This window comes from Oncorhynchus mykiss, chromosome 24, assembly GCF_057628025.1.
Source record: "Oncorhynchus mykiss isolate SJ-2025 chromosome 24, ASM5762802v1, whole genome shotgun sequence".
NCBI lineage: Eukaryota > Metazoa > Chordata > Actinopteri > Salmoniformes > Salmonidae > Oncorhynchus > Oncorhynchus mykiss.
The window spans coordinates 6,653,765-6,942,122 of record NC_143045.1 but is presented as its reverse complement, the minus strand read 5'-3'; the positions used below and the strand labels follow the sequence as shown (position 1 = coordinate 6,942,122).

The window sequence follows — 288,358 nt, the reverse complement described above, 5'->3', positions numbered from 1 at the left end:
ATATTTGTATGTGTAGGGTTTGTGTTGTTTCTAAAAAAATGAAATACAATCCTTTTTTTAATATAATACATAACTGCAATCAAAAGCTTATTTGGTTATTTAGTGCACAGTTTCTGCAAAGCATGCAAGTAGTTGTGAATATTTGCTGACCTATCAATCTTTGGCCAAGGTCCATGTTTGACTCCCTGTAAGGAAGAGCCAGAGTTGTAGTGTTGTACCAGGCACAGCTGTAATGAGTTTCGTCTTCATACGAAGGAGAGTCGGACCAAAATGCAGCGTGTGGTTTACGATCCATGTTTATTAATAATACGAAACACGAATCTCCAATACAATACTACAAAACAAAACGTAACGAAACCCTAACAGCCTATATAGTGTGGACACAGGGACACATAGGACAGGAACAATCACCCACAAACACACAGTGAAACCCAGGCTACCTAAATATGGTTCCCAATCAGAGACAATGACGAACACCTGCCTCTGACTGAGAACCATATCAGGCTGAACATAGAAATAGACAAACAAGACATGAAACATAGAATACCCACTCAGATCACACCCTGACCAATCAAAACATAGAAAATACAAAGTAAACTATGGTCAGGGCGTGACAGTACCCCCCCCCAAGGTGCGGACTCCGGCCGCAAAACCTGAACCTATAGGGGAGGGACTGGGTGGGCATCTGTCCGCGGTGGCGGCTCTGGCGCTGGACGTGGACCCCACTCCATGACAGTTTTAATCCCCCTCCTAAACGTCCCTAAATAGGTTACCCACCACAATGATAACATGAGACAGAGGGACAGCTCGGGACAGAGGTAACTCGGGACAGATGGGTAGCTCAGCACTGAGAGGAAGCTCAGCACTGAGAAGAAGCTCAGCACTGAGAAGAAGCTCAGGCAGGTAGTAGAAACTACCAGAACCTGGCTGGCTGGCGGTTTCAGCAGATCCTGGTCGACTAGCAGATTTGGAAGAATCTGGTCGACTGGTGGATCTGGGAGAATCTGGTCGACTGGCGGATCTGGGAGAATCTGGTCGACTGGCGGATCTGGGAGAATCTGGTCGACTGGCGGATCTGGGAGAATCTGGTCGACTGGCGGATCTGGGAGAATCTGGTCGACTGGCAGATCTGAGAGAGTCTGGATGACTGGCAGATCTGGAAGAGTCTGGACGACTGGCAGATCTGGAAGAGTCTGGTCGACTGGCAGATCTGGAAGAGTCTGGTCGACTGGCAGATCTGGAAGAGTCTGGTCGACTGGCAGATCTGGAAGAGTCTGGTCGACTGGCAGATCTGGAAGAGTCTGGACGACTGGCAGATCTGGAAGAGTCTGGACGACTGGCAGATCTGGAAGAGTCTGGACGACTGGCAGATCTGGAAGAGTCTGGACGACGGGCAGATCTGGAAGAGTCTGGACGACGGGCAGATCTGGAAGAGTCTGGTCGACTGGCAGATCTGGAAGAGTCTGGTCGACTGGCAGATCTGGAAGAGTCTGGACGACTGGCAGATCTGGAAGAGTCTGGACGACGGGCAGATCTGGAAGAGTCTGGACGACGGGCAGATCTGGAAGAGTCTGGACGACGGGCAGATCTGGAAGAGTCTGGACGACTGGCAGATCTGGAAGAGTCTGGACGACTGGCAGATCTGGAAGAGTCTGGACGACGGGCAGATCTGGAAGAGTCTGGACGACGGGCAGATCTGGAAGAGTCTGGACGACTGGCAGATCTGGAAGAGTCTGGACGACTGGCAGATCTGGAAGAGTCTGGACGACTGGCAGATCTGGAAGAGTCTGGTCGACTGGCAGATCTGGAAGAGTCTGGTCGACTGGCAGATCTGGAAGAGTCTGGTCGACTGGCAGATCTGGAAGAGTCTGGTCGACTGGCAGATCTGGAAGAGTCTGGACGACTGGCAGATCTGGAAGAGTCTGGACGACTGGCAGATCTGGAAGAGTCTGGACGACTGGCAGATCTGGAAGAGTCTGGACGACTGGCAGATCTGGAAGAGTCTGGACGACGGGCAGATCTGGAAGAGTCTGGACGACTGGCAGATCTGGAAGAGACTGGTCGACACAGACTGGCTGCTCTGGCTGCTCCATGCTGACTGACAGCTCTGGCTGCTCCATGCTGGCAGACTGCTCTGGCTGCTCCATGCTGACTGGCAGCTCTGGCTGCTCCATGCTGACTGGCGGCCCTGGCTGCTCTGGCTGCTCCATGCTGACTGACAGCTCTGGCTGCTCTGGCTGCTCCATGCTGACTGGCGGCCCTGGCTGCTCTGGCTGCTCCATGCTGACTGGCGGCCCTGGCTGCTCCATGCTGACTGGCGGCCCTGGCTGCTCCATGCTGACTGGCGGCCCTGGCTGCTCCATGCTGACTGGCGGCCCTGGCTGCTCCATGCTGACTGGCGGCCCTGGCTGCTCCCTGCTAACTGGCGGCCCTGGCTGCTCCTTACAAACTGGCAGCTCCGGCGGCTCCTTACAAACTGGCAGCTCTGGCGGCTCCTTGCAGACTGGCAGCTTTGGCAGCATCCTGCAGACTGGCAGCTCTGGCGGCTCCTTGCAGACTGGCAGCTCCTTGCAGACTGGCAGCTCTATGCATACTGGTAGCTCCTTGCTGACTGGCAGCTCTATACAAACTTGCAGCTCCATGCAGACTGGCAGCTCCATGCAGACTGGCAGCTCCGAACAGGCGGGAGACTCCGGCAACGCTGTAGAGGCGGAAAGCTCTGACAGCGCTAAACAGGCGGGAGACTCCAACAGTGCTGAAGAGGAGGAAGGCTCTGGCAGCGCTGAACAGGTGAGAGACTCCGACAGCGCTAAACAGGCGAGGCGCACTGTAGGCCTGATGCGTGGTGCTGGCACTGGTGGTACTGGGCCGAGGACACGCACAGGAAGCCTAGTGCGGGGAGCTGCTACCGGAGGGCTGGGGTGTGGAGGTGGCACAGGATGGGTTAGACCGTGAAGGCGTACTGGAGATCTTGAGAGCGGTGTTGGCACAGGACATGCAAGGCTAGGGAGGTACACAGGAGGCCTGGTGCGTGAGACTGGCACTGTCTTCACCAGCTGACTAGCACGCACCTCAGGACGAGTAGAGAGCACTGACCCAGGTGCCAATAAATCCCCGACACGCTCCTTCGGGCGAATATCATATTTAAAGCACCAACACAGCAACTCCCTCATTTCACTCTCCTCCAATTTCCCCATTAACTCCTTCACAGTCTCTGCTTCGCTTACCTCCAACACCGGTTCTGGTCTCCTCCTTGGCTCCTCACGATAAACAGGGGGAGTTGGCTCAGGTCTGCGACCTGGCGTAGCCATACTCCCTGTTAGCCCCCCCCCAAGAAATTTTTGAGGCTTACTCTCGGGCTTCCATCCGCTCCGTCGTGCTACTTCCTCATATTTGCGCCTCTCAGCTTTCGCCGCCTCCAGTTCTTCCTTGGGACGGCGATATTCTCCCGGTTGAGCCCATGGTCCACCATTATCTAATTCATACTCCCATGACGCTCTCTCCCACTGCGGCTGCTGCTGCTCCTGCTGCCTCTGTTCCTTCTTCGGCTGCACCTTGGTGCGGCTATACTCCCCTGGTTTAGCCCAGGGTCCTCTCCCGTCGAGGATTTCCTCCCATGTCCAGAAATCCTTACAACGTAACTCCTCTTTTTGCTGCTGCTGCTGCCTGTTGACACGCCGCTTGGTCCGTTGGTGGTGGGTGATTCTGTAATGAGTTTCGTCTTTATACGAAGGAGAGTCGGACCAAAATGCAGCGTGTGGTTTACGATCCATGTTTATTAATAATACGAAACACGAATCTCCAATACAATACTACAAAACAAAACGTAACGAAACCCTAACAGCCTATATAGTGTGGACACAGGGACACATAGGACAGGAACAATCACCCACAAACACACAGTGAAACCCAGGCTACCTAAATATGGTTCCCAATCAGAGACAATGACGAACACCTGCCTCTGACTGAGAACCATATCAGGCTGAACATAGAAATAGACAAACAAGACATGAAACATAGAATACCCACTCAGATCACACCCTGACCAATCAAAACATAGAAAATACAAAGTAAACTATGGTCAGGGCGTGACAACAGCTCCTCCATTTCTGCCTCACACACATCCAACTCCTCTCCGAGTAACGCACATCATCCGATTCTGTTATCAATGCTCCATTATCACTGATAAAAGTTGATATTCTTTTTTTATTTTCACTGTTCAGACACTTCCTTTGCTAAATTATATCCTGCATTAGTGAGTTCATCCATGCTGGGATTAAGTGAAATAGGTGAATCACTATCATTTTTCATTCATCATTGAATTTTAGTCTGGAAAGTGGAAACATGCAAAGCAATTTGTCATTCAAGCTGAATTGACACTGTGGGATCTATTTTCGGCTGGCGATAAGTGTCAAATGCATGTTAAAATGCATTTGTAAACTATTCAGACCCCTTCATTTTTTCCCACATGTTGTTATGTTACAGTCTTATTCTTAAGGGATAGGCGCGACGCAAATGTCTCAACTGGCCAAATGACAGGGAAAATGCAGAGCGCCAGATTCAAATAAAATACTATAAAATTCAAACTTTCGTTAAATCACACATGTAAGATACTCAATTAAAGATACACTCGTTGTGAATCCAGCCAACATGTCAGATTTAAAAAATGCTTTTCGGCGAAAGCATAAGAAGCTATTATCTGATGATAGCACCAGCAGTAAACAAAGGGGTTAGCATATTTCAACCCTGCAGGCGCTACACAAAACGCTGAAATAAAATATAAAACATGCATTACCTTTGACGGGCTTATTTTGTTGGCACTCCAATATGTCCAATAAACATCACAATTGGTCCTTTTGTTTGATTAATTCCGTCCATACATATCCAAAATGTCCATTTATAAAGCGCGTTTGATCCAGAAAAAAACAGCTTACAAAAAACGCAACGTCACTACAAAATATTTCAAAAGTTGCCTATAAACTTTGCCAAAATATTTCAAACTACTTTTGTAATACAACTTTAGTTATTTTTAAACGCTAATAATCGATCAAATTGTAGACGGGTCTTTCTGTGTTCAATACAAGAATGAAAACAAACCAGCGCTGCTTTTCACGTCTTGCGCAACTCTCAACAGTGTACCCAGTTCCGAGTTGGCCTACATCTTCATTGCACAAAGGAATAACCTCAACCAAATTCCAAAGACTGGTGACAGTCTGAAAACAGGTTCCTATGAAATATCCCTTGGCAATGACAATTCAGGGAACATAGAAGGGAAAAAAAATCTGAACAGTTAGTCCTCTGGGTTTTGCCTGCTACATAAGTTATGTTATACTCACAGACATAATTCAAACAGTTTTAGAAACTTCAGAGTGTTGTCTATCGAAATGTGTGAATTATATGCATATCTTATATTCTTGGCATGAGTAGCAGGAAGTTGAAATTGGGCACGCTATTTATCCAAAAGTGAAAATTCTGCCCCCTAGCCCCAAGAGGTTATTAAATTAAATAAATAAATAAAAACATGTCCTCATCAATCTACACACAATTGCCGATAATGACAAAGTGAAAACAGGTTTTTAGACATTTCTGCAAAAAGTATATAAAAAAAATTAGAAATACCTTATTTACATATTTACATAAGTATTCAGACCTTTGCTATGAGACTCGAAATTGAGCTCAGATGCATCCTGTTTCCATTGATCATCCATTGATGTTGCTACAACTTGATTGGAGTCCACCCGTGGTAAATTCAATTGATTGGATATGATTTGGAAAGGCACAGACCTGTCTATATAAGGTCCCACAGTTGACAGTGCATGTCAAAATGTCAAAAACCAAGCCATGAGGTCAAAGGAATTGTCCGTGGACAGGATTGTGTCGAGGCACAGATCTGGGGAAGGGAACACAGTGGCTTCCATCATTCATAAATGGAAGAAGAATGGAACCACCAATGCCCCACAGCTCTGACTTTTTTTTGACATAAAACAACAAGTCACACTTATTTTTAACTTGAAAAATGCTGCACCAAACACCCTAGTTAGATGTATAATTGCCCAACTAAAACATCCTTGGCAAAAACGTAAAAATTATTTACAGATTTATTGAGTTATCTTAGATTAATTCTGGAGATTTTGAGGCAGTGAAATATGCTTCCTCGTCTATAGTGTCTCATGGGGGACAAACATCATTAACCAAACGTGAAATCGGTCAGGAAACACATCTCGATTAGCAACAGAAAAACACACGTGCCAATTGGCGTGTTCAGTGGCTCTTTAACAAAGGCCACAGAACCAGTGGAAGTAAAATAGCCCCATAACATCATAGGTCCACCACCATATTTTACAGTAGGTATGGGGTTCTTTTCTGCTCATGCTTTCTTATGTTGATGCCAAACCCACCACTGGTGTGCATGGCCAAGGAGCTATTTTCATGTCATCTGACCAAAGCACTGGCTCCAATCCAAGTGCCAATGCTGTTTAGCAAACTACAGTTGTTTACATTTTTTGGGATGACATGATGGTGGGCTTTGTTGTCAATGAGAAAGCATGAGGAGAAAAGAACCCCATTCCTACTATAAAATATGGTGGTGGATCTTTGATGTTATGGTTGTCTTTAGCTTCCATTGGAAGGATATCAAAGATCTGGAAGGATTCTGTATGTAGGAATACTCTAAGATCCCTCCCAATGTGTTCTCCTCATGCCTTTTGCACACACTGTATATAGACTTTCTTTTTTCTACTGTGCCATTGACTTGTTTATTGTGTTATTGGCTTGTTTATTGTTTATTCCATGTGTAGCTCTGTGTTGTTGTCTGTGTCACACTGCTTTGCTTTATCTTGGCCAGGTCGCAGTTGCAAATGAGAACGTGTTTTCAACTAGCCTACCTGGTTAATTAAAGGTGAAATTATTACTATTATTATTGTTTTTTTTATATCTGGTTATGTCACCTACGTAAGAGTGCCAAAACCCCAAAACCTAGCATGCAAAGCAAACATCCAATGAAACCATAGACTAATGGTCAACAGTTTGTTTACGTTATATAACATTTTCTGAAATTGACCATATTAAATTAATTGCGCACACATTGATGTCAGACACGCACCTCCCCGAATGCTTTGATTGGGATGAATGCAGGAGCAGATATCAGGAGCAGGACAAGACACCCTCTTTTTGACTGATGATTGACATAAGGGCATGTACGTGATAGGCCTATCTGGCTTACAGTGGTGTAAAGTACTTAAGTAAAAGTACTTTAAAGTACTACAGCTTTTTGGGGTATCTATACTTTACAGTTTATATTTTTTTGGAAATAGGTACTTTGTACTCCCATACATTTTCTCTGACATCAAAAAGAACTTGTTACATTTTTAATGCTCAGGCAGGACAGAGTTATGGTCCCATTCACACACCTATCATTATAAATCATTGTAATGTGTTGTCATATGTGCTGCCTTTGATCTGGCAGACTCAATAAACACAAATAATGCTGTCATCGTTTGTAAATGATGAGTGTTGGAATGTTCCCATGTCTGTTCTATATATATATATATATATATATATATATATTTTTTTTTAAACAGTATATAAATTGTGCCGTCTGGTTTGCTAAATGAGGAATTGTATAGCATTTACATTGTACTATTACTAGTATGAAAATATTGTACTTTTTCCACCACTGTACTTATGTACATTTCAAACCAGATTTTTTGGGGGACTTTTATTCAAGTAGTATTTTGCTGGGTGACTTTTACTTTTACTTGAGCCATTTTTTATTGGTGTTTTTATTTTTACTTATACTCACAGCCACAAAATAATGCAATAAACAGTATGTCACAACAGGTGTAAACATATGGGTCAGGATAGTGTTATGACCATATTCTGACAGGTTATAACAAGTTACAGTATTTAGCTGTAGTAGGATGTCCCTTGGGGGTATCCATAACTATGTATGACATGCACAGACTAGGTTTGCAAACATGCTGAAGCTAGAACCTCGTTGTCTTGCCTCCTTATCTTCGATAATACTACATGGTGTCAGGTTTAAGCTAGGTTTAATGTGCACAAAACTGGAGCAGGGTGAAACCACCGACAGTTTTATCACAGCTGTTCACAAACTAGCAGAACATTGTCAGTTTCCCGTGCTCAGGGAAGAGCTGATCCGAGATCGGATTGTAGTGGGAATAAGAAATATATAACTTTCTGAAAAGTTACAGTTGGATTCCCAGCTTACCTTATCCAAAGCTGTAAACCAGGTTAGGCAGAGTGAGACAATGAAAATACATCAGCAGCTCCTTGCAGAGTGAAGAGAGAGAAGGAATAAATCTGTTTTCATACTAAGCTAAAAAAACGGAGGGGAACACAGAACAGAGACAGACATGGAGCAAACAATCACAGACAGCACCAGTAGCTAGTTCAAGTGTTTGTCGCAAATGTGGGGAAATCACCTTTCCACAGATGGAAAGATTGCCCAGCAAAGGATGCGGAATGCAGGAAATGTCACAGGAGAGGACACTTTTCAGCTGTCTGTTGATTAAAGCAAATGCATGAGGCTCAGAGGAGGTACAGCAGGACAGCATCTTTCTGGGAGAAGTAAGGGAAAACAACGCTGGCTGGCATTCAGACATGAAACTCATTAAACTAGACACAGGGGCAGCAGTGACAGCAATCCAAACTAGGCTGTATAGATATAGTAGAGATGGCCCTTTGCTCTTTACAAACAAAAAACTGTACGGACCCAGTAATAAGATATTACCAGTGGTAGGGCAGTTGGTGATTAAACTGGAGAGTAGACAAAAGTGCCATCCAGCCTGTCTTCATCATTGACTCTCTGGCCAGACTTGCTGGTGCTGCCAGCAATTGAAGCATTGCAACTCATTGAGCGAGTGAGCGAACTGGAGGACCCAGGTGAGGTTTTCAAAAATGAATTCCCAAAAGTGTTTCTGGCCTAGGAAGGAGAGAAGGTGACTACAAAATCCGCTTGACAGAGGATGCTGTCCCCTATGACCTTACCACCTCCCGCCGTGTGCCTATCCCTTTATTGGCCAGAGTAAAGGAAGAGTTGGGGAGGATGGAAGAAATTGGGGCGGTGTCTCAAATAGAGAGTCCCACAGACTGGTGTGCAGGGATGGTGGTGGTCCCAAAAGCCAATGGAGACATAAAGATCTGTGTGGACATGACTAACTTGAATGAGGTACTCTGCAGAGAGAGACACATCTTACCCTCAGTGGAGCAGTCACTGGCTCAGTTGGATGGTTCACAAGTCTTCAGAAGGTTGGATGCCGCTCAGGCTTCTGGCAGATACCACTGTCACCAGAGAGTAGGGCGCTCACAACGTTTATAACACCACTTGGCTGGTACTGTTTTAACGTTTTGCCATTTGGAATCGCTTCCGGTCCTGAGCATTTCCAAAGACGCATGTCCCAGCTGTTGGACGGGCTGAGTGGCGTCATAGTCCACGTGGACGATGTGCTCGTGTGCGGAAGGGACAGAGCAGAACATGATGTAAGGCTCACAGCCGTTCTGACCAGACTCCAGGAGACTGGCCTGACACTCATTGAAAAATGCACTTTTGCACAGTCAGAGGTCTTCTTCTTGGGACACAAAATCAGTGCAGCTGGAATAGAACCGGACCCGGAGAAGATCAGCGCCATCACAGCGCCATCACAGACCCCAGAATATGGCTGAAGTCAGGACCTTCTTAGCCATGGCCTCTTATGTGGGTAAGTTCCTCCCACAGTTTTCAGATTTAACCAAACCCCTGAGAGACTTACTAGCCAAAGAGAATGACTGGTCATGGGGTCATGTGCAACAGGTGGCTTTTGACAAAATCAAAGGAGACCTGGTCTCACAGAGAGTGCTGGCCCAGAACCGCCCCCACGCTAAGACAAAGGTATCAGCAGATGCATCATCCTTTGTGCTAGGGGCGGTCCTCACACAGATGCAGGACAGCATGGAGTGGCATCCTATAGCATACATTTCCCGAAGCTTATCTGACACAGAGCAAAGGTATGCACAAGTGGAGAAGGAGGCGTTGGCTACCATATGGGCATGTGAAAGGCTCAGCCAATACCTTATTGGCCTGCAGTTTACAGCAGAGACTGACCACAAACCACTGTTGGCTCTGTTAGGGACAAAAGCACTGGACGACTTGCCTCCCAGAGTTATGTGCTTTCGCCTCAGATTACTGAGGTTCACCTACAAGATGGTGTATGTGCCAGGGAAGGTATGATCACAGCAGACACACTCTCCGGGGCCCCAGTTATACGTCCATTATCAGAGGAGGAGCAATGTCTAGAGGGTGGGCTACAGGTGTTCATTAATGCAGTAAGAGACAGCCTACCTGCATTTCAGACCAAACTGCAGCAGATTGCAGAGGAGCAACAACGAGACCCCATCTGCCGACAGATAGCGCAGCAGTGCAAAAAGCGATGGCCCAGGCAGCAGGAACTGCCTCAGCTACTGAAGCCGCAGGGTAGCCTAGTGGTTAGAGCGTTGGACTAGTAACTGAAAGGTTGCAAGTTCAAATCCCCGAGCTAACAAGGTAGAAATCTGTCATTCTGCCCCTGAACAGGCAGTTAACCCACTGTTCCTAGTCCGTCATTGAAAATAAGAATTTGTTCTTAACTGACTTGCCTAGTTAAATAAAGGAAAAATAAAAAAAAGCCCTATTGGGTGCACCAATGTGACTTCCACTGTAATGGAGACCTTCTCATGAAAGGACAACATATAGTTATCCCAGAGACTCTAGAAATGCTAGGCAGACTGCATGAGAGACACATTGGGATAATCAAATGCAGACTGAGGGCTCAACAGTTGTCATTGTGGTGGCTTGGTCTGAGTACTCAGATTGCCAAGCTGGCGGCCCAGTGTGAGATGTGTACATAATGTCAACCTTGTCATCCGGAGCCAATGATGGCAACGGAACTGCCAAAACGTCCATGGCAAAAGGTAGGGGCAGATATGTTATTTTGGAAAAATGACTCTTATCTGCTAATGGTAGATTACTATTCAAGATACACTGAAATAGCAAAGACACCCATAATCACATCAGCTGGTGTTATCAACGGTTGCTAAGGTCCTGGTTACAGATAACGCTCCCCAGTTCCCCGCGAGCTCCTTTTCTGCTTTTGCCACAGAATGTCTTCACACATGTGACCAGTACAGAGTACAGCACAGAGTAATGGTAAGGCAGAGAGAGCTGTGAAAACAGTCAAGGAACTGTTGAAAAAAAACAAGGATCCATACAGGGCTCTGTTAGCTTACAGAGTTACACCACTGTATCATAGGCCTGCCGAGCTCCTGATGGGCAGGAGGCTGCGCTCCCCATTGCCTCTCTCGCCAGCTCAGCTTAAACCCCGATGGCCTAACAGGAAGGCCTTCGCTGAGAGGGACAAATGGCTGAAACAAACGTAAACTGGAGACTTTAATCGGAGACACCGTGCTATGGTGAAACCAGAGCTGGCAGAAGGTCAACGTGTGTGGATTACAAATTCAAAGACACCAGCAATAGTGCTCAGGAAAGTAGATGCCCCACACTCCTATGTGGCTCAGAGGAGGTACAGAGGAACAAAACACACCTCAGAGCTCTTCCAGATCAGCCACACAGACTGAGGTCACAGACAATTCAAAAAGAAGGGGAAGGAGAGAGAATGCTCAAAGAGCCACAAGCTCGCCCAAAAAGGGATGTGAAGCCACCAGAGTGGCTGAAAGACTATGTTACATGAAGAGAAAACAAACTGTTGGGGACCATACCCAACAAAAAGAGACTGTACCTAAGTTAATGTTCAGACTGTGTAATTTAATGGAAAATTAATTTAAGTAGAATGTTAGAGAATAACACTGGTTTCCTAATTGCATTTCAGTTATGCTTCAGTGGTTATGCATGTTGAATTCTTGTTCATTGGAGAGAGGAAGATGTAGTAGGATGTGCATTGGGGGTATCCATACCTATAGTTGAAGTCGGAAGTTTACATACACCTTAGCCAAATACATTTAAACTCTGTTTTTCACCATTCCTGACATTTCATCCTAGTACAAATTCCCTGTCTTAGGTCAGTTAGGATCACCACTTTATTTTAAGAATGTGAAATGTCAGAATAATAGCAGAGATAATAATTAATTTCAGCTTTTATTTCTTTCATCACATTCCCAGTGGGTCAGAAGTTTACATACACTCAATTAGTATATGGTGGCATTGCCTTTAAATTGTTTAACTTGAGTCAAACGTTCCGGGTAGCCTTCCACAAGCTTCCCACAATAAGTTGGGTTAATTTTGGCCCATTCCTCCTGACAGAGCTGGTGTAACTGAGTCAGGTTTGTAGGCCTCCTTGCTCGCACACGCATTTTCAGTTCTGCCAACAAATTTTCTATAGGTTTGAGGTCAGGGCTTTGTGATGGCCACTCCAATACCTTGACTTTGTTGTCCTTAAGCCATTTTTCCACAACTTTGGAAGTCTGCTTTGGAAGACGCATTTGCGACCAAGCTTTAACTTTCTGACTGATGTCTTGAGATGTTGCTTCAATATATCCACAGAATTTTCTTTCCTCATGATGCCATCTATTTTGTGAAGTGCACCAGTCCCTCCTGCAGCAAAGAAGCCCCACAACTTGATAATGCCACCCCCGTGCTTCACGGTTGGGATGGTGTTCTTCGGCTTGGAAGTCTCCCGCTTCGTCCTCCAAACATAACGATGGTGATTATGGCCAAACAGTTCTATTTTTGTTTCATCAGACCAGAGGACATTTCTCGAAAAAGTACATTCTTTGTCCCCATGTGCAGTTGCAAACCGTAGTCTGGCTTTTTTATGGCAGTTTTGGAGCAGTGGCTTCTTCCTTGCTGAGCGGCCTTTCAGGTTATGTTGATATAGGACTCTTTTTACTGTGAATACATTTGTACCTGTTTCCTACAGCATCTTTACAAGGTCCTTTGCTGTTGTTCTGGGATTGATTTGCACTTTTCGCAGCAAAGTACATTCATCTCTAGGAGACAGAGCGCATCCTCCTTCCTGAGCGGTATGATGGCTGCGTGGTCCCATGCTGTTTATACTTGCGTACTATTGTTTGTACAGATGAGGTCTTGGCTGATTTCGTTTGATTTTCCCATGATGTTAATTAAAGAGGCACTGAGTTTGAAGGTAGGCCTTGAAATACATCCACAGGTACAACTCCAATTGACTCAAATTATGTCAATTAGCCTATCAGAAGCTTCTAAAGCCATAATATAATTTTATGGAATTTTCCAAGCTGTCAACTTAGTGCATGTAAACTTCTGACACCCTGGAATTGTGATACAGTGAATTATAAGTGAAATAATCAGTCTGTACTTCCATTTCCTCGTTGTAACAACATCCTTTTATTCTGTAAAATGTATATTTGTCTTTATTTGAGCCATGTCTTTTTTAGCACCACTAAACCATTAAAACATATATTTGCCTCGCATGATACAGATACAGTGCATTCGGAAAGTATTCAGACCCCTTCACTTTTTCCACATTTTGTTGCATTACAGCCGCATTCTAAAATGAATTTTCCAAGCTGTCAACCTAGTGTATGTAAACTTCTGACCCACTGGAATTGTGATACTGTGAATTATAAGTGAAATAATCTGTCTGTAAACAATTGTTGGAAAAATTACTTGTGTCATGCACAAAGTAGATGTTCTAACTGACTTGCCAAAACAATAGTTTGTGAACAAGAAATGTGTGGAGTGGTTGAAAAACGAGTTTTAATGACTTCAACCTAAGTGTGTGTAAACTTCCGACTTCAACTGTACAGTATGTATGACATGTATGCAGACTAGGTTAGTAAACATGCTGAAGCTAGAACCTTGTTGTCGTGCCTCCTTATTTTAGATAATACTACATAACAAATATGGGATCGGCCTAGATTTTGTTATTTTTTTATGTAGACTATTTTACAAACTAGGCTTTAACAGACAAACGTTCAAATTGCAGTTGAAGACAGTAAATACGCAACTTGGAGAAACCACAAATGTAGCCATGAAGCAGGTTCTAATTGGCCAGTGAGGGGTCAAGCCTTGACACACCTTCAGCTTGTTTATTTATCAAAACCCAGCCGTTTCGCGCCACCACCAGCTACTGCGGCCATAATTCCGGTTGTGAAAATAGCTCAAATATTTCTGGCACACCCCTGAGCCTATAGCACTAACGCCAGTGCTAAGGTTTACCATTGCTTCAGGCTTGTTAAAATAGAGCCCTGTATGTCAAGCAGTGTTCATTTTGGCTGCTATTTTAGATAACCATTTTGTCTTAGTCTTTTGACTCAAATGCCTTTTAGTCTCAGTCACATTGTAGTCATTTCATCCTTCAAACTCTGGACAGTTTTTGTATAGATTTAGTCACTGTCATTTTAGTCACATATTAGCCACTGTATTTCATTTCAAAAGCTTGACAAGTGACTGAAGTGACCACCCAGAACCTGTGTCAGGGAGCCGGGCAGATCAGCTCAATCAGACCGTGCAACTGAATTATGTACATTTTCCAATGAGAGGACTGCATGAAATACTATGCAAAGGCATGCATGCCTATGATTGGACAAAACAGATGAAAAGGAGCAGGAGCTTCATATGATTATCTATTTGAATTGTGCGCCCTCCAGTTTCACCGGAAGGTGCCCTGCTAGCGGGACACCTAGCCCTAAGAAGTTTAATTAACACTGATGTCAAGGCAGTCAAAATCCTAACAAGTGGCCATTATAGAGTAACATTATAGAGTACCTGCTGATGAGATGATAGTACTTCCATTTCCTCATTGTAACATCCTTTTATTCTGTAAAAATTGTATTTGTCTTTATTTGAACCATGTCTTTTTTAGCACCACTAAACCATTAAAACATATATTTGCCTCGCATGATACAGATACAGTGCATTCGGAAAGTATTCAGACCCCTTCACTTTTTCCACATTTTGTTACATTACAGCCGTGTTCTAAAATGAATTTAAATGTTTTTTAAATCCTTATCAATCTACACACAATACCCCATACTGACAAAGTGAAAACAGGTTTTTAGAAAAGTTTTCAAATGTTTTTTTGTTTTTTTACGTACAGTGCCTTGCGAAAGTATTCGCCCCCTTGAACTTTGCGACCTTTTGCCACATTTCAGGCTTCAAACATAAAGATATAAAACTGTATTTTTTTGTGAAGAATCAACAACAAGTGGGACACAATCATGAAGTGGAACGACATTTATTGGATATTTCAAACAAATCAAAAACTGAAAAATTGGGCGTGCAAAATTATTCAGCCCCTTTACTTTCAGTGCAGCAAACTCTCTCCAGAAGTTCAGTGAGGATCTCTGAATGATCCAATGTTGACCTAAATGACTAATGATGATAAATACAATCCACCTGTGTGTAATCAAGTCTCCGTATAAATGCACCTGCACTGTGATAGTCTCAGAGGTCCGTTAAAAGCGCAGAGAGCATCATGAAGAACAAGGAACACACCAGGCAGGTCCGAGATACTGTTGTGAAGAAGTTTAAAGCCGGATTTGGATACAAAAAGATTTCCCAAGCTTTAAACATCCCAAGGAGCACTGTGCAAGCGATAATATTGAAATGGAAGGAGTATCAGACCACTGCAAATCTACCAAGACCTGGCCGTCCCTCTAAACTTTCAGCTCATACAAGGAGAAGACTGATCAGAGATGCAGCCAAGAGGCCCATGATCACTCTGGATGAACTGCAGAGATCTACAGCTGAGGTGGGAGACTCTGTCCATAGGACAACAATCAGTCGTATATTGCACAAATCTGGCCTTTATGGAAGAGTGGCAAGAAGAAAGCCATTTCTTAAAGATATCCATAAAAAGTGTCGTTTAAAGTTTGCCACAAGCCACCTGGGAGACACACCAAACATGTGGAAGAAGATGCTCTGGTCAGATGAAACCAAAATTGAACTTTTTGGCAACAATGCAAGACGTTATGTTTGGCGTACAAGCAACACAGCTCATCAACCTGAACACACCATCCCCACTGTCAAACATGGTGGTGGCAGCATCATGGTTTGGGCCTGCTTTTCTTCAGCAGGGACAGGGAAGATGGTTAAAATTGATGGGAAGATGGATGGAGCCAAATACAGGACCATTCTGGAAGAAAACCTGATGGAGTCTGCAAAAGACCTGAGACTGGGACGGAGATTTGGCTACCAACAAGACAATGATCCAAAACATAAAGCAAAATCTACAATGGAATGGTTCAAAAATAAACATATCCAGGTGTTAGAATGGCCAAGTCAAAGTCCAGACCTGAATCCAATCGAGAATCTGTGGAAAGAACTGAAAACTACTGTTCACAAATGCTCTCCATCCAACCTCACTGAGCTCGAGCTGTTTTGCAAGGAGGAATAGGAAAAAAAATTTCAGTCTCTCGATGTGCAAAACTGATAGAGACATACCACAAGCGACTTACAGCTGTAATCGCAGCAAAAGGTGGCGCTACAAAGTATTAACTTAAGGGGGCTGAATAATTTTGCACGCCCAATTTTTCAGTTTTTGATTTGTTAAAAAAGTTTGAAATATCCAATAAATGTCGTTCCACTTCATGATTGTGTCCCACTTGTTGTTGATTCTTCACAAAAAAAATACAGTTTTATATCTTTATGTTTGAAGCCTGAAATGTGGCAAAAGGTCGCAAAGTTCAAGGGGGCCGAATACTTTCGCAAGGCACTGTATTTACATAAGTATTCAGACCCTTTGCTATGAGACTCGAAATTGAGCTCATGTGCATTCTGTTTCCATTCATCATCCTTGAGATGTTTCTACAACTTTACTGGTGTCCACTTGTAGTAAATTCTATTGATTGGACATGATTTGGAAAGGCATACACCTGTCTATCTATATAAGGTCCCACAGTTAACAGTGCATGCCAGAGCAAAAACCAAGCCATTAGGTCAAAGGAATTGTCCGTAGAGCTCAGAGACAGGATTGTGTAGAGGCACAGACTGGGGAGGATACCAAAACATTTCTGCATCATTGAAGGTCCCCAAGAACAGTGGCCTCCATCATTCTTACATGGAAGGATAGAACAGGTGTAAAACAGTACAGTAAAATGTTTATATTGAGAGCACTTTGCCAACAATGCAGTGAATATAATAATAGCACATACTAGTATAAAATATGTTAAAAAAATAAATAAAAACCACACAGAACTACGATGTGAGTTAGAAATGAGAATGTAAGTAAATTTATATACAGGTCAGTGCCTGTACCTTATTCAATGTGCATGGGTTCTGGAGTGGTTGAGGTGGGTTTATACATAGACAATGACTGGTAGTAGGATATAAAGTACATGTGAACAGGGCTGAAAAATGACTGGTTGCAGGATTATATAAATACTTATGGTAAAATACTAATGGTAATATATACATGTGAACAGGAGTAATAGTGACCAGTAGCAGGATAAATATATAAATACAAATGGTAATGGAAATCAATAATCAATGGACAGCAGTGTAATGGAGTAATACATCTAATCAATAATACTTTTAGTAGCAGCGTAGGTTGTGTCTGAGTGGGTACAGATGTACCGGTTCCTACTGCCAGACGGGAGAACGGAGAACAGAGAACAGTCCATGTCTCGGACACCGCCTGGCATGTACGTCCTGGATGGCTGGGAGCTCGCCTCCAGTGATGCGCTTGGCCATCTGCACTATCATCTTTAGAGACTTCCAGTTGTGGGCGGTGCAGTTACCGTACCAGGCGGTGAAAAAAACAGTCAGGATGCTCTTAATGGTGCAGCTGTAAAGGTTCCTTAGGATCTGAGGAGCCTTGCCAAATTGTTTCAGCCTCTTAAGGGAGGAGAGGCATTGCTGTGCCATCTTCACAACTGTTCTGGTGGGAGAAGACCATGTTAAGCACTCATTGATGTGGACACAGAGGAACATGAAGCTCTTGACTCCCCCCCATCCCCATCCCCATCTTTTCTGTACTCCATGATCAGCTCCTTGGTGTTGCTGACGTTGAGGGAGAGGTTGTTGTCATGGCACCACACTGCCAGTTCTCTGACATCCTCCCTGTAGACTTTCTCATCGCCGTTGGCGATCAGGCCTACCCCCGTTGTGTTGTCAGCAGACTTGAGTCGTGAGACAACAGGGAGTACAGGAGGGGGCTGGAAGGCCCCCTTTTTCAGGGACAGCGTGGTGGAGGTGTTGCTGTCTAGTCTCACCACCTGGGGTCAGCCAGTCCAGGATCCAGTTGCAGAAGGAGGTGTTCAGTCCCAGGATCTCGAGCTTGGTGACGAGCTTGGAGGAAACTATGGTGTAGACTGAGACAAGGAGAGGTTGAAAATGACTGTGAATATGCCTGCCACCTGTTCTGCACATTCTCTGAAACCACGCCCTGGAATATCGTCCGGCCCATGGCCTTGCGAGTGTTGACGTCGGCCTCTGCGAGTGAGATCACCCAGTCCTCTGGGACGGCGGGGGCCCTCGTGCACGGCTCTGTGTTGTTTTTGTCGAAACGTGCATAAAATGCATTGAGCTCATCTTATAGAGAGGCATTGTTGGATAGATCATACCTAGGCCTACCTTTGTAATCCATAATGGACTGTAGACACCTGCCGCATGCGACTAGAGTCGGAGCCGGTATAATAGGATTCCAACTTGTTCCTATATTTTTATTTTGCCGGTTTGATGACTCTGAGGAGGTCATAACGGGACTTCAAATATGCGTTTGTGTCCTCCTCCGTAGCCTCGGGATGGCTGCGTTAGTCTGTGTGCGGTTGCTTTGTCATTTAGTTTATTACATGTCTCAGTGTTAATCCAGGGTTTTTGATTGGGAAGCAGCGAACCTTCATTGCCCGAGATGGAGGTGGTAAGCTCGTAGATGATATTGGCAGAGTCCTGGAACATATTCCAGTCAGTGCTAGCAAAGCAGTCGCGCATCAACATCATTATTATGGATTTATCCGAGTAAACGCTACTAGAAAAAAAACTCAAAACAAACAAAAATGCAGCTAGTGTACTGTTATATGTACTCTTAAATATGTATATATTGTTTTGAGCTATGATCGGGCTGAAAAATCAAGCCTGATGCTACCTGAGCTCGATAAGCCTTACATCAAAGACATTTTATGATCCCAAGCTTTAAAAAGCCCAAATTATTGTGCCGTTATCCAATACATACAGTATGATAAGCTAAACTATACATTAAGCGTGACAGAAAAACATAAAAGCCCATGGATGTATGCTCTCTTGGGTAAATACATTAAGACGTTCTAGTAATCTTCTTTGAGTGTGGAATGTATTAATGTGCACCATTATATTATACTTTATTATACGGACTGGAATTAAGCACCCCTTTTAATCAATGAAGCTGGAAGAGAACATGTGATGCTGCTGGTTCATTGATTTGTGCAGGACATGCAGCCTACAAAGTTACCAATTATAGGCTAGTCAAAATGAATGACATTTTAAATTATTATTTTTTTAGAATTGGTAGGCTGACACATTACCTTTCATAGTGTTTTCCCCACACGTTGTGCCTATCTATCACTTCTTCTCTCCCTATTGTGGCTTCATCCCTTTCTTGAGCTCTCACAGTTGAACGAAATACGTTTTGTTGTTCTTCTCTTTGTTATTGTAATGACCTGCTTGAATAATAGTCTTTTAGCTCCAGGGGTGTTGTCATAGGGGTGGCATTGGCCCCACCTGAAATATCATTAGTGCCCCCCCCCCCCCCTACATTCTCACTGGGTCAGAGCTATTAGCGTAGTGGGAAAATGGAACCTTTATTTAAGTCAGCTAAGAAAAAAAGTCTTATTTACAATGACAGCCTAGGAACAGTGGGTTAATTGCCTTGTTCCGGGGCAGAACGACAGATTTTTACATTATCAGCTCGGGGATTAGATCTAGCAACCTTTCGGTTTTTGGACCAGCACTCTAACCAGTAGGCTACCTTGTGCCCTGTTGATGATGACAAAGCGTGGACAAGTTGAGAGCACGAACAAGTTGAGAGCGTGGGACATATTGGTTGTGGGAAGACAGATGAACTCCACCAAATGTATCTTACTGTGTGAATGAAATTGTCATGCTTGGATTGTTTCAACGTTTCTTAGAGAGATATGAATTTCGAAATGTTTTATTGTACTGTAAGTGCTATGGATATAATGTTACACTGTTCGTCAAACAGTAGACAGTCAGTATGGATTGTAAGTAGGACATATAGAAAATAAAGTGAACCCTGTGTGGTGGTGTTGCTTCAGGTTCAGAGTAGATACATACTGTTACCCCCCCCCCCCCTCATCCACCCTCAAGCTCATGCATGTAAGATAATGCATACTCATGCAGGCAAAAAAAAATAGAAAATACACACAGTCATTTATACATGCCTGAAAAAATCTGACTTGCCATGTGCTTGTGCATACAGTTGCAACCGTTGGAGCGGTGTGCCCCTTTGCATGGATGGGCCCAATATCTAGTCCTGGCTGATGGAACTCGGATACCTCCCCCCATACACATACACACTAGTCCCAGACACCTCTGTGCAGTCAGTCTGTTTTGAATTGATATGCTGCCAGGATAATATTGTGCCCCCTCTCTGCCTTTCACAAATAATTTAGCAAATATAAGGTGACAAAGGCTATGTTGCATATGTGGTAAGGATCACACTTTTTTGAGTGCCTTGTTAGGGTGATGGTGAAATAGATGAATAGAGACCCTTAATATATTGCAATTATGAATTGAATAAATGTATCAATATAAGTTTAAATCATCAATGAGGAATACCTAAACATTGCATCAAGTGGAAATCTTACTAATTTCTGAAGGTAAATGCTTAATTATCTTCGCCACTAGAGGGCAGCACCTCTGCAATAAACCAAGGGGTTGTAGAGTGAGCAAATTGCACTTTAACATAAGCCTCATATATGCTAAACAACATCACTTTGATTATGTCATATACTACCAGAACTATTGGTAACTACAACACCTCCATAGTGATCCATATGCAAGTAGGTCAAAGGGCTATCAAATAATGTGAATACATGTATTAGTCTAGATCCATATATTTATAATGCATATTATCACAAGGTGTATTGTTGAAGACAGTGCATTAGAATCCTCTTATGGATTACAGATGGGACATTTTGCAGTGGTTTTTCAGTTACTCTCTTCGATGCTTATAACTCAGACAAATGCAAACACCCTTCTCTGCTACACCTCCTCCTCCTCGTGGTAAACAATTCTACTGAAAGCCTCTACACCCCCCCCCCCCCCCCCCCTTCTCGTAGTCCCCAATAAATCTGCTCCCTGGACCTGTGACTCCTCAATGGACTTGCAAATCTCCCTCCCCTGCCTCAGTCCATTTCCATGGGCTAGCATTAGCATACAGATGTTAGTGAGAAAGAGAGAGAGCAGTCTCACAAAAGCCCCATGCCTTTTCATGTCTTGCAGTAACCCCCTCCACCCCAATTTTTTTCAATAGAACGGCCAATCGCTATTGTCTGGGATTATTCAGCAGTGGGATGTTCTCAGTCTGCTAACACCAGAATGCCAGAACAAAGCCACACAATACACACATAAAACCCAACTTCTGTTCCCTTCTGTGTTTGTGAGTGTCCAAATAAAATAAAATTGTTGTATCATGTTCTCATTTTGTGCGGAGAGCCATTCTTGTTCAATCTCCATTACAAACATTACATCCTAATATTTTCCCCTCTTAGAAAGCATACATAATTGTAAAACGTATGTTTTCGTATGTTATTGTCACTTTTTCTAAGATGAGTAATAATATCACTTTATTGCTTAACAGTGATGGTATGAAGTGCAGTGTGCCTCTAAGTGAAACAAGTCAGTGAGACCGTGATTTCCAACAGAGTTTTATTTTGAACCAAACAGGTAAAAATATATTAAGATAGAGACAGGGATTCATATCCCATAGAATGTAAACAATACACTTAAATTATATAGAAACCAACAAAACCGAAAGTATCATTTTTGCTCTGAAAAACAAAATAAATAAGTTTTAATTTAACAAATGCAAAGCCTTGTTTGTTTTTCCATCACAGTTAAGGCTAATAGTAAAGACAATCACAGTCCTTTCTCGCGGCAAATGAGCTACAAAAAAAAAAACACTATTGGCGCACAAAAGACACGTTCCTTGTAAGATAAAATACAAATAGTAATTAATGCCACTTTGTCTAATAACAGTTAGTGTGCAAGAGGCCAACATGTTGACGTAACGCATATTACTCATACATTGTCGCTGTGGCAACATTGCTTGCCTACGTTATTAGCATGTAACGCCACAAATCATGTTTATAATAGGATATAAACAAGTCACACAATTGTGTATGAGAATCTTGTCTCGCCGAGTAAGCAAAACTGGATGAATGTATCAGGAGCTTGAACTTGAATGTTGAAACGTTGAACCCAGACTAAACGCTGATATGCACTTGTTGGGTAAGAACATGTGACTTTTTATGCCCGGTGAGGGCAATACGTGTATTTACTGATTGAACAAGGTAGCTTGTAACACAAGTATTGCTTTCACTGGCATAAGGAGATGCTGGTGGACATGGTCCTGGCAGTGTCTACACTCAAGCAATTCAAAGTTCTAAAGCTACATGATAGCTCAAACAAAGCGAAGAGTGAAGCATATTCTTCTGCATCATATACAAATGCATAACACAATCGTAAACAAACTCTGCAAAACATACAAAATAAATACATCTCCAAAAAGCCCTATGGTTAGAATACTTGATAACACTGTCAATTAGTCGCCTTTACTAAAGGCTACATTTTATTTACGGTAGGCCTAGCTACATTTTGGGATACATTTCAACATTTACTCTGCCTACAAGACAAGGTACTATGTTCAGCTTTGGTTACACACTAAAAGGGCAAGGCTATAAGAAGAACCATTGAAGTTGTAAAAAGCACACGTGTAGACAATAGTTTTGTCCCTATACCGAGCCCAAAATGATCATTACCTGCATGCTTTTGTTTTCCCGAAATGGGTACAGAAAATTCCTCAACAGAACTCTTAGCAAAGACATCACGGATACTGTAAAGCTAGTTGAGCCACCCATAGTAGCTAATACGGGTATACAACAGTATACATGGACGTTATGATATATTGTTTTAAATATGTCGGCTATAGCTTTAAAACATTGGGCAGAACTCCTGCTATGATGAGACAGTAATATGCAGTCAGATGGGTCAGTCATCTGAGACAGAGAGGCGGCTAAAGATGGGGAGACGTCTGCCCTCAAGTCCAGGGGACTCACAACCACTCATGCTACTGGAGCTGGTGTAGCCTTCCTGGTCGGAGAGAGAGTCAGGTGAAGCACACCGCTGCAGAGCAGGCAGTCCGGTGAATGAGAAGGCATTGCGGTGAGAGTTCTGTGCGGCTGACTTTTGCGCACAGACAGTTTGGCACTTAGAGTCAGTGATAGCATAAAAGTGAGGGTTGTTATTAATCTGGTCGTTTCCGCAGTCAGACGAGAACGGATAGTTGTGCTTCAGTGTAGCAAGTTCTGGAAACAATGGGGACAGCAGTTCTGGACTACCTGTGGGGGGCGGGGATGATACCGAGGAAGCCCTAGAGAACAGCATGGGCTCTGGAACGGGATGGAATCCGGTCAGTGCTTGGGGAGAGGAGAAACCAGCGAAACTGATGCTGTGACGCAGCAGCTGTGGGCGTTCTCTTATCTTTAGTCGCTGAGGTGGCGTTCCTCCATCGGGCCCGAGCTGCTCGTCCGCGTTATGGATGAAGTGACATCGCGCGCCGTAGGGGCAAAAGCCAATGGTGTGGAACGTGCGGCATGGCTCGGTTTTGTACTTTGGGTGCCTGCTCAAGCCACGCTGCTCATCCATGCCGTGGGCAAACTGACACTTGGCTCCGTATTTGCAGGTGCCACTCTCCTCGTAAGTGCGGCACATTTCGGTTTTGTACCGGGTGGAGATGGGAGGGGAGGGGGCGAGGGACTTTGGAGATGACAGGGAGCATGTGCTGATACTTAGACCGGGTGGGGGCATCAGAGGAGGGGTGGTGGGGAGCTGCTGCTCGCTGGACCCGAAGCTGCCAACATGGCCCTCTATCATACTGATCGAACGGTCTACACGGAATGGGATGCTGTTGAGAGAGGAGCGGGGCAACTGTTGCTGATGTTTCAGGCTCCACTGCTGGTTAGCAGTGTTAGTAAGGGCCCAGCAGGCTGGCTCGCCGATTGGGTCCACAATGCTGCTGTTAAACTTTGAGTTGGGCAGGGTGACCGGGCATAGTGAGTGTCTGCGCTGAAATCCCACAATGCGCTGCATCTGCGTGGTGGCTGGTGCGCCATCTGGCATGTCCAGACCACGGAAATTCTATAACACAAGAGAGGAATGAAGTCACATTCCAAGACCGGGGATTCAAGCCATGGTCAAGATAATACAATGTACATATATGCTGAACCAAATAAACTGTAAACTGCAAGCAAACACAATAGCCCGGAAGTTGACTATAATGCGTTTGGCAGGGAATGAATGACAGATGGATACCGTTACGCACGTGAATGAGAAAGTTTGAAGCCTTTTCTTTTTAGGCAAAACTGATTAAAAGATGCACATACAAATCCAAGTTAAAATGATACAATTGTGTATTTGATTATTTACCATTTTAAAATGCACAGTATAACTTTCAGACATATCCTACATAGCCTAACGTATTAATACACATGTAAAAACGTCTTCTTACCTTGCAGAACTCATCCTCCAGTTCCAAAAACGGCGTTAGGAAGTCGGACGGCATTGTGCTTATGCCTCTGGCAGGTTATCCCACTTCACAGTAGAGTGTGTTCTGTGTTGGTGCAGGAAGACGCTCTAATCAAGCGCTTCTGAAGTTTCTCAGGCATCTGTTGGAATCCCAATAAATAGTTGAGGAGGCCTAGCTCCACCCACATTGTGGTGACAAGGCGTGTCTTGCGTGGAGGGGACTCCTCTTGAGTTGTAGTAGTAGGCTTCTCTCCCCCCATTCACTTTTGATATTATAATGCGGAAACATGAAACAAACATGTCGAAGTTGAACATATGCATCTCCTATAGCCCATAACTCACAGTTTAAACCTAATTCCAAAAAGCCACAGATTTGTACTAGCGGTCTATTATTGGGGTTAGTTATGTTGGTATAAATAAATGTATATATGCTATTCATGAATTCATTATAAGCCACTCTGATGTGGCTGTAAGTCATGGGAAAGTGAAGCATCAATAGAATTATTGGTTGGTTTTGATTGGATGTGACTGCTGCAGCATGCAATCACTTTCATCTCTTCCAACCATTGAACTGTGGGCCATTATGGTCTAATATAATATGGGGATGTATTTTGTGGCTTGCTTGGCATGTCAAAAGCCCAGATTTGAATATGAAACCATATCTGCAGGAGAGAGGAAGTCTACAATGCCCTTCATCCATGATGTTATTTCAGGTATTCAGTTGTAAATGGATGCCATAACACAAGCACAAACCACAACAAGTGCCCCACCCTTAACACAAAGGCCCTGCTGTCAAACGGTATTGTTTGAGTATATCAGGGAGGGGTTGGGGTGAGGGGGAGGAAGCAGTTGAACTGTTGGGATTTGGAGGTAAAGGGATGGGAGTACTGTTTTTACTGTTTACAGGAAGATCGAGGGCAGATGATACACACACATTCACCTGTCTGGCAGACAACAGAGGTGGTTGTATGAAATGCAATATGCTCCCTAACTATCCAAACCCCGGTGACTGACTACAGGCTTATGTCCTCTTTTTCTAAACCTTATGCACAGAACAGAACACATTCTACCAGAGACCTTGGAGAAAAGTCCAACTAGACAGGTTTGTTATGTTCACAGTAGGTGGGAGAGCATACTCAAACGTTTAAAAGATAGTGAAGGCACATCCAAGGGCAAATTCCTACAAAGGATGGGAAAAGCTTACAAACTCCAACACTTTGAACGGCAACTTAATTAATTTGGGGTTTAGTTCACTACAGATGTACGACCTTCATTTGATTACCCTTTTGCAGGAGAACTTTCCCGCAGTGCAGGAATCCCATTTACAACTTGTTGTGTCTTTGAGGTTTAAAAGGCCATTTTAACATTTCAGACTTGATATTTCCTTTCGAAAAATGTATCAAACCCTACTAAAAAATATGACCATTAATTTGAATCCACATAATAATCCACGTTTCCTGTTGCTGCAGGAATATTTTCCTGCTGGAGAAAACTGCCTCAAATGAAGATCCTACATCTGTATGTCTCCTGATCTGTCATTGCATGAACGTAAGCCTCTCTCTCTCTCCCTCCCTACCTGACATTTGATGATGCATTTGATGGTGCGGACTGAAAACAACCCTAACACCTACATCAAAATGCACAGTGCCCGAGTAAAAACATCTAAAACGCTCTGTAAACATTTACGTAGAGCCTTTCGGTCAGCAGACAGCACTGTCCCTTTAAACCACTACGATGCCTTATCGTCAACAGTAGAGTCAACACTTCATACCATTCTGTAAGAATGGAGATAGGGCCCAGCAAAAAAAGTCTGCTATCCCACGATGACACTTGTCGTTTCGAAGGTGATAAGGAGGAGGGTTGTTTAATTAGGGCATGAAAAGACAAGCAACTGAATCCAGGGTTGCTGTTTGTCGAGTCACAGTGTCGGTAAACCAGATTAAAGTCTATCTACACAATGAAGAGACCGTGTCAATTGTCTTTAGCGACAACAGTGAGAGAAAAAACTCACTATACTGCCAGGTGACAGTATATTTCTGTTTTAGGGACTGTCTCGTGAGGGAGTCTGATTCATAGTACTATAGGCTCATTTTAAATGCCATTTTATAGCTTTATCTCATGTCGGTATCTGTCTACTAGACATTGTGCACTCTACCACTCTCCTGACACGGTTTATTTTATCTTGTGTTGTTTTTGTGAGGCTGTGGAGGTGGAGGGAAAGATGCAGGGGCATCCATAGCCTCCCAGACAGAGAGAAAAGAGACAAGGATGGGCCAACTCTGAAAAGTGACAATTATCAAGGCACAATCAATGTCCTCCTGGAGGATGGTTCCACCAATTATGCTTGAGCGATGGTGCTCACTGGGGCAACAATGGGATTATGCAGATGCCGGCTTGGACCTTCTCCCTCTGATTGGCCCTGCTGTATGTGAGCCAAACCAGCAGGCCTCTGTCACAGATTCCTGTGCATGGATCTATAGTGGTGGATGGAGGGAAAGGGCCTTGTTAATGATTAGACAATCAGGTCACAATGGCAGAGCCATCACAGAAGAGGGGGTGCAATAGCTGTTAAAGTAAGCATCACATAAATGTCTCACATTTGCCTTTGACCCTCAATGGGTACGTCTCAGCTTCTTTTTTTTGTGTCTGACTCTTAGGACCTTTTTTGTCTTAGTAAAGCAGCCCACTGATGCGTCTCCAAGCTGCTATACAATAGGCATACTCTAATGCAAAGCCGCTGTGTTTTCTCCAGTAATTATTTATGACATTTATGACCGTGGTGAGTGTTCCATGAGAATTAAAGTCGGGGCACAGTTAAATAACTGCGATGCTCAGTGGTTGCCCTACAGCATTTGTGGTCAGTTGCTGTAGCTGTTTGGTCTTAGCCCTTATCTGCCCACAATCATGACTGGTTGATGTATTGGTTTTCTTGCAGGAAGGAATGACTTAGAAACTGATTCCGTTGTGCGGTGGCTGTTACATAACCCACTGCCTGGCTATCAGGGCTGGGAGAGGTAAACGGTAGCAGTGAGGTTTTGGACCTGAACAGGACCCACTCCCCACAGGAGATGAAAACAAGTGGGGAAAGCCTGATGGGCAGTTTTATACAGGCAATACAGTTAACTGATTCTGTGAATTGGTTTTCAAACTTTAGCAGTTGTGGGCGACAGAGAACGGTCACATTGCAAAAGAGAAACGGTTGAAACTATAAATAAAATGGTTTGATGACAGGGAGACATCTTGGCACATGTTGTCTTGACATGCTACTTCTCATTACACATAATATAATCTTGATGTTTTGACATGATTCTGTAAATGTAAAACATGTTTAAATAACATCATTGTATATGATGATAATGAAGAAATGGTTAAAACGTCTAGCATTACTAGCTAGCTTTCTTGTTGTTACAAAGGGAAGCCTTTTACTGCTTGTGTCTGAGATGTCATCCACGGTGTCATTTATTAGTAATGCACAAACTATCCTGCTGCCCTTCCCTTTCCTTCTCCCTCTCCTCCTTTTTCTTCCCCCATTCACTGGAGCTTCCAGTCCCCCCCCTTGACAGCCCCAGAGCCTCTGTTGGAGCTCCAAACCCCGCGCCCACAGCCTTCGCCCCCCAAACAACCCGGACCTGCCCTCATTGTGCGGTCCTCACAAGAGGCCCTTTGTTGTGGCCCTACATATGCCAGGCCAGAAATACGCTATGCGGCTCAGATAAACATGTCCCTGGCAGTGGCCTGGCTGTTAACACGTCTGGAGCTCTGGAGGGCCAGGCGGGATGGGGAAGGAGGACCATGCCTGGGCTCAGATGCCGGCCCGGCCCGAGAGATAGCTCACCTTCTCAGCACAGTCAATAGCGACAGGAACAGGCGCATATACCTGTAGGATGAGGGCTCTTTCCTCTGTGTAAAGTCCTCGGAGATGTGTCCCTGTCTGTGTTATTCTGGGGGACAGATAACGTGAGGTTCCCACAGACACGGACAAACAAGCCCCTCATTTAACGCAGTCGCACAGTTTCACAGCAAACAGTCAGACACTCACACACAGGTGAAGGATTAGCTCATACAAACAACAATGTCAACAGAGCAGCAACATTGTAAAACACCCTGACGTTGTTGGAGGTTCCCTATTTAACATATGTCAGGGATGTCCAGAACACATAGACAGACAGGAACTTCCCTGGAATTGACTTCCCTGTCTGGGTCCCTATTCTCTTCTGTGTACATACACACATGTGTTTGGTTTCTGGATGCACTAGGTTTGGTATGCTCCATGGTACATTTGAAAGGGGAACCAATGGCAACATTGAGGTTAGGTCAGAGGGAGCATCAGGCGGTACGTTAAACCTCTTGTTAGTGTAAGAACTTAACTCCTTTAACCAGAGAGATAACCCCTGTCTACTGCATGTGTGGGTGTTACATTTTAAGCTTAGCCAATGTGAACTAGTATCTGCCCCAACATGTTGACTTTGAGAAGACCCAAACAAACCAGTGATAAACTTTTAGTTGGGGGAGTATTACTGCACCACAAGTTATGTGTTACTCCCTCTACTGGTATTGATAACCACTTATCAATAGCATCTTATGTGCGCCAAGCATCCCTTTAGATGGAAGCCTCCGTTAAATGATTGGATGTAAGAAGTGTATTAGACTCAGAATGGCAAGTCCACCCTAGGGAAACAATATGGAGATACTGGTAAGGGAGTAGGGGTTTGCATGACACCACGCATATGCACATTTTTAGGCAATAGATGGGCCACACTGACGATTTAGCGTAGCGAACCCTTCCTGAGCCTTCCGTACCTGGCCTTTCTCATGGATTGTGTGTCAATTAGGGCATTTCCATATTCAGGTGGACTTGAATGCATGTGAATGGCTCTGTTTGCATAGGTAGTGCCTATTGTTGTCACCCAGTGTTGCGTGGTGGTCCCAGTAGGGATCACAGAAGGCTATCTCACTCTATGCACTGTATGTAAGCATGGGCCTATGTGGGATTTAACAGCAATGCATAGAAGGTAAATTGTGAAATAATTAGTGTTATCCCTACACCGCAAAACAAACTCTCCTACAAATATTTCCCAGCAGTCAATAGGCTAGAATTTTTGACAGCCCCTTATTGTTAAGGGAAGTCCCTCCCCTCCAAATATGTAAATGTAACTAGTACATTGCAGTCATTATTGTAACTTAAGGTATAAAAACAGTTACTAAACATGCAAATATTTTATTTTGAGGTTTCAGATGGGGGTCTTCCTCGTATCAGTGTTTTAGTGGTGTGTTAAAAATGACAAAGGCACTGAACTTTGATGATCAGCAAATGGGGTGACAATCATGTGCCAATGGTATGTGTGAACCCTTGCACAGAGTCATCCTACTATCGTCCTGTGCTTTGTGGTATGTTGTCAATTTGAAACGTTATATTATAATATTCATATTATTGAATATTATGTTGTATCATGTTTTTTTTTTCTTCCCATTAACATTTAGAACTGGATCAACCAATTTATTCAACAGTCCACTCAATCATAGAACCCTGTCACACTTTTCACACCACAAACATACAGCAGGGTGACGTTTATTGTCATGAGTCTTGTCCTGGAGGCAGAACTGAGTGATTTTCCCTTCGATAGGCAAGCTGCAAAGTCACAATTGGCTGCTGTATATTATAAAGTTCATGAAAGCAAACATTTGTTTTTTGGTCTTAACTTATGGTTAGCAGGTTAGGTTTGTGGCTGTGCCAGCTAGTGACCACTCTGCAGAGCTGCATCCAAAACAAGATTCATGACAAAAAACTCTCACCTGCTAACATACAGTAACACACTGACCTTCGATGATGTGAAGCCCTACAAAGCTCCTCTGGCTTTTGCTACACAACACTACCCTTCTTCCATCTCGCTCTCCTTTTTCTCTCCTATTCTCCAGGCCTTCTTTCACAGTTCCCCAGATTCTTTACTTTCAGCCCCCCTTTATCCACTCCACTTCCTAAAGTGTTTTCCACCCCCCCCCCCCCATTAAGAATAATGACAGCCCCTCCCATCACAGTAGCCCTAGCTTCCTCTATTTCCAGTAAAAACGTGACAAGGCACTGTGGAATGTGTTTGGACAAGAGCCGAGGAGCTGGCTGCAAACACACACACACACACACACACACACAGCTTTCACAGAAGTTTATATACACCAAAGTGCCACCCCCTCATCCTCTCTCGTCTCTTTCCCGCCAGACCCTTTCCCGTTTCCAGGAAACATTTCCAGCCTGGCTGGACTCAGTTTGTGGGGTCTCCCTGCCGTATTCTGCTGCTTGCTGTGACACAACACTGCTGACCATGGAGGCCCGAGACGACTCTGGTTGTTTTTTACAATGTGCTTGTTGTGGTGGTGGAATTGCAGATTTGATTTAATAAAAACAAACATTTTAAATAAGCAATTGCTTTCCCACATATCTGTCTGCATTATTGAGACAAACTGTTCACTATGCAGGCATTTTTGGCAGACAAATCTGTAACATCAAAGTTAGCAATGGAAACACACACTCCATAAACAGCAACACAAGGGAAACACAAGACATCAGCCACAAGATTGGCAAAAAATATTTTTTAATCATGCCCCTAAACCAGTAAATGTCCATCTGCACAGGGACCCTGGGTCAAACCTCCAAGCAGTTGCTTTCTGCAAGTGGTGTACTTCAGTTAAGGCACTCTGTGCTCGCTCCATTATTGACGACTGGTGCTGTCTGGAGCGCTCACACAGAGTCTGGGTTCCCTGGGTGTGAGAATCAGTGAGGTGTTGTTTGGTGCTAAAGGAGACCAGTCTCCTTCTCCTGAGCAGCTGTTGCTGTTATTCTAATGGTGGCCTGCCTCTCTGTCTGTGCCAGTCTGTTCTTTCACAGCCCTCAGCTGTTGATAGCAAGTTCCCTTTCCTGTTAAGGCCCCAAAGTGACAGGCCAGGTTTGTCAGATGGCCATGTGATGTGCTTTCGGGAGTTGGACACTGTGACTTCAGAGTCAAATTGCAGACTGCCCACATGGTGCAAATCAGAGAGATTTTAGTTTGCCCTTTTAACACCACTGAGGATTTTGTTATGATGTTGATAAAGGTTACTTGATCTCTCAGTATTCTATTTGGCAGTTATACATTCACGAACAGACGCACGAGTAATCCAGCGTCATTTGGTGTCTGACTATTTGGGACATAGCAATGACCGCAAGTCAAATAAATAACAGACAACAGAATAAGGTACAACTTGCTAGCAGAGCAGTCCCCTGTGGTTTCGAAGTGACTGTATCGCAGCAGTGGCAGTTATGAATCTGCTCGTACTACTGGAGGAAACGCCTCATCTCAGGAAAAGTGCACATCTAAAATAGCATTTGGAAGTGTTCAACGGTGTCCCCTAGAGCAGGGGATCTTAAACTTTTTCAGCTCGATACCCAAACGAGAAATTGACCTTCTCCGTGAGCCAAATCATCCTCCGGTTGACCCAAATTAAGAATGTGTGTGATTGTAGATTTATTCTCATAACTCACGACCCACCTCTATCATGCCCAGGGCCCACTTTGGGGCCCATAGTTTAAGAAACCCTGCCCTAAAGAGATGCTGTTCTTTACCTTTGGATGATGTCTGTGCTCTGATAAAGCCTATCTGTGTACACAGGCTACAGACCACGTCAGTGTAACCGTAGGCAGTTAGTGTAAGAACACTAACAAGCCAACCAAGGCTGTCATAATGATGGAGTTGTGAATATTCATCATATTCACCCTAAATTGCATTAATATACAGTGCATTGTTGCCTATGAGAATTCCCGACCCCTTTTTCCTGTGTGCTAAGCATGAATCATGTATGTAGTTAGGCTGGTTAGGCTAATCCAGCATTTTCGTCATGCTAATCTTTCATGCCTCTCCTTCTCCAAACAGCACCTTGCTAGAAAGTGGGTTTAACAAATGTGAACAATGAAACCGAATAACACTGAATAACTGAATAATACTGAATTCCTTTAGATATTACATTCGGGAAGTTTAGAGAAAGCACAATCATAACTCAAACACCAAATGGAACATTTGACTGTCTGGAAGACGTGTTTAATCTTCAAGTCGGTCAAGTCAGTCGAGGCCTGAGTGAACGAGAAAGGACATGGTTGAAAAGTTATACACTGAGGGGGATTTAATTGTTATTCGATACGAAACTAATGAGAGTGCACCTGGACATACCACATTATGAAAGTTATTATTATTTTCTCTGGCTTCCGCCGAGGTGACTTCATATTTGGTTTAAAATATATCCTCCAATATGTATTTTCTTTGAAAGTCCCCGGCCGCCTGGCCCGTTGCTTGGTACTCGTTCCAAATGTTTGGAATGTCAACATTACATCCAAAGTAAAAAAAACACTGGATAGAACGTGTGGGGTTAGTAAACGCGGGCTCTCGACATGTGCCAGACATTCTCAATGGCTATCCTTTTAAACACTGTGTATAACCCCCTCTCCAGGTGGGGTGGGGGAACATATTTGACTTTGGGCCTCTCTGTTTCTACCCTGGAGGCCTGCGTGTGCAGGCACCTCTAGCTGAGGCCAAGGTCAACATATTCCCTCATAGCCTTCACTGGTCCTGCCTCATAGGGCTCTGAAGGGTACAGTGAAAAGTCAACACAGGCCGTTTACTGTTAACTTTGTCATTACTGTCCCAAAGTGGAGGGGTAAGGGGGGCACCTCGTAACTCAACACCAGTTGCAGAGCAGGGACTTTAAAGTAGGGTGGTGTGGAAGGGAAGGGGGGGGGGGGTTCTTTGACCCATTTAAATGAGCTCGGCATTTGAGATTAATAGGCTAGTAAAATGATGGAGCGCCTGGCTGTGGGATAGTTTGTAAGTCCGAGTGGTTTGGGGCATATAGGGGATGGTGGTCTGTACAGTCACACGTGCCTCCTGTCAGCAGGTCCCCAGCCGCAAGCACCTGGTGACATAATTGCTGGGGGGTAGACTGAGCGCTGGACCGGGTGATGGTGCGGTCTAAGGGCTGGAGCTCTGGTCTGGTTGCTCCGCTTCACCCCCATGGCTGCCCAGACACACACAAAGGCGAGCAGACAAACATGGCTTTCTTACAGAAAACACAAGCACTTATTTTTTGTTTGTTTACATGTCCCTTTGCCAATTTTCTCAGTTTGTACGAATGAGGACATACAGTATAATCTAGCTTCGTGGACACACGATGAGAGTCGACATACTGGTAGGAGTAGTGTTTTACACAAACACACATGCAAATACATAAAAGTTAAAGGCTTAAAGACACTCTTTCTCCAATGAGTACACACACACACACGCACGCACGCGCACTCTATTTTGTCTGATTATATATTACCATTAACCTGTCATAAATGGAGAACTTATGTTGATTTTCTGAATTGTGTCATGGAGATGTGGTGGAATGTTAGAGTAGAGGGGTTAGAGAGTGTGAAGGCTTGTGGTGCTGATATCGGGTTCCCCTCTATGCCCACTTCCATTCGCTCAAATTGATATCCACTGTGCAAGATGTTGTGGTTAGCCCAGCCGTAACGGGTGATGCCTCGGGGCAAACGGCTCCAACCACTGTCAGTTAGCTCCACAACAACATCGCTGGGAGTGGGTTAACCGCTATGTTTGTGTAGACTAGAGAGGTTTGAACACATCAAAGTCAAGTCACATAAAGCTGTTTGAGGTGATTCCAAATGAACATAAAGATGTCCTGTTAAAATTACTTATAGCATAATCACTTATTTTAAATCAGACACACAGAATAATCGTTGTTTTGAGGACATCTACAAAATAGACTGACCAAACATTCTAAAATAGTATTACGCTATTTGTACAGAAGACGAGCACACCCATGACAGAACAATGCTTGCCATGACAGAAACAGGCTTGAAGTGTATAAACAGACAACAGGAATGAAGAAAATGGGATTAGTACGAGGACAGCAGAAAAGAGTGTAACATCTGAACAGAGAATTCGCTGAGTGATTACTGTGGAAGGTGGTTGGGAGCGCATTGGCCTACTGAGTGACGCCTGTTGTAGAGAGGAATACATCTGCCTCTTTCACAGCGGGAGCTGCAGCAATGCATGGTTTTGTTCTGACACTCAACATGCCTCCGGCCAAGTTCACAGCCCTCATCCTGATCACGTTATGGTACGAGCCCGCATGCTCTGGGTTCGACTCAGACCTTCCCTTCCCACAGTTGCCTAAGGAGATCTGCTTTTATTTGTGTGGTGTTGCACCAAGTTCCTCTATGTGCGGTCTGTGTGTAACTGCCTGTTAACTGTAGCGTGCCAACCTCAGCTCCCCCTCCTCACATACCTCCAGAGTGGAGTGGACAGCTGCTGCCTGTATGGGTGAGATTGCCCAAAAAGGAGAGATAATCAATGTTAACACTGGGCATTGATAGTATTAGACTATTCTACAAGAAAGGGTTTAAAAAAAGGGGATTCCATTTGCAATTAGATGAGACATAAACACGCTTTTGTCTGTGGTACAGCAAATAATATATTTTGTATTTCTGGTACTTGTACGGCAGAATATATTCTGGCATATGTCATGCTGTGGCGATACTGTATGTACGAGTTGTTGGATGACAACAAGGTTATGCCTCTTTTGCTTTCCTGACATGTAGCCCATGTCCAATGAAATGTGAGTGTGCTTCAGCTACAAGGTCTGTTAGCTTAACTAGCTTAACTATGGACCTTTCCCATCTGGCAAAGCAGCATTCCATATTTCAGGCTGGAACTATCAACACCAGAGCTGCTGACTGACAAGAATGAGCTCAAATATTTGATATCTGAGGTTGGGAAACGGTAGGCTACGATTGCTCCCATGGCGGACATATCTGGTGTAATGCATGACTGGCAGTAATGTGTGTAACCGTTTAATGGTTCGCACTGACATGATGTGCGCATGAAATATACTCTGTCTCTCTGAAGCACAGTATCTGAACTGCGCAATAGCAAGTGCAGTATCTGCATTTTTCACCACGTCCAAATTGTGTTTAATCTAACACATTGTTTGGCTAACAGCATAACAAAAACCTTGTTCTTTCCGTATAATGTTGAATGACAGTTCAAATTGGGAGGGAGGTTATTAGTTTCAACTTTTTCTCAAACCACATTTATAAATATTTGGTTCTTTCCCAACCGAGTAACCCCTTGAAATATAATGTAACCTGCAAAGTAAGTGAGCTGACAACTTGTATTTCATTCAGATGACTATCACATGAAAACAGTATTAGAAAAGGAAAAAGGGTTCCCTGAAAGGACTCCTGTTCTGAAGACAAAAAGCTTGAGAGGCGAATGCTTCTAGAGTGCCCTTGTCTTTTTTCTCTTCTCTGTCTCCGCTTCTCCTTCCACTTTTTCTTCTTCCACGAGAATGGGGAGCCTGCACAAGAGCAGAACAGAGCAACAAGAAGGCCGCCATTCACCCCTCATTTTCAATTAAGTTCATTATCTGTTTGCTTAATTGCCCGCAGGGCCCTTCCACAATAGCATGGGGCTGTCCTGGGAAAATAAATGACTTTACAGAAATCTCTAAAAACAACAACCCCTACAACAAGCATTCTCTCCCAATGGTGCATGTTGAATACTGAAAAGCCGCCATTTAGCTGTGTCCTCTTAGGACCTTGTCACACCGAGGAGCTCCATACAATGATGTGTTCAATGCAGAGGGTTCTCCAATGCTGGGTCCTGGGACCCCCTCTTTGTTTGTTGTGATCAGAAACTCGCCCCAGAACACGTCTGTTTCCCAGCAGCCTCTTCACTGCCCCTCTGGCCCTAGCTATGCTACAGGGCTCACCGTGGGGACAATTGGTGGTTGTGGTGTTTGTGTATGCATGGGCATTAGGTGACATTTGCTCCTCCTCCCTAGCAACCGACTTAGTGGCCTTAGTTTGCTATTCATTTAGGAGGTTTCTTCCAATGATTTGGCATCTCATTTTTGAAATACCCTTTACTCCTCTACCAACCCCCATTAATTGCCTCCTCCCCAGCCTATTCTCCCTGCCAGTCCCACTGGCTCTGTCCACACAAAGGTCCACAATGGCTTTCTCTAGCCCTAACGTGCCAGGAGGACTATAGTTTTAGGACAGCTTGACCCATCACTAGGTACAAAGTGGACCATGATCTGAGAAGACCGTGAGAAAAGTGGCAAGATTGTTTGTGGATTGTGACCAAGTGTGTTAGCTATAGAGTATGTATGGGGATTCGTTGAATGATGGGTGTTATAGTTGAGTTTTTATGATGCAAAGCAACAAACGTTTAGAGGGTGTTTGATGTAAAAGACAAAAAGTTCTTGATGTTCCGTTTTTTTTACTTCTCTCTTTCTTCTATGCTCTTTTATCATGCTTTTCTTTGTCTACACTTCTCTAGTGCCTGGGGTTTTGTGGTAATGCTGTCTGTTGGTTGTACTTTTAGAAATGATCAAACGTTTCCAAGCAACAGTAGATTTCTTCAGCACTACGCGATTACGGAAATAATACACTGCCTTAATTATACAAGATTGTTCTGTGTGTTTGATTAACATCAATGCTCTGGCTTATTAAATGGGTCATCAATTCATGCTCACTCTAGATGGGAACACATGCAGTACAGAGTATACTAGCCTGCTCCACCCCCTCTCTGCTCCCAATAGTCCCACATTACCTTTCTCTATTCCCCTTTCTAACAACTCCATCTATCCCCCTTCTTTTCCTCTCACAAGCAGCTATCTCTATCCCCCTCTCTGCTCCTCTCTCACATCTGCACTCCCTCTGAATTTCATGGTCCGGTGGCGCATTGAGTCGGCAGCACAAAGCTGGGAGCCACGGCAACGCTGCAGTCCTTGGGGGCGATGACCCCTGACCTCTCACAGCTGCTTTTTCTGCACCAGCACCTATCCCACAACCCCCCCCCCCCTTTTTTTTCACTCCAGGGGTGAAGGTCACGAAAGGGGAGAACAAGGAGCTGAGTCTTCAGAGCTCAAAACCCAGGCCGGCGTGTGAATGCTCAAAAGCTGACATTCTGTGCCAAACAATCTCACAGGGAAGCACAGAGAAACAGTCAGGGAGATTCGGCATCTTTGACCTTTTGGGCAGAGTGGGAGAGTTAATGTCCATATAATTTCAGAGTTCCTCTTCCATTCAAACTTTGATACTGTCGATTCCATCAACTTTTTCCATTTGAAATAGTAGTAGTCTTTTGTTCTTTGTTTATATCAGTTTGAATTGTTAAAGGGATAGTTTGGGATTTTGCATGCATGCAGATCCTGAAGACTTCAAGTCTTTGCGCTGAGCTAGTTAGCATTGGCTCGCAAAACTACCTCTGACTTCCTTCATACTGGACATAGAGAAATAAAAATGGTATCCAGAAGTTCATCTGACGCTGGGGAAGTATACTATAGATGAAGGGCTTCATTGCCAAAGTCCCAAACTATCCTTTTAACTTTTTATGGCTGCAGGGGCAGTATTGAGTAGCTTGGATGAAAAGGTGCCCATTGTAAACGGCCAGCTCCTCAGTCCCAGTTGCTAATATATGCATATTATTATTAGTACTGGATAGAAAACACTCTAAAGTTTACAAAACGGTCAAAATATTGTCTGTGAGTATAACAGAACTGATATTGCAGGCGAAACCCTGAGGAAATTCAAAACAGGAAGTGGCTTCTATTTTGAAAACTCCATGTTCCATAGCCTCCCTTTGCTGAATTTAAAGGGATATGAACCAGATTCCTATCGCTTCCTCAAGGTGTCAACAGTCTTCAGACATAGTTTCAGTAATAGTAATATTTATTGAATGTGCCACTCAGTGGTTGTTGATGACATTTATCCCGTTAGTGGGATTGCAGCCATAACAAGTTAAGTCAGTTTAAATTGGTATTGTGTTGTCTAATCTTAGCAAATAAAATATCCTGGAATATGAAACAGTATATTCATATTAAATATTGAAAAATCTTCAGTATCAGACGATCAACCTGTCTATTAGTAAAAACACACAATAAAAAGGAGAGATTAAGAAGTAATTAGAAAATAACTAGGCAATTAATTTGACTTTCATGTGTCCATGTTCAATTCTTGTAGAATTCATGTCTCGCCCATTAAACACTTCTTAGGGCTGCAATCCCGTTACCGGGATCGATATGACAACAGCCAGTGAAAGTGCAGAGCACCAAATTCAAAACAACAGAAATCGCATAATTAAAATTCCTCAAATATACATGTATCTTATACCGTTTTAAAGGTAATCTTGTTGTTAATCCCACTAAAATGTCGAATTTCAAATACACTTTACAGCGAAAGTACCACAAACGATTATGTTAGGTCACCACCAAGTCACAGAAAAATTCAGCCATTTTTCCAGCCAAAGAGAGGAGTCACAAAAATCATAAATAGAGATAAAATGAATCACTAACCTTTGATGATCTTAATGAGATGACACTCATAGGACTTCATGTTACACAATACATATATGTTTTGATCGATAAAGTGCATATTTATATAAAAACATCTCAGTATACATTGGCGCTTTACGTTCACTAGTTCCAAAAACACCCGGTGATATTGCAGAGAGACACATAATTTTACAGAAATACTCATTATAAATGTCGATGAAAATACAATTGTTATACATGGAAATATAGATACACTTCTCCTTAATGCAACCGCTGTGTCAGATTTTTAAAAAAACTTTACGGAAAAAGCAAACCATGCAATAATCTGAGTACAGCTTTCAGACAACAAAGCAGCCAAAAAGATATGCCATATTGGGTAGTCAACATTATTCATAAATAGCATTATAAATATTCCCTTACCTTTGATGGTCTTCATCAGAATGCACTCCCAGGAATCCCAGTTCCAAAAAATGTTTTGATATATTTCGATAATGTCCATCATTTATGTCCAAAGAGCTACTTTTGTTAGCATGTTTGGTAAACAAATCCAAAGTCATGGATCGTGTTCCCTAATTGTAGATGAAATGTCAAAAAGTTCCGTTCCTGTCGGTAGAAACATGTCAAACGATGTATGGAATCAATCTTTAGGATGTTTTTAACATAAAACGTCAATAATGTTCGAACGGGAGAATTCCATTGTCTTCAGAAGTGGGATGGAACAGAGCTCCCTCTTGTGTGAACATGCATGGTCAGAGCATGGTCAGCTCATGGCAGACCTTACTCATTCCCTTCTCATTCGGTCCCACTTCACAGTAGAATCCTCAAACAAGTTTCGAAAGACGGTTGACATCTAGTGGAAGCCTTAGGAAGTGCAACATAACCAATATCCCACTGTGTATTCAATAGGGGCTGGGTTGAAAATCGGCCAACCTCAGATTTCACACTTCCTGTTTGGATTTCTTCTCAGGTTTTTGCCTGCCATATAAGTTCTGTTATACTCACAGACATCATTCAAACAGTTTCAGAAACTTCAGAGTGTTTTCTATCAAATACTAATAATATGCAAATATATATGCATATATTAGCAACTGGGACTGAGGAGCAGGTCGTTTACTCTGGGCACCTCTAGGCACCTTTCATCCAAGCTACTCAATACTGCCCCTGCAGCCATAAGAAGTTAAAATGGGAATTCTTCCCTGAGCTTGATTGAACAGCTAATTTTGTGCATCTGCAGAGTAATTAAAGACACAATAGCTCTGATTTATATTGATATTTTCTTTCCTTCCCTCCTTTTCTCGCATTTTCTTCATCTGTCTCTCACAGAAGGATGCTTCACCTGCAATTGGGTTCCCACACTTGCTCAGTCTGCTCCCACACCATGTGATCAACACTTGCTGTTCGTGTTTTATGTGTTATCTGTCTTTTCTGGTTCTCTAGTTTTGCAGAGTTTGGAGTTTTGCAGAGTTTGGAATTGTGTTTTTACATATTTTTGTAATGCTTTCATCATCAGTATCTGGTATTCTGTACCACATGCATTTCCTTCAGCAAAGAAATGTCGTATTGATGCTGAATATGTCATTCAGTTAACATACCACTCCAGTCTTCTTGTCTTCTCTATCAATAACTCACTTTCTATTTATTCTAACATCTTCTTATACTCCTCCCTATACTCCTCCCTTGTGCATACCCCTTTCAATCCTGCAATATATATATCTTTTTTTTTTTTACAAATTCTTGCATCCAATACGAGTCTCTGCACTGAACACTGTGAATTAAGACAGAGCAGTACTAACCTTCTCTATACCCCTCAGGCCCCCACACCAACTCTCCTCACCCAAGCTCCCAAGGGACAGGGACAATGCAGCAGCCCCCTGCGACAGTGTAACAGACTGTCAGCCCCCATTTCAATTTCATTTCCACAACAAAGCAGGTCAGAAGATTCTCACGCTGCTTGGAGCCTGCCATCCAATGCTGAAGATTGTGTGTGTGCAGAGGGGCAGGACCAAACGCACACACGCACACGCACACACACACACACACACACACACACACACACACACACACACACACACACACACACACACTGTAGTATTTGTCTTGCTAAGATGACGCCGAAGAGCATGGCTGACATTTTACATGCCTGTAACCAATTGTGCTATTCTGTAAGTTTTTTTTGCGTTGTTTGTAATTTTCTTATTTTTTTAAACTTATTTTCTACATAATGTTGCTGCTACTGTCTCTTATGACCGAAAATAACTTCTGGACATCTGAACTGGGATTACTCACCATGAACTGGAAGAAGCTTTTTCCTTTAACGAGTCAGGCGAGAAGGATATACTGCTCTCCTGGAAACAGGCCCAGATCCCCGTTATTTGCGTGAAGAAAAGGAGGAAAAGAAGACGCAGATCAGGCTGCATTTTGAGAATCCATAGGCGAGTGAGTAAACTCCCACTGCCATCAATTCTACCTGCTAACATGCAATCATTGGAAAATGAAATTGATGACCTATGATTACAATTATCCAAACCAACAGGACATTAAGAACTGTAATATCTTATGTTTCACTGAGTCGTGGCTGAACAACGACACGGATAATATAGAACTGGAAGGATTTTCAATGCACCGGCAGAACAGAGAAGCTACGTCTGGTAAGACGAGGGGTGGATGAGTGTGTCTTTTTGTCAATAACAGCTGGTGTGCGATGTCTAATATTAAAGAAGTCTCGAGATATTGCTCGTCTGAGGTAGAGTACCTTATGATAAGCTGTAGACCATACTATCTACAAAGAGAGTTCTCATCTATATTATTCGTAGCCGTCTATTTACCCCCACAGACCGATGCTGGCACTAAGACTGCACTTAACCAACTCTATAAGAACATAAGCAAACAAGAAAATTCTCACCCAGAAGCGGTATTCCTAGTGCTCGAGGACTTTAATGCAGGCAAACTTTAATCAGTTTTACCAATTTTTTACCAGCATGTCACATGTTGAACCAGAGGGAAAAAACACTAGACCACCTTTACTCCACACACAGAGACGCATACAAAGCTCTCCCACGCCCCCCGTTTGGCAAATCTGATCATAATTCTATCCTCCTGATTCTTGCTGACACGCAAAAACTAAAGCAGGAAGTACCAGTGACTCACTCAATACGGATGTGGTCAGATGACACGGATACTACACTACAGGACTGTTTTGCTAGCACAGACTAGAATATGTTCCTGGATTCATCCAATGGCATTGAGGAGTATACCACCTCAGTCATCGGCTTCATCAATAAGTGCATCGACGAAGTTGTCCCCACAGTGACCGTACGTACATATCCCAACCAGAAGCCATGGATTACAGGCAACATCCACATTGAGCTAAAGGCTAGAGCTGCCTCTTTTAAGGAGCAGGACACTAATCCGACTCCAACACCATCATTTAGTTTGCTGACGACAAAACAGCGGTAGGCCTGATCACTGAGATGAGACAGCCTATAGGGAGGAGGTCAGAGAGAGGGCCTTATGTGCGTTGCGGAAGTTAGATTAACAATGATCCAGGGTTTTGCCAGCCCTGGTAGCACAATCGATATGCTGATAGAATTTAGGGAGTCTTGTTTTCAGATTAGCCTTGTTAAAATCCCCAGCTACAAAGAATACAGCCTCAGGGTATGTGGTTTCCAGTTTACATAGAGTCAAATGAAGTTCGTTCAGGGCCATCGATGTGTCTGCTTAGGGGGGAATATATGCGGCTGTGATTATAATCGAAGAGAATTCTCTTGGTAGATAATGTGGCCGACATTTGATTGTGAGGAATTCTAAGGTGAACAGAAGGACTTGAGTTCCTGTATGTTGTTATGATCACACCACGTCTCGTTAATCATAAGGCACACCCCCCCGCCCCTCTTCTTACCAGAAAGATGCTTGTTTCTGTCGGCACGATGCGTGAAGAAACCAGCTGGCTGTACTGACTCCATTGTCCTGGGTGGTGGGCAAAACAGAGGATCCGCTTCGGGAAAGTCGTATTCCTGGTCGTAATGGTGAGTTGACGTTGCTCTTATATTCAATATTTCCTCCCGACTGTATGTAATAAAACCTAAGATTACCTCGGGTACCAATGTAAGAAATAACACGTAAAAAAAAATACTGCATAGTTTCCTAGGAATGCGAAGCGAGGCGGCCATCTCTGTTGGCGCCAGAACCTAACACATATCACATCATGTAGTTAAAAAAAGTGTTAAACAAATCAAAATATTTGAGAATTTAGATTTTTCAAAGTAGCCACCTTTTGCCTTGATGACAGCTTTGCACACTGTTGGAATTCTCTCAACCAGCTTCATCTGGAATGCTTTTCCAACAGTCGTGAAGGAGTTTCCACATATGCTGAGCACTTGTTGGCTGCTTTCCCTTCCCTCTGCGGTCCAAATCATCCCAAACCATCTCGTGCTGAACTCCCATCACTCTCAGTCTTGGTCAAGTAGCCTTTACCCAGCCTGGAGGTGTGTTGGGTCATTGTCCTTTTGAAAAACAAATTATAGTCCCTCTAGGAGCAAACCAGATGGCATGGCGTATTGCTTCAGAATGCTGTGGTAACCATGCTGGTTAAGTGTGCCTTGAATTCTAAATAAGTCACAGACAGTGTCACAAGCAAAGCACCCCCATGCCATCACACATCCTCCTCCATGCTTCACGGTGGGAACCACACATGCAGAGATCATCCGTTCACCTACTCTGCATTTTACAAAGACACGGCTGTTGGAACGAAACATTTATAATTTGGACTCATCAGACCAAAGGACAGATTTCCACCGGTCTAATGTCCATTGCTCGTGATTCTTGGCCCAAGCAAGTCTCTTCTTCTCATTGGTGTCCTTTAGTAGTGGTTTCTTGGCAGCAATTTGACCACGAAGGCCTGATTAGCGAAGTTTCCTCTGATGTTGAGATGTGTCTGTTACTTGAGCTCTGTGAAGCATTTATGTGGGCTGCAATTTCTGAGGCTGGTAACTCTAATGAACTTATTCTTTGCAGTAGAGGTAACTCTGGGTCTTCCTTTCCTGTGGCGGTCCTCATGGGAGACAGTTTCATCATTGATGGTTTTTGCGACTGCACTTGAAGAAACGTTCAAAGTTTTGATTACTTTAATACCTTCATGTCCTAAAGGAATGATGGACTGTGAGTTCTCTTTGCTTATTTGAGCTGTTCTTGCCACAATATGGGCTTGGTCTTTCATCAAATAGGACAATCTTCTGTATACCACCCCTATCTTTTCACAAAACAACTGATTGGCTCAAACACATAAAGAAGGAAAGAAATTCCACAAATTAACTTTTAACAAGGCACACCTGTCAATTGAAATGCATTCCAGAGGGGACTACCTCATGAAACTGGTTGAGAGATTGCCAAGAGTGTGCAAAGCTGTCATCAAGGCAAAGGGTGGCTACTTTGAAGAACTAAAATGTAAAATGTATTTTGATTTGTTCAACAGTTTTCTGGTTACCACATGAGTCCATATGTCTTATTTAATATTTTTGTCTTTACTATTATTCTACAATGTAGAACATAGTAAACATACAGGGAAAACCCTGAAGTGAATAGGTGTGTCCAAACTTTTGTCTGGTACTGTATATATATAGATTCTGTAAAATGTTATATCTAAGCTTTGTTGCACAATTAAAGCTCAATACACTGAATTTCAAACAGTCAGCAATATTCTAATTAATTTAGGGCTGATTATATCTAGGCTAAATATAAGCCTTCCACAACCATAAGAACCACAACAAATGTAATGATTTTATAAAAATAGTTTTAACCTGCATTTTTTTGCCACCAGAATCCATGCACAACGCACATTCCCCACTAATAATCAAAAATGAACACAGGTCTCATCGATTCAAAATGTATTGGTTGCGTATACAGTTTAGAAGATGTTATAGCAGGTGCATTAAAATGTTACTAGCTACTAACAATGCAGTAAAATGTCAAACAAGAAACATTGGAACGAATCTCATAAACAATCTCTCAAGCACAAGTCCACATGCTAGTGAATAGCCAGCTATCCTTTTTATTTCAAGTTTAGCCAACTTGGAATCTATTTTCTAGCTAACAAGGTAGAACAGTTGAACAGCATGCCAGCCTTTCCACTTTGTTAACCTTTCTGATCTCCCCATCCCGGATCCGGGATCGTGAATACAGACTCAAGCTCATTACCATAACGCAACGTTAACTATTCATGAAAATCGCAAATGAAATGAAATAAATATGCTAGCTCTCAAGCTTAGCCTTTTGTTAACAACACTGTCATCTCAGATTTTCAAAATATGCTTCTCAACCATTGCAAAACAAGCATTTGTGTAACAGTATTGATGGCTAACATAGCATTTAGCATTAGCATTCAGCTGGCAACATTTACACAAAAAAACAGAAAAGCATTCAAATAAAATCATTTACCTTTGAAGAACTTCAGATGTTTTCAATGAGGAGACTCTCAGATAGCAAATGTTCAGTTTTTCCTGAAAGATTATTTGTTTAGGACAAATCGCTCCGTTTTCTGCGTCACGTTTAGCTATGAAAAAACCCCTGTATCCAGGATTGTGTAAATCTATCAGCAAGCTCATTAGCATAACACAACGTTAACTATTCATGAAAATCGCAAATGAAATGAAATAAATATGCCATCTCTCAAGCTTAGCCTTTTGTAAACAACACTGTCATCTCAGATTTTCAAAATATGCTTCTCAACCATAGGAAAACAATCATTTGTGTAAAAGTAGCTAGCTAGCGTTAGCATTTAGCGTTAGCATTTAGCATTAGCATTAGCGTTATCAAATAAAATAATTTACCTTTGAAGAACTTCTGATGTTTTCAATGAGGATACTCTCAGTTAGATAGCAGATGCTCAGTTTTTCCAAAAAGATTCTTTGTGTATTAGAAATAGCTCCGTTTTATACATCACATTTGGCTACCAAAAAAAATCCGAAAATTCAGTCCTCAAAACGCGAACTTTTTTCCAAATTAACTCCATAATATCGACTGAAAACATGGCAAACGTTGTTTAGAATCAATCATCAAGGTGTTTTTCACATATCTCTTCATTGATACATCGTTCTTGGACACATGGTTTCTCCCCTATATCAAATGGAAAAGTACGAGCAGCTGGCAATTGCGCACCGAATTCCACGCAGGACACCAGGCGGACACTTGGAAAATGTAGTCTCTTATGGTCAATCTTCCAATGATATGCCTACAAATACGTCACAATGCTTCTAAGACCTTGGGCGAACGACAGAAAGTGTAGGCTCATTCCTTGCGCAATCACAGCCATATAAGGAGACAATGGAAAACAGAGCTTCAGAAATTCTGCTAATTCCTGGTTGATGCATCATCTTGGTTTCGCCTGTAGAATGAGTTCTGGGGCACTTACAGACAAAATCTTTGCAGATTCTGAAACTTCAGAGTGTTTTCTTTCCAAAACTGTCAAGAATATGCATAGTCGAGCATCTTTTCGTGACAAAATATCGCACTTAAAACGGGAACGTTTTTTATCCAAAAATGAAATAGCGCCCCTAGAGATCTAACAGGTTAAGATTTTGTAATCAAGTGGCCTACCTGGATAGGAAGATGCTTATTTCTCAGAATGAGAACAAGTTGCCAATTCCTTATATAAATTAGTATTTTAATGCTCATTGCACATTTACAAAACACAATCTAGACACCTAGCACATAACATTCTGTGGCTAAACCGCAATTTCGGGTGCGACAGAAACTGAGCATTAATTTTCCAGAAACAATGTTAATTGACACTCCCATTTTAGTAGGGCCGGCTCTCTGTACATTTGGAGAGTTGAGACATAAAAAAGGCATTGTTCGAAGGGCTTAGTATCCTCTATTATGTACATTAAGGGATAATCAATGATGGGCTATGCGTTCTATTGAAAATAATGAACAATATGGAAGGTGTATTACACGATGTGCTAGCAGAGTGGAACTCACCTTCCACTGAGTTGCATTATTTTCCAGAGAACGCATAGAACCCCAAGTTGATTATGCCTTTTATAGCATGGCTATAATTGAAAACATTTGCCGCAACATTGTTCAACAAGTGTTCCAAAACCTCTGAAACTTCTTCAACATCCACTGAAGTAGCTAGAAAGTTTACTAGAAAGCTACAGTAGTTGCCTTGGTAACCAAACAAACAGACTTGCTAGTTTAGCTAACCAAACCAGTCCGAGCTTGCTATAGGAGAGATCCACATGATGCAACAGTAGCAAGCAAATTTAGTTCCGGGTGGAGAAAGTTGCGTTCTGGGCATGGTTCTCTGCGAGGTTGTGCTCTGTATTTACAAATCAGTAATCACATAATGTAGTTGACAGCACGGTAAGGAGCTGGCAAAATCGACTTTCCAATAACATGAACCATTGTCAATGTCGCAGTGCTATTTTATGGTGTAATCTCAAAATTATCCAGCAGATGATGGTAGTGAACCACTACTTCCAATAGCTGACTATGTGAGGTTAGCGTGCCATGTTTGTTTATAGTAAGCAATTAGCATTGATAGCCCGTGCCTAATTACTCACTCATAGATGAACAGCAGGTAGCCTAGTGGCAGCAGGTAGCCTTGTGGTTAGAGTGTTGGACTAGTAACGTAAACTCACGTAAACTCGTACATTGCCTTGGTCCGTACAATTGCCCTTATTTTAGCGCCCCAAAAATGTAATACTTCCAGATCAACTGTAATGTCAATATCATTGTAAAGCACAATTTCTCCCCTTTCCAACAGAATCAATTACATGACCTAAACACTGCCAATTTCTGCATAATTCAAGCAGGCAATGAGCCCATCGGATCTTTTCAAAAATGGCGGGTGGGGAAGCGAAACTAATGCGTGATGATGAGAAGGAGAGACGTCGTGTGGGATAATTGATTTTTTTCACTCGATCTGTCCAACTTATCACCTTATCACCTCTAAAATGTAAATAAAACACTATAAAGAGTTTATATAATGTGTCATTACATACATATTTGAAGGTTTGTGTCGAATTTGAATCGGGTTTTTAAGGCGGTGCTAAAGTGATCTTAGAAGTAAACAGCGGCTTTGAGAATGATGATAGCATGCAATGATGAAGAAAAAAATGACTAGGTAACCCCTCGTATAATTTTCATCATAGGTACACTTCAACCATGACAGACAAAATGAGAGAAAAAAATCCAGAAAATCACATTGTAGGATTTTTTAATGAATGCAAATTATGGTGGAAAATAAGTATTTGGTCAATAACAAAAGTTTCTCAATACTTTGTTATATACCCTTTGTTGGCAATGATAGAGGTCAAACATTTTCTGTAAGTCTTCACAAGGTTTTCACACACTGTTGCTGGTATTTTGGCCCATTCCTCCATGCAGATCTCCTCTAGAGCAGTGATGTTTTGGGGCTGTTGCTGGGCAACATGGACTTTCAACTCCCTCCAAAGATTTTCTATGGGGTTGAGATCTGGAGACTGGCTAGGCCACTCCAGGACCTTGAAATGCTTCTTACGAAGCCACTCCTTCGTTGCCCGGGCGGTGTGTTTGGGATCATTGTCATGCTGAAAGACCCAGCCACGTTTCATCTTCAATGCCCTTGCTGATGGAAGGAGGTTTTCACTCAAAATCTCACGATACATGGCCCCATTCATTCTTTCCTTTACACGGACTGGTCCCTTTGCAGAAAAACAGCCCCAAAGCATGATGTTTCCATCCCCATGCTTCACAGTAGGTATGGTGTTCTTTGGATGCAACTCAGCATTCTTTGTCCTCCAAACACAACGAGTTGAGTTTTCACCAAAAAGTTATATTTTGGTTTCATCTGACCATATGACATTCTCCCAATCTTCTTCTGGATCATCCAAATGCTCTCTAGCAAACTTCAGACAGGCGATGAGACAAGGACACCCCTACCGACCAAGCCCTCCCTAATCCGGGCGACGCTAGGCCAATTGTGCATCGCCCCACGGACCTCCCGGTCGCGAACCCAGGGATGGCACAGCTGGCGCTGCAGTACAGCGCCCTTAACCACTGCGCCACCTGGGAGGCCTCTTGTGATCATTTTTGATCCCACGGGGTGAGATCTTGCGTGGAGCCCCAGAACGAGGGAGATTATCAGTGGTCTTGTAGGTCCATTTCCTGATAATTGCTCCCACAGTTGATTTCTTCAAACCAAGCTGCTTACCTATTGCAGATAGGTCTTCCCAGCCTGGTGCAGGTCTACAATTTTGTTTCTGGTGTCCTTTGACAGCTCTTTGGTCTTGGCCATAGTGGAGTTTGGAGTGTGACTGTTTGAGGTTGTGGACAGGTGTCTTTTATACTGATAACAAGTTCAAACAGGTGCCATTAATACAGGTAACGAGTGGAGGACAGAGGAGCCTCTTAAAGAAGAAGTTACAGGTCTGTGAGAGCCAGAAATCTTGCTTGTGTGTAGGTGACCAAATACTTATTTTCCACCACAATTTGCAAATAAATTCATTAAAAATCCTACAATGTGATTTTCTGGATATTTTTTTCTCATTTTGTCTGTCATAGTTGAAGTGTACCTATGATGAAAATTACAGGCCTCTCTCATCTTTTTAAGTGGGAGAATTTGCACAATTGGTGGCTGACTAAATACTTTTTTGCCCCACTGTAAGTAGTACTTAAAATGACCACTGCCTTTTGGGCTCAACTTTAGGTAAATTGCAGTACCGAAAATGCCCTATGAGCACAGCAGAAAGCATGCTCCCTGGCATCTTGGAAGGTGCACTGCACAGAAGGAGCAAAGGAGAGGAGTCCAAAACGCCGACATGACAACAAGTGGACGGTCATGAAAAAAAAATAAACAATTCTTGCGACACAGGTATTTGGAATTGCACACTAAAACATACATTCTAATTCTACACCAGGTGGTGTCAGAGGAAGGCCCTAAAAATTGTCAAAGACCCCAGCCACCCCAGGGGCTGTTCTCTCTACTACCGCATGTCAAGCGGTACTGGAGTGCCAAGTCGAGATAAAAAAGGCTTCTCAACAGTTTTTACCCCCAAGCCATAAGACTCCTGAACAGGTCATCAAATGGCTACCCAGACTATTTGCATTGTGTGCCCCCCCAACCCCTCTTTTTATGTTACTGCTACTCTCTGTTTATCATATATGCATAGTCACTTTAACTATACATTCATGTACATACTACCTCAATTGGGCCGACCAACCAGTGCTCCCGCACAGTGGCCAACCGGGCTATCTGCATTGTGTCCCTCCACCCACCACCCGCCAACCCCTCTTTTACGCTACTGTTACTCTCTGTTCATCATATATACATAGTCACTTTAACCATATCTACATATACATACTACCTCAATAAGCCTGACTAACCGGTGTCTGTATGTAGCCTCGCTACTTCTATAGCCTCACTACTGTATATAGCCTGTCTTTTTATTGTTGTTTTATTTCTTTACCTACCTATTGTTCACCAAATACCTTTCTAAGAATATTGGTTAGAGCCTGTACGTAAGCATTTCACTGTAACCTGTTGTATTCAGCGCACGTGACAAATAAACTTTGATATTATTTGAATTAATCAAATGTATTCAATAAATTTCCCAACCCTAGTCTAGTATAGTATTCTCTACTATAATACAAAATGCTACAGTAAGCACTACACATGGTCAAGGGATAGTACAGTGTACAGTATAGCATTCTACAGTACACAACAAAATTCTATAGTAAACTGTATTATTATTTCATGTGGGTTCCTCATCCATCATTTATTTTCCTTCAACCAGACCCCTCCTACCCATATACACGCAGCCCACCACGGGCAGCAGTGGGCCCAATGGGTTACAGTCAGTTAGAGAAACAGATGTATTTAGTCATCCTGGAGCACCACATTCTTATGCCATGGCCTCAACACCAGGGATTAGAAAGGGTCATCAATCAATAGAATAATCCCCTGACCACCGTTTCAACCCCCCAGCCCCTGCCAACCGCTCGTCGCTCTGCTTCATCTCATTGCCCAGCTTCTCACCCTTCTGTTTCACATCCAACGCTCTACTTCGAATGTGTCTAACAGCTAAATGTTCTCTCTTCATCCCACTATCCCTGTTCTTTTCAATATATATATATATATATATATATATATATATATATATATATATATATATATATATATATATATATATATATATATATATATATACACAGTGGGGCAAAAAAGTATTTAGTCAGCCACCAATTGTGCAAGTTCTCCCACTTAAAAAGATGAGAGAGGCCTGTAATTTTCATCATAGGTACACTTCAACTATGACAGACAAAATGAGAAAAAAATATCCAGAAAAGATCTGAGAGACTGGCTTGAGATCTGGAGACTGGCTAGGCCACTCCAGGACCTTGAAATGCTTCTTACGAAGCCACTCCTTCGTTGCCCGGGCGGTGTGTTTGGGATCATTGTCATGCTGAAAGACCCAGCCACGTTTCATCTTCAATGCCCTTGCTGATGGAAGGAGGTTTTCACTCAAAATCTAACGATACATGGCCCCATTCATTCTTTCCTTTACACGGATCGGTCGTCCTGGTCCCTTTGCAGAAAAACAGCCCCAAAGCATGATGTTTCCACCCCCATGCTTCACAGTAGGTATGGTGTTCTTTGGATACAACTCAGCATTCTTTGTCCTCCAAACACGACGAGTTGAGTTTTTACCAAAAAGTTATATTTTTGTTTCATCTGACCATATGACATTCTCCCAATCTTCTTCTGGATCATCCAAATGCTCTCTAGCAAACTTCAGACGGGCCTGGACATGTACTGGCTTAAGCAGGGGGAGACGTCTGGCACTGCGGGATTTGAGTCCCTGGCGGTGTAGTGTGTTACTGATGGTAGGCTTTGTTACTTTGGTCCCAGCTCTCTGTAGGTCATTCCCTAGGTCCCCCCGTGTGGTTCTGGGAGTTTTGCTCATCGTTCTTGTGATCATTTTGACCCCACGGGGTGAGATCTTGCGTGGAGCCCCAGATCGAGGGAGATTATCAGTGGTCTTGTATGTTTTCCATTTCCTAATAATTGCTCCCGCAGTTGATTTCTTCAAACCAAGCTGCTTACCTATTGCAGGTTCAGTCTTCCCAGCCTGGTGCAGGTCTACAATTTTGTTTCTTGTGTCCTTTGACAGCTCTTTGGTCCTGGCCATAGTGGAGTTTGGATTGTGACTGTTTGAGGTTGTGGACAGGTAACGAGTGGAAGACAGAGGAGCCTCTTAAAGAAGAAGTTACCGGTCTGTGAGAGCCAGATATCTTGCTTTTTTGTAGGTGACCAAATACTTATTTTCCACCATAATTTGCAAATAAATTCATTAAAAATCCTACAATGTGATTTTCTGGAATTTTTTTCTAATTTTGTATGTCATAGTTGAAGTGTACCTATGATGAAAATTACAGGCCTCTCTCATCTTTTTAAGTGGGAGAACTTGCACAACTGGTGGCTGACTAAATCATTTTTTGCCCCACTGTATATACAGAGGGGAGAACAAGTATTTGATACACTGCCGATTTTACAGGTTTTCCTACTTACAAGCATGTAGAGGTCTGTCATTTTTTTTAATCATAGGTACACTTCAACTGTGAGAGACGGAATCTAAAACAAAAATCCAGAAAATCACATTGTATGATTTTTAAGTAATTAATTTGCATTTTATTGCATGACATAAGTATTTGATCACCTACCAACCAGTAAGAATTCCGACTCTCACAGACCTGTTAGTTTTTCTTTAAGAAGCCCTCCTGTTCTCCACTCATTGCCTGTATTAACTGCACCTGTTTGAACTCGTTACCTGTATAAAAGACACCTGTCCACACACTCAATCAAACAGACTCCAACCTCTCCACAATGGCCAAAACCAGAGAGCTGTGTAAGGACATCAGGGTTAAATTGGGATTGGGATTCTCTGCCTCTAACCCTATTACAGGGGCTGAGTCACTGGCTTACTGGGGCTCTCTCATACCGTCCCTGGGAGGGGTGCGTCACCTGAGTGGGTTGAGTCACTGATTTGATCATCCTGTCTGGGTTGGCGCCCCCCTCTTGGGTTGTGCCGTGGCGGAGATCTTTGTGGGCTATACTCAGCCTTGTCTCAGGATGGTAAGTTGGTGGTTGAATATATCCCTCTAGTGGTGTGGGGGCTGTGCTTTGGCAAAGTGTGTGGCGTTAAATCCTTCCTGTTTGGCCCTGTCCGGGGGTGTCCTCGGATGGGGCCATAGTGTCTCCTGACCCCTCCTGTCTCAGCCTCCAGTATTTATGCTGCAGTAGTTTATGTGTCGGGGGGCTAGGGTCAGTTTGTTATATCTGGAGTACTTCTCCTGTCCTATTCGGTGTCCTGTGTGAATTTAAGTGTGCTCTCTCTAATTCTCTCTTTCTCTCTTTCTTTCTCTCTCTCGGAGGACCTGAGCACTAGGACCATGCCTCAGGACTACCTGACATGATGACTCCTTGCTGTCCCCAGTCCACCTGGCCGTGCTGCTGCTCCAGTTTCAACTGTTCTGCCTTATTATTATTGGACCATGCTGGTCATTTATGAACATTTGAACATCTTGGCCATGTTCTGTTATAATCTCCACCCGGCACAGCCAGAAGAGGATTGGCCACCCCACATAGCCTGGTTCCTCTCTAGGTGTATTCCTAGGTTTTGGCCTTTCTAGGGAGTTTTTCCTAGCCACCGTGCTTCTACACCTGCATTGCTTGCTGTTTAGGGTTTTAGGCTGGGTTTCTGTACAGCACTCTGAGATATCAGCTGATGTACGAAGGGCTATATAAATACATTTGATTTGAAATTGTAGACCTGCACAAGGCTGTGATGGGCTACAGGACAATAGGCAAGCAGCTTGGTGAGAAGGCAACAACATTTGGCGCAATTATTAGAAAATGGAAGAAGTTCAAGATGACGGTCAATCACCCTCGGCCTGGGGCTCCATGCAAGATCTCAACTCGTGGGGCATCAATGATCATGAGGAAGGTGAGGGATCAGCCCAGAACTACACGGCAGGACCTGGTCAATGACCTGAAGAGAGCTGGGACCACAGTCTCAAAGAAAACCATTAGTAACACACTACGCCGTCATGGATTAAAATCCTGCAGCGCACACAAGGTCCCCCTGCTCAAGCCAGCGCATGTCCAGGCCCGTCTGAAGTTTGCCAATGACCATCTGGATGATCCAGAGGAGGAATGGGAGAAGGTCATGTGGTCTGATGAGACAAAAATAGAGCTTTTTGGTCTAAACTCCACTCGCTGTGTTTGGAGGAAGAAGGAGGATGAGTACAACCCCAAGAACACCATCCCAACCGTGAAGCATGGAGGTAGAAACATCATTCATTGGGGATGCTTTTCTGCAAAGGGGACAGGACGACTGCACCGTATTGAGGGGAGGATGGATGGGGCCATGTATCGTGAGATCTTGGCCAACAACCTCCTTCCCTCAGTAAGAGCATTGAAGATGGGTTGTGGCTGGGTCTTCCAGCATGACAACGACCCGAAAAACACAGCCAGGGCAACTAAGGAGTGGCTCCGTAAGAAGCATCTCAAGGTCCTGGAGTGGCCTAGCCAGTCTCCAGACCTGAACCCAATAGAAAATCTTTGGAGGGAGCTGAAAATCCGTATTGCCCAGCGACAACCCTGAAACCTGAAGGATGTGGAGAAGGTCTGTATGGAGGAGTGGGCCAAAATCCCTGCTGCAGTGTGTGCAAACCTGGTCAAGAACTACAGGAAACGTATGATCTCTGTAATTGCAAACAAAGGTTTCTGTACCAAATATTAAGTTCTGCTTTTCTGATGTATCAAATACTTATGTCATGCAATAAAATGCAAATTAATTACTTAAAAATCATAGAATGTGATTTTCTGGATTTTTAGATTCCGTCTCTCACAGTTGAAGTGTACCTATGATAAAAATTACAGACCTCTACATGCTTTGTAAGTAGGACACACTGCCGGTTTTGCAGGTTATCAAATACTTGTTCTCTCCACTGTATATATATAGAGAGGGAATAATTATTACTTCTACTCTGTCTTAGTCCTCTCCCTGAATCAAACTATTTCCCTTTCACCCACCCACCTCTCTTTCGCTCTCTCTCCCTCTCCCCTCTCTCTGCTCCAGTCCATATCTCGTCCTCTCTCTCCTTCTCACTGTCTCCCTGTCACCCACTCTCAACCACGTTCTCTCTCTTTTCTCCCCTGTAGTCTCTCTCTCTTGCACATACACCATTGTCTTCTTAGTGCATCTGCTGAGAGTTAAATCCCCTTGTGTCTCAATGTGTTGACGTGCCTGGTACCTGCCAAAGACACAACAGGAAGGACTTGGGCCAGGGCCAGGGCTGGCAAGGCTTCCCACCTCATTTGACTTTAAAGCAGGCTTTTTCTCTCTCTGCTCTCTATCTCTGGCTGTGGGCTAAATGCAAAGAGAGGGGATCGGCACGCTGCTGGATGGTAATACAATTCATTAAAAACTTATTTCACACGCATACAGGATGGCTGTGAGTCAAAAGTGGTTCCCTTTCACTTTGCTGAAGAAGAACTCGAAAGCCACAAAGAGGCGACTCATTGTTTCATTAGCAGTCTGTATTATGAGGTTTGTCTGGGACTGAGTGGCGCAGCGGTCTAAGGCACTGCATCTCAGTGCTAGAGATGTCACTGCAGACCCTGGTTAGATCCTGGGCTGTATCACAACCGGTCGTGATCTGGAGTCCCATAGGGTGGCGCACAATTGGCCCAGTGTTGTTAGGGGAGGGTAGCCGTCATTGTGAAATAAGAATTTGTTCTTAAATGACTTGACTAGTAAAATAAAACAAAATAATTACTCCATTCAAAGTGAAATTAATTTTCTTTTTTTTCTTTTACACTTTAACAAAGCAGTCTTTAATTGAAGAGTTGAATTCTAAAACTTTTTATATCCATTTTCAGAAATGTTGGTAAATTAGTTTATATTGTTTAAAGGAAAAATTGGTGGATTTAGCGTTTTGGAACGAAACTCATCAATTATAGAATTTTACCAGTAGGTGTGACCGTTACCATGGTATTATTATCTCCATTTATTGCTCTATTTAATCTGTATCGCTGAAGCGTTATAGGTTGAGCGATTTAAATGTGGTCATTTCAGATTGAGACGACATATGCTGCTGTCTGCAGTTGCTGATAATGCGGAGACATTGTTTTTACATTTCAGACACGATGTAACACCAAACTTCCTCAATATGGATTGAATAGAGCCCTTGCTAATTTATCTGGTTTACACACTAATTGAAAAAGTAGATCCTTTTGATACTACGATTACGCATAATCTTATGTCAAGATTACGCCTCCACGCACGCATGCACATACACACAAACTTGATGTCAAGATGACAGATTTATGAAAACAGATGCTATGCATTGCCTTCATGCGCTCCATACAACCCACCCCCCACCCCACCCCACCCCACCCAAATTGGGCCAATCTAGAGTTTCATTTGTGGCTACCTGGCTACCTATCCATCTATGATTGGCTTGAGCCCTTCAGGGTTTCTCCTCGTTAGCTACCATTAGCCTGAGGTCCAGGCATCCTCTCTTCAAGCCGCTAATGATAATTACAGAGGAGTGGCTGTCAATGCCAGCCTTGCAGATGAATGCTCTTAAAATGGAGGCCGCTGAGTCTATCCACTAGGTGGGGGGCCCGGAGGGGGGTAACTTTTTTTCTGTATGACTGGACAATGACCCATGAAGGCCTTGCTTTTCTGACTCGGCAATGCAAATGTAGATAATCATACGTCAGAGGTTCGTATGGCATAACTCTTCCAGCTTCTCTCCTTCATGTCACTGTGCTGCTGCCGGTGCTGACAAACCATGCAGGTTGACACCAAGACATTTATTTATTTGACCTTTTATTTAACTAGGCAAGTCAGTTAAGAACAAATGTGTATTTACAATGACAGCCTACCTCGGCCAAACCATAACCCGGACAACACTGGGCGCCCCCATGTGTGAGTCCCTATCACGGCCAGTTGTCAAACCTGGAAGTGAACCAGGGTCGTTAGTGATACATCTAACGCTGAGATGCGCTGCCTTAGACCGCTGCGCCACTCGGGAGCAGCTGTGCATCCACAAAGCATGTGGACACCCCTTCAAGTTAGTGGTTTCGGGTATTTCAGCCACACCCGTTGCTGATAGGTGTAAAAATTGAGCACACAGCCTTTCTCTATATTCACAGATAAACATTGGCATTAGAATTGTCTCGCTGATGAGCTCAGTGAGTTTCAACATGGCACCGTCATAGGAGGCCACCTTTCAAACACGTCAGTTCGTCAAATTTCTGCCCTGCAAGAGCTGCCCCGGTCAACTGTAAGTGCTGATATTGTGAAGTGGGAACGTCGAGGAGCAACAAAGGCTCAGCCGCGAAGTAGTAGGCCACACAAGCTCACAGAACGGGACCACCGAGTGCTGAAGCGCATAGCGCATAAAAATAGTTTGTCCTTGGTTGCAACAGTCACTACTGAGTTCCAAACTGCCTCTGGAAGCAACGTCAGCAAAATAACTGTTTGTTGGAGGCTTTATGAAATGGATTTCCATGGCCAAGCAGCCACACACAAGCATAAGATCACCATGCGCAATGCCAAGTGTCGACCTGAGTGGTGTAAAGTTCGCCTCCGTTGGACTCTGGAGCAGTGGAAACGCGTTCTCTGGAGTGAGGAATCGCTCTTTACCATCTGGCAGTCCGACTGATTGAATCTAGGTTTGGCAGATGCCAGGAGAATGCTACCTGCCCCAATGCATAGTGCCAACTGTAAAGTTTGGTGGAGGAGGAATAATGGGCTTGGGCTGTTTTCATGGTTCGGGCTAGGCCCCTAAGTCCAGTGAAGGGAAGCTTAACGCTCCAGCGTACAATGACACTATAGACAATTCTGTGTTTCCAGCTTTGTGGCAACGGTTTGGGGGCCCTTTCCTGTTTCAGCATAACAATGCCCCCATGCACAAAGCAAGATCCATACAGAAATGGTTTGTCGAGATCGGTGTTGAAGAACTTGACTGGCCTGCACAGAGCCCTTACCTCAAACCCATCAAACTCCTTTGGGATGAATTGGAACACTGACTGCGAGCCAGGCCTAATCGCCCAACATCAGTGCCCAACCTCACTAATGCTCTTGTGGCTGAATGGAAGCAAGTCCATGCAGCAATATTCCAACATCTTGTGGCAAGCCTTCCCAGAGGAGTGGAGGTTATTGCAACAAAGGGGGACCAACTCCATATTAATGCCCATGATTTTGGAATGGATGTTCGATGAGCAGGTATCCACGGCAGGGTAGCGGCAGGGGCGGCAGGGTAGCCTAGTGGTTAGAGCGTTAAACTAGTAACCGGAAGGTTGTGAGTTCAAACCCCCGAGCTGACAAGGTACAAATCTGTCGTTCTGCCCCTGAACAGGCAGTTAACCCACTGTTCCCAGGCCGTCATTGAAAATAAGAATGTGTTCTTAACTGACTTGCCTGGTTAAATAAAGGTAAAAAAAAAAAAAAAAAAAAAAAAAAAAAGCAGGTATCCACATACTTTTGGTCATGCATTATATTTCCCATCTCTTAAATCACCCTTTGGTCAATACATTGGTCTTTTATAGGTTCCCAGAATATAGGTTTTAAATGGTCATTTCGAGCTAGCTGTTTGGTGGGACAACTTATAGTCTATTTCACAGAGATTCCCTGTCTCATTCAGTGGGAAAGATGGACCCTCTGGCCAAGCCATTTAAATAGGCACATATGTCTACCTGAGAACAGCCATGTTCTCTTTAATTCTCTCCCTCTGTCCGTCTCTCTTTCTCTGTCCTTCTCCCTCTCTCTCAAACCCCCAGGATACTTTGAGATCATTGTGTCATTTCTGTGTGTAGTATGATAGATAAGAACATATTAACATGTGTCTCCCTTGTATGTCACAGCGTGCCTCAGGGTAATGGGGCGTTTGTGAGGCTATGTTTATCTGAGCGTGTGAGTCAATGTAGCTCCACACCCACACGCACGAAAGCATGCATGCATGCATGTACACACACACACACACACACACACACACACACACACACACACACACACACACACACACACACACACACACACACACACACACACACACACACACACACACACACACACACACACACACACACACACACACACACACACACACAGAATGAGCTCATGTCCTCACACCTCTCAAAGGCTCTCCATGTGCTCAACAAACCATCTGTGTGATTGCAGTGTAGATTGTAATGTACAGTGCGTTCCTCCGTGTGTGAATCACTAAAAGGAGTGTGAGTCTACTGAAGGGGCTGTAGGCTGTAGTCCCATTCTTTGTGTTCTTCAGATGGCGGTTGGCCCCCATACGGCCCATTCTAACAGAGGGGTCAGCCTCCCGGGCCCCGGGGCCAGAGCATCCATCATCCCACTGGTGTTTGAGGTCGGCTCCGTCGACAACACCAATTATACTGAGGAGCCTAGCGACAATGCTGGGCACACTGGGCCAGTCTATGTCCCACTTCTTTTGTCTTGTGCTCACAGACAGAGAGCAACTTCTGTCTAATTTCCTTGATTACTAATGATGATTCAGTTGTTAATTCTTTCTACTTTGTTGTTGTTTTGGGCTGTTTTATTGGCCACATCTTTAATTCTCTCTTTTTTTAGAATGTTCTTTGTTTCATACTGTTTCATTCTGTCAACTAACATGTTTCAACAATGTGCTGTTATTAACTCGTTTCTACAACAATTGAGAAACATGTTGAAAATTGAAAGATTTGGAGGTATGGAATTGCCAGCGTATTTCCTCTTCGTGATAAAGTGACAGAAGTTAAACACTTTCTTTTTTTATTGAACCCTTATTTAACTAGGCATGTCTTATTTACAATGACGGCCTAGGAACAGTGGGTTAACTGCCCTGGTCAGGGGCAGAGCAACAGATTTTTACCTTGTCAGCTCGGGGATTCAGTCTATGGATAGATCTCCTCAGAGACAATGCCCGTACCCCTAAAGATGTGGATGTTAGTTCAGCTGTCTGTCATGCCCGCTGGGCATATGGAACGTCATAATAGCAAAACATGCACACTTGTGTCCTGTTTCCAAAACACACTGAAATTAATGACCAATTAGCTTACACAAGTCACTCTTAATTGTGCCTCAGTCTGCTTGTGGCATAATAGGAATGTAACAATGGCCGTAGTGTTTGTGTGCCCTTCTCCTGTGGTATCCAAAAATGTGGAATTTTTTTCGGAGCATTTGTAGCTGCTTTCATGTATAATGTGTCTTGGATCTCCAAGGCAGGCAGAATAATGCCTCTCGCGTTGTTTTCCAATTGGTTTGAGTGTCAAGTCGATTCTTATACTCCTCCATTGCTTTTCTTTTGATATATTTCCAATGGTTGATTATTGTTTCATTTCATTATTTCATCATCTCATTAAATAAATGATGTAAAATACACTTTGTTTGTACAGGAATGTAAGTATTATCAAGCAAACATTAGTAGGTCTACAACCCAGACAGAACTATGTCTTGATTTTAGCTTTCGCAACTTCAATTCCTACGTTCCACAAAGCCGAGGAAGTTATAATAGGATTGTAGATGCATAGAAGTAGAATGAAAAGAACAGGCTTGGGAGCTCTATTTGACCTTTATTTAACAAGGCAAGTCAGTTAAGAACAAATTTTTATTTGCAATGACAGCCTAGGAACAGTGTTTTAATTAACTGCCTTGTTCAGGGGCAGAATGACAGATTTTTACCTTGCCGGCACAATGATTCGATCTAGCAGCCTTTTGGTTAATGGCCCAACGCTCTAACCACACGGCTACCTGACGCCTCTAATGCTGGTAATTTGACTGGTGAAATCATGGGTACACTCCCAATGGCTGTATTGCGATGCAATCATTTCCATGGTAATTTGGAATGTTATATAAAATGTCGCCATGATAATGTGGAATTGTCATTCAAATGATGCTAACTTATGTGGCTCATCCAGTGGAAGGTATTTGTTGTAATGTCAGTTGAGTTGGCTCAACAAATTGCAGATTTAAGGGTACACTTCCTGCGTTTACTTCCTGCCACGGGTCGAGATCAAAAATATACAGGTTAAGGCAACGTCTTCACAAATCTGGGACCAGCGCCGTTGCTAACTACCAGTGCCGTTGCTAACTAGCATAGCCATTGTTACAAAGAGTTATGGGATATTAGAATCCCGTTGTCTTAACCTTTGTCATCTTCAACCTATGGGAACACTCAAATGGCCGCCAGTCCACCCATTATGCCATCATTGACTCGAATGGAGATTCATTCTATTTCTATGGGTAGATATGTCGGTGAAAATGGGTCACCGACAGAAGACAAAAACAGAAAAATTCCAGCCTATTTCAGAATTGGGAAAACTTCAACCTTCAATGAACTGTGAAAGAGCTAGGCAAAACAAATGCTGTGCAGGGGCCTGTGCTGCTCATAGAGGGAGGAAGCCCTAATCTCTCTTTTGTCCCGGGCCAGGTAGGGGTCTCGCTTTGGGGATGAAGTTCCCCTTGAAGTGGAGTGAAGCAGGGTGGGCATAATGAAGTGTGATGGGACACCCACCAGCCTCCCCTCACAACCCCCTCCACCACCACCACCACCTCTCACCCTGTCCCATACAGCCCCAGCCCGTGCCATTATTTCCCCTTACGTCCTTCCTGGGTCTGTGGAGAAGCCAACAGATGTTGGCTGGTGTGAAAGGACCCTTGAGCTCATAAACTAGCCGCCGGGATTTGGAGGCGACGGGATCAAAGAGAGGCCTACTTGATTACCTCTACATACACATATATTCTGACAAATCTTCACGCTCAGCATGTAGACAAATGAGTGCACGCATGTATTCATACATGGATTGCATTTCCATTGTCCACATACCCACACATTCACTAACGTGCACACAAGGGCAAATGTGTACACAAATGCAAACATGATTACACACAAATTGACAGACTCACATGCACACAGGCACGTGCACACATGCTAGTTACCCAAACCAATACAAAATGGGTCTGTCTTATGTAATATTTTTCTGTGTAATAACGGAAGAATTCACCAATGGATCTAGGTGAGGAGACAGATAAAATATGCAGACAGAGGAAACTAATTTGGCACCCAGCAGTGTTGAGCGACAGCTCCACTTCTGTCCCTTTTCCCAGATTTACAGGGCAGAACGGAGAATCAAGGACACAGGTAGTAATTGTCTGAATCTTCGTTGAGTTTGACAAATCCAGGTTATGCAACAGAGTGCTGCTTGCGATGCCTGGTGACAATTAAAATAGCAAGCAGAGAAGGTAACCTGCCAAAAATACTCAGGCAACCTTGTCTGACAACATGACAGGAGCAGAATGTGGCAGCATAATGGTCCTTCCTCAGATATCTGTTAGACACCGACTGCTCAGCTTTTATTTCCTGGATGAACATGCATTTAGGCCAAATGTAAAGGAAGTGGAATCGGTGGACGTGCCAAGTGCCGAACTTGTAGCTTTATTCTCTGATATTCCAGTGCAGCGGTTGCGTCTCCCTGTCTGACAGTGTGGGCCTTTCATCCATAGGAGATGTCCCTGCTAGTCCTCCCAGAATGTCACCTCAGCAACATCACCACCCGCTTTCATCCACTAGGAACAGGAAGTGTTTTTTTACGACTGTTTCCTGGATGTTACACTTCATTGTTTACTCTCCTCGAGTAGTGATGAACTCACTGGGATTTCTGTGGTCAGAAAGATTTTTGTTATTACAGCTTACTAATTAAAGTACTACAAAAAAAAGCGAATAAGAGCTTTGTCATTAAACAAATCTCTTTCTCTGTGGCTTTTGTTTTTTGGGGGATGAGAAGTGAGCATGTTGGGTATTCGCCATCACTTTCAACTGCTCATGGAGGACAAGTGACACTCACAGACGCAGGGAATATCTCTTGCAGTCCAAATTAGCTTTTACTCATACCCCCAAAGAAACACATCATGTACATCTCTCTCAAGATTTTGTTTGAACATTTAGTCACATGGCTCAAATCACCAGAAAAATTCCTGTGCATTTCTGTACACTGAAAGTTCATAATATCAGTCAGTTTTGGGGGACAGTTAATACAACATGAGGTTTGTATTCACGCACTTAAAAAGGACAGACTTGTCCTAAAAACCCCATAGGGGGTTATTCAATCTCACAACAGTCACAGGTTCAGGCAGAATTGCATTTCAAATGCATTACTATTCGCGAGAATGTAAGCTGTCTGCCTGAGCAATTGTGGGAATTTTGATGTTATCTGTGGGACTAGCAGAGGCCCAAGAGATCTGTCTGCCCGGGGTGTTTAGTATTCTACACCACCTGCTTGGAGCCTGAACGAATGATGTTAGATTTAATTCCATCCAGCAAAAATGCTGAATCATTGCTCCTCCATTTTACAAGACTCACAAACATACCATGATTAAAGTAGAGGAATCCAGATGTAGGCTAATGTTCTTACCTCATGTTCTATGTTTTTTTTTCTTTTGGATCTTAAGCCCCGTCTATACCTGCTGCTCACATGCGTCCTTCGTCCTGATACCAATCAGATCAGAATGCGTCTTTTAATTGTCTACACCTGTTGACACAATCAGAATGTGGGCAAGATCAGGACATCAGGCATATGTTAGCTCCAGGTGTAAACGGGCTCGTGATGAATGTTTTATTTGCTTTGGTGAATATTGATGAGCACCACATCTTGCAAAAGTAGTTTAATTAGAAACGCACCGGGAGTACTCGTGTGATTTCACTTCAACAGGGACTCTTCAAAATGTCAACGTCGAAAAGGTAGGCCTAGTAGTAGAGTTAAAGGTAGTCATGCATTTAATGGAAAGTGAAGAGGAAAGTTAGAAAAGGGATCCAGAACTTTCTCCTGAATCTAATCACAAGGAGGTGATGTGCAGTGTTTTGTAGTGAGGGGCAATCTCAGCCTTTTTTGCAAAGCTCTAAATCCATTCAGACATTCTCTTAGACAAGCAGATATTCTTTGCGTAATTCAGCACTCGCATGAATAGGAATCTGCTGTAAAAGCATCCAAATTGATAAATGACATATCAATAATAGTAAAGATTTACCATAATGCAGGCAAAGCTGACAACAATATGTGAGAGTGGAAACACTTCACTGGTTACCTTGCAAAGCAACTTTTGGGCTCCCTTCTGTAAAACATGCTAATAAGCAATTGCACATGAATCTCAATGAATGTTGTCAATCCTGCTGATGCTTTTTGCTTTACTAAAATACATACTGCATATATATATATATGGTTTGCCCATGGACATTTGCCTAGCACAATGACACAGCATATTTAAACAATGGCATAGATGGACTGTCTGACCACAGGCTGGAAAGCAGAAGAACACCTACAGTTAATCATGTCAACAGAGTCTGTGGAAAGTACAAGGGTCTCAGAGATTAGGGGTGTCTGGCTATGATATAACCACTAACATCTATATCCCTGTTACTTACTCTGTTGTTAACATGTCACGTCCCATGTTTTAGACAAAACTGTGACAGTGTAAGTAAGGACAACTTCATGGCACAGGGTTCAAGTAGTATTCCTGTATATATCTTGCCTAAACTGCTGAGAAATACCGCTGTACAGGCAACAATGAACTCAACCAAGATAGAGACGCCTGCTTCTCAGATGTCTTTTCCAGACTAATCTATGTCTGAGTTGAACTGAGCTGAGGGGGACTGGTTAACGTCACTAAAAAAAGCCTCTGGCGACCCTTAGTGGCAAAACCATACTTCTGTAACTGTCATTACATTGTCATGAGGTCAGTTTGGTTCAAAACTGACCAACAAAGCTGATGAATTCACTGCTTCTAACGCATTTTCTTCATGTAAAATAAGTTGGACACTTAACAATGCAATTATTAATCTAGGAATATGATTAGCTTCAGAAATTGTGTGAATAATGTTGCTGCACAGCTTCAAGAAAAATAATTTTATTTCTTTATAAATCCACATATTTGACCTATGAAAGCATACAATTCCATCTCACGTATTTTTTTCTTATTGTTGTTTCATAATTCAAAGGAAATATGGGTATCAAATCAGAGAAAATTGAAGGTATATCTCACATACAAATACATACACAGTCAACAGTAAGGGTAAAATTGTATCTGATCATTGTGTCCATCTTTTCCATATCGAAAGTGTTATACAATAGGGTCGGTTTCTTTTGTCAGAATGAAACTTAACTCACCATTTCACCATCAAACCAAAACGCAATACTTGTGCTGTAAGTGCATGTAATCAAACCAAACCAGATCCAGGTTCTTATTTTGACCTCATCTTGAGAGCCCATGTTTTTATTCCAAGTTGGGATATCCATGGCCAAATAATATGATTTGTTTTCACCATCATCCAAAATGGATGTATCTGATCTCTTAATTGATGAATATACTATTCAATTGTCCATATAGACAGAGAGAGAGAGAGATGGGGGGGGGGGGTGTAGAGAAAGAGAGAAAGAGAGCAAGATAGGATTCTAAAGATTATAAAGTGCCCTAAGAGATCAAAGAACAACCGTTTGATATCGGTGCATCGACGCGACATCGCTGTGTGCTAACGCTTCCAAGGCCCTCGGGGAGGAGAACAAAACACTGTATTGCCTTTTCCTCTTATTGTATTCCTTTGGCAAATGACCGATCGTTAAGGGAGAGTGGAGCTTTACTACGAAACCCACAATACATCATCAAAACCATCCAAGGGTGTTCCTCTGTAGTAGGCAATTTCAATGGGAATCCCAAAAAGTATTCCCGAAAGGAATGTTAGGCGTCTGGGCTAAGGTCAATTCATTCCTCACGCAGTAAAAGAAGCCCCAGGTTTTGGAAAACATTTCCCTCCACTCCACAGGGCTGGATTACATCCCAGTTCCGGATAGAATTGCATAAGTGACAGAGCACAGCGATTCCATGGCATCCACCCCATCTCTGCTCCCAATGCTGTTCTTGGCTTCATATTTATTATTTTGTGTTTTTCCAACTTCCTTGAACCAGGGGGACTTCACCTGGAGGAGAGAATTATAATAAATATCATTAAGTAGTGACACAACCTGCTGTCTACTAGAACATCTAATGCAATAGAAGGACAATTACATTCATCAGAATGTTGGTAAAAACGTGACATTTCAGGAAAGTTCAGTGAAAATATACTATTTGTGGTCTACTTGTCCCTTATTCCCTTCTCAATCGCCCTTTGAAGCAGACTTGCGTAACGTCATACTTTCCCCATCTCTATGTAGAACTTTAATATAGCATTCAAATGTATAGCTAGCTCTCTGTCCCCAAACTCACCTTTCCATTCTCCATCCCTCCACCTCAGAGGACGAGCATGGGTGATGTGCAAATCTGGAAGAGACAGGACACAGGAATCAGTGCACCAACCTCATAAAACTCTCACCTGAGCTAAGAATACCTGTAAAGTTTCCATATGTCTTACCTGACCCAGGGGGGTACAAGTCTGTAGATATGAATATCACATCTGGCTAGGTGGCTGCACCTACCAGTTCCTTTTAGACAGTGAAGAGACACAAGAAAGTAAGGAGGGTAAGAAGGTGTGCTAGAATAGTATGGGCCAGATCCAAACCCACTCCAGAACTGGGATATCTGTATGATCAGAAGGCAATGGCAATAACCGCTATATCGCCCCAGCCCACACAACTACCAGTATTTGACAGTGTCTTACACATATGTCTTGTTCAAAATGAGATGATAAAAGACCACCAGAGACCACCGCAAAGCTTCATTAAGAACCTGGTTCGCTGACTGATTTGGAAAGTCGTTTTCTTCCATACAAAGCAATGCTAATGCTAATAAATCTGCCAAGATAATTATTTTCAGAGGGTTGATATGCTACGGTATGGAGACGGCCCAATTATGTAATGCACACATACTTCCATAGCATGGCTGCTTGTGCCGCAGTCTAAGGGGGAAAGGGTCTGCTCCTCTCCTGGTAGCACAGACGGGGCGGAGGTAGAAAGGGGGGAGGTTGCGTCCTACTTTTAGCAGTGCCCCACCAATGGTGAGTATCTGCTGATCACGTCTCCCGCTGACACCCCATTCCCTCTCCTCTCAGACCCCCCCCCCCCCCCCCCCCCCCCTTCCTACACTTCTTTATTAGAACAAGCTCTAAATCTGCACTTCCTTACCTGTTTCTGTCCTGTGCAGCTTTATTTTCTCTCTCACTGTCTCGGTACCCTCTTTCACTCTCTTCTCCATCCCTACCTCTTTCTCTCACTCTTTTTCTTTCAAGCCCTCCATGCCTTTCTCCCTCTGTACACCACCAACGATCTCTCTCTCTTTGTCTTTGTCCTCCTTGACTCTGTTGATCTCTTTCTTTCTTTCTTTCTTTTTTCCCCTTCCCCTACATCTGTATCTCTCTCCCCCGTCTCTCTCTCTCTCTCTTCCTTCCACCGCTCTCCCTCCCTCCTGTCGCCGGTAACTCTGTCAGCCTCATTGCGTCGCTGTGAGAGCGACACAATGAGTGATCTGTCATCTCCTCGCTGGCTGTCTGATGCTCCTAGATGAATTATGGATGCAAACACAGAGTATTTCACAGCTAAATGTTGAATACTGAGGCTGAGGAAGGATGCAACCTCATCTACCTCATCCAGGCCTGTCACAGAGGGAGAACACTGCCTGCTGCTGCCCACAGCTATAAACACACACGGTACCGGGACAGATGGCCATTAATTGAGCCAACTAAACTGTCTTCTTCAAGAAGTAAGACGATGATCGATAGGGTTGTAAACCATATGTAACCAAGGTCTAATCACTCGGCCGTCTGAGACAAAAATATATCTTTCTCCTGAATGGATATGTAATGCAACCAGGACTCATAAACTGCTCAACAACAAAACCAATTGATCCCAATTGAGAGCTGCATGGATTGTTTCACTGCTACAGCTGTTGATGACTCATTATACAAGCTATTACATGTGGTAAATGAAGACAGTGATCGTAATATTGATAATCTCTTAGCTTAGGTCAGGGGTTCACAAACCTTTTGGCCCACGACCTCATCTGAAAATTCTCACCCATGTGAAAAAAATTGTAATTAACAGTCAATGTTTACTTTTTTACTTGGGGCTATGGCATTCAATTGAAAAACATTCTAACAGTATTTCTGATTGTCTTTTCAACTCACCATCACATACTATTTTTTACATTTTTAATAAAAAAAAAAAGATATATATATTTATTTTAAGGGGTGGATCAGCTTAATATTGCGGAAAGAATATTGGTTCCATCAATGTAATTGTCTGCATCATTTCCAATCCCCCATATATTTTTTGGGTAAATATATATATCCATACATGCATGCATACATGTACACATATATGCATACACATACCTATATAGACATACATACTTTTTAAAGAATATACCTTTATTAGTATTCCCCGCTAACCCTACCACCGATCCCTCAATTGGAGTAAACTAATAAACACTTCGGCTTTTACCTTCAATTTATACAACTTATACACATTTTACAGACACACTCTATTTTACAATAGTTATTTTTTGTTTGTTTTTAGTCCTTCCTCTATTTCTGATGTCCATCCAGTTTGATTTCTATTTGTAATTGTGCTATTTCACAAAAGTTCTGAACCTATATACATTTACAGACCCCGTAGGTTTTACATGTTTTATCTTGCTATTAGTCCCACCCTTCAGCTCCATTCAACCCCTCCCATCTATCTCTCAACATCATCCATTTTGCATTTCTATTTGCCATCTATTTTTCCACTGTGCTGTGATGCTTCACAAACGAATTGAACCTTTCTATTCTCATAGCTTCTACGGATTGTAAATTCAAAATAAACATTTTTGCTAAAATAATTATTATATTATTGATTGATTGACTTTGGCTTTTCAAATCACCCAGTATTGCTATCTGCAGTGTTAGTTCTAGGCAAATGTTGCAATTCTTCAGCCATTCCTGGATCATGGACAATACCAAAATAAATTATCTAATGACTCTGCCTCCTCACAGCAGAATCTGCAGAGCTAGGAAGATTGTATCCCCCATGTATATAACATTCTATTAGTTGCAAGAATTTTGTATAGTAATTTAATTTGAAAAATTCCAATTTTTGCATTCGGCGTTGTTTTGCGTATCAATTCATAAACCATGTGCCATGGAATGGGTACATCGAAAATCTCTTCCCAACTATTTTGCAATTTATATGGCACAGCTGTCAGTATTTTGGTCCTTAAATGGAATTGGTATATGTTTTTATTTATCACACTTGTCTTTAACCATTTATGTTCCTTAATACAGGGCCGACATACAAGGTCCTTACTTTTTCCCCTTCTACTCGCCTCTTCCATTTTTGTGGTAATGCTGCAATTTATTGGTTGTAATTTTGGGTAGAGCAGACATTTCCATATGTCTGTGTTAGCTGCATGTGTGACATAACTCCACCAGTCCTATTTATGATTTCATTCACAAAAAGTATACCTTTTTAAATAATTTATTTTAAAAGTACAGTTATTTTTTAAAATCAATTAGTATATTTGAATTTAACCACAATATTTGTTGTATTTTTTGTTCTGTCTTTTCAGGTGGATTAAACTGAAATTGCAAACAACTTTCTAAGGCTTGTTTAAAAAATAAAGATATTTTGGAGATTATTTCCTTTTCAAACAATCGAAAGTGGGCCGGTGTAATCTGATTATTAAAGGGGAAAAGGCCCTTCCTGAATAAAGGATGAGACATTCGTACCAACTTACTAGAGAACCAGTTTGGATTTAAGTATAACTTTTGTATGACTGATGCCTTTAGTGAGAGGTCTAATGCTTTAATATTTAATAATTTCTGCCCTCCGAATTCATATTTGTTATATAAATAGGCCCTTTAAATTTTATCTGGCTTGCCGTTCCAAATAAAATGGAATATTTTATGTTCATATCATTTAAAAAGCAGATCACTAGGTGTAGGCAAAACCATAAGCAAATAGATAAACTGTGATATGACTAAAGAGTTAATTTTTCCACAAATAGACAGGTATTTTCCTTTCCATGGTAGCAAGATTTTTGCTAACTTTCTATAAAAATTTATTGGAGTGAGATCATTTCTTTCTTTTGACATTTGTATACCGAATATGTCGAAGGAAAAAGGAAACCGCACACTGCTCTTGATAGTATTACCGATCTTTAATAAGCTTACGTATCGGCCACACGGCCTTCGTCAGAGCTTTTTTATTTTTTTACCGAGTATGTCCGCATCTCCGTCAGACCATTTTATTGGTAAACTACATGGTAATGTAAAATGTGAATTTTTTTTTTTTGTGATCCAATACGTAATATTATCATAATTTGGTTTTAATCCAGAGAGAATAGCAAAAGTATCTAGATCCTCTATGAGGCCGTGGAGAGACGAATTGTGGTTTTAAAAGAAAACATGAATCATCAGCGTACAATGACACCTTAGTTTTTAAGCCACGGATTTCTAATCCCTTAATATAATTGTTTGATCTAATCTTAACAGCTAACATTTCGATGGCAATAATAAATAGATATGCCGATAGTGGACAACCTTGTTTTACTCCTCTAGAGAGTTTAAAACTTTCTGAGATGTAGCTATTATTTATTATTTTACACCTAGGTTTACTATACATTAACCCATTTTATAAGAGATTCCCCAAAATTGAAATATTCTAGGCATTTATGTATAAACTCCAGTCGTACTTTATCAAAAGCCTTTTCAAAATCAGCTATGAAAACCAGGCCTGGTGTCCCCGATATTTCATAGTATTCTATTGTTTCCAGCACTTGCCTTTTATTATCTCCAGTGTATCGTCCATGTAAAAAAACTGATTAGGATGAATAATATCTGACAATACTTTTTTAATTCTATGCGCCAAGCATTTTGCTAGGATTTTTGCATCACAACACTGAAGTGTAAGAGGTCTCCAATGTTTTAAATGGACTGGATCTTTATATATACCACTTGGGTCCTGTTTCAGTAACAATGATATTAGACCTTCTTGTTGCATGTCTGATAATCTACAATTTATATAGGAGTGGTTAAAACATGTTAATAATGGTCCTTTGAGTATATATAAAAAAAGTTTTGTATGCTTCCACTGGTATGCTATCCAGCCCTGGACATTTCCCATTCTTAAAGGCCCCAATTGCATCAAGCAGTTCCTCCTCTGTAATTTGGCCTTCACATGAGTCTTTCTGTACAGATGTTAATTTTACAATATTATTAGGAAAAAAATACATACAATTAGTTTCAGTTAGTGGAGATGGAGGAGCCTGAAACTAAAACATATTCTTAAAGTACTTTACTTCCTCTTTCAAAATATCATTTGGTGAATCATGTGTGGCTCCATCATTTGTAGCAAGTTTTAATACATTTTTTGGGTAGCATTTCTATATTGAAGATTGAAAAATAATTTGGTGCATTTTTCCCCATATTCCATCCAGTTCGCTTTATTTTTTATAATCTATTACACTGGATCTTTCTTGAATAAGTTCCTCCATTTCTTTTAGTTTTTCCTCTAACTTATTCTGTGCCACTATGGTACCGTTTTTATTGCTATCTAACTGTACTGTTAGTCCTTCAATTTCCTTTGTTAATATGGACACTTTTGATCTAAATTGCTTTTGTTTTATTGATGAGTACTGAATTGCATGGCCTCTAAAGGCACACCTAAAAGTGTCCCATACAATAAGGGGATTTGCTGTACCTATGTTATGTCTGAAAAAGTCAGTTGTAAATTCTTCCATGACATTCATGATTTCCTTAAGTGCCTGAGGGTGATAGTTTGTAGTGTGATTTCCTTTCCGGTCCATAGAGGTATTTAAGACCGTATTAAAATCTCCCACCATAATAATAGAGTCTAGTGTTGCTTGTAGAGTTGATAAATTCGTATATATATTTTCAAAGAAGCTTGGATCATCATTATTCGGAACGTATAGGTTAATAAGCCATATCTGTTTATTGTCCAATAACATATTTAAAATAATCCATCTACCTTGATAATCTGTTTGGACAATTTGCACATTTAGATCAAAATTACTGTTAATTAAAACCATCACCCCTTTTGAATTTCTTTGCCCATTGGAGAAATATATTTCGCCCCCCCCCAGGTCTTTTTCCACAAAACTTTCAACGATTGTTGAATCGGTTTCCTGTGAACAATATATGTTATATTCCTTCTCTTTTAGCCAGGTAAATACTGATCGTCTTTTCTTATTATTTTCCATTACAATTGTAACTGGCTATACTTATTTCACCACTTACCATAATGAGACACAACTTTCAATTCTATTTATCAAAATATGTTTGTAAACGTACCATTAAAAAGTAACATGATGATTGAGTGTCTATATAGCTGTACCATGATATTTGCATTGCTACTAAGTAAACCTCCAATTGGTCCCCACCATTCCACCCGCTAAAAGCCCTCCTCATCCCGAGCTGGGCCGTCATCCCAATGCCCGACAGACCACCTCCGACCCCTCGCATCCCATAGCCCTGAACATACTGGGATCCATCCTTCGAAAAGAGCACACAGTGCCATTTACCGAATTGAAGTTTATCAACTTCCAAATGCATTTCCATCGCCCTAACCCCGATTTGTATTATATATAGCTGTGGATCATCCTGTATTGTCCCTAACATATTTTACTCCTTCGCAACAGTTGTGGGATACACACATACACCCACACACACTCAACCCTTTCCCCCCACACAACCATAAACTCACATTCTCAACAGTTGCACCATCCCAGAGCCCAACTCAAGAAAGGTCCTGATTTACAAATGCACTTACTGTTGCAGCTGCATGAGAAGGCCTGCAAGACTGTGCAAAAAAAAAATGGGCAGAAATTGAGAGATTTTACGAACCATTGTCACATCCTAGATGATGGAGGTCAAATGTACACCTTTTCCCTAAAACACCCACAATACGGTCACCCATATTGACCATATTCCCAAGCATCTCCATGCAGTCAGACTTGTGATTTTGTGCCACCAGGGTCACAATAATATACCCCCTCTCTGAATGTCCGAGTGTGGCCCCCCTCCCCATGGGATACTGCAGCTAGTGTTGCCAGCACTGCCACTGCCTGGGTGGGGGCACCCCACCGGAATCCCCACTGGCTAGGTACAAGGTCGTTAAGATTCTCATTAGCAGCTTTGAGAATTTTCTTGTATAGTATGCTCTCACTTTAGGGGGCTTTGGCGTTGCAGGACCAACCCTGCCAAGCAGGCTCAGAATCTTGAGGGGGCAGTGCTGCTCTTGGTCTCTGACCGCATTTTGGCTGCATACAGCCCACTTACAGCAGGCCCATAAAACAGTTAGGGATTTCTCCTTAGTATCTGGGCCATTCAGGTGGGTGTCTAGGGTATAGGGTTGTGGACCATACCATTAAATTAGGATCATAAATACATAATTAGATATAATTTATTTAACAAATGTAGTTCTCCATGATAGGACAATAAATAAATCAAATGTATAATTTATTTTAAAACTGTTCGACCATGATAGGACAATAAATAAATAAGATGTATACAGTGCCTTGCAAAAGTATTCGGCCCCCTTAAACTTTGCGACCTTTTGCCACATTTCAGGCTTCAAACATAAAGATAAAAAACTGTATTTTTTTGTGAAGAATGAACAACAAGTGGGACACAATCATGAAGTGGAACGACATTTATTGGATATTTCAAACTTTTTTAACAAATCAAAAACTGAAAAATTGGGCGTGCAAAATTATTCAGCCCCTTTAAGTTAATACTTTGTAGCGCCACCTTTTGCTGCGATTACAGCTGTAAGTCGTTTGGGGTATGTCTCTATCAGTTTTGCACATCGAGAGACTGACATTTTTTCCCATTCCTCCTTGCAAAACAGCTCGAGCTCAGTGAGGTTGGATGGAGAGCATTTGTGAACAGCAGTTTTCAGTTCTTTCCACAGATTCTCAATTGGATTCAGGTCTGGACTTTGACTTGGCCATTCTAACACCTGGATATGTTTATTTTTGAACCATTCCATTGTAGATTTTGCTTTATGTTTTGGATCATTGTCTTGTTGGAAGACAAATCTCCGTCCCAGTCTCAGGTCTTTTGCAGACTCCATCAGGTTTTCTTCCAGAATGGTCCTGTATTTGGCTCCATCCATCTTCCCATCAATTTGAACCATCTTCCCTGTCCCTGCTGAAGAAAAGCAGGCCCAAACCATGATGCTGCCACCACCATGTTTGACAGTGGGGATGGTGTGTTCAGCTGTGTTGCTTTTATGCCAAACATAACGTCTTGCATTGTTGCCAAAAAGTTCAATTTTGGTTTCATCTGACCAGAGCACCTTCTTCCACATGTTTGGTGTGTCTCCCAGGTGGCAAGTGGCAAACTTTAAACAACACTTTTTATGGATTACTTTAAGAAATGGCTTTCTTCTTGCCACTCTTCCATAAAGGCCAGATTTGTGCAATATACGAGTGATTGTTGTCCTATGGACAGAGTCTCCCACCTCAGCTGTAGATCTCTGCAGTTCATCCAGAGTGATCATGGGCCTCTTGGTTGCATCTCTGATCAGTCTTCTCCTTGTATGAGCTGAAAGTTTAGAGGGACGGCCAGGTCTTGGTAGATTTGCAGTGGTCTGATACTCCTTCCATTTCAATATAATCGCTTGCACAGTGCTCCTTGGGATGTTTAAAGCTTGGGAAATCTTTTTATATCCAAATCCGGCTTTAAACTTCTTCACAACAGTATCTCGGACCTGCCTGGTGTGTTCCTTGTTCTTCATGATGCTCTCTGCGCTTTTAACGGACCTCTGAGACTATCACAGTGCAGGTGCATTTATACGGAGACTTGATTACACACAGGTGGATTGTATTTATCCTCATTAGTCATTTAGGTCAACATTGGATCATTCAGAGATCCTCACTGAACTTCTGGAGAGAGTTTGCTGCACTGAAAGTAAAGGGGCTGAATAATTTTGCACGCCCAATTTTTCAGTTTTTGATTTGTTAAAAAAGTTTGAAATATCCAATAAATGTCGTTCCACTTCATGATTGTGTCCCACTTGTTGTGGATTCTTCACAAAAAAATACAGTTTTATATCTTTATGTTTGAAGCCTGAAATGTGGCAAAAGGTCGCAAAGTTCAAGGGGGCTGAATACTTTCGCAAGGCACTGTAATTCATTATAAAAGTATATCCATCATCTGAACAACATTGAAAGCTCTCTCATGCCCCGGCTCACAGCAATCCATTGGTTCTGGGATATGCAACTATTTCATGACTCACTCACTCAACTGTCCCAAACATAACAAATAAAATAAAACATAAACACACACCACACCATCCACACATACTGGGCCTTCTGTTTACATAGTTTTTATCTTCACCATGTTGAATTAGTGCTTGTGTGTTCCAATTAGTTATATGTGAAGATATATACAAAAGCTATTTTTTTTTTTTGTATTGTTACGATCCATAACCGGGCTAGAATTATGTTTCATTAATTTTCCTCATCTATGAGAACTTTGTATTTTAAAATAACTTTGTAATTTATATACCATCACATACTATTAATGTGGGGCAGTCAATTGCAAATGAGTCTGACATAATGTCCCTTATCTCACCACCACTAATTAGAGTGCTTGATGCATGTCGTGTCAGAGCTTTTTAAAGTCAGGGGGCGTGGTCGACAGTGCTCATCTCATCTCTGCTGTCACATCCAACCTGGATCGATATTTGGTTGTAATGCAGACAAGAGCACTGAAACCAGCTTCACGCAGATATGAGCTGGCGAAGAGTAGCCTACCATGAGTTTTATGATGCTTTCAAGACAACAGGGAACTCAGGAAAATACGAGGTCAAATCATGACGTCAGTGATCTTTAGGTCAGAAAGTCAGAGCTCTAGAAAGAAGCCAGAGATCCCAAGTTAGAATTCCGAGTCGGATAACTGTTCAAAATTATTTTTCCCAGTCAGAGTTCGTTTCTTTCCGAGTTCCCAGTTGTCTTGAACGCACTGAAGTCAGAAGTCTGAGATTTCCGAGCACGCAGTTGTTTTGAACGTGGCATTAATGCTCAGAGGGAGACGGCAGGGTATTCCCTTTGAGTCAGGAACCAAAACTCTTCTGTAGTTACCTGTGAATGCATTGCCTGCAGCATTCAGTCACATGACAGCTCGATCAGCTGTGAGACTGTCAACTGAGCGAGGATCACAGTCAAATGGATTGGGAAGTAGGTCCATCCCAAAGTGCTCTTCCAAGCATTGGAGGTGAGCATTCATCACTGGTGTGGGACAGTTACTGATGCTGTTTTCTGTTATTTCATTTTCATTACACCGAAAGTAAACCAGTTCCTCTCTCAACGCAATTTTTTTCTCTCCAACACTCCCCCTTGATAACCACCAAGCCTCGGTGTGAAACAGAACATTGTCATGCTCTGATCCCATATCTCCACATAGTTTTGTGAACAGGTGTGCGCACAGTGGATGTGGTTTGATGTTGTTTACAATCGAAGTTACCTGTTGCATTATATCTCAAAGCTCGGTGCTCAGCTCGGTGCTCGGTTGCTCTCGGTGTATCATACAATGCGTCCATATGGCAGACGGAGACACATACATAACTAACGTGCAGAGGCCTGCCTGCCGTCCCTGGATAGATGGAGCCCTATCTGTGCAAAAGACCACCATTTGATCCCATATGGAATCTGTTTTTTTGTCAATATAGCTACACAGCACACTGAACATCCCCTATGCCGATTCATGCTCTGGATTCATGCTCGCTGCACTTTCAGGTCTCTCCAGAGATGTTCGATCGGGTTCAAGTCCAGGCTCTGGCTGGGCCACTCAAGAACATTCAGAGACGTGTCCCAATGCCACTCCTGCATTGTCATGGCTGTGTACTTACGGTCATTGAACTGTTAGAAGGTGAACCTTTGCCTCAGTCTAAGGTCCTGAGTGCTTTGAAGCAGGTTTTCATCAAGGAACTCTCTGGACTTTGCTCCGTTCATCTTTCCCTCGATCCTGACTAGTCTCCCAGTCCCCACTGAAAAACCTCCCCACAGCATAATGCTGCCACCACCATGTTTCACTGTAGGGATGGTATCAGGTTTCCTCCAGACTTGACACTTGGCATTCAGGTTTTATCAGACTAGAGAATCTTGTTTCTCATGGTCTGAGCATCCTTTAGGTGACTTTTGGCAAACTCAAAGTGGCCTGTCATGTGCCTTTTACTGAGTACTGTCTTCTGTCTGGACATTCTACCATAAAGGCCTGATTGGTGGAGTGATGCAGAAATGGTTGTCCTTCTGTAAGGTTCTCCCATCTCCACAGAGGAACTCTGGAGCTCTGTCAAAGTGACCATTGGATTGTTGGTCACCTCCCTGACCAAGGCCATACTCCCCTGATTGCTCAGTTTGTCCAGGCGGCCAGCTCTAGGAAGAGTCCTTGTGGTTCCAAAATTCTTCCATCTAAGAATGATGGAGGCCACTGGAGTCACCTCATCCCTGTTGATGTTGAGACTGGTGTTTTGCGGGTACTATTTAATGAAGTTGCCAGTTGAGGACTTGTAGTAAACAGCGTTGTATGAGATCTTCAGTTTCTTGGCAATTTCTCACATGGAATAGCCTTCACTTCTCAGAACAAGAATAGACTGATGAATTTCAGAAGAAAGTTATTTGTTTCTGGCCATTTTGAGCCTGTAATCGAACCCAAAAATGCTGAGCTCCAGATTCTCAACTAGTCTAAAGAAGGCCAGTTTTATTGCTTCTTCAATCAGCACAACTGTTTTCAGCTGTGCTAACATAATTGAAAAAGGGTTTTCTAATGATCAATTGCTTTTTAAAACGATAGACTTGGATTAGCTAACACAATGCGCCACTGGAATGCAGGAGTGATGGTTTATGATAATGGGCCTCTGTATGCCAATGTAGATATTTCTTAAAAAAATCAGCCGTTTCCAGCCACAATAGTCATTTACAACATTAACAATGTCTACACTGTATTTCTGATCTGTTTTATATTATTTTAATGGACAAAAAAAACGTGTTTTTCTTTCAAAAACAAGGAAATGTCTAAGTGACCCCAAACTTTTGAACGGTAGTGTATATATCATTTTTCTTCAGCATTTTTGAAATTCTCCTGCGACAACATTTTCACATCATGCATGACCCCACATGGGGTCGCGGCCCCTCGTTTGGGAACTGCTGCCTTAGGCTAACATTACCAACGGCCTAATTGATCATACCCATAGGGGTCGCTATTATGCATGTAGCTGCCATTTGCCTTTTCTAATCCAACCAGGTTCTGATTCCAGTTGATACTGACACAGTCTGTAGTTTGCCCTCCAAAAAGTATTCAGAATAACACAAATGCCTTAGGAAACCCCAAAGATTACACCCTCACTAGACAATTAAGTGTGCTAATGCGCGGGACGACGTGATGTTGTTGGTGGGCGGCAGAGACACCGATGATGGTGTTCAAAACACCACAGAGCAGCCCCGGGCCCCGCTCAGTTCATTTGTATTTGGAGAGCGCAGATGTAGAGAAGATTGTGCTATACTGCGGATATTAAACTTACAGCAAATACCTCAGGGCCAGCGGAGGCAGCTATGATTAGTTTCATGGAAACAGAGAGTGGGGGAAGTCCCATCGGGCAGCGAGGGAAGGAAGGAGGCATGGAGCGAGTGAGCACGGCGTGCCCTCCTTTAGTGTTTATGTGCTGTGTGATTTTATGATGATTGCCTATTCCCATCAGCATTGGGGGCCTGGCGTGGGGCACCAGCAAAGCCTACCTGTCTGTCTGCAGCCACCGCTGCAGCTCAATAGGACCGGCTCACTGCACTGTTTACTGCGCTTCATTTAAAGAGGCAAGGATTATGCAGCATAAGTACTGCCCCTCGAAATAGACACTGCATGCAGATGCACCTACACTTACAGGAATAAACACAGCATGTACACACACACAAGCACACACAGACACACACACACATCTGTAAGCTCTTACAGAAGCTGTCTGCAGAATTGTTAATGAATACACGTCAGCTCTAACCCCAGCCTTGTCTGACAGGAATCACCCACCTTGGACACGAGATAATCCTTGTTAAGGCAGAGGGACCCCAGCACCAGGAAATAAAAAGTGGGTGGCGTTGGGGCAGTCCCAGATCCTGTGTTATTGTGATATAGCATCCTCGTCCTTCACTGACTTCCCGTACTCTGGGTTCAAGTCCACTACCGTGGTCCCTTTCAAGGGCCCTCCGAAGCCCCCTTCCGAGGCCTGATGGGGTCCGTCGTGCCCTACCCTGTCCACTGGGCCAGAAGGCATGGGCCTATTGGTCGAGCCTGAGGAAGAGGAGGAGGGTGGGATGGGAGCGCCTCCCCCGCCCGCAGCCTGGCCCCCGTTGGTCTGAGAGCACACGTTGCTGACATGTGCCGCTTTCTGCTTGTAGTGGTTGCTGTGCAGCTTGTACTTCATGAGGAGGATGAAGATGAAGACAAGCACGGAGGCCACGATGATACCGCCGATCACGATGATCATGGTGCCGCCCAGGAACTGGTCGTGGAGGGAGCGGCACTGGCGGTACTCTCGCTCTGTGGTGAAAGCCACGCAGCCCACCAGGCGGGTGCCGGTTAGGGCCGTGACGCCGTCGTCGTACACCGCCAGCACGCACAGGTCATAGTCCCGCTGAGAGGCCAGGTCACTGAGTAGGAAGAACTTATGAGACGCAGGGATCATCCTAGAGAGAGAGAGACCGAGATAGAAGAGAGAGAGAACATTTGAGAGAAAACAAGGTTATTGATAGAGTGAACATTCTGGCAGTAATCTGAAAACTGTTGAAAACTGAGCTCCCACAAAGGTACTGAACTCAACACCTATACTTTCAGTACCTGGAGATTACATTTAACCTTGACTACCCCAACCACACACAGACACACATACACACCTTCGCTCCTCCTCTTCTCTCATTTTCCTCTCTCCATTGACAGGTTTACTTTCTGTCTCACAAACGCTAGACCACACAGGGGCTAAGGTGAGTGTGCGTGTTTATGTGTGTATGTGTGTGTTTGCTGTTACCCCGGCGTGCCAAAGTGCTCCATTTATCAATAGGGACATAGGGACCCAGGGGCTCCGAGGTGAGGAGCCACAGAGCGGAATTTGAAAGTGCGGTGTGCCCAAGGGGTGACAGCGTGGGTGACAGTGTGTGCATTAAACATTTCTCCTCTAAACGCAGGCGCCAGTGGGGTCAACCTCTACCCTTGCACGACGGGATTCATACTGTCTTAGCATACCCTCCTCTACCCTGCCTTATCCACAGGTTAAACCTGCTGTTTCTATTAAACTGTCTTACTACCATTACTCTTCTCTTGGCATGCTGTTCATCCACTGTATTCTCCTATACACATCATAATACATTTATGGAGCATGCAGAATATCTTCCGCCCATAAATTCAGGGTCACATTATGGTCTGGTGCTTTACTATGAAGTAAACGTTTCATGGTGAGATATTGCTTTTATGATTACGTGTTATTATTTTCCTACTATTTCTCTATTTCATCTCTCGCTACACTGTTGGGAAGGGCCCGTGAGTAAGCATTTCACTGTTGGTCTCCACCTGTTGTTTACGAAGCATGTGAGGAATACAATTAGATTTGGTGTGAATTTCAATTCCGTGAAGCATTTCCTTGAAAGAAAAAAAGAAAAGAGAAGACAGACGATCAGAATACTAAGAAAGGTGAAATCTCACTAATTAGGGGGAATAGTTTTGATGTCGAATCTGTTCTGTTCGCCACAGTGCATATACACTCATCATTAGTGGATGCTCTGGATGAGTGGAGGTCGCTAGACGCCCACAGATGGGTCTAGCCATTTCATTAGCTCTGAGCCTAGCATACAGTCTAGGTATAAAAAGGGAGGTCGCCCGGGTCAAAAAATAATAGGCCCCAATATACTGTATCTTCAGATGTGTCCTTATCCACCTCCTCTGGTGTGGCTTTGATGGACATGCAGGGGAAGGCTGGGTCCTCTGTATGCCATGGGGGAGGAGGTGGTGGGGATGGTGAATGAGGAGCAGGAGCCCTCCCTGACACGGTCAGACCTGACCTTGCCACATCTCCTGTCACCAGTTTGTCACATTAGAGATGGGAATATGGATGTTACAGGCACAGGGGCCGGGAAGGGTTATGGGGACATGGAGAACTGTGTGGGTTCGTGTGCATGTGTGTACTCTAATGCGCGCGTGTGTGTGTGATCATGGATGTCAGTGTGTGCTGAAACCTCCCTACCACATGCTGTCTATAATGGCTTTGATATAGGATGGTCCTCTTCTCATATAAGTCTCCGAAGAGGCCAGACAAACATAAAGGCAATTAGGTAGTGATATCTGGAGAAAAAAATTGGACAGAGAGAGGGAAAATAGAGAAGGCAGTCGACTTGATGTAAGAATGAAGAAAGAGACTGAAAGAAAAGCTCATACCGTCCCAATCCTCTCCTGTTTTCAAAACAATGTTCATTTGTCTGAGTGTATATTAGCTGTCCTCAGCCCCCTCATCCTTTCATTCCCCTCTCTCCATCCCTCCATCCTCCCATTGCCACCTCCCAAATTCAATACAACTGTCAGTCCACACAGAGCAGGACTCATGTGTGCCTAATTGATTAAAAAACGCATTCCGATTACTTTGCAGTGCCATAAACCAAAGGCATCCATGTGCTTTTTGCATAATTAACAGCAAATTACTTCTCCTACGTGTCTTTTTTTTCTTAATCCATCCTCAGGGAAAGGCCGGAAGTTAATTAAGTACTAATGGGGCTCCTTTAACAGAGAATCTTTCCACAGTGAAATGTCGAAAAGGGCCGTGGCGGAATATAAAAAACAAAACAAATCAATAGATACATTTCTGTCTTTTAACGACTCTCTCCGTCCGTCCGTTATAGGCTTGTGGAATAATCCACTGTGTGAGTGCCGGTAAGAACTTCAAAAGAGAGGTGGATGGAACTGAGCTCGCTGGCTATTTTTGCCGTGGGGCAGGAAAAATAAGAAACACCCCTTAAGACTTCTAAATCAGTACAGTGCTCTCACTTCTATGTCTCTGTAAGAACATGGGCTGGCGGTGCAGTCAAGCCTCCAAGATTCATGGTGATGTTTTCCTCTGTACCGCCTATAAAAAATAATAAGCCGCTGAATAGCGAGTTTAAAGAAATCTTTGAAAAGCTCAAGAGGAGAATATTGCCCTAGGAGAAGAAAGGGGTTCGCAGCCGAGTCTGGGGGAATTTAATGGCCGGCGATTTCTGTTGTTTTCATTTTGAGGAGAGAATTCCACTTTTTTTTCTGTTAATGTTCCACTTGATTCTTAGCAGAGACAAACGGAGGACTGTAGTTACAGCGCCTATCTTCTCTGTGTAAATGGGAATGTTTCAGGTGTTTTATGCTCTTCAACAGTCATTCTCTGAAATCTCTGAAATGGAGGAGGCTCAGAAACCACTGTTCCCATAAGGACAGATTCTTTTCAATCACTAAAGTCGGGGTGAAGAGTTCAACTCAACTGTGCTTAATTTAAAATCAGTTATCAAACATTGCCTTCTGGAACGGATTGCACTTCACTGGGGTAATGTGTTTACATCAGTGTAACTCTGCACTGGGATTCCTTTGGGTGCTATTGAAAATACGTAATATTTTCTCTCACTGAAGATAATACCGCTATTGTCCAAAGCTTACAAATAATCACAATCACTTGAAAGCTTGCACAGTATATTAATATTTCTGATAGGAACAATACTGCATTCCAAATGCCAAACTCAACACTTTTCAAAACCCTTCCACGACACTTAGTACGAGTGAGGCATTGCAACATTCAGTCCATCGTATCAATGAATGCTTGGCCTTTGATACTTGGGAGTCAACCCACCTAATATAACATATCAGTTAGGTCAAAATGTAACGGGATCATCCTCTCAGTCCTATGGAGATGATTGTTGGGAACAAGTTCTCTTCCTACAGTTGTCTTCCTCACTCTATGTCACTGCAAAACCCATTACAGCTAATGGCTACTGCACAGTAAGGCTATATAGGTTGGTGTACCAATAGATGTACGCATACTGAGTCATTCCAACCCATTATGTCAGGACTTTCATGAGTTTTTCCCTGTGGGCATCATGCTCTTGTGCTTCTGCAGTTCGCTCTGTGACTTCTTTAGCGATGAGTTACAGTCCCCTGATGATGTCGTCGGCCACTAAATTCATTATCAATCTGATCGAGCGCCTCTCTGAACCAGGCTGATGTGAATTTGGAGGCTCATGAACTGTCGAAGAACAACAAGAGACTCGTAGTATGCAAGGGCAAACGTGAAGATCAACTTCCACACAGAAATACCAGTCAGCTTCATAGGGATAGTTGTACATCAACCACTGCCCATTGTAACATCAACCACCCCCCATAGAGATGCATGTCATCTTATCCGATCTCATGCAAAAGCATGCGGTGACCATCTCACCTGTATATGAGGATGTCGTCGGAGGAGCTGTTGTACTGGATCTGGTACATGCGGACCCCCGGGATGTGGTCCTGGGAGGGCCATCGGATGGTGGCCGAAGTCGAGCTCAGCTCTGACACGCTGACCCTCTGATGGTCGGTGCGGGCGTGGCCCCCGCTGGCATTGGACTTGATGGAGGTGGGGATGTCCGAAGGGCCAGGCTCGGGCTCCAGCTTGGGGTCAAAGTGTGGCGAGGGGTTAACCACCAGCTCCACGGGCGCTGTGGCCTCGCCAGCGGCATTGGAGGCAATGCAGGTGAACTTCCCAGAGTCCTTCACAGTGGTGGTGAGGATGTCCAAAGAGCCGTTCTCGTAGCAGATGGTGCGGGACGTGTTCCCGATAAGCTTCCCCTCGGGGCTGACCCAATGCGTGGAAGGTTCCGGGTCACCCACTGACTTACAGCGTAGGCTCACCTCCTGACCCTCCATCACGAACATCTTGGAGGTGTGCCGCGTGATCATGGGCGGCTCGCACACAAACTCCTCCTCGCGGATAGTCCAGAAATACTTGCCGGCGAGCTCTCGGGGAGAGGCGCAGGTCTCCAGATCGTCTTCCCTGGTCAGCCGCCTCAGCCACATTAGCTCACAGTTGCAGTGCAGCGGGTTCCCACCAAAGCTCAGCACCAGCGACGTGAGTGGAGAACCCTTCAGCTTAGCGTAAACTGGGATCCTCAGGAACAGGGGATCTGGAGGGATCTTCTTCAGCTTGTTGGAGGTCATGTCTAGACGCGCCAGCTTGTGCAGGTTGGAGAAGATGCCTTCGGGGACCATCTCTATGAGGTTGTGGTCCAGACTGAGGGTGTTGACACTAGCCAGCAGGCCGATGGTCTCCCAGGGGATGTTCACCAGGTTGTTGTAGGACAGGTCCAGGTCTTCCAGGGTCTCCAGGAAGTCCTGGAAGGACCCCTCTGAGATGCTGTGCAGCTGGTTGTTGGCAAGGATCATGTGCCTGAGGTTGACCAGGCCCTGGAAGTGGGTGTCGTCCAGTATAGTGAGTCGGTTGGCGTCCAGGTGCAGGGCGTGCAGGTCCTGAAGGTCGGCGAAGGCGTACGGCTTGATCTGGCTAATGGTGTTGCGCGACAGCGTCAGGTGGATGAGGCTGCTCATGTTGGCGAAGTCACGGTGACGAAGGGTGGTGATGAAGTTGTCCATGAGGCGCAGCTCGGCCGTCTGCCGGTCAATGTTCGGCGGCACGAAGAGCAGGCCTGTCTTGGTGCAGAGGACAGTGTAGGAGGGCATGAGGTTCTGGCAGGTGCAGCGCTTGGGGCACAGCATGGAGGCGACGGGTGTAGCGAGGAGGGCCAGGAACAGGAGCAGGCTCTCCATGGCTAGGCTCCTGGAAGACGAGGGGAGGGGAAAGGCTGTTAGCGTACAACAACAACAACAACAATGAAAACAAGAACAACAAGGAAAGCAACAACACTGGCATCATTGCGTTGGATAGATAGAACCTCGAGCTGCAAATGTTAAATATTTGTAAAATGAAATGCTTACATCTTTATTGGGAAAAGAAAAACAGAAAACACATTTACATAAGGCAGATTTTATTCAAGGAAAGATATCTACTCCATTCCCCGACCTGTTCCCTAAAGGTGTGCTTGGATATCAAAACATGCACGCTTTACTACAGTTTAGTCAGCATGTCATGATGCGAATTTGGAGCAGGTTGCCCCAAGATAACAGGCAAATCTGTGGAGGCTGCAGAGAGAGTGCTGCTCCCTTGACACTGCACTTCATTCCACCGCACCCCACCACCTCAAAGAAGTGATATCTGACACCCCATCTGTCTATAACACACACTAAAATAGTTTCACAAGGGAATCCATTATGAATATATTCAGAACTGCTCCAGAATAGCCAATGGATATCTGATTCCAGATCCTTTGTTTATTGTTTGTGCCCACCCATCCATTCTCATAGCGTTTACATAAAAATGCATGAACATAATTATTTCCCACTTCCAGAGAACCCACTCTGAATATCAATACGCTAACTGCAGGGATATGAAAGAGAGGGACTGTCAAGTGGGGAAGAGGAGGAGGGAGAAGGTGGAGAAAACCTGGAAGTGCAGTTATGGCACTCTGCCAGGTGGGGGAGATACCGAGCCACACACATGGCCTATCAGAGCTGCTCTCTGCTCTGCTAAGTCGAGCCATATATCAGAGGCAGAAAAAAAGACAGTGCGGTGTCTCAGTGACACGCCCAGGCAGGGCTGAGCTCCCTGCTCTCCGTTATAGGGAGGATGAGAAGTCACAGCACCCCCGGAGAGAGAGCCAATACCTCTCTTCAACTAACTAAGAAAAGCACAACGGGAAAAGGTACCCATGTCAACGCATGCCAATGGTGGACTATTTCATGCAGGCACATTAGCCAAAGGCCTATCAGTGGAGGCTGCTGAGGGGAGGACGGCTCCAAACAATGGCTGGAATGGAGGTCATGGAGTGGTATCAACAACATGGAAACTACGTTTTTCCATGTTGTTGATACCATTCCATTGACTCCATCCCAGCCATTATTAGGAGCCGTCCTCCCCTCAGCAGCCTCCACTGAGGCCAATGTGACTTCATCCCAGCCATTATTAGGAGCCGTCCTCCCCTCAGCAGCCTCCACTGAGGCCAATGTGCTCGACCAAACAGTAAAGGATGCTTGAGTCATGGCATTAATATTAATGAGTTGCCAAGTGCAATTTACATTCAGTACCTACACAGCACATTCTCCAGTGTTAAATCAACACTGAGCGTGTTAAATTGAACACTGGTCCGGTGTCTATATGGCTCCACACTTAAATTAACACATTGATTAGTATAAAGCCTTATTTGAATATTTCCCAGAGTGCCTTTCGAGTGAATTGTAGAGTTACCACCCTTGACTGTATTTGTTAGTGACTGAGACATGGTTGTTGCATTCATCCATTTTCAATCATGTGGCCTTCCCCAAGTGGAATCCTAAGGAAATACAGTAGGTTATCATTAAAATAAAATGGGGTAGCGTAATACATCAGGGCCTAGTTTTACCCTAATACAGTGGCCTGAAACTCATGGTTTACAGGCCACATCAGGCCTGCATATCACATTATGCTTGCTTGCAAAGTGATGTGTAATTCTTATTGGAATCCAGACAGTGTTTTTATCCACCCGCAACCCTAGCAACATACTGAGAAGGAACTGTCAGATGTGTCACAATACCCCCAGGAACTAACTGCACTGGGCGCCATATTTGAAATCGAATACTTTGAATACTTAGAGCAGGGTTAAAATAAATCGCATTATAACAAGATATCAATGCGTTTTCGTAAGGGCTGTGGTCACCATTCATGTAATACATACATTAACGTATTGGGAAGCTACTGTATTCCACCGATTTTTCATGGGTACATTATTTTTCCATTTCAATCTTATAGCAACCCTATGCTACTTGTTGTGACTCTTATGGGAAGAGCAGACCATCCAATATACCCTTAAATATTTTGATATTTAAGAGGACCAGTGCAGTGAAACAAATCTCACATCTGTGCCATTTGCAAGTGATGTTGTTAGGCTACATTGTATCTTCATCTTCAGAGCACACTGGTGAGAAACAACATCATTTCACCTGGTCTCATTTCGTATTATTCTGTACATCAATCCAACACTCCATTTAGCATGATATGTTAAGTTTCACATGGTACAGTTGAAGTCTGAAGTTTACATAAACTTAGGTTGGAGTCATTAAACATCGTTTTTCAACCACTCCACAAATTTCTTGTTAACAAACTATAGTTTTGGCTAGTCGGTTAGGACATCTACTTTGTGCATGATTATTTCACTTATAATTCACGGTATCACAATTCCAGTGGGTCAGAAGTTTATATGGCTTTAGTAGCTTCTGAAAGGCTAATTTACATAATTTGAGTCAATTGGAGGTGTACCTGTGGATGTATTTCAAGGCCTACCTTCAAACTCAGTGCCTCTTTGCTTGACATCATGGGAAAATCAAAAGAAATCAGCCAAGACCTCAGAAAAAAATTGTAGACCTCCACAAGCAATTTCCAAATGCCTGAAGGTACCATGTTCATCTGTACAAACAATAGTACGCAATTAAAAACACCATGGGACTGCTCAGCTGTTATACAGCTCAGGAAGGAGATGCGTTCTGTCTCCTAGAGATTAACGTACTTTGGTGCGAAAAGTGCAAATCAATCCCAGAACAACAGCAAAGGACCTTGTGAAGATGCTGGAGGAAACAGGTACAAATGTATTCACAGTAAAAAAAGTCCTATATCAACATAACCTGAAAGGCCGCTCAGAAAGGAAGAAGCCATTGCTCCAAAACTGCCATAAAAAAAGCCAGACTACGGTTTGCAACTGCACATGGGGACAAAGAATGTAGTGTTTGTAGAAATGTCCTCTGGTCTGATGAAACAAAAATAGAACTGTTTGGCCATAATGACCATCGTTATGTTTGGAGGAAAAAGGGGGAGGCTTCCAAGCCGAAGAACACCATCCCAACCATGAAGCACGGGGGTGGCAACATCATGTTGTGGGGGTGCTTTGCTGCAGGTGGGACTGGTGCACGTCACAAAACAGATGGCACCACGAGGAAAGAAAATGATGTGGAAATATTGAAGCAACATCTCAAGAAATCAGTCAGGAAGATAAAGCTTGGCCGCAAATGGGTCTTTCAAATGGACAATGACCCCAAGCATACTTCCAAAATTGTGGCAAAATGGCTTAAGGACAACAAAGTCAAGGTATTGGGGTGGCCATTACAAAGCCCTGACCTCAATCTTATAGAAAATTTGTGGGCAGAACTGAAAATGCGTGTGCGAGCAAGGAGGCCTACAAACCTGACTCAGTTACACCAGCTCTGTCAGGAGGAACGGGCCAAAATTCACCCAAATTATTGTGGGAAGTTTGTGGAAGGCCACCCAAAACGTTTCATCCAAATTAAACAATTTAAAGGCAATGCTACCAGATACTAATTGAGTGTATGTAAACTTCTGACCCACTGGGAATGTGCTGAAATAAATAATTCTCTCTACTATTATTCTGACATTTCACATTCTTAAAATAAAGTGGTGATCCTAAATGACGTAAGACAGGGAATTTTTACTGAGATGAAATGTCAGGAATTGTGAAAAACTGAGTTTAAACGTATTTGGCTAAGGTGTATGTAAACTTCCGACTTCAACTGTATGTATTAATTTGTGCATGTCCATCAGCCATTTAGTTTGATATTTTATTAATTACAATTCGTATGATATGTTACAAATTTGAAAAAGGTACAATATGTTACGAATTTGCAAATCCTACAATACGTATTCTAGCTAGGTGGATAGGTGGCTAACGTGAGCTAGGCTAGGGGTTAGGGTTAAGTTTAGGAGTTATGTTAAAGTGTTAGGTTTAGGGGATGGGTTAGCTAAAAGGGTTAAGGTTAGTGTTAGGGGAAGGGTTAGCTAACATGCTAAGTCGTTGCAATGTAGCTAAAAACGTGTAAGTTGTTGAAAAGTTGCTATTTAGTTACAAGGCTAAAGTTGTCCGTGACAAGATTAGAACTCGCAACATTTGGGTTGCTCGACATTTGCATTATACGCATACTCATCCAACCAGACCAACCACCCTCCGCTGGTTTTTGCCTTATGTAACTGTCTGTCTTAAGTAACTATACCAAACATAACATATCATACTATATGGAGTGTCTCAGAATAATATGAAATGCTTTGAGACCAGGTTGTTCACCGAGACATCCACAAGTTCTTCAAGTTTAGCACTATATCCACAAATGTTTTAATGATCCAAATAATGACGAAGGGGGTGATTGAATTTACATTATGGTGGTTCGAGCCCTTAATGCTGATTGGCTGACGGCCGTGGTATATCAGACCGTGGTATATCAAAACCTTTATTTTTACTGCTCTAATAACGTTGGTAACCAGTTTATACAAGCAATAAGGCACCATTGGGGGGGGGTATATGGCCAAAATTCCACGGCTAAGGGCTGTAACCAGACACTTTGCAATGCGTCTGCCCTTAGCCATGGTATATTGGCCATATACCACACCCCTCATGCCTTATTGCTTAAATATACAACAGGGGTTGGCAACTACAATAGGTTTGGCCTCCAGCCGATTTGTTCCTGAGAAAGTAGCTAGATGGAGGGCCAGAACATAAATAGCTTATTTGCAAATAGCCTACTAGCTGCCCAATTCATAGTCCTAGACTAAACATTTAACACGTGGTTAGTGGGCTCACCAATTTAATGACACTAACATAATAATGTTGATCTAATTACAGTGGTAATGTCTCTATTATAGGCCTACCTATACTCTCTTAAAATATAGTCATTTTATCGTATTTCTCCAATTCCAAACCAGTGTGTCTTGTTTGCAACAAAACTGTTACTGTTTGCAAAGAATTGAATCTCAAATGTCATTATGAATCTAATCCTACTTTCTTCAGAAGGAGATTTTCAACCCCAGACATGAGGCCGGAAGGTAGGCCTGTTTAAGGAGTACATGGTGACAGGATTGGAGAAAGTAACTCTACCGACAAATAGATGGATAACATAATTGCGTCTGTCAAACAGGTAAGTCTAAGTCTTATTTCTTAGTGCTCCAGCAAAGCCCTCTTGTTTGTTCATTTGTCTACTCAACTTTTAGCACTGGGCGCTTTCCATATACATTTTAGAAATAGCGATCCACAAGCGAGCGGTGGCTGAATCTCAAATAATATTTTTCTAATTTATCAAAGTAAATACCATTATCTTGTTTTTATCATGGACATGTTCCCACTAATATTGTAATTAAGCTTTCACGTGTGTTTTACACTTTTTATCAAGCTGTTGGTGCTTCCTTCTATTCATGCCAAATCATTTGACTGCTGTAGGTTGAGATTCTTGTTTCCTAAAGTTATTCCTTTACAATGTTCTGTAGTGAATAGAGAAGACCATGTGCCCATCACATCCCACATTATGTTAATGAAGTCCGGCATGGTTTTGGGTCTGGATTGGGGAGGTGGGAAACGTATCAACGAGAGAAAGAAGCCAATCAATCTTACCCTGTCAGTTCTCTTCAGTTTATGAGCTGTCACTCCTCATGCAATGAAGGAGGAAATAATACCAGCATTAAACTTAGATTCATTGATTGAATGAAACTATATCAATGCATGTGAAATGACGGTCGTATGACGTAAAAGACGATTTCGACTCACGTTTGTCCTACAAGAGGAATTCTTAGCACTTCTCACAACGCCACACACTGTAGGCCTCAGCAAAACATATAGAAAACACAACAGTAAACAAACAATATGAACGGTCAGACAAATACCCTAGCATCCCACCCCACGCCTGCTCACATGTGGAGTTGTTCATAATAGTGACAGCCCCTGGCATGAAACTCCTCCTGAAGCGTGCAGTGCATGCCATTTTATTGTCTGATTTCTCCGACATGATGGGAGATCAAAGCAGTGGTGGAGCGAGTGGTCTGGGCTGGAGATCATGTGCTATCATACTATCAGGCTTTGCGCTGTATAGTAGGTGATGGGGATCCAATCAGTTTAGATGCCGTGAAAAAAAATGAACTAGTAGGCCTATAGGCTACTCCAGTGATAGCTTACACTTCTAAAAAATGGTTCCTTATAGAACCAAAAAGGGTTCTATTGCTTGCTTTATATATGGAACCCCTGGAAGTTCTATATAGAACCCTTTTATAGTCATTTGATCAGAACCCTAGAGGTTCTTCTTCACCTAAAATGGTTCCATATAGAACCCTGCATGGTGCTATTTATGAATTATGGCTACTACTGTTAAATATAATTGGACAGGAACAGGCACAACGCTAGCTCACCATGTATATTTTGGGGTTTTAATAGACAAGTTTTGTCACGACTTCCATCGAAGGTGGTTCCTCTCCTTGTTCGGGCGGTGCTCGGCGTCCGACTAGCCATCACCGATCCATTTTTCTTTTTCAGTTTCTTTTGTCTTTGGTTCATTCACACCTGGATTTCATTTGCTTTAATTCCTGTGAGTATATTTACCCCTGTTTCCCCGCTTAGGCTTGTGCGGGATTATTTTCATGTTGCTTGTGGAGGCTTTCCTCAGTTTATAAGGCATTGTAATATCAAAATACTATTCAGTAGTAATGTTTTGAGTTAAGAATATAAGTTAATAAACAGTTAAATAAGGGACAAAAGAAAACCATCATAGTTTTTAGAATTTATTGTCATAATATGCAAACATAGTTTGGAAATATGCACTGGTGGACAGGGAGGTATCTCTTTGTTTGAATAATGGCCCATGTCAACTTTGGCTGACTTCTTTGCATTACAAAACAATATACGTTGTCTATTAGTTACAGTGAACAACAAAAATGTGTCTTCTGCTCCATTCTCAACACCCCCCCCCCCCTCCCCTTCAAACACACAGTTGAAACCGCCCCTGGACAGAAAGCATGTTGTGGGGTTAAGGGCCTTGCTCAAGGGCCCAACAGTAGAGGAATGTTTTGAGGATGTGAACCCAGCAGCCTCCAGTTGTCAGATAAATTCCTCTCATTTTTTTTTTACAGCACCCGGCCCCGGATTCAAACCCGGTCACCTTTCGGCCAACTCCTGCCACAGGCGCAACTCCTTAGCCGCCGGGCTACCAGCTTGACTGGTTTTAGCAAAGAAGAAACAAATAGCAAAGACACAAGTTAATTTTCAGAAATAAATATGAGCTAATCTTCTTTAATGCTATGCAGCCATAATTATTATGATGTAGAATAACAACTTACATGCAGCTGTTGTCAGCAGCAGCCGAAAGAGAGATCCTCTGTCTGATAGTTCTGGGTTACTGCCAGACTGAGCAAAAAACAGATAGTGTGTTAAAAGTCATGTAATGATTAACTAGGCCAGGGTTTCTCAGACTTGTCCTGGGCCCCCCTGGGTGCACGTTTTGTTTTTTTGCCCTAGAACTACACAACTGTTTCAAATAATCAAAGCTTGATGATGAGTTGGTTATTTAAATCAGCTGTGTAGTGCACCCAGGGGGAGCCCAGGAGTGAGTTTGGGAAACCCTGAACAAGGCTATTTAATCACCAAGACTGACTTTACAATATTTTATTCTAAACAATTGTACATACTTCTTCTCAGTCAGCAACAGTCTTCTAATGGCTTCAGTAAACATAGGCTGAATCCAGATACAATTTGATGTATTTATTTTATTGCATGAATGGTGACCACAGACCTTCTGAAAATACATTTAAATAATGTTTTAATTAGATTTTTTTCCACCCTGCTCCATGTATTCCATTTCAAATTTGTCTCCCAGTGTGGCTTTACTACCAGGCCATTATGACACATCTGGCAGTCCCTTCTCTGCATGTTCCTAGCCTCAACCTGATTTCAGAGTGACTGCTGGGTTGGGAAGAATGAGGTATGAGAATACCTAAACCATCTAAACTGGAACAACCATTTCAGTAACGGGTACAATTAAGTCTAAATAACAGATTGTATTAGTTTCGAAAAAAAGTATGTTATTTATATTTGAGTAGCATAAGATAATTAAGCAATCAATGTGCATGCAAAAACATAGATATAAAAACAAACTATTCTAAAAATCAACCTGCACTAGAGCATGCTGGGAAACATGATAGATGGGTGTGGTTTTGGTTTAACAATGGGATTCTTTTACATCAATGCGTGTTATTTGAACAATTACAGAGTTAATTGAACACCCGAATCAACACTAGAAATTATACATTGACAAATCAACAGTAGGTAACACTGGCCAATTTCTTGTGTACTAATACGTTAATTATGTTGAAGCAGGCATCTACAATAAGTGTCCTTAAAAATGCACACAGCAGCACAGCACGTGTAGTTTGTTAATAGGATATGAAATCCGTAATTATTTAGGCTCTTGACATTCTAGTTGGCTCTTATAATAATTACAAGTAGTGTTTTGGGTAAAATAGCTTAACATGAGTAATTATATTTATTTATTTTAATTTAACCAGGTAGGCCAGTTGAGAACAAGTTCTCATTAACTGTGACCTGGCCAAGATAAAACAAAGCAGTGTGACAAAAACAACAACACAACACATGGGATAAACAAAAATACAATCACTAACACAATAGAAAAATCTATACACAGTGTGTGCAAATGTAGTAAGATTAGGGAGGTAAGGCAATAAATAGGCCATAGTGGCAAAATAATTACAATTTAGCATTAACACAGGAGTGACAGATGTGCAGACGATGATGTGCAAGTAGAGATACTGGGGTGCAAAAGAGCAAAAATAAATAACAATATGGGGATGAGGTAGTTGGGTGTGCTATTTACAGATGGGCTGTGTACAGGTGCAGTGATCGGTAAGCTGCTCTGGCAGCTGACGCTTAAAGTTAGTGAGGGAGATATAAGTCTCCAACTTCAATGATTATTGAAACTCGTTCCAGTCATTGGCAGCAGAGAACTGGAAGGAAAATCGGCCAAAGGAGGAGTTGGCTTTGGGGATGGCCAGTGAAATATACCTGCTGGAGCGAGTGCAACGGGTGGGTGTTTTCATTGTTTCAAGGAATTTCAATGCTTTAATTACAGTATGTCGCTATTTATGAATTACATAAGATGGCATTATTTGTATTTGAGCATTGTAAAACTGTAGCAGCTCACTATATCTGGGCAGAGAAAAGCAAATATAGACAGGAATCTCATATTGTGCACAGTTCAACAACTTTCAATCCATTCTCCAGCACTGGAACAAACAGCATTGACCAGCGCCATCAAAATCTCAGTGAAGCATCATTTGATGAGTGCTTGACAGGGGGAGCAGAGTGGGTAACCCCTTGCAATGTTATTCATTTAATAAGAGACTAATGCGTTCAGGAGTAAATACACAGCATACACTCTGTCATATGGATGTCTTACAATCACTGCATTATGTAAGGATCAAGCTGTGTTTCTCCTTCATTCACTATGGAAGGAGGACTGGCAATACATGCCAACTGATACAGATACACATGCACAGGTGGTTAAAAGGGGATGATAGGTTATGAATACAGAATACAGCGACTCATCTCCCGCAGCCATTGTTGTTATTGTTAACAGTGGGATTTCCATTTCAATGAAGATAGGAAAGGAGAGAGTGTCAGAACATGAGGTAGTGGGTGGAAGATCGAGATGGAGTGACACACTACCGACAAGCTCCTGCTGGCATAATGATCAGGAGGTGATAAAAACAGGCAGCACACAGAAACTGCCGGTTAGTGGATATCCTACTCTTAGAACCAGCTTCCTTTTTCATCAACACAATCTCACGGGAGAGGAAGGGATGGTGTGTGCGCACAAATGAAAAACAGAGAGACGGAGTAAGGAACAGTAGGATCGAGAGACCTTGAGTGAGTGAGAAAGAAAGAGAGAGTGGGATAAAGAGACAGGGAGGGAGAGAAGGAGAGGAGGTAGACAGCTGAAAGAGAGTGAGATAAAACGAGTGTGGTGAAAGCGGATTCCTCCACAATCCACTCCACTTCTCAGCGCAATATAACATTTCTGAGGGTGTATTAGCCATCCACAACCCTGCATCCTCCCTCCTCCAGAGAGAGAGGCAGGGATCGCTCATGACCCCAATCCCCTTCCACCTTCCAGCCCTCTAAAAGCATCCCTCTCCCAGTGCCGGATAGAAAAGAGACACAGCGCCTTCCCTGGGCTCAGTGCGTGGGTACAATCGCCCCTGTGATCAGCATTGTAAATATGAGTAAGTAGGGCAACTGTATTTGATCAACAAGGGCCTGCAGCCTGCGGTGTTCTCTCTCCCCGTGTTGTCACTGGGGCTTACCGGAGCTACCGGAGCAGACGAGTCACTGAGCCTGGCTTAACTCTCTCACTGAATGCCTCTGCTTGCCGGCCTGGCTGGCACGCAACGGCGGGCGGGGGTCACGTCCATACACCACCATCATGGCACACGCATAACACCCCCCCTTCCATTACAAGACAGAGCCTGTGACACAAATCAGCTGTGTTATCGGGACATCATCAGCAGGAGTGTCATTTACATGCTATCTCCTAACGACAGGGAGAGTGATCAAGAGGATCAAGCGGATTGGTCAATTCTACAGTAGAGTTTGGCTGGGGAGGGTCATAAAGGTCCCCCATCTATGACTTAATGACCTGACTTACTTGGGAAAGCTGGGGAGTAAGGCTGTTTTATTGGTGTGGAGTTACACGGTGACTAATTGCAGCCGGTTGCCTTTAAAGAGGAGATGGGGAGGGTAATGTTTTTGCTGTGGTGGCAGGCCAATGGATTTTGACTGTAACAGACATTCTCCAAAGCTCCTATCATTTCTGTGTGGGTTTTTTTTGTCCATGGAGATTTGCATTGCGGAGATAAAAAAACAACAGCCTATTGTTGATGTTGACATGGTATTTATCGGTGATGCATTGCAGCTGCGACAGTGTTGCCATGTATTTGTTAACCATTACTAAAGATTTGAGCCACTTCTAGCATTGCCATTTCCACACGCTCTGTGGCCTGAATGGAAGTCCACCTGCACCGAATGGAATTTTATAATCATCACTTTCCATTGTGCGGGACTAACCTGTAATTGCTAAGTGCAAATTGAAAGCGAGAAATTAATAAATGGAGAGCATACCTATCTTTTCGATTAATGGGAAACGTTTTATTTTTGTTGTTTTGTTTCTTCCTCATTGCTGTTGGCCATAAATGTAATAGCCCATTTTGATTCGCATAAGCATTCCTTTCATGGGATTGTGTGTGGCGGAGTAATTTTTGTTCCAGTTCATTTTGAGACATTTTCTGTGCGAACATTGTAGCACAGTGGTTGAACTCTCCCAAGGGGGCTCGTTCAGTGGGACAGATGTTACATTACTGAATTCTATGTCGTCTGTTAGCTCATCAGAGACTTCTCAAGAAACCTAGTAAGTAAACAGTTGTTATGCTGGAGGTTATAGTGGGTGTATTGTGTACGTGGAAAACACTCCAATGCACGCCAATACACTGGATAGTGGATAAGCCTGTATCTTTAACCAAATCCTCATATAATCATACACATTTACTAAAGTCACAACATTTTCATTTAAAACAACCGTCCACCCACACACATGCATACAGTACAATATGTCTATACCACTTTAGCATAAACACTAAGGCATACATGTACATCATGCATGGTATGAGTCAACCTTGAACTTTGAACTCTTTCATACAAACATGTATTTAATATACAGATAAACAATCATGCCCAATTTAGCGGAATCTTCTGCAGTTTTGATAATTAGCATATATGGTAACTTTGGTTATTTATACTTGAATAACTTAAACACAAATCTATTCATATATACAGTATATATATTTTTATACCTGTGTTCATATTGTATGGTTCAAGAGAAAATATCCTAATTACTGGAAAAGGCATCTAATCAACAATTACATTATTTTACATTAATAGTCTTCCAACTATTGACTTTTTTTCACAACTGCCATCAGTTTGATGCCAAAACAATTCAAGTGTGTAAAATAATAAATATACACTAAGTGTACAAAACATTAGTAACATGACAGACTGGCCAGGTGAATCTAGGTGAAAGGGTATTGATGTCACCTGTTAATTCCACTTTAATCAGTGTAGATGAAGGGGAGGAGATATGTTAAAGAAGGATTTTTTAAGTCTTGAGACAATTGAGACATGGATTGTGTGTGTGTGTGCCATTCAGATGGTGAAAATATTTAAGTGCCATTGAACGGAGTATGGTAGTAGGTGCCAGTTGCACCGGTTTGTGTGTGTAAAGAACTGGAACGCTGCTGGGTTTTTCAAGCTCAACAGTTTCCCGTGTGTATCAAGAATGGTCCACCACCCAAAGGACATCCAACCAACTTGACACAACTGTGAAAAGCATTTCGACACCTTGTAGAGTCCATGCCTCGACGAATTGTTCTGAGGGCAAAGGGGGCGCAACTCATTTCATGCTGAAACACTCATATGAAACACCAATGGTATTCAACAAGTTGATGGTTTATAATTATGATAATGTTTTACAGCTTTGTCAACCTATTTCCTTATTTGTAAGTGTGGTAAGGACACACAGACACACAATAATTACAGATGCATGTGCTAATCTGAAGTACCCAAAAAGGCCATTAGATGTCATCTTATACAATTCAAAATACAACTTGAAAGTTACCAAATTTCAAAAGTGTCCAGTAATACACCCCCCTTTCCAACCCTATGCCCACCACACATCTCTCTACTCACACATCTCTCTACTCACACATCTCTCTACTCACACACATCTCTCAACTCACACACATCTCTCAACTCACACACATCTCTCTATGCACACACATCTCTTTGCGCACACATCTCTCTACTCACACACATCTCTCTACTCACACACATCTCTCTACACACACACATCTCTCTACACACACACACACACACACCTCTCTACACACACACACACAAAACCAGGCTGGCATTACAACAATGTTCAGGAAACACAGTGCTCCATTGGGCCTATCGTGTTTGACTTCCAGTGCAGTGACGGGGGAATTCACCTCCACATCAACATAAATTAACACAGCAGCGAGTTCCTGCCCTGCAACACCTAACCAGGCAGTGCAGACACAGTACAGTACCAGACATTCTGCAGCATATCTCACCCACAGCCATTACACATACAATGGGAGGTGCTAGGTGGTGGCGGATTGTAGCCAGGCAACAAGTCTGACAGTACACACGAGAGAGTGCCAACTAGTTGACAGAAATGCCAACGCTGTCTCCCTTTAAGACAATGGCAAGATGGCTGGCGGAGTGCCTCTGTCACTCATTACCCAAGCAGGCAAATACACCCCACCTCCTCTATCCTCTCCTCCCTCTACCCCCCACATTTCACTCCCATCACTGGACACCCTCCACTCCCCAATCAGACTGTCAACTGTTGGCGATGGTTAACAGGATAGCGTTGTTGAGGTGAAGCAGCAACATGGTAATCCACTCCCAGTGCCAAACCAGTTAATGACAGTTAGAGCTCGTAATTAGCCCATGATCCCTCTGTCGTACGCTTTAACACCGTTGACCTTTCCCTGAGTCAGCTGTGTACGCCCGCTCCCTCCTCCACCTCGGTCCATCTCGCTCCATCTCCCGCCTCTCTCTCTCTCTCCTCTACCCTGACTGTCAAAGCAACATGGTGCATTCAGGGGGCGAACTGCTAGGGCTATGGCACACACTAAAGCAAACACGTAGAGGCAAGCAGGCACACACGTACCAGTATGCACGCACGCACGCACGCACACAATGACTACAGCCAGACAAAGCCACCATGACAGTGGCTGCGAGCTGCTCTGTCGCTAGTGACACTAAAGGCTGTCAAAGCTTACACATGTTAACTAGGGACGGGAATTGCCAGGGACCTCACAATATGACATCACGATGCTTAGGTGCTGATACGATTTGCGTTGCGATTCTCACGATTCTATATGTACTGAGATTTGATACTGTGATTTCATTGCAATTCGATGTTCCAAAGATATTGCTTACCATATGTCTACTGCGGAGGGACAAGAAGAAACACGTTTTGATCAGTCATGGAAATAAAAACTGCTGAAAACAAAATGAAAAAGAAGATGGAGAAACAGATATGAAGGGAAATGTTGGTGCAGGTACAGCCCACTAGCTCAAAAAAATAGTATTTGCGATATTGTCAAAACAACACGATGTATTGTCAAAAGTAATATCCCGATACGTAACTGCGTAGACTTTTCCCCCATCACTAATGTTAACGGCTAAGTGTCTCCCACTCGTTAGAGACCAAACTCCATGCTCTCCCGAACTAGTCCTCTGCTGAACATATAGCCTCCCTTTCAAAGACGAGCTGTTCAAAGACGTTGGTCAGAAGAACACTCTGCACTCCGCTTTGCCGTGTCGACCTACGCTGCAGTGACATAGGTCTTATTGTTGTTGTTGTTGTTGTTGTTGTTGTGATAGTGGTGGTGAGGACTGGAGACCTGATGTGCTCACGGAGACGAGGCTCTGCCTCCAGGGCAAAAGGCAGCCGGGGTAGTAGTCGACACCCGCCTGGCATGAAAGAACAGAGTTGCACATCTATCACCACTGGGCTATGACCACTTATGACATATAACGATGGTACGATAATAATGCATTGGTCAAAATAAATCCTCAGATCTTTAAACAACTACACAACATTGCATTGGGCTGTAGATCACCTCATGCATCATCCTTCTGTAGCAGTGTGAGCATATTCTGTACAGGTTGGCAGCCAGTGGTTGCCAGAACACTCACCAATCATCAGTTATGGAAGTGAAGAGGAGGGTGATTGGAATAATACTCTGGGAACGTGGCCATGACAGCTGGGTGAACACCCTGGCTCACTAAAGAAATGCAAGGGGATCTTTATGACCCCAGAATCAGGTTCAGGACATTGGTTTTGAAGGCACATTCGTCCCAGCAATGATGTCCGTACAGCACTGTGTCCCTACAACTGCTATGGGACTTTGGATCTTCCATAGGAATCTCCCATACTGGCCCACTGAGACACATTCCCAAAGTTGTCTCCTTTCCAAGCACTAGCCAAATCTCACCTTACTTACCTATTGTCTTTTGTTGACAGCGAGGTGCTGGGTGTGATGAATGCTAGAAGGGTTTAAGTGCTTTTGTTATGGTGTGAGGTTTGTCCCATTTTCTGAGTGCACATCTTCTAAATCTGCGGGGTACAGCCTAGCCTGCCACCGGGGCAGCTGGAAACATCACCTCTTAAGAGGCAGCAGCGAGAGTCTCCTGTCAGTATTATTTCCATCACGGTGCAGAGGCTTTTGCTCGGCAGTTTGGGCAGTGAACTCACGGACGAGCGCCCCTCAGCCAGGAAGAGGACGGCTGCTACTTGTTGACATCCTGTACTACCTTCAAAGGCTACTGCTGTGCTGTGGTTGGTATAGATGGGAATGCTAATGTCTGGCTAGCCCTGGAGTCAGTCAGAGCGAGAAGCACAGCTCGGAAAGCCACAGCTGAGACGGAAGCGAGGGAGCTGCCCTCTGTCTCCCTCCCTTTCTCCCTCACTCTGCCTTGGCAGACATTACACCTCCCTTTCCACTCCCCTCCTCCTTAATTGAAAAAAAGTCTCAGGCGTTTTCTTGAAGGATCACTTCATTTCAACTCTATGAAGCATAATTTATGCAGAACAACTGGACAAAGTATAATAAGTACATAGCATAATCTGGTAGTAATACTTTACTGTTTTCTTATGAGATTGAGGTTTAGGCACACAGGCGATTAGAGTGGCCAAGTGTTGTTTCTGGATCAGTTTGAGATGTGTGCTCTGGAAGGTTTGGGTTAGAAGCAGGGCTGGTTAAGCTGGACCTGGATCTGCTCCATTGCAGCCTGCTGAGCTCTCCAGTTTCACTGCTAATAGACTGAGGTGACTCAGGGCCCAGTCAATTTGTGTCTGCCTCCCCATTCCCCCACACTGCTCCATGCCAGGGACTGCATTACACCTCCACCCACACACTCAGCAGAACCAACACTCTAGCTTATGAAGACAAACACTAAACTACACACGTGCACACGTTAATGCTAACGAACACACACACACACACACACACACACACACACACACACACACACACACACACACACACACACACAGGAATCTCACCTTTCTTTGAATAGGTGTGTGCTTAGACTCAAAGTAAAGCTCAAGAGGCTCATTTCGATGGAGAAATGTAGGATATTGACCAAACTTCGGCAGCCTTCGGACTATAAGAGTCATTATTTTTCCTGCCTTTCTATGATATTGTGTGGATAGCACCATGATTTGGATACCTCACTGCCGGAATGCCCACTACTGGCCTTCAACGTGTAAACAAGAACACACACACAGCATTCCATCAGAGGCACCTTCTGCTTTGTGCTCCTAAATGACATGGAATAATGCTCTATACTTACCCATGGTAGTGGGTTGAAATGTACAAATCACAATGCAACAACATGAATGCGACCCACATAGGGAAGTTACAATCATCGAGAAAAAGAAAGAAACCTCTCCCCTATCGAGATGACCTCATAGCAGGGGTTGACTCCTGTCAAGGTCTCTTTCCTCAAATAGTTTGTATAAAGCATTCAGCGACACGTTGTGTTGTAAAAAGTGCTCTAAAATTGTTTTAAATTGTATTTGATGTCTTGAAATCAAACAAAGGATGTGAGTGCCAGCATGACGTGAATATATCAGCCACAAGACAATGCCAGCATGACGTGAATATCAGCCACAAGACGGAATGCCAGAATGTTAAAGATTACACCATGTGTACAACTTCAGCCCAGTGGGTTCCATGACTGGGTGAACGGATTAAAACCTCTTCTCAACGGAGGAGCAGAAGATTATCAGCCCGCTGATATGTTAGCTGCCATTATCACTCCATAGCTGTAGCTAAATGATCAAATTAGTCTCTTTCCCATATTCACAATAAACAAAAGTTAGCAACCGTTGAACATTTGGCAATATTGTGCCATAATAGAGGATTCACTTTGTAACGGTTACACTTTGCAGGAAAATGATTCCTTATTAACGTATCGCACATAACAGATTTACACTGCGGCATGTTATGCAAAGTGAACCAACTTCGTCATAAGAATGTTCAGTGTATCACAGGTTCATTTCCTCACATAATTCCAGCAAATTAGAATTCTTCACACGTTAATTATGCATTCATGACCACACATAGCTTCTCCACCCAACTTCCCCACGCAGTCCTCACCGCATGTATCCAAGGTATACACTATGTGGCTTTACTGGAAAATGTTTGGTGAGTGCTTCTCTACCGAGCCCCTGGAAGGTAGTAGAGAGTCTCTTGTCAGCTTTACGCTCCCTTGACTCTAGATCATGGAGGTGATAGAAATACGATAGTGATGGAGACACTTGAGATTGGCTAATCTTTTCCCCATACACTGGGACCTCATCTAGGATAAGTGAAGAGTCCATGCCAGAGGGATTTCTCCCACGGCAGGCAAGGTAACGGCAGGGATCTCCCTCCCGCATTATCCGCCAGAAGTGGCCCTCCACATTTGCCGTAGATTCTCAGAGAATTACTTCTATTTATCATCCGCCACCCAGGGAGAAACTTGGCAGCTATAGAGCACAGAACGGCTTGCAGGTGGGAAAATTCCCCAGTAATACAGTTGCTACTGTGTGTACAGTACAGTGAGCTAGATCCAAAGGATGCGTGGAAGTGTTAGCGGTAGTGGAAATTTCCGCTGGGCGTGTTTCTAGAGACATGACAGCTTGTAGGTAGGGGAACATATGCATGCGGAACAAACAACAGCATGACGTGGAAGCTTTGACCTTGGCGAGGCAGGCTGGCGCTGCTGCAGGAGGCCCACGTTGCTGACAGGTGCCACAAAGCCAGGTACGATGCATTGTTTAGTTTTCCCACACTCGTGCACGAGTTCAGAACATGTGTCCCAATCAGGTGTGATACACTACATGGGCTCCATTCCAAGACTGGATTCTATATTAACATCATCCCGAGACAGTTTGTCTTTGATTGATGGGAAAATAGAGGGGTAATAGAAAAGAGTGGGACCTTAATAGCACATTTGATGTGCAGAGGCTTATCCCTGAATTTCAACTTGATGTAGAGTACAAGTCAAAGTTTGGACACACCTACTCATTCCAGGGTTTTTCTATATTTTTACTATTTTCTACAGCACTTGTTGGCTGCTTTTCTTTCACTCTGCGGTCCAATTTATTCCAAACCATCTCAATTGAGTTGAGGTCGGGTGATTGTGGAGGCCAGGTCATCTGATGCAGCACTCCATCACTCACCTTCTTGGTCAAATAGCTGTTACACAGCCTGGAGATGTGTTTTGGGTCATTGTCCTGTTGAAAAACAAATGATAGTCCCACTAAGCACAAACCAGATGGGATGGTGTATCACTGCAGTGTGCTGTGGTAGCCATGCTGGTTAAGTGTGCCTTGAATTCTAAATAAATCACTGGCAGTGTCACCAGCAAAGCACCCCCACACCTTCACACCTCCTCCTCCATGCTTCACGGTGGGAACCCCACATGCAGAGATCATCCGTTCACGATTGGAAACAAAAATCTCATATTTGGACTCATCAGACCAAAGGACAGATTTCCACCGGTCTAATATCCATTGCTCGTGTTTCTTGGCCCAAGCAAGTCTCTTCTTCTTATTGGTGTCCTTTACTAGTTTCCCCCTAGTACTTTACCCCTAGTTCCCTACATATCATGTAAGGATATCTATTGAAATCATGCATTTTTGGAGAAGATACATTTCTGAAAGTATGTGGATTCTTTTACGCCTAAGTATAAAGGCTTAAACTGTGCCTTGTTGCAAACAGGATGCATGGTTTAGAATATTTTATTCAGTACCGGATTCCTTCTTTTCACTCTGTCAATTACGTTAGTATGGTGGATTAACTACAATGTTGTTGATCCATCCTCTGTTTTCTTCTACCGCAGCCAATAAACGCTGTAACTGTTTTAAAGTCACCATTGACATGGTGAAATCCCTGAGCGGTTTACTTAATCTCAGGACGCCTGCATTTTTGTAGTGACTGGGTGGATTAATACACCATCCAAAGTGCAATTAATAACTATCTTCACCATGCTTAAAGGGATATTCAATGTCTGCTTTTTTTATACCCATCTGCCAATAGGTGCCCTTCTTTGTGAGGCATTGGAAAACCTCCCTAGTCTCTGTGGTTGAATCTGTGTTTCAAATTCACTGCTCAACTGAGGGCCCTTACAGAAAATGATATGTGTGGGGGACATAGATGAGGTAGTCATTCAAAAATCATGTTAAACTCTATTGTTGCTCACAGATTGAGTCCATCCAACTTATTATGTGATGTTATTATGACTTGTTCAGCACATTTTTACTCCTGAACTTATGCCACGACAAAGGGGTTGAGATTTCTTTTTAATTAATTTGTAAACACTTCGAAAAACATAACTCCACTTTGACCTTATGGGGTATTGTGTATAAGCCAGTGACAAAACATCTCTACTCACTTGTTTTATCCAGACTGTAACACGACAAAATGTGGAAAAGGTCAAGCGGTGTGAATACTTTTTTATGGCACTGTATGTCTTAAACTGTGTGCACATACATACCGTTGGCTAAAGTTAGCCAGCTGATGAACATACCGCGCAGAGCAGTACAGTGCAGTGTCAAGGGTAGAGTTCTATCCTGCAGTTTCTGTCTAGACAGGTGTTGTGTGTGTTGTGCCTACCATCTAGCAGCTGGCAATTACCCAGCCCTGCAATGCCTCATCCATTTTGAGACTTTTTTTGCTGACTCACAAAAACATTTAATGGTTAACAAGAAGATTTTATTGTTGAAAACGGCACATTTAAAATTCCAGACCTTCCGATGTCTGCAATTTCAATTCCATCTCCAGTCCATTTAGCCGAGCACAGATGACTTCCAATATAACCCCCCCCCCCCCCAAATGCGGCGAGGAAATAGTAATATAATATTTTTTCGAACCATTCAAAATGCCCTCCCCAGCAAAAGGCTGATTTGATTAGCCTTCCAGAGTAATACATGCATGGCCGTGCAGTACTGCCTTCTCCGGGGACAGGGAGGTTGTGCCAGAGAGACAGACCCAGATGACCCAGAGGGCCATCCCATGTGTGAAACTCTCAGCTTCTCTTTAGCAATGCTGCGTGGCAACTCCCATCATGTCATCAGATTCAGGCCGCCGTAGCCGCACCGTGGCCAAGTGGTGTGTCATTGTCCTTTTGGCTTTTGTCCTCTTTCCCCAAACCATCTCATTAAATGAATTATCCAGCTTCATTCATCCAAATTATCCGGTACTATAAAAAGTAGATGAGCAACAGACAACCTTGGGTGAATATGCTACAACACAATAGCTACATATTTATTTAATTCCAAGCTAATACCTATGTCTCTTCTACTTAATCGGACGTTTGAAATTGAGCTTTCATAAAGTTTCATTGTGATGGGGCCTTCATTCTTTGCAAGGCCTTGAAGAGGCCTCTCTACAGAATAGAGCCCTTTATTAAACATTCTACTTCTAACGTGTACATAAAGATTATAATTTGCCAGCGACATAATAGGTCCGATGAGAACCATTATTCACATTTTAAGACCATCTATTATAGTTCACAAGCACTGAGTCAATTTCTAAACATGTCTAAGCTCATATACTGCCTCGTCTCACTTTCTGATCTATAGGCATCCAGTGTAACCTTTTTGAAATTGTCAATTGACTGGGATCTTTTACAAGCTACACGCCCTTGACGAGACGAGTCCTGATAGTCACTTTAACTTGTCAATTGTGTATTCAGTATGAGGATGTCTGGCCTGTATGTAATGAGCATCGGAGGCAGCCAGCCCAGCATCGGGCCATAAACTACACGCCTGTCAATGAGACACACTGGCTTGTTTGTCCCCCCCCCCCCCCCCTTCTGTAAGCAATCAAAGTCACGCCAGGCTTGTTAAGCATGTCATGGTGACATCTTCACAAGGAGGTGGCTCAATATTTATCGAATGGAGACAGAGGAGCGGCCTATAATATCTGCCTTCCTGCGGAATTATCGCTAGTAACGGGTCGGTTTGATGGAGAGAGAGGGAGAGCAGAGATGATCAGTCCATTGTCCGATGCTGGCCCTACGCACCCTGTCTGCCTCCTGCCATTCCTATTCATTTTTGAGGATTGGGGGCAGAGACTGAGACATCTAAAATTTCAGGACTTAATTGTATGTTGGAAATTCTACACGAGTCTGCCCAAAGCATGGTGACAGCACCAGAAAGCACAGACACATTGAGTAGGCTCCAAGAGATTATGACAATGAAAGAAGGGGGAAGAAGAAATTGAGACAAATCCTATCTATTTGTCTGTTTTAAATCAGCGCAATGTCGCCGGAAATAATGAACATTTGGGTGAGTCACACAAACATTTCAGACGGGGGAAGAAAAAAACGTTCACTCATCTAAAATGTTCATTTACAAAACGACTACATCATTTATAGTATGTTATTGATCGCCTCACAATATAATTTTAAAAAGTAGCTATGGTAATTAAAACTTGTTCAAAAAGTTTGATGAATGCTCTGACGGGTATTCTTTGTAACATATGGTCTAATGATGCCTGGAGGTGATAAGTCTAATGATGATAATAATAATGATAATGATAATAATGATAAGTCTAATGATGCCACCGGAGGGGAAGGCTGCCCCAAATGCTTTTGCCAACCATACTATTACTACTATTTTTTTTGCATTGTTCGTAATCTGTTTTGTACATAATGTTGCTGCTACCGTCTATTATGACCGAAAAGATATTCTGACATCAGAACTGGGAGGGATATAACTGGGAGGGATGGGAGGGATATAATACAGACACCCGACCAGGCCCAGATCCCCGTTATTTGCTGGAGAAGGAAACACAGATTTTGTGAAAGAGATCAGGGTGCCTTGTGAGGATCAGGCGACGAGAGGCTAATCTGCCCTTGCCTTCCGTCCTGCTAGCTAAAGTTCAATTGCTGGAAAATAAATGGGATGAACTGAAAACACGTTTATCCTACTAACGGGACATTAAAAACTGTAACATCTTATGTTTCACTGAGTTGTGGCTGAACGACGACATTAAAAACATATAGCTGGCGGGATATACACTTTATCGGCAGGACAGAACAGCAGATTGAGTGAGAATCATACTTAGGTAGCATTTTTGTTTTCTGTATAGTTTTAGTTAACTTACAGAACTGTTCGTTTCTCGCTTTGTTATTTTTGTTCTAGTGTTCAGATTTAAAGAAATATCATGAACATGTACCACGCTGCGCTTTGGTCCACTCCTTCTTCATCAGACGAGCGTGACAGAACTACCCACCACCAAAGGACCAAGCAGCAAGGTAGAGAGGACTCCTGGACATAGGAAGAGATCCTGGATGGTAAGGGACCCTGGAGGCAGGCTGGGGAGTATCGCCGTCCAAGGGAGGAACTGGAGGCACTGAAGGCAGAGCGGCAGCGTTACGAGGGAACTCGCACCTGAGCCGCCACCTCCCCTATAGGTTTAGGTTTTGTGGCCGGTGTCCGCACCTTTGGGGGGGGGGGGGGGGGGGGGGGGTGCTGTCTCGCCCTGACCTTAGAGATCCTGTTCATGTCTCTATTTTTGTTTGGTCAGGGTGTGAGTTGGGGTGGGTATTCTATATTCTATTATTTGTATTGCTATGTTTTGGCTGGGTAGGGTTCTCAATCAGGGACTGCTGTCTATCGTTGTCTCTGATTGAGAACCATACTTAGGTAGCCTTTTTTCCCACCTGCCTTTGTGGGAAGTTGACTTTGTTTAGGGCACATAGCCTTTAGATTCCCGGTTTGTTTTTGTAGTGTTTATTGTTTTGTTCGGCGTCATTTTCCAAATAAAGAGAAAATGTACGCTCACCACGCTGCAACTTGGTCCTCTTCTTTTAACGGCCGTGACACCAGACTGTCTGCCTAGAGAGTTTATCTGTATTTTTCGTAGCTGTCTACATACCACCACAGACCGATGCTGGCTCTAAAACCGCACTCAATGAGCTGTATACCGCCATAAACAAACAGGAAAACGCTAATCCAGAGGCGGTGCACCTAATGGCCGGGGACTTTAATGCAGAGAATCTTAAATCAGTTTTATCTCATTTCTATCAGCATGTTAATTAACAAATCTTCTTAGGGCTAGGGTCCTTTTTTCAGAATTTCTGCCTGAATGACACGCCCAATGTAAACTGCCCGTTACTCAGGCCCAGAAGCCAGGATATGCATACAATTGGTACCATTGGATAGAAACAATTTGAAGTTTGTGGAAATCTTAAAATACTGTATGATACCATAACACAATTGTTATGGTAGAAGAAAATCCAAAGATAAACCAACCGGAATTTTCTTTTTTGTTTTAGATCCCATGCTCTTACATTGGAAAGCTATGGGTCCTATGCAATTCCAGCTCCCAGATTGCAATTCCTATGGCTTCCACTAGATGTCAACAGTCTATGTTCAACATTTCAGGCTTGTTTCTTCCCAAACGAGGAAGAATTTTGAGTTTTGGTACTGGGAGTCACAGTTTGAAATCAGTCTGTGGCTCGAGACTAAGAGGACACGCACTTGATAATTTTACTTTTCTATTGAACATACTTATTTCCGTATGAAATATTATAGTTTAATTACATTTTAAGGTACCTGAGGATTAAATAGAAATGTAGTTTGACTTTTTAACAAAGTTTACTGGTAGCTTTTTGGATTCCTTTGTCTGCACGTTGAATGAGTGGATTACTCAAATCGATGGCTACAACTAAACAGACTTTTTGGGATATAAAGAAGAATTCTATCAAACAAAACGACCATGAATGTTGTATATGGGACCCTTTGGATTGCAAAACAGAGGAAGAATTTCAAAAAGTAAGTGATTATTTAATTGCTATTTGTGATTTTATGAAGCCTGTGCTGGTTGAAAAATATGTTGATGTGGAGTGCCATCCTCAAACAATCGCATGGTATGCTTTCGTTGTAAAGCATATTGTAAATCAGAAAATGCAGTTAGATTAACAATAATTTAATATTTTAACCGATATAAGATAAATGTTTAATATCCATAATTTTTATGATTACTTATTTGAATTGTGCGTCCTCCAATTTCACCAGATGTTGTTGACAGGTGTCCTGCTAGCGGAACGCCTAGCCTAAACAGGTCAACATTTAGAAGGCTCCAGGGCCAGATGGATTACCAGGACGTGTACTCCAAGCATGCGCTGACCAACTGGCAAGAGTCTACACTGACATTTTCAACCTCTCCCGGCGGTCTTAGTCTGTAATACCAAACATTTTTCAAGCAGACCACCATAGTCTCTGTGCCCAAGAACACTAAGGTGACCTGCCTAAATGGCTACTGACCCATAGCACTCACGTCTGTAGCCATGAAATGCTTTGAAAGGCTGGTCATGGCTCACATCAACACCATTATCCCAGAAATCATAGACCCACTCCAATTTGCATACCGCCCCAACAGATCCACAGATAATGGAATCTCTATTGCACTCTACTCTTTCACACCTGCACAAAAGGAACACCTATCTGAACACCTATATTAATTGACTACAGCTCAGCGTTCAACACCATAGTGCCCTCAAAGCTCATCACTAAGCTAAGGACCCTGGGTCTAAACACCTCCCTCTGCAACTGGATCCTGGACTTCCTGATGGGCCGCCCCCAGGTTGTAAGGGTAGGTAACAACACATCCGCCATGCTGATCTTCAACACGGGGGTCCCTCAGGGGTGGGTGCTCAGTCCCCTCCTGTACTCCCTGTTCACTCATGACTGCACGGCCAGGCACGACTCCAACACCATTAAGTTTGCTGGTGACACAAGAATGGTAGGCCTGATCACCGACAACAATGAGACAGCCTGTAGGGAGGAGGTCAGAGACCTGACCGTGTTGTGCAAGGACAACAACCTCTCTCTCAACGTGATCAAGACAAAGGAGACGATTATGGACTACATGAAAAGGAGGACCAAGCACTCCTCCATTCTCATCGACGGGGCTGTAGTGGAGCAGGTTGATAGCTTCAAGTTCCTTGGCGTCCACATCACCAACAAACTAACATGGTCCAAGCACACCAAAACAGTCGTGAAGAGGGCACGACAAAACTTATTCCCCCTCAGAAGACTGAAAAGATTTGGCATGGGTCCTCAGATCCTCAAAAGGTTTTACAGCTGCACCATCGAGAGCATCCTGACGGGATGCATCACTGCCTGGTATAGCAACTGCTCGGCCGCCGACTGCAAGGCACTACAGAGGGTAGTGCATACAGCACAGTACATTACCAGGGCAAAGTTTCCTGCCATCCAGGACCTCTGTACCAGGCGGTGTCAAAGGAAGACCCTAAAAATTGTCAAAGACTCCAGCCATCCTCCAGCCATCCAGTCATAGACTGTTCTGTCTGCTACTGCACGGCAAGAGATATCGGAGCGACAAGTCTAGGTCCAAGAGGCTTCTAAGCAGCTTCTACCCCCAAGCCATAAGACTCCTGAACAGCTAATCAAACGGAAACCCGGACTATTTGTATTGCCCCCCCCCCCCCCCCCTCTGGAACACTGCCGCTACTCTCTGTTATTATCTACGCATAGCCACTTTAATAACTCTACCAACATGTAAATATTACCTCAATTACCTCAACACCTTTTCCCCCCACACATTGACTCTGTACATGTACCCCCTGTATATAGCCCCGCTACTGTTATTTACTGCTGCTCTTTAATCATTTGTTAATCTCATCTCTTACTTTTTTTTGTTGTATTTTCTTAAAACTGCATTGTTGGTTAAGGGCCTGTAAGTAAGCATTTCACTGTAACAAGCTATTTTTGTAAGTAGCTGGCTGGACTACAAATCCCAGAGATAAAATGCAGCACTGTAAACTCAGACTTCAATATGTATGGGACGGGTCCATTGAACTGTAGTGAGAAAGAACAACGGAAGCAGACTAGCATGAACACACTCCTCAGGACTGATGATGCCAATTATCACTCCAGGCTAATTATAAAATACATAGCAGATAGGCTGTTTCAGTGGCAGGCAGGTCTCTTGGTGCCAGAACAATCTTCACACATTCATCTTGTGGAGGAAATCCCCCGTGGCGTAACTACGCTTTGCCTCGAATGGTAATGCCAATAATGAGGGGACAATATAAGATAAGATATTAATTGAATTATGGAAATGAGACGTGGCCTTCTTTCTCTTCTGGGCTCCCCAAAGAACACATTCCGCATATCTCAATAAAGATTTCTCTCTGATTTGCGTAGCAAAAGTCTCTGCGTATGACTTGGAAGTCGGCAGGGGGTATGCAGGCCTAACATTAGGCGATGTGCCATAGAGGAGGAACTGGGGAGGTGGTGGTGGTGGGGAGGAGGAGGAGGGTACAAGGCTGTAATTACGAGGATCTGTGCCCCGTTGGGACAGCCATGATGGAATCTGGGCAGGCTGGGAACACTGTGCTGTAATAATGACATACTGGAGCTCCGTGAGTGTTCCTGGAGCACAGCCAGGATACTCCTACCTACAAGACAGAGGATGTAAACAGAGATAAATGATATACTCAATATAAAAACTGCTGCTGTTCTTGACAACAGCATCAAGCTCAACCAGTCATGAATACAGAGTCATCGACCCCGAGTTAACAGGTGATGAACATCTTCCTATGTGCCTCACCTGCATTCATAGCCTACTCGATGTACCATTTCAGGGTTTTTGCATTGTTTTATTTAACATACACATTCAACCACCAACAACATGTTATATAACCTTGCAGGTGGCCAGTTATATAGCACAACGCATCACAGAATCCCCCTGGGATCCACAGAACAGCTTCTACCTGGACATACGCGGGGCTCAGTGACTCATCCCCCTCTCTCTCTCTCTGTGTGATTGTAATGATTATATTAAAACCCTCCATGTCTGCTCGACGTGGAGATAATATGCACATGGCACCACCCCAAGTCTGAAAATAGTATCGCTAATGACAACAACAGTAGCGCAGCAGTGGTGTTGGTGCGGGGCGATAAGACGGAGGAGGGAAAGGGGGCGAAGAGGTTTTGCAAAAACAGTCGTATAATCGAGACACAGGGCCTGCATCGCGGGCCGCTGCTCGCCTCTCAGCCCAGCGGAAGTCTCCCAAATCCCAGATTAAAGCTCCAACACGCCTCTAGAAATCTCCTCTGTTATCCCTCTCTCTCTCTCTCTCTCTCGCTCTGTCACTCTCTATCTGTTAGGAGAATAATTGCATAAGTGGTTTCAGCTCTCTGAATATCTCTCCCTTAAGTCAACTTGTCTCTCACACACTCTCCTCTTCTTTCGCTCTTCTTGCATCTTGCTCACCTGTCTTTCTTGCATTTACTCTTCTCTTGCATCTTTCATCAATGTCTGTAGCCCTCAGATTTGCTACAGAGCTGAACCCAAGAGATACAATTGACACAGAGAGAGAGAGAGAGAGAGAGAGAGAGAGAGAGAGATAGAGAGAGAGAACAGGGCTGAGGGTAAGAGGGTAAGATTTCTAGTGTCTTCTCTAAAGATGACATCCTCCAAAACAATCTCAAGATGGGGTCTATTGCCATTGTATTTTCATTGCTATCTTTCATTGCTGACCCTGGTGATCGTCAATATTTATATTTCCAATTTGGTTATGATTAAAACATCGTAACGCAAACCCCTACTATGATGCAATCGGATCCGATGGTTCTCTCCCACCCACCTACTCACCAAGCGTCTTTGTAAACTGCTCATTAAGACTTCACCGTGGCAGAGTACTGGGCGGATCAATGAAGGGAAAATCAAGCCTGATGGGCTGAGATGATACTGTCCTCGCCTGGAGAGTGGCCCGGTCCATGCTCACCCACCAGCTGTCAATCTGAAGAGTACCTCATCTACACGCCCTCCAAACACTACAGCCACCCAGCATGATACCTAAACCCTGCCAACCCCAGGATCAGTGGGAGGAGGGGGGAGGGGAAGGGGGGAGAAAGGAAGGGGAAGTGTGGGGAGGGGACCAATTCCCATGATGCCTTTGTTGTTGCTGTCGATATGGGAGATGAGCATGTGGAAAAAGTCCGCCAGAAGGTGGAGTCAAAGCACACCTTCCCTAGGTTGCCAGCATTGCATACTTGCATGATTATATGTGTGCACTCATTCAAACGTTCACGCCCAAATGCACACACACACACACACACACACACACACACACACACACACACACACACACACACGGACCCATACCCAACATTCTGAGAGTGTTGGAGTGTCATGTTGTCTTGGCAGGGTGGCTGCAGTGGCAGATGGACTGTGCTGATTCCTTGTCCCCTATGGTTTCCCTGGTAGTGCCAGGCAGAAGGGATGGTCTTGCTACCTGCAAGCCAGTCTAAAGTGCCTCATGTTGGGCTTCAGGAGACAAGAAAACGTCTCTCTTCATCCAAAGATGCTGTCTACTACTCTTATCTCTTTTGTAACATCTAAATGATTGAAGGAAATTCTAATCAAAAACCTTCCAATAGCTCACTAATTGTCCAATTGGCCCTTAGCTGACAGAAACAATTGGTGTGATGAACTCAGGTGACAGGTGAGTTCCTTTGATGCACCAATCAAAACATCCTGGCCCAGTCAGTTTAGGTCACATTTCAGTGACTCATCTTTATTGTGTCCGACATGGCAGTTCTCTCACTGTTACATTAAAGGTTTCCACTTTATTCTCTCCACTGAGTGATAGCACTACCTGGATCACAAATGCCTCATTCGCAGCTATGATCGGACACTGACGCTGAAGAGGAGACATTAGCCATATCATTGTCAGAGAGCAGTGACGGCCAGTCAAGTTCTCCAAGGGTAGCTGGGTCTTCTGGCTTTATAAGTACTTATTCTATTAAGGTTACTTAAGTTCCTCAAAAGTTTCAGACTTCAGTCAATCCAGCCAATATCCCAGTTGAATGAATTGGCCCCTGATTCAATTTGAGTCTAAATCCCTGGAGGATTTACACCCTGAAGACTGAGCCTCCATACTCAAGAGCTGAAATGCAACACAACGTGAAAAATCTAGTTCACCTATTGCATTTGACTTGTCAACAAACAATTCACACAGGGAAATATTGACACTGATACCACGCTGCTCTCTTTTTCCAAATGAGGAAAAATATCGACACTGCTACACCGCTCCCCTCCCACCAACATGTGATTAATGAGATTCACCTCGGAATGAATCTGCCTCAATTTCTGACAGGAGGGATTGACTGGTGACAGGAGATCATTATATGTAACTACTCTAGACAAGAATGTCAGTCACTTTGATGTGATAGCATTCTGTTTCACATTGTTCCAGTATTCCACACATTGATGTTGTTACAGCTGTTGAAAGGAGCGGACCAAGGTGCAGCGTGGTGAGCGTACATTTTCACTTTATTTTAGAAATGACGCCGACTAAACAAAACAAAACGTGAAGCTTCAGGCATTGTGCCTTCAAACAAAGTTAACCTCCCACAAACACAGGTGGGAAAAGACAACGATAGACAGCTGTCCCTGATTGAGAACCTAGAAATAGAAAATCACAGAAAAAGGAACATAGAATGCCCACCCCAAATCACACCCTGACCAAACCAAAATAGAGACATAAAAAAAAGCTCTCTAAGGTCAGGGCGTGACAGATGTTTACTCCCTTTGAAGACAACAACAAGAACCAGGAATAAATATGTAGTGGTCGCTATCACTGCTCACTTCAAAAGCGCCATTCCAGCATCGATCAAGGCCTTGCTCGATTCGACATGATCTGTGGTCAATAAAGCCAGTGGCCGTGTCAAAACCCTGTTATTTCTGGACCGGTTGGTGAAAGATGAATCTGTATTGATTTGCCAAGTTTGTCTGAGGTTGTAAATCATCAGGAGATATTATTCTTCACAAAGTGGGCTACGATGTTGTGAAAGACAGAATGCTCTGGAGTCTAGCTATCCTCCATCCATGTCATTTTGATGAAACTACAAAGCTAGATGGTGGAAGAGTAGGTCTAAAACTGACTGTCTAGACATACAGTAGTTATGTGCTCCATGTGCAGTGGTGGATGAACATACAGTACTTTATATTCAACATGATTATAGATGAAAATGGTCAACCCTAACATATGATACATTTGCATTCTATACCAAAACCCAGCAACTTAACAGCGAACGATTTGTGATTTCTAATGATGGATCTATATTGATCAACCATTTTGCTCAACACCTGCTCAAATCAAAGTAATCATTCTACATGCAGTAATGAATTACCCACAGGACGGCGAGATTTCTGCCTGACATCTCATCCTTTGTCCTCGAACAAAGAATGCAAATCCCACGGTCCCTACTCTTCAGTGTGGCTAAAAGTCTACAGTGTGCTTGAGAACCGTGGGCGATGCAACACATAAGCTGATCAATAGTGTTCAGGGAAGGGATCACTGGTGCTACCTCGCTTTCCAACCAAGGTCCACGAATCGAAGAGCAAACTGAAGGAGAGAGGAGTTTCAGCAACTCTTGGAGGACAATAGAATTCAATAAAACAAACAAAGTAGAACAATAGGCTTTCTTGAAGCTCAGATTGGAGATGCTTCAGTGATCTCAGATTCCAGGAAAAGGAGCAGCACAATTGGCCAGGACTATGGTGGTTCTACCGGGCAAAGTAGCACACAAGGTAACAAGCTCCTCTCCCAACACTTCACGTACCTCTTACTCTATCTAGTCAGAAGGTACTGGAGGTTGAATCTACCAAGACCCAAATTAAATCCCTCCAGACTGTCCCTATGGGGGGGAGAAAGAAAAAAGGAGAGTGAGAGAGAGCATGAGACAGTGTGATAGATGAAGTGAGAGAGGAGAAAGACAGAGAGAGAGAGACTCAAAGGTTGTTACTGGCCACGGGGTAGCGTGGAACTGTGAAAGGTATTTGCACATTGGGAGAAATCTGCCAATATTATGCTGCCTGCTAGCAGATGCCGAAAACATCTTCCTCTTATCACATAATCCATTTCCTGCTTGAGCAGGTGTTTCCTAGAGCGTGTCTGTGAAAAATGGCAGAATTGAGCTGGATCAATTCTCTCTTAGTGTTCATCTTGTCTGTGATCTTTGGAAAGTGGTTCATGTATTTTACCAGAGATCAGAGGAAACAACTCTTTTAGTGGAGTTTCTACAGGTCTTATGACTCCCTTTTCAGCTTGTACATAGCACACAGACCTTTTTCATGGCTGAAAGTGAGGCTTTAAATGGAGAAATGATAGACTAGAGGAGAGCCTCTTCTTATCGACCGATTATAATCACCACTACAAGACATTCTGCAGATGTAGCGTATCAGTTCACTGACTTTGTTAGGCTAGCCTTAAGCAGGTCCTTAACAGTTTTTGATATTTATAAAAAACCCACTGTGAACAATATACAGTATAATCCACAGTGAATAGAGCCATCTGCTTGGGGACAAAACAGTAATTATATAACAATTATACATTGAATGTGTATTGTGTAACAACATCATGATTTGACATTATTATTCTAACATAGGCATTTGAGAGGGAGGTATGTGATATATTTGGACTTAAACAGACTGTGAAAGGGAGTAGACCTCTGACGCACAAATACACTGACACACACAGACACGCACGCACGCCCGCACGCACGCCGTTCAGGAGTTGGGTGGAAGGAAACACACTCTGCCTTTAGGACAGTTTTATGTAACATTGCCAGAGGGATAGTCATGAAGGTTAGAGTGACGTCGATGTGACACAACACAAGAAGAGAGCGAGAGGGAGAGAGAGAGAGAGAGAGAGAGATAGAGAGAGATTGACTTGATGGTGACATGGACAGTGTCTGTCTGAGCAGCCCTGCCTCAGTGGGGACAGCACGGCAGGGATTGCGATACTAATCCTAGCCTGCTTCACAGAGTGTTTAAACAGATGGGCCCGGCTGCTGTGAAAGCCTCACTCACAGATTGCCTTGGAAACCGTTTGAAAAGTGAAAAGAACAAGCGAAAGAGAGTGAAAAGTGGTAGATGCCCTGGGTGGCTAACTCTGTTGCTAGAGCCAAACAGAAATATGTATTAGATCATCGGAATATGATGGAATATGTGCACATAAATGTGATGGTTATGCCACGGGTTCCAGCTTGAGAAATATTGGTTTTAGGGTATGCCCAATAATATAAGGATGCATACTGACATGTCGGCTAAGACTTGGTGTCCTTACGTCAGACTTAATTCATCCTAATAATACTTATGATAATGGATTTACAAAGATATTTCCCACTCGTCAAAAGTTACAATATGAGGGCTTAAAGAATCCTTAGGAGTCTATTGACGCACCTGGGTGTCAATCTAATAAACATAATTAAAAAAATCCCCATCAAAATCTGTCAGTTTATACTAGTTTTAAGATAGATATTTTTTTTTGCATGACCTCTGTCTCAAACCACCGCATCCGCCTATGTTGCCCTTCCTCATCTGCGGTGGAAAGTGGCAGAGCCACAGCGCTGTTTGTCAGAGCAGATATGACCACTCTATAAAAATATGAAACTCTCACAAACACGATGGTGTTCTCCCGTTTGCTCTATGACCCCCACACGTGTCATGGGACTCATCTGAAGGTAACTCATACAAATGAATGGGAGTATGGAGGTAGTTTTCTGCCAACAAAAATAAGGGGTTAAATCAGTGACAACCCTTCATTCAGGGCAGGTGGGGCAAAATTATTAAGTTAATAAAGCTGCATACAAAAATTGTCTCTTTTTTGCTTTCTTGAGTAAGGCAGCTCCAAAATGCAGGTTTTTCAGCCAAGCTCAGTGCTTTCTGTGGTGGAGGGGCAGCCAGCGGAACATACAGAGCGTATGGATTGGTAATCTTCTTAAGTTGCGCCGTGAATGTGTTCTGTCACTCATGGCGACACTGCATCCCCGCAAAATCTACAGGGAGAGCTTGAAAGTTCAAGCCCCCTTGGGTGCTGCCATAGATTTCCATTAGACGTGCCCATTCAAGAAGGCTCAAGGTCATTGGCCACAGATAAAATTAAGTCAAATCACGTTACATCTACCATAGCTTTGATTGGACTGATTATGTCAACATCATACTTTCAAAATCTTTGCTAGCAAGCTAGACAAGCAGTCATCATCATGAATCATGTCGACAATCTACTGGAAAATCCTTTTCAATTATAGAAAACATACCGGTGCGTATCAGCCATTGGACATAAACATTACACAACAAGTTGGATATCGCAAATTCAGCAATGACTGGTTTGGAAGGAATCAGTGGCTAACCACACGCGTCGCAAAGCAATCCTTATTTTGGCTCCCCTGCCTGCTATTTGGTGGAAAGGGTGTGTGGTCCAAGTCTTTGTTTAAGGGTCTCTTTTCCAAGCTTTTTAAGGACAAACATTCACACGCAACACCATGGGCCAGAAAAGGTTGAACGCATTGGCCATGCTGTCAAGCCAGCATGACTTCTTCCGTGTTCAAAACAACTGGAAACTCGTAAATGGGAAATCTCAGACATCAGTGAGTTTAAGACAACTGGGAACTCTGATCTCTGAAATTCTGATCGGGAAAATAAGTTCTAAACGGTCATCCAACTCGGAATTCCAAGTCGAGAAGTCAACTCCATCTTAAAGATCACTGACGTCATGATTCAACCTGGTTTTTTTTCTGATTTCCCAGTTCTTGAAAGCACCATAAATCCAGAAAATGGCAGACTTTGATTACAAAGTTTCATAACAAAGTTTGCCCACAAAAAGGACGGCCACAAGAAGGACGGCCGAACACAGAAAAACTGTGAGCCCAAAAATGTCTTGTATGTTGCTACATAAATGATGTAATATTCCAGGGAGATATGTATAGAATAGCTAAGAAAGTAATAATAAGTGTATGTTGTGTTGAAAGCTGTCAGTAGCTCATGTGCTTCACCCTAATAATTTGTTCCCTTTCCCCATCATAACTTGATCACATGATCATAACTTGATCACAGAAACATGATCACACAGTTTCTGTGACTACCTAACACATCATCAGAGTGCGCAGCAGAACACCGTGTGCTGGAAACACTCGATTTGTTATTTTTGACTAAAACATAACCAGACTTTGTTAAATATGAACATGTTTTTGCATGAATTACGCGACACAGATACTTTTTAACAGCTAGGACCGCTATTTCTTATCCCGGAATCCCACTGAACTGACAGGTTGAAGTCTGCTTGACATAGCCGCTAACCTGACTAAGCTGCTAGCCAAAGTTAGTCCAAGATAAGTTTTACAATTGAGTTCTCTTTGTCTGGAGAAGTAAATTAATGATTCCTTGGCTGTAGAAGCTGTATCTACTAAGCTTTGTTTCGGGACAAACTGGAGTTCCAATGTGGCAATTGTTTGCTTGCTGACGATTATAGACTTGAGGTGGCTTCCTTGATCATGCATGTCGCCAGCCTACGCATTTGCGCTTGTTTAATGCATCTCCGCCTTGTCATTTGTCACTATCCGACAGGCCGGTGTTTGCCAGGGGAGCCATCTAATGCCTCTCCTCCCCCATTTGATAGCAGAGTCAAAGGAGCACAGAAAGAGGAGCATGGCAATCAACGATGGTCGCATGTCACAAGTTGTGGGACCCGAAGACACCCGCAAAGCGGTCTACACTCCCAACAAGAGGCCCGGAGCGAATACAAACAATGAACAGTTGCGCATCCCTGGAGCCTGATCTTCCTGCACCTTAATAGCTGAGGGTACCTGTCTCTGTGGCTGCTATGCCTACTCCTACTCTTTCCCCTTTGAGTTTTAAGGTGACCTTGGCAACCTTCCGTCCCTGCTCTGGATCAAGCAGGGCTTCTCTATCTGTCAGAGGCCTGCACCAGGCGCCAGGAGCTGCGGGCTCAGGTTTTACTGCTTCTCGCCCGCCCTTAAAGGGTTCTCTGAATCCTGTGAAGCCTGGGAGTGGGCAGATTTCCTTTTCTTTCTTCCCAGCCATGATTTTGGGCAGCTCGATCATAAGAAATGTGACTGTTCCTGGTGCGAGAACAATGTCCTATCCCGGAGCTCCAGTAAATTGCATTACTAAGCTGCTACTGAATGTACTATGTCTGGACATCGATTCTATCGTAGTCCATGTGGGTTTTAATCCCATTATGAAGGGCAGATCTGAACAGTTGAAACTAGATTTTAAAGAGCTGATTGACTCTCTGCTAGACACACCATCATATCTGGTCCGTATGCCCTCTGAATCGTGGAAATTAATGATTTAGCAGGATTCTTTCTCTTCACAACTGGCTACTTGATTATTGCTGCTCAGTTTGTGTAACTTTTGTTGACAATTTCAATACCTTTTGGAAACAACACGTTTTATCAGGAGGATGGGATCTACCCAAATCATTTGGGTTTGTGGATCCTTTCACAGCATTATAAGGCTGAGTTGAGACAATGAATTATCAATGACCCAAGCCCAGCTCAGTTAGTCCCTGCCATTGTGTCGCTGAGTCGTCATAATAGGAGTTTCTGTAGAGTTTTTCTTAGCCACCGTGCTTCTACACCTGCATTGCTTGCTGTTTGGGGTTTTAGGCTGGGTTTCTGTACAGCACTATGTGAAATCAGCTGATGTAAGAATGGCTTCATAAATACATTTGATTGATTGATAATGCTTTAGCAAATGTACATTATATCCGGGGCGTTGGTAGACACAATGTAAGTCATTTAATTCATGTACCTCTAACTGCCATGAATGCCTCTGCTGATCATACAGCTATTTTATGCAGCAATCATGTGTTTATTGACCAGATTTAAGCTAATAGCACTAGTAGGATGTGCACTGTGTGCAGCTCACCCTGCACTAACATAAATAACATGAGAATATCTACTTCTGCTAAGATTCTCAGTAAAGCAATGAAAACAAGCAAGCATCCCAGAAAAGTTCTCAAAATAGCCCACGTTAACATATGTAGCTTAAGAAATAAGGTTAATGAAAAAAATAACTTGCTAGGAACAGATGACATTCATATTTTGACTATCTCTGAAACTCACTTAGATAATACCTTTGGTGATACAGTGGTAGTAATACAAGGTCGTAACATTTACAGGAAAGACAGATTTGCCAGTGGCGGATGTGTTGCTGTTTATATTCAGAACCACATTCCTGTAAAGCTTAGAGAGGATCTCATGTTAAATACTGTTGAAGTAATATGGCTACAGGTTCATCTGTCTCACCTAAAGCCCATTATTGTGGGAAGCTGCTATAGACCACTAAGTGCTAACAGTTGGTGTCTGGATAAAATGTGTGAAATGCTTGATAATGTATATGATATCAACAGAGAGGTACATTTTCTGGGTGATTTAAATAATGATTGGCTTTCATCAAGCTGCCCACTCAAGAAAAAGCTTCAAACTGTAACCGGTATCTGCAACCTGGTTCAGGTTATCGGTCAACCTACCAGGGTAGTTACAAACAGCACAGGAATGAAATCATCACCATGTATTGATCACATCTTTACTAATACTGCAGAAATGTGCTTGAAGTGCCCATTCAAGAAGCAGTATCCAGCAGTATCCAGATCCATCAAATGTAGTGATCACAATATAGTAGCCAATTCTAGGAAAACCAAAGTTCCAAAGGCTGGGCCTAATATAGTATATAGGAGGTCATATAATATGTTTTTAGTGACTACTATGTTGTTGATGTCCTTGGTGTGTAATGAGGAGCAAACAGGCACTACACTTGACACATTTATCAAATTGCTTATCCCAGTTACTAATAAGGATGCACCCATCAAGAAAATGACTGTAAAAACTTAAATCCCATTGATGGGGAATTGAAAAATGGTATGGTTGAGAATGATTTTGGAAAAGATTGTGTTTGACCAGATACAATGCTATTTTACAGGAAACAAATTGACAACAGCACACTTATAGGGAGGGACATTCAACAAGCAAGGCACTTACACAAATAACTGATGATTGGCTGAGAGAAATTGATGATACAAATATTGTGGGGGGTGTTTTGCAAGACTTCAGTGTGGCTTTTGACATTATTCATCATGATCTGCTGCTGGAAATACGTACAGATTGTGTTTTGGCTTCCCCTACTATGTTGTGGATAAAGAGTTACCTGTCTAACAGAACACAACGGGTGATCTTGAACATAATCCAGGTAGAATCAGAATTTCCCCAGGGCGGCTGTCGAGGCCCCTTACTTTTTTCAATCTTTACTATCGACATGCCTCTGGCTTTGAGTAAAGCCAGTTTGTCTATGTATACGGATGACTCAACACTATACACGTCAGCTACTACAGTGACTGAAATGACTGCAACACTTAATTAACAAAGAGCTGCAGTTAGTTTCAGAATGGGTGGCAAGGAATAAGTTAGTCCTAAATATTTTTTTAAAACTAAAAGCATTGTATTTGGGACAAATCATTCACTAAATCTTAAACATCAACTAAATCTTGTAATAAATAATGTGGACATTTAGCAAGTTGATGTGACTAAACTCCTTGGAATAACCCTGGATTGGTCAAAACATATTGATACAACTGTAGCTAAGATAGGGAGAAGTCTGTCCATAATAAAGCGCAGCTCTACCTTCTGAACAGCATTATCAACAAGACAGGTCCTACAGGGTCTAGTGTTGCCCCACCTGGACTACTGTTCAGTCGTGTGGTCTGGCACCACAAAGAATGACTTAGGAAAATTGCAATTGGCTCAGAACAGGGGAGCAACGGCTCGCCCTTGGATGTTCACAGAGAGCTAACATGAGTAATACGCATGTCAATCTCTCCTGGCTCAAAGTGGAGGAGAGATTGATTTCATCACTACTTGTATTTGTGAGAGTTGTTGAAAGCACCAACCTGTCTGTTTAAACGACTAGCACACGGCTCAGACACCCATGCATACCACACAAGACATGCCACGTGCTACATACAGTAGAGCCATGACTACATGGAACTCTATTCCACATCATTTAACTGGTGCAAGCAGTATAATCACATTTAAAAAACTAATAAAAATACACCTTATGGAACAGCAACACAAACATAGGCATAGACACATGCATACACACACACACAATAACATACGCACTATACACACACGTACTCATGGATTTTGTGTTGTAGATATGTGGTAATGGACGAGGGGCCTGAGGGCACACACTTAATGTGTTGTGAAATCTGTTATGAATGCATTGTAATGTTTTTAAAATTGTATAACTGCCTTAATTTTGCCAGACCCCAGGAAGAGTAGCTGATGCCTTCGCAGCACTAGTGGAGATCCATAATAAATACAAATACAAACTTAGCCTACTGTTCTGTCTTGGTGGTGCACATTTAGCCTAAAGCCTGTTTAAGAGAAATGACATCATCGAATATTGTAGGAGCGTTCATTGTCTGCTTATATGCCCCCCTTGATTTATCCCACAGTTCTGACTTGGTGTACATAGAGAATGTTCTGAATTCTGTTGCTGTACATTTTGAAAGTGCTGAAGAAATAGTTATATTGACAACTTCCATCTTAGATTGCTCGTGAATGTCTTAATCGAAATTACGGATGGCCTTTTATCCGCTCATCGTTCCCTTATGCCATAGTTTGTACATCTCAATTGTCAGCAGACAAAAAAAACAAGGATTCGCTCCATGGTGCTGAAAAGAAAGCTCTGCTGTTGGGACAGCTTTATGTTTGTGGGCACCGTTTGTCACCTTTATAGTGCAATTAAATGTATTGTTTAATGTTGTGTTGTGTAGTGGCTTTGCTGGCATGCATCTAAACATTTTTTGGGGAGTTTGCCACACCAAGATTTACATGCTACAATCACCAGTGGGTTAAATATATGCCCTGAACGTTCTTATATCTCTTAGATATAGGACAGACACTTCAAAACCTTATTCCTTAAGATAATGTTTTTTTTACTGTCTTTTTCAATGCATTTCTATGCCCTATAGTAGTATGGGCCATATTCAATATTTTATCAAATCCTTTGTAAATATGTGTTTAATATACCTAAAGGGGTCCTACAATTCTAAATCAAATAGCTAAAGGATCCATAATAATTCCATACGTTGGCTTAGTAGAACCCCCACCCCCCCCCCCCACATCTCTATTAATGTGCAAATGTCTGCAAGGATTCCCAATTCATCAGGAACATACTGGTTCAGAGAGATAAGCAAATTGACTGCATTAACAGCGGTAACGGCTGCATAATGGACAAGGCCACCACACTGAATACGGGCACACAGAGAAAGTACAGCTGCGAGCAGCAATTCAAGACTACAAGCAGATAAGAGTTTTAGTATTATTCAAATAACATGAAATGTGGAAAGCTTTCTTTTTTTCCAGAGATGCATTTGTTCTACAAAAATGTTGACATTTGTACCCTGTTTTCGATTCCAAATGGTTGCTACAGAGCCACCGTGTTTTCAATCAACACCGTATCGTCTGTGTGAGTGTGGCACGTGGCCTGTTGCCTTCGTAAAAGTAGTACTGTATGTGTGAAGTTCTTACTGAAAAGAAAATCACATAAAATGGGCAGATGTTGGTTGAACAACAATACAAAAATAAATTGGAGTTTGTGCAGCTTCATTGCTAGGGACCCAGAGATCCCACATCGGTATCTTTCCCCCATGTAAAAGAGCGTTCAACAACTTACTTTCGTTTCAAAATTCCATTAATGCACATAAAAACAAAAACAAAACTACTTCAAAGATTTGAATTCTTCTCCATACCTGAGTGACTCATGTCAGAGGAAAATAAAAACGATGAATCTCTGTCCCTCTTTCACCTGACTGGGGAGATGTTCTCTCCATCTCGTTTCTACTCGGAGCACTTTGTTTTCTCTCCATTCTCTCTGTTTCTCTCCATTCTCTCTGTTCAAAAAGTGCTTTGGTTTTTCATCACCTTTCCACAACTCGGCAGTCTCTTTGTCTCCCTGATGGCGGAAATGTTTCGTCTTTCTGTTCTTTTCTATTCATTCATAACCAAGCACTTCTTCCCAGCTCCATTATCACAAATACCTTTGGTTGATAATGGAGAAAACCTGACATGGTGGCTTTCCATTCTTGCGTTGTGTAAAAGGTTTTACCATAACGCCTGGTGCCATTTATTTGATCGAGAAAACAGGGACTTTCACGCAGATCAAAAATGTACAAAAGTAAAATAACCACAAACCTATTGAAGACATGAAAATAATGTCCTGTCCACGAAAACAAAACATGAACGAGGCAAATCTGTCAGCTACTCCAATAATCACAGAACGGTAGAGACCAGGAGTGGCACATGAGACAGCGAGAGAGAGGGGGTGGGTGGGGGGGTGGGGGGTGGGGGGGGGGGGGGGGGGTGTGAGAGAGAGCGAGCGAGAAAGGGAGAGAAATAGAGAGAGGGAGGGTGTGTGAGAGAGAGAGAGCGCTTTGACACCTCATCATGGTCTGCCATGACACTGACACGTCACAGGAGGAAGAGCATAGAGGGAGCGGGGGGGGGGTTCCTGTCAGAGCTCCCAGGCTCGCAGGCCTGGCATGTGGAAGATGGAAGACAGAGGATGCCCCCACCAGCAGGGCAATCAAGCTCAACAGATGGCGCCAACGTCTGGGAGCCTGAGACTGCTTACGCCCAGCTAGAGCAGAACTGGTGATGGAGACGCATAAGAACCATCTGAGCAGCACATGAGTGGGTGCAAGGGGAGTGGGGAGGGATGTATAGGCACATGTGTTTGTGTGGCAGTGTGTGTGTGTGTGTGTGTGTGTGTGTGTGTGTGTGTGCGCGACAGCGTGTGTTACAGTGTGTGGGTGGGTGTAGCCTACCTGAGGCTGACACACTGTAGACTAAAACATTGCCAATGCAAATGTGATTAATCAGCTAGTTATTTATAATTTCCACAAATGACACCTACTTCAAATGGTAAAGATTTTGTGTGACTGCAAATTCTTCCAATTGACATTCATGGCTGGAGTGTTATGCTTAGGGTAAAAATATGACAGTCACTTGTGTATTCACGTCTCTTCGCTATTGACAAAAACAGAGGGTAAATGAAGGTGAGAGGAGGCCAGTGAGTTGCACAAAAACAACGTAAAGATTTGAATAGAGCAGGGAAGGTAAATCGTAAGAAAGGTTTAGTACAGTACTGACATAGCAAGAGATAGATAGACGGGGGAGGGCAGGTTTTTCAAATGGGCTCCTTATAAAACACACACACAAACACACAATCACTAAACGCTGCAGTGTATACACACATACACACATATCCTCCCAAATGAAATGGGCAAAAAGAACCAGAGATTTCACCTATCCCAGACAGATGAAATACTATGAAAGAGTGGGGGTTGTTCAAAAGCATAAAAGATCGTTACATCTGCCTATTCTAAATAATGGTCTTCCTTCTTCCAAGCTAAAGATAAATCACTGACACTTTATTATTCCGATGCGTTGATGTGTGTTCAAATGTATATGTCATCTGAGTACAGCACTTAACGGTTCCATTCTGCAACAACATCTCCTCTCACCATCACCATTTGACCGTCACCATCCAATTGAAACTCTCAATGGCCTCACATTTATTTATACCTCTGGCCATAAAAATGACACTGCATAACACCCCCACACCATAAAACATGCATATATATTCCTATGTCTTTATTAAGATTTCATGTAGTGACATGTTTGCTTCTAGGTGAGAAAATTCCATTTCAAATGTAATTTATTCTTCACACTAAATGGATTTCCAACCCTATGCAAGCCATGAAACGGGATGCCCCCTTTTCCAAATAATTCACCTAGACGTATGGAATCCATACTGTATGTGATTGGGAAAGAGGGTGTAATGTTTATGATGACCCCCAACACTCCTTTTTAGATTAGATTAGATTCAAATTTATTGTCATTGAACAGAGTCAGAATGCTCTTGACGGTGCGCCGGTAAAAGTTCACCAGGATCTTAAAAAGTACAGGCGCTGCTGCACCTTTGAGACCAGGGTTGAGTTGTTGAGCGTCCAGGAGAGGTCCTCGGAGATGTAGACACCCAGGAATTTGAAGCTGGGCACACGCTCCACCTCAATGCCATCAATGAGAACTGGGGCGTGACTGCAGTTTTTAGACTTCCTGTAATCATCAATGAGCTCCTTGGTTTTCTTTGCATTGAGGACCAGGTTGTCGTCAGCGCACCATGCAGGAAATCGGCTAATGGCTACTGGTCCCACTCCGCTTCTTGTGTTCTCTCTAATAGCGGTCACTTTTACTTCCTGTACTGTTCCCCTTAACCCTCCCTAGACTGCAATGAGCGCTGATGGGGCCCCGGACATGACACAGGCATGAATATGAGTCAATAGAGTGGGTCCATTATCTAAGACGGAGGAGAAAAACATTTAAGCAATAAGGCACAAGGGGGTGTGGTATATGGCCAATATACCACAGCTATGGGCTGTTCTTAGCCACGACACATTGTGGAGTGCCTGGACACAGCCCTTTGCCATGGTATATTGGCAATACTGTATACCACAAACCCATGAGGTGCCTTATTGCTATTATAAACTGGTTACCAACGTAATTAGAGCAGTAAAAACAAATGTTTTGTCATACCGGTGATATATGGTCTGATATACCAGGGCTGTCAGCCAATCAGCATTCAGGGCTTGAACTACCCCGTTTATAATGTCCAATAAAGTAGTGTGGATGTGCAGTGAAACCAAAACAGTACTGCTCCAGTGGTGTGTGGGCGTCGTGGAGCAGCTGTCAGCTCAAAGATGAAATTTGAACGATCCATTTCAGTGAAATGAAGGCTCTTGGAATAGAGCCCCCTGGCACAAGCAGATTTATATTAGCTTACCAAACAATGTGGTTAGAATAACTGAACAACAACGCAAGGACAACCAAGATTGATTTTTGAGTGCCTCCGGTCTAGGTGTTTGGTCAGCGGTTGGTTGGTGCCCATCTTCAGAGGCCTTGTCAGATTGTCAGTCACAAATTACAATTCATCTACTGTTTTATAAATAATTCTGACTCTTCCATCTACACCTAGTTTCTCTTTTATGCATAAATGAATAGAAAATCAAGGAAGGCGATAATTCATTGAAAATTAGGTGGATTTAAAACCATCCCAACCAACCCATTTCCATATACAGCAGCTGCTGTGGCTGTGGAGGAGAAAAGAGATGTGCATTGGGCTTCATTATGATTCCAGCCGGACATATTTGTCAGGGATTATCTCTGAATGTCTAACACTTAATTACCGTAGGGCCACTGTGTAGGGCGTCCCTTAGAGAGCTCTGCTGGCTGGTTGGCTGCAGCTGGTACCTCTGGGGTGCCCTTCCGACCTGCCTGCCCAGTGTTACCCTTGGTCTGCCACCATGCCCTCACACCACACCATGTCCTTATCATCCAGCTGCCCGGTCAACCAAGGGCCAAGCCTTTGTATCCATTTACATTTAAGCAGACACTCTTATCCAGAGCAATTTACAGGAGCAATTGGTGTTAAGCACCTTGTTCAAGGGCACACCGACAGATTTTTCACCAAGTCAGCTAAGGGATTTGAACCAGCAACATTTCAGTTACTGTCCCAAGGCTCTTAACCACTAGGCTACCAACTGCCCGGTGTCATCATCGCTTCAGGGGAAGAGCCAGAAATTGAATATAGATGGTCATATTATTCAGAAACACATACAAATACTACTTTCTATGTTCTTTCATCTAGCCTGGATTTGCCTATAAGTGTATAGATTAAACAATGTCCATGCACTTGTTGTTTTTCTGCCTCTTTGTTTTATCACAGTGGAGTCAGCAATTACTAGCTACTTACTTTGCCCTTAGACAAAGTAACTCCTTAATATGATCATTCCACCCTGCTGCTCCCACATTTCACGGCTATTAACCCTTTTTAGATTTCTCTGAGCCCCTAACATTTAGGATGCAGCGCCCATTTGAGAATGAATGCATTAATCAAATAGAATCCAGAGATTGTATTTTCGATTTCTCCATTGAAATTCATGTAAAAGGCCTTGGTAAAAGTCTGTGCATATACAGTTGAAGTCGGAAGTTTACATACACCTCAGCCAAATACATTTAAACTCAGTTTTTCACAATTCCTGACATTTAATCAGAGTAAAAATTCCCTGTCTTAGGTCAGTTAGGATCACCACTTTATTTTAAGAATGTGAAATGTCAGAATAGAGAGAGTAGAGAGAATAGAGAGTAGAGAGAATTATTTATTTAAGCTTTTATTTCTTTCATCACATTCCCATTGGGTCATACATTTATATACACACAATTAGTATTTGGTAACATTGCCTTTAAATTGTTTAACTTGGCCTTCCACAAGCTTCCCACAATAAGTTGGTTGAATTTTGGCTCATTCCTCCTGACAGAGCTGGTGTAACTGAGTCAGGTTTGTAGGCCTCCTTGCTCGCACACGCCTTTTCAGTTCTGCCCAAAAAAATCTACAGGATTGAGGTCAAGGCTTTGTAATGGCCACTCCAATACCTTAACTTTGTTGTCCAACTTTGGAAGTATGCTTGGGGTCATTGTCCATATGGAAGGCCCATTTGCGACCAAGCTTTAATTAACTTCCTGACAGATGTCTTGAGATGTTGCTTCAATATATCCACATAATTTTCCGTCCTCATGATGCCATCTATTTTGTGAAGTGCACCAGTCCCTCCTGCAGCAAAGCACCCCCACAACATGATGCTGCCACCCCCATGCTTCATTGTTGGGATGGTGTTCTTCGGCTTGCAAGCCTCCCCCTTTTTCCTCCAAACATAACGATGGTCATTATGGCCAAACAGTTCTATTTTTGTTTCATTAGACCAGAGGACATTTCTCCAAAAAGTATCATCTTTGTCCCCACACACACACACAAAATCACTAAATGCTGCAGTGTATACACACACACACACACACTGCAGTACGCACACTGCAGTACACACACACACACACACCAAAAAAAAATATCACTAAATGCTGCAGTGTATACACACACACACTGCAGTATGCACACTGCAGTACGCACACTGCAGTACGCGCACACACACACACACTGCAGTATACACACACACACAAAATAACTAAATACTGCAGTGACAGTCACAACAAGTTTGCTGGTTCACATCTATCTTTAGGGCATATTCAGAACACATTATACTGTAAGAAGTGGTGGCGAATAAGATTACACTCTTAGGAAAAAAAAATCTATTTCGAACCCTTTGAAGAACAGTTTTTGGTTCCAGGTAGAACCATTAACACAGAGGGTTCTACATAGAATCCAAAAGGATTCTACCTGGAACAAAAAGGGTTTAACCTGGAACCAAAAAGGATTCTCCTATGGGGACAGCAGAAGAACCCGTTTCAAACCCTTTTTAGTAATGGTGTAGCTTAATGGAGAAACCTCAAGGACTGATTTACAAAATATGAATTGCATTTAATTGGTTTTCATATTTATACAGTATCACCTGTGGTGTGCCAAATGAATGGCAAACCATTGAAAGAATGCTGTTGTCAGTTCCACTGCACTAATGCATGTTGACTTCCAGTGCTCGGTCCTTGCTCTCCAGATTGTTTACCCTACACCCTAACACTTGGGGAAAAGTGGCAAAAAATCTCCCTGGAAAGGGTTCAAGTACAGTGTCTCTTTCTATGACTGGGGACTTTATGTTCACATTCTAAGCTGTCTCTCTATCTCTGCCATCTAACATGACTCTAATCAATGTGAAGTGGGTCAAAGGAGCCTCTCTAAGAATAGGCCAGGCACTCTCCCTTCGAGGGAATAAGCCATGTAGCCTCCTCATGTACAACCTTCCTGTCCCAACCATCACTTTACCCGGCCCGGCACTCCCCTACCCTGCTTGGCAGCAGCTAAAGTGACGTTGCCCTTGGCATGTCCAGGGAGACTGGAATATGGGGGGGGGGGGGGGGGGGGGGGGGTTCTCTATCAGTCTTATTCCCTAGACCCCTCAAACTCAACTCTGTACCTCGAAGCCAGTTATTCTGCCAGTTCCGTTTTTTTTGTCATTGTTCCTCTCCAATCAGGGACTGATTTAGACCCGGGACACCAGGTATGTGCAATTAATTATCCGGTAGAAAAGAAAACCAGCAGGGTCCAGACCTCGTAGGGTCAGAGTTGAGTACTCATGCACTAGACCATACGGTATACTCCAGTGACATTTAATCACTATTTAAGAGGAATTAAGCCACTATTACTACCAAAGATGTGGCCCCTTTACTCTAATGAGGAGTTTTAGTTCTGGTGCCTGTATTAACCATATAAGCACCCACTTGTCAATGGTGTGCTCCTCGAATCACATGACATCATCCAGCTAATGAGTGTGTTTACCTGGCAGTGTGTACAGTGAAATATGAGAACCTGCATCCAGAATGTGCATTAAAGCATCAACTACCTTGGAGTCTTAATTGCATACACATCATGGAACAAGCAGTTAATTGCAAGTCGTTTATCATGTTTACACATTCAACTAGGGGATATCAGGGTAGAGCAAGTCATTATTTCATCAACATTTCCTACAGTAAGTTAGTCTGCAGCTGCTGTGTGACACAGGGTCAAAGTCTCCCGCAGACTGTATAGAAGTCAGCTATGCTCCAATATCCGCACTAGCATACTAGCCTACCACTTAGTATGAAGAAATGCTTTGGCCATGAACTCTAAGTAGATAGAATTCTAGGGAAGGTATCGGAACACAGCCACGTCATGTTCTGTCCTTGAGGGTAAAAAGAAAATAAAAAACCCACCGAGGCCATGCTATTCAGCGTACCTTATAGACGTGGAGGGGAAGCCGCCACTTGGCGTCGTCCACAAGCCGGCGGCCTGGGCTCTCATCCGTGTATGTGTATGTGGGTAGCCTCCACTCTGTTCTATGTTGACAGCTTTGGCTGGACTCATGTTGACAGCTTTTACTTTGGCTGGACTCAAGCCTGCCCGACGTTAAGACTCCTCTCCGCCTGTCATTGGCTCAGCTCGGGCCACCTGCCAATCTGCCTGTGATTGACAGGGAGAGAAAAAAAAAAACACAGATGAGGAAAAGAAAAACACACACCAACTGTCACTTTTACAGATACATTTACATATAAAGTTAATTAGCTCGACCACGACAGAAAACTGATTACGTCTTAGAGAACAGACAGAAAAACAAGAAGTTGAAAAATAACTAATTTTCCACCGGAGCTGAGTATAGGAGACGTTTCAGAAATTGCTTCTCATTCATCAATACGCGGTGGCCTTGAGCAGTGTGGGCGATAAATGATAAACAATTTATGTTGAATTTAAATGAAAAATCCCAAAAGATTTACATGATTTGACTGTGGTAGCTGACTGTGCATATTCACAAGAGACAATGACATGAAAGTTGTGGATAGAGCTTTGTAATAAGGTCATGTTCTCACACAGATTATATGGGATTTTTTTTTTGGGGGGGGGGGGGGGGGGGGGTTGAATTTGGACTGCTACAGGGGATTTGGGTAATGGTTGCATTGAGAAAGCCGGTGAGATCAAGCGCTCAGTTGAAATCTCTGGCAGCTCATCGTTGCGTCATCATTTTTTCTTGTGGCCCTTCAGGGCTTGAATATACATTTCAAACAGACCTCAGGAAGGCTCAGTCATCCCTGTATCTATTAGCATGTTTTATATCTGTCATGCGAACCCTACAGAGTAGACAATAATGCACACTGAGTTACACTGCATGGGACCTGAACTGGACAACTGAACTGATCACTACAGCATTGCAGCCTTTGCACCTTGAATGCATTTCTCTCAGTGGGAAACTAAAACATTTGTAGTGCTTGTCTAATCAGACAAATTAACATGCTAATATTGCTGTTAAATAAACAAACAAAGCAACACCTGATTAAACCTATTCATTAATGCATATTGAAGGATTTTCTGCTCTATCGACTGGATATGTATTCGTTTAGCAATACATGCATCCCTACAGGCATCTACTGAGTTGTAAATTAGTCACACTAGTGAGTTATGTTATCCCCTTTAAATCAGAGACAGCGTTAGACATGATACTAGAGGATAAAATCGAAACATGACGAGGCACACACACGTAGACATGGACTCACGTGTGCATAGTCACTCACTCACGCACTCACTGACATACCCTGAGGTTTGGCATCTTGGCCGTGTCATAAAGACAACATCAAATGAAATCTTTCCACTCTAATAACAGCCTCCCCTGCACCATCTCAAATCAGCTCCATCTGACAGCCAGAGCAGCCAGTCTGGCAAGCAGGAGACAGTGTCACAGTTTTTCTTCTTCTTCTACAGTTCATGTAATCGCTCCCTCGCACTATCAACATCAACCCTGCACAGCTCTCCTATCTCGCAGTACAGCAGTCGGAATTCGAGCCTAGCACTCTGGTGCTTTACAACCCTCTGATATTGCTAATAGCTGGAAAGGTCAAACGCACATCTTAGTAGAATGGTTGCTCAGGCTTATCAGTAGGACAGTCTCCCCCTCTTCCTTTTTAAAATCGTTCACATCTGACATCTAGGGCAAGGGGTTTCAAGGTCGGCTCAAACGTGGAAATCAAACAAAATTAGAAGAGAGCTTGGAATCAACCATCCCTCTATTTGCACAAGATTCATCACCTGGGGTTTCCTTTAACGGTTGGTCACCCCAATGTGGACCCGTTGCTGTGTTCCTCATCTGAGACGTGTCCGAGGCAGCTAGAGAGCAACATTTATCAGTCCATCAGGTCTTGCTCATACTGATGTCTCCGGTGGTGGTCAGTGGTCAGCGGTCACACACGGTGTCAGACCTCTCCGCATCTAAGGCGTTAGGATGGAGTCAACTGAACTGTCTTCTAAAATGGACCTCCGTGGCTCTAATTGTCTCTGAACTCGCCACAACCCAATCGTTTGCAGCAGATGGGTGTCAGTGGTTATGGTCATCTGATGACCAGAAGTCCCGGCAGGAGCAGGCCAGAAGCCAACCTTCTCTCTGTTCCCCAGGTGTGAGGGTAGAGGAAGGCAAAAGATCCAGAAATGGCTGCAACCTGCAAACGTTCCTCCCTAACCAACCAATATGCAGTGTGTAGTCACTCCAGTCAGCAAAGGAGACAGGTTGTCATGTTGTTACTGCATTGTTTTTTGTTTGTTTTTGTTGTTGTTGTGGAAGATGCACCTGTCATTTCTTCAACGAAGGGATTTGTCACAAGCTGCAACACTTCGACATGCCCGTGTCTCCTTTCACTGTCAGTATGACACATGGTTCTTCTGAAGATATTGAATTACAGGTACTAGATGTACATTGGGCCTAGTAGGCTGCTACTAAAAAAGCTTGAGTGCCGTGCTAAAGCAATGAGTGACTATGTTATGGACAGTGCTTGGACAGCCACTCCATTGTGAAGGTGTTTTCTGGTTTTAAGGCTTCCAGGGGCTGAGTCATAGTGCAGAAAGAAAAGGGTCGATGTGAATGCAGATCGATTTGCTCACTGCAACACTGCAGCCACATGGTAATGCTTTCATTTGGCTCTCCTTAACAGCCTAGGTAAGCAATAGTCACTCTACACACATTAGCCAGTCCGACCAGTGCATTCCAACCACTAGGTAAACACAGTGAGGTAAACAAGAGTGTCGGAGAGTGGATCTAAACCAAACAGTCTAAGAAGAGCCAGTTCCCCCCGCCCCCCCCCCCACCCCCTCCTCTCCATGAGGGATAAAACAACATATGCTGACTTCAAGGCAATCCAAACGTTATTAGTCTTGGATGAACAATTGACAATCCTCAAGATGCTCAGCCCATTTGAGTTCAAGGGAGAAAGAGAGAGAGAGAGAGAGAGCTTCACTTAAGCACTTTCTCAGCTTGCGACCCTGTCAGTCTTTGAATTCAGTCAAGCCAACCCCATAACCCCCCCCCCCAAATAGCTAACCTCAGGAGAAAACAAGGAGAGAGAATGTGTATGTGTGATAAAGAGAGAGAGAGAGAAAACAGAGCAAGCAAGAAAGAAAGAGAATGAGAAAGGGGGGAAAGCACTTACTTAGAGTTTTCCCAGCATGCTTTGTACCTCAAATCCACTGCACACATCCGCCCTCGCCCAAAAAGCACAATCAGATAGATTTAGGTTGGGAGTGACAACGATGGAGAAATCTAATTGCTATTTCACGATTTTGGGAGGAGAAAATGGCTCCCATTCGCTGTAGGCCCCACTGTCCAAAGAGCAATTTTCTCTATATTATAAAGATGATGAGCCACCCTGACCACAGAGCCAGGAGTGAGCATGAATTGTTTCACTCTGGGGGAGAAACAGAGATATATATATATAGAGAGAGGGTGAGACAGAGAGATACCTGGCATATGAGTGATGGGCTATAAAAAACACCCAGCTTCAATCCAAATCACCCTGCTCTGGAGTGCAGAGGCAGAACGGCCTGTACTTTCTTCCTATGGAGGTACTACCTGTACTTTCTTCCTATGGAATAACCTGTGTGATGAATTGGAGTTGCAGAGGGCAGCGTCAATGGGCCAGCCTCTCATTTAGTTGAAATGTGAGCAAAGGTGGTTAGGTAAAGTCAAGGCAACATTACATTACATTAAATGAAATGTCAATCAATCAATCACACTAGCGGTTATGTAAAAAAAACATACACCACATGGCCAAAAGTATGTGGACATCTGCTCATTACAAAATCATGGGCATTAATATGGAGTTGCCCCCCCCCCCCCCCTTTGCTGCTATAATAGCCTCCACTCTAAGTCACTGAGCTCTTCAGTAAGGCAATTCTACTGCCAATGTTTGTCTATGGAGATTGCATGGCTGTGTACTTGACCTGTCAGCAATGGGTGTGGCTGAAATAGCCGAATCCACTAATTTGAAGGGTTGTCCACATACATTTAATTGGCATAGAAAAACACATACAGGTTAACATGATGTTTGCCAATGGCAAATGTTAAAGACAAGGTATGTCTGGTTTTGTATGGCAGGCCCAGCCTTGACTTACCGTGAACAAATCCTGCTTAAGTTTACATTCATTGTTGGCTTCACCTGCTAGCCTCTTTAATCGTGACTTTGCCAAGTCATTTTATTTGCCTATGTCAAGAGGTTTAATTCAATCATGATTTGGAAAGAAATCATATTTTTTTCAAAGCTTTATTCTGAAAGGACCCTAAGCTACAGTATTCTGAGGAAAACTTTGGAGAGTAAACTAGGGGAACTAGAGTTTAGCAATTCTATCATTTCTCAATTCCAATCCAGACGTGAGAGGAACAGCAAGTATGCTCAGATTTCTTTACACTTTCAAATTGCTGCCTCAACTCAACCTTGCATCTCCGTGGAGTGAATACAGAGTGTGCGTGTTTGTGTGTGTCTGTCTGTCTGTCTGTGATATGGGTGGATGGCTGAGAGATGAAATACACAGTGAAGAGGATGATCAATGCTACACAGTTTAACCCCACAGCACCACATAAAACATGTACTTGATTACTGCCAGAAACATATGCCCTCGCTACATATCAAATAGAATTAAAGCCATGAAGAGCCTCCAATGGGCATTGAATTGCAGGTGGAAGGCAGGGCCAATGAACCTCAATGCATAAGACAAGCGACAGACCTTGAGTCTCATTCTCCAATCAATTTATGTCAACAGCAGAGATATAATTAAATTAGTGCTGCACTCACAATGGCGTCGCCCAGTCGAGCAACAACTGCCTCAGTAAAGTGGGCTGGAGGCAGGTGACCTTGCACTCATACACTGAGAAAAAAGGGTTCCAAAAGTGTTCTTCGGCTGTCCCAATATAACCATTTTTGGTTTCAGGTTGAACCCTTTTGGGTTCCATGAAGAAAGGGCTCTTCATGGAACCCAAAAAGGGTTCTACCTGGAACCAAAAAAGTGTTAATCAAAGGCATCTCCTATGGGGACAGCCGAAGAAATATTTGAGGTTCTAGATGGCATCTTTTTTTTCTAAGAGTGTAGGAAGACATGTCAGAAAATGTAGTGCAGTGCTTCCAGAGGAATGTAGAAAAAGAAGAGGAAATAGGAGAGGTAGAAAAGAGGAGAGCGAGAAAGCAGCGTGACGCCTGTTCCATCTCATGCCAGGGTATCTCGGGATAACTGGGTTGAGATCAGCCTTGTCAAACAAAGACGTGGTAGCTGCTATTTTAAGAGGTGGGGTGAAGATGGGTGTGAGGCGTGCTTCCCCCCCTCCTGCTGTGTCTGGGAAGTGGGTGAGAAAGAAGGTGGAAGGTTTATCACACAATCACACTCCCTGTACAGGTAGGCTTACAACAGTAACAAGCACAAGCAGCCACCAAAGACAGACTCCACCACACTTCAGACAGTAGTAATCTCCACCAATCAGTTTTGAAGACAAACTTTATTTGGTCACAGGCCAAAAATCGCATCATCGTGTATTCTGCTGATTTTCCTACTTTTCAGATAACCCGAAAATACCGTTTTAAATGTTCATCTGGGAGTGGGTGACACACAGTCATAAATGTGTTTCTGTGCACATCTTCAAAGTCATGCTAATGCATGTCCAAATAGGAGTCATGTTCACTTTTCCCTTTCAAGACGATTTGATACATGTATCATGGGCTCCTATACAATACATGAACGATACGTGGACCGATGCACTCGCATCTTAAACGTTTGAACCGGGGACCGATGTGTATCGGTGAATCGTCACATCTCTAGAAATATATACATTTAAATATAATACTTCATGACTGAAGAGACTGTGTCATTCACAGTTCGGGGGCCATAAGTATCATGTCATTCAGCTAGTTTTTCCAATAAATACCATCAGTTTCTTGTAGTGGTGTTTACTATTTAATAAATCATTGAATCGACCTGCGTCACTGAGAGTAGTGTGCAGCCAGAAACCCCTTATTTGAGAACTGATTCCGAAGAAGCCTAAAATAACGTGTGTCACTGTCAAAGCCCTCGTATCAATTTCTATCTCCTTCTTCCCCTCTTCAAAGGGAGCTCAGTGTCCCCCTGTGATTGATGTCAGATCCAATAAGAAAGCTGACGCAGAAAACCTCATCAAATTATACCCTATCTTTTTGACAGGAAGTCGGCCTGGGTTCAAGACTTTACCTACTCCCCCGTGGGCATTAATTGATTTCTCCCGTCTGCCCTGACATGCCGTATTCATCTCAGATACTGAGAGATTTACACCGCTGCCAAAGAGTACCATCTAAGAGCACTTAATTGAATTACTGTCATACAGTCTTTAGTTAATTGCCGTCCTAATAATGCACCACATTCCCTTGTCTGGGAGAGAGATGGTGCATTTAAGTACATGGAAGAACTGACTTCATACTATGGAGGCAGAGGGAAGAAAGGGATTTGAAACCTCAATCCCTTGTTAAGTTGTTATCCTCCCCTGAATCTCTGGCAGTCATTTTGCCAAGTGCAGCCACATCAGGACAGGCTAGTCAGTGGAACAGATTGTATTGCACAACTTCCTCCGAGTGCTAGCTACTTTTGCCAAGGTGCATGTTCTGTCTACTTGAGAATGATGTAGCCTGGCGCCATTATCTTGTCTCGGTGAAGGGGAAATGGGTGGGAGGGGAAACAGTAAACAATTTACCGTTCTTAACAAGGCTGTCTATCATCAGATTGGTACATATTGGAAAGGAGGGCAGATTGTACAGAAATCATTGGGCATGGCAAAATGTCAAGCACACACATATTTATTAGAAATTCAATCAACTAACGAAATAATACATGCACGTAAATATCGTCTACTGGGTCACGATGCAGACAGACGGTTGCCTTTTACAGGATATTAAATGGGCCATTTGATTACAGTATATGAGTCACACTATCCTTGGATTGGTGGGCACATCACATTAGATTCCATTGACTCCTTATAAAAGGGATATTTAATAAAGACACTGTCGTGGAATGTGTGCTGTACAATGCAGCATGGCTATTATCCAGTATGACAGACATCCAGTTGCACTTGTAATTGGTGAAGACTGGCCATATTCAGCTTACAAAATGCATGTTCTTCTGTAAATAGGCTAGGTCTAATCATAAGCTCAACATAACATATATCAAAATATACAGAAAAGTTTCTGAACCACGTAAATATTTGAACAACATGCCTAAAACTCCAGCCAGTGTAGAGGTGTTTACAAGGAGCAGTTGATAAGGCTCAGCATGGTAATGAGTGGTCATATGAGCACAGGGAAATGGAGGCAACGTGCCGGTGCGCTTATATTGCTCATCACTAGAGATTGTTTGTCATTCAAGCCTCAACATGCTCTCCAAATTCATTGACCCCCTCCTGCGAGAGATTGAATTTTGTATATGGGTGAAAGTCTATGTGGTCTCCAAAACTTGAAGAATACTTACCGGTATTATAATAACAGACATGAGCAGGTGAAGTGACTCTCAATAACAGGCTAACATTATGCATGCACTCTGCACTCTGCATTATGCATGCACTCTGGTGAGGATGCATACGTTAGCATGCTCAGATATTGGTTTCAGTTGCTGGGTGGCATTGGGCATAGTGCATAGTCAGATATAATATTGCATTGCATAGTCAGTGCAAAGAGGGGATGGATCTCAAATGTGATCTGGCCCTAATCTGACCCTAGCTGAAAAGGCAATGAAATGAATATATTAACAGTGGGGCAAAAAAGTATTTAGTCAGCCACCAATTGTGCAAGTTTACCCACTTAAAAAGATGAGAGGCCTGCAATTATCATCATAGGTACACTTCAACTATGACAGACAAAATTAGATTTTTTCTCTCCAGAAAATCACATTGTAGGATTTTTATGAATTTATTTGCAAATTATGGTGGAAAATAAGTATTTGGTCACCTACAAACAAGCATGATTTCTGGCTCTCACAGACCTGTAACTTCTTCTTTAAGAGGCTCCTCTGTCCTCCACTCGTTACCTGTATTAATGGCACCTGTTTGAACTTGTTATCAGTGTAAAAGACACCTGTCCACAACCTCAAACAGTCACACTCCAAACTCCACTATGGCCAAGACCAAAGAGCTGTCAAAGGACACCAAAAACAAAATTGTAGACCTGCACCAGGCTGGGAAGACTGAATCTGCAATAGGTTTGGTTTGCAGCTTGGTTTGAAGAACTCAACTGTGGGAGCAATTATTAGGAAATGGAAGACATATAAGACCACTGATAATCTCCCTCGATCTGGGGCTCCACGCAAGATCTCACCCTGTGGGGTCAAAATGATCACAAGAACGGTGGGCAAAAATCTCAGAACCACACGGGAGGGCCTAGTGAATGACCTGCAGAGAGCTGGGACCAAAGTAACAAAGCCTACCATCAGTAACACACTACGCCGCCAGGGACTCAAATCCTGCAGTGCCAGACGTGTACCCCTGCTTAAGCTAGTATATGTCCAGGCCCGTCTGAAGTTTGCTAGAGAGCATTTGGATGATCCAGAAGAAGATTGGGAGAATGTGATACGGTCAGATGAAACCAAAATATAACTTTTTGGTAAAAACTCAACTCTTTGTGTTTGGAGGACAAAGAATGCTGAGTTGCATCCAAAGAACACCATACCTACTGTGAAGCATGGGGGTGGAAACATCATGTTTTGGGGCTGTTTTTCTGCGAAGGGACCAGGACGACTGAGCCGTGTAAAGGAAGGAATGAATGGGGCCATGTATCGTAAGATTTTGAGTGAAAACCTCCTTCCATCAGCAAGTGCATTGAAGATGAAACGTGGCTGGGTCTTTCAGCATGACAGTGATCCCAAACACACCGCCCGGGCAGCATTTCAAGGTCCTGGAGTGGCCTAGCCAGTCTCCAGATCTCAACCCCATAGAAAATCTTTGGAGGGAGTTGAAAGTCCATGTTGCCCAGCAACAGCCCCAAAACATCACTTCTCTAGAGGAGATCTGCATGGAGGAATGGGCCAAAATACCAGCAACAGTGTGTGAAAACCTTGTGAAGACTTACAGAAAATGTTTGACCTCTATCATTGCCAACAAAGGGTATATAACAAAGTATTGAGAAACTTTTGTTATTGACCAAATATTTATTTTCCAACATAATTAGCAAATAAATTCATTAAAAATCCTACAATGTGATTTTCTGGATTGTTTTTCTCATTTTGTCTGTCATAGTTGAAGTGTACCTATGATGAAAATTACAGGCCTCTCTCATCTTTTTAAGTGGGAGAACTTGCACAATTGGTGGCTGACTAAATACTTTTTTGCCCCACTGTATATTTTTTATCTTTATTTTAACTACGCAAGTTATTTAAGAACAAATTCTTATTTTCAATGATGGCCTAGGAACAGTGGGTTAACTGCCTGTTCAGGGGCAGAACAACAGATTTGTACCTTGCTCTAACCACTAGGCTACCCTGCCGCCCCGGCTCAAGATGGCTGCTTCACCCTGAAAGACAAATCCCAATCAAGCAGTCCTGATTTTCTCAAAGAGACCAAGAAGAGCGATAATCTTCATCTAATCTTGGCCAAGTACTTGTTGTGAAATTGGAAAAAACTGAATCTTAAGAACAGTAATTTTGTCCAAATGCCTGTTCACAAGAGCTCTTAAACACCACCGCACCTCAACACGGACAATCACCTTCAACACTCTGGGGCATATGTTCACACCACTCGCACATTCACACAACACTAACTAGGCATCCATCAAGACCAATTTCCCACTCCCTCCCAATTATTAGCTGGGAAAACTCCCGCCTCCTTGAGATGGGGCCTCCACCCCCCGGAGTAGGCTCCATGCAGTAGCAGGTTGGAACTTTCATCACTGCAGGGTTATTTTGAATGGCTGCTCTGGGATCAGATCTGGGATCAAGTGGTAGGTCGTACGGATGGATGGACATGCTGTAAAGCCTGTGAAGCTCACCCAAGCCCCTCCTCGTCTTCCTCCCAGGGAGTGATATAGCATTGCGTAATAAACACTCAGTCAAGAGTGATGGTGATGGTGGGGGGGCCTGGCGCTACCCCTGTTTGATGTCAGCCTCCTCTGCACTCCTGTTGCGCTCAGATTCCTATCTGGGTGTCGACCAACCTCAATTTGCAACACATCAAATGGAAGACTAGAGCATGTCACTCACATCACCGAGACTGTGGTAAGAAAATGTGGCACTGACACTAGCTCTTTAAATTACAGAAGAACAAACATTCTCCAGTGACAATGTGACATGTACAGCAGGCCTACTTATAGCAATAACCTCCTGCAAAAGGCATGTGTCCTTTAGACTGTTGAAAGAACATTTGTGTAGTAAGTGTTGCATCCTTAGAAAGAGCATAATGAAGTGACACTCATGCCTTTAGACCACAGAAAGAAATATTCTGTATTGACACTGACATGTCCCTCTGACTATAGAAAGAACAATCTACTGTGACTCCCACCACCCTCTATGTTAATATTATCTTCAGCCTGGGTATATGATGGGAAGGAGTAGTTTATACGGCTACTTTAGCAGGATTGTTTCAAAAAATGATTCCAGCCCATCACCTCATTACAGGAAAGAATTGAAACCCATGAAAAAGTGGATTACTTTCAAAATGAGGCCAGTGGATATCCAGGCCACATAAGAATACAAAAGACTATATTTGTGAGGAAATTAGTTGCGATAAAGGAAAAAGACCAAATTACAGATGAAGAGAGAAAATTATAATTTTCTCAGGGAAATGAAGAAAACAGCGACAATGCATCGAAACAGACAATCCACCCGTAAAACAGAGAAGGGAGAAAAAGGGAGAGAGAGAGGGAGAGAGAGGAATAGAGAGTGAGAGAGCCCACCGGGCACACACTGGTCGAATCTATATTGTTTCCATATCATTTCAATCAAATTAAGTTGAACCAATGTGGGATTGATGTTGAATTGATGTCTGTGCCTAGTGGGAAGTAGTTGTACTAGGCTATTTGAAATTCCATGCCATTGTTGCCTGATAATGAAGTAACTAGCTACTGCACCTCCACACTACACACAGGGCAAACCTGTATTAGCATTCCTTAGTGTTACATTTCTCTTCCTTAGAGGACAAGGAGACAGGAGAGGAAATCTCGCTCATGTGGTAAATTACCATGTCTGTGTTAGCTGAAGGGAACTACGTAGGTCATCATTAAGGGTGCTGTCCCCAGAGTTTCAAATACCAAACGTCTCTACAAAGAATGAGGACTTATACTATATATAAATACCCAAGGATACCAGTCATTATCAAACAGGGCTTAAAAGCAGTAAAATTATCAAATGAAGTGCACTCAAGGGCTTACTCATCACAGGGAATCTGCATCCAAGATGGCATAGCAGTAGGACGTGTGTGTTTGTCTTTGTCTTATCCCATGTAAATAGCCGGTCCTTTTCGGATATATCTTAATCTCACTTTCTATCTATGAACTAAATATACTTTCCTGCAATCCGCCTCACCCAATGTGGTACGGATCTGCTATTTGTATTCCTTATAACTGGAACTTCCATCTGGAGCTAGCCAGCTAACTAGATACTAGTCTTTGTTAACCCCGGCTAGCGGTCTTCACGTTTTTCTCGGTCAGCAGCCAACCTTAGCTCGGACAATACCTGCCAGTCTGCACAGAGCGATATCAACCCAGAGTATATCGGACTGCTTCTCTCTACCACATCATCGGATTCCTGCCACTCTGGATCATTACACCAGATCATCGCAGCTAGCTAGCTGCAAACAAGTGGCTACTGTTAGCTAATGCCTCTGTCCCGAAGCAAGCACCAGCTAGCCGAACTAGCCTAGAGCTAGGCCCATATATCAGATCATTCTAGGGCTACAATACCTCCTTTTCCAATTGGCCCGGGACCTTTATTGTCGACATGGAGCCCCGCCGATCCATCACGACTGGGCTGCCGACGTATGTGGTCTCAACAGGCTATTCTGTTACGATGTCGCCGAAGAACAATCTACTAGTCAGGGCCTGCTAGCTTTCTGAACGCTGTGTCCCCTGCTCGGCTAGCATAGTAGTGACTACCGAACGGCACCCTGACTCACCTATTGCTGCTCTTTTGACCCTATGATTACTCGGCTACACAGCTAACCCTAACCCTTGGACTGTTTCAATAACACGGTACCTCATTTCATTTACCTGTTGGCCCCAGCCACGAACTCAGGTCCTGTATATACCGAACAGACCCGTTCTGCCCATTCATCACCATTTACCCGTTGTTGTCTTAACTCTCCTGATCAACACCTGTGATTGTCAATATGCCTTGTCTACTGCTGTCTTGGCTAGTTCTTATTGTTTTTATTGTCTTATAGTTCTATTTCACTGTAGATCCCTGATTTGTTGCCTTAGATGGCTCTTTTGTCACACCCACACACATGCAGAAACCTCACCTGACTTAACTGGTGTCTCCAGGGACGAAACCTCTCTCATCATCACTCAACACCTAGGTTTACCTCCACTGTACTCACATCCTACCATACCATTGTCTGTACATTACACCCTGAATCTATTCTACCACGCCCAAAAATCTGCTCCTTTTATTCTCTGTCCCCAACACACTAGACGACCAGTTCTAATAGCCTTTAGCCGTACCCTTATCCTACTCCTCCTCTGTTCCTTTGGTGATGTTGAGGTTAACCCAGGCCCTGTAGCAACCAGTTCCACTCATGTTTCCCAGGCGCTATCATTTGTTGACTTCTGTAACAGTAAAAGCCTTGGTTTCATGCATGTTAACATCAGAAGCCTCCTCCATAAGTTTGTTTAATTCACTGCTTTAGCATACTCCGTCAACCCTGATGTCCTAGCCGTGTCTGAATCCTGGCTTAGGAAGGCTACCAAATATTCTGAATTTCCACCCCTAACTACAACATTTTCCGTCAAGATAGAACTGACAAAGGGGGTGAAGTTGCAATCTACTGCAGAGATAGCATGCAGAGTTCTGTCATGCTATCCAGGTCTGAGCCAAAACAGTTTGAGCTTCTACTTTTAAAAATCCACCTTTCCAGAAATAAGTCTCTCACTGTTGCCGCTTGTTATAGACCACCCTCAGCCCTCCGCCCCCAGCTGTGCCCTGGACACCATATGTGAATTAATTACCCCCCATTTATCTTCAGAGTTTGTACTGTTAGGTGACCTAAACTAAGCTAGATGCCCTCAATCTCACACAAATTATCAAGGAACCTACCAGGAACCTACCCTCATAGATATCATCCTGATCAACCTGCCCTCTAAATACACCTCTGCTGTCTTCAACCAGGATCTCAGCGATAACTGCCTCAATGCCTGTGTCCGTAATGTGTCCGTGGTCAAACGTCCACCCCTCATAACTGTCAAACGCTCCCTAAAACACTTCAGCGAGCAGGCCTTTCTAATCGACCTGGCCCAGGTATCCCCGAAGGAAATTGACCTCATTCTGTCCGGCAGAGGATGCCTGGTTGTTCTTTAAAAGTGCTTTCCTCACCATCTTAAATAAGCATGCCCCAATCAAAAAAATTGAACTAAGAACAGATATAGGCCTTGGTTCACTCCAGACGTGACCACCATTGACCAGCACAAAAGCATCCTGTGGCATACTGCATTAGCATCGAATAGCCTCCACGATATGCAACTATTCGGGGAGGTTAGCAACCAATATACACAGGCAATTTGAAAATGCTATCCTTTGCTTTCCTAACAGAAATTTGCATCCTGTAGCACAAACTCCAAAGAGTTCTGGGACACTGTAACGTGCAGTCACAGCAACTTGTCCAAGCTTCCCCCATTTCTCCTTCACCCAAATCCATAGCTGATGTTCTGAAAGAGCTGCAAAATCTCGACCCCTACGAATCAGCTGGGCTAGACAATCTGGACCTTCTCTTTCCAAAATGATCAGCCGCAATTGTTGCAACCCCCATTACTAGCCTGTTAAACCTTTATTTCGTGTCATCTGAGATCCCTAAAGATTGGAGAACTGCCGCGGTCATCCCCCTTTTCAAAAGGGGAGACACTCTAGACCCAAACTGTTACAGATCTATATCTATCCTACCTTTCTAAAGTCTTCGAAAGCCAAGTTAACAAACAGATCACAGACCATTTTGAATCCCACCGTACCTTCTCCGCTATGCAATCTGGTTTCCGAGCTGGTCATGGGTGCACCTCAGCCACGCCCAACTTCCTAAACGATATCATAACCGCTATCGATAAAAGACAATACTGTGCAGCCGTCTTCATCCACCTGGCCGAGGATTTTGACTCTGTCAATCACCACATTCTTATCGGCAGACTCAAAAGCCTTGGTTTCTCAAATGACTGCCTTGCCTGGTTCACCAACTACTTCTCAAATCATGTTCAGTGTGTCAAATCGGAGGGCCTGTTGTCCGGACCTCTGGCAATCTCTATGGGGGTGCCACATGGATTATTTCTCAGGCCGACTCTTTCCTCTGTATACATCAATGTTGTCACTCTTGCTGCTGGTGATTCTCTGATCCACCTCTACGCAGACGACACCATTTTGTACACTTCTGGCCCTTCTTTGGACTAACCTCCAGACGAGCTTCAATTCCATACAACACTCCTTCCGTGGCCTCCAACTGCTCATAAATGCAAATAAAACTAAATGCATGCTCTTCAACCGATCGCTGCCCGCACCCGCCTGCCCGTCTAGCATCACTACTCTGGACGGTTCTGACTTAGAATATGTGGACAACTACAAATACCTAGGTGTCTGGTTAGACTGTAAACTCTCCTTCCAGACTCACATTAAGCATCTCCAATCCAAAATTACATCCAGAATAGGCTTTCTATTTAGCAACAAAGCATACTTCACTCATGCAGGCAAACATGCCCTCGTAAAACTGACTATTCTACCAATCCTTGACTTTGGCGATGTCATTTACAAAATAGCCTCCAATACTCTACTCAGCAAATTGGATGTAGTCTATCACAGTGCCATCCGTTTTGTCACCAAAGCCCCACATACTACCCACCACTGCGACCTGTATGCTCTCGTTGGCTGGCCCTGGCTTCATATTAATCGCCAAACCAACTGGCTCCAGGTCATCTATAGGAGGGACTGGTGCACTTCACAAAATAGATGGCGTCACGAGGAAAGAAAATTATGTGGATATATTGAAGTAACATCTCAAGACGTCAGTCAGGAAGTTAAAGCTTGCTTGCAAATGGTTCTTCAAAATGTACAATGACCCCAAGCATACTTCCCAAGTTGTGGCAAAATGTCTTAAGGACAACAAAGTCAAGGTATTGGAGTGGCTATCACAAAGCCCTGACCTCAATCCTATAGAACGTTTTCGGGGAGAACTGAAAAAGTGTGTGTGAGCAAGGAGGCCAAAATTCACCCAACTGTGGAGTTTGACCCAAGTTAAACAATACTAATTGAGTGTAAGTAAACTTCTGCCCCACTGGGAATGTGATGCTACTTTTCACCACAGCATCTCTACTTGCACATTCATCTTGCACATTCATCTTCTGCACATCTATCACTCCAGTATTAATTGCTAAATTGTAATTATTTCGCCACTGTGGCCGATTTATTGCCTTACCTCCCTAATCATACTACATTTGCACACAGATTTTTCTATTATGTTGTTGACTGTACGTTGCTTTATCCGATGTGTAACTCTGTGTTGTTTTTGTCGCGCTGCTTTGCTTTATCTTGGACAGGTCGCAGTTGTAAATGAGAACTTGGTTCTCAACTGGTCTACTTGGTTAAATAATGTTTTAAAAAAATGTAAAAATGTCTTTCTCCAAATATAATTGCATAATGCCAAGTCAAGGTGAATCCAGTATCCACTCCAAAAACAAAACAAAGATATCCATAATAAATTGGGCACGGTCGGTCTAAGCAATCTCTTTTATAATAAAGCTATTAATAACCCGTGCTATAGTCTATAGTAATTTGATGAATGACAATATTACTATAAGACATTGGGCCATAGTCCTCTTGTGAATTTCAATAACAATTAATTTTAAAGCTATCAATATTGCAATAAGCAATGATCACACACTGTAGGCAATGCAATATGCATGTGCCAAATTTAATATGGGACATCAATGCACTATACTAAATTCTTGTATTGCCTGCCTTAAACCTCCAAAAGCAGGGCCTTAGGAAAGTCTTGAAACATTGACACACTACTAATTTGGCAGTTAAAAGAGCTCGCTCAAGCCTGGACTGGTCTGATGTCAAAATAACTGCATCATTTAGTCCTCTCAAGGGAATTAGTGCATCAATGATGCATTGGGGGTAAGTGACACTCAACAGCACTTATCAACATTGATTTCCTCCAATCCTGAGCCCCATATCTTATGATATTAAAGGCTAATTCAATATTCATCGGGAATATCATAGAACCCACCCCATGAGCTCAGGAGGAGCAGATACACAGAGAATTAAGGACAAACAGCGGAGCGTTGCTTCATTACACACAGACTAAATCAAATCAAATCTAATTTTATTTGTCACATACACATGGTTGGCAGATGTTAATGCGAGTGTAGCGAAATGCTTGTGCTTCTAGTTCCAACAATGCAGTAATAACCAACAAGTAATCTAGCTAACAATTCCAAAACTACTACCTTATAGACACAAGTGTAAGGGGATAAAGAATGTGTACATAAAAATATATGAATGAGTGATGGTACAGAGCGGCATAGGCAAGATACAGTAGATGGTATTGAGTGCAGTATATACATATGAGATGAGTATGTAAACAAAGTGGCATAGTTAAAGTGGCTAGTGATACATGTATTACATAAAGATGCAGTAGATGATATAGAGTACAGTATATACGTATACATATGAGATGAATAATGTAGGGTATGTAAACATTATATTAGGTAGCACTGTTTAAAGTGGCTAGTGATATATTTTACATAATGTCCCATCAATTCCCATTATTAAAGTGGCTGGAGTTGAGTCAGTGTGTTGGCAGCAGCCACTCAATGTTAGTGGTGGCTGTTTAACAGTCTGATGGCCTTGAGATAGAAGCTGTTTTTCAGTCTCTCGGTCCCAGCTTTGATGCACCTGTACTGACCTCGCCTTCTGGATGATAGCGGGGTGAACAGGCAGTGGCTCGGGTGGTTGTTGTCCTTGATGATCTTTATGGCCTTCCTGTGACATCGGGTGGTGTAGGTGTCCTGGAGGGCAGGTAGTTTGCCCCCGGTGACGCGTTGTGCAGACCTCACTACCCTCTGGAGAGCCTTACGGTTGTGGATGGAGCAGTTGCCGTACCAGGCGGTGATACAGCCCGACAGGATGCTCTCGATTGTGCATCTGTAGAAGTTTGTGAGTGCTTTTGGTGACAAGCCAAATTTCTTCAGCCTCCTGAGGTTGAAGAGGCGCTGCTGCGCCTTCTTCACGATGTTGTCTGTGTGGGTGGACCAATTCAGTTTGTCTGTGATGTGTATGCCGAGGAACTTAAAACTTACTACCCTCTCCACTACTGTTCCATCGATGTGGATAGGGGGGTGTTCCCTCTGCTGTTTCCTGAAGTCCACAATCATCGCCTTAGTTTTGTTGACGTTGAGTGTGAGGTTATTTTCCTGACACCACACTCCGAGGGCCCTCACCTCCTCCCTGTAGGCCGTCTCTTCGTTGTTGGTAATCAAGCCTACCACTGTTGTGTCGTCCGCAAACTTGATGATTGAGTTGGAGGCGTGCGTGGCCACGCAGTCGTGGGTGAACAGGGAGTACAGGAGAGGGCTCAGAACGCACCCTTGTGGGGCCCCAGTGTTGAGGATCAGCGGGGTGGAGATGTTGTTGCCTACCCTCACCACCTGGGGGCGGCCCGTCAGGAAGTCCAGTACCCAGTTGCACAGGGCGGGGTCGAGACCCAGGGTCTCGAGCTTGATGACGAGCTTGGAGGGCACTATGGTGTTAAATGCCGAGCTGTAGTCGATGAACAGCATTCTCACATAGGTATTCCTCTTGTCCAGATGGGTTAGGGCAGTGTGCAGTGTGGTTGAGATTGCATCGTCTGTGGACCTATTTGGGCGGTAAGCAAATTGGAGTGGGTCTAGGGTGTCAGGTAGGGTGGAGGTGATATGGTCCTTGACTAGTCTCTCAAAGCACTTCATGATGACGGAAGTGAGCGCTACGGGGCGGTAGTCGACTAAATGCAGGGCTGGCGCAAACACATACTCACTCATACTAAAACACATAATACACATATTACTAACAAAATGCACTCCCTTTTAATCTCTCATACTCCTGCAAACACACTTGCACACACACTTCTACAGATGCCCCCATTGAGAGCATCCTGTCGGGCTGTATCACCGCCTGGTACGGCAATTGCACCTTCAGCAACCGCAGGGCTCTCCACAGGGTTATGCGGTCAGCCCAACGCATCACCGAGGGCACACTGCCGGTGTAAGAGGAAGGCCAGGAAGATCATCAAGGGCCTCATCATCAACCACCCGAGCCACGGCCTGTATCAAAGCTGGGTCCGAGATACTGAGAAATAGTTTCTATCGCAAGGCCATTACACAGTCACCACTACTAGCCCAGTACCCTGCCCTGAAACTTAGTCACTGTTACTAGCCTGGCTACCACCTGGTACTCTACCACGCTCCTTAGAGACTACTGCCCTATGTGCATAGAGTCATTGAAAACTGATCACTTTAATAGTGTTTACATACTGTTTCACCAAATGTATACAGTATTTACAGTATTCTAGTCATGGCTCATAATTATTTATATATTTTTGGGGGATTATGTTTGTATTTTTTTATTTTCTTGCTAGGTATTACTGCCCTGTTAGAGCTAGAAGCACAAGCATTTCCTACACCTGTGATAACATCTGCAAATCTGTGTACGCAACCAATAATTTGATTTGACACACACCTGCAAACACGGACACACACACACACACACACACACACACACACACACACACACACACACACACACACACACACACGTAATGCGGGAAGCTCCAATCACTGCCACAAATTAGCAACACTCTAAAATGCAATTAAATACCGCTCTACCTTCTTTGCATAAGTGGGTGATGGCATTGGCTTGGCCTTGCTCCCATGGGAACTGAAGATGGAGTAGAGATACAAGGAGCATACGGCACAGGTACGACTCATCATATCGTGTTTGTAGCCCAAGTAAGGCGAATACATACGTCTTATTCCAACACGCTACAGTATACTGGTATTGTACAGTACAACATCAACCTTATTGAAAGGGAGTTTGGTCACCTTGGTTCAAATTACCGTATTGCATCAAAATGAATGTATTGCTCTATGACTATTTAACTTCCAACAACGATGCCATTTTCATTATAAAAAGTCTTGGTTTTTGGTTTTTCTAAAGTTAGTTAGACTACGACGATTGGCACTCCATTCTAGATGGGGAATGAATTCACAATTCATTTGTTGTGTAAATGCTAAATTACAGAGGGTGGCATTTTCCTGCTAGGCTCTGCAGCATGATTTCATTTCACAATACACTGCTTACAGGTCCCCAGCTCAGAGTTTACAAACAGTAATAAATGCTGTGAAATTAAATCGCGAGGTCGAGAGGCAAACAATTCTGGAAATATGGAGAGGAGCTTTTTCCTTTGCACTGCCTGTCTCTAGTTAGTGTAACAGTGGTTTATGTCTCAATAATGTTCACCTCCTGTCTCCTAAGGATTATGCTGAGTTCATTATTTTGGAGAAACACCGTCAAACAGTTAGCTAATACAGTGGAAAGAAAAAGTATGTGAACCCTTTGAAGGACCTGGATTTCTGCATAAATGGGTCATACAATCACAACAATAGATAAACACAGTGTGCTTAAACTAATAACACACACATTATTGTATTTTTCTTGTCTATATTGAATAAATAATTGAAACATTCACAGTGTAGGTTGGGAAAAGTATGTGAATGACTTCTCCAAAAGCTAATTGGAGTCCAATCAATGAGACGAGATTGGAGATGTCGGTTAAAGTTTCCCTGCCCTATAAAAAACACCCACAAAATTTGAGTTTGCTGTTCACAAGAAGCATTTCCTGATGTGAACCATACCTCGAACAAAGAGATCTCAGAAGACCTAAGATTAAGAATTGTTGTCTTGCATAAAGCTGGAAAGGGTTACAAAAGTATCTCTAAAAGCCTTGATGTTCATCAGTCCACGGTAAGACAAATTCGTAAATGGAGAAAGTTCAGCACTGTTGCTACTCTCCCTAGGAGTGGCCGTCCTGCAAAGATGACTGCAAGAGCACAGCACAGAATGCTCAATGAGGTTAAGAAGAATCCTGGAGTGTCAGCTAAAGACTTACAGAAATCTATGGAACACACTAACATCTCTGTTGACGAGTCTACGATATGTAAAACACTGAACAAGAATGGTGTTCATGGGAGGACACCACAGCTTCACAAAAGTGCACCTGGATGTTCCATAGCACTACTGGCAAAATATTCTGTGGACAGATTAAGCTAAAGTTGAGTTGTTTGGAAGGAACACACAACTCTGTGTGTGGAGAAAATAAAGGCATATCACACCAACATCAAAACCTTATCCCAACTGGAATGTATGGTGAAGGGATTATCATGGTTTGGGGCTGCTTTGCTGCCTCAGGGCCTGGATAGCTTGCTATCATTGACGGCAACCTGATTGAGATGCTGTGGTATGACCTCAAGAGAGCGGTTCGCCCCAGACATCCCAAAAATATTGCTGAACTGAAACAGTTTTGTAAAGAGGAATGGTCCAAAATTCCTCCTGACCGTTGTGCGGGTCTGATCCGCAACTACAGAAAACGTTTGCTTGAGGTTATTTCTGCCAAAGGAGGATCAACCAATTACTAAATCCAAGGGTTCACATACTTTTCCCATCCTGCACTGTGAATGTTTGCATGGTGTGTTAAATAAAGACATTAGTTTAACATTAGTTTAAGCACATTGTGTTTGTCTATTGTTGTGACTTAGATGAAGATCATATGAAAATTTACGACCAATTTATGCAGAAATCCAGGTAAATCCAAAGGGTTCACATAGTTTTTCTTCATTTTTTGTCCAATACTTATTCTCTTTCAATTTGAAATCCCTGCGAGATAAGGGCATCCAAGTCTGCATGGAATAGATTTCCACAATGAAAACAACATGCTGTAGCTAGTGTAACCTCCATGTCTCACAAGGCATGATGCAGAGAAACGCAGTCAATGGTCGTATTATCCCACTATAAAAGCATGCTGAGGGCAGTAGAATAATATTCAATATCCAACGCTTATGAAATTGTACTCAATATGAGACATTCTGCCTTGATTTAAACCACCCCATACAGTGGCTGGTATTCACTGTGCCAATCTGTTCAGGCCCTGAGAAGATTTACAACAGGGAAATCTAGGATTTGTAGACCTGTATTTTTCATTGAATGTGCTCATATTGACCTCTGTGTGCTAATGATGAATCAAGGCTATTTTAAAAGGTTAATATCGCCCGTCTGAGCGCCTTTCCTCTGAATCACAAACAATTGTAGGTGTTGAGCCACACTTACTCTTCTGTCGTAATGTCATTCACAGCCTTCAGTGCAATTACCAGCTCGTTGGTTACTGTACTCTATCAATTATTCTCTCAGTGTCCACTCCCCGCAGTGCCATGCAGAGAGGGGATTAGAGGATGAAGGATGACTTAGGGTCAATGCCAGAGGAGCACAGTAGGGGGACCACACACACACACACACACACGCACACACGCACACAAAATGTATAGCAGATACACAAACACAAAACACACACACAATATATAGTTGATACACAAACACACAACACGCGCACACACACACACACACACACACAATGTATAGCAGATACACAAACACACAGCACACACGCACACCACACGCACACACACCACTCACACCCTTGATACCTTGCCAGGAATGCAAGAAAGTTACTGTAAGCACATGGGAAAACACCAAAAGCATATATTTCAATGTGCAACTGCATTCTCCACTTAGTATGTTCATTACGCAATCTAACAACACGTAGACACATCTGCATGCTCATTCACATGGACAGAATACTGCACACTGACTCGGGGGAATAATGAGATAAAAAATGGGACAGTGGTGTAATTCTGATCTTTTTCCCAATTATGGATAAAATAACTGATCTGATAGGACAAAATACCAAATAGTGGAAAAATATCAGCATTGGACTGTCAGTGTGAACGCAGCCTCAGCGGAAAGGTTGGAATTAATCTAACGCAGCTCAATTAAGTGCTCCTCTCCAGACGTTGCTAATGTTTCTTTCTCCCCTGCTGGGCCACTTGACCATATGGCCTCACTCATCCTGAACACCGCAAGGCTAGGTGTGGTTTAAAACAGACAGATGAAACAGGGTTCCCAATTGAATGGCTGCATTGCCAGAGTATATTTCTTCTGTTATGTAGTCTACTGCAGCACACAGCAGCTTATGTTTTTTTGGTTCACCAATTAAGAGAAGAACAGGAGGAACAGATGCTGGATCCGACATGCCAGCCAGATGTGGGTTTAAGCAATGAGAAGGAATAATCTATATAACTTTCAAATAAGATAATGAGCATGAGGCTGATTGTATAGGAAATCAACAAAAGAATCCTTGTTTAATAAGAATGAAAGGATTGCTTTACCCTATCCAGTCTTAGGTAAAAGTCAAAACTCATCTCCGAGCGTGAACACTCGATCATTGCTATTTTGGGTACAGCAGCAATGGTATAACGTGGCATTCCGACACCCAATGGGAATACTGAGAGTGAGAGGACCGAGAAAGGGTTAACGCTGTAGCCGACTGTAGTGAGTTCTGTGCTACGTAAGTCCATATTGCCCATAGCTATGAGTATTGTATGGAGTTAAAGTTGGCAAGCATTGAATAATTAAAGACTTGGCTGTTTCATTGCTTAATTAAGTACATTCATTTGCCACATCTAGCAGAATTGCAGAGGCTGCGCTCCCTCCTCTCATCCCCCCTCTCATCCCCCATCCCTACCACAGCCTGGCCCACGTCAGCCTGCCCCGAGCTTCATCATTTATCCTGTTGAAAGAGGACAGCTATTCAATGTGTCTGTGAGTCTGTATATCATATTTTATGGGAACCACTTTTCCACAAGCACTATAGAGGAGGAGCCTTTGACAAAGACTATACTGTAGAACCAAATGCAGCCCAAAACACCTTTTGTAAGATATACTGTACATTCATAGGGGCTTATCTAGAAACTTCGATAAAATCTATATTTAACCTGGTACGATTTGTGTTTTACTGTTACTCAGGTCTGATTTAGATTAATACTAGATGAGTCGTCCTGGTCAAAGCCTCTGCTTGGCTCCCATCTGCATTTTCATCACGCTGTTCTAATCAGCACCTCGATAATTCAGACTGATATTTGTGTTGCTGGATGAAGGGGTGACAATGTAATAAAAAATATATATAATTGAACAGTGAATGGAGTTACAGTGATGTCAATAACTTCAATACTTCAATAAGTATTAGAACCCCTAGATTTTTCCCTAAATTCTGTTGTTTTACAGCCTGAATTGAAAATTCCCCCCCCCCCCACCCCACACACACAATTACCTGTAAGGTCCCTCAGTCAAGCACTGACTTTCAAACACAAAAACCAATGAGGTTTTCCAATGCCTCGAAGAGAATGACACCTATTGGGAGATGGGTAAAAAAAAGCAGAAGCTGAATAGCCCTTTCAGCATGGTGAAGTTATTAATGAGGCATTGGATGATGTATCAATATACACAGTCACGACAAAGGCGCCCTTCCTAACTCAGTTGCCGGAGAGGAAGGAAACCACTCAGGGATTTCACCATGAGGCCAATGGTGACTTTAAAACAGTTACAGAGTTTAATGGCTGTGATAGGAGAAAACTGAGGATGGATCAACAACATTGTAGTTACTCCACAATACTAACTTATTTGGCAAAGTGAAAAGAAGGAAGCTTGTATAGAATAACATTTTTCAAAACATGAATCTTTTTTGCAACAAGGCGCTAAAGTAATACTGCAAAAAATGTGGCAAAGCAATTCACTTTCTGTCCTAAATACAAAGTGTTATGCTTGGGACAATTCCAATACGACACATTACTGAGTACCACTCTCCATATTTAAGCATATTGGTAGCTGCATCATGTTATGGGTATTTTTGTAATTGTCAAAGACTGGGGAGTTTTTCTGTATATAAAAAAGAAACATAATGGAGCTAAGCATGCAAAATCCTGGAGGAAAACCTGGTTCAGTCTATTTTCCACCAGACACTGGGAGACGAATTAACCTTTCAGTAGGACAATAACCTAAAACACAAGGCCAGATCTACACTGGAGTTGCTTACCAAGAAGACAGTGAATGTTCCTGAGTGACCGAGTTACAGTTTTGACTTAAATCTACTTGACATCTATGGCAAGATCTTAAAATGGTTGTTTAGCAATGATGAACAACCAATTTTACAAAGCTCGAAGAATTTTGAAAATAATAATGGGCAAATGTTGGTCATAGAGACTTACATCTGTAATCACAGCCAAAGGTGCTTCTGAATTCTGAGGTGTAAATACTTTTTTAAAATGAGATACTGTATATCTGAATTTCATTTTCAATAAATTTGCAAACATTTCTAAAAACATGTTTTCACTTTGTCATTATAGGATATTGCGTGTAGATGGGTGAGAGAGGGAAAAAAAAGCTATTTCATCCATTTCGAATTCAGGCGGTAACACAAAACGTGGAATAAGTCAAGGGGTATGGATGCTTTCTGAAAGCACTGTAATTTCTTCAATCACCATCTGATGTATCTGCAGCAGGTTATCGATTGCATTTCCTGGCGAAAACAGCCATATTAGCGAGAAAAGACATTTGCGAGCGCCACTGTGCGTGACCTATTTAGAGCATCTAAATATACAGTGGTGCAGTATTGTAAACACACACATTCCACTCTTGGCTAATCACTGAGGATCCCTTTGATGGTATTCACAGTCAGAATTCCCACAGCTTTGTATCAGATAAAAGGCTAATCGTTAATTTATTTGATCTCTCTAAAATAAAACAGGGATTATAAATAGATAAGGTCTTGTACCTTCAGACGCGTTCCCTCCCGTCTCGCTCTCTTTATATTCGTATGTTGACATGTGCGTACACACAAAACACAAGCACTTACATGCATGAGCACGCTGCTGATCTAAATGAGAGACTAACGAGGGAAAAGTGTGGTTAGCACAGGCTAATTAGTGATGAGATCGTTTTCTGGAATCAGCGTTGCTGGTAGCAATACGTTTTAACAATACGTTTTAACAGGTGAGCACGACATGGTTCATCTCAGGGCAAAATGAGGGAAACAGACAGCCTTCAAAACGTTTAATGAGTTATTGATGATTTGTATCTAATGTTGTGGCCTTGAGCATCAACAGCCTGATATATAATGCATTAACCTGCGTTCGAAAAAACCACACTTTGAAATGCAGAGTGAATTTCCTAGCCGTTTCCCTCCTTTCAACATTAAGCAAGAGATCAATAATTAAGTCCCAATACAGTAGTTAATTTAACCTATACGATACTGAAAAAAATGTGGCAAATGAATTGGCACTGTCATACTCTTGCTCTCAGTTAGTATCAGGAGTATTCAATATAACAGGATTTCAGTGCCATCACTCAGCATCAATGAAGCAGAGATATGATTTGTTTGAATGGTAGGCGAATTTACAAACAGAGAGGGGCCATGGGTATGCTACTCCTATGTCGGTTGAGAGCACATCCTAGAAAAAAAAGACAAAGCTGTGAAAACAATCCATGGACACAATTGGCCCCTCAATCAGTCTCTGCTCGACTCAACAAGTACTCAAATCTAACTTGTGTTTGTAGTGCACAGACAATGAAAACAATGTCTGATGGATAACACCGCTGAGAGAATGAATTTCTATATTCTGAAAAGATAATATGCTCCCTTTAATTTATTCTGGCCATCGAAACATTCAAAACAAAACAGTGACTCAGTCTCTCTGAGATAAATCATCTGGAAAGAATTAAGCAGAGAGCTTGTTACTTTGAACGGTGGACATATTGTATAGGAAGAGGCAAAAAAAAGACATCACTCAACAACAAAAAAGGTGAATCAGAGGAGTTGTTTCACTGTCCATTAGTCAATATGCATTAATCAAGTGGATGTTACCGAGAATGACTGCACATTAAATGATGCCCCTCCCCCAACATGAGTACAGTCATTTCCAATAGTATTCGACACTGGTGGATATAAGCCTTTTGGGATGGAAAATCAATCAAATCAATTGGGAACCCTTGGCAGCCCTGTGGAACGGCCTTAAAATGAGCGATTGACAGGTGATATTCTCTCCTATGATGTCTTTTATGAAGTCGATGTTGTACAGGCGACTGTGTATGTCCTGCCACCCAGCTGAGCAGACCCCTGTCAGCCCTAATCTCAAGTGATTTGCAGACACATGGCCTTCAGCCATGAGCATGAACACCCATCCACATGGTATACTGATCTCGTTAAATGGAGACTGGAGGCTCAGCAGAAAAAGACCAAAGCCCTCGCTGCAAACCTCTCTGAAGCAGTTTACATCCCCATAGTGCTGCGCTGGAGAGAGGAGGGGAAATTGCATCCGAACAGGAGGAAAATCCTCCCCAAATGCCCCATAACATAAAGAGACCCCTGGATTGTCCAAGAATCCACCACTTATTTTGAGTGCTATGAAGTCAATAGGAATGCTTCCTCCTGTTCTTTGACATGACCTGCTGCTATAACGTTGTTGGTATGGTTCTTGTTCAAGTTGTTGACTTCTCATTGTTTTGACTATTTTACATCTGAAATTATGGCCCAGTTGCATTTATTAATTGTCTGAGTTACACAGGACTTACCAAACTATCCATGGTAGTTATTATTATGGAACACTTGTTCTACGCACACAGATATGAACAAGAAGAAGGCATGGGAGTGCTTTAGCGGGCTTTTCATTGTGTTGGCATTCCTATGCTTTTATATGTGGAACAATGGGAAGACTATTTCAAGCTCTGGAATACCTTATTGGGTAATTGCTATGATCATAGAGCGTGGAACCCGTTGTCTGTGCATTTCTCATCGAGGAGGAAGCCTACTGCTTTAAATCTTAAGCTCTCAGGACTTCCATAGCGACAATAGTGCGAGGCTGGTGAGAAGAGGATGTGGGATGCGAGGACCTTCGGGTAGGTGCATCCAAGACAACAGTATAAGTGATGAGAATAAGGAGTTTATAAGAGGATAATGTTTTGTAAGTGGACTTTCATGTTAAGTTGGTCTCTACACCTTGAAAATGAAAGCCATTTTCATGGATGCCGGTATAGACTGTATCCTTAAACGGTCTTTTGAGTGCCCTAAACCAAATTTTGTTGGGGGCCACCAACCTCATGTGCAAAACAGTTAAAGGTGGAAAGAAAAAAGTTTGAGTTAATTTCTGCTAGGAATTTTATGAATAAATGACTAAACAATATCCCCATTTCAAATAGAACTGTAACTAAGTAAACTTCTACTCTGTTTTATTATATCTGATTAACAATATGAATTCATAAGTGAGGGATTGTGGAGCCTGAAACAGGGGGTCATTAAATTAAATAAATACCATTCCAGCCAGGTTGGAGAAGATTGGAAGTGTGTTTTGGAAGCAGAAAGGGTAATTAACCTACGGTTGAACCGACTCAACTTAGCACTGGAATGTTCAAATAAGACATTGTGTGTTTTCTTAGGTTTTCCATTAGCTGGAACTGTCTGCTGAAGGGTGATGAATGAAAAACCTTCTGAAGTTATCTCGAATGAACTTTTGAACTGTTGGGAGAAAGAATATTTTATGACCTGTGACATCATATTTTGTATAGAAACTGTTGTTCGTGGTTACATGGCAGCGCGCTCCGAGAATAAATACTATTATCTATTTTTTTAAAGATTGGTCTCTGTCTATTTTATGCAAATAAAAATCTTACAAATTCTCATAAAATAGACTACGTGAATTCAATTAATGAAAACATATTGGAATAATTAAATTATACCAACAATTTCCTTAAATTCTACACATTTTCCATGGGGCAGAGCAAAGATTTAGCAATTATTTAACTAATTTCATGTAGTTATACTTATTTTGCCATGGGGTGGAGAGAAAAATATTTTACAGCAAATTTCCTTTAATTCTACACATTTTACCATAGGGTGGAGAGATATCTTTTACAGCTTTAAAGCAAATTTCCTGCAAATCTACACATTTTGCCATGACTTATGCCATGTTAATATGATATCTGAGTGAGAGTGACTAACAAAATCAATGAGGGCTCCCTGGAGGTCAGGGCCCATGGGCATGTGCCCTGTGTGCCCGGTCTGTCACGGTTTTCTAGGTGTGAAGGAGAGTCGGACCAAAATGCGGCGTGTCTATTGCAATCCATGTTTAATGAAGAAACACACTAAACACAAACACTACCAAAACAATAAACTTAACGAAAACCGAAACAGCCTATACTTGTGTATCCTAACACAGAAACAATGACATCAGGACACTAAGGACAATCACCCACGACAAACTCAAAGAATATGGCTGCCTAAATATGGTTCCCAATCAGAGACAACGATAAACACCTGCCTCTGATTGAGAACCACTTCAGACAGCCATAGACTTAGCTAGAACACCCCACTAGCTACAATCCCCATACATACCACCTACAAAAACCCATGCCACACCCTGGCCTGACCAAATAAATAAAGATAAACACAAAATACTTCGACCAGGGTGTGACAGAACCCCCCCCCTAAGGTGCGGACTCCCGAACGCACCTCAAAACAATAGGGAGGGTCCGGGTGGGCGTCTGTCCATGGTGGCGGCTCCGGCGCGGGATGTGGACCCCACTCAATCAATGTCTTAGTCCCCTCTCCTCGCGTCCCTGGATAGTCCACCCTCGCTGCCGACCATGGCCTAGTAGTCCTCACCCAGAACCCCACTGGACTGAGGAGCAGCTCGGGACTGAGGGGCAGCTCGGGACTGAGGGGAAGCTCAGGCAGGTTGATGAATCTACCAGATCCTGGCCGGCTGGCAGATCCTGGCCGACTGGCAGATCTGGAAGAGTCTGGCCGACTGGCAGATCTGGAAGAGTCTGGCCGACTGGCAGATCTGGAAGAGTCTGGTCGACTGGCAGATCTGGAAGAGTCTGGTCGACTGGCAGATCTGGGAGAGTCTGGTCGACTGGCAGATCTGGGAGAGTCTGGTCGACTGGCAGATCTGGGAGAGTCTGGTCGACTGGCAGATCTGGGAGAGTCTGGTCGACTGGCAGATCTGGGAGAGTCTGGTCGACTGGCAGATCTGGGAGAGTCTGGTCGACTGGCAGATCTGGGAGAGTCTGGTCGACTGGCAGATCTGGGAGAGTCTGGTCGACTGGCAGATCTGGCTGCTCCATGCTGACTGGCTGCTCCATGCTGACTGGCAGCTCTGGCTGCTCCATGCTGACTGGCAGCTCCATGCCGACTGGCAGCTCCATGCCGACTGGCAGCTCTGGCTGCTCCATGCTGACTGGCTGCTCCATGCTGACTGGCGGCTCTGGCTGCTCCATACTGACTGGCAGCTCCATGCCGACTGGCAGCTCTGGCTGCTCCATGCTGACTGGCTGCTCCATGCTGACTGGCGGCCCTGGCTGCTCCATGCTAACTGGCAGCTCTGGCGGCTCCTTGCAGACTGGCAGATCTGGCGGCTCCTTGCAGACTGGCAGCTTTAGCGGCATCCTGCAGACAGGCAGCTCTGGCGGCTCCTTGCAGACTGGCAGCTCCATGCAGACTGGCAGCTCCATGCAGACTGACAGCTCCTTGCAGACTGGCAGCTCCTTGCAGACTGGCAGCTCCTTGCAGACTGGCAGCTCCTTGCAGACTGGCAGCTCCTTGCAGACTGGCAGCTCCTTGCAGACTGGCAGCTCTGGCTGCTTCATGTAGACTGACAGCTCTGGCTGCTCCTTGCAAACTGACAGCTCGGGCTGCTTCATGCAGACGGACAGCTCAGGCTGCTCCATGCAGACTGACAGCTCCTTGCAGACTGGCAGCTCCTTGCAGGCTGGCAGCTCCTTGCAGGCTGGCAGCTCCTTGCAGGCTGGCAGCTCCTTGCAGGCTGGCAGCTCCTTGCAGGCTGGCAGCTTTAGCGGCATCCTGCAGACGGACAGCTCAGGCTGCTCCATGCAGACTGACAGCTCCTTGCAGGCTGGCAGCTCCTTGCAGACTGGCAGCTCCTTGCAGACTGGCAGCTCCTTGCAGACTGGCAGCTCCTTGCAGACTGGCAGCTCCTTGCAGACTGGCAGCTCGGGCTGCTTCATGCAGACTGGCAGTTCTGGCTGCGCTGAACAGGCGGGAGACTCCGACAGCGCAGGAGAGGAGAGAGGCTCCGGCTGCGCTGAACAGGCGGGAGATTCCGGCAGCGCAGGAGAGCAGAAAGGCTCTGGCTGCGCTGAACAGGCAGGAGACTCCGGCAGCGCAGGAGAGTAGAAAGGCTCTGGCTGCGCTGAACAGTCGGGAGACTCCGATAGCGCAGTAGAGAAGAGAGGCTCTGGCTGCGCTGAACAGGCGGGAGTCTCCGGCAGCGCAGGAGAGGAGAAAAGCTCTGGCTGCGCTGAACAGGCAGGAGACTCCGATAGCGCAGGAGAGAAGAGAGGCTCTAGCTGCGCTGAACAGGCGGAAGACTCCGATAGCGCATGAGATGAGAGAGGCTCTGGCTGCGCTGAACAGGCGAGGCGCACTGTAGGCCTGATGCGTAGTGCTGGCACAGGACGTGCAAGGCTAGGGATGGGCACAGGAGGCCTGATGCGTGAGACTGGAACCAACTTCACCAGCCGACTAAAACGGACCTCAGGACGAGTATGGAGCGCTAACCCAGGTGCCATCAAATCCCTGACACGTTCCGTCAGGCGAATTCTATGCAAAATGCACCAACACAGCAACTCCCTCATTTCTCTCTCCTCCAATTTCCCCATTAACTCCTTCACAGTCTCTGTTTCACTCACCTCCAACACCGGCTCTGGTTCTGGTCTCCTCCTTGGCTCCTCACGATAAACAGGGAGAGTTGGCTCAGGTCTGGCTCCTGACTCTGCCACACTCTCCCTGAGCCCCCCCCCAAGAAATTTTTGGGGCTGACTATGGGGCCTCCGTCCGCGCCGCCTTGCTTGCTTCGCAAACTCCATTCTCCTATATCCTTCCGCGCACTGCTCCATCGAATCCCAGGCGGGCTCCGGCACTCTCCCTGGGTCGGCCGCCCACCTGTCGATCTCCTCCCAAGTCGTATACTCCATACTGTACTCCTCTTTGGGCTGCTCCTGTTGTTTCTTCTCCCGCTGCACCTTTGGGCGGCTACACTCCCCTGGTTTAGCCCAGGGTCCTCTCCCGTCGAGGATTTCCTCCCATGTCCAGAAATCCTTATTGCGCATCTCCTCGCGCTGCTCCTGCCTGTTGACACGCTGCTTGGTCCTTTTGTGGTGGGTGATTCTGTCACGGTTTTCTAGGTGTGAAGGAGAGTCGGACCAAAATGCGGCGTGTCTATTGCAATCCATGTTTAATGAAGAAACACACTAAACACAAACACTACCAAAACAATAAACTTAACGAAAACCGAAACAGCCTATACTTGTGTATCCTAACACAGAAACAATGACATCAGGACACTAATGACATCAGGACACTAATGACATCAGGACACTAATGACATCAGGACACTAATGACATCAGGACACTAAGGACAATCACCCACGACAAACTCAAAGAATATGGCTGCCTAAATATGGTTCCCAATCAGAGACAACGATAAACACCTGCCTCTGATTGAGAACCACTTCAGACAGCCATAGACTTAGCTAGAACACCCCACTAGCTACAATCCCCATACATACCACCTACAAAAACCCATGCCACACCCTGGCCTGACCAAATAAATAAAGATAAACACAAAATACTTCGACCAGGGTGTGACACGGTCATTAATTCGACCACGATTACCACAAGTTTAGATAGCTGGTGAAACTAACTTACCAATCAATGTTTTGGGACTGACATGGGCTAATTGAGTGTCAATGACTGGCATAAGAGAAAAACTGTTGATGCACATCCAAATTTCGAAATTGCACCTTGTGTGTCCTACTATTCTAAGGGCTGGATTCAATCTGTATCGCAGAAGTATCACAGAAGATCAGCGTTATACCGCAAATGAAATTTAAAGACAATGTTCCCACATTCGCGCTGAATGCATTCATGGTTAACACTGCATATGTGGGCTAAATTGGAAATGACCTTCACATTTTAAAGCGGATCTTCAGCGACACTTTCGTGAAACGGATTGAATCCAGCCCCAACTCTCAACATGAAGTTGAGACCCTGACTGAGTTCCTCACTTATGCATAGGGCCAGCCCTGTCCCTAAAGAACACAAGAGAGTGTTATAGAAGGCCCGGACATGCCTCGGTGTGCTGTTTGAGTGCCTTCATCCATCTTCCAACTTTTAAAAACCTGAAACGTACCTCCTTCATGATTCGGACTCTTACCCCGCAGCCAACTGATGGGAAACGCTTCATTACAGAAATAGAGCGGTGCGAATGGAGCTACATGAGGCAAAGAGCTCATTTGCATTCGCTTTAGAATCTCTCCTCAGACCTGGTATCATCTGAAGCCAACACATTTCCCATGGGTGGCTCACTGAAAGCATGGAGAAGAGGGGTTGGCCATTGAGGTTTAAGTCCAACCTCTCCGGAGGGTTGATAACTCCTTAATCATCTATGGTAAACAACAGTACCAGTAAAAAGTTTGAACACACCTACTCATTCAAGCGTCTTTATTTTTACTATTTTGTACATTGTAGAATGATAGCGAAGACATCAAAACCATGAAATAACACGAAATAACACATAAGGAATCATGTAGAAAGCCCCCCAAAAATTAAGAAATACAAATATCTTTAAGATTTTAGATTCTTCAAAGTAGCCACCCTTTGCATTGTTGACAGCTTTGCACAGTCATTCTCTCAAACAGCTTCACCTGGAATGCTTTTCCAACAATCTTGAAGGAGTTTATACAAATGCTGAGCACTTGTTGGGTGCTTCTCCTTCACTCCAATCCAACTGATCCCAAACCATCTGAATTGGGTTGAGGCAGGGTGATTGTGGATGCCAGGTCATCTGATGCAGCACTCCATCACTCTCCTTCTTGGTCAAATAGCCCTTACACAGCCTGGAGGTGTGTTTTGGGTCATTATTCTGTTGAAAAACAAATGATAGTCCCACTAAGCACAAACCAGATGGGATGGCGTATCGCTGCAGAATGTTGTGGTAGCCATGCTGGATAAGTGTGCCTTGAATTCTAAATAAATCACGGACAGTGTCACCAGCAAAGCACCCCCAAACCATCACACCTCCTCCTCCATGCTTCACGGTGGGAACCAGACATGCGGACATTGTCACGTTGGTCATATGAACCGGACCAAGGTGCAGTGTGGTAGGCGTACATTCTTTATTATATTAAGAATGAACACTGAACAAACTAACCAAAGTAACAAAACGACACGTGAAGCTATACAAAATGAGTGCTGACAGGCAACTACACATAGACAAGAACCCACGAACACAAAAGGGAAAATGGATACCTAAATATGATCACCAATCAGAGACAATAATAAATATCTGTCTCTGATTAGGAACCATATCAGGCCAACATAGATATACAATTTACCTAGCCCTGCAAAACCCCTAGACCTACAAAAACCCCAGACAATACAAAAACTAGCATACCCACCCTCGTCACACCCTGACCTAACCAAAAATTAAAGAGAACAGAGATATCTAAAGTCAGAGCGTGGCAGACATCCAGCCATCATCTGTTCAGCTACTCTGAGTCTCACAAAGACATGGCGGTTGGAACCAAAAATCCACTGGTCTAATGTCCATTGCTCATGTTCTTGGCCCAATCAAGTCTCTTCTTATTATTTGTGTCTTTAGTTGTGGTTCTTTGCAGCAATTCGACCATGAAAGCCTGAATCACGTAGTCTCCTCTGAACAGTTGATGCTGAGATGTGTCTGTTATTTGAACTCTGTGAAACATTTATTTGGGCTGAAATCTGAGGTGCAGTTAACTCTAATGAAATTATCCTGTGCAGCAGAGGAAACTCTGGTTCTTCCTTTCTTGTGGCGGTCCTCATGAGAGACAGTTTCATCATAGCGCTTGATGGTTGTTGCGACTGCACTTGAAGATTGACTGTCCATGTCAGGATCCGCACCTTTTTAAAATTTTCACTGAAAATGACATACCCAAATCTAACTGCCTGAAGCAAGGATATGCAAATTCTTGGCACCATTTGAACAGAAACAATTTGAAAGTTGTGGAAATGTGAAAGGAATGTAAGAGAATATAGCACAATAGATATGGTATAAGATAATACAAAGAAAAAAACAACTGTTTTTTGTATTTTTTAACCATCATCTTTGAAAGTCAAGAGAAAGGCCATAATGTACTATTCCAACCCAGGTGCAATTTAGATTTTGGCCACTAGATAGCAGCAGTGTATGTGCAAAGTTTTAGACTGATCCAATGAACCATTGCATTTATGTTCAAAATGTTGTATCAAGACTGCCTAATTTGTTTATTAATAACTCAAAGTTTTGAAACTGATCAAAACTGTGCATTCTCCTCAAACAAAAGCATGGCATTTTTTCACTGTAATAGCTACTGTAAATGGGACAGTGCAGTTCGATTAATAAGCTTTCTGCCAATATTAGATACAGTGGGGAGAACAAGTATTTGATACACTGCTGATTTTGCAGGTTTTCCTACTTACAAAGCATGTAGAGGTCTTTAATTTTTTATCATAGGTACACTTCAACTGTGAGAGACTGAATCTAAAACAAAAATCCAGAAAATCACATTGTTTGATTTTTAAGTCATTAATTTGCATTTTATTGCATGACATAAGTATTTGATACATCAGAAAAGCAGAACTTAATATTTGGTACAGAAACCTTTGTTTGCAATTACAGAGATCATACGTTTCCTGTAGTTCTTGACCATGTTTGCACACACTGCAGCAGAGATTTTGGCCCACTCCTCCATACAGACCTTCTCCAGATCCTTCAGGTTTCGGGACTGTCGCTGGGCAATACGGACTTTCAGGTCCCTCCAAAGATGTTCTATTGGGTTCAGGTCTGGAGACTGGCTAGGCCACTCCAGGACCTTGAGATGATTCTTAAGGAGCCACTCCTTATTTGCCCTGGCTGTGTGTTTCGGGTTGTTGTCATGCTGGAAGACCCAGCCACGACCAATCTTCAATGCTCTTACTGAGGGAAGGAGGTTGTTGGCCAAGATCTCGTGATACATGGCCCCATCCATCCTCCCCTCAATACGGTGCAGTCGTCCTGTCCCCTTTGCAGAAAAGCATCCCCAAAGAATGATGTTTCCACCTCCATGCTTCACGGTTGGGTTGGTGTTCTTGGGGTTGTACTCATCCTTCTTCTTCCTCCAATCGCGGCGAGTGGAGTTTAGACCAAAAAAACTATATTTTTGTCTCATCAGACCACATGACCTTCTCCCATTCCTCCTCTGGATCATCCAGATGGTCATTGGCAAACTTCAGATGGGCCTGGACATGCGCTGGCTTGAGCAGGGGGACCTTGCATGCGCTGCAGGATTTTAAACCATGACGGCGTAGTGTGTTACTAATGGTTTTCTTTGAGACTGTGGTCCCAGCTCTCTTCGGGTCATTGACCAGGTCCTGCCATGTAGTTCTGGGCTGATCCCTCACCTTCCTCATGATCATTGGTGCCCCACGAGGTGAGATCTTGCATGGAGCCCCAGACCGAGGGTGATTGACCGTCATCTTGAACTTCTTCCATTTTCTAATAATTGCGCCAACAGCTGTTGCCTTCTCACCCAGCTGCTTGCCTATTGTCCTGTAGCCCATCCCAGCCTTGTGCAGGTCTACAATTTAACCCTGATGTCCTTACACAGCTCTCTGGTCTTGGCCATTGTGGAGAGGTTGGAGTCTGTTTGATTGAGTGTGTGGACAGGTGTATTTTATACAGGTTACGAGTTCAAACAGGTGCAGTTAATACAGGTAATGAGTGGAGAACAGGAGGGATTCTTAAAGAAAAACTAGCAGGTCTGTGAGAGCTGGAATTCTTACAGGTTGGTAGGTGATCAAATACTTATGTATTTATGCAATAAAATGCAAATTAATTACTTAAAAATCATACAATGTGATTTTCTGGAATTTTGTTTTAGATTCCGTCTCTCACAGTTAAAAATTACAGACCTCTACATGCTTTGTAAGTAGGGAAACCTGCAAAATCGGCAGTGTATCAAATACTTGTTCTCCCCACTGTATGTCTATGTCCTGGGAAATGTTCTTGTTACTTACAACCTCATGCTAATCGCATTAGCCTACGTTAGCTCAACCCTCCCGTGGTCAGGACACTAATCCCGAAGAAGTTAACAAGATTTTGAGCGTTCTGCCAATATCAAATATGTCAATGTCCTGGGAAATTGCCTTGTTACTTACAACCTCATGCGAATTGCATTAGCATACGTTAGCTCAACCGTCCCGCGGGGACCCACCGATCCTGTAATGTTAAAGTAATGATGGATTGTCATTTATCTTTGCTTATTTGAGCTGTTCTTGCCATAATATGGACTTGGTCTTTTACCAAACAGGGCTATCTTCTGTATACCACCTCTACCTTGTCACAATACAACTGACGTGCTCAAATGCATTAAGAAGAAAATCAATTCCACAAATTAACTTGATAATTAAAATGCATTCCAGGTGACTACGTCATGAAGCTGGTTGAGAGAATGCCAAGAGTGTTCAAAGCTGTCACACTTTTATGGCTACTACATGATTCCATATGTGTTATTTCATAGTTTTGATGTCTTCACTATTATTCTACAATGTTGAAAATAGTAAAAATAAAGAAAAACCCTTGAATGTGTAGGTGTGTCCATACTTTTGACTGGTACTGTATATTTTTCCATGAGCTGCACTTGATACTGCTGGGACAGGCCTGTGGTGTTGTGCTGCCTGTCCAGAGTCGATTGATAAACCTTAATCTGTCCATAGCAGGGACTGGGTTCTCTGTGATACGCAACGTCTGTGGAGTAGGAGGTTGGGGGGGTTGGGCTGAAAGTCGACAGCCTGTCAACTCAGAGATTCAGGGTCAGAATCATAGGTGCAGGCAGGCAAGTCGGGGCAGTTTGGGACGGCTCTCTTTGGATCTCACCCCCTCTTGACTTCTCTGTACTTCTACTTTTATTTTCACTCAGTGTGTAGTTTCTCTGTTCTGTTCCTTTTTACCTTTATTTTTCCTGAGGGTTCCCTCCTGGGCAGTCAGGTACGGTATGAACAAGATTGCAATCATGTGTATCTCAGCTCAGTGATTTCTGGGTAAACTTAAACTGTCTGTCATAACAAACTGTCGCTATAATACACGCATGAGTAAGCATGAAAACTTGTCACTTCTACTAAAATCCAGGGAATGTGTTGTATATGGCCAGGGAATATACTACTTTAAGGAAATAGCTCACATACAGTGGCTTGCGAAGGTATTCACCCACGTTGGCATTTTTCCTATTTTGTTGCCTTACAACCTGGAATTAAAATCGATTTTTGAGGGGTTTGAATCCTTTGATTTACACAACATGCCTACCACTTTGAAGATGCAAAATATGTTTTATTGTGAAATAAACATAAATAAGACACAAAAAAGAAATCTTGAGCGTGCATAACTATTCACCCCCCAAAGTCAATACTTTGTAGAGACACCTTCTGCAGTAATTTCAGCTGCAAGTCTCTTGGGTTATGTCTCTATAAGCTTGGCACATCTAGTCACTGGGATTTATGCCCATTCTTCAAGGCAAAACTGCTCCAGCTCCTTCAAGTTGGATGGGTTCCGATGGTGTACGGCAATCTTTAAGTCATACAACAGATTCTCAATTCGATTGAGGTCTGGGCTTTGACTAGGCAATTGTAAGACATTTAATGTTTACCCTTAAACCACTCAAGGGTTGCTTTAGCAGTATGCTTAGGGTCATTGTCTTGCTGGAAGGTCAAGAATTTCCCTGTATTTAGCGTCATCCATCATTCCTTCAATTCTGACCAGTTTCCCAGTCCCTGCCGATGGAATAACATCCCCACAATATGATGCTGCCACCACCATGCTTCACTGTGGGGATGCTGTTCTCAGGGCGATGAGAGGTGTTGGGTTTGCTCCAGACATAGCGTTTTCCTTGATTGCCAAAAAGCTCAACTTTGAGCAAAGTACCTTCTTCCATATGTTTGGGGAGTCTACCACATGCCTTTTGGCGAACACCAAAAGTGTTTGCTGATTTTTTTTCTTCAAGCAATGGCTTTTTTCTGGCCCCTCTTACATAAAGCCCAGCTCTGTGGAGTGTATGGCTTAAACTGGTCCTATGGACAGATACTCCAGTCTTCACTGTGGAGCTTTGCAGCTCCTTCAGGGTAATCTTTGGTCTCTTTGTTGCCTCTCTGATTAATGCCCTCCTTGCCTTGTCCATGAGTTTTGGTGGGCGGCCCTCTCATGTCAGGTTTGTTGCCATATTCTTTCCATTTTTTAATAATGGATTTAATGGTGCTCCGTGGGATGTTCAAAGTTTAGAATATTTTTTTATAACCCAACCCTGATCTGTACTTCTTCACAGCTTTGTCCCTGACCTGTTTGGAGAGCCCCTTGGTCTTCATGGTGCTGCTTGCCTGGTGGTGCCCCTTGCTTAGTGGTGTTGCAGACTCTGGGGCCTTTCAGAACAGGTGTATATATACTGAGATCATGTGACAGATCATGTGAAACTTAGATTGCACACAGGTGGACTTCATTTAACTAATTATGTGACTCATGAAGGTCATTGGTTGCACCAGATCTTATTTAGGGGTTTCATAGCAAAGTGGGTGAATACATATGCCCGCACCACTTTTCCATTTTTTTATTTTTTATTTTTTTTATTTTTTTCAGTTCACTTCACCAATTTGGACTATTTTGTCCATTACATAAAATCCAAATAAAATTATATTTCAGTTACAGGTTCTTAAAGTTTGCTTTGTGTAGTGTTCTCCACTCAGAGTCCTCTATTAAATAAGACATGATGCCATGGTCTTAGTGACAACAGACCTCCTAGAAAAGAGGAGGAGATTTCTTGGGGTGAAATAGTAGTGCAATTCGACATTTTCACAGTTGAAGCTACAGTACATTATGCTTAACAGTGTAAATATTATTATGGTACAGCTAAATGGATACTAAATCACCATGGTACATTTTGATGGTAAGTTCACAAACATTGGTTGTGTAATGTATAATTGAAACTTGGGTAACATTATGGTAAGTGGAGAAATAAATATAGCCAGTTACAATTAGCAGATCATAAAAAATATATACATTTTGACATAGCTCAAGAAATAATATATGTGTGAGGTTGGGTGAAAAAAGGACTGGGAGGGAGAAATATATTTTTGTCATGGGCAAAGAAACTCAAAAGGGGTGACTATATTAATTAACAACAGTATTAATCTGATTGTGTAAACTGTGCAAACAGATTCTCAAGGAAGATGGATCCTTTTAAATATGTTATTGGACAAAAAACAGATCCGGCTAATTAATCTATATGGGCCAAATAATGATGATCCACACTTCTTTGAAAATATATATATACTAATCTATTAAACTGAAAAGTAACTAATTCATCTATTATTATGGTGGGAGAATATAATATGGTTTTAATTACCTCAATGGATCATATTTGAAATCACACTACAAACTATCACCCTCATGCACTTAAGGAGATCACGAACATCATGGATACATAAGAACTAGTGTATATATGGAGGCTAAAAAACCCTGAACAAGCGAGATGTACATGGAGGAGGCTTAGTCAAGATAGACGTCTTGACTACTTCCTGGTCTCATTCATGCTGTCATCAAATGTTTTAAAATGATTAATCGGAGACAGAGTGAGATTGGACCATCGTCTAATTGGCCTCCACATGACGCAGAATTTCCAAGTGGACGGGGATATTGGAAATTGAATCAAAGCCTACTGGATGACAATTTGTTCTCAACTAACGTAACATAATTCATAATTTACTTTTTTCTGCACAACAGAAAATCCCCTTATTGTATGGGGCACTTTTAAAGTTCTTTTAGGGATTTCAATGACACCGGAGGGGATGGCTGCTGTTTTACGTGCTCCTAACCAACTATTATGTTTGTTTTTTCACATTGTTTGTAACTTATTTTCCAAATGATTTTGTACATTGCTGCTACTGTCACTCAGCAATTACTCACTTCAAACTGGACGAAGAAGATTTTTTCTTTAGCGAGTCCGACGCAAAGGATATACTACTTTCTCGGGAATGGGCTCAAATCCCCGTCATTTGCGTGAAGAAAAGATAGAGAAAAAGGGGGCGGAGGTCGGGCTGCCTTCTGAGAATTCGTAGGCGAGTTAATAAACTTCCTCTACCATCAGTCCTATTAGCCAATGTGCAATCATTGAATAACAAAATAGATGAGCTCTGATCAAGGATATCCCACCAACGGGACATTAAAAACTGTAATATCTTATGTTTCACTGAGTCGTGGCTGAATGACAACATACAGTTGGTGGGGTTTTTGGTCCATCGGAAAGATAGAACAGCTGCCTCCGGTAAGACAAGGGGTGGCTGTCTTTGTCTATTTGTAAATAACAGCTTGTGCACGAAATATAATATTAAGGAAGTCTCAAGGTTTTGCTCGCCTAAGGTAGAGTATCTCATGATAAGCTGTAGACCACACTATTTACCAAGAGAGTTGTTATCTATATTTCCCGATGCTGCCACTAAGACGGCACTCAACGAGCTGTATAGGGCCATAAGCAAACAAGAAAATGATCATCCAGAGGCGGCGCTTTTAATGGCCGCGGACTTAATGACGAGAAACTTAAATCCATTTTACCTCATTTACTACCAGTATGTTAAATGTGCAACCAAAGGGAAAAAAACAAGACCACCTTAACGCCACACACAGAGATGCATACAAAGCTCTCCCTCGCCCTACATTTGGCAAATCTGACCATAATTCTATCCTCCTGATTCCTGCTTACAAGCAAAAACTAAAGCAGGAAGTACCAGTGACAAGCTCAATAAGGAAGTGGTCAGAAGACGCAGGCAGATGCTATGCTACAGGACTGTTTTGTAACACAGACTGGAATATGTTCCGTGATTCTTCCGATGGCATTGAGGAGTACACCACATCAGTCACTGGCTTCATCAAGTGCATCGATGACGTCGTCCCCAAACTGACTGTACGTACATACCACAACCAGAAGCCATGGATTACAGGCAACATCCGCACTGAGCTAAAGGGTAGAGCTGACAATTTCTAGGAACGGGACTCTAACCCAGAAGATCATAAGAATATTTTTTTAATAATATGTTTATTATTTTACAATAAAAAATCTAATAAAAAAGATAGCAATACTAACAATGACATTCATTGTACTGTTGAATGGGATGGCCAATTTAGAGGACAAAACAAAACTTAACTCACACATACACAAAATAAAACAAAATCCTATTAGGTGGTGCATGTATAAGAAGACAGCATATAGTCATTACAAGCAGTGTAGTTAAGCCAAAAATAAATATTGAGTGGAGTACAGCACAGAGTAGCAGCAGATCGTCAACCCAGTTATGAAGCGGGACTAGACCATTTATCCAGTATCGGCTGCCATATTTTGTAAAACATTGGACTTCTATTGGAGGTATTGTATCGAATCTTTTCCATATGTATTACATTTCCTAAATCCCGTAACCACATTTCAAAGGTAGGTACAGTCTCCAGTTTCCAAAATTGCAATATGAGCCTTTTGGCTAATAGAGTACAAAGAGAGACAGCTTTAGTAACTTAGGGCATGCCCAGAATAAGTGGGTCAACGTCCCCTCATCCTGCTTGCACCTCTCACACAGTGGTGAGGTGTCCGGGAATGTTTTATGCAGTTTTACTTTTGAGTAATGTAACCTGTGTATCACCTTATAATGTACAAGGTTGTGTCTGGCATTCACTGAACTGTGGTTTATATTCCTGAGAGCTTCTACCCAGTCCTCATCTGAGATTTCTGACCCAAGTTCTTTTTTCCCAAGCCCTTCTAATGGTGTCTGTGGATACCTCTATGTGGGCTTGTAGCACATCATACAGTCTAGAGACCGACCCTTTTGAATGGGGTTTGACAAGGATCAAGCTAACTAATGTAGGACTATTTGGCTTCATGCCATACTGTGGGATATGTGTCCTTATGAAATTCCTGATTTGGAGGTATCTGAAAAAATGTGTTGTTGGCATGTTGAACTTTCCCTGTAATTGTTGAAATGAAGCTAACTGACCATCTATGTATAGATTACCAATTGTTGTCAGCCCCTTCTCCCTCCACTGTGAAAACACCACATCATCCAATGTGGGGTGGAAAGCATGATTCAGGCAAAACGGGCTGTCAATGTATACAGTGGGTATGTTAAGGAAATCCCTCATCTGTTTCCAGATCCTAAGCGTATGACAAATGACTGGGTTAGAGTCATGAGTGGATTTTTTCACATATTATGGGCTATTAACAAGTGCAGGGAGTGAGGAACATTGACAGGAGGCCTGCTCAATCAAAAGCCATGCAGGCATATCCTTCTGTCTCATCGCAGGTGAACTTTCCCTCCAGAAAGAGACAATGTTCAGATTAGCAGCCCTATAATACAGTTTAAAGTGAGGAAGGCCAAAGCCCCCCTCTATCTTGTACTTGCATAAATGCTTCTTTGAAATTCTGGCTGCCTTGTTATCCCATAAAAATGGAGTGACTATTGAATCCAGTTTCTTAAAATAGCTTTGTGGTATGAAATTGGGTAGACATTGGAAGAGGTAGAGAAACCTGGGTAGGACAACCATTTAATAGCGTTTATACGACCAACCAAGGAGATAGGCAGAGTTTTCCAAAAATCTATATTTTGTTTAAGCTGATATATTTTCATGTCCCAATTCGCTTTCAATAGCTGATCAAGGTCTCTTGTCACTACAATGCCAAGGCTTGTGAACTTGTCCATCACTGTTCTAAATGGGGTAGATTGCAGAAATTGCATATCCACAGGCCGTGATATTGGCATCAACTCACTTTTTTGCCAGTTTTCTTGTAGCCAGAGAAGGAGCCAAAAATGTTTATCAAGTTAAGTAAGGGTGGAATAGAAGTTTTAGGCTTGGACAAAAACAAAAGAACATCGTCTGCATATAGGGAAATTTTGTGCTGTGTGTCCTTTATTTTAACAGAAGCTATATCGGCACATGCCCGAATGCGAGTAGCAAGGGGTTCCATGGCTATAGCGAAGAGAGCAGGCGAAATAGGGCACCCCCGTCGGCACCCCTTGAACAAGCGGAATGACTGCGACATTTCTTGATTGGTTACCACGGACGCCATTGGGTGTGCATAAATAATTCTTATCCAATTAATACATTCCTTTCCGAACCCGAAGTGCTCCAGAACCGACATCATATACAGTGCCTTGCGAAAGTATTCGGCCCCCTTGAACTTTGCGACCTTTTGCCACATTTCAGGCTTCAAACATAAAGATATAAAACTGTATTTTTTTTTTTGAAGAATCAACAACAAGTGGGACACAATCATGAAGTGGAACGACATTTATTGGATATTTCAAACTTTTTTAACAAATCAAAAACTGAAAAATTGGGCGTGCAAAATTATTCAGCCCCTTTACTTTCGGTGCAGCAAACTCTCTCCAGAAGTTCAGTGAGGATCTCTGAATGATCCAATGTTGACCTAAATGACTAATGATGATAAATACAATCCACCTGTGTGTAATCAAGTCTCCGTATAAATGCACCTGCACTGTGATAGTCTCAGAGGTCCGTTAAAAGCGCAGAGAGCATCATGAAGAACAAGGAACACACGAGGCAGGTCCGAGATACTGTTGTGAAGAAGTTTAAAGCCGGATTTGGAAACAAAACGATTTCCCAAGCTTTAAACATCCCAATGAGCACTGTGCAAGCGATAATATTGAAATGGAAGGAGTATCAGACCACTGCAAATCTACCAAGACCTGGCCGTCCCTCTAAACTTTCAGCTCATACAAGGAGAAGACTGATCAGAGATGCAGCCAAGAGGTCCATGATCACTCTGGATGAACTGCAGAGATCTACAGCTGAGGTGGGAGACTCTGTCCATAGGACAACAATCAGTCGTATATTGCACAAATCTGGCCTTTATGGAAGAGTGGCAAGAAGAAAGCCATTTCTTAAAGATATCCATAAAAAGTGTTGTTTAAAGTTTGCCACAAGCCACCTGGGAGACACACCAAACATGTGGAAGAAGGTGCTCTGGTCAGATGAAACCAAAATTGAACTTTTTGGCAACAATGCAAAACGTTATGTTTGGCGTAAAAGCAACACAGCTGAACACACCATCCCCACTGTCAAACATGGTGTTGGCAGCATCATGGTTTGGGCCTGCTTTTCTCCAGCAGGGACAGGGAAGATGGTTAAAATTGATGGGAAGATGGATGGAGCCAAATACAGGACCATTCTGGAAGAAAACCTGATGGAGTCTGCAAAAGACCTGAGACTGGGATGGAGATTTGTCTTCCAACAAGACAATGATCCAAAACATAAAGCAAAATCTACAATGGAATGGTTCAAAAATAAACATATCCAGGTGTTAGAATGGCCAAGTCAAAGTCCAGACCTGAATCCAATCGAGAATCTGTGGAAAGAACTGAAAACTGCTGTTCACAAATGCTCTCCATCCAACCTCACTGAGCTCGAGATGTTTTGCAAGGAGGAATGGGAAAAAATGTCAGTCTCTCGATGTGCAAAACTGATAGAGACATACCCCAAGCGACTTACAGCTGTAATCACAGCAAAAGGTGGCGCTACAAAGTATTAACTTAAGGGGGCTGAATAATTTTGTACGCCCAATTTTTCAGTTTTTGATTTGTTAAAAAAGTTTGAAATATCCAATAAATGTCGTTCCACTTCATGATTGTGTCCCACTTGTTGTTGATTCTTCACAAAAAAATACAGTTTTATATCTTTATGTTTGAAGCCTGAAATGTGGCAAAAGGTCGCAAAGTTCAAGGGGGCCGAATACTTTCGCAAGGCACTGTATTTCCACTCAATCCGATCAAACGCCTTCTCTGCATCAAGAGCTATTACCACTGCCTCAACCTTTATGATCATGATGCATTACGTTGAAAATGCATCTCAAATTGTAGTATATATGTCGGCCTGGGATAAAACCTGTCTGGTCAGGGTGTATGATGTCGGAAATATATGTTTTCAATCGGTTTGCCAATATCTTTGTCAACACCTTGTTTTCTATGGGGAGTAACGACATGGGGCGATAAGACGACATCTCCATGGAATCTCTATCTTTTTTCAAGATCAGTGCTATTGTAGCCTCATACAGTGTTTGCGGGAGTTTGGCATTTTCTTTGGAGTGTTTAAACATTCGCAACATAAATGGAGCTAGACTGGCACAGTACTTCTTATAGAATTCTATTACATATCCATCGGGCCCAGGGGCCTTGTTGTTTGGACATTGTGTTATTGCTGTGTTAATTTCCTCTAAAGTTATCCCTGCATCGAGTGCAGCAGCTGCCCCCCTGTCTAGTTTAGGAAGTTCACATTCAGCAAGAAAGCGTTCGTTCCATAGTTTGTGGATCAGTAGCATCGCATTTTGATTGGTATAGCTCTGAGTAAAACTGTGCAAAGCATTTATTAATATCCTGCGGATCTGTTACTATTTTACCCTTCTCGTCTTTTTTTTTGTGAATAGCTCTAGATGCCTGTACATGCCTTAGCTGTCTTGCTAATAATTTGTGGTTTGTCACCCAGTTCAAAATAACTTTGTTGCGTTCTAGCAAGTAAAGAGCCCACCCGTTTCGAAAGGATGGTATTGTATTCATATTTTAACTTTGTGATCTTCTCAAGGACTGTATACGAGGAATTAGTCCTTAAAACGTTCTCCTGTTCCTCTACCTCTCTTTCAATTTCTCTCAGCCTAGTATTGGCGCGTTTCTTCCTCTCTGATGTATAAGAAATAATGTAACCTCTAATCACAGACTTTAGAGATTCCCAAAGCGTGGAGTCGTCAACATCCCCCGTGTCAGTTCCGAGGAAAAGGGCAATCTGCTCCTTCAAATACTGACAAAAAGCCTCATCTTTCAGCAGGTATGCGTCTAAGCGCCACGGTCGCCGACCTGTCGACATATTGTCGAGTTTCAGCACCATGGACACAGGAGAGTGGTCCGTAATTAGAATAGGGTGATAGGTAACCGACTCAGCTGCTGAAATTAGTTTGGAGTCCAACAAAAAATAGTCATTTCTGGAATATGATTTATGAACTGATGAAAAGAAAGAATAATCCCTATCTGTTGGGTTCATCAGTCTCCAAATATCGACAATGTTAAGGTTTGTCATCAATGTATTTAGACAGACACTGCCATTTGATTGTTGAAGTGACCTTCATAACTGTGTATCTAATAGAGGATCTAACGTACAGTTAAAGTCCCCTCCAACAATAACACTTGTATCCGAGATATTTGGTATGTCCTTAAATACCCTTTGAAAAAATAAATAATAAATTGACTAAGGTTACTGGTTACTGGTTTCGAATTCAGTGTACCAGCCACAATAATATACCGACCATTAGGATCTGAAATCGAGGATGAGTAAACAAACGGAATGTTTTTCCTTATCAGAATTGCTGCCCCTCTCGCTTTTGCATCAAAGTTAGACTGGTATATCTGACCGATCCAGCCGACTCGTAGCTTGGCCCGAGCGGAGCGTTTAATATGAGTTTCTTGAAGAAACACTATGTCAGCACCCAGTGATTTAAGATGAGAGAAAACCTTAGCCCGCTTCACCACATGCCCTAAGGCATTACAGTTCCAGCTGACTATCTTTATTCCACCTGGTCTAGTCTGTGCTCTGTTACTATGTGGCATTTCTTATTTTAGAGCAAATTGTTGCTGTCATACAAAACTCAGAAGAAAAACGTCCCGCCGTGCGGGAGCTTGTCATGCCCTCTGTACTAATAATAAACGTGAACATAAAACACAGACCCCATCCCCCCTCCCGTACCTTTACTGAGGGTATAGATGCTCCACATATACGCTAATATTAAATAACACTTAACACTTAACTCTCACGTTAGGGGGTGAGTGGTGCTAAAGCATGATGTGCTAAACAATGCTATATTAGCCACAACATCTCACCTATCATATAAGTCCCAATTTCTGATCTTCTAATCGAAAAGACATAGGCCGGAAATCCAAACACATTCCTGGCCTGTATTTGGTCATTTAGCCGACTGACACAGCCGTTCTGTATCCTCAGCCAGGGAGCTTGCTTGTCAAGAACAGTTCGGCCTCTTTTGGGTTGTCAAACGTACGTGTTGATCCTTCGACTGTCACCTTAAACCGGGCTGGGAAGAGGAATCCATATCGGATGTTGGCCGCCCTGCATTTGTTGCGTACCTCATCATACTCTTTCCGTTGGTTCCGCACCTCCATCTGTGAGTTGCCTTCACAGTTTCGGCCAAAGTCCCAATACTCTTTGAGATATCAGCCAGCCTTGTGTCCACCTTCTTGCTTAGCGAGTTTATGGCAGCCAGTATGTCACTTTGGGTAGGCTCTGTGAGGATCTCTTGGAAGCTACCCTCTTCAGCTAACTCCTCGTGGGTTGGCGACGTTGAAATTGGTTCGTTGTCTATCTCATTCAAATTATCTTGTTTAGCGCTCCCTTTTTTGGTGTCTTTTCCCTTTGTCATATTTGTTTGAAGTTATAGGTCGTGAGAGGTTAAGATAAATACTAATTTGTTTCAAAATGGAGCGGAGCTCTAGCAAAGCATGTCTACTCCATAGCACGCTCTCTAGCGCCCCCTTCACTGACATTTTCAACCTGTCCCTGGCCGAGTCTTTAGTGCTGTCATTAGGGCGGCAGGTAGCCTAGTGGTTAGAGCGTTGTGCCAGTAACCGAAAGGTTGCTGGATCACATCCAAGCTGACCTCTGAACAAGGCAGTTAACCCACTCTTCCCCATAGACCGTCATTGTCAACAAGAAATTGTTCTTAACTGACTTGCCTAATTAAATAAAGGTTTCATTTTTTTTATTGGTTTAGCTTAATACGTTTCAAGCAGACCACCATAGTCCCTGTGCCCACTAAAACCAATTTCACCTGTCTAAATGACTACTGACTACTCACGTCTGTAGCCTTGAAGTGCTTTGAAAGGATAGTCATGGCTCACATCAACACCATTATCCCAGAAATCCTAGACCCACTCCAATTTGCATACCGTCCCAACAGATCCACAGATGATGCAATCTCTATTGCACTCCACACTGCCCTTTTCCACCTGGAAATAAAGGAACACCTACGTGAGAATGCTATTCATTGACTACAGCTTAGCGTTCAACACCATAGTGCCCTCAAAGTTCATCACTTAGCTAAGGACCCAGGGACTAAACACCCACCTCTGCAACTGGATCCAGGAATTCCTGGCAGGCTGCCCCCAGGTGGTAAGGGTAGGTAACAACACGTATGCCACGCTGATCCTCATCACAGGGGCCCATCAGGGGTGCGTGCTCAGTCCCCTCCTGTACTCCCTGTTAACTTATGACTGCATGGCCAAGCACCACTCCAACACCATCAATTAATTTGCCGACAACACAACAGTGGTAGGCATAATCACTGACAACAATAAGACAACCTATAGGGAAGTGTGGTGCCAGGGTACCAACATCTCCCTAATGTGATCAAGATAAAGGAGATGATTGTGGACTAAAGAAAAAGGAGAACCGAGCACACACCCATTCTCATCGATTTGGCTGTAGCGGAGCAGGTTGAGAGCTTCACGTTCTTTGGTGCCCACATCACCAACAAACTATCATGGTCCAAACACACCAAGACAGCCATGAAGAGGGCACGACAACGCATATTCCCCCTCAGGAGACTGAAAAGATTTGGCATTGGTCTTCAGATCCTCAAAAAGTTCTACAGCTGCCCCATCGAGAGTATCATGACTGGTTGCATAACTTTCTGGTATGGCCACCGCTCGGCTTCTGACCGCAAGGCACTACAGAGGGTAATGCGTACAGACTAGTATATTTCTAGGGCCAAGCTTCCTGCCATCCAGGACCTCTACACCAGGCAGTGTCAGAGGAAGGCCCAAAAAATTACCAAGGACTCCAGTCACCCTAGTCATAGACTGTTCTCTCTGCTATCGCATGGTAAGCAGTACCGGGGCACCAAGTCTAGTTCCAAAAGGCTTCTTAACAGCTTCTACCCCCAAGCCATAAGACTATTGAACAGTTAATCAAATGGCTACCCGGACTATTTGCATTGTCCCCAGCCCACCCCTCCTTTTTACACTGCTGCTATTCTCTGTTTATTAACCATGCATAGTCACTTTACCTCTACCTACATGTACATATGACCTCAATTACCTGGACTAACCAGTGCCCCCGCACATTGACTCTGTACCGGAACCCCCTGTATGTAGCCTCGCTACTTTTCATTTACTGTTGCTCCTTAATTATTTGTTGTATTTGCATTTGTATGTTTTTCTTAAAACTGCATTGTTGGTTAAGGACTTGTAAGTAAGCATTTCACTGTAAAGTTCAAACCTGTTGTATTCAGCGCATGTGACAAATAACATTTGATTGATTGATTGATTTTAGAGGCCATTCAATACAATGCTCATAATTTAAACAAAAGCAGTTTAGGTAAAAAGAGATTAGAGTAATAAAGGAAATAACAGGACAGGGTAGATGGTAATGGAAACTGTACCTTAGAGGCACAAAATAGATTACAGGAAAAAAAAAATTGGAGGAACTTATTCAAGAACGATCAGGTACAAAATGATTACTAAAATAAAGCGAATTGGATGGACATTTTACATTTTTCTTGAATCTTCAACATAGAAATGCTACCAAAAATAATTCACAGAATTTACAGTCATCCATGATTCACCAAGTTATATTTTATTTTCAGTGTCCTCCCTTTCCACTGAATGATGATTTTAACTGTAAGGTTTTTATTTACTAATAATAATAATGTAAAATTAAACAAATGTACATAAATACCTGTGTGAAGGCCAACTTACAGAGGAGGAACTTCTTGAGGAAATTAAATATTTTCAGTCCGGGAAAAACACCTGGTATACCAGTAGAGGTACTGTACTGTATATCAGACCATTTTTGATGTCCCAAAATATTAATTATTAGCATGTTTTAATTACTCCTATAAAAATAGTAGACTTTCAGGTACTCAACAAGAAGGTCTGAATTCATTACTACTGAAACAGGACCCAGGGGAAAAACTGGAGGCCTCTTACACTTCAATGTTGTGACGTGAAAAATCCTGGCGAAATGCGCAGCACATAGAATAAACAGATATTGTTTGTCCTGATCAGACAGGTTTTTTACATGGACAATATATTGGAGACAATATACAACAATTACCTGAAACAATTGAAGATTATGAATCATCAAAGATACCAGGCTTGATCTTCATAGCAGATTTCGAAAAGGCATTTGATAAATAATGACTAGAATGTATATATAAATACCTGGACTACTTTAATTAGAGTGAAGTTCTTAAACAATAGGTTAAAGTTCTGTACAGCAACCCCAGGGGTAAAATAGTAAATAATGGTTACTTCTCAGAAAGTATTGAGGTTTTAAGAGGAGTAAAACAAGGCTGTCCGTTGTCTAGATATTAAATTAGATCCAACAAGAACATCAAAGGGTTAGGAAAGTGTCAATTTGTGTCTCTAATTTGGATCCCTGTCTCATTGAAGATCTTGATCACTTTTCTAGCCTCTCTCGACTAAAACCTAATTATAAAAAGTGTACCATATTAGGTATTGGATCGTTAATAAGGACCTTTTTTCAATGTTTGCCTAAAATGACATACCCAAATCTAACTGCCTGTAGCTCAGGACCTGAAGCAAGGATATGCATAGTCTTGATACCATTTGAAAGGAAAAACTTTGAAGTTTGTGGAAATGTGAAATGAATGTAGCACATTAGATCTGGTAAAAGATAATACAAAGAAAAAAACATACGTTTATTTATTATTTTTTTGTACTTTCATCTTTGAAATGCAAGAGAAGGGCCGTATTGTATTATTCCAGCACATCTGCAATTTAGATTTTGGCCACTAGATGGCAGCAGTGTATATGCAAAGTTTTAGACTGATTCAACGAACCATTGCATGTGTGCCTCATGTGCATATGTGCCTCATGTTCCTCATTGGTTTATTAATACATTTTCAAGTTCATAATTGTGCACTCTCCTCAAACAATAGGATGGTATTCTTTCACTGCAATAGCTACAGTAAATTGGACAGTGCAGTTAAATTAACAAGAATTGAAGCTTTCTGCCCATATCAGATATGTCAATTTTCTTGTTACTTATGAACTCATGCTAATCACATTAGCCTACGTTTGCTCAACCGTCTCACGGGGGTGGAGAGACAGAATCACAAGATAATTTATTCTGGTGTTGCCCCTATGTAGCTTGCTTCTAGTCACAGGTTCAGGAATGGTTGATTAAAAAAAATCACAACATTTACTTAAAATGAACCTTATAAATAGCAGTGTCGGGCGATTTGGAAAGCCATAGTAAATAAGTCAATCAATAAAAATAATACTCGTAGGACAGGTTTTCATCTTTATCTCATAGTCTGTGGATACTATGTGAATAGAAAGTTTCAAAAATCATATAAAACATCACAACACAATTGTAAAATATATCGCAGATGGGAACCAAACGAGGGTGATCTATGGTGATAGGTGGAATGGGCTGAGAGTGGCTGAGGGGGTCTATGGTGATAGGTGGGGTGGGCTGAGAGTGGCTGAGGGGTGGGATTGAGAGCATATGTTTGGTAATGTAATATTGTTATGTGATTGCTGTATACAAAAGTACCACATACGTAAAATGTATATGTCAAATGTACACTACCGTTCAAAAGTTTGGGTTCACTTAGAAATGTCCCTGCTTTTGAAAGAAAAGCAAATTTTTTTGCCCATTAAAATAACACCAAATTGATCAGAAATACAGTATAGACGTTGTTAATGTTGTAAATGACTATTGTAGCTGGAAACGGCAGATTTTTTATGGAATATCTACTGGGCGTACAAAGGCCCATTATCAGCATCCATCACTCCTGTGTTCCAGTGGCACATTTTGTTAGCTAATCCAAGTTTATCATTTTAAAAGGCTAATTGATCATTAGCAATTATGTTAGCACAGCTGAAAACTGTTGATCTGATTAAAGAAGCAATAAGACTGGCCTTCTTTAGACTAGTTGAGTATCTGGCGCATCAGCATTTGTGGGTTAGATTGCAGGCTCAAAAGGGCCGGAAAGACCTTTCTTCTGTAACTCGTCAGTCTATTCTTGTTCTAAGAAAATAAGGCTTTTCCATGTGAGAAATTGCCAAGAAACTGAAGATCTTGTACAACGCTGTGTACTACTCCCTTCACAGAACAGCACAAACTGGCTCTAACCAGAATAGAAAGAGCAGTGGGAGGCCCAGGTGCACAACTGAGCAAGAGGACAAGTACATTAGAGTGTCTAGTTTGAGAAATGCTGGCCTTCTAGGCAGACTTGCAAAGAAAAATACATATATCAGACTGGCTAAGAAAAATAAAAGATTTAGATGGGCAAAATAACACTGGACTCTGGACAGAGGATCTCTGCCTTGAAGGCCAGAATCCCGGAGTCGCCTCTTCACTGTTGACATTGAGACTGGTGTTTTGTGGGTACTATTTAATGAAGCTGACAGCTGAGGACTTGTGAGGTGTCTGTTTCTCAAACTAGACACTCTAATGTACTTGTGCTTTTCTTTCAAAAACAAGGACATCTCTAAGTGAACTTAGAACTTTTGAACGGTAGTGTATGTCTATGTAGCGGAAAAGCTGTAAAAACAAAAAAATATTTGTGTCCTCCGAAAAGGGGTGGTGGTGAATGGGTTAAAAATTGTTTTTGTAATAATAATTAAAAAAAAGACGATGCCACCGGGCCTAGGGCCAACTCGTTCAAACAAAGCTCATAGGTCATTTTGCAAGCGAACAGCTGTGTCATTGATGTTAAGTTGCAGTAAAGTATGTATGTTTGTACCTTTGCACCCTCAGTGTGGTTGCAATACAACCTGTATTTAGAAAACTGAGGTATACTCAATGACTTTATTGGACATGTCTGATTATCCAGTCTGAGTATTAAAAAGGACTATGAGGCATTGAAGGTCACGGAAGCCAGAAACATGCTAAATAAATTTTTTAATTTTTACATTTTTACATTTGAGATAAGGTGACAGGAAATGACATGTGAGATGTTAAAGTGACATTCACAGTTTTAAAGGAAATCTGATGGATTTAAACTCTGACAGTCTCTGACAGATATCTAAATTAATCTGAGGTATTACAAGTCATTCACATCCGCTTAAGCTATAGGACGAGTGGAAGCAATGTAATAAACAGACAGGGTTTCAAGGTGTGACAACTTTGTACAAAGTCACAATCCCAATTATAGAGGCTTCTGTCAAAAACAATACACCTACAACAAGGGTGTTAGACAATAATGGACTACCTACAGAACACACACGTAGGTACCTACGGACGCAGGAAAACACACACACACACACACACACACACACACACACACAAAAACAAAGCATGTAATTGGAGGGTTTGGGGGAATTACAATGTCATAAAAGCAATGGTTTTTCTGCATAAAATAGCAATCATTCTGCATAATTTCACATGATGAGAATCTCCTCCCGAGGCAGTAAGTATCTTAGGATGCAAATGAGCTGATCCAACCACGAATAGTAGAATTCAGACGATATCAATTACTTCTTCAATGTTTGCTTTTTAAGGCTTTTCACTCGTTTGGCTTTTAAGTTACTTCACTGTGCACTCTATGGGGGTTGTCTAACTTATTTGATACTTTGGGGAGGGTAGTGTGTTTTTTCCTAGGTTTACATACACCCTTTTGGAGGAGGTTTTACTATATAATTTCTTCCATCCTAGCCAAATGTCCTCTTCTGCTTGCATGTGCCTCCTCTAGATCAAGGTGTTTTGGTACCTCACTTGTGCACTACGCTTTTCCTCATGCCTACTTTTATTATACACTGGGTGGTTTGAACCCTGAATGCTGATTGGCTGACAGCCGTGTTATATCAGACCATATACCACAGGTATAATAAAAACATTTGTTTTTCCCTGCTCTAATTACGTTGGTAACCAGTTTATAATAGCAATGAGGCACCTTGTGGGTTTGTGGTATATGGCCAATATACCACGGCTAAGGGCTGTGTCCAGGCAGTCTGCTTTGCGTCGTGCATAAGAACAGCCCTTAGCCGTGGTATATTGGTCATATATGACACCCTCTCGGGCCTTATTGCTTAAATATCCCACGGGTGAGTATAGTCTACCAGTCTAACTGTCTATCTTTCTAACTATCCACCATTCATATTGACAATAGTGGTAGGTGGATCGTTTGTCCAGATCTGCAATAGGCTAACTAGCATCATACCACACATAAAATCATTAAAAGCTGCACCCATGTTCAATATAACCGGAGAGGCCACTTTTTGGGTCAGTTCAAAAAGCTCCCCTATTGATCTTGTTTAAGGACAATACAATTATCTAGACTAGCCTGACATGAATAATTGCATTATTGTTTTCAAATGAGTACCAAATTCTACTCTAGGCAGTGAAAATGTTACTTGAAAAACGGCACAAAATGACTGAGCATGTCAGTCTGGCTGCATTTTAAGTTCTGATACTGAGATGAGCTGTCTGTTGCGGATATCATTCTCCTAAGTCACCCTATAATAATGTGGCCACATACAGTATGCTTCCAGCAGGTCCAGTTATTCAGGAAAGTTTAAAGGGAAAATCCACAAACAAATATCTTAAATAACTAATAAGATGCGTGATTCTGTGTTGATCATATAAGAGGCAATACAATTACAATTCATGACAGGTTAATTAAAGTAATTATCTCCCAGTGATAGGATATCAATTTCCCAAGCCATAGTTATCAATTACCATGTGATGCAGGGAACCAAAAACTTACCTCCTTTCACCACATACTGTAGCACCTTAACCTGAGTTTGTCACAACACTCTGCTGATGATGGGCTCCAGAGTGGCGCAGATGTATAAGGCACTGCATCTCAGTGCTAGGCATAACTACAGACCCTGGTTCGATCCTGTGCTGTATCACAACTGGCTGTGATCGGGAGTCCCATTGGGTAGGGCAGTGCACAATTGTCCCACCGTTGTCGGTGTTAGAGGCCTTAATTGCAAAATAAGAATTTGTTCTTAAATGACTTGCCTAGTTAAATAAAGATTTAAAAAATGTGTCATAGCAACAGTCTCCATTGCTCTATCCAGATCAGCCATAGATGACAGATAATCCCTGCCTTTCAAGCTGTCAGCTCTTGATTTGTTAAGCCTTGTTACCTGTCAGCCACTGCTGAAAAAGCGGTAGAGAGAGAATTGTTTTCACTAGGTAACGCCCCAGAAATGGAAGAGCATAACATTGTATTGCACTGCAGGAGCTAGGAACAAAAGCATTTTGCTGCACCTGCTTTAACATCTGCTAATCTTTGTACGCAAAAAAATCTACTTTGATTGGAACATATCGTATTTTACTTGACTTTTGCCACAATGGCCGTCTGAGGCACATCTTTCACTGCCCCCTCGGGCCTGTCCATGGTCTATCCTCCTCGCTCTCCGCGACTAATCTAATGCTCACAAAGAATCCCAGCTAAAGTTCACACTGCAAATCCTCTTTCAATATGTGAATCTCTTTGATGTTATATGCAAAGAGCCCTGCTTTATCTGGCACATGCATGCTCCATCACAGCCAGGCTGAGCTCTTTCCTTTTAGTGATCATCCCTGACTCGCACATCCACACTGACAGCTCAGTATGGGCTCATGTATTACCCCAGGAACCACCCAGACACTGTCAAACTTGAACAAAAGCAAAGCCCACAAAAATGAGACATGCATGGCCTAATTAACATCTAACGCCTTCAGCTCATGTCCTTTCCTATAGTGAGCTTGTGGCAACATTGTAGTTCTGTGCCTTTAATCTCCATGTACATTTTATATGTGAAAGCTGCAGAGGACTTTCTACAGTAGCTAGGACACCACCTCTCTGTGGAACTTCTGGGCAGGATCATCCTGCTACGGAAGCTTCTCTTAGGGGCAATTCACATTTACACACTGTAACAACATAGACTGAAGACATAGGGCCATTTAAAGGTACAGTAGTCATTAGGACAGGTGAGAGAGGACGTTTGACTCCACAACAGATTGCCGGCCTATTCCTCAGTCAGCAAACATCCATAGAAGACATCAAACATTAACTGCTTTGTAACTGTGGGATCATGAGTCACTAGGTCTCCATTGTTCTGCTGCTCTGCTTCCATTGATCCATTTATCTTCTGAGGTAGAGATCTAGATTTAGCAGAAGAGAGATAGTGTCAGACTGGGGGCACTATCTATGTACACACCTCCATCTGTCTTTGTGCAAGATGGATGAAGTAAAAAAAGAAGCCAAGAGAGAGCAGTGAATATAAACTTGTGCTGAAGTGAGCGCGAAAAGTGAGAGAGAGACGCCCGGGACATGCAGGGGTGTGAATAATGAGGAGGATAGCAGCGCTAAGATCCCTCCAATCCCTCGGAAACACCGTTAACAACGTGTCGCTCTTCCCCATGGGATGTGTATGATACAAGTCCTCGCTATCTTAAGCCGCCCATGTGCAGGGATCCTGCAAAGCAATTTGGCTGGGGGTCATTAAGTCACACCAAACTGTCAGCGATTGTCCATCTATTTCCCCATGTACTCTCTGTAGAAAACTAGGAGCCTGGGTTGGCGTTTCTTTCTCCTCTCTCGTTGCCAAGGCTTTATCATGCACGGAAAAACTGGCATATTAATTGAGCTATTACAGTGAGGTATTGCTTGCTTGTTAGGCAGAACAATAACCTGCAGGAGCGCTAGCCTTAAGAAGAATAAAAACGGTTTTCTCTTTTTGTGCTTATGGAGACAAATCCCAGTAGGGGTATGGGTGGGAGATATCCTACTTTAATGGAGCACACTGGGCTCCGATTAGGACTATTGATCCCCGCAACAACATGTTCTGCTGTTCAACTGTTCAGCATTGCAGAGCCAGAAAGAAAATGGCAACCCACTCTGACATCAATTCATGGTGCACTGAGAACAGCAAAAGCATAGGGGAAGGATATTATGGAGGAGATGGGCCTGAGATAACAGCTTTGTTTGGACTGAGATAACAGCCTGGTTGGATCTGAGACAGACAGCCTGGTTGGGCCTGAGATAACAGCCTTGGAGAGCGGGCAGGTGTATTCTTTATGTACTTTTTAAATGTTTTACTTGTGCAAAACCTCCCCTAACCCGGATGACGCTGGGCCAATTGTTCGCCGCCTCATTGGTCTCTCGGTCACGACGTTGGGCTTTTTCACAGGAACTGTCAAGTAACATGTCTAAATGGGAACCAAGCACAGGAGTTTGAACATGTCCACAGAAAAGACAAAACAAAACAGAGAAACAGTTTTCATTTATCCATTTTCACGTTGTGTCTTTGTACAGTAGCTTGTTGGGAAGGCACAGCACAACCAAGACAGCATGACAGCAGTGTTCTGTCTCGGAGAAGATGGCCTTCCCACAGGGAGAATTGTTTTGTGTGCTTTCTCTCTCGCTCTCGCCTATTCACCCTTTAGCATGTCTTCTTATTGAAGGGCAACGCATACAGGGAGAAAAATAACCGAGCAAAATTGTTAGGAGAGGTGTAGTTGTTAAATTGACCGCTCCTCCTCAAGAAACACAGATCGAACACACACAACCCTTAATGTCAAGCAGAAACCACCTGTTTTAGAAACATAATTAGCAACAGATTGGTTGATGAATAGATGAGCATGCAAACCAGAATGGCGAGGAAATAAACGCATGATTCCAAAAGCAATGTCCTACTATGACCCAGGATATGCCCGAGTGACAGTGTATCATGGCACTCCCGAGAAGTCAGTGGTGTCTAACATTAATCTAGCACTTAAAACATCATTCATAATCAGAAGTTAGCTATACGCTTTTGCATTTAAACAGTTTGGCTGAAGGCAAACGCCTCTGTTGCCTTTGCCGATCAAGGCATACGACATCCCAAGGTACTGTAATGCCCCATTCTCTGAGCTATTCGTGTACTTTTCAAGCATTTAGAGATGCATGTGATTCCAGCGAAGTAACACAGAGGAGTGTACAACATGGAATTATTACAGCATCACATACAAATAGTAAAAACAAAGCCCTTGTGCCCACGTCATTCGTTTCAAATGTCTTGAGGTTTGGATAACTATTCATGGATCACATGTTTCTCGTCCCTCTGGTTAGATGTATAAATGGCACTAATGTGCATAACACTGCACCTCTAGCAAGAAATGTCCATATCGAAAACCACAGCAACACACAAATAAATATCCAGTAGTGGTGAAATAAATTGCAAGCAGTGTCCATTGAGCAAATTCTATTGTGTATGTTACAATGCAATACCCCTAATCTCCATAGTAACCAACAGAGCACACAACTCAAGGGCTTCTTGTCCTTGAAAGCACTAACTATTTTCCATTTAGTACCTTGCCAGTGTGAATATCACATTTGAGAAATGACAGGCACACACAATGTCCCTGTGTGTTTTAGCCCGTACTAATGCAGGTCAACTTCTCTTCCATAATTGCAGGCTAAAATCAACCGCATGTTTCAAACCCATAAGTCATGAGGTCTTGCGCGTTTATGGCACACCCGTGAACAGGACACTCGCATATGCTGATTTGTTCATGATGTGCACTGCGCCGTAAAAGGCTTCATTCACTCACCTCGCTCGAATTGTCCATTTCACCATAATGACATTGACAAACAAAACAACAGTGGAATAAAATGGAATTACAGCTGGGGGCTTAGATCTTCTCTTTGCTTCTCTCAACTTTCCATCACCCCACCTCTCTCCCCCTGGTGTCTACTATCCTGCAATATTTAAGGTGGACAATTTCAGGAGGTTATGCAAACGAAAAGCTGGGGTTGAATGCAAGTCAATCTTGATAGTAAGGTCATTTATCACACTATTGATCTTCAGCGCTTGCGGATTTGGCACGGAGTGGGTGTGGTGTGTGCCTGTGTTTGTGTTGCTCTGGTTATTTTCATAGAACGCAGCTTTTCATCCAAGGAGACACTATGCGTCAGCTTTATCCGGCAGTCTCATTTTAGCCTCCATAATACCGGCAAAACCACCGTTGGCAAATGTCTATGTACCAATCGATACAATGCAGAATGCATTCAAAATCAACTCAGCACAGCTGTAAGCGTGGCGACATCGATACATTTTCATGCTCGGACAATAAGAATGCTAAAGACTGATTGAGATTGGCTGTGCCAGACGAAGCGCACTGTATCCATTTTGTGAACAATGTGTTTTTGTTGCCCATGTCAGAAGCAAACCACAGTACAGTGGGTATTACAGTTTGATGGTACTTTGATCATCACCGTCCTTTACTTTTCAGACTTTTCCTCTTCCCGGAGACAAAGGATGTATTTTTAGATGGAGGGATCGAATGGAGAAACATGCAGGCATCCACAATGGCGCTGAATGATTTAAGGGCTTGAAGGTGTGCTCTTCCTCCTCTGACCTTTGGAGTGTGCATGCTATGGGACTTAAAGTAAACACTGCTCCAGTTCACTGGTGCTCAAACAGAAGATAACACTCCACATGCAACCTAACACGCACCTTTCCCATCTCTGTCCTCAGCAGGTCAATTTTCAAAAGTCACATGGACTCGTGGCCAAAAGTTTTGTGAATGACAAAAATATTAATTTTCACAAAGTCTGCTGCCTCGGTTTGTACGATGTCAATTTGCATATGCCCCAGAATGTTATGAAGAGTGATCAGATGAATTGCAATTAATTGCAAAGTCCCTCTTTGCCATGCAAATTAACTGAATCCCCCCCTGCAAAGTTCCACTGCACTTCAGCCCTGCCACAAAAGGACCAGCTGACATCATGTAGTGATTCTCTCATTAACACAGGTGTGAGTGTTGACGAGGACAAGGCTGGAGATCACTCTGTCATGCTTATTGAGTTCGAATAACAGACTGGAAGATTCAAAAGGAGGGTGGTGCTTGGAATCATTGTTCTTCCTCTGTCATCCATGGTTATCTGCAAGAAAACATGTGCCGTCATCATTGCTTTGCACAAAAAGGGCTTCACAGGCAAGGATATTGCTGCCAGGAAGATTGCACGTAAATCAACCATTTATCGGATCATCAAGAACTTCAAGGAGAGCGGATCAATTGTTGTGAAGAAGGCTTCAAGGCGCTCAAGAAAGTCCAGCAAGCGCCAGGACCGTCTCCTAAAGTTGATTCAGCTGCGGGATCAGGGCACCACCAGTACAGAGCTTGCTCAGGAATGGCAGCAGGCAGGTGTGAGTGCATCTGCACGTACAGTGAGGCGAAGACTTTTGGAGGATGGCCTGGTGTCATGAAGGGCAGCAAAGAAGCCACTTTTCTCCAGGAAAAACATCAGGGAAAGACTGATATTCTGCAAAAGGTACAGGGATTGGACTGCTGAGGACTGGGGTAAAGTCATTTTCTCTGATGAATCCCCTTTCCGATTGTTTGGGGCATCCAGATAAAAAGCTACTCCGGAGAAGACAAGGTGAGCGCTACCATCAGTCCTGTGTCATGCCAACAGTAAAGCATCCTCAGACCATTCATGCGTGGGATTGGGCTCACTCACAATCATGCATAAGAACACAGCCATGAATAAAGAATGGTACCAAAACATCCTCAGAGAGCAACTTCTCCCAACCGTCCAGGAACAGTTTGGTGACGAACAATGCCTTTTCCAGCATGATGGAGCACCTTGCCATACGGCAAACGTGATAACTAAGTGGCTCGGGGGAACAAAACATCGATATTTTGGGTCCATGGGCAGGAAACTCCCCAGACCTTAATCCCACTGAGAACTTGTGGTCAATCCTCAAGAGGCGCGTGGACAAACAAAACCCCACAAATTCTGACAAACTCCAAGCGTTGATTATGCAAGAATGGGCTGCCATCAAGTCAGGATGTGGCCTAGAAGTTAATTGACAGCATGCCAGGGCGGATTGCAGAGGTCTTGAAAAAGAAGGGTCAACATTGCAAATATTGACTCTTTGCATCAACTTCATGTAATTGTCAATAAAAGCCTTTGACACTTATGAAATGCTTTTAATTATACTTCAATATTCCATAGTAACATCTGACAAAAATATCTTGTGAAAATTAATATTTGTGTCATTCTCAAAACTTTTGGCCACGACTGCACTTCCACTATACAGGGTAGCTTTTTTAACTGAGTCTTAATTGAGTTTCCATTAAGCATGAAGTAATCTATAGCAGGCTGTGTGGTGAGGGCGTTCCTATAGAGTGCGCCTGCTACAGAATCTCAGATGGGCCACACAAAGCTCAAGCTAACACACAGGGGCTTGGGCAGGGAAAACTATTTAACTGCACCCATCCGGCAGGCTTCATTGTGCATCGATGCTTGGAGGCAGGGCTATAAACAGATTAAAGTAGAATAGTACTCTGAAGGGTGCTAAGTAAAGCCCATTAAAACTGAAATGGTTTCTGTGCAGCAGCTCATACAAATTGCAGCAGGGGAAACAAGCCACTCTCTTTTGTGAGAGGATCAAATCCTCTGTTTGCTTGCTTTGTAACAGATCTAAAAGAATGTTGTCTTTACCGTGAGAGCCTAAAGCTGTCATGTCCCTTCCACATTTCTGACGAGAAAACTGTGTCTCCATTGAGAAATAAACTGTGGGATTATCCTATCCTAACCTGATAAAAGTAGCACAAATAGTGACCTAGGGTAATTAGGATAGCTCCAAATGCCACTCAAACAGCACACAGGCATTTATGGACAAATTGTGTTATTAAAGTTACATTGGTGGAATCAACTCAATTGATAAAATTGAGAAGTTTTTGTGTGTTTACATGAGCATTTTTACAAGGTGTACATTGCATTCGGAAAACATTCAGACCCCTTGACTTTTTACACATTTTGTTACGTTACAGCTTTAAAAAAATAATGTTTTCTTTCCATCATTAATATACACACAATACCCCATAATGACAAAGCAAAAACAGGTTTGCAGAAATTTTCGCAAATATATGAAAACCCCCCAGAAATATCACATTTACAAAAGTATTCAGACATGTGACTCAGTACTTTGTTGAAGCACCTTTGTCAGCGATTACAGCCTCAAGTCTTCTTGGGTATGACACTACAAGCTTGGCACACCTGTGTTTGGGGAGTTTCTCCCATATTTCTCTGCAGATCCTCTCAAGCTCTGTCAGGTTGGATGGGGTGTGTCGCTGCACAGCTATTTTTAGGTCTCTCCAGAGATGTTGAATTGGGTTCAAGTCTGGGCTCTGGCTGGGCCACTCAAGGACAATCAGAGACTTGTCTCGAAGCCACTCCTGCATTGTCTTTGCTGTGTACTTAGGGTCTTTGTCCTGTTGGAAGGTGAACCTTCTCCTCAGTCAGAGGTCCTGGGTGCTCTGAAGCAGGTTTTCATCAAGGATCTCTCTGTACTTTGCTCCGTTCATCTTCCCCTTGATCCTAACTAGTCTCCCAGTCCCTACAGCTGAAAAACATTCCCACAGCATGATGATGCCACCACAATGTTTCACCATAGGGATGGTGCCAGGTTTCCTCCAGAAGTGACACTTGGCATTCAGGCCAAAGAGTTCATTCTTGGTTTCATCAGACCAGAAAATCTTGTTTCTCATGGTCTGAGAGTCCAAGTGGGCTGTCATGTGCCTTTTACTGAGGAATGGCTTCCGTCTGGCCACTCTACCATAAAGACCTGATTGATGGAGTGCTGCAGTGATTGTTGTCTTTCTGGGAGTTTCTCTCATCTCCACAGAGGAACTCTGGAGCTCTCTCAGAGTGACCATCTTAGTCTCCTCCCTGACCAAGGCCCTTCTCCCCGATTGCTCAGTTTGGGCATTTTAGAAGAAGGCTGTAACATAACAAAATATGTAAAAAGTCAAGTGGTCAGAATGCCTTCTGAATGCACTGTATATGCTAATATACATTGTTTATCTTATATAATACATAGGTCTTGATCAGTGTATGCAATGAGATTATTTATAATGTGAGAGTGCTGATCTCTGAATCTGTTTCACTTCTCTAACAGAGATGCAACATTTTTCCTACATTATGCTAGCATCTTATGCGTGTGACAGGGCACTGTGTGTTCTTCTGGCCTGTGCGGTGTTGAAGCTCTCCTATGTGACCCTAAAGGTTGTTTTTCTTCTCAATAAGCCCTTACTGTTACATCATCGCTGACACCAGAATAACTCTTAGTTTCTATTGTGTGCCGCTTTTAATTGGCTTTTAAATGGCGAGTACTGGAGAGACACATAAAGGCACTAAAGCGTCCCGGCCCTGTTATTTTAAGATGCACGTCGTAACAAGGAAGGCAGTTACACGCGGATAATCCAAACTGACTACAGCACGTTTGACCTTAACAATGAAGTTTCAACTGGTAAAGTGTCCTGGCTTGCCAGCAGCTCCTCAGACAGTGTCTGTCAGCGCTGACCCAAGTTTTAATTAATGGGCTCACTGTAAAGGCATTACTCAGGCTTTGGGCAGACATGACTAAGGGAAATCCAACAGACAATCTCTTTCACAAAATGGACCATTGTACTGTATGTCTCTAACCCTAACCATGCTTTGTGACATACATGTACTGTATAAATAATAGGCTATTATTGTGATATATAGAAGTACAGTATGTTCCCACAAGAGACATACAAACTTAAGTGTCTGTCGAAGGTGAAAAAACAATGGTTAAATGTAATTGTTTTGATATTCCAATGAGATCATGTAAGGGGGTACGTAAGTGGTGGCAATAAAGTCAGACTCAGGAGAGCAGAACTAGGTAATAGACGGAGCAGTTCAATATCAAAACCAACGGCCTAAAGAAAGAACCAACATGGGTACAAAACCCGACGGGCACCAGTAAACATGTGCACAAGCACTTACAACAAACAATTCCACACAAAGACATGGGGGGAACAGAGGGTTAAATACACAACACTTAATAAGGGAAATGAGAACCAGGTGTGTAGGAAAACAAGACAAAACAAATGGAAAATGAAAAGTGGATCGACGATGGCTAGAAGATCGGTGACGCCGACTGCCGAACGCCGCCTGAACAAGGAGAGGAACCGACTTCGGTGGAAGTCATGACAGATCATGTTGGTTTACACCACATAAGGATAAATAACAAATACAGACACTATGACTACCACTACCACTACCTTCACCACAACTACTACAATAGTTAATACAAAAGGCTACCGAGAACAGTGCATTCACGTATTAGTCTCTTTCATATAACTCTTCCGCTTTAAAGGGTGTAATTTTGTTATTCGACACCCATGTGTAACATCCATCTGGGTGATGTATGGGTCCTATTCAGCACCAAACTGCCCTTCACTCGCCAATGCCTGTTGTGGAAAGACGAAGTCTATTAAATGTTGAAGAGATGTCCTCTCTTTCAACTGCATGTCTTGATGTCTGTCACAATCCTGCTACACAAAGTTGTTCCATTCGTAACCTCTATAACAATAAGGCAAATGCAGGCACACGCGGTTGGGAAAGTAATATAAATGATATAATCTTGATGTTATATCCTGTGAAGGGTCATATGTTTTGTGGCAATTAGTTGACAATGTCCATTGTCTCCAATCGTAGAACCCAATTTTTATGCTTTTTTTTCTTCCTTTTTTACAATTAGAGATAGCATCATGCTTACAACCAGAAAATAAAGGAGATAAGAATTTAACCAACAAGACAAAATGGCTCAAAATATAGAATGCTACAAATTAATTACCTGGAAACCAACTGCTGGCCACCGGAGACAGATAACCCATGATTCTTTGACTGTTTTCTAACTATCAGGACATCAGGACACCGTCACTGTCACTGTCACAATATCATTTAACCAGTTTAAGTCATTTGTAAAATGTCAGTTCTCATTAAGAGCTGTTTGTAATTCCCCATGCCATGAACATCTGTGTTAATGACACAGTCAAAGGCAACTGCAAGTGGGGACCCACCCCTGAACACAAGGCAGTAGATCAGGCATGTAATAGATTCCACTCTCTGTTAACTCAACATTGTGGATGTGTTTTACTTTCTGTGTACTCTCCAGGCCTTGCCTTCTTTCATTACCTTTCATTACAGTCAAACTGAGGTCACAGCCTGGTCCATGGCCAAATTCTATGATTCCTCCACACAAATACTTGTGTCAAACAATCATTTGCGCCACGGTTAATGTGGCTCCCAAGTTTTCCCCCTCATCTAAATAACTACAATTTGTGGCTTCTCTGGTCTTGTGCGTGACACCTTTTAATCTGCAACTCATCCTAATGGTTCCTAATTCCTCAGAATGAAGGCTAGTCTCCCTGGCTGAGAATAGAAAATGAAAGGCTGCCTATTCATTCCATCTATTTTTAAACCCTCACAGAGGTGATACTGGAGTTGGTGTGCATGCAACTTTTGTCTGCTAGGCCTAGTAGCTCCCCCCTGCTCAGGCTTGAGGAGGGTTAGGTATACATTAAGGAAGGGGAAATGACATGGAGAACAGGAGCACAGGGTGGAACTGGCAGGGCTTATCGGGGCCTATCAGCCATGTAAATGTCCCCTCATAAATGATGAAAGATGTATTATCACACAAATGGAAAGGGTGACAGTGATGGAAAGAAATGGGTTCTGTCAAAGGTATTTCTTCAGCATGGCCTGGCAATTATCCAACAATAATGAATTACTATTCCAACAGACTAAAACTCCAGACCCCTTCACTCACATGCACATGCTTCAATTCATCCGGGCATGGACTCTACAAGGTGTCGAAAGTGTTCCACAGGGATGCTGGCCCATGTTGGCTCCTATGCTTCCCACAGTTGGGTCAAGCTGGCTGGATGACCTTTAGGTGTTGGACCATTCTTGATACACATGGGAAACTGTTGAGCATGAAAAACACAGCAAGCATTGCAGTTCTTGATAGAAACCGTTGCGCCTGGCACCTACTACCATACCTCTTTCAAAGGCACTTACAATTTGGGTCTTACCCATTCTACTTCTGAATGGCACACATGCACAATCCATGTCTCAATTGTCTCAAGGCTTAAAAATCCTTCTTTAGCCTGTCTCCTCCTCCTTATCTACATGTGCACAAGCACTTACAACAAACAATTCCACACAAAGACATGGGGGGAACAGAGGGTTAAATACACAACGCTTAATGAGGGAAATGAGAACCAGGTGTGTAGGAAAACAAGACAAAACAAATGGAAAATGAAAAGTGGATCGACGATGGCTAGAAGATCGGTGACGCCGACCGCCGAACGCCGCCTGAACAAGGAGAGGAACCGTCGTAACAGATCACGTTGGTTTACGCCACATACGGGTAAATAACAAATACAGACACTATGACTACCACTACCACTACCTTCACCACAACTACTACAATAGTTAATACAAAAGGCTCCCGAGTACAGTGCATTCACGTATTAGTCTCTTTCATATAACTCTTCCGTTTTAAAGGGTGTAAGATTGAGATGCCCTCAATCTCACACAAATCATCAAGGAACCCACCAGGTACAATCCTAAATCTGTAAACAAGGGCACCCTCATAGACGTCATCCTGACCAACTGGCCCTCCAAATACACCTCCGCTGTCTTCAACCAGGATCTCAGCGATCACTGCCTCATTGCCTGTATCCGCTACGGAGCCGCAGTCAAACGACCACCCCTCATCACTGTCAAACGCTCCCTAAAACACTTCTGTGAGCAGGCCTTTCTAATCGACCTGGCCCAGGTATTCTGGAAGGACATTGACCTCATCCCGTCAGTTGAGGATGCCTGGTCATTCTTTAAAAGTAACTTCCTCACCATTTTAGATAAGCATGCTCCGTTAAAAAAATGCAGAACTAAGAACAGATATAGCCCTTAGTTCACTCCAGACCTGACTGCCCTCGACCAGCACAAAAACATCCTGTGGCGGACTGCAATAGCATCGAATAGTCCCCGCGATATGCAACTGTTCAGGGAAGTCAGGAACCAATACACGCAGTCAGTCAGGAAAGCTAAGGCCAGATTCTTCAGGCAAAAATTTGCATCCTGTAGCTCCAACTCCAAAACGTTCTGGGACACTGTGAAGTCCATGGAGAACAAAAGCACCTACTCCCAGCTGCCCACTGCACTGAGGCTAGGTAACACGGTCACCACCGATAAATCCATGATTATCGAAAACTTCAACAAGCATTTCTCAACGGCTGGCCATCCGCCTGGCTACTCCAACCTCGGCCAACAGCTCCCCCCCCCCCCCCCCCCCCCCGCAGCTACTCGCCCAAGCCTCTCCAGGTTCTCCTTTACCCAAATCCATATAGCAGATGTTCTGAAAGAGCTGAAAAACCTGGACCCGTACAAATCAGCTGGGCTTGACAATCTGGACCCTCTATTTCTGAAACTATCCGCCGCCATTGTCGCAACCCCTATTACCAGCCTGTTCAACCTCTCTTTCATATCGTCTGAGATCCCCAAGGATTGGAAAGCTGCCGCAGTCATCCCCCTCTTCAAAGGGGGAGACACCCTGGACCCAAACTGTTACAGACCTATATCCAGCCTGCCCTGCCTATCTAAGGTCTTCGAAAGCCAAGTCAACAAACAGGTCACTGACCATCTCGAATGGTACCTTCTCCGCTGTGCAATCTGGTTTCCGAGCCGGTCACGGGTGCACCTCAGCCACGCTCAAGGTACTAAACGATATCATAACCGCCATCGATAAAAGACAGTACTGTGCAGCCGTCTTCATCAAACTTCATCAACCTGGCCAAAGCTTTCGACTCAGACTCAGACTCAGTAGCCTCGTTTTTTCTGATGACTGCCTTGCCTGGTTCACCAACTACTTTGCAGACAGAGTTCAGTGTGTCAAAACGGAGGGCATGCTGTCCGGTCCTCTGGCAGTCTCTATGGGGGTGCCATAGGGTTCAATTCTCGGGCCGACTCTTTTCTCTGTATATATCAATGATGTTGCTCTTGCTGCGGGAGATTCCCTGATCCACCTCTACGCAGACGACACCATTCTATATACTTCCGGCCCGTCCTTGGACACTGTGCTATCTAACCTCCAAACGAGCTTCAATGAACATACAACACTCCTCCCGTGGCCTCAAACTGCTCTTAAACGCTAGTAAAACCAAATGCATGCTTTTCAACCGTTCGCTGCCAGCACCCGCACGCCTGACTAGCATCACCACCCTGGAATGTTCCGACCTTGAATATGTGGACATCTATAAGTACCTAGGTGTCTGGCTAGAATGTAAACTCTCCTTCCAGACTCATATCAAACATCTCCAATCGAATATCAAATCTAGAGTCGACTTTCTATTCCGCAACAAAGCCTCCTTCACTCACGCCGCCAAACTTACCCTAGTAAAACTGACTATCCTACCGATCCTCGACTTCGGCGATGTCATCTACAAAATTGCTTCCAACACTCTACTCAGCAAACTGGATGCAGTTTATCACAGTGCCATCCGTTTTGTCACTAAAGCACCTTATACCACCCACCACTGCGACCTGTATGCTCTAGTCGGCTGGCCCTCGCTACATATTCGTCGCCAGACCCACTGGCTCCAGGTCATCTACAAGTCCATGCTAGGTAAAGCTCCGCCTTATCTCAGTTCACTGGTCACGATGGCAACACCCACCCGTAGCACGCGCTCCAGCAGGTGTATCTCACTGATCATCCCTAAAGCCAACACCTCATTTGGCCGCCTTTCCTTCCAGTTCTCTGCTGCCTGTGACTGGAACGAATTGCAAAAATCGCTGAAGTTGGAGACTTTTATCTCCCTCACCAACTTCAAACATCTGCTATCTGAGCAGCTAACCGATCGCTGCAGCTGTACATAGTCTATCGGTAAATAGCCCACCCATTTTTACCTACCTCATCCCCATACTGTTTTTATTTATTTACTTTTCTGCTCTTTTGCACTACAATATCTCTACCTGTACATGACCATCTGATAATTTATCACTCCAGTGTTAATCTGCAAAATTGTAATTATTTGCCTACCTCCTCATGCCTTTTGCACACAATGTATATAGACTCCCTTTTTTTCTACTGTGTTATTGACTTGTTAATTGTTTACTCCATGTGTAACTCTGTGTTGTCTGTTCACACTGCTATGCTTTATCTTGGCCAGGTCGCAGTTGCAAATGAGAACTTGTTCTCAACTAGCCTACCTGGTTAAATAAAGGTGAAATAAAATAAAATAAATAAATAAATAAATCTACACTGATTTAACAAGTGACATCAATAAGGGATCATTGCTTTCAACTGGATTCACCTGGTCAGTCTGTGGTCATGTAAAGAGCTGTTGTTAATGTTTTGAATACTCAGTGTACATCATGTGCACGTCATACTGTATGCAGGAGTTGTGGATCACATCTGACCGTTTTTCTAAAAGCCAGGCAATAATGGCCAGGCAATTCCAACGTGGAATCAGAATGTGGTCTGAATGGCTGAATGGCATTCCAGGGCCCATTTCATCTTATTTTATGACATAGAAAATGGATCTGCGTTATTTATAGTGTTTGCTTGAATACGAACAGCCCAACGCTTTAATAAGGTCCATTGTCTGTTATAGGATGCGTGAAATAATTATTAATTTAAAGGTAAACTTTGCCAGGGTGTGAGGTTTAGAAGGGTGAGAGAAATCCAAGTCATCCAAGGGCATATTGCAGTGTGTTACAGTAGTAGGTTTTTAAAAGGATCACTCCAGGCTAGGGCCCATAATCTTTAAGAGTTTGATGATAATCCAATTCTGGCCTGAAGTAATTGGTGTCAAATATTTCTTGAGATGGTTGTCTTGTTTGGTCATGTATTAACACTGGGTGACAACATGTCACAACAGAGTGTCAAATTCAGACATGAAGCCCAAGGATGCAATCACTGTCTTACACACTAAAGTACAATAGCCTTGGTGATATGAGAAACAGCACATACAAGACAAATGCTGTGCTTCTTCACTACTGAACAATGCGACATAAATCGAAGTCACAGACAGTCACATCAATGTCAGCAATGGTTCAGTTTTCAGAGAAAACGTAGGTCCCAGTTTGTCTTACAACATGGTGCTGTTAGGTTGTCATATTAGGCCATGCTTATCTAAGGGAATACCACATTGCTGCATTGCTGCACAGCCAATTCTTTGCTAAATACCTTCCAGAAAGTAAATTCTGTTTAGGTTTGTATAGTGGTCATTTCCCTCTCCCCAAATACTGTCTAGTCTACCATCTCCAAGTCCACGGTGCAATACAGCAGGAAACAGGTGCAAAGGGGTAGGCGACTTTCATTGTTTAATAAAAGCTATAAACCTTTTGAGAGGATAGAGCCCATAGACTTAAACGAGGTAGTCTGCAATGCATCTTCCCAGAAGTGCCACAACAGGAGTATTTGTTATGCAGCATAGCCACAATAACACTGCCTAGATGCCCCAACTGTCTTAAGTGGATACATACTTATTGATGGATTATAACTCAAGAGCAGGGATGGAAAAAGCCCTAGCTCATTTCATAGCCCCAATACTCCTTTACTTGGATGTTGAAGGGCACTTCCATATCCAGCGGCGATGGTATATGAAGGTCATCTCAACGGTGCCATTAAATATACTCCTATCTCTCCACTTGCCATTATATGTATCGCTCATAAAAATGGCTGACTGCTTGCGCTATTATTAGGAGAGAGAGAGAGAGAGAGAGAGAGAGAGAGAGAGAGGAACAACTCCTGTTGCCTCAGCCTTTTTGGATCTGACCATGCGTTTGTCTTCTCTGGTCTGTTTGGTTTACCCTCACCGGCATAATTGTTGCTGTAGCTAAGTCTGTGCCAAGCTGTCTGAATCCGTTGGCCAAGAACAGTGGTTTCCTGTTAATGTGAGGTGTCTGCTGGATAACGGTTGTTGCCAGTGTTTTTCATGGCTACTTTGGTTTGACTTCCCTGTCTGCCAGAGTGTCAGGTGGGAAACTGCCACAAGACTAACCCGAAATTCAATTGGTTATTCTAATATCTTTTAACCTTGAACAAGATCAGCCTTTTGGAATAACTTTGGAATATATATTACTGATGGGTTCCATTTGAATTTCAAATCAAGACGGGATGAACGAATGCCACATTCAATTTCAAATATCCCATTGAAGACTGAGCATGGATTGATAGATAAACACAGTATTGACATAAGTCACAGGGCAGAAAGGTCAGGCTTCACTACACGGCTGTTACCATCATCTGTCTTTGATAACAGTCATTGCCTCTTGACTTAAAACTTAGCAATGATACTCTAATCAACCAACCATCATCCATTCAATACCCGGAGGCCTCTAGCAAGGCCGGATTTCCCTGTCCTCCTTATTCATCTCTAACATAATCCACCATGCTAAACGTGTCTCCTGTAGTGAACATGTTTTAAAATTGGTCTTGTAACATAAATTCATTTGGAGGAGAGTTGCACCTGAAATGACTGTAATTTATGCAATAAACGATTGAATAAATTACATTGACTGGCTCCAGTTTGAAGTGTCTGTTTTTGATGCATGGTAGTGTCAACTCCTGCACGGAGCACTTCTGCTATCTTTTCCCCATACACAACTCAGAGTGCTGGAAATCTATTAGACATTGCACTTTATCAAAGGATGCCTTCCTCCTAACTTCCTCAGAAATTGCAGAACTTGAGCTTTTTGAAGTGAAAGCGAAAAAGCCTGTGATTTCGAGATTTTGCTTGGCTCTTTGACAATCACCATAACTCAATTATATTCCCCTAGTGCAGTCACCCGATTCGTAGGTTTGCATCCTGCTACTTACAAGAAGAGACCTCATTTACATTGCCATTGTGTATGATACGGGCCATGCTAGATGGTGCATTCGTTCCATTTTAGGCCATAAAAACTGTTCCTTGCAGGTTCTTGCTAAATACTGATATCAACAGAATGCCAGTAGCATGTCCTCTCACACCCAAGGTTAAGATCATGTCTTGAGTTCTGTGATCAGTGGGAGGATACACTAAAGATCAAGCATTAGCCTAATTAAGTAGAAAATGATATGCATTGGCAACGTTTTTATGCTGATGACAAAGGAACTAATAAAAAACTATATTCACTGTTTCTTCCTTGTTTTAAAAAGTAGAAAACAAGTAAATTGCTGATGCTCCTTCAGGTTGAATGCATTAGCATTTGGAAGAGCTTGGGGACCTGGCCACAGAAACCAGGAGACAGTATCACATCAGGAGCATCTAAACACACTCTCACAGTCACGGGTGTTCTATTCTGGGTTGTTGGGCCACACAAGCTAAAGGCTAACAAATGTTTGTGTTTATATTTTTTTTTAAATTACAACAACCTGAAGGTATGCACAGAAATTATGACAATAACCAAATGTTGTTCTGCTCATGAAATGTCTGAAGATAAATAATTAATTATGATGCAATTATAATTCCTCATGACACACAAGCAAGTACTTTATATTGCTTATCTTTGGGCAAATGCGTTAGCTTGAAAAGATGCCTTACCGTGGTATGGTGTTTACTGTACCCAGGTGAGAACAATAATTAGAAACTTTATCAACACAATCTCTGGAGCTTGCAACAACCAATTTCTAGACACTGCTGTTGTTTCATTTATCACTGTCAAGCTAGAACCAATGCTTTGCTTAGTCGTGCTTTTTGCCTTATTTCTTTGTGCTACTTTTTACCTTATTACTTGTGTTCTGATTATGAGACACTACAGCATACACACCCACACGCATACAACCAAATGAAATAAGCATAAATAAGCATATATTCAAACGTAATCAAAGAAAGAAAAACTAAAGGATGAGCAACAGCCAAGGCAAAACAACTGTCTTATGGATGAGTATTAGAATGTTTGGAGACAGACAGACAGACAGACAGACAGACAGACAGACAGACAGACAGCGAAATGATTGATAGTGGATTTGATGGATGTTTGCATGTAAATACTGTATGTTTTTGTGAGTTTATGAATGTCTCTCCATCTGTACGAATGTGTTTGTTGGTCTGCTACAGAACACCACCTTATATAATATACAGTCATACTTCTCCTGCCACCTACCCACACTAAAGGTCTGTTCAGCTCATTCATTCTCTACCAGCAAGGAAGTGACATAGGAAATGCATTTACGGGAGAGAGATAAACGAAATGCTACATTTACTTTAGAAGACAGCTGGTGCAGTGATGGAAAATTAGGCTTTGCACCATAGAGGTGTACCAGATTGATATTGTGAAAATTTTCCATCAATTCCTTAAAGTGGCAAAATACAAAATGGTCTCTGGCAAGAGTCTTCTGAATGGCTGGAGGTGGCACATCCCAGCAAACAAAGGACATCCTGAGGACATTTGGCGACGTTCCCATTGGGTTCCTTAAGACTTTAAGCACAATACGACCCATTGACATTCTGAAAATGTTCTAGGAACATTAAAGTTCGAAGGATGTCACTGAGGACCATGTCAGGACCTTTTTAGGATGTTCTTGGTATTTTCCTTTTATTAATCCTTAGGACGTCACGTAATTGTCCCAAGGGAACGTTATCTGGGGGACCTTTGTCTAGTTCCCTGTAAGTTACCAGGACGTCAATGAGGACCATATCAGGACCTTCTCAAGACTTAGATTTGACTAGTAAGTAGGACTGCGTGATGGTCCCAAGCGAACATTCTCTGGGGGACTTTTTCTAGTCCCTGGTTTGTCCCAAGGAATTTTTTTGAACGATCTTGGGATGTTGTGTCATGGTCCTTTGGACATTTTGTCTAGTTCCCGGTTTGTCCCAGGGACGTCCCCAAAGACGTTTTTAGGACATTCTTTGGACATGGTATAATGGTCAGCTGGAGGTTTTTTCTAGTTCCTGGTTATCTGGAGACAGTCACAAGGACGATTTTAGGACATTCTTGGACATTTAATCATGGTCCCCGAGAGGTTTTTGTCACGTGATGGTCCCAGGTGTCCCAAACCATTATTTATGGTTATTTTATTTTATTTTATTTCACCAGATCACATCAGATGGTCATGTGCAGGAAGAGATACTGGTGTGCAAAAGAGCAGAAAAGTAAATAAATAAAAACAGTATGGGGATGAGGTAGGTGAATTGGGTGGGCTATTTACCGATGGACTGTGTACAGCTGCAGCGATCGGTTAGCTGCTCAGATAGCAGATGTTTAAAGTCGGTGAGGGAGATAAAAGTCTCCAACTTCAGTGATTTTTGCAATTCGTTCCAGTCACAGGCAGCAGAGAACTGGAAGGAAAGGCGGCCAAATGAGGTGTTGGCTTTAGGGATGATCAGTGAGATACACCTGCTGGAGCGCGTGCTACGGGTGGGTGTTGCCATCGTGACCAGTGAACTGAGATAAGGTGGAGCTACCTAGCATGGACTTGTAGATGACCTGGAGCCAGTGGGTCTGGCGACGAATATGTAGCGAGGGCCAGCCGACTAGAGCATACAGGTCGCAGTGGTGGGTGGAATAAGGTGCTTTAGTTACAAAACGGATGGCACTGTGATAAACTGCATCCAGTTTGCTGAGTAGATTATTGGAAGCTATTTTGTAGATGACATCGCTGAAGTCGAGGATCGGTAGGATAGTCAGTTTGGCACCTCCTCCCAGCTGCCCACTTCCAGGATACCCGGGCCAGGTCGATTAGAAAGGCCTGCTCGCAGAAGTGTTTTAGGGAGCGTTTGACAGTGATGAGGGGTGGTCGTTTGCGGATACAGGCAATGAGGCAGTGATCGCTGAGATCCTGATTGAAGACAGCGGAGGTGTATTTGGAGGGCCAGTTGGTCAGGACAATGTCTGAGGGTGCCCATGTTCACAGATTTAGGGTTGTACCTGGTAGGTTCCTTGATAATTTGTGTGAGATTGAGGGCATCTAGCTTAGATTGTAGGACTGCCGGGGTGTAAAGCATATCCCAGGTTAGGTCACCTAACAGAACAAACTCTGAAGCTAGATGGGGGGCGATCAATTCACAAATGGTGTCCAGGGCACAGCTGGGAGTTGAGGGGGCTCGGTAGCAGGCGGCAACAGTGAGAGACTTATTTCTGGAGAGATTACATTTTTTAATTAGAAGTTTGAACTGTTTGGGTATGGACCATGGGCTATCTCTGCTGTAGACTGCAACTCCTCCCCCTTTGGCAATTCTATCTTGACGGAAAATGTTCAAAAAAAAACGTTAAAAAAAAAAAGATTTATATTTTATTGTATGTGTAAAATTGTCCTCTGTAGTGGTCATTAGGACATAAATATGAATACAATTACATTACAGTCAATGGGTACAGTACGTGAAAAACATAGTTGTGGCATCGGTGTGCCCACTGCAATGGACATTTATTGTCCTCTTATTTAGCTCTTATTTAATGTGAAAAAACTTATTCACTACCGTTCAAAAGTTTGGGGTAACTTGAATGTCATTGTTTTTGAAAGAAAACCACGTTTTTTGTCCACTAAAATAACATCAAATTGATCAGCAATACAGTGCAGACATTGTAAATGTTGTAAATGATTATTGTAGCTGGAAACGGCTGATTTTGTATGTAATATCTACATAGGCCCATTATCAGCAACCATCACTCCTGTGTTCCAATGGCACGTTGTGTTATCTAATCCAAGTTTATAATTTTAACAGGCTAAATCATCATTAAAAAACACTTTTGCAATTATGTTAGCTCAGCTGATTAAAGAAACAATAAAACTGGCCTTCTTTAGACTAGTTAAGTATCTGGAGCATCAGCATTTGTGGGTTCGATTACAGGTTCAAAATGGCCAGAAACAAAGACCTTTCTTCTGAAACTCGTCAGTCTATTCTTGTTCTGAGAAATGAAGGCTATTCCATGTGAGAAATCGTCAAGAAACGGAAGATCTCGTACAACGCTGTGTACTAATCCCTTCACAGAACAGCACAAACTGGCTCTAACCAGAATAGAAAGAGGAGTTGGAGGCCCCGGTGCACAACTAAGCAAGAGGACCAGTACATTAGTGTCTAGTTTCATGGCAGCTTCATTAAATAACCTGGGAACTAGGGTACAAAAACCTCCAGGGGAACATGACACACCGACCCAAGAACATCCTAAAAACATCCTCAGGGTTGTCCCCGGCACCAACCAGGAATTAGACAAAACCTCCAGGCAACCATGACACAACGTCCTGACCACTTTAGGCGACCATTTCGTGACATTCCGGGGACGTCCTAATGACTCATTTTTGTTTGCAGTGATGCCACGTCGGTGTGCTGCGGGCATTTGTCACTATAAATGAGTAGGTAAGTGTCCCAGAGCTTGGATAAATCCACTTCGCAGGGCAGAAAATCCATCTCGATTAATGACCTCAGTCTTATCAGCAAAGCCACTGCCATATCTGATTGGCATAAAGGGCCCATTTTATTACACACAGTCCCAAAGTCCAATGAATACCATATCAAATCCAAATCAAATGGTTTGGTCATATACACATACAGTATTTAGAAGATGTTATTGTGGGTGTAGCTTGTGTCCCTAGCTCTACAGTGCAGTAGTATCTAAAAACAATTCACAACAATACACACACATCTAAAAGTAAAATAATGGAATTAAGAACTACATAAATATTAGATTGCGCAATGTCGGAGTGGCATTGACTAAAATACAGTAGAATAGAATACTGTATATACATAAGAGATGAGTATAGCAGTATGTAAACATGATTAATTTAAGTGACTAGTGTTCCATTATTAAAGTGGCCAGTGATTCTAAGTCTATGTATATAGGGCAGCAGCCTCTAAGGTGCAGGGTTGCGTAACCGGATGGAAGCCGTCTAGTAATGGCTATTTAACAGTGTGATGGCAGTAGAGAGATACAGTAGAAGCTGTTTTTCAGTGTATCGGTCCCATTTTTGATGCACCTGTACTGACCTCGCCTTCTGGATGATAGCGGGGTGAAATGGCCGTGGCTCGGGTGGTTGATGTCCTTGATGCTCTTTTTGGCATTCCTGTGACATCGGGTGCTGTAAGTGTCCTGGAGGGCAGGTAGTTTGCCCCTGGTGATGCGGTGGGCAGACATAATATAATGTAGATATAATAGGAGCAGCATGCGGGATTACCTCATAGATAAGCAATTTCTCAGCCATTCCCAAGAAGAAGCCACAGAACTACCCTGTCTTCCAGATCGTCCCTGAAATTGGACCAACCATTCAGCTACTACGTTTCTAAAGCCAACGTCATGTCACATGTCACTTGCACATCCTCATCTGCACATCTATCACTCCAGTGTTAATTGCTAAATTGCAATTACTTCGCCACTATGGCCTATTTATTGCCTTATCTCCTTACTTCATTTGCACACACTGTATAGAGATTTTTCTATTTTGTTATTTGACCGTATGTTTGTTTATCTCATGTGTAACTCTGTTGTTGTTTTGTCGCACTGCTTTGATTTATCTTGGACAGGTAACAGTTGTAAATGAGAACTTGTTCTCAACTGGCCTACCTGGTTAAAGAAAGGTGAAATAAAAAAATAAAAAACTTTCAGAAAGTAAACCATTCATCGAAAGCAAGGTGAGCTCGAAAAAGGAACTGCTGAATCTAGGTTACCCTACTTCTCCTGCTATCCTTCCTTCACCATACAGTACCTATATGCACTGCACCATACAGCACAGCACATGTTTCTCAGCATAATGTGTTCATTCTTCCACATATGTGACTTGTTTCAGGAAACTAGGCGTATGTCTCATGTCACTACTTCACAGGAGCAGCATTTGAACATAAACACGTTTTTTGGCAGAAATGCCTTCTGGTACATGTGAACTTTCATGTCCCTTAATAATAACTTGTATTCCATCCATAAAAATGTATTAAATTGTTAAATTGCGAGCCTAGTTGGTTTAGCCACAGAAAAAAGGCAAGAACCTTCCCACTAGTATTGATTGGCTGAGATAATGTATGGGCTGGACATGCCCGGAGATGAGTTTGGATTGGTCTGCCATGTAGCAAGCTTCTGTCTATAAAGTCAGCTGTTCAGTATGTGTTGACAGTCCTTTCTACCGCACCGTTTTTGAAAGATATAACCTTAGCCATGGAGAACTACAAAAATGTTGCTACCTTTCTCAACAACATTGATGCACTGAATTTAGCAGGGGCTATCGACAGATCAGTTGGAAAATGTGATGGGCTGTTTTCTGCACACGCCACATTCAGTGTGAACCGGAGTGACTTGACATAAAGCTGGCCAAACAAGATGTTGCTTCAAGCAAGACAGAGTTAAATGGTTCCAGTCTGCCGTGAAGCGTTCATCTATATGGGCAAGAGTCTAGCTACATTTTCCAGATTTAAGTTTCTAATTTTGTCATGAAGTCATTTATATTGCAAGTTAAAGCATTCTGTTAGTTAGCTAGCAAACGTTAATACCTTTCTTGCACTATTGGTTAGAGCCTGTAAGGAAGCATTTCACTGAATACCTGTTGTATTTGGCTCACTTGACAAATAAACTTTAATTTGATTTGATTTGTTGGCTCGCTAGCTAACGTTACGTGTACGATCTGTGTAGTAATATTATTCGAACCAGAAATTAATTTCCATTGCTAGTTATAGCCTAATGTTAACTAGTTTGTTAGCTTTAGCTACCTGCAGATTCATACTAGAGCTTTGACAATGTTTGTATTGGTAGTAGTATGAGTTGGGGTTATGCTGATTCTTTATTTAGCTAGCTACATGTCTAAACAAAAGACTCCACTTTGGCCGGATTATTAGATGACCCTTCAAATTAGCAGGTGTGTCTGGGGGTGATTACGGGCCATCAATTCTATTTCATGAGACGTGTACATGTCTAGACAATAGTGAACCATTCACTATTGGTGGGTATAGCATTTCCTTCAAATGACCCATCAATTTAGAGAAGTGTGTTGGGTAAGCATCTAATAACGATGAAATATTGTGTTCTGGACACTTTGTTTTTGATATTGCTCCTATGCAAGTACTATCACTGTACCGTTTCCCCCTTCTGTATCCCGTGCATGTGACAAATAAACTTAGATTTTATTTGATATAGTGTGTGTTTACCACATGGCCTCACATGTGAATCTTTAAAGAGATGGATGGGACAAAGGTCTAAGAGGGTGTGAACGATGCTGAATGGGTGTAGACAAAGAAGAGCTCTCCAGTAGGTGTACAAAAACATTCAAGGGCCATTTTCTCAAAAGTGAGGTTACAAGTTGATCAACTTTCAAAGCAGAATGACTTTCCAATCGTTCCTCAACTGCAGTGTGTGATATACCATTTTCTAGCTCTGAATCACACTTTTATTGAATGCAAAAAACACAGTTTCAAATTTTGCTACTTAAGACCGAGTCAAGTTGGTTGGTCACATATAGTATGCCTCAACACATACAGTATTAGGTAAAACTGCTTAACTTCTTCAGAACGGCGAATCAATCACCATTTGTCCCCCTTTCTCTCTCTTTCCTCCTTCCATTTTCTACTTAGCCCACATGAATATAAAGTGTGTGTGTTCATTGACTCGCGTTCGTTGCGCATGAGTCGTCAATTTTTGTGGCTGATGGCGATGGGATTGATGAGCAATGGGGACGTGAGAGAGGGGGTGGGAGTGTTGACAGCTCTGACACTAGGAACAATGAAAGCAAACAAGAGAGGATGGAAAAAAAATGATGCCGCCTGTCAGCCAGCAATAACATTGAGTCTCTCAATAATCTGATTGAATGTGTTATTTACCTCTTGAAAGGGAAACAAAAGTGGAACCTTTCGAGACAGGGTGGTGGTGGGGGGGGGGGGGGGGGGGGGGGGGGGGATGGGGGGGGGGGGTGATGAGAAGGAGAGATTGAGTTGCTTTCGAAAAGGAGATGGAGAAAACAAGGGATGGGAGAAATGGAGAAGGCAGGAGGAGGAACATGGTGGTGTTGAAATCCTACAGTCAAAGTTTTATTCCAAATAGCCTCCCTCTGCAGTTCCTTGGTGGAGGGCTTTGCAGAGCTGAGATGTAGCCGTGACAATGAGAGCTACTAGGATTGTTTTTCATTTTGATGGTACATGGGAATTGATTTTTACTGGGGAGGGATTCTGGGGGTATATGGAGCAAAATCCTTGACCAAAGCTTTGGCAGAAAGTCTTGCGATTTGCAAGGGCAGATCGAATGTTACATTGTTCACTATTCTGAAAACATTATTAGACTATTATTTCCCTTTTAATTGGTTACACTCACACACTCCTACTCCTATGAAATCAATTTGTGGTCCTGGGAGGACAACTACAAAAATGTACTTTCTTGACCTTGCCTCTAACCAAGCACAGCCCAAAATCTTATCTGCCAATGTTGCTCTTGTCTGCAATCCCTGATATGCTTATGTGCTGCCTCAGAGCAACCAGATATCCTGAGATTATTGCCTTGGGGTTTACCATATAATATGCATCCAGGGAAAAGAGTGTCGACTCTTTTCTGGATTGCTGTAGGGAAGAGATTCCAGAAACATAAACGGAACACTTGTCAAGTATGCAGTGCAATACGCACACATGTAAATGCTGGATGATTCATGTTCCATGATAGGGGACCTACTGTAGTAGTAACTCAATGAATTAAGAGTAGACAAATGGCAAATAGTATGAGATACTCAATATAATATCTGAATGATTACTCTGATTGTTCTATTCTAACCCTCAGCGTGTCTCCATGGCCGTGGTACGCCCAACATTGATGTATGTTATCGAGTCCCCATGTGCAAGCATCTCAAGAGTGAGTTAGCTACTCCACAACAGGTAACATAACTACTGAATATCAACCTACAGAGACATCTCCTCCTCCAGAGTTACAACTCCATAGAGTCTAAAGGGCAGCCTGACTTCTGAAAATGTTTTGCAGGGTGGCCTACATAGCTCTATCTGTGTGCTGTGTGCTGCTGCTGGGTGGGGTGGGGGGGAAACCATTTTCTTCAGCTTCCAGTGCATGATGGGAAACAGTGGTTGGTGCCAGACAGTGTCAGGGCCCAGTAGGGATCTAATCACCCCAGTCTCAGCAGGGAGCTCAGCCACCACAGCCACTCTGGGCGGACTCAGGCTACAGGTAGTAAAAGCCTGCTTCACCCCACCCACCAACTGATCAATGAGTGCTAAGGTTCAGGAAAGAGAAGGAGAGAAAGAGTGTGTGCATGCGTGTGTATTTGTGTGTGCATTTGTGTGTGCGTGTGTGACATGGGAGCGCAAGGCTGAGCTGAAAGGATGGGGAGAAGGAGGACATGGGAAATGGGAGTGTGAGGTTTTTGAAATATATTTGCCATCAGGTATTGATCATCAGGTATTGATCATCAGGTATTGGTTTTTGAAATATATTTGCCATCAGGTATTGATCAGATGATGAAGACAATTGAAGCAATTAATGGTTGAAACAAGTTTGCTGAGCCACTGTTACTCTCTCCTTACAGCACTCAACCCACAATGCATTGCAGAGTCTCATATGAAAAATTAATGAGGATCCCTTTCGTGGGGAATACATCAAGTGCAGAATTACAAGAGGGATGCAGCTCTCACACTCCCAAGACTCAAGGCTCACACCTACTGATTATTTTGTTTTCTCTCCGACACATGGATTACTCCATGGCCCTAATAGAAAATTAGGGCTAGGAGAAGTCATATGCTGTATCTGTGAGAGATAGGGTGAGAAAGAGAGTTAGAGAGGTAGGTAGAGATAGTGAGAGATAGAAAACGAGAGACAGGTAGATACAGGAAGAAAGAGAGAAAGGAAGTGTGTGTGTGTGTGTGTGTGGGTGTGTGTGGGTGCGTACCCGCATTCATGTGTGCTACTCTCTTTTCAGTTAATCCCTTTTTTATTAGATTAAACAAGAGGGTGTAGAAAAAAGCTGGTTTAATTTCCCTGGGCATATTTCACTGGACCGCTGTTCAGAGAGGTATTCAAATTATCCACAGTTAATTTTTTCATTTTTATTTTATTTTTACCTTTATTTAACTAGACAAGTCAGTTAAGAACAAATTCTTATTTACAATGAAGGCCTACAGTAAACAGCCAACAGAGTAAATTGATATGTACGATATTAAATCAATGATCATTTCATAGGTGGCACATTATATGTGAAATTGCTGCAGTGCAAGTCTGCTAGCTAGATTAATAAGATTCAAAATGTTTATGTGTGGGATAAAGTGTCATTTACACTTTACACTTTAATGCCGCAAAACCCAGAGCTTTGGCAATGAATCTTCCCTCTTTTTATCCAATACACTTTATCCTTTTGTATTGGATTTGAAATGATCTGAGAATCTCAAGAATGCGGCGGTTATCAGTCCTTTTCGCCCGTTGAAATAAGTGGAGACACAAATGAGTGATTAGCACTTGAAAGGCTGTGGGTCATATCAAAGTGCTGACAAAGTGAAGTTAGAAAAATTCATGTTTTTCGAGATCAGAGCGAGAAGCTCAGAATCCTCATTCACTCTCTCTCCTGTCCTCAATCTCAGGCTATTTGAGTGCATTGCGCCTTTGGATATTGAAGCACGAATGAGCAATGGATATGCCATTTCCTTGTCACCGAGATGCGATTGAAAACTGCATTCTGACACACGCAGGAAAAATATGACGCACTCTGAAGCAAAGCTAGAATGATGTGATTGGAACTAACATTACATTCAAATGTGATCAGAATTTTGTGGAAAAGAGATCCATTTACTATTACACTGTTCTTGCAGTAAAATGACAATCAGTACAACCTTCAAAAAAGTATAATTTGTGTCTATGACAATCTATGCAAGAATCGCAATACATGATTTGTCACCAGTACTTGAAAACGCCAATAAAACAGTACATACATTATGCTCCATACATACATATGATGTGTTACAGTAGATATGACATCACACCATACAGAAACTATGATGATAGCTTAGTAAGACACTTACTGTCACAGGAACACACACCAAAGTTATTATTAGTAGTGTGGGCGCAAGCCGTAAAATGTGCCAGGGAGGAAAAAGTTTATGATTTGGCTCTCGACGAAGATTAAAAAAACCTCGATGTGAATTAACGAGGAAGTCGAACACACCTCAATTCAAACTGTTGTTAGAAAATCAAACTCAAATTGGCAAGTTGAAACATAGCCTATGGAAAATTAGCAGGCGGCGTGAATTTGCTTAAGGGCGGCGTGGGTGAACTGTCCAGTTGCGTAACAATCACATTTTGGAACGGCGAGTGCATTCTGCGATCACACACACATAACAAACAAAAAAACTCATGCTGGGACGACCATTAGAGATATTTGGAACTCACACGTGAAAAGGTTAAAAAACATTCCTTCAAAGAAACAATTTTGAAGCCAAATCAAAATGGAACACTTTTCAATGTTATATCTGACATGGTACAGGTGTCTTTTTTTTTTTTTTTAAGCCCATAACCATGTGTGTGTGTGAGGTGTGTACTTTTGCTCAAAGTAGATTTGTTTAAGACTACCAAGAAACAACCCGATTTAGCCCACTGCAGTAAAAGGTTCATGAAATAAGGGAGAAGCACAAGATCTAAGGCGTGAATAGAACCTTGGGGTCCAGAAATGGGCACATTAGCAAGAAAGCTAGCTCCCTTGGGGGAGCTGTAATTGTGCTTATCAACGCCACAGTCATTACAATACAATGGGGTAAGTGTGTAATGTTAATGCAGCATGAAAAACTAAACCATCTTTGGTTAATATGTTGCTGTAGCTGGCAAACAAACACACATCCATGTGCATATGCATACACATGTGAGAAAGTCAATAATCCAGATGTCTTTAGAAGGTCTAATATATTTGAGGCTGTGCTCCATGGCTAATTGCTTCGCTTTCCAGGTGCCTGCTCGTACATGACCAGGCTACTGTGCTGTTAAACAGGCTCGTTAAAACCTCATGTAGTATCAAGCCTCTCTCCACCCGGACGTGATCGCCTTCGGCTGCTCATCTCGAGACCTTTGACCTACATACAGTATGCAGAGGCAGGAATGGCTACTGGAGGTGTGCACTCCTCTCACATGGGACACTCACTCGTGTTCTATTCGTCTGAGAACAAATTTGTTCGCAGATGCACAACAAATCCTGGCCATGGTTGCAAACAGTCAAAGCAAACATATTACACATAAGAAAACACAGTGGTGAGGTATAACAATAGGGGTGAAATAATGCAGGGTACTACAGCGCTCCTCTACTGTCCACAATGGATGCAGTACTTCTCCAGTTTCATAGCTACAAATTGATGAAAGCCATTGATTGAAAGACGAGTCAATTTTCCTAGCTAGTGTCTTAGACTGGAACTATACTGCAGCATTAAGGATCTGTATATTGCACCTGCAGCTACAGTCTCTAGACTAGTCTGTGTTGGTGGGTCTAGCTGGTCTCCTTGGAGATCATGTCCATGAAAGTCTGCTGGGGTGAGATGACGGTCTGGAGGATGATCCCTGATCGTTGTCCTGCAGGCTCACACAGGGGGAGAGAGAAAGGAGGAAAATGGGGTTTCCTCTTGTTTATTGGCCAGAGCAGCCATTTGTCCACATCTTGACGTAATAGTGAGACTACCTCCATGGCATCACTCTGTATCTGCTGGAGCCATGACAATGGATGGCGGTGGTTGAGAACGGAAGCATCGATCATCTATAGGGCCCCATCATCCTCCCACTAGGCCGACACTGGGTGACACCGCAGGGACGCCCCTATCTTGACCCCGGCGAGCACTTGTTTCCTCTACCGTTGACCTGGCTCTGAGTTGGAGGGTGGAGCATGGAGAGCCAAGCAGCGTTGGACTAAGTGCAACGTAGAAAATTGATGATCGAGGAAGCACAGGAAAGGAATACTTATTGCTTACGGTACATGCGGGGTCAATTTTGTTACCCTCCACTCACAGACACATTGATAAAAGATCATCTCACTCATTACACAATGTTGATCTTGCATCAATCGACTTAACTGTGTGATCCCCAAAAAAGACAAAAGCAGTTTAGATTGAATTGCATTTCAACCTTTCATCAAGCAACCAGTAGGGACTTGACTATCCATGTATTTCCATGAACTATTTATGAATCATTTTTATTGGATAACGAGGCTGTTAGCCAACAATAAAGGCAGACAGCTCAAGAAAGTATTAGCCCCCACTTTAATCTCCCCTTGAAGTTCTCTATTGCCTCTGGTGGAAATATGATCCGGAGGGTTGTGCCAGCTGTCGTGATTTACGAGCTGGAAGGAAAGGTAATCATGACCTCTCATTCACACCCAGTGTCTTTTCTCCTTGCTGGTTACTCTCTGATGTACAATGCCAGCCATGATGGTCTTATTGTTTTGATTTCTTGCCATTGAGTATCTCCTTTAACCAGGGGTGACCGACCTACCATTGCATTTCATCCTTAGAACAACATCATATTTACTGAGCTGGATATTTTCACTGTTGCCAGCTCATATCATCACAAGCACAGCCTAGTAATGAATGTGGCAACATTATTGTCTGTAGTGATGTCAACCATGGCCCATTTCAGAATCCATAAAACTAAGCTTGTCGGCTCCAGCCACTGACTAATGTGGGTCGTAACCTACACTACGTGAGAGTATGGGTGTGTGCCTATTGAAGCTTAGAGGAATGTTGGTGTTAAAAGAAAAAGAAGCTCAGTCCCACTTTAAACAAACAACGACTGTATGTGTTAAGGTTTTGGAGCAGGAGCTGTTATGTCACACTTTACACAGCATGACAAACATACATTATTTGTGAAGAATATGTCATGAGTAATGCTCTTTAAAGCATTTATAACTGGTTGTTTGCTTAAATGCCCCAACCTCTCCAATAATGTACATTAAGGGGAAAGAAAGAGGGAAAGAGAGGAGGAGGACAAAGAGGAGGAGGATATTCAAGGTGAAAGTGATGGCTGAGCTTGGGGGTGAGAGTTGGATCAATGGTGGAGGAGACTACTGAGGGTCAGTGGGCAGCTAGATCACAACAGAACAGCCAGCAGCCCTGAGGAGGTATTGAGGGCCTGCCAGCTCACTGAAAAGGGCTAATAAAGGCCTCACTGCACGTGGATCAAACCGTCACCAAATGGGAATTAGGAACAAAGCTCAGGCGGTGATGACCCCACACCTTAATTCACACATTGAAGACCTTCTGATGGACAGAGAGATCAACTAATCCAAAAAGGTACACCATATCCAGGACTTCCTGAATATCTGTGAGTAAGCCTATGTTTTGAAAACAAAACAATTTACACGTTGTATAATTTCATTATGTGTTATGTACATTACATACATTTCACTAATCTAACAATAATATGGAAACTTATCATGGCTCGATCATACAGTCCCTCCCCTATCTTTTCCCATCTGCATTGGTATTTCCAGCAAATTAACCCCACACACATCATTACTAGTCACACCCTGATCCGTTTCACCTGTCATTGTGCTTGTCTCCACCCCCCTCCAGGTGTCGCCCATCTTCCCCATTATCCCCTGTGTATATATATACCTGTGTTTTCTGTCTTTTGCCAGTGTGTCTTGTTTGTTCAAGCTTACCAGTGGTTTGTCTCAGCTCCTGGTTTTCCCTAGTCTCTTTTTCTTGTCCTCCTGGTTTTTGACCTTTACCTGTCCTTACCCTGTGCACGCCCGCCTGACCACTGCCGGTCTCTGACACAGAGCCTGCCTGTCATCCTGTACCTTTGCTGCACCTCTGTATTACCGACCTCTGCCTGACCTGAGCCTGCCTGCCATCCTGTACCTTGGCCTCTGTTCTGGATTGACCCCTGTCTATCTTGACCTGTCCCTGTGGTTACAATAAACATTGTTCCTTCACACAGTCTGCACTTGGGTCTTACCTTGATTCCTGATAATTACTAGTTAATGACCTCATGCTTATGCATGTATAGCTTTTATAGGGCAGCAGGTAGCCTAGCGGTTAGTGCATAGGGCCAGAAACCGAAAGGTTGCTAGTTCAAATACCTGAGCTGTCAAAGTAAAAATCTGTTGATGTGCCCTTGAGCAAGGCACTTAACCCTAATTTGCTCCATGGGTGCCATACTACTATGGCTGTAAAACATCGCGTTTCGATGCACCTATCAAGTGTGTCACAATAAACATTTTCTTTTTTTATATATCAAATTGTGTATGAGCTCATGCTTGCAAGCCGTTGAGTTTGGTTTACGCATTAATTTCATGCCTATTGCGGACGGGAAATGTCACCCTTTCTGCATGAGTTCTGCCCACATCTGAAGTTCATCAACCCGATTAGGCTACTGACTGGAGCATATACATTTTCTCTATAACAGTTGCAAAAGAGGATTACACTTGCCCAAAACAATGAGAAAACAAACCCCAGCCAATAGCAACAGTACAGTATGGGCTGCAGCCGCAATGCTGTAGATTTGTGGTTCACACAATCTATTTTTATCTTAATGCTGACAGCAACCACGCCACTGTTCACACAACGGTGATTGAGATAATTGGGTGCCATTTATCCACGGTCTCGCTCAAAGCCTTAGACATTTCCCCCCATGATGCCTTATGGTGCAATGATAGTAGCAACGGTATGCATTCTATCCCTTTTCTCCCCTTGTAATTCCCCTTTTCTAATCTATATAGTGCCCCAGCATGGGGAACCTGTTTACAGGAGTTGAATCAGAGGGCAATATTTACACACCATGAAAGCAGGGAAGAGACTGCAATGAGTGAGTGTGGCTATTTCAGGTTTATTTCCATGCGGGGTAGTTCAGACAAGTTATTTAACATATGCCAAGTCTTCAGCTTTGATGGAAAGAAGGGAAGGCTGGGAGTTAAAGGAGAAACTCCCTTGAGCTATTGCTGTGTGTGTATTGTGTTTGACAGGCCATGATGGACCGCAAAAAGGCTAAATCTACAAAGGATTCACCTTACCAACCTAGCTGTTCTAAATAATTCCCTGCATGAGTAATTCACAATAATACACCTACATTGCAATAAAACCACCCTAAACCAATAGCAAGTCTCAGTTTGTATTCCATTGTGTGACTACAGGGGAAGTTCATTCAGGTAGCGGATGGAGAGAGTTGCTTTCTGGATGCCAGACTCTATGGATCAAAGCAGGCTTTAACAGTGAAGCTAATCCACTACAACCTGACCTGCCTCACACAAGTGCAAGACTAGGCCCTGTTAGGTCCCTACCAACCCACTAACTCCAACTTCACAGCTGCCTTGAATGTTAACAGACACAATAAGACTGCACAGCCCTCACTTACCACAATGTGGGATAGTCAAGGGCATGAATCGTTGCTGAGCTGGGCTGGGGAGGCATGGTCTTGACTGGGGATGGAATGAAGAGTGAGAGCGGACCCGTATGCCTCAGGATGTCTATTCCACCATAATGGCCTACTCTGTTCTAATTCTCACCCTACTGACAGAGAGCCCGCTCTGGGCAGGCACAGAACACCAGACAGCCTGGAGTAGCCAGGTACAAATGCATTTTTGTTAGCACCAGCCGTGTCCACCTAATCCCACCCATGGGCTATGAGTTGGAACTCACACACACAAACACACACACACACTGCTAGGAAGGTGTCAACATGCTGTTTCTGAGCTATAGCAGTACATAAAATATAACCTAGACTGAAACAAACAGACACACACACACACACACACACACACACAAAAAAACACACACACACACACTCTCTCTCTCATGACAATGATTCAGCCTTCATCCTGCGCAGTCCCTCCCCAAGGAGGCACAAACTCTAACACCAGGCAGCAAAGTGGTCTTCAGCTATTGACTGGTCATTATAAAGGCATTTGGGCTTTTTATGAAGATTGCAAAAATCTATCTTGTGTCTATTAGTCTACAGGGCCTGAATATTATTGAGAGCCTTTCATATTCAACTCACCAATAGTCATCCTCTATGCTAAATACAAACCTATCCATATTTGGCACCAGAACAGGCCACCACAGGTGCTGGCTGACTTAGAGGCAAGGCTGTCACAATGGAGAGGAAAATGCTAATTGGTGCACATTAGAGACACGTCATATTTCAAAAAGGCTATCAGAATTGTGTCAGATATGACCTTCAAATCAAATGACGCCCTAATCGCTGATGCATGAAGATTAGTGACTTAGCTGTCTTGTAATTACATTGTAGCCTAGATATAAGTGCACTCACTACATTTCGTACATGCGAGTGTGTAGGCTAGGTGCTGAGTGGTTTTTTGTCTGTGTGTGAGGCCGTCTCTGTGAGAATAAGTGTGTGGGTGTGAAGTGCGAGTGATATAAAGTAGAGCACCTTGTAATGCTCCATATGACCGTTATCGAGGCACACACATCGCCTGAGACACAGTTATCTATTATTTATCGTTTGTTTGTGCAGCAGATAACTAATATATTCATGACTATTCATTTGATCATGATGCAGCGTAAAATATATAATGCCATATGGCTCTCAAAACGGTAAAGTTTCAAGGATACCGTTTCGGGAGCTATTGCACTGAGCGTCTCATAAAGCCAATTCGTCAGTGAATTCAATGCTAACGTTGGAGAGCTGTCAATGGTGCTGAAAGTCTCACCCAGCCACATCTGCCAGCGAAAACAGTGCTAGTTTTGATGTCAGTGCAGCCTACCTTACCAACCACACTCCTCGCTGTTTCTTTCGCCCCTACATAGCTAGTCACTGCAAGCGCAGAAGCAAATGAAACATACCTAAAATGTGTCCTCATTCCAACAGAGTTAACGCATTCCAATGCGGTCAGGATTACAGGCAGCTCTGGCAGCCACAAAGCACACCATTTCGTAAATGACACCAATTAGGCCTAAACATGTTTTAGTGTTTCACTCATTTCTGTACATCATTGAGACACTGCATAAAATACCTTGCTTTGGTAACGTAAATATGCTTACAAAACATAGATTCACATATTCCTGCATTATTAGCTAGAATGGAAAACATACTCATTCGTGCACAAATATACTATATTTAATCAAATGGACGTCAAATATTAGAATGCATGTTGGCACAAGGATGGCGATGCAGGCTATCGTCAGTAGTGCATGCCGGTAATTCTTCAACTAATAAAAATGCAGCAATGTTCAGGGCTGTTCTCATGCGAAATTGCATTCCAAATCGCAGAAACCGGCATTTCATTTTCGAACACGTTTACATGATTAATACGTTATCAATTAGCCTACCTTTTTGATTTGAGCCCTCTCTCCTGTCCCTCAAAGTCGAAAGATCCCGCTCTCTAACGCACGGCGTCTGGCGATTAGCGTCCAACTTTGCACTTCTGTCCCCACACGGATGGATCCGGTGCTGCCCAGGGTGAAACAGAGACCGCGTAGGGTTGCTCTATAGCAACGCCAGTCAGGCAGCGCAGGGAAATGTCTAAGCGCGAAAAGACGCACACCCAGACAGGAGACAAGCTTCAGGTACCACCACCGGCCACAGGTATAGCAAACACACACTGGAAAACGCATAGGAATAACAAAGATATAAGAGTGGAAAGTTACTACTATAAGGGGGTTTTAGTAAATCAAGCTACTACTATAAGGGGGTTTTAGTCAATCGATTCGGTTTCATCTGTGCTGGGTAGCAATGCCTCTTCGCACCTCGGTTGCAGTGCAAAATGTCCTTGACTAACATGCTGATCACATTTATCCAATGGTTCCTGGCACAACGTTCTTTGAAACGTTGTGTTGTCCGTTCCCCAAAATGTCAAAGAAAGCATACAATTGTTAGAAACACACTCCGGTGAATTGAAACGGACTGTACCGTTATTCAAAAACAATCACTCATGCATTTTGGAGAAAAATTATGCAGTAACCTTGAACTTTGTCCAAAATACAAGGTGCAGGCGTGTCCAGCGTTTCTCCAAAATCCATAGCTGGGTTCCTACAACCTCCTACAAAGCCAACACTTTAAAAAAATACATCCAGTGAAAGTAAAACAACCTTTCAAGCGAAGGAATGTCCTATGTCAATGAATTACATCGCTGTCACCTGATATTCGTCTCAATGAGGTTATTGGGCAATTGACCGTGAATAATTTACACAACAATTCTGTGGATCACCCTAGGTGAGCGAGCGGGTGGGGTGAGATGCAATCTCAGCTCCGGAATTGCAGCGGCACGCCCAGTCCGATGTCTTTCCTTCTCATTCCCACCCGCGAGTACTTTCCGCGTCTCTCCTTGTAGGCCTACTTGCTGACCAAGTAAGTAGCTTGCAGAGAGAGACCTATCTCATCCACCTCCAGGTCTTCAAGTCAAACCGTGAATTTAGTTCAATTGAGCTGGTGTGGAGGTGTTGCATTGTGCCTCGTTGGGAATACCATGTAGGCTAATAGGTTTCACTAAAACATGAGATGCAGAGAGGGGGGGAACAGAGCTGTGCACGGGAGGGAGGGAACGATGCACTCACTGGTGGCAATGCACTTGTGAATTTAAAAGAGATATGCGCTTGTGGATTTAAATTTATTGAATTCAGCCTTTTAATGTGTAGCCTAATAATAATCATTTCAGTCGCTCATGATTTTAAATCATAATGTTTACTTGGTCCTTGTAGGCCTACATGGACGTCGTAGATTTGATGCTGTTTATTGTGCTCAGGCTGTCATCATATATCTCTAATTGCCATTAATACCATTCAATTAAGTCTTACATTAAATTATTGCATTATTATTTGTATAGGCCTGGCAAAGGGTACCATGTCTCACCCCAGGACAGTTAGGCACAGAAGGCTAGATTATTTCCAAGGTGCAAGATTTAGTGAATAAAGTTGCAGAAAGTATCTTAAATCATGGACTAATGCATTCAAGTTCTCAAGACCAAATAAATATACAGTACCAGTCAAAAGTTAGGACACACCTACTCATTCAAGTGTTTTTCTTTATTTTGTTGTATTTTTTTCTACACTGTGGAATAGTGAAGACATCACAACTATGAAATAACACATATAGTGTGTTATGTAGTCCCCAAAAAAGTGTAAACAAATCTAAATCTATTTTATATTCTTCAAAGTAGCCACCCTTTGCTTTGATGATAGCTTTACACGCTCATGGCATTCTCTCATCCAGCTTTACATGCAGAAATCATCCGTTCACCTACTCTGCGTCTCACAAAGACATGGCAGATGGAACCAAAAATCTCAAATTTGGATTCATCAGACAAAAGGACATATTTCCACGGGTCTAATGTACATTCCTCACGTTTCTTGGCCAAAGCAAGTCTCTTCTTCTTGTTGGTGTCCTTTAGTAATGGTTTCTTTGCAGCAATTCAACCATGAAGGCTTGATTTACGCATTCTCCTCTGAACAGTTGATGTTGAGATGTGTCTGTTACTTGAACTCTGTGAAGCATTTATTTGGGCTGCAATTTCTGAGGCTGGTAAATCTAATGAACTTATCCTCTGCAGCAGAGGTAACTCTGGGTCTTCCTTTCCTGTGGCGGTACTCATGAGAGACAGTTTAATCATAGCGTTTGATGGTTTTTGCGACTACACTTGAAGAACTTTCAAAGTTCTTGACATTTTCCGAATTGACTGACCTTCATGTCTTAAAGTAATGATGGACTGTCGTTTCTCTTTGCTTATTTAAGCTGTTCTTGCCATGATATGGACTCTGTCCTTTACCAAATAGGGCTATCTTCTGTATACCACCCCAAGTTTGTCACAACACAACTGATTGGCTCAAATACATTAAGAAGAAAATAAATTCCAAAAATGTACTTTTAACAAGGCACACCTGTTGATTGACATGCATTCCATGTGACTGCCTCATGAAGCTGGTTGAGAGAATGCCAAGAGTGTGCAAAGCTGTCATCAAGGCAACGGGTGGCTACTTTGAAGAATCTCAAATGTAAATGCAGCTCCGGACAGGAGGGCGACTCTGGCAGCTCCGGACAGGAGGGCGACTCTGGCAGCTCCGGACAGGAGGGCGACTCTGGCAGCTCCGGACAGGAGGGCGACTCTGGCAGCTCCGGACAGGGCGCAGGCACAGGACTCACCAGGCTGGAGGCCTAGTATGTGGAGGAGGCACAGGATAGACCGAGCTGTGGGGGAGCACTGGAGATCTGGTGTGTAGCCTTGGCACCACTCTTCCAGGCTGAATGCCCACTCTAGCCCAGCAAGTGCGGGGAGCTGGAACAGGCCGCACTGGGTTCTCCTGGAAAACTGGGGAAATCGTGCTTAGAGCCGGCGCAGGTTATCCTGGCCTGAGGAGACGCACTGGAGGTCTGGAGAGCAGGACTGGCACAATCCATCCTGGCTGGATCCTCACCCTAGCCCGGCAGATGCGGGGAGCTGGGATGTAGCGCACCGGGTTAAGAACGCGCACTGGAGACAGCGTGCGCTCCACCGCATTACACGGTGCCTGACCAGTACGACGCCCGCCACGGTAAGCACGGGGAGTTGGCTCAGGTCTCCAACCTGACTCTGCCACACTCCCTGTGTGCCCTCCCTAAAAAAAATTGGGGGGCTGCCTCTCGGGCTTCCTTGCCAGCTGTGTTCCCTCGTAATGTTGCCGCTCAGCCTTAGCTGCCCCCAGTTCCTCCTGTGAACGGCGATACTCCCCAGCCTGCCTCCAGGGTCCCTTCCCGTCCAGGATCTCCTCCCATGTCCAGGAGTCCATTACACCACGTAAGTGTTCATGATTTATTAATAGAACTGAACACTGAATAACAAAAACAACAACGAGAATGAACGAAACGGAAACAGTTCTGTCTGGTGCAGACACAAAAACAGAAAACAACCCACAAAACACAGGTGGGAAAAGGCTACCTAAGTATGGTTCTCAATCAGAGACAGCGATAGACAGCTGCCTCTGATTGAGAACCACACCCGGCCAAACACACAGAAATAGAAAACATAGAACACAAAATATAGAATGCCCACCTCAACTCACGCCCTGACCAAACCAAAATAGAGACATAAAAAGGATCTAAGGTCAGGGCGTGACGAGGACAGACATTTCAAAACCTTATTCGTTATGATACATTTTTTGACTGTCTGTTTTGCCATTTATGAATGTGTTATTCAATGCGTTTCTATGGGCTATAGTAGTAAAGTTCAAATACAATATTTTATCTAACATGTTTTATGTAGCAACACCATAACCACTTCTTCAAAATAGTAAATAGCTTAAAATAGTCAGAAACAATCTAAGATAAATCAAGAAATCTGTAATTAATTAAGACATTTTTGCGGAGGAAGTCAGCTGCACAGTTTTACATCTTACTAAGGTGTTTGGTGCAATATTTCTCAAGTAAAAAAATGTGATTGAAAAACTAGTCCGTGCACTGCATACAGTCTATCAATTCGGGAAAGTCTGGTTGCATGCGCAGGACTGATTTCTGAGAACATAACATGTCTACAACATCATCTACAAACTGTCAAACTACTGTAAAATAAAGCATAAGCTACATGCTGTTTATCAGTGTCCAAAGTACTATATGGCTCAGTGTTAACTCTGTGTTTGTCAATAAAGCTAGAAAGTAGTAGCTAGCACGCACATTGAGCAGTCAGGCCACAATAAGCTTATCAAGTCACTGGCGAGTGGCGACATGTGTGCGTCTGTGCCGTTTAGCTTTTTTATAACTTTCTCACTATCTGTTACCAGAGTGCGTCTGTCTGTCAGTGTTTCATAGGGAATCATGTTCTCACTATCTGCTACCAGAGTGTGTCTGTCTGGCAGTGGTTCATAGGGAATCATGTTCTCACTATCTGTTATCAGAGTGTGTCTGTCTGGCAGTGTTTCATAGGGAATCATGTTCTCACTATCTGTTACCAGAGTGCGTCTGTCTGGCAGTGTTTTATAGGGAATCATGTTCTCACTATCTGTTACCAGAGCGCATCTGTTTGGCAGTGTTTCATAGGGAATCATGTTACAAAACAGGTCGTAAGAGGACACAAAATGCTTGTGAATGGGTTTGAAACATTGATAAGTTGCAGTTGGGATACCAGTGCACTCTGATCGTCTCAATTCAAATTTTGCCCCAAAAAGTGTCAGACTCGAGTGATTGACAATTTTAAACACATCAGCTAGTGGCCACTCCATAAAGGCCTTAGGGCAAAGAGTTATTTCAACATAACATTGCCCAACGTGTTGTCTAATGTAAACATATGAGGTACTGCGTAATGGGCAAGTCTGTTTCCATAGAGATCATATTAAATTACTTCTAAATTATATTGAAAAGTGGCTGGCTAGCTAGCTAACTAGCTAACAAAGATAACTGCATATATTTTCAGTTTTGGGAGTAGTGAACTAACTACATGTAGTTAAACTGGTCATTTAATTACATTTTGCAGTGGCTTGGTGGTTGAAATAAATTCAAATCATAGTAGTGTTTTCATTAGTTAATTACTTGTTTTGCCATGTAGTGCAGTGATGTATCTAAAATAAAGTAAAATATGGGTGAAGTAGGCACTCATTTCCATTCTTTTTGGTATTGGACCTCCCTAATTCTCACTTGAATCACTTTCCGTGTGCCTAATTCTCATTTCATGTGTTTAATAGGCTAAATCCCACATTCTGTTAACATCTGACTGCAGGGTAATCTATTCTTGCAATTTGTGGTCTGACATTTCAGATAAAGTTATTATACAGTGGGGAGAACAAGTATTTGATACACTGCCGACATAAGTATTTGATCACCTACCAACCAGTAAGAATTCCGGCTCTCACAGACCTGTTAGTTTTTCATTAAGAAGCCCTCCTGTTCTCCACTCATTACCTGTATTAACTGCACCTGTTTGAACTCGTTACCTGTATTAAAGACACCTGTCCACACACTCAATCAAACAGACTCCAACCTCTCCACAATGGCCAAGACCAGAGAGCTGTGTAAGGACATACAATTGTAGACCTGCACAAGGCTGGGATGGGCTACAGGACAATAGGCAAGCAGCTGGGTGAGAAGGCAACAACTGTTGGCACAATTATTAGAAAATGGAAGAAGTTCAAGATGACGGTCGATAACCCTCGGTCTGGGGCTCCATGCAAGATCTCACCTCGTGGGGCATCAATGATCATGAGGAAGGTGAGGGATCAGCACAGAACTACACGGCAGGACCTGGTCAATGACCTGAAGAGAGCTGGGACCACAGTCTCAAAGAAAACCATTAGTAACACACTACGCCGTCATGGATTAAAATCCTGCAGCGCATGCAAGGTCCCCCTGCTCAAGCCAGCGCATGTCCAGGCCCGTCTGAAGTTTGCCAATGACCATCTGGATGATCCAGAGGAGGAATGGGAGAAGGTTATGTGGTCTGATGAGACAAAAATAGAGCTTTTTGGTCTACACTCCACTCGCAGTGTTTGGAGGAAGAAGAAGGATGAGTACAACCCCAAGAACACCATCCCAACCATGAAGCATGGAGGTGGAAACATCATTCTTTGGGGATGCTTTTCTGCAAAGGGGACAGGACGACTGCACCGTATTGAGGGGAGGACGGATGGGGCCATGTATCACGAGATCTTGGCCAACAACCTCCTTCTCTCAGTAAGAGCATTGAAGATGGGTCGTCGCTGGGTCTTCCAGCATGACAACGACCCGAAACACACAGCCAGGGCAACTAAGGAGTGGCTCCGTAAGAAGCATCTCAAGGTCCTGGAGTGGCCTAGCCAGTCTCCAGACCTGAACACAATAGAAAATCTTTGGAGGGACCTGAAAGTCTGTATTGCCCAGCGACAGCCCCGAAACCTGAAGGATCTGGAGAAGGTCTGTATGGAGGAGTGGGCCAAAATCCCTGCTGCAGTGTGTGCAAACCTGGTCAAGAACTACAGGAAACGTATGATCTCTGTAATTGCAAACAAAGGTTTCTGTACCATCGAATACTTATGTCATGCAATAAAATGCTAAATTAATTACTTTAAAATCATACAGTGTGATTTTCTGGATTTTTGTTTTAGATTCCGTCTCTCACAGTTGAAGTGTACCTATGATAAAAATTACAGACCTCTACATGCTTTGTAAGTAGGAAAACCTGCAAAATCGGCAGTGTATCAAATACTTGTTCTCCCCACTGTATATTTTAGTAGTTTGTAATTAACAATTTTTTCGAAGTAACTTTAGTTGAAGCTGCAAAATATTAATTTTGGTCAACGTGACAATAGATCTGTCATTCTAAATCAAGTCTAAGAAGCGGTGTATCTGTTTTATGTGCATTATTTCTATGCTTCCTGTTAAGTTTCATTTTTTGCATTTTTTACTTTCGGTTTGGTACACCAGCTTCAAACAGCTGAAAATACAAAATGTTTGGTTTTAAGAAAATATATTTCACAGCGGTTTAGATTGTACAATGATTCTCTACAACAGTGGTGTCAAACTCATTCCAGACACTCCAGACACTCAGCCCTTCGTTGAATGAGTTTGACACGTGCTCTAAACTAGACTTGTTTGTTTTGTCACAGAAACTGAAATTAGGCCAACTAAATTTCTTAGAATTTTACCAAAGAGGAAATGGCAGAGCAATTTCTGCATAGTGCATCTTTAAGAAAACTATATTTCCTAAAGGTATCTTTAGTGTAGCTTAACTTCTTCCAGTGTGAAGTAATTGGTAGCTTGGTCGCTTCCCCAACACTGATTATTTGACACAATATCTTATCACAGCCCTGGCATTCAATGGTTAACCATCTCCCTGACCAACATGTCTGACCTTTTATCCCATCATAAGAAGATTTATGTCCAAACCTAGTGTTCTAATTCCTAATTCTATGTCTGTCTCACTGTCTGGAAGTTCTGGCTGCTATGATTGGATAGCGTGAGCTCATTTGATAGAGAGCAATCAGCACAGCTACTTCTCTCGTCTTAGTGGGCACTGGGCAAGTGGACATGATCCTAATCCATACCCAACTCACCAGTAGGCTAAGTCGTTACGAACTCACTTACAAAACACAGTTTTGAACGAGACTGATATTATGACAAAATGATCCTATTTACACTTTGTTGTACATTTTCACACTAAAATTCATGTTTCTGACTCATATCGATGCCACATATCTGTAGGCCATTTACAATTGGGGAAGTTGGTTCTAAGGTAGCCTAGGCAGCGATTCACAACGTACTGGGTAAAGATGTAAATTCAACTTCTATTCCATGTTGGTTCAAAGTAAATTATTTGAAATGACATGGAAACAACTTGTGTTCCCAGTGGGTATCGGCTGCCAAGGCAAGTTTTAAGAGGAAGTTTACCTTTAAAATCAGATTTTAAACACAACCTTAACCACACAGCTAGAGATATGTGTAACCCTATCCTTAAATGAATACCAAAAAGCATATTTTCGTTTGCATTTGGACTTTGTGGCTGTGGTATCTAGTGACAACTGCGCTCCCTAGCGGCGTTACTGTAATGATCTACAGGGGATATGGCTGGGACTGACATATTAGTAGCTACAGTGGGGCAAAAAAAGTATTTAGTCAGCCACCAATTGTGCAAGTTCTCCCACTTAAAAAGATGAGAGGCCTGTAATTTTCATCATAGGTACACTTCAACTATGACAGACAAAATGATAAAAAAAATCCAGAAAATCACATTGTAGGATTTTTTATGAATTTATTTGCAAATTATGGTGACTAAATACTTTTTTGCCCTACTGTATGTTGCCAAATTGAGGCAAACGGCATTGGCAAAATCAATATGATACGTAGGCTAATCAACTAGGTCTACGGTAGCCTAGGCAGCCAATAGTGGACACTAGATCTGCACTGTTGTCTAGGTTTGATGTGATTTCCCGGTAATACACTCATATCCATCCGTGCACTGGCTCTTACATCCTCCTCCATTCCACCGTCCTCCATTCAGGCTGCAAGGCACCATTTCCCTCCTTAGCCACCTTTAATGGCGAGCTGCCGAAAATAAACAGGAAAGAGCTGTGTCTTTTATTAATGGCGTTTTAATAAAACAACATTTTCCACCACCCTTTTCAAACAACTTAGGATGTTGCACACCGCGTTCAGCCAAGGGTAATTGACCATGTGCATGTAATTATGATGGACGCTGTAGGAGAGAGGAATAATGTTGTGGGAGAGACAAAAAGTGAGTAAAAGAACACCCTAAATATGTTTAGAAGTACAAATTAACTTTCTTCTGTCGATTCTTCTTTTTTTTTTTATATATCACAATGCCAACCCTCCTCCTTTATCCGGGCTTGGGACTGGCAAATGTAACCCAAAAGAGACACTCTGGTGGAGTTACTTCGTTTTTTATTTTGTTTTTTGTTTTTTACATTTACATCCCGCGATTCATGCGCAATTCATTTACAGTCTAGAAGCGGAGGGGTGAACTTCTGCTCTGACTGCAGCTGGGAGGGACTGCTGCGCAAGGACTGGGCCGCCTGTGAGTGCTTTTGGATGGGGGTGGGGCCCACAGCAGCACCCGCTGCTCGTTGAGAAGAGTGCTTTCATGTCAGAGTCTCCAAAAGCCTCCAATAACACCAGAAAAAGTTGCTAGATTTGTCGCTATTCGCATCTCCCAGTTGAGACCCCATTAGCTAGCCCTCCATTGGGTCAATAAACTATAATGAACTTGTACGCCTGTGAATTGAAACACTACTCACGTTCCAGTTCTCGTGATTTATAAGGCTGGCTGATAGTAGAATGTCACCTCACTTAGGAAGACAGCAAAACTGAACTATGGTTTTCACAATTATGGAGAATGAACTACAGTGAAAAGCACAGTTGTAACCTCATCCATTTTATATTGGACTTTTCTCTTGATTCCTCGTCCTGAAATTAAGAAACCAGACACACTTCAAGTTTCAAAACCACTGCTTAAAAGAAGTGCTAAGGAGCAGGGCGATAAAGAAAGTATTACAGTAGAGATGATGGTTAATTATGCAGTCCGCAGATACGGTTCACTAATCTCCTCTCTCTTTCTCTGACTGCCAGGGTGTACGGACTGTATCAGCACATGAATGGGAGCAGGTTTGCCTGGAAAATTGCATGTGTCTGTGTGACTGGAGCACTCAGTGTTCACTTTCTAAGTGAAATCTGACACTAGAGAGGGTTAAGGTGGGTAACAGAGCCAAAACCGAACTGCTGACAAAGTTAAAGGTGTCAACTCCCCAATATTTACACCCAGCCACATTGAAACAAAGCTGACTTGGTATCTTGACTAGGCCTTCTGACTAGCCTGATATTTTCTGTGTTTAATATATATTTGGAAACCCAAACGCCCACATGCCTGAGTGGGATTTCTCTCCATAGCCACAGCAAAATTGAGTCCGTCTTTTAAAGGACCCACACTCTCATGAGGCGAGATGAGGGTGAACAAAATAAGAGTGAAAGTGAGGGGGACCATGGCTCACTTTGCAGTGACAAGGCAGAGGTTTTTTTAGATGTTAAATGGAGGTTAGCAAAAAGCTGATCCCTCCTCAGCTGGAAGCGGCTGTCACTCTGTGCCTATTTGTGCAACGTGACTTTCCTTGGCCTGACAGATGGGGGGAGTACTGGTTTATAATGGACCCAGTCCACTTGTTGTTTGTCTTCCCCCAAATTAGTCAGAGAGTTACCGCTGACGAGGGGAAGTAGGCCTATACAAGTCAGGACCACCAACCACTGACTGGTGCCAAAGTTTTGGTGCCGTCTTGGATGGTTCCTCCTACCATGCCATACTGTAGCCGTGCAACCTTGTCATGCCACACTGTCAGTGGATGAGTGTGGCCTAGTTCTATCGTGTCGTTGGAGGATATTTGGTTTGCGGGGCCAAGTTGCAGAATAATGCAGGCGCAATGGGAAATCTTATAGCTCTGTTGTCCTTTGAAAATAAAGTTAAATAATCGGTGTTGAGTGCCGTATTGCTCCATGTAGGAATGTACAGCAGAATGAGAATATATTCTAATGTAAAGACTTCCTATCATGTAGACCCACAGTACTACCGGTTAGCTAATGTTAAATCACATCACTTTGTGTGGTTAATTATACACTATTTGCATCTCCCAGTTGAGACCCCATTAGCTAGCCCTCCATTGGGTCAATATACTATAATGAACTTGTACTGCTGTGAATTGAAACACTACCTACGTTACACTTCTTATGATTTATAAGGCTGGCTGAAAGTAGAATGTCACCTCACTTAGGAACACAGCAAACCTGAACTATGGTTTAACACAATTCTTTAGAATGAACTACAGTGAAAAGCACAGTTGTAACCTCATCCATTTTATATTGGACTTTTCTCTTGATTCCTCGTCCTGAAATTAAGAAGCCAGACACACTTCACGTTTCAAAACCACTGCTTAAAAGAAGTGCTAAGGAGCAGGGCGATAAAGAAAGTATTACAGTAGAGATGATGGTTAATTATGCAGTCCGCAGATACGGTTCACTAATCTCCTCTCTCTTTCTCTGACTGCCAGGGTGTACGGACTGTATCAGCACATGAATGGGAGCAGGTTTGCCTGGAAAATTGCATGTGTCTGTGTGACTGGAGCGCTCAGTGTTCACTTTCTAAGTGAAATCTGACTCTAGAGAGGGTTAAGGTGGGTAACAGAGCCAAAACCGAACTGCTGACAAAGTTAAAGTGTCAACTCCCCAATATTTACACCCAGCCACATTGAAACAAAGCTGACTTGGTATCTTGACTAGGCCTTCTGACTAGCCTGATATTTTCTGTGTTTAATATATATTTGGAAACCCAAACGCCCACATGCCTGAGTGGGATTTCTCTCCATAGCCACAGCAAAATTGAGTCCGTCTTTTAAAGGACCCACACTCTCATGAGGTGAGAAGGGTGAACAAAATAAGAGTGAAAGTGAGGGGGACGACGGCTCACTTTGCAGTGACAAGGCAGAGTTAATAAGGATCGGTGTCCCACTAGCGGGGCAACTTCCGGTGAGGTTGGAGGGCGAGCAAATCAAATAAATTCTATGTATTTTAAACATTTAGGTACATAAGTGTCTTATATCGGCTTAAAGCTTAAATTATTGTTAATCTAACTCTACTGTCCGATTTACATTAACTTTTACAGCAAAAACATGCCATGCGATTGTTTGAGGACGGCGCCCCACATCAAAATATTTTTCCCCCGGCACAGGTTTCACACATTCACATATAAAGATTAAATATTCACTTATTTTTGAAAATCTTCCTCTGATTTGTCATTTAAAGGGTCCCAGCTATAACATGTTGTTAGATAAAATCCTTCTTCATATCCCAAAAAGTCAGTTTAGTTGGCGCCATCGATTTCAGTAATCCACTCGTTCAACTTGCAGATAAAGGAATCCTAATATCTACCCCAAAACTTTGTTTCAACAAGTCAAAATATGTTTCTATTTACTCCTCAGATGCCCTAAAATGTAATCAAATAATATTTATTTCGGAAAAAGTATTTTCAATTGGAAACATGGATATCCAAGACTGTGTCCTTCTACTAAAACTGTTATTTCTTATTCATTTTTGAATTTACAAGCCTGAAACCTTGAACATAGACTGCTGGATGCATGGGAATTGCATCCAGGGAGTTTTTTTACAACATTACCTTTCTCTTGCGTTTCTGAGAGGATGGTCTCTCAAAAAAAATAATCAGTTTTTTCTTGTATCTATTGTGTTATATTCTCCTACATTATTTTATGTTTAAAATAATGAACATCAAAGTTTTTTCTTTCCAATGGTACCAATTATATGCATATCATGGCTTCAGGGACTGAGATACAGGCAGTTTACTTTGGGCACGTCATTCAGGCGGAAATTGAGAAAAAAGGGGCCTAGCCTTAGAAGTAAAGAGTTTTTTTTCAGACGTTAAATGGAGGTTAGCAGAAAACCGATGACGTCTTGGATGGTTCCTCCTACCACGCCATATCCATGCAACTCTGTCCTGCCACAGTGGGTGGATGAGTTTGGCATAGTTCTATAGTGCTAGTGGAGGATGTTTGGTTTGCGAGGCCAAGTTGCAAAGTAATGCAGGAGCAATGGGAAATCTTATAGCTCTGTTGTCCTTTGTATATGAAGTTAAATAATTGGTTCTTGTTTCCCAAGATATTTGACCTTTAACCTGTCAACCCTTACTATGCATTGAATGATGTTAGTGGAGGCAAATAATATTTATTCAGAGTTTCTCTTTTTTGGTAGGGTTCCAAATGAAATAATTTATGGAGCATATACATTGTAACAAGGCATTGTAACAACACTCTTGGGTAATTTAACTTACAGTTAAACACAGGATTATTATTTTTTTTGCCTCAGCACAAATATCCAATACTGGTGCAGGACTTTTCTAGTCCCACTGGAGTTTTATTGCATATATTTCTGCCAAGATCCCCAACTAAATGTGAATTATTAGCATAATATAGAATCATGTCCTTTGCTACCAGTATATGTGAAAGTCTCATATATTACAATGATGCACCTGAACTATTTAGTATGTCAAGGTACTCAGTCATAAAGTCAGCCCTATCTACAGCAGTGAAGGCTCCTCAGAGGAAGAAGGGGAGAACCATCCTCCTCAGTGAATTTGACCAAATAATGGATTAAAACACAGTTTTGCTATGAAAGTCTACAGAAGCCTCAAAAGCACTCTGTTGGGTAGCACCATGGTGTAGCCGGAAGACAGCCAGTTTCCGTCTTCCTCTGGGTATATTGACTCAATACATGGTTCTCACCTCCTTCCATAGACTTACTCAGTAATTATAACAACTTCCTCCAACTTCCTCCAACCTATCAGAGCTCTTGCAGCATGAACTGACATGTTGTCCAACTAAATCAAAGGATCCGAGAATGAATCTCGTACTGAAAGCGTAAGCTAAAAGGACTGCATAACATGTGGCCAGTAGTTGACTCAAAGAGAGAGAAAGACAATAGTTAAACAGTTTTGAACAAAAGCATTTATTAAAAAATGTAGGAGAAGCAAGAGTGAAAGAGAACTAGCTATATTTGTCATTGTATTTTTATTTTTACTTTCACATACTTAAAAAAAAATCTCATATCTTTTTAAAATATTAAAAACATACTAATACTAAGGTTATATCCTTCCTGTTTGGCCCTGTCTGGGGGTGTCCTCGGATGGGGCCACAGTGTCTCCTGACCCCTCCTGTCTCAGCCTCCAGTATTTATGCTGCAGTAGTTTATGTGTTGGGGGCTAGGGTCAGTTTGTTATATCTGGAGTACTTCTCCTGTCCTATTCGGTGCCCTGTGTGAATCTAAGTGTGCGTTCTCTAATTCTCTCCTTCTCTCTTTCTTTCTCTCTCTCGGAGGACCTGAGCCCTAGGACCATGCCCCAGGACTACCTGACATGATGACTCCTTGCTGTCCCCAGTCCACCTGACCGTGCTGCTGCTCCAGTTTCAACTGTTCTGCCTTATTATTATTCAACCATGTTGGTCATTTATGAATATTTGAACATCTTGGCCATGTTCTGTTATAATCTCCACCCTGCACAGCCAGAAGAGGACTGGCCACCCCACATAGCCTGGTTCCTTTCTAGGTTTCTTCCTAGGTTTTGGCCTTTCTAGGGAGTTTTTCCTAGCCACCGTGCTTCTACACCTGCATTGCTTGCTGTTTGGGGTTTTAGGCTGGGTTTCTGTACAGCACTTTGATATATCAGCTGATGTACGAAGGGCTATATAAATAAATTTGATTTTTATTTGATTTAATCTACTTGCAGTGAAGCCACTCAATATTTACATTACATTCAGTCATCTAACAGACTTCCATCCAGAGCGACCCACAGAACCAACCAGGGTCAACGCCCTGATCAAAGGCATGTCGACAGATCTCCTACAAGGTCTCCCACAGATCTCCGATTTTGTGCCCTCCTTGGGCTCATGTGGTGGAGGAGATCTTCATGGGCTATACTCAGCCTTGTCTCAGGGTAGTAAGTTGGTAGTCTGTTGATATTCCTCTAGTGGTGTGGTACTGTTTGGCCCTGTCCGGGGATATCGTCGGACGGGGCCACAGGGTCCCCTCGACTTCCCCCTGTCTCAGCCTGCAGTATGTATGCTGCAATCGTCTATGTGCCAGGGGGCTAGGGTCAGTCTGATATATCTGGTGTAATTCTCCTGTCTTATCTGGTGTCCTGTGTGAATTTAAGCAAGCTCCCTCTAATTCTCTCTCTCCCTATCTCCCTCCCCTCGTTGAGGACCTGAGCCCCACTACCATGCCTCAGGACTACCTCGCCTGAGGACTCCTGGCTGTCCCCAGTCCACCTGCGGCTGTGGAACCCAGACCTGTTCACCGGATGTCCTACCTTGTCCCAGACCTGCTCAACTTTCTCTCTCTCTACCGCACCTGCTGTCTTGACCTCTGGATGCTTGCCTATGAAAAGCCAATTGATATTTACTCTTGAGGTACTGACCTGTTGCCACTCTATAACCACTGTGATTATTATTTGACCCTGCTGGTCATCTATGCACTAAACATCTTGAAGAACAATCTGGCCTTAATGAACATGCACACTTATAATCCCAGTTTTAGGCTGGGTTTCTGTATAGCCCTTTCTGACATCTGCTAATGTAAAAAGGACTATACAGTATATACAGTGCCTTGCGAAAGTATTCGGCCCCCTTGAACTTTGCGACCTTTTGCCACATTTCAGGCTTCAAACATAAAGATATAAAACTGTATTTTTTTGTGAAGAATCAACAACAAGTGGGACACAATCATGAAGTGGAACGACATTTATTGGATATTTCAAACTTTTTTGACAAATCAAAAACTGAAAAATTGGGCGTGCAAAATTATTCAGCCCCTTTACTTTCAGTGCAGCAAACTCTCCAGAAGTTCAGTGAGGATCTCTGAATGATCCAATGTTGACCTAAATGACTAATGATGATAAATACAATCCACCTGTGTGTAATCAAGTTTCCGTATAAATGCACCTGCACTGTGATAGTCTCAGAGGTCCGTTAAAAGCGCAGAGAGCATCATGAAGAACAAGGAACACACCAGGCAGGTCCGAGATACTGTTGTGAAGAAGTTTAAAGCCGGATTTGGATACAAAAATATTTCCCAAGCTTTAAACATCCCAAGGAGCACTGTGCAAGCGATAATATTGAAATGGAAGGAGTATCAGACCACTGCAAATCTACCAAGACCTGGCCGTCCCTCTAAACTTTCAGCTCATACAAGGAGAAGACTGATCAGAGATGCAGCCAAGAGGCCCATGATCACTCTGGATGAACTGCAGAGATCTACAGCTGAGGTGGGAGACTCTGTCCATTGGACAACAATCAGTCGTATATTGCACAAATCTGGCCTTTATGGAAGAGTGGCAAGAAGAAAGCCATTTCTTAAAGATATCCATAAAAAGTGTCGTTTAAAGTTTGCCACAAGCCACCTGGGAGACACACCAAACATGTGGAAGAAGGTGCTCTGGTCAGATGAAACCAAAATTGAACTTTTTGGCAACAATGCAAAACGTTATGTTTGGCGTAAAAGCAACACAGCTGAACACACCATCCCCACTGTCAAACATGGTGGTGGCAGCATCATGGTTTGGGCCTGCTTTTCTTCAGCAGGGACAGGGAAGATGGTTAAAATTGATGGGGAGATGGATGGAGCCAAATACAGGTGGCGCTACAAAGTATTAACTCAAGGGGGCCGAATACTTTCGCAAGGCACTGTATATTTCACTTACTTAGCAAATGCAGCTAGCTAGTTTAGCCTACTCAAACACCTGAGTCAAACAGAGAGGAATTCTTTGTTAGCTAGCTGGCTATGGCAATCCAACACTGTAACTCTTCCAAATCAAGGTAAGCTTTTGGTTTTATTAATTTATTGCCATTGGGGCCCGCCGGTGTAAGTGCTAAACTCCTTTCTGACTGTACTCTGTACTGCATGAATGTAGCGGGTTTACTAACATGTTAGTTTTAGTAGCTATATTGACTATGACGTTAGCTAATATGGTGACAATGATGTAGGCTGTGTGTAGCGGTTATGATATGAAGGTTTGGCTTGGATTTTTTTTCTTGCCCGGTAACAGACAGCTGATGTGGTGTGCACTGAAGTCCAAAAATGAAGGAAAAAGGTGAGAGGAGGAGAGCGCGTAGTTGCGAGAAAGAATACAACGAGCAAAGAGAACTGTGTTTGCCTGTGATCAGGGGTGTGTATTCATTCAGCCGATTCTGTTGGAAAAATGTTTCTTAAACAGAAGCAAATAGAACGAAACGGGGAATAGAAAATCAAATTTGCAACTGTTGGACTAATGATTACACCCTAGATCAGCTAGATGCAGGCATGAGTGTGCAAGGTAGTATTAAATGTGTCACTGTCCGTCACCTTGATTAGTCAAATTGTTATTTTGACCTGTGCAACTACAGTTTCATTTTTCATTCATAGGCTAGGTTGTAGCCACCTCATGGTGGGAATAGGGGAAAATTGAGTGTAATGTGTCGTAGCCTAAACCTATCGATGTTACATTGAGCCGGGTGAATGGATTAAGAATGACAATCATCCAATATGCTGTAATAGAAATAAGACCATGTTCATTAAAAAACAGCACCGACCTCCACTCATCTACAGTATTGGTTTCTATATGAGAGACCTCAGAGTCAGATCTCTGAGTGCAGCCAGATACTCATAACTTAGAGGCAAACCGCGCGCCACTCAAATTCTGTGTTCCAATCTAATAATGTTGTGTCTGTGCCATGTGGGTCAGAGGCTCCGGATGTTTCAGTATAAAGGCCCATGCTTTGCAGCAGCCTCTGAGGACGGTGAGAAGCTTAGCTGCTCTGATGGCAGTGGGAAGCCCCTCTGACCCAGAGGATCCAGGAGGATTGGATGTGCTCTTGCTGTTAGGCCTTAGCCACTCGAGTGGAGAGAGGGAGTGGAGGATTTACTGGAGAGAGAAAGAGGGAGTGAAAGCTTGGAGTCAGGACTGAAGGTCGGCTTGGATCGAAAACTGATCCTGCGCCCTCCATGCCCCTTTGGTAATCTGCAGTTCTATTACAATGCCTTTTAACTGGGAATAGGCCACACCTTTAAACTTTCTCGCAGGCCGTGTATATACACACACGCACACGCACGGCTCAGACATGGACGCAGACACACACACATACGGACGCAGCACTCTCAGATCGCTTCTCGTTCACTTCCGCATTCCTCTAATGCACCATGCACCAATACACATTTACCCAAGTTCCGTGTTTTAATAACTCCTTGTTTGATGGCAAAAGTTGTGTTTTCTAAGATGGTCATTACAGAGCCACAATGTCTCATTGTAGCCACAATGTCTCATTGTAGAAGACAATATTGTTCCACTGAGTGGTTTTAATTAAAGACTAGAACGCTGTTCTTCAGCTCGCTGCTTTTTGTCAGTGACACAGAGAGGCATTTGTCTAAACTCTAGAAGGTTTCGTCAGGCAGGGCTGGCATGTGACTGATGCAACTGACAACAGGAAGCTTCTCAGAGCAGAGGCTGAGGCTGAGCGATCCAATGCAACTGTTTTTGCAAGTGAGCAACTGTTTCTTTACTGTAGATGCACAGCTGAGTGGTTGGATATCCCAACCCAGAGTCATATACACTGAGTGTACAGAACATTTATGAACACCTGCTCTTTCCATGACATAGACTGACCAGGTGAATCCATGTGAAAGCTATGATCCCTTATTGATGTCACTTGTTAAATCCACTTCAAATCAGTGTAGATGAAGGGGAGGAGACAAGCCTTGAGACAATTGAGACATGGATTGTGTATGTTTGCCATTCAGGGGGTGAATGGGTAAGACAAACTATCTCAGTGCCTTTGAATGTGGTATGGTAGTACATGCCAGACGCACCGGTTTGTGTCAAGAACTGCAGCGCTGCTGGGTTTTCATGCTCAACAGTTTACCGTGTGTATCAAGAATGGTCCACCACCCAAAGGACATCCAGCCAACTTGACACAGCTGTAGGAAGCATTGGAGTAAACATGGGCAACGCAATACACGGACAGTGTGGTGAAGAAGGTGCAACAGCGCCTCTTCAACCTCAGGAGACTGAAGAAATTTGCCTTGTCACTTAAAACCCTCACAAACTTTTATAGATGCACATTTGAGAGCATCCTGTCGGGCTGTATCACCGCCTGCTACGGCAACTCCACCACCCACAACTGCAGGGCTCTCCAGCGGGTGGTGTGGTCTGCACAACGCATCACCGGGGGCAAACTTCCTGCCCTCCTGGACACCTACAGCACCTTATGTCACAGGAAGTCCAAAAAGATCATCAAGGACAACAACCAACCAAGTCACTGCCTGTTCATCCCACTATCATCCAGAAGGCGAGGTCAGTACAGGTGCATCAAAGCTGGGACCGAGAGACTGAAAAACAACTTCTATCTCAAGGCCATCAGACTGTTAAATAGCCATCACTAACACAGCGAGGCTGCAGCCTACATACACAGACTTCAAATCATTGGCCACTTTAATAATGTCACTTTAATAATGTTTACATATCTTGCATTACTCATGGCATATGTATATACTGTATTCTATACTATCTACTATTTCTTAGTCTATGCCGCTCTGACATTGCTTGTGTATATATTTATATATTATTAATTCCATTCCTTTACTTAGATTTGTGTGTATTAGGTATTTGTTGTGAAATTGTTAGATATTGCTGCACTGTCGTAACTTGAAGCGCAAGCATTTTGCTACAACTGCAATAACATCTGCTAAACATGTGTATGTGACAAATACAATTTGATTTGATTACGAGAGTCTTTTTCCTGACTGAACGTTCGGAGAACGCCACTTTCTTCTCCATGGGAGTTGCTAATTGGTAATTGACCCTTCTGCATTGTATTGTTTATTTCTGATCATTTTTAAAACCTTTGAATATATCCAGTGAAAGGAGATATGCAATTTGTTGACACCACAACACAGTACAGACATAATTTATAGGGAATAGTCAGAGGCAATTATATTCCGATCTAGCCCAACCCTGCCCTCCACTGCCTCAGAGCCTCTATTCTCATAGATCCACATGCATAGTCAACCAGTGTCTCCAGACGTGATACTTTGCCTGACACTGTTCGCTTTCTTACTTTTGCATACTTAGTCCATAGACCATAGAGTCCAGCAACATCAGCAGAGCTAGGGTATGGTGGAAAAGATGGCCATAGACCGACAGAAGTGGACATCCTTGTGAGTGAGTCAAATATAACCATATTTTCCTGATAGCCAAGATAGAGAGGAAAGTCATGGGAGGTGCTGGGAGATGTACATTACAGTTGTTGCATCATGTTAGAAAGGGACACATACCTTAGCACCTTACTTCAGCACTATTGAAAATCGCATTGATGTATATTAGAGTGGCAGACAAATTTGTCCTCGGGACAGTGTAATAGATTCCCCTTGTAGTGTAGAGAGTGAGGAATTGCAAACTTGACAGCCATTTGCCTCAATAAGTGTTGTAGGTGGCTAGAATGTGCCATAGACTCAGAGAAGATGAAGGACATACGTGACTCACCACCTGGATTCGGTCTTAAATTTTAAGTTATGTTGTTTACATTGGATAAAAGTAGAGACTCAGAGCTAAAAAAGGGTATATCATACACGGCATTTGAGGAAACAATGGGAAAGTAATTCTGCTTAAGCTGGAAAACTCACTTTTGAGAGAACCGTCTTTCAATGTTTTGGTACTAATATTGGAGAGCCCCTCTTTGTCTTCACTAATTCAGCAGTGTTCACACACCTTTAAGCCTTAGCCCCACCCATCTCTTTAAGGGTGGATCTGTGGTGTCTGTACTAACTTCCCAGCTACTTCCAGACATCTAAGAGCGAGAGAACAGCTCACTGAATATTACTCATCCTAGCAGAGATTGTTAGGCTGTTATGTTAGCCAGAGTGTTGGTAACTGTGCTGTCAGATTGTTCATTCGTAAATTCAGAGTGTTTCGCATTCAGAGCGCACACTGGACGCTCTGGCCTATAATAGGGTTGTTCCGAAAGTTCTGACCTCACAACAACAGTCAAGCACCCAAGCTAACTGGCTAACATTGGCTAGCTACTTCCAGACACATAATGAGAGAACACCCCACTCTGACCATTTACTCACATATTCAACAGGTGTTGAACGTTTAAAAATGCATCAGTTATTCTGCACTCTGGCAGACTAGTCTTTTGTTAAGAAATGTAGCTAGATAGCTAGCTAGGTAAACAATGAATCCCAACGCATGATGTAACGTCAGTTAGTGAGCCAGCCAGCTAACGTTAGCTAGCTAAGAGTACACTAACTTGAAATGAAAAGACTATCAACATTAGAGTGGAGTCTTTTGTTAAGAATGTATTAGCTAGCTAGCTAAACAATGGTCCATAAACACAACTCATGACGTTCCTACCCTGCATGAATCTGCAGGTAGCTAGCCAACCAGGTTATATTGCTATAACTAGTCAAGCAAATGTGTCTGTGATACAAAGAATAAGATCATACACAATGTTAGCTAGCGACCCAGCCAGCTAACGTTAGCTAGCTAACAGTGCACTTGAAATGAAACCATTTAGTAGAAATTAGAAATGTGTAATATCTGAAAATGTAGCTAGCTAGACTATCTTACCCGTGGTATGAAATCGTAGATAGCCAGAGTGAATTTACCAGCTACTACGTCTATCAACAGTTGCAGTGACATTCTATTGAAATGGATACTTGCATGGAATCTTTTGTTAAAACATGTAGCTAGCTAGCTAAACAATGGACTTTAATCACAACTCATGACGTTACTACCCTACATGAATGTGCAGGTAACCAACTAAATGAAACCACTTTCTGTCAAAATTAGACACTTGTAATATCTGAAAATGTAGCTAGCTACACTATCTTACCAGTAAACATCATGGTTGGATGCGTCTCCTGTCTGATGCCATGCATGGTTGCCGTTAGTTTGACGATGTAATCCAAACTGGTGTTTTCTCCATCTCCTTAGCTATCATACTCAAATTCCACTGATTTCAAAACTCGGTCCTCCAGAAAATGGAGAGCATACACATAACGTTAGCTAGCGAGCCAACCAGCTAACATTAGCCAGCTAACAGTACACTTTAACTTCACATTAGGTTTATGGAGTTTTACTGCACAATACATTTTTTTTAAAAGCAGCATTTGACATGATTACCTAGACATACTGACCATCTCCAATAGACAAATGCATGCAATATGGCAGACCAATCCAAGGAAGGTTACTCACTTTTTCTGTGGCTAAACCAACTAGGCTCGTAAATGTAACAATTTTATTCGTATTTACAGATGGCATAAAAGTTTGACATTGAGGCACATGAAAGTTCACATGTTCGAGAAGAGATTTCTGCCCAAAAAAACGAATTTTGATGAAAAAACATTTTTTACCTCCCAAGAGTTCTCCTGTGAAATCGTGACATATGCCTAGTTTCCTGAATCGGGTTAAACAATTGGGAAACAGTGTACAGCATTCTGGCAAAAAGGGCATTCTATCTTGATAAATGAGTGTCTCGATGGTTTCTCAAATTGATTCAACGGTTTAAAGATGAAACCTTATTTAAATATGTGAACAGTGGGAGGCGGGTGATTAATGATGTGTTCATCAATTCCCACCTGACCTGACAACTGCAGTACATGTTTTACCCATCTGGCTTAACTATTGACTAAGCTGGAGCTGGACATGGGCCAGGAGCAAGGCATCATGTTCAACTTTGGAAGAATCATCAAATCAAATGTTATTAGTCACATGCGCCAAATACAACAACAACAACAACCTTACAGTGAAATGCCTACTAACAGTACAAGCCCCTAACCAAGAATGCAGTTTTAAAAAACATGGATAAGAATAAGAAATAAAAATAATAAGTAATTAAAGAGCAGCAGTAAAATAACAATAGTGAGAATATAAGCTCAGCAAAAAAATAAACGTCCCTTTTTCAAGACCCTGTCTTTCAAAGAAAATGGTTAAAAATCCAAATAACTTCACAGATCTACATTGTAAAGGGTTTAAACCCTGTTTCTCATGCTTGTTCAATGAACCATAAACAATTAATGAACATGCACCTGTGGAACGGTCGTTAAGACACTAACAGCTTACAGATGGTAGAAAATTAAGGTCACAGTTATGAAAACTTAGGACACTAAAGAGGTCTTTCTCTAACTTCCGCGACGCATATAAGGCCCTGCCCCGCCCCCGTTTCGGAAAAGCTGACCACGACTCCATTTTGTTGATCCCTGCCTACAGACAGAAACTAAAACAAGAGGCTCCCATGCTGAGGTCTGTCCAACGCTGGTCCGACCAAGCTGACTCCACACTCCAAGACTGCTTCCATCACGTGGACTGGGACATGTTTCGTATTGCGTCAGACAACAACATTGACGAATACGCTGATTCGGTGTGCGAGTTCATTAGAACGTGTGTTGAAGATGTCGTTCCCATGTGGCAGGGTCTACAGTCAATCACGGACTACATGAAGAAATCCAGCCCAGTCACGGACCAGGATGTCCTGCTCCCAGGCAGACTAAATAACTTTTTTGCCCGCTTTGAGGACAATACAGTGCCACTGACACGGCCTGCAACGAAAACATGCCGGTCTCTCCTTCACTGCAGCCGAGGTGAGTAAGACATTTAAACGTGTTAACCCTCGCAAGGCTGCAGGCCCAGACGGCTTCCCCAGCCGCGCCCTCAGAGCATGCGCAGACCAGCTGGCCGGTGTGTTTACGGACATATTCAATCAATCCCTATACCAGTCTGCTGTTCCCACATGCTTCAAGAGGGCCACCATTGTTCCTGTTCCCAAGAAAGCTAAGGTAACTGAGCTAAACGACTACCGCCCCGTAGCACTCACTTCCGTCATCATGAAGTGCTTTGAGAGACTAGTCAAGGACCATATCACCTCCACCCTACCTGACACCCTAGACCCACTCTAATTTGCTTACCGCCCAAATAGGTCCACAGACGATGCAATCTCAACCACACTGCACACTGCTCTAACCCATCTGGACAAGAGGAATACCTATGTGAGAATGCTGTTCATCGACTACAGCTCGGCATTCAACACCATAGTACCCTCTAAGCTCGTCATCAAGCTCGAGACCCTGGGTCTCGACCCCGCCCTGTGCAACTGGGTACTGGACTTCCTGACGGGCCGCCCCCAGGTGGTGAGGGTAGGCAACAACATCTCCCCCCCCGCTGATCCTCAACACTGGGGCCCCACAAGGGTTTGTTCTGAGCCCTCTCCTGTACTCCCTGTTCACCCACGACTGTGTGGCCACGCACGCCTCCAACACAATCATCAAGTTTGCGGACGACACAACAGTGGTAGGCTTGATTACCAACAACGACAAGACGGCCTACAGGGAGGAGGTGAGGGCCCTCGGAGTGTGGTGTCAGGAAAATAACCTCACACTCAACGTCAACAAAACTAAGGAGATGATTGTGGACTTCAGGAAACAGCAGAGGGAACACCCCCCTATCCACATCGATGGAACAGTAGTGGAGAGGGTTGCAAGTTTTAAGTTCCTCGGCATACACATCACAGACAAACTGAATTGGTCCACTCACACAGACAGCATTGTGAAGAAGGCGCAGCAGCGCCTCTTCAACCTCAGGAGGCTGAAGAAATTCGGCTTGTCACCAAAAGCACTCACAAACTTCTACAGATGCACAATCGAGAGCATCCTGTCGGGCTGTATCACCGCCTGGTACGGCAACTGCTCCGCCCTCAACCGTAAGGCTCTCCAGAGGGTAGTGAGGTCTGCACAACGCATCACCGGGGGCAAACTACCTGCCCTCCAGGACACCTACACCACCCGATGTCACAGGAAGGCCATGAAGATCATCAAGGACATCAACCACCCGAGCCACTGCCTGTTCACCCCGCTATCATCCAGAAGGCGAGGTCAGTACAGGTGCATCAAAGCTGGGACAGAGAGACTGAAAAACAGCTTCTATCTCAAGGCCATCAGACTGTTAAACAGCCACCACTAACATTGAGTGGCTGCTGCCAACACACTGACACTGACTCAACTCCAGCCACTTTAATAATGGGAATTGATGGGAAATGATGTAAATATATCACTAGCCACTTTAAACAATGCTACCTTATATAATGTTACTTACCCTACATTATTCATCTCATATGCATACGTATATACTGTACTCTATATCATCAACTGTATTCTTATGTAATACATGTATCACTAGCCACTTTAACTATGCCACTTTGTTTACATACTCATCTCATATGTATATACTGTACTCGATACCATCTACTGTATCTTGCCTATGCTGCTCTGTACCATCACTCATTCATATATCCTTATGTACATATTCTTTATCCCCTTACACTGTGTACAAGAGAGTAGTTTTGGAATTGTTAATTAGATTACTTGTTATTACTGCATTGTCGGAACTAGAAGCACAAGCATTTCGCTACATTCGCATTAACATCTGCTAACCATGTGTATGTGACAAATAGAATGTGATTTGATTTGATTTGATTTCTACTGACTCTGAAAAACACCAAAAGAAAGATGCCCAGTGTCCCTGATCATCTGCATGAATGTGCATTAGGCATGTTGCAAGGAGGCTTGAGGACTGCTGTTGTGGCCAGGGCAATAAATTGCAATGACGGTACTGTGAGACTCCTAAGACAGCGCTACAGGACGACGGGTGATAATGCTTGTATTGCATTCTAATGGTTGTTTTATTCGTCAGAATAGAGTATTCTGTTTACTATTGTGTGTGTGTTCTACTGACGATGGGCCTCTATGAGATAACACTGACAGAGGAGATTAACAATGTCTTTGGGTGATAAAACCTAAAGAGCATTCCAGAGAACATGAGTTATTGTTTCTGTTCTATACCGTACCAGGAAGAGACGGTTCCCGTTTGGAGTAGGAGAGCCAGACACTGGTCTATACAATGAAAACTGTTGACACAGCAGATGCTGTCTGCTATGTATTATAGATATATTTCATACAAAGCTTAACCTTGTGACCATTCTATGTAAGGGGTATATCCTGGTTATAAAAGACCTTTGTACTTTTGTTTTGCCACTCTCAACGGATCATTAGAAATAGTGAATCGTTGAAAGTCATTGCTATTGCAAAGCTCTTATTATTAAAGATTTAGTTTAAGTATAACTCTGACTGCTGTGATAAGTTTGTCTCTCCTCATTTGATAGGGCGGACAGCTGATCGTCCTCGCCGTGGCAGACCACGTGTAACAACACCTGCACAGGATCGGTGCATCCGAACATCACACCTGCGGGACAGATACAGGATGGCAACAACTACTGCCCGAATTACACCAGGAAGGCACAATCCCTCCATCAGTGCTCAGACAGTCCGCAATAGGCTGAGAGAGGCTGGACTGAGGACTTGTAGGCCTGTTGTAAAGGAAGGTCCTCACCAGACATCACCGACAACAAACGTCGCCTATGGGCACAAACCCACCGTCGCTGGACCAGACAGGACAAAAAGTGCTCTTCACTTAAATAAAACGCCATTTTATTCAATCAATTATTAAAGCCACTGTAAAATCCAAGGTAGCCTATTAGTATTGTGTGGCAGCAATGACTGTGAAACATCTTTGGGGTGAATAAGACCATGAGCGCATGGCAGGGAAAATTAGGAGAGGAGCTAAGTGTAGATCCATGAACGGTGCAAACGTTCATTATTAAAATCTAAATTCCTATGCAGGAGGATGAGAAAGTCGTAGACATCGATTTTCAACAAACTAGCTTTGAAATGTTGACCTCATTAGCAGAAGAGCGATAATTCCACCAACAACAAGATTAAAATCCTCTCACACTTCTTCATCTGCTTCGTATATCAAAGTGCTCTCTGATATTCCTACAAATGGTGGCCTGACTTTATTATGAACAATGAAGCAAGCTCATTTTGAGTTGTTCATTTGCAGAAATTATTACGAAATCAATTTCTTTGGTTGATCAACAAAGCTTTCCCCAGATGGGTTTCATTACATAGTTTATCACAATAATGTCCATTAAACAAAATAGCCCAAATGAGAAGATTCATTTCCTTTCCATCATTTCCCTTATTGCTATTGTTCAGAGCATCCATGTATTTCCTGTCCCTGGCAGTTTGGGAAGATAGGCTACATGTTCCTAAAGGAGCTACTATTTCTTATTTTCCTAAAGAATCCATCTAAGAGATCTTTAAGATGATCTTATCATTCTTATTAGAGAAGATTAACAGTCCACATGCTCACTTAGGCCATTATGGAGACACATATAACCATAGAAATGTCTTCAAAGTAAAAGAAGAACATGTTATTTTACCTGAAAAATGTAGAAAGGAATGATATACAAACTACCTGAAGGGTTTTAACATTTCTCCATGACCCTATAGAAAATTGGTTGATAGAGTGGTACAATTATTATTCACTTATTCAAGTTCACCAACTGAGCAATCAAACACTGTTAGGAGAATATTCAGCTCTTGAACACAACGAAAATAAGCTGAATGCATCGCTATTACTGTGCATTATTCAAGTGTAGTAGATGGATTACTGTCTTTAATATTATTTCTGGGCACCTTGAAATATTGTAGATAAAACGAAACTAAAAAACCCAGATCTGTACAAGTGAAACTAAAAACCCCAGATCTGTACAAGTGAAACTAAAAACCCCAGATCTGTACAAGTGAAACTAAAAACCCCAGATCAGTACAAGTGAAACTAAAAACCCCAGATCTGTACAAGTGAAACTAAAAACCCCAGATCTGTACAAGTGAAACTAAAAACCCCAGATCAGTACAAGTGAAACTAAAAACCCCAGATCAGTACAAGTGAAACTAAAAACCCCAGATCAGTACAAGTGAAACTAAAAACCCCAGATCAGTACAAGTGAAACTAAAAACCCCAGATCTGTACAAGTGAAACTAAAAACCCCAGATCTGTACAAGTGAAACTAAAAACCCCAGATCAGTACAAGTGAAACTAAAAACCCCAGATCAGTACAAGTGAAACTAAAAACCCCAGATCTGTACAAGTGAAACTAAAAACCCCAGATCAGTACAAGTGAAACTAAAAACCCAGATCTGTACAAGTGAAACTAAAAACCCCAGATCTGTACAAGTGAAACTAAAAACCCCAGATCTGTACAAGTGAAACTAAAAACCCCAGATCTGTACAAGTGAAACTAAAAACCCCAGATCTGTACAAGTGAAACTAAAAACCCCAGATCTGTACAAGTGAAACTAAAAACCCCAGATCTGTACAAGTGAAACTAAAAACCCCAGATCTGTACAAGTGAAACTAAAAAACCCAGATCTGTACAAGTGAAACTAAAAAACCCAGATCTGTACAAGTGAAACTAAAAACCCAGATCTGTACAAGTGAAACTAAAAAACCCAGATCTGTACAAGTGAAACTAAAAACCCCAGATCTGTACAAGTGAAACTAAAAACCCCAGATCTGTACAAGTGAAACTAAAAACCCAGATCTGTACAAGTGAAACTAAAAACCCCAGATCTGTACAAGTGAAACTAAAAACCCCAGATCTGTACAAGTGAAACTAAAAAACCCAGATCAGTACAAGTGAAACTAAAAAACCCAGATCTGTACAAGTGAAACTAAAAACCCAGATCTGTACAAGTGAAACTAAAAACCCCAGATCAGTACAAGTGAAACTAAAAAACCCAGATCTGTACAAGTGAAACTAAAAACCCCAGATCAGTACAAGTGAAACTAAAAACCCCAGATCTGTACAAGTGAAACTAAAAACCCCAGATCTGTACAAGTGAAACTAAAACCCCCAGATCTGTACAAGTGAAACTAAAAACCCCAGATCTGTACAAGTGAAACTAAAAACCCCAGATCAGTACAAGTGAAACTAAAAACCCAGATCTGTACAAGTGAAACTAAAAACCCCAGATCAGTACAAGTGAAACTAAAAACCCCAGATCTGTACAAGTGAAACTAAAAACCCCAGATCTGTACAAGTGAAACTAAAAACCCCAGATCTGTACAAGTGAAACTAAAAACCCCAGATCTGTACAAGTGAGACTAAAAACCCCAGATCAGTACAAGTGAGACTAAAAAACCCAGATCAGTACAAGTGAAACTAAAAACCCCAGATCTGTACAAGTGAAACTAAAAACCCCAGATCTGTACAAGTGAAACTAAAAACCCCAGATCTGTACAAGTGAAACTAAAAACCCCAGATCTGTACAAGTGAAACTAAAAACCCCAGATCTGTACAAGTGAAACTAAAAACCCCAGATCTGTACAAGTGAAACTAAAAACCCAGATCTGTACAAGTGAAACTAAAAACCCCAGATCTGTACAAGTGAAACTAAAAACCCCAGATCAGTACAAGTGAAACTAAAAACCCCAGATCAGTACAAGTGAAACTAAAAACCCCAGATCAGTACAAGTGAAACTAAAAACCCCAGATCAGTACAAGTGAAACTAAAAACCCCAGATCAGTACAAGTGAAACTAAAAACCCCAGATCAGTACAAGTGAAACTAAAAACCCCAGATCAGTACAAGTGAAACTAAAAACCCCAGATCTGTACAAGTGAAACTAAAAACCCCAGATCAGTACAAGTGAAACTAAAAACCCCAGATCAGTACAAGTGAAACTAAAAACCCAGATCTGTACAAGTGAAACTAAAAACCCCAGATCAGTACAAGTGAAACTAAAAACCCCAGATCTGTACAAGTGAAACTAAAAACCCAGATCTGTACAAGTGAAACTAAAAACCCCAGATCAGTACAAGTGAAACTAAAAACCCAGATCTGTACAAGTGAAACTAAAAACCCCAGATCTGTACAAGTGAAACTAAAAACCCCAGATCTGTACAAGTGAAACTAAAAACCCCAGATCAGTACAAGTGAAACTAAAAACCCCAGATCTGTACAAGTGAAACTAAAAACCCCAGATCAGTACAAGTGAAACTAAAAACCCCAGATCTGTACAAGTGAGACTAAAAACCCCAGATCAGTACAAGTGAAACTAAAAACCCCAGATCTGTACAAGTGAAACTAAAAACACCAGATCTGTACAAGTGAAACTAAAAACCCAGATCTGTACAAGTGAAACTAAAAAACCCAGATCTGTACAAGTGAAACTAAAAACCCCAGATCTGTACAAGTGAAACTAAAAACCCAGATCTGTACAAGTGAAACTAAAAACCCCAGATCAGTACAAGTGAAACTAAAAACCCAGATCTGTACAAGTGAAACTAAAAACCCCAGATCTGTACAAGTGAAACTAAAAACCCCAGATCAGTACAAGTGAAACTAAAAACCCCAGATCAGTACAAGTGAAACTAAAAACCCCAGATCAGTACAAGTGAAACTAAAAACCCAGATCTGTACAAGTGAAACTAAAAACCCCAGATCTGTACAAGTGAAACTAAAAACCCCAGATCAGTACAAGTGAAACTAAAAACCCCAGATCTGTACAAGTGAAACTAAAAACCCAGATCTGTACAAGTGAAACTAAAAAACCCAGATCTGTACAAGTGAAACTAAAAACCCCAGATCTGTACAAGTGAAACTAAAAACCCAGATCTGTACAAGTGAAACTAAAAACCCCAGATCAGTACAAGTGAAACTAAAACCCCAGATCTGTACAAGTGAAACTAAAAACCCCAGATCAGTACAAGTGAAACTAAAAACCCCAGATCTGTACAAGTGAAACTAAAAACCCCAGATCTGTACAAGTGAAACTAAAAACCCCAGATCTGTACAAGTGAAACTAAAAACCCCAGATCTGTACAAGTGAAACTAAAAACCCCAGATCTGTACAAGTGAAACTAAAAACCCCAGATCTGTACAAGTGAAACTAAAAACCCCAGATCTGTACAAGTGAAACTAAAAACCCCAGATCTGTACAAGTGAAACTAAAAACCCCAGATCTGTACAAGTGAAACTAAAAACCCCAGATCTGTACAAGTGAAACTAAAAACCCAGATCTGTACAAGTGAAACTAAAAAACCCAGATCTGTACAAGTGAAACTAAAAACCCCAGATCTGTACAAGTGAAACTAAAAACCCAGATCTGTACAAGTGAAACTAAAAACCCCAGATCAGTACAAGTGAAACTAAAACCCCAGATCTGTACAAGTGAAACTAAAAACCCCAGATCAGTACAAGTGAAACTAAAAACCCCAGATCTGTACAAGTGAAACTAAAAACCCCAGATCTGTACAAGTGAAACTAAAAACCCCAGATCTGTACAAGTGAAACTAAAAACCCCAGATCTGTACAAGTGAAACTAAAAACCCCAGATCTGTACAAGTGAAACTAAAAACCCCAGATCTGTACAAGTGAAACTAAAAACCCCAGATCTGTACAAGTGAAACTAAAAACCCCAGATCTGTACAAGTGAAACTAAAAACCCCAGATCTGTACAAGTGAAACTAAAAACCCCAGATCTGTACAAGTGAAACTAAAAACCCCAGATCTGTACAAGTGAGACTAAAAACCCCAGATCTGTACAAGTGAAACTAAAAACCCCAGATCTGTACAAGTGAAACTAAAAACCCCAGATCTGTACAAGTGAAACTAAAAACCACAAGTGAAACTTCGGTAAATACAGGGAGACACATTTCCCCTTCCTGACATATTTAAAACCCAGCTACTGGAAGAGGCAATCCATTTATAAACTAATAAAACAAGACTGCCAACGAGTATTACATTTCAGGTTAGGTCAATTTATGTAAGGCGCAGTATATTGACACAAATAAACAGCTTCCCTTACCAACATGCTAGAATGAAAATGCTGAGTAGTAAATAAATACGCTGCTGCCTGCTGTGGCAGCAGGATAATTTGATTCTGTGTTCCTAGTAAACCATGTTCGAGGCGTCATTTTTAGGATGTTTTTTAGGATGTCACCACACAATGGGTTAAGCTCTTATAATGGAAAGATTCCCTATGAAGTGGAGCCAAATGTTTGTTGTTGTCACGTGTGCTCCCTCTCCGGCCTCTAGGTCACCAGACTGCTCATTAGGGTGCACACCAGTCACCAGCGTTACGCGCATAATGATACTCACCTGGACTCCATCACCTCCTTGATTACCTGCCCTTTATATGTCACTCTATTCGGTTTCTTCCCCAGTCGTTATTGTTGCTGTTTCATGTCGGTGCGCTGTTTGTGGGTCTTGTTTTGGTAATTTATTTCTTAAATGCTTCCCGACTCTCAGCGTACATCATTACAGTTGTTTTTTGGAAGTAAAACTTTTTTCCTGTGAACCTGCCCCCTACAGACATTCACTGTTCTTTGTTTCATCCTTTTTCTCGTTAAAACCAGGGCTACAGCCACAGGCCTCCATGGTTCCTCTTGGGAAGAAAGAACAGATGTCAGTAACTAGGAGCAGAAAGATGGACATCGTTGATTCTTAAAGTGTTTGTTGGGTGGGTGAACTCCAAGAGATTTCCTTCCTTCATCTTTTTTGCTGCAGTTGCTTTTGCCATAATATTTAGTGATTAAAGTGCTTATTTTAAACCATAGCAACAATGTATAGTATGTTGCAAAACATATGCTCACATACAACTTTCCACCAATTTCCCCCCAACTTTAATGTTTTCCATCAATTAAGGTTTTGGGAGAACCTCTTCAAAATTGTCCTTTTGCATTCCAACAAGCAGTATTATACATGAAAAGCCACATCACTATGGCATTGCAATGCCTGTCACTCTGATTTGGACAGCATCACTAATATGAAAAAATATGTATAATCATAATTTTCCGTGTTTAGCCATTTTCCATTGCCATTTTCAAAGAGAGCATTGGAAGTTGTGCCAACTAACCATGGCAGTCAGTCCATTACCTTTTCTATGGAGAAGATTTAGCTGTTGAGTGCAATGTTGTGTTGAGAATAAGATAAAGAAAATGAAAACTATGCATTGTAGTGTATAAATTTGAATAAGAACATTGCTATGCACACTCAAGCAAATGTGTGGCTGTAAGCAACATTTTGAAACAGCTTCATACCAGCAGTCATAACAAACCATTGTAGGCCTACTGCTATCCTCTATAAATCTTCCTTGATTACAATCTGTTACAACTTCCACCAGATCTCTGCTGGCACAGGTGCTATTGATTGTTGATCTGACTGTTGTCAATCAACTCATTAATGGTCCTGTGAAATCACCTGTTTAAACCAAGGACTGGGGGCCAATTAAATCAATTCAATAACAGGTTACCTCTGCAGCTGTGTTGTGTTTCACCCGCCACTGCCTACAGCAGTAACCAGACTTCTAAGCACACCAGGAATGAGGACATGCTCACACATGCAGATTAGCGCAAATCCATTTGCAGACTATAGCAATACCAAGTGATGGGTTGAGAAGTGGTGAAACCTTCAGTCTGCAGCTAGCCTCAAAAGCAAGACTCAAGGAGGTCAATGTCTGGGTAACTGAATTAGGACTTGAAAGGCTAACCCAATTACTGTACATTACAAAGGAATTCTGTAAACCAAGGCAATTCAGTTCATTTAAAAGCTGAGGCCATTACTGGATAAATATTGAGAAAAGGCCTGCAGTATCGGGTTTCTGGGCTCAGATGCAATGCTGTGTATAGTGTGCACACGCCCACATACTCAAACGGGATTTCACACAGTTTACATATGATACTAATTTGTAATACTGCTATTCAATTGGATCTTTAAAAAAATCTTGAGGATGCACACACGCACACATACAGAAACACATAGACTCCTCTCTCCCAGAAGGTCTGCCTGCCCCTGCCTGAGAGCAGAACGACCCAGTGGCTGCTAATGATTAATAAAGCAACAGGCTTCGTCCACAGCTTATTCACCTGTCCAGTCATCAAAATACCCGCAAGGGGCCTGCTGCTCTCCAATAGAGCCCAATCTGTGATCCTCTAAGGCAGGAGATAGGGCTACTGTCACCCACAGGGAAGCAAGCCCACATCACAGCAATCCTGCAACTCCCCTCCCATTCCACTATTGCCTCGGAGAGACATTATTGTCCCAGCCCACAAAGACCTGTGTTCTCGTCTCTAACTGTCCAACACCCACCACCAAACGATTCTTCTCCGTGCTTCCCATTGTCTCACAAGCCGACTAGAGCGAGATATTTCATACCCAAGTCTCTAGTGTTTCTGCCAACATCACAGGAAATTAAACCCACTGAAAAGGCTAGCACTTACCTGAGTCACGACATTGCCAACATTCTCCAATGTAATCACATGTTGTTGAGAGGTGTTGTATATGACGTGCCATATTCTGGGAGGTACCAAATAGAGGATGCTACAATAGACATATGTGTATACAAAGTCCATTCAACTTTACATTAAATGCATATAGCACAATATTAGAGCCTGTGAATATTTAACATGGGCTCAATGCACAGTGAACATGCTCCATTGTGTTTTGCATCGCAAGGGAGGCTATTAGGCCAAGCTGTATAATTGAGATACACTGGTGGTGGCTGTGACCTTTCCAGATGGGAGGCACAACTCCCTCAGGAGCCGATGGGCTGTGAACCCTGTGTAAGTGAAACCACAGTGGAGGACAGTCAGTCACAACAGAAAATGTCTGATTCATAGACCTCGCAGACAGTGCTGGAGATAATGCAGTCTAAAAGTCTGTAGAACTAGGCTATATCTTGCGCCATTGGATTTTCAGCACAGCCCAGATTCATCACGTGATTTTTACGAAGCCACTGTGATAGTCTAAGGTGTAAGGAGATGTGATGTCCCAAAAGGAGGATGGATATCAACTGGCATGGGGGGTATTTTATTTGTTGATGACCAACTCTACAGTACCATTTCAATTGCATGTATTTGGTGGAAGTGGCCACTGTATGTTTTATCTAGTATATTTTATTGCTGAGGCCTTTAGGTTGTGAATCTATGTTTTTGATTTCTCACGAGTCCCAACATGATTTTACCTGGGAAAGTGTTACACAACCTCAAAATATGTCTGTTGAATACTTCCGCTGACTAAGTGTGTCTTGATTACAGCTTGCGGGTAAAATAAGTGACTTTCCATTTGGTGAAACAATTAAAAGATAATTGTGGAGAAAATGCCCTGCTATGGGGAGAGAAAAAACACTATATTGTCACGTCCTGACCTTAGTTCCTTTTTTATGTTTCTATTTTGGTTTGGTCAGGGCGTGAGTCTATGTTTTGTATTTCTGTGTTTGGCCTGGTATTGTTCCCAATCAGAGGAAGCTGTCTATCGTTGTCTCTGATTGAGAACCATACTTGGGTAGCCTGTTCCCACCTGTGTTTGTGGGTAGTTGTTTTATGTTGTGTCACATGATAGGACTGTTTTGATTTTCGTTGTTTCACTTTTGTTATATTGTATTTAGTGTTCAGTTGTAATACATTTAAAATGGACACTTACCACGCTGCAGTTTGGTCTGATCTTTCATATTCCTGTTCCTCAGATGAAGAAGATTGTTACATATATGTTGGACACGCCATCAAATCAGTGGATTTGGCGATTTCAGCCACACCTGTGGTAGGCCACACAAGCTCACAGAACAGGACCGCCGAGTGCTGAAGCACGTAGCGTGTAAATTATAGTCTGTCCTCAGTTGCAACACTCACTACCGAGTTCCAAACTGCCTCTGGAAGCCATGTCAGCCCTATAACTATTCGTTGGGAGCTTCATAAAAGGGGTTTCCATGACACAAGCCAAACAGAGTCGGCTGGAGTGGTGTAAAGCTCGCCGCCATTGGACTCTGGAGCAGTGGCAACATTCTCTGGAGTGATGAATCACGCTTCACCATCTGGACGAATATGGGTTTGGTGGATGCCAGGAGAATGCTATCTGCCCAAATGCATTGTGCCAACTGTAAAGTCTGGTGGAGGAGGAAAAATGGTGTGGAGCTGTTTTTCATGGTTCAGGCTTGGCCCCTTAGTTCCAGTAAAGGGACATCTTAACGCTACATCATACAATGAAATTCTAGACGATTCTGTGCTTCCAACTTTGTGGCAACAGTTTGGGGAAGGTCCTTTCGTGTTTCAGCATGACAATGCCCCTGTGCACAAAGCGAGGTCCATACAGAAAGGGATGAGATCGGTGTGGAAGAACTTGACTGGCCTGCACAGAGCCCTGACCTCAACTATATCGAACACCTTTGAGATGAATTGGAACACTGACTGAGCCAGGCCTAATCACCCAGCATCAGTGCCCAACCTCACTAATGCTCTAATGGCTGAATAGAAGCAAGTCCCCACAGCAATGTTCCAACATCTAGTGGAAAGCCTTACCAGAAGAGTGGAGGCTGTTATAGCAGCAAAGGGGGGACCAACTCCATATTAACGCCCATGATTTTAGAATGAGATCTGTCCACATACTTCTGGCCATGTAGTGTATCACTACCATTTTGGTATTGTCAAACGTAACATAAGATATGATGTAATCATCAAAATATAGCAGATTAAATTCAAGCCTTATGATTGCTACCATTTCATAATTAGAGGAGTCATGTTGAGAAATTGCAAAAGTGAGCCACCATTTTTTGGTGTTCCATAGAAGACTGGCTGTGAAAACTACTTTACAGAGTTCTATGAAATGATTCATGTGTACTCTTTTAAACAGCCCTGCTATTTACAGTGAAGTGGCTTTTAGCTTGTCTAGACTGTTTCACGCTTTCACAGTTTTTTGTTATTGCACAGATGTCTGTATTTCATTGTGAGGAGCAATTTGCAGTCCTGTAGAGGACGTCTACCATGATGTTCTTTGGCATTCATGAGGGGACCTCAGCAGTTTGAACAATGCCAGATTGCTCTTCTAAGACTAGAACATAGACTGCTCATTCAAGTTGCCCGATAACGTTTGACATTATGTCTAGAGAAATCTCGGACACCTCGCCTTTTTTTTCTTGGCAACGCTGCGCCTCACTGCAAAGTATCTTCTGTTTACTGATTATTTGGCTTCGAGTATACCTTCTGGTTTTAATATCCACTTTGACAAAACGCTGTCTCACACCATCAAAATTCATTTTGGCACAGTAATGGACTCTGTATATTACCTGCCTCTGGATGGCTGCCGGTGAGCTAAAACACTTTAAAGAGACCAAATAGAATCAGGACTGAAGAGTAGGAAAAGATGAGAAAAGGAAAAAAAGCAATGACCTCTTAACTTCATGGCCACAGCACGTCGTTAAATGTCAGGAAATTATTTAAATACGTTGAAAGGCATGACAGATCTATAGCTGTCTCCAGTCCCACTGTCAGTCATCTCTTCCTCTATTCATAGCTTGACATTTTTCCATTTCACAACTGTAATGTCCAATGTCCTGGATGATAATTAGATAAATACTAGGAAAAGTCTGATTTTAAAAGGTCACAGAGTTGTACCACTACACACCGATTCACTCGCTTAACTTTGCCTTTAAAGTGAGCTATATGGTTGCACTACAAATGGTGCACCTCAGTCTAGTATTCTTTGAAATAGCTTGTGTGAGGGGTTAAGTGACAGTTAAACTGTCCATCAGGTTTGCCACTTGGGGGTGTTGAATTTTAAAAGTTGTGAGGAGGGGATTGGAGAATGTCATTTTTTAAAGTATTATACAGTTGAAGTCGGAAGTTTACATTCACTTAGGTTGGAGTCATTAAAACTTGTTTTTCAACCACTCCACAAATTTCTTGTGAACAAATTATAGTTTTGGCAAGTCAGTTAGGACATCTACTTTGTGCATGACACAAGTAATCTATCCATCAATTGTTTACAGACAGATTATTTCACTTATAATTCACAGTATCACAATTCCAGTGGGTCAGAAATGTACATACACTAAGGTGATTGTGTAAATGCCACTCCAAATGCCTGAAGGTACCACGTTCATCTGTACAACCAATAGCACGCAATTAAAAACACCATGGGACTGCTCAGCCGTCATACTGCTCAGGAAGGAGACGCGTTCTGTCTCCTAGAGATGAATGTACTTTGGTGTGAAAAGTGCAAATCAATCCCAGAACAACAGCAAAGGACCTTGTGAAGATGCTGGAGGAAACATGTACAAATGTATCTATATCCACAGTAAAGCAAGATCTATAACTACATAACTTGGAAGGCCGCTCAGCAAGGAAGAAGCCACTGCTCTAAAACCGCCATAAAAAAGCAAGACTACGGTTTGCAACTGCACATGTGGACAAAGATCATACTTTTTGGAGAAATGTTCTCTGGTTTGATGAAACAAAATAGAACTGTTTGGCCATAATGACCAGCGTTATGTTTGGAGGAAAAATCGTGAGGCTTGCAAGCTGAACAACACCACCCCAACAGTGACGCACAGGGGTGGCAGGATCCTGTTGTGGGGGTGCTTTGCTGCAGGAGGGACTGGTGCACTTCACAAAAAAAGATGGCATCATGAGTTAGGAAAATGATGTGGATGTATTGAAACAACATCTCAAGACAGTCAGGAAGTGAAAGCTTGGTCACAAATAGGTCTTCAAATGGACAATGACCCCAAGCATACTTCCAAAGTTTTGGCAAAATGGTTTAAGGACAATGAAGTCAAAGTATTGGAGTAGCCATCATAATGCCCTGACCTCAATCCTATAGAACATTTGTGGGCAGAACTGAAAAAGAGTGTGCGAGCAAGGAGGCCTACAAACTTGATTCAGTTACACCAGCTCTGTCAGGAGGAATTGGCCAAAATTCCCCCAACTTAATGTGGTAAGCTTGTGGAAGACCCAAGTTAATCAATTTAAAGGCAATGCTACCGAATACTAATTGAGTGTATGTAAACTTCTGACCCAATGGGATTGTTATGAAAGAAATAAAAGCTTAAATAAATCATTCTCTCTACTATTATTCTGACATTTCACATTAAAATAAAGTGGTGATCCTAACTGACCTAAAACAGGGATTTTTACTTGGATTAAATGTCAGGAATTGTGATATTGAGTTTAAATATATTTGGCTAAGGTGTATGTAAACTTCCAACTTCAACTGAGTCAAGGGGTCTGAATCCTTTCTGAAGGCCCTGTGTGTGTATATATGAATATACACACAGTGTCTTCAGAAAGTATTCAGACCCCTTGACTTTTTCCACATTTTGTTAGGTTACAGCCTTATTCTAAAATGTATGAAATAGTTTTTTTTTTCTCATCAATCTACACGCAATACCCTGTAAATGTCACTGGTGTAGAGAGAAGTAAGCAGGAGGCAGTCACAGGTTTAGTACTACTGAATGTATTTAAGCACCATAGATCAAAGCGGGACGAAACCCAAACGCTGTTGTGCTCTAAATATATCTCATAAACAAAAAGGCACAGGGCGAACCCAAAGGGCAAAATATAAAGTACTCCGGAAAGAGTAGAAGAGATTCCTCTCAGGAAAACAAGTAACATTTACAATGACTGACATAGACAAATATACAGTGATAGAGTGAGGATTGAAACCAGGTGTGTGTAATGATGAAGAGACAAGTCCGGGGTTGATGGGTGAAGGGCGTTTGCTGACAAATAACAGAGGGATTATATATACAGTGATAGAGTGCGGATTGGAACCAGGTGTGTGCAGTGATAACAAGACAAGTCCGGGGTTGATGAGTATAGGGTGTTTGCTAGAAGGCGGGCGATGCCGAACTCCTGAGCTGGTCAGGAGGGGGAGCCAAAGCAAAGGCTGGTGTGACAGTACCCCCCATGAGGCGCTGCTTCAGCAGCATGGCTCCTCTGGCCTTGGGGACAACCCCAGAGATGCGGTGCGGGTCAGTTGAGTCTACAACTGAGGAAGTCCCAAATGAGAGAACGATCCAGGACGTCCTGCGCCGGGAACCCAGCACCGCTCTTTGGGACCGTACCCCTCCCAGTCAACCAGGGACTGGAGAAGCCCACCACAATGCCATGAATCCAAGAGGCTGCGGACGGAGTACACCGGGGCCCCGTCGACGTCCAAGTAAGATGGGGATGCGTCGTGGGGTCCAGCACTAGTCAAGGGACCAGCTGTTACTGGCCTGAGGAGAGATACATGAAATGAGGGTGAGACACATACGGTAATTGACGGGGAGCTGTAATCTGTACGTCACCTCAATGAATCTCCTCAGGACTTTGAATGCCCCTCCGCCTGCCCTGCCGGGATCAGCTTCCGGCAGGGCAGGTCCTTTGTAGAAAGCCAGACCGTGTCACCGGGGTGAAATACCGGGGCCACACTGCGGTGACGATCGGCCTGCGCCTTCTGCCGGAGGACAACGCACTGGAAATGGGTGTGCGCAGTGTTCCATACCTCCTCGGCATGCCGGAACCAATCGCCCACCGAAAGAGCCTCGATATGACTCCGGTGCCAGGGTGCCAGGGCCGGTTGATAGCCTAGTATACACTGAAAGGGTGTGAGGTTAGTGGAGGAGTGACGGAGGGAGTCTTGTGCATATTCTGCCATAGGCAGACCACTACCACGGCCTGTCCTGACAGTAACTACGAAGGTACCTACCCAGTTCCTGATTTACCCTTTCCACCTGCCCATTTGATTGGGGACGGTACTAGGAGGTGAGGCTGACTGACTGAACCCCAGTCATTCCATGAAGGCCTTCTAGACAGGAGAGGTGAACTGAGGACCACAGTCAGACACGATGTCCTCCAGGATCCCTTAGTGATCGGGGCCCCCAATTCACGTCTCGGGTATGGAGGGCGTTCATGGAACGTTTGGAGGTCTCTGTCAGCCTGACCTCCGGTTATCACCCTGAGAGCAATGGGCAGGTGGAGAGAGTGAACCAGGAGGTGGGTAGGTTTCTGCGGTCGTATTGCCAGGATCGGCCAGGGGAGTGGGCACGATACATTCCCTGCCTGAAATGGCCCAGAACTCACTACGCCACTCCTCTACTAACGTGTCCCCTTTTCAGTGTGTGTTGGGGTACCAGCCGGTCCTGGCACCATGGCATCCGAGCAAGACCGAGGCTCCTGCGGTGGAGGAATCGGTACAGCGCTCCAAGGAGACCTGTAGGGCCGTCCAGGAATCGCTACAACAAGCGAGTGGACGGCAGAAGAGGAGTGCCGACCGCCACCGCAGTGAGGCCCCCGTGTTTGTACGGGGGGATAGGGTCTGGCTCTCGACCCGAAACCTACCCCTCCGCTTGCCCTGCCGGAAGCTGGGTCCGCAGTGTGTAGGGCCCTTTAAAGTCCTGAGGAGAATAAACGAGGTGTGTTATCGATTACAACTCCCTTCCTATTATCGTATTAACCCCTCGTTTCATGTGTCTCTCCTCAGGCCGGTGGTAGCTGGTCCCCTGCAGGACAGTGAGGTGCCGGAGGTCCCTCCCCCCTCTGGACATCGAGGGGTCCCCGGCGTATACGATCTGGGCCATTCTGGACTCAAGACGCCGGGTGAGGGGCCTGCAGTACCTCGTGGACTGGGAGGGGTACGGCCCGGAGGAGAGGTGCTGGGTACCGGTGGGGGACATCTTGTATCCATCCATGTTGAGGGATTTCCATCGCCTCCATCCGGATCGCCCTGCACCTCGTCCTCCGGGGCGACCTCGAGGCCGGTGTCGGCGCGCGTCAGGGGGAGGGTACTGTCACGAGTCCGACCGAGGATGGTTTCCCTTCCCGGACGGGTGGCGCTCGGCGGTCGTCGTCACCGGCCTATTAGCTGCCACTGATTGTCTTTCCTCCCCCTCCTTGTATGTTTATTGGTAGCACCTGTTTATGAATGATTAGTTTGTCTTTATTAGACAGCCGGCCCGCATGGCTGTTGTGCGGGATTATTCATTGTAAACCTTCGGCTCTGTTGTAGAGGTACGTGTTAGTGCCTGGTCGTGCATTTTCGGTTGTACATTTTCATTCCCTGTGTTTGGGGCCGTTACTATTGTGAGCACCCTGTGGTGCGTTGGTGCTATTAAAGAAGCACATCATTGCACTCTCTGTCTCCTGCGTTTGACTCCACACCCACGACACCCGGAGCATTACACTGTCTTAGGTCAGTTAGGATCACCACTTTATTTAAAGAATGTGAAATGTCAGAATATGATTTATTTCAGCTTTTATTTATTTCATCACATTCCCAGTGGATCAGAAGTTTACATACTAATTGACGTTAAATTGTTTAACTTGGGTCAAGCATTTCAGGTTGCCTTCCACAAGCTTCCCACAATAAGTTGGGTGAATTTTGGCCCATTCTTCTGGACAGAGTTGGTGTAACTGAGTCAGGTTTGTTGTTCTCCTTGCTCGCACAAGCTTTTTAACCTTTTTGGGATAGGGGGCAGCATTTTCACTTTTGGATAGCTTGCCCAGACTGAACTACCTCCTACTCTGTCCCATATGGTAATATATGCATATTATTATTAGTATTGGATAGAAAACACTCTGAAATTTCTATAACTGTTTGAATGATGTCTATGAGTATAACAGTATAACTCATATGGCAGGCAAAAACTGGCTTGAGGATTCTACTATAAAGGAGGGGCTCATGAGAGCTCTTTGAGTGAGTGGTCTGGCAGAGAGCCTTGGTCTCATGACACGCGCTCCCGACAGAGTTTGCTCTCGTTCCAATGCTTTTCTTCAGACAATGAAATTCTCTGGTTGGAACCTTATTTATGATTTATGTTAAAAACATCCTAAAGATTGATTCCATATATCATTTGACTTGTTTCTACGGACTGTAATGGAACTTTTCAAGTTTTTGTCTGGAGGAAGTGCTCACGCCTTATGAAGATGGATTACTGGGCTGAACACGCTAACAACAAGTTGTTAAATGATGGGCTTTATGGAACTTTAAGGAACAAATCAGTCATTTATTGTCGAACTGTGATTCCTGGGAGTGCCTTCTGATGAAGATCATCAAAGGTAAGTGAATATTTACAGTGTTTTTTCGAACTTATGTTGACTCCAAAATGGCAGAATTTTATTTGGCTGGATTGGGTTCTGAGCGCCGTTCTCAGATTATACTATTTCAGTAAAAAAAAAAAAAATCTGACACAGCGGTTGCATCGAGGATAAGTCTATCTTTAATTTTGTGAATAACATTTGCATATTTTATCAATGTTTTATGAGTATTTCTGCAAAATCACCAGAAGTTTTGGAATCAAAACATTACTGCACGTAACGTGCCAATGTAATCTGAGATTTTTGGATATAAATATGCACATTATCGAAAACAAAACATACATATATTGTGTAACGTGATGTTCTATGAGTGTCATCTGATGAAGATCACCAAAGGTTAGTGATTAATTGTATCTATATTTCTGCTTTTTTGACTCCTATTTTTGGCTGGAAAATGGCTGTGTGTGTTTTTGTGACTTGACTCTGACCTATCATAAACAAATGTTGTGCTTTTGCTGTAAATTTTTTAAATCGGACACGATGGGTAGATTAACAAGATGTTTATCTTTCATTTGCTGTATCGGGCTTGTTAATGTGTGAAAGTTACATATTTCAAAAAATGTTTTTGAAATTTGCGCGCTCCCTTTTCAGCGGAATGTTGTCGAAGGGTTCCGCTGCACTAGAAAGGTTCAGTTCTACCCACAAATTTTCTATAGGATTGAGGTCAGGGCTTTGTGATAGCCACTCCAATACCTTGACTTTGTTGTCTTTAAAACTTCTTACGGCTGAAATCCCGGGATCGATTTGACAATAGCCAGTGAAAGTGCAGGGAGCCAAATTCAAACAACAGAAACCTCATAATTAAAATTCCTCAAACATACAACTATTATACACCATTTTAAAGATAAACTTGTTAATCCCACCACAGTGTCCGATTTCAAAGGCTTTACGACGAAAGCATACCATGCGATTATGTTTGGTCAGCGCCAAATCACAGAAAAACACAGCCATTTTTCCAGCTAGAGAGAGGAGTCGCAGAGAGAGATAAAAACAATAAAATGATCTTCATCAGATGACACTCAAAGGACATCATGTTACACAATATATGTATTTTTTGTTCGATAAAGTTCATATTTATATCCAAAAATCTCAGTTTACATTGACACGTTATGTTCAGTAATGTTTTGCTTCCAAAACATCCTGTGATTTTGCAGCGAGCCACATCAATTTACAGAAATACTCATCTTAAATGTTGATGAAAATAGAAGTGTAGTACATGGAATTAAGGATATACTTCTCCTGACATGCAACCGCTGTGTCAGATTTCAAAAAAGCTTTACAGAAAAAGCACACCATGCAATAATCTGAGTACAGCGCTCAGGCACCAAAACAAGCCATACAGATACCCGCCATGTTGTGGATTCAACCGAAATCAGAAAGAGCATTATAAATATTCACTTACCTTTGATGATATTCATCGGAATGCACTCCCAGGAATCTCAGTTCCACAATAAATGTTTGTTTTGTTCGATAAAGTCCATAATTTATGTACAAATACCACCTTTTTGTTCGCACGTTTAGTTCACAAATCCAAATTCAAGAGGCGCAGGCACTTAGTCCAAAAAGTTATATTACAGTTTGTAGAAACATGTCAAACGATGTATAGAATCAATCCTTAGGATGTTTTTAACATAAATCTTCAATAATGTTTCAACCGGACAATTCCTTTGTCTTTAGAAACGAAAAGGAACGCAACTCCCTCTCACGGGCACACGCCTGACTTAGCTCATGGCATTCTGCCAGACCTCTTAGTCAAACAGCTCTTATTCGCTCCCCCTTCACAGTAGAAGCCTGGAACAAGGTTCTAAAGACTGTTGACATCTAGTGGAAGCCTTAGGAAGTGCAATCAGACCAAATTTTACACTGTATATTGGATAGGCAAAGACAGCTGATTGTCCTCGCAGTGGCAGACCACGTGTAACAACACCTGCATAGGATGGGTATATCCGAACATCACACCCATCGGGACAGGTACAGGATGGCAACAATATCTGCCCGAATTACACCAGGAACGCACCATCCCTCCATCAGTGTTCAGACTGTCTGCAATAGTCTGAGAGAGGCTGGACTGAGGGCTTGTAGGCCTCACCAGACATCACCGGCAACAACGTCACCTATGGGCACAAACTAGAAGTCGACCGATTATGATTTTCAACGCCGATACCGATAATTGGAGGACCAAAAAAAGCTGATACAGATTAAAATCAGCCGAATTGATTTTATTTTTAATAATTACAATTACAACAATACTGAATGAACACTTATTTTAACTTAATATAATACATCAATAAAATCAATTTAGCCTCAAATAAATAATGAAACATGTTCAATTTGGTTTAAATAATGCAAAAACAAAGTGTTGGAGAAGAAAGTAAAAGTGCAATATGTGCCATGTAAGAAAGCTGACGTTTATTAAGTTCGTTGCTCAGAACATGAGAACATATGAAAGCTGGTGGTTCCTTTCAACATGAGTCTTCAATATTCCCAGGTAAATAGTTTTAGCTTGTAGGTATAGGAATTATAAGACTATTTCTCTCTATACGATTTGTATTTCATATACCTTTGACTATTGGATGTTCTTATAGGCACTTTAGTACTGCCAGTGTAACAGTATAGCTTCCGCCCTCTCCTCGCTCCTACCTGGGCTCGAACCAGGAACACATCGACAACAGCCACCCTCGAAGCAGCGTTACCCATGCAGAGCAAGGGGAACAACTATTCCAAGTTTCAGAGCGAGTGACGTTTGAAACGCTATTAGCGCGCACCCCGCTAACTAGCTAGCCATTTCACATCAGTTACACCAGCCTAATCTCGGGAGTTGATAGGCATGAAGTCATAAACAGCTCAATTCTTGAGGCATTTCGAGGAGCTGCTGGCAAACCGCACAAAATTGCTGTTTGAATGAATGCTTACGAGCATGCTGTTGACTACCGTCGCTCAGTCAGACTGCTCTATCAAATCATAGACTTAAATCGAAATATTCCTGTTAGATTGCACAACCTACAATGTTATGTCATAATTACGTAAAATTCTGGCAAATTAGTTCGCAACGAGCCAGGCGTCCCAAACTGTTGCATGTGCAATGAACGCAAGAGAAGTGACACAATTTCACCTGGTTAATTAAAACTTCTTATGGTCAGGGGTTCCGCTAGCGGCACCCCTTCGTGAGGACCTCCCTCCAGGAGGGAGGTGAGATGGGCCACCACTGTGCTGAAACCCCTAATGAAGCGCCTGAAATAGTTGACAGACCCAAGGAAGTGCTGCACCGCCTTGATGTTGGAAGGAACAGACCTCGACTGTACTGCACTGACCTTCTGCTCTTCCATCTCCACTCCTGCGGTGGATAGCCCAGGAAGGAAACCGCCTGCTGAAAGAAAAGGTACGTACAGGTGATGCCCTATCAGCCTCTCCAAAATGGACCTGACATGAGAGACATGTTGCTTGTGTGTAGTGGAGTACACCAAGGTGTTGTCTATGTACACCACTACACAACGCCCCAACATGTCTCTAAACACCTTGTTAATAAATGATTGAAACACCGAGTGTGCATTTGTCAGGCCGTCCCACCTGTCCCAACATGACGGGCCAGGTGGAGGTCACACTGCAGGAGAAACCCCCTACAATGAGCCGGGGGGCCGTCAAACCGTTCCGGGAGGGGCCAGGTGGACGTTGCTGATTGGTTCGGGTGATGTAGATGGTGGTGGGTTGGCTAGAACGACTGCGGGAAGCTAGGAAGGTGGTGGTGTAGCCTGCAGTTGGTGTATGGCCCGAAGCACCTCGTCCATGGCAGTCCCGAGGCACTTCAAGCATGAGTTGTGGTGGCGGAGCTTTGCTCCTACAGAGGTCGGGATGTCCTGCTGCTTCCTGTTTTCTTGGGTCGGTCATTCTGTCTCTGGTGTAGAGAGGACTAAGCAGGAGGCGGTTGCGGGTTTTGAACTACTGAATTTATTTAAGCACTATAGATCAAAGCGGGACGAAACCCAAACGCGGTTGTGCTCAAAATATATTTCATAAACAAAAAGGCACAGGGCAAACCCAAAGTGCAAAACATAAATTACTCAGGAAAGAGAAGGAGAGATTCCTCTCAGGAAAACAAGTAACATATACAATGACCAACAAAGACAAATAACAGAGGGAGTATATATACAGTGATAGAGTGCGGATTGGAACCAGGTGTGTGCAGTGATGACAAGACAAGTCTGGGGTTGATGAGTGAAGGGCGTTTGCCAGCAGTAGGTTCAGCAGCAGATAGAAGGCCGGCGATAACGAACTCCTGAGCTGGATAGGAGGGGGAGCCAAACCGAAGACTGGTGTGACAATAATGACAAAGCACATTTAAAAAAAAATATATATGGAAATATCACATTTATATAAGTATTCACACTCTTTACTCAGTACTTTTTTGAAACACCTTTGGCAGCGAGTACAGCCTTGTCTTCCTGGGTATGACGCCACAAGCTTAAGACAACTGTATTTGGGGAGTTTCTCCCATTCTTCTCTACAGATTGTCTCAAGCTCTGTCATTGATTGTGTAGAGATCAAATCTGCACGAAATAAGCCTTTATGGTAGAGTGGCCAGACGGAAGCCACTCCTCAGTAAAAGGCACATGACAGCCCGCTTGGAGTTTGCCCAAAGACACCTAAAGACTCTCAGACCATGAAAAACATGCTGTGGGGATGTTTTTCAGCGGCAGGGACTGGTAGACTAGTTATGACAGAGGGAGAGATGAACAGAGCAAAGTACAGAGAGATCCTTGATGAAAACCTGCTCCAGAGCACTCAGTACCTCAGACTGGTGCAAAGGTTCACCTTCTAACAGGAGAATGACCCTAAGCACACAGCCAAGACAAAGCAGGAGTGACTTTCGGGAAATGTCGCTGAATGTCCTTGAGTGGCACGGCCAGAGCACCAACTTTAACCCGATCAAACATCTCTGGAGAGACCTGAAAATAGCTGTACATCAACGCTCCCCATCCACCCTGACAGAGCTTGACACGATCTGCAGAAAGGAATGGGAGAAACTCCCCAAACACAGGTGTGCCAACCCTGTAATGTCATATCCAGGAAGACTGAAGGCTTTAATCACTGACAAAGGTGCATCGTCATTATGGGGTATGGTGTGTAGTTTGATGAGGCAAAAAACATTTAATCAATTTTAGAATAAGGCTGTAATGTAACAAAATGTGGATGAAGTGAAGTACTCTGAATACTTTTGTAATGCACAGTATGTACTGACATGTATGTGTAACTGACAGATGCAGACACACACACTACATGTTAACGTTTAAAATGTTTGTAAATATTAGTATTTTGTCTGTTGTCTTTTTCGTTGTGTCGGACCCCAGTAAAACTATCTATCGCCATTGGCATGTGCTAATGGGGATCCTAATAAAATCTAAAATGTCTGAGGCATGAATATACCATTGCATATGCAATGGTCAGAGACTCACTCTTAACAGTTAGGATCTTTCTCTCTTTACCTTTCTCTACTTTCTCTCTTTCTCTCTCAGCCCACACACACAGACCATCCTCACCAGACCAGAGGGGATTTTCGTGAGGAGTCTTTTCTTTGTGGAGGTGAACGTGGGCAGGGTATACCTTGGTCTTTTGAGTAGGAAGCTTTGATAACAGAGTGGTTCTTAGGAGGTTTCTGATGCTGGGGGGTCTTTAGCTTCCAGCAACAATCTCATTGGCTCCAGGGATCAACGGGGACTTGGCAGAGGGAAACTGTTAAGGGAATATATTTTTGGCAACGAGGAAATACATTTTGGGCAACTATAACAGAGGATAGTAAATCATGAGTCTTTGTAGTTTGTTGTGTAGCTTTTTTGTAGTAATATGAGGATGTGTACTGTATTACCAACCGTACTAATTGGTATTGGCAGAGGTCATTAAGCCGGCATATGAAACAATATTGCCTCCCTCCCATTTCCCCTTGAGTTTGTCCTCTGTCTTGCTCTGGCTACCACATTGGCGTTGTTTCTGTACAAATCGTACTTTATCACTTGATGTTTTTCACACAAGGATGCAGTCTGTTGGCATCGCACAGTTGTTCAGTCACCCACAGGGGTTGACCAAGCTGTCAGTTTCAACGGAGCATGCTCTGAAGACTTTTTCACCGTATAGGTCTATAATTAGTGGTATTATCAGACACACAGGCTACAATCAACAAATGCTGAGCATAGTCCATTATTCACTCTTATTTTGGTAGCACTACATAATAACTCCACATAATAAAGCACTTACAATGGAGTAGTAAATAGTTTATTCATCAGGGGCGCAACTTTGGTTTAAGAAGTGCGGGGGACAATGTTTATTTATTTTTAATCCAGTCGAATAAGCACTCTAAACAGCCTACCCGGCCGATCCTAAAGCGCACCTTTGCCTCATTTTGTATCACATTACAATGATGAAACTGGGGGGGTACAAAAATTATATTTCAGAACCTGCGAAGGACATGTCCTCCCCCCATCCCCAGTGAAAGTTGCACTCCTGTTATTCATAATATATGAATCATTACTCCCACATTTGTAAATGTTAGTAACCTAGTTATTCACACTTTTATAAACAATTTAGTAAATACTATTTCAGAATTATTAATAAGATCATTAAATTTAGGTCCTTAGAAACCATTTACTAATTATCAGTTAAGTATTTTTGCGTGGCCTCAAGTGTGGGCTATTTATGTTTTGAGAGACAAGTGTAATTTCTCACAGAAAGTTGGACATGCCATTGGTGGACATTCCAGCAGTACCTGATGCTCCTTAACCTCTTGAAACTCTGGGGGGCGGTATTTCATTTTTGGATTAAAAAAAGTTCCCATTTTAAACGGGATATTTTGTCACGACAAGATGCTCGACAATGCATATAATTGACAGCTTTGGATAGAAAACACTCTAACGTTTCCAAAACTGCAAAGATATTGTCTGTGAGTATAACAGAACTGATGTTACAGGCGAAACCCAGATAAAAATCCAATCAGGAAGTGCCCCATATTTTGAAAGCGCTGCATGCCAATGACTCCTTATATGGCTGTGAATAGGCTACGAATGAGCTTACGGACTGCTTAGTTCTTACTAGGTAAGGAAACACATATCGGAATACATTGTTTTGCTGAACTATCCCATTTACGTTTAAAGGCTCAGTAAAGGTTCAGCCAAACAAAGCCATGGGTGAAAATAGGCTGCCTTTAAAAGACTGAAGCACTGGAAGCATTTAAAGGTAATACTGTACATATAACATTTCTACCTCAATCACATATCAGTAGTAAGGAAGGAATAAAAATCCACTAGAGAAACACTTTTAAACAGTTTATAAGAACCTATATTCAACATCTTATGAATGAAGTAATGCTTAGTAAATTTTGAATAAACAATTTACTAATCCTTTATAAATACTTTATTGTGTGGAACATTTATAAAGTGCTACCCTTCTTTCAAAGCATAAAACCTTGAACTGAATAGCACTGGATTGGAACTATTGACCTTTGAACTCACTTAAATTCATGTGAAGTAGTGTCCATTGGGACTCCATTGGCCCACTACCCAAATGTGAAGCTCAACACTCTTTAACCTCTCCTGAGGGCTCACCTCTTGTGACTCTGTCCTCTCAGGGGCCTGACATCACATGTTGCAGTGTACTAATGCATGGTGTATGCCAAGACCCTCTGAAGCACTTTGCGCTCCACTTCCCAGACACGTGACAGATGTCAGGTGTCTGTGCATTACAAAATGTTGTATTATTCATTTGCCTGGAAGATGTGTTTACTAATTCATAGGTGAGAGGGTCAAATAGAAATAGTCTGTTATTTTGTGAATAATGTATGATATGTATAATGACATTGCTTATATGTGCATTGTTCTACAAGTCAGCAAAATGTAGCAAACCATTTTTTTTTCATGGATAACGAGAATGTTCTTATTGGTCAAATTCATGTAGTAGTAAGGTACTTTCCGTTTCAATTAATTTCTAAATGTTTTCTATTGTTTCCTGCCTACTGAACATGACCCAGATCTAGGGTTATTTTACCCTTTGATTTTTTTGTTGTTGAAAGATTACATGCCATTAGCTTGAACAACGCTGTGATCTGTTAAACCGATTTTTCAATCTGATACAACAATTTTACACAAGGTGATAACTATCTAAATTGTCATTATTTTTAAACTTTTTCCAATTTTACCATTGAAGATTAGTAGTTAGCAACTGCCTTGGTAAGTTGATTATCAATTGAAAGAGATGGTGGGGGACCTTGAGGCAAATTCCTGCAGTGATGTCGGTCTTTGCTAGGTAACCAAACATATATTATCTGTACCTATGGCTACATAAAGCAATTATCCTGCAGAGATGAACACAATGGACTCCAGTAATTGTTGCAAAATGCAGGAATGCTACAGTGATTTTCCGTGAGGGTCCAGAGAACCATTGTAAGACCATGGTGCAGATTTATCAAACAGTGTGTTGGTGCATTGAGGGTATGTTTATAAATGAGTATGCTGTGAGAACCCTATGAGTTCATATTAAAAGCTGGCTGGCGACTAATAGCACTATTAGCATAACCCACCTATAGCAGTATATAGCACAATGAAGATACAAAAAGTTGACCGATTAATCGGGGCCGATTTCAAATTTTCATAACAATCGGAAATCGGTATTTTTGGGAGCCGATTGGCGATTTTCTTTTTAATTTTTTTTTTAACCTTTTATTTAACTAGGCAAGTCAGTTAAGAACACATAATTATTTTCAATGACGGCCTAGGAACGGTGGTTTAACTGCCTTTTTCAGGGGCAGAACGACAGATTTTCACATTGTCAGCTCGGGGGATCCAATCTTGCGACCTTACAGTTAACTAGTCCAACATAATAACGACCTGACTCTTTCACGTAGCACTCCACAAGGAGACTGCCTGTTACGCGATTGCAGTAAGCCAAGGTAAGTTGCTAGCTAGCATTAAACTTATCTTATAAAAAACAATCAATCAATCACTAGTTAACTACACATGGTTGATGATATTACTACATATTATCTAGCGTGTTCTACGTTGCATATAATCTGACTGAGCATACAAGCATACAAGTATCTAAGTATCTGACTGAGCGGTGGTCGGCAGAAGCAGGCGCGTAAACATTCATTCAAACAGAACTTTCGTGCGTTTTGCCAGCAGCTCTTCGTTGTGCGTCAAGCATTGCGTTGTTTATGACTTCAAGCCTATCAACTCCCGAGATGAGGCTGGTGTAACCGAAATGAAATGGCTAGCTAGTTAGCGCGCGCTAATAGCGTTTCAAACGTCACTCGCTCTGAGCTTTCTAGTAGTTGTTCCCCTTGCTCTGCATGGGTAATGCTGCTTCGATGGTGGCTGTTGTCATTGTGTTGCTGGTTCGATCCCAGGGAGGAGCGAGGAGAGGGAAGGAAACTATACTGTTACACTGGCAATACTAAAGTGCCTATAAGAACATCCAATAGTCAAAGGTTAATGAAATACAAATGGTATAGAGGGAAATAGTCCTTTAATTCCTATAATAACTACAACGTTCCTGGTGTATTATATTAAGTTAAAATAAGTGTTAATTCAGTATTGTTGTAATTGTCATTATTACAAATAAATAAATAAAAATCGGCTGATTAACCGGTATCGGAGTTGAAAAATCCTAATCGGTCGACCTCTAGAAGATACGTATTACTTTTATAATTAAGAACCCTCAATAGACTTATTCCTTACAAAGGACCACGTTCTGTAATTGTCTGCACATCAAAAATTAACATGTTTAAAATCTGGTATAATTCTAATTTATCCAAAGTGTGTGTTAATTTCAGGAAATACACGTTAAATTGAGCTTGTCATATTTTCTCAATATGCTTTCCAGGTGGTTTATTTCCTGATGTATTGGATGTTATCCACATCAGCAAGGACTGTCTATTGACTCTTCACTTTGGCTCTTGACAGGCATGAAGGCCGTGGCTAAGTGATAGATGACGTTCACGGATTAGAAGGTCCCCGCCAAACAAGCTGGCTGTGGCACACATTGGGCCGGGGAGCCAAGGTGATATCCCCTGTTTGATATTAAATCTCTGTCCGGCTTACCGTTCCCATCAATGTCTGAGACCGTCGAGGGTCTTCGGAGTTAAATGGAATTGCGAGAAGAGGGAGAGAAGAAAATAGTTAAATAAAGAAGAGGATGAAGGTCAATGAAGGATCACAATTACATTACATGGGGTTGTTTAAGTTAGCCTCAATAGGGGGGGAGCAATCAATTAAGTAAATTCAATTGCATCGGAAGGATGCCATTGTATTTATCTTGTTTACAGGGGGAAGATCTGGGTGGTGCCACAGAGTCTTTGGAAACATTTACATGTTGAGCTGAAATGATTGTGCAGATTCCCATAGACAGACAGATGAAGTCAGTCATTCTCTGAAATGAGGGGATGAAAAATGATCTGGTGCCATTACTTTTGCTGTCTTTGAGATTTCCTGATATGTGAACTACTTTGTGCAATGTTTTGCAGTCATGACGATATCATGTTTGGACACACCTACTCATCCAAGGGTTTCTGCTTAATTTTTTACTATTTTATACATTGTAGAATAATAGTGAAGACATCAAAATTATGAAATAATACATATGGAATCATGTAGTAACCAAAAAAAGCGTTAAACAAATCAAAATGTATTTTATATTTGAGATTCTTCAAATTAGCCACCCTTTGCCTTGATGACAGCTTTGCAAACTCTTGGCATTGAATGGAAGAAAACTGGAACCATCAAGACTCTTCCTAGAGCTGGCGGCCGGCCAAACTGAGCAATCGGGGGAGAAGGGCCTTGGTCAGGGAGGTGACCAAGAACCCAATGGTCACTCTGACAAAGCTCTAGAGTTCCTCTGTGAAGATGGGAGAACTTTCCAGAAGGACAACCATCTCCGCAGCACTCCATCAATTAGGCCTTTATGGTAGAGTAGTCAGACAGATGCCACTCCTAAGTAAAAGGCACATGACAGCCTGCTTGAAGTTTGCCAAAAGACACCTAAATATTTTCAGACCATGAAAAACAAGATTCTCTGGTTTGATGAAACTCAGATTTAACGTTTTGGCCTGAATGCCAAGTGTCACGTTTGAAGGAAACCTGGCACCATCCTTATGATGAAACATGGTGGTGGCAGCTTCATGCTGTGGGGATGTTTTTCAGCGGAATGGAAAGGGAGACTAGTCAGCACAGATGAACGGAGCAAAGTACAGAGAGATCCTTGATGAAAACCTGCTCCAGAGCACTCAGTACCTCAGACTGGGGCAAAGGATCACCTTCCAACAGGACAACGACCCTAAGCAGGGGCTTCGGGACAAGTCTCTGAATGTGAACTTGTGCAGCAACACTCCCCATCCAACCTGACAGCGCTTGAGACGATCTGCAGAGAAAAATGGGAAAAACTCCCCAAATACAGGTGTTCAAAGCTTGAAGCAACAAACCAAGAAGATTCAAGGCTGTAATTGCTGCCAAAGGTGCTTCAACAGAGTACTGAGTAAAGGGTCTGAATACTTACAGTTGAAGTCAGAAGTTTACATACACGTAGGTTGGAGTCATTAAAACGCGTTTTTCAACCACTCCAGACATTTCTTGTTAACAAACTATAGTTTTGGCAAGTCAGTTAAGACATCTACTTTGTGCATGACACATAATTTTTCCAACAATTGTTTACAGACAGATTATTTCAGTTATAATTCACTGTATCACATTTCCAGTGGGTCAGAAGTTTACATACACTAAAGTTGACTGTGCCTTTAAACAGCTTGGAAAATTCCAGAACAGGATGCCATGGCTTTAGAAGCTTCTGATAGGCTAATTGACATCATTTGAGTCAAATTGTACCTGTGGATGTATTTCAAAGTCTACCTTCAAACTCAGTGCCTCTTTGCTTGACATCATAGGAAAATCAAAAGAAATCAGCGGAGACCTCCACAAGTCTGGTTCAACCTTGGGAGCAATTTCCAAATGCCTGAAGGTACCGCGTTCATCTGTACAAAGAATAGTACAGAAGTATAAACTCCATAGGACCACACAGCCATCATACCGCTCAGGAAGGAGATGTGTTCTATCTCATAGAGCTGAACGCACTTTGGTGTGAAAAGTGCAAATCAATCCCAGAACAACAGCAAAGAACCCTGTGAAGATGCTGGAGGAAACAGTTACAAAAGTATCTGTATCCACAGTAAAATGAGTCCTATATCGACATAACCTGAAAGGCCGCTCAGCAAGGAAGAAGCCACTGCTCCAAACCCGCCATTCAAAATCAGACTACGGTTTGCAGTTGCACATGGGGACAAAGATTGTACTTTTTGGAGAAATGTCCTCTGGTCTGATGAAACAAAAATAGAAAAGTTTGGCTACAATGACCATCGTTATGTTTGGAGGAAAAAGGGGGAGGCTTGCCAGCCGAAGAACACCATCCCAACCGTGAAGCACGGGGGTGGCAGCATCATGTTGTGGGGGTGCTTTGCTGCAGGAGGGACTGGTGCACTTCACAAAATAGATGGCATCATGAGGACGGAAAATTATGTGGATATACTGAAGCAACATCTCAAGACATCAGTCAGGAAGTTAAAGCTTGGTCCCAAATGGGTCTTCCAAATGAACAAGGACCCCAAGCATACTTCCAAAGTTAACGACAACAAAGTCAAGGTATTGGAGTGGCCATCACAAAGCCCTGACCTCAATCCTATAGAACATTTGTTGGAAGAACTGAAAAAGCTTGTGCGAGCAAGGAGGCCTCCAAACCTGACTCAGTTACACCAGCTCTGTCAGGAGGAATGGGCCAAAATTCATCAAACTTATTGTGAGAAGCTTGTGGAAGGCTACCCGAAACGTTTGACCCAAGTCAATCAATTTAAAGGCAATGCTACCAAATACAAATTGAGTGTATGTAAACGTATGCTATCTGCCAAATATTCTAATGAGCTGCTTCCCCTACATATTATCACTATCATTATAAGAACAAAATAACATTTTGTGAACTGTAAAGGACCATTGAAGAGGTGAAATAGTCATTTGAGTCATTATGGTTCCACATAGAACCATCTCCCTTCCCAAAGAACCCTCCAGCTTCTATCCCCAAGCCATTAGACTTCTAAATAGCCAACAGAATGGCTATGTGGACTATTTGAGTTGACCCTTGTATTTTCTTTTTTGCACTGTCTCCATGCACACTCACAAGACTCTACACACTCTCACACACTGACACTCAAACACACACACATGCACACACATTTGGAGCAGCAAGTGGCCTAGTGATTGGAGCGTTGGACTATTAAACAAAAGGTTGCAAGATTGAATTCCAGAGCTGTCAAGGTAAAGATCTGTCGTTCTGTCCCTGAACAAGGCAGTTAACCCACTGTTCCTAGGCCGTCATTGAAAATAAGAATTTGTTCTTAACTGACTTACCAAGCTAAATAATGGTAAAAAATGTATACTGACTACATTATACAATCTTAATTTACGCTGCTGCGAATTTGATAATCATACATCCCGATGCCTAGTCACCTTACCCTTATACATTTCTACCTCTATCACTCCAGTATCCCTGCACATTGTAAATATGTTATTGTAACTGACCCTGTATATACAGCCAGGTCCATAAGTATTTGGACAGTGACACAATTTGCATTATTTTGGCTCTGGATACCACCACAATATATTTGAAAGGAAACAATCAAGATGTGCTTTAAGTGTAGAATTTCATCTTAATTTAAGGGTTTTGTCAAAATTATTGTATAAACCGTGTAGGAATTACAACCATTTTTAAACATCAACCCCCAATTTTACAGGCTCAAAAGTAATTGGACAAACTAACATAATCATAAATTAAATTGTGAGTTTTAATACTTGGTTGCAAATGCTTTGCAGACAATGACTGCCTGAAGTCTGGAACTCATAGACATCACCAGATGCTGGATTTCTTCCCTGGTGATGCTCTGCCAGGCCTTTACGGCTGCTGTCTTCAGATCCTGCTTGTACTTGGGGCGTTTTGCTTTCAGTTTTGTCTTCAGCAAGTGAAACGCATGCTCATTTGGATTCAGGTCAGGTGATTGTCTTGGCCATTTCAGAACATTTAACTTATTTGCCTTAAAGAAATATTGGGTTGCTTTCGCAGTATGCTTCTGGTCACTGTCCATCTGCCCTGTGAAGTGCAGTCCAATGAGTTTTGAAGCATTTGGCTGAATCTGAGTAGATCATATAGCCCTAAATACTCCAGAATTCATCCTGCTGCTTTTGTCAGCAGTGACATCATCAATAAATACAAGGGAACCAGTTGAATTGGCAGCCATACATGCCCACACCATAACACTACCTCCACCATGCTTCACAGATGAGGTGGTATCATGAGCAGTTCTTTCCCTTCTCCATACCCTTCTCTTCCCATTCCGGTACACTTTGATCTTTGTCTCATCTGTCCATAGGATGTTGTTCCAGAACTGTACAGGCTTTTTTAGATGTTTTTTGGAAAACTCTAATCTGGTCTTCCTGTTGTTGAGGCTTAACATCTGAACATCTTTCTTTAGGTGTTTTTCCGAGTCAGTAGAAAGGCCTCTTTAGTGTCCAAAGTTTTCAGATCTGTGACCTTAATTGCCTACCGTCTGTAAGCTGTTAGTGTCTTAACGACCGTTCCACAGGAGCATTATCATGAATTGTTTATGGTTCATTGAACATCAGGGGAAACAGTGTTTAAACCCTTTACAATGAAGATTTGGATATATCCGAATAATCTTTGAAAGACAGGGTCCTGAAAAAGGGACATTTCTTTTTATGCTGAGTTTATAAAAAGTACTGTAATTCTTACACAGTTCACCCGATTTGGATGTAAATACCCTAACATTTAAGCTGAAAGTCGACACTCAGCGCATATTCATTATTTAATTTCACCTCTAGTATGCTGTGGTAGACAGCTAAAATAAAAAAACCTGGTCAATGTCCAAATATTTATGGTGTTTTTGTTCAACCTTATGTTATTTTTAGTTCTACATTGCTATTGATTCCTGCTTTGTTGGGGTTTGGAGCTTGCAAGAAATGCATTTCGCTGTACTTGTGCATTTGACATTAAAATGTCACACTTAACAATCAAAACTTGAGGAAACCTCATCTTTTTGTGTGTATTTCCACCCTTTCAGGGGTATAAGATTACAATGTATAGCTAATAAGCTATGTGTTTTGTAGATCGACTGAGGTGAATGAACCTACAGCTGCCAGGGTGATAATGGCTGCGGTTATTTTTGCTTGGTTTTGCTGTTCTCCAAATAGCATTTGACGTTTTTTTTAATTGTATAGAAATGCAGTAAAACTTTCAACAAATTCCCCCCACCCCTTTCGGACCTCACTAACACTCATATCCCAGTTACTGCTCTGGATGATATAAAGTGGTCTAGTTATCGTGGTCAAAGTGTAAGGGTGTGACATAAGTGCTGCAGAACGCCAATAATCTGAACAGGTATACCCTTGCAAACCAGGTATATCCTTGCTTTACAACACATTTTCCGCTTTTATAATCGTAAAACTATCACGACTCAGGATAAGACCCAGATGCAGACACAGGAGGCGGATGGTTCGGTTCTCAGAATGTTTATTATAACGAATGGGCATGCAAAGGGCAGCTCGGGGGCAGGCAGGGGTTCGTAGTCCAAGGCAGAGTTAAAAAGGTACAGAACGGCAGGCAGGCTCAAGGTAGGCAGAAAGGTCGGAACCAGGGAGACTAGAAAACAGGAACTGGTAACACACGTAAAACACACTGGATAACTTGACGAGACAAGATGAACTGGCAACAGACAGACAGAAAACGCAGGTATAAATACACAGGGGATAATGGGAAAATAGGAGACACCAGGTGGGGGGTGGAGATGAGCACAAGACAGGTGAAACAGATCAGGGTGTGACAAATACGCAGCCATTTCAAAATGTGCGCTGTGGATACCTCTCATTTTCTACATAGGATGTACCTACTTGGTCCAATATTCTGTAGCATTACATTTGAGGGCTTCTCTCAAGAGGGCCTCCACAAAGTATTCTACCTGTGATTTTAAAAAGCAATCTATTGGGCACAAAGACATGTGCAAGCCACTGCAGTGCATGCCACAGTATGGCTGTACGAAGTTCTTCTTGTCACTCTGCCAACATCTCTTTACTGCAAGATGAAGAGGATGATTCAAGCTACTATCCTTCCCTCTCGGCACTCTGGAGAAAGCCCCTAGAGAGCTTCAGCTAACTCGCGTTATTGGGAGATAGCAGATCAGATACAGCTGGTTCTTAGAACAATCCCACTAAAACCCTGGGATTGGATCTCGCAAGAGCAGTCAACTTTTGGGGAAATTGTGTTTTATTGAACTTGGACACACTACATTTGAACGATCTCTCGAAATTCTATCAGCGCTGGAGGAGTACAAACTGCAGTTGCATGTTGTTATTGTTGTGCTTTACATCCGGCTTCAGACTTGTTTTTGTTCTTGTTACGATATGGAGGAACGCGACAGAATTAAAAACACGAGAGTTCTTGTCTCCACACCATTGCAGTTATTCTGTAGGATAGATGGGCATCTGTCTTGCTGTAGAATATCTCTGAGGACATTCAATACTTGGGATGTTTTTCATGATCAAAGTACTGTAAGCCTTTGTCTTTGAGTGACCTTGTTTTTCCTGACTGTCTATATAGTTCCAGATATGTTTGCCTAATTAGAACCCGACACTGAGGCAGAAACCAGTCCTCATATGAGGGATTTGAAGTGTGACATACATTCTGAGAAATCTCACCACTTCAGATCACAAGTTTTCAGACTGTGTCATTTCCAACTCCATGCTTTCGTCTGCATTTTTCCCTAGCCTGATCTTCCTGGCATGGCTCATAAGCTATTGTTCTGTGGCTCAGTAACGTTGGAAAGTAGGGCAGTGCTCACAGAGCAGAGGTCCCAAGGGGAGTCTGCAACTGTGTAAAACTAGAAGATAGCTCAGCCTTTAAACAAACATATTAAATATTGCACGTTGAAACCTGTCTACAAACCACACTTTGGGAGTGAAATCAAGAGTCTCCCATCTGAAAAGGATTGATGTAACTTTTCACGCCACATCTGACAGTTTCCCTACTCATCCCTCTGCAGCTATCTAATTCTTCTCCAGGTAATATCATGAAAACAGACATTTCGGGGAAAAACAGACATTTTGGGGAAAGAACAGCTAGTGTGCATTAGGACAGCTAATGTGCATTAGGAGTGCATTCTATTGTCATATTAAAACAGTTTCAAAAGCAGAGACAGTCAGAGACGAGTGAGAAAAACATGTCACTCGTGAGGAAAGTCATCGTTACTTAACATGGTAAGTAAAGTCAAATAGTGCTTTTTATGGATGATTTAACGTCTTCACTTCACAGCCTTGAGCAGCAGCATCTTGCCTCCTCTTTTCAATGGGGGATTTTTCCTAGTACCTGGCATGATATGCTTCTTATTGTACGCAAGGTGATTCTGTCTATTTCCCAAAGCACACATTACGGAAGCTTGTTTGCCTGGGCCGTCTTTTGTTTGTGCAAAGGAATGGTAGAGAAAGCTCTAGAGTTAAACCAGTGGCCTACAGACTTAGGGCTCCATTTTAACAAACCAAACGCAATGGTAAATCTAAGCGCAGGTGGAAGAGCTGTAGGTTCAGGGGTGTGTCAGAAATATTTGACCTATTTTCACTATTATAACAATCACCCCACTTGCTGAAATTGGCACAAGAGGGCTGGATTTGATGAATAAACATGTTATGAGTATGTCTAGGCTTAGCCCCTCACTGGCCAATCAGAGCATGCTCCATTGTGAAATATGTGGTTGCTTCAAGTTGTGTATTTACAGTCCTCTATGTATTGCCTTGGAATCAACTCCAATTCCAATGGTAGTTTGGCTTACAGACACAAAATAACAAAATGTAGACCTATCTTTGCTAAATACGTTAACTTGAACCCAGTTGCAGTCCACATTGTTCTACGTAATTGCATGGCTTCAATAGCATTCACTGGCATCGCGGCTAGGCTTGCAATAAATTGCATTATGGCTGAGCACGGACATGCCAAACATTGTCAATAAGGAGGTGAAATTCACTATTGATAAGATGAAAAAAGTGAACAAATAATTCTAATCAAATTCTAAACAAAACGAAACAACAGCTTGTTTTAAATAGGCTATGTCAGACTTTCAGGCGCCAGCATTTCTCAAGGTAGGCATGTAATATTAAAACAACGCAGACTGCTTGGCTAAAATTATGTGGGCCTGCCTACAATAAATAGATAAAAAGGCAATGTCAGCTCAATGTTTTATTTTATTCATATTTTAATAAAAACTTTGGTGATTAACATTTATTTCCAAGTGTTCTCTGGAGCCAAACCCATTATCGGTAGTCTTGACTATGTCACAATTGCATTGGGCAGGGAAAAAAATACTTAATTGAGAGGAGGTGAGGCTTCTCTCAGGGGTGTGCGTACTGGTAGAGGAGTCAGGTGGAGGAAAGCAGAGAGTTGTGAACAGGCGCACACTTTATTGAGGCAGGAGAAGCCAACAGACGGAAGCCACTGCGTCAAAACCTCCAGCCTATTTGCAAAAGTGCAAAAACGAGCAAACAAATAAACATACCCGAGACAAAACACGGAACGTCAAAAATGACACATAACACAAACAATATCACACAAAGACATGAGGGGAAACAGAGGAATAAATACATGCAGTGTGATTGGGAAATGCAAAACAAGACAAAACAAATGGATCAATGAAAAATGGAGCGGAGATGGCTAGAAAGCCGGTGACGTTGACCGTCGAACGCTGCCCGAACAAGGAGAGGAGCCGACTTCGGCGGAAGTCGTGACAGTGCCCAAGGCCGTTGTGGAATGGGTAAGGGATGTAGCTTACCTCTGGGCAGGTGTCTAGGAGCCTTACACTGGGGGCACACCGAGCAGGAGGAAACAAACCCTCACGCCCTTTGCCAAGGTGGGCCACCAGTACTTCCCAGTCCCAGATCAGTCCCGACTGATCCACAGATGCCCAGAGGAGGGTGACATGTGGGCCCAATAGATCAACTGGTCACGGACAGCAGACGGAACGTACAGACGCCCGACGGGACACTGGAGGGGAGCGGGCTCTGTAAGATGGAACAATTATTGCGTAATCTCCAGCTGCAGTACTTTTTCATTTGCTATTGAGGAGAAACCCAACTGCCACAAATGATTTATCATCGAATAGATATGTGAAAAACACCTTGAGGATTGATTCTAAACAAAGTTTGCCATGTTTCTGTCGATATTATGGAGTTAATTTGGAAAAAAGTTTGGCATTGTAATGACTGAATTTTCATTTTTTTTCTTAGCCAAACGTGATGAACAAAACAGAGCGATTTCTCCTACACAAATAATCTTTTTGGAAAAAATGAACATTTGCTATCTAACTGAGAGTCTCCTCATTGAAAACATCCGAAGTTCTTCAAAGGTAAATTATTTTATTTAAATGCTTTTCTTGTTTTTGTGAAAATGTTGCCTGCTGAATGCTAAGCTTAATGCTATGCTAGCTATCAATACTCTTACACAAATGCTTGTGTAGCTATGGTTGAAAAGCATATTTTGAAAAACTGAGATGATAGTGTTGTTAACAAAAGGCTAAGCTTGTGAGTGAATATATTTCTTTCATTTCATTTGCGATTTTCATAAATAGTTAACGTTGCGTTATGGTAATGAGCTAGAGGTTAAAACCTTTTGTGACTAGGGGGCAGTATTTTCCTTCTTGGAAAAATAACGTTCCCGTAGTAAACGGGATATTTTGTCAGGACAAGATGCTAGAATAGGCATATAATTGACAGCTTAGGATAGAAAACACTCTAAAGTTTCCAAAACTGTAAAAATATTGTCTGTGAGTATAACAGAACTGATATTGCAGGCAAAGGCCTGAGAAAAATTCAATCCGGAAGTGACTCATCTTTTGAAAGCTCTGCGTTCCATTGCGTCCCTATTGAGCTATGAATGGGCTATCCACCAGATTACTTTTTCTCCGTATTCCCCAAGGTGTCTACAGCATTGTGACGTAGTTTTACGCATTTATGTTGAAGAATACCCGTAGCTACATTGCGCAACTGGTCACCTGATGGCTCCCAGAGTGATTCTCGCGTAAAATACAGAGGTAGCCATTATTCCAATCGGTCCTACTGAAAAACCAATTGTCCCGGTGGATATGTTATTGAATAGATATTTGAAAAACACCTTGAGGATTGATTATAAACAACGTTTGCCATGTTTCTGTCGATATTATGGAGCTAATTTGGAATATTTTTCGCCGTGTTCGTGACTGCAATTTCCGGGCGATTTCTCAGCCAAATGTGAAGAACAAACGGAGCTATTTCGCCTACAAAAATAATATTTTTGGAAAAAAGAAACATTGGCTATTTAACTGGGAGTCTCCTGAGTGAAAACATCCGAAGCTCATCAAAGATAAACGATTTAATTTGATTGCTTTTCTGATTTCCGTGACCAAGTTACCTGCTGCTAGCTGGACAAAATGCTCTGCTAGGCTATCGATAAACTTACACAAATGCTTGTCTAGCTTTGGCTGTAAAGCATATTTTGAAAATCATAGATGACAGGGTGATTAACAAAAGGCTAAGCTGTGTATCAATATATTTCACTTGTCATTTTCATGAATAGGAATATTTATAATATTTATGTCCGTTGCGTTATGCTAATTAGTGTCAGTCGATGATTGCGCTCCCGCACGCGGGATGGTGAGTCACTAGAGGTTTAAATAATTATTCAGTTTGAGCACGCTATTTATCCAAAGTGAAAATGCTACCCCCTACCCCAAACAGGTTAACAGTTTTTGAAACTTTAGAGTGTTTTCTATCCAAATCTACCAATTCTTTGCATATCCAAGCTTCTGGGCCTGAGTAACAGGCAGTTTACTTTGGGCACGCTTTTCATCCGGACGTCAAAATACTGCCCCCTAGCCCAAAGAGGTTATTAATTAACAATGTGATAAGCTATGCATAATTATATATGCATGAAAACCAAAGTCTGAGACCATGACAATTCCCACTCTCCCTTCACCTGACTCTATGCCTCCAGGATACTTTTATGCTGGATTCCACAAAAATGAAATCCCTAAAATAGCTTCCTCATGCTTTCGCCCAGTCTCCCCTTTCGGCCCGAGGTTCCGAGAGGTGTTCCCAAGACATGTCATTTTTACTTTGTTCCCCATCTCCTCCATTACACCGGATAGGCATGTCACCTGATATGCAAGTGCTTATCCCTAATCAACATTACATCCTCTTGAGGTAACTCAGCACTGTATCTGCTTTCACCTCAATGACTTCAACATGTTGTTTAGAGTACAATTACACCAACATCTTTCCTCTACCATATGATGTATTAACCAATAAAGCAGCTAACCCCAACCCAACTGTGATTTTTAAAGTAGCTCCCAGACCTGACCCATCTGCATGTCTTACAATGGAATCTAGTCTCTCTCTCTCTTTTGCTCCGCTTCCTCTGTCATGGTCTCTCAAGCTCACCCATTATGCAGCTGGACCTCACTTCACGTGAGAACTATGCACCCCCTTTCAAGGAGAGACATGACAATCTTTATCGCTGCAGGTGCTGTAAGGAGTGGTGTGTGGCCCAAACCAACGCTGTCCGAAACAACCCCGCCTGGTGCATCTTCATGTACATTCATTCAGCCCGTGCCCTTGGTTATCTTTGCTTTCACCTGAGGATATAAACACTGCAACACATGGTTCATTTCCTGACAACATAAACTCTTATGGCAAGATCACTAATTTGTGACATTTATATAACATCCACCCCTGTACTTCCATCGGTCTCCCAGTTACCAGTTACCAATACATGTGGCATGAGTACTCATAAACTGATATCCCAACAATGCTACTAAAGTAACCCCTGATACTACTAACATGGCCCATGACTATAGCCACCTTCAATTAATCTGGCAAGTGTTTGCTTGCTGTTATAAATTAGGAACAATTTTAATGAGTTGGGAATAATATTTAACCTAACAAACTCTGAGTCACAGGTTTCCTGAAAGTTTACCATAGTGTCTGAAATGCCACCACTATCTCTTCTTTTCTCACCATGGGTATGTGCAATGTTCAATTAATCCCTCACATTGTGTACTGTACAGTTAGCTGTCCTCCCTCTTCTATGAGCTATCTCTTGTAACAATATACAGTCTCTGGGAATGAAACTCCTCTATCATTACATCTAAGCCATAACACACTAGTCATTACTCCTAATGCATTTCTACAGTTATAAACACACAAAAACATTCTCAACTCAATTAGTCAATGTACAACAGTCCCTCCTTTGGAACAATGTTCAGTCTTATGTTCCACAAAACCTAACAACATATTTACTTGAAAAGGAAAGGGGAGAAAAAAAAGTACATGTTTAATAACTTCACCCCCCTCATTAATGCGACTAAGATTATAATTCTGAGTACATGGTAAAACAAAAGAGAACAAAAAACACGTTCTTGGTTGTCCCAAGCTATCATCCAGTGATTCCCTAACAAACCACCTCCCTTTAGGAGGACAGTTAGAGATTAGGTTTCTGGAGCTTCCCTCAACCAGATACATTTTAGCAACTCTCTCTCACTGTATCCAAATCATAACTAAAACATACACTGCTCCAAAAAATAAAGGGAACACTAAAATAACACATCCTAGATCTGAATGAATGAAATATTCTTATTAAATACTTTTTTCTTTACATAGTTGAATGTGCTGACAACAAAATCACACAAAAATTATCAATGGAAATCAAATGTATCAACCCATGGAGGTCTGGATTTGGAGTCACACTCAAAGTTAAAGTGGAAAACCACACTACAGGCTGATCCAACTTTGATGCAATGTCCTTAAAACAAGTCAAAATGAGGCTCAGTAGTGTGTGTGGCCTCCACGTGCCTGTATGACCTCCCTACAATGCCTGGGCATGCTCCTGATGAGGTGGTGGATGGTCTCCTGAGGGATCTCCTCCCAGACCTGGACTAAAACATCCGCCAACTCCTGGACAGTCTGTGGTGCAGCGTGGCGTTGGTGGATGGAGCGAGACATGATGTCCCAGATGTGCTTAATGGATTCAGGTCTGGGGAACGGGCGGGCCAGTCCATAGCATCAATGCCTTCCTCTTGCAGGAACTGCTGACACACTCCAGCCACATGAGGTCTAGCATTGTCTTGCATTAGGAGGAACCCAGGGCCAACCGCACCAGCATATGGTCTCACAAGGGGTCTGAGGATCTCATCTCGGTACCTAATGGCAGTCAGGCTACCTCTGGCGAGCACATGGAGGGCTGTGCGGCCCCCCAAAGAAATGCCACCCCACACCATGACTGACCCACCTCCAAACCGGTCTTGCTGGAGGATGTTGCAGGCAGCAGAACGTTCTCCACGGCGTCTCCAGACTATGTCACGTCTGTCACGTGCTCAGTGTGAACCTGCTTTCATCTGTGAAGAGCACAGGGCGCCAGTGGCGAATTTGCCAATCGTGGTGTTCTCTGGCAAATGCCAAACGTTCTGCACGGTGTTGGGCTGTAAGCACAACCCCCACCTGTGGACGTC

At 42.8% G+C, this 288,358-nt stretch overlaps 2 protein-coding genes across 2 annotated transcripts; both read right to left on the bottom strand.

Annotated features, from left to right (window-relative positions):
* Window positions 1-21,818: 21,818 nt before the first annotated feature.
* On the bottom strand, window positions 21,819-24,861 carry LOC110503583 (mRNA decay activator protein ZFP36L1). The gene is made up of 2 exons (XM_021581987.3): window positions 24,693-24,861; window positions 21,819-24,322 (listed from the first exon to the last, which is right to left on the bottom strand). Exons 1-2 carry the CDS (start codon window positions 24,744-24,746, stop codon window positions 23,174-23,176), a joined length of 1,203 nt encoding a protein of 400 aa, XP_021437662.2. The 5' UTR covers window positions 24,747-24,861; the 3' UTR covers window positions 21,819-23,173.
* A 40,157-nt stretch (window positions 24,862-65,018) lies between these two features.
* LOC110503581 (leucine-rich repeat and fibronectin type III domain-containing protein 1-like protein) lies at window positions 65,019-223,535 on the bottom strand. The gene is made up of 6 exons (XM_021581986.3): window positions 222,314-223,535; window positions 131,836-132,059; window positions 83,547-84,920; window positions 79,139-79,794; window positions 66,388-66,441; window positions 65,019-66,101 (listed from the first exon to the last, which is right to left on the bottom strand). Exons 2-4 carry the CDS (start codon window positions 131,961-131,963, stop codon window positions 79,230-79,232), a joined length of 2,067 nt encoding a protein of 688 aa, XP_021437661.2. The 5' UTR covers window positions 131,964-132,059; window positions 222,314-223,535; the 3' UTR covers window positions 65,019-66,101; window positions 66,388-66,441; window positions 79,139-79,229.
* Window positions 223,536-288,358: the final 64,823 nt, after the last annotated feature.

Bases quoted from the DNA above. Each gene is read 5' to 3' on its own strand.
- LOC110503581 (XM_021581986.3), bottom strand. From the start codon at position 131,963: ATGAGTCCAGCCAAAGCTGTCAACATAGAACAGAGTGGAGGCTACCCA. The intron at 84,921-131,835 runs GTACGCTGAATA...CTCGTCTTCCAG, and splicing joins TTCCCCTCCACGTCTATAAG to GAGCCTAGCCATGGAGAGCC. The intron at 79,795-83,546 runs GTGAGATGGTCA...CTCTCTCTCTAG, and splicing joins GACGACATCCTCATATACAG to GATGATCCCTGCGTCTCATA.
- LOC110503583 (XM_021581987.3), bottom strand. From the start codon at position 24,746: ATGCCGTCCGACTTCCTAACGCCGTTTTTGGAACTGGAGGATGAGTTC. The intron at 24,323-24,692 runs GTAAGAAGACGT...CTTGTGTTATAG, and splicing joins TGGAGGATGAGTTCTGCAAG to AATTTCCGTGGTCTGGACAT.